Source organism: Callorhinchus milii, unplaced genomic scaffold, assembly GCF_018977255.1.
Source record: "Callorhinchus milii isolate IMCB2004 unplaced genomic scaffold, IMCB_Cmil_1.0 Scaffold3, whole genome shotgun sequence".
Lineage (NCBI taxonomy): Eukaryota > Metazoa > Chordata > Chondrichthyes > Chimaeriformes > Callorhinchidae > Callorhinchus > Callorhinchus milii.
In genome coordinates, this window is record NW_024704744.1 from 4,461,826 (window position 1) to 4,750,183 (window position 288,358).

General features: G+C 44.1%; 1 protein-coding gene and 1 non-coding gene across 2 annotated transcripts; both read right to left on the minus strand.

Moving 5' to 3' along the window:
* Nucleotides 1–6,532: 6,532 nt before the first annotated feature.
* Nucleotides 6,533–237,905, minus strand: LOC103185612 (adhesion G protein-coupled receptor B3-like). The gene is made up of 19 exons (XM_042332747.1): nucleotides 237,782–237,905; nucleotides 231,806–232,365; nucleotides 231,521–231,700; nucleotides 124,113–124,223; nucleotides 112,340–112,501; nucleotides 108,068–108,232; nucleotides 102,129–102,293; nucleotides 98,570–98,734; nucleotides 92,075–92,176; nucleotides 88,136–88,242; nucleotides 84,608–84,802; nucleotides 84,034–84,102; nucleotides 82,949–83,057; nucleotides 71,965–72,111; nucleotides 70,565–70,640; nucleotides 59,391–59,493; nucleotides 56,660–56,703; nucleotides 11,969–12,095; nucleotides 6,533–6,598 (listed from the first exon to the last, which is right to left on the minus strand). The coding sequence occupies exons 2-19, from the start codon at nucleotides 232,347–232,349 to the stop codon at nucleotides 6,533–6,535; spliced, it is 2,637 nt and encodes an 878-aa protein (XP_042188681.1). The 5' UTR covers nucleotides 232,350–232,365; nucleotides 237,782–237,905.
* trnaa-ugc lies at nucleotides 22,409–22,480 on the minus strand. Its single transcript has one exon. It is a non-coding gene; the product is annotated as a tRNA-Ala (tRNA).
* Nucleotides 237,906–288,358: the final 50,453 nt, after the last annotated feature.

Below are 288,358 nucleotides of genomic sequence, written 5' to 3' on the forward strand. Positions count from 1 at the left end.
TTGGCATGAATATGACTAAGCTATAGAACCACAGAAATGTACTGCCAAGCGGGATGCCATTCAGCCCATTGTGTCTTCACTAGAGATAAGTTTATTAAAAATTTGTCAATATTAATCAGCTTTAAGTTTACTTTATCAACTCGGACCTTACCCCAGGAGAAAAAAATTATCTCTTTTTCTAACCATAATTACATAAAAACACTCTCACATATAGTGTAGGATAAGAGGTAGGAGGAAGTGATTTCGACACTGGAATCTAATCATTTATTTTTGGTCGCCTGTGTGTCTGACACGTGGAAACCCATCACCGCGGTTTAAGAGTATCCAAACCAAACTGGGAGTTGCACAATGCATGAAAATTTCAGTTTGTTTGGAGTTGAATGAGCTCTCAATCTCTCTTTCTCTCTCTTCCCAGATGAGTACAGACTGCTCCCCTAAACTTAGAAAGTATTTAGGAGCAGGTTGGCAAGAGCCAAGGCTTGGAGACTCCAGTGTGTGTTAAGGGTTCTGCTGGTGTTTAATTAGCCAGAACTGTCTAACCTGCGATAATGAACACTGTCTGGCAAGCTTCCCGTTGCTTGGCTAGCGAGGATGGCCCTCTCTATTAAACCTTTGGTTTGCAGGGTTAAAAGAAGCTGAGCTCATTGGGACATATTCCTGTCCCACCTCCCTAGAAGTTAGTCTGCCCTTCCAAGTCCTACCGCTGAGCCAGACTGACTTGTCGGTCATCAGCAGTGGCCTGGATTACCCTGGACCCACCTGGCTCAGGACCCAAGCTATTGAAACCGCCCCAGAGGATCAACTTGATTCTGATAGTTCCATAATAAAAATCCTTGCATTTGATATAGTGCCTTATCACGTCTTTTGAGACATTTAAAGCGCTTCACAGAATATAATATTAATAATCCTTGCATTTGACATAACGCTTTTCACGTCTTCTCGACGTCTCAAAGTGCTGCACAGAATATACTGCAAAGTGAATTGACTGTATATTTGTGGGCGAACGCGGCAGCCAATTGCACACAGCAGTATCCCACAAACAATCATAGATTGAAAATGACCAATTTATTATTGTTTTGTTTTGGAGGGATTATTATTAGGCTCTGTGTGGAGTAAGGAAACTTGCCCAAGGTTTCGCCCTCTGCCTGGAATTGAACTCAGGTCTCTCGCTTGCAAAGCGAGTGCTCTAACCACTGAGCTACAGGATTTTTGTATAATAAATTGTAAAGTGAATTGACTGTATATTTTGTTGTTTGTTTACAACAGCAACAACGATTTGCATTTATATAGCAGCAACCAATTGCGCACAGCAATTGTCCCACAAACAGTCGTGGATTGAGTGACAACTTTCTTTTTAAGGGATTCTTACCCCCGGAAAAGCGATCCACCAATTGACTAACAAACGTGGAAACTTGCCTAAGATTTTGCCTTGCCCGGGAATCCAACACAGGTCTTCTTGATTGCGAGGCATGTGCTCCAATCAATATGCTACAGGACTCCTGATATTATAGGAAAAAACAGCTCATATCCATACTGAATCTATAAGTGGTGCTAAGAAGCTGAACAGCTCTGAAAGGTAGGAGTGGAGTGCAAATTATGGTTAATTCCAAACTATATTTTGCTGGTTCTGTTACAAATTGTTGAGAATATATAACGCCTGGCATGTGTCCTCCTACGCCCTCACCATCAATCTAAATCTGCCTCCCACCTGCATCTGAGGTGGTCCGAGTTGACTCACTGTACAGTTAGAAACACGCTACGGAAAGTTTGGCGACAGTTTGGGGGAGCCAGTTGTATTTCTCAAAGTCAGTTTCTATTCTTGCTTCTGTTAAACCAACAAACAACAAACTCCACCATCGGTGGCCGTGACTTCAGCCACTAACTCTGAAACTCCCTGAATCAGCGTTTAGTTTTGCCCCCTACCTCTCCACTTTCAAATCCTACCTAAAAATCTTCCTCTTCGATCGTACTTACGGTCACCTCCCCACTCCCTCTTACCCTGAACTCGGGGTCAGACTTCACCACTGTCAAGCACTTCGGGACGCTACCCCGCGTGAAGGACGCTATATAAACGCAAGTTTTTGTAAACAAACAAACAACAATGTGCATTTATGTAGGACAACGTCTCAGAATGCCTTACACTGATGGGGTTGGGTTCTGAGGAGAGATAGTGGAGGGTAACCATAAACAAGGTTGAAGAAGTAGGTTATTATTTTCATTTCATGGCTGTTTGCAGGACACTGCTCAGTGCAAAATGGGTTTGTCTACAAAACAGATTTACTATGCTTCACAGTATATCCAGTGAAGCGCTTTGAGACGTCCTACCAATGTGAAAGGCGCTGTACCAAGTGTAAAGAGTACTTATTAGGTTCAAAGGCCGGACCTGGAAATAAATGGAGGAGGGGGAGAGACGGAGGGGTAGAGGGAAAGAGTTACAGAGAATTAGGGGCAAGGAACGCCACTGATGGTGGCAAGGATAGGGTGGGTGTCACATGTCTCCATGTGAGCCACTTAATCTAATCCCACTCTCCACATCACATCCCCACCCCCACACTCTTTGATATTCGTCCTCCTTCCAAGCATCTATCTAATTCCCTCTCAAAATTATTTACAGACTATGCCTTGACAACAGTGGGGATCTGCAGTACTCCAGGAAATTGCTGATGACAGCATAGCTCATTGACAGCACCTGGAAGGGCTGATCAGTCACTGAAGGTAGGGATAATTCCTACTCAGCTCCTGTTAGCTCTGCAAGCCAAATCACTAATGGGTCTTAACTGGACAAGCAGGGGAAAGCTTGCCATACAGGGCTCTCAATAACAAGCTTCACAGTTTTAGCTGGTTAGTCTCCAGCAGTTACTCTAAAGTACACTCTGGTGTCCTCAACCCTTGGTTCTTGCAAACCTTCGCTTAAATACTCTCTGGAATTAGGTAAGCAGAGTGCGTCCCTCTGGGGAGAGAGAGAGAATGCAAATTCCATTCCAGACAGGGAAATTTCCACGTGTAGATGGCATACATAAATGAAACTTTCAGTCTGGTTTGGCTCTTAAGCATAGTGATGCTTAAGCAAAACACCTGGCTGACCTAAAAAAATTACTGTATACCACAGGGTCAGTTAGAATCACAGTGGCCATGACTGGGCCCCCTGCACAGCTTCTCACTGATGGTCCAATCGTGCCTTTTAAGGCTTTGGCTTGCAGGGTTAACAGGAGGCAGGTGGGATGAATCCTTGCTCCCAGTGACTAATCTGCCCCTCTAATTCCTGCTGATGAGCCAGGCTGGCTGGTCTGTCGCTAACAGTGTGAGGGAGTGCTGTGGACCACCAGCCTGGCTCAGACTGTGGAGACCACCAGAGAGGGTTGATTTGATTCCAATATCCCATTGCCTGGCACATTTTTTTGCAGAAAAGAGATCATGTTTACCTCCCTGCACACCTCACCCACCCACCATCCACCTTTTCCAAGGAGAATAGTCACTGGTTCATGATATACTGACATGTCTGCTCAGAGGGCTCTGGCCAGCTCCATGTTTCTTGCCCAGCCTGCCTCACCATTGGTGGTCGAGCCTTCAGCCTCTCTGCCCCCACCGTCTGGAACTCCATCCCACATCCCTTCACCCTACCCTCGCCTCCTTCAGGGTCCGTCTTAAAACCCTCCTCTTCAACCGCGCATTCAGTCATCCTCCTATCCCTACCCACCCTGCCCTTCCCCCCTTTCTGATCCCAAACCCCAGCTCGGGTCTAAATCCCTGACTGCTCAGTGCCTTGGGACATCCTCCCGACGCGAAAGGCGCTGTACAAATGTAATTTGTTGTTGTAGTTGGTTATTGGGCAAAGAAATACAAGATCCCACTGCACAGGGAAGTAAGTTTTGCTCACCTCTTCCACATAGACTGACTGCAGTGAGTTAGTCTCTGCAGTGCAACAGTAACAATCAAGGAATGGAAGGACAATGCCTGCTCTCCCATTTGGGGAATTCACTCCAGCGTACTATTTTAAGTGAAGCTGTGGCTGTTTTCAATCACCAGAGAGGAATATATTGCAAAGTAGCACCGACCACATGTGAAAATTACAAAGCAAACGTGGAAAGACGTTCGTCTCAGTGATACTAATAGCGCCCAAGAAATGGCACCCAATGGGCTGTGGACCAAATTAAATTATTGCATTGTCGGAGGAGTCGTCCTTCAGATGAGACATTAAACTGACTCATAGTCAAGAGAGCTAATGGCTGAGCCAGACTGGCATGCACTCCCTTGCCTGGTTCTGTGCTGTGCTGTGCTGTATCCCTCTATGTAACTCATTCTTCTTGCCAATTAATAGTAATATTTGAGTTTTATCGCACTTTATTACATCTCAAAGCGCTCCACAGGATATAATGTGAAGTGGTGAGATTGTATGTATTTTATGGGCGCAGCCAATTTGCACACAGCAGTGTCCCAAAATCAGCCATGGAGTTTTATCAAGAGAAACTCCCCTCTCTTTTCCAATGGTGCCATGGAATCTATAGCATCCAGTTGAACAGGCAGACAGGACCTCGGTTTAACATCTCATCCGAAGGGCAGGTTTAAATTAAATCACGCTCAACAGAGCTCAGAGCATTTTAAAATGCTCTGCCATCCCTTGCTTGTTTACAGGTTCAGATCCCATTAAGTGGATATTACTCAAAAGGATTGATACGCAAGCTGACATTTTCATTTCACTACCAGAAACATTGTGAAATAATAACGTTTGAGAAACACAAGGAAGACAAGCAAAACTTTGAATTTAATGTCCAGTTTACATTACCTAAGTCAGTATCCATCCATCCATTCATCATTCTATCCATTAAAACAAAGAAATTCACTTATGCTATATTGCACACAACACTGGGTTCTCTCTGTATTTCTGGACTTTATATTCTTGTTAACTGCTTTTTGTATGTCAGGCAAGGCAGTTTACTTTTTTTCGGAGGAATATCTATTCTATTCTGTCTCAGGCCTCTCAACTTGTCCCCTCTCTATGTCCTCAAGCAACCAATGACTCTTTCACCCACAAAGAGAGAGAACAAAATGCAGAACGTTATAAATAAATAATCCTTACATTTGATTTAGAGCCTTTCACATTGGAGGGACGTCTCAAAGTGCTCCACGGGATATTACTGTAAAGTGCAATCACTGTATTTTGTAGGTGAATGCGACAGCCGACTTGCACACAGCCATGTCCTACAAATAGCTATGAAGTGAATGACTGATTTTATTTGGGAAATACTTGCCAGGACACCAGAAGAAATCTCCATTATCTTTTTGAAGGATTTATTCTACCTGAAATACAAACAGATGTCTCATCCAAAGGGCAGCACATCCGAAAACTCAGCGCTCCCCCAGCATTGCACTGGAGTGTCAGCCGAGACTATACGACTTCAAAGTCCCAATGTGGGTGTTTGAATCCACATCCTTCTGAATCAGAGGCACAATGCTACCAACCGAGCCAGGCTGACACGCTTTGGTCAGTGAGGACACGAACGAAATGCATACGGAAGATCCTTCTCCAATGTTGGGCTTGGGTACATATGTATGAACAGTGAAATCCAAGACCAAGTTTGGATCTTGTCAGTGCTTCTTGTTTGTGACCTATGATCATATTTCACCCCAGACATCTCTACTGATTCTATTTTGGCACAGTGGTCTACATCAATCCAAATTCAGAGCACAGAAATTGTCCCATCAATTTCCAAGTACGCCTGAACTCCAAAACCCGAGATAGCCAGTATTGTCACAGCGCAATGAATGACAAGACGGACCATTTTCAACTCATGGTATTTCAACTCGATAAGTCACAAAATGCACAGATCTCTAAAAGGCCAGGTGTCCCATTGAGCTTGCTCTTTACACCCTACTGTACTCTGTCGATCTCAACAAACCTGTCCTTCAGATCAGATGTTAAACCAAGCTCCCACTTGCCTGACAGATGTCAAAGAGTAAACTGAAAGGATTGCTCTTTATAAACCAGACAGAATAGGCACAATGGGCCGAATGACCTTGTTCCGTATTGCAAACTTCTACAGTTCTATCTCTTGACACAATTTGAGAAGGGAAGGTAGTTCCTCCGGCTGTCCTGCTCAACAATGATCCAGATACATTTTGAGATGTTTTGAAGGCCCGAAGGACTATTAAACTGCAAGTTCTTTCTTTCCACACATCATGCAAACCCAGCACTATTTAAGAGCTTTTTCCTTCCAACTATCTCCTGGGGAAAGTACGACATAGATGATCAAGGAAAATTTCCAGACTAGTTTTACGCATGTAATTAACTGTCCAAAAACTAACCATGTGCCTTACCTCAACTGCCTACAGACAGAGTGTTTTTTTNGGTGTCAAAATTACATCAACAACAATTTGGATCTATATAGCACCTTTTCACATTGGGAAGATGCCTCAAAGTGATTCACACAGTTAAATATTAATCTTACATTATTTAATATCAATCTTAGTCCAAGAGGTTTATCCAAGCGAACAATATTTATCCAAGTGGTTTATCACATAATTCTAGCATCAATCAAACTACAGTTCTCTCTTTTGGAACTTTCAGCCTTAAGCCCATTTTCACAGTTTTCTGCAGTTCCTAAAGAGAAACAACTTAACTGAACTGAACAACTTTCCAAAATCTTGCAGTGATTTTAAGTCAATAGCCTTCAGACTAGACCAGAGAATTCTACTGCAGTCCTATGCTGGTGTCTTTAACTGCATTTCTAATTTCCAGGCCACAAGATTAAACTTCTAAAGCCTGCAGTCTTATATTAATAATAATATAATTGCATTTGATATAGCGCCGTATCGCAACTGGGTTCCTACTAACTGCTAGGTAAACAGAGGTGTGTGGAGTAAGGAAACTTGCCAAAGGTTTCACCCCGCCCAGGAATCGAACCCTGGTCCTCTCGCTTGCAAGGCAAGTGAGCTAACCACTATACTATGGGACTCCATGAGTTCTTAGCCTTAATGCCATGGCTATTGCAAAATTTAAGACTGCAGAATTTTCAAAAAGTTCTCAAATTCAGTCTCAAGTTAGAAGCCAGTTTTCTGCAATTCCCAAATAAACCCTGCGGAAAAACAGTTTCTGAGTTAACTGTAAATTAAGATTAGGTTCGATTTGTGGATTTCTGCTAGCACCATAAACCACAGCCCAAGTTTAGCTCTGTTGGTAGCCCTCCCGCCTCTGAGTCAAAAGATTTTGCGTTGTTGGGAGAGCACTGCATTGTCAGTGATGCTGCCCTTGAGATGAGCTACTGAGATCCTGTCTGTGTGTTCAGATGCGTGATAAAGATTATATGACACTATTCGAAAGGAGAAGTCAGTTTCTCCGGTGTCCTGGCCGACAATTCCCCCCCAAAATTGGTTACTCACTCCATGGCTACTTGGGACAATGCTGTCCACATTGCATGTTACAGTAAATTCCGTGAAGCGTTTTGAGATGTGATAAGGTTCTATATCAAATGCAAGGATTGATGTTATTAGTGCACTGCACCTGATGTGACTGTTACATCCTCTCTGCTGGGAACAAAATCTACAATACGGTTCCTAGCAATGTCAGTGGGGAGCTATCTTATATCATTGGGGAGCTATGTTTACATTGCCAGCTCTCATTGCTGGGGATTAATGGAAAACAAATTCTGTAGAGCTATGCAATACAATTCAATTACATTTATACAGAGTGTTTCACATTGAGAGGATGTCTCAAATCGCTGGATGGGCATCTGAGCTTGAGGGTGGGAGCTAAGCGGGGGAGTGGGGGGGGGGGGAAGATGACCAAAGCAAGGTCAAAGAGATGCATTTTGAGATGTAACTTGAACAACAACCACAACCTGCATTCATGTAGCACCTCCGAGCGCTTAACAGTGGTGGAGCTTGACACTGAGCTAAATAGAGGGGGCGGGAAACGTCTTCAGGTGTGATCTGAAAAAGGGGAAGGAGGAGGCAAGGCAAAGAGATGGAGGGAGAGAATTCCAAAGTTTTTGGGCGCAGTGGCTGCAAGCACAGCCGCCGATGGTGGAGCGGAGAGAAGGAGAAACAAGCAGTTGGCCGGAGCCAGTCGAGCGAAGCCGGCGGGAAGAAAAAAGCAGGTCGGAGAGGAGAGAGGTACTAGGGCATGGACCTGAGGAGGGATGGAGCAAGTTGGAAAGATACAAGAACCACCTGCATTTATGTTGGCGCCCTTCACATTGGATAGCATTTCAGAGCACTTCACAAAGACGGGGCGCTGGCGCTGAGCAGGGGGGAAGGTGGGGTTGGGGGGAGGAGGTGACTGCAGGCATCTGTAGCCATGGTGCCTACCTAAACCATAAGCGACTCTCCATTTAACACACAGAGTGCTGCCTGCTTCTGCCTGACTTTCAACCCAGAAAGGTGTCGGAATACTTATCGTCTTGGTGTCTTGAGAAGTCTCGAAGACGTCAAAGGCTTTATATCAAATGCAAGGACTATTCCTATTATTATTATCATCATCATCATCATCATCAATCATTGGAAAGAAAGAGCTATCCTCACTATGGCATCTGATCAAGTCAAAATGCCTGGAAGTGTTCCACAAGCAATTTCTGTGAAGTGCAGTACCCTTATTTTTTTGTACAACTTTTTGAGATGTTCTGCTATGGTGAAAGGTGCTTTATAAGTGCAAATTGTTGAGGGGAGGGAAGGGTACTGTAGATAAACTCTGCAGCCCAGTTGTACCAACTGGTTCCACAAATACAAATGAGATGAATTGGAGTCCTGTAGCTCAGTGGTTAGAGCACTCGCTTTGCAAGTGAGAGACCTGAGTTCAATTCCAGGCAGAGGGCGAAACCTTGGGCAAGTTTCCTTACTCCACACAGAGCCTAATAATAATCCCTCCAAAAAACCAAAAACAATAATTAAATTGGTCATTTTCAATCTATGACTGTTTGTGGGACATTGCTGTGCGCAATTGGCTGCCGCGTTCGCCCACAAATATACAGTTAATTCACTTTACAGCGTGTTCTGTGAAGCGCTTTGGGACGTCCTCCTGACGTGAAAAGCGCTATATCAAATGCAAGGATTATTATTATTATTATGAATGGCTAATCTGTCTCGAGGGTCGCAGAAACCGATTGAATAATGTCACAGGCTCTTTAACGTACACTTGAAGGGGACTCAGTTGACTGAATAATAATAATGATCCTTGCCTTTGATATAGAGCCCTATCATGTCATTGAGGCATCTCAAAGTGCTTCACAAATCTACAATAATGTGGATTGACTCTGTATTTTGTGGGCGAAACATGGCCAGCAATGTCCAACAAAACAGCCATGGAGTGAGTGACCAAGTTTATTTGGGAATTGTTGGCCAGGACAGCGGGAGAGAAAAATTCCCTTCTCTTTTCGAATACTGCCGTGGCATCGTTAACATCCATCTGAACAGACTGATGGGATCTCATCCCATGGACGGCACTTCCGAGAATGCAACACCCCCTCAACACTGCATTGGAGTGTCAGCTTAGACCAGATGACTCTAAGTCCCAGGGTGGGGCTTGACTCAGAGGCGAGAGCGCTATCACTGAGCCAGGCTGACACACTTGTTATTTAAAGAATGGCAGCTCTTACTATGGCCTCATGTCCTGACGTGGGGCTTGAAGTGAATGGTTAGACAGCGGGGCTGTTACAGCAAAGGAAAACTTTACAAAGTTACTTCCTCACTGGGTTCCAAGCCGTGGTACTGTAGTGCAACACACACAACGTTCCCAAGTGCTCTCAGTGGGATTTGCCAAAATTAATTTGCCAAAATTAGCGCCAACATTAACTCTAAAGGCAAAACCTTAGGCAAGTTTCCTTACTCCACACGACCCTGTTTACCTAGCAGATAAGTAGAAACCCGGTTGTTAGTCAATTGACACTTCACTTTCCTGGAGTAATAATCCCTCCCCCCAAAATTTGGTCACTCAATCCACGACTGTTGGTGGGACACTGTTGCACACAATCGGCTGCCATGTTTCGCCCACAAAATATACAGTCAATTCACTTTACAGTATAATCTGTGAAGCGCTTTGAGATGTCTCAATGACATGATAAGGCGCTGTATCAAATGCAAGGATTATTATCATAAAGAGCTTGGGTCGAGTTGCCAAACAGGATTCTATTTACCAAATGCAGTGTATAAAACTGGGCCAGAAATAGAGTCCAACTAATGCTACACCAAGTCAAGCACACAAATAATAACAATAATAGTCCTTGCATTTGATATAGAGTCTTTCGTGTCAGAAGGTTGTCTCATAGCGCTTCACAGGATACACTGTACAATGCAGTGGCTTTGTATTTTACAAGCAAACACAGCAGCCAATTTTGCGCACAGTGGTGTCTCACAACGAACCATTAAGTGAGTGACCAATTCTATCTGGGGGGGATTGTTGGCCAGGACACCAGGAGAGAGAAACTCTCTTCTATTTCTGAACAGCGCCTTGGGATCTTTAACGTCCACCTGAACAGGCAGATGGGGCCTTGGTTTCACACGTCATCTGAAGGACGACACTTCAGACAATGCAGCACATTCCCCTAGCATTGCTTTGGAACATCAACCTAGACTACGTGGGTTCAACGTCCCCGATGTGGGGGTTTGTACCCACAACCTTCAGACTGAGTGTCAAGCGTGACTCCGAACTGCGCCAGCCTAAACGCCCTCCCCATCGCCTCCCCCACACATTTCCCGAAAGGCTTCCAAACCAGCTTATTAAGCAAACTGCCTCAGGACACAATGCAATGAAATCCCTCTCATCAACCTTGCAGCACTGATGGGTTAAAGAAAGAAAAAAAAGGCTAATTGCAGTGAGTGTTTCGCCCTGGATCGGGTTGGAGTCCCACTCAACGCCTCTTTGATACCTTTTCCTTACCAGCCTGACCTCGCTTACCTACAGTGCAGGGGGTAAAAGGGCAGGTGGGAAGTGATATTCCAGTGAGCGGACTCGGCCTCTCCAGACAGACCGACAGACAGACTGACCCCCCACCCCCTCCCCCCACAAACCCGGTTAATTTTGTACCTTTTGCTTTTTGCACTGAATTTGTGTGTTTAAATGGATGATGAAACAAGTGCACAGGGTTGGGGGAGGGGAGCTCTGAAGATGCTATTTCTATTTATCGTTATATAGATAAAGTAAGCTGTTTATTGTGACGCATACATACACAGAGGGTGTGAGTCAAGAACAATACAGGATTTCTGAAGAAAACCTTTACGTGTCAACAATACAGGAAGCCACAGATATCTCAGTGATATTTGAGACGTCTCAACGACGTGATAAGGTGCTATATCAAATCCAAGGATTATTATTATTTATTATTATTTATCTCCATCCTCCAAACAAGCAATAGTGTATGTCAAACCCAGGTATGAATGCAATTTCTTTCATGACAACGTGCCAGAATTTTTACTTGATTTTGCTTAAACAAAAAGCACTCTTGCATATTGCAACCTCTTTGCTAAGGTGTGGAAGTCGAAAGCTCTCCTACCTCTCTCTCTCTCTCTCTCACACACACCCACATACTCTCTCTTAAATCCGAAAAGGATTGGAAAGCAAGAGGGGGAGGGGAGGTGAATAAAATCCCATTTTTCTTGACTATTTCTGCCTCTTGTCATACAGTCTAATCATTGATATTAGGTTAAACAAGTGCAATGCAAGGAATGGAGACAGACCTTGTTAACACGATTCTATACAGTGTGTTCCCTGCAGCCTTATACAAATAGATAATAATATAGAGAGAGAATATACCAGATCATATAAAATAGCTTGCAGTATTGCCTTTGCCCCAAGTGAGGGAGAGAATCAAATGATTTATTCAGGACCAGCCTGGCAGTGGACCTGTCTATTGGGGTAGGGGTTGGAGAGAGAGAATGATGGAGAGGGAAATACACACAGATACACACACGCGTTTATGTCAGAGTTCAACCCAGGATCACCCCAACAGCCCCCACTTACCCCCCCAACCTCTCTACTTACTATTTCTCTGGGTTCCTGAGCCAAGATGGCGAATGTAGATAGGCGATCACACAAACATCTTGTATGGGATGCATCGGTGAGCACAGTTTTACATCCCAGTGTGGTCCAGGCTCCAACAGAGTCGTTCCTGCCAAAGGAATACATTGGTTTGACAGCCAGTTAGACAGGGAGGAGAGAGAGAGAGAGAGAAAAGGAGAGATGGAGAGAGAGGTACAGATGGAGAGGGTGATGGAGGGGATGGCAAGAGAAGGGAGAGACATTGGGGGTGGGTGGGAGGATGGAGAGGGGATAGGGAGAGAGAGAGGGAGGGGGGGATAGAGGGGATGACAGGAGAAGGGTGAGGGAGAGGGGAATAGAGAGGGGGGAGAGAGGGGGAGAGAAGGAAGGATAGAGGGGGTGACAAGAGAAGGGAGAGGGAGATAGAGAGGGGGGAGAGGGAGGGAGGGAGGGGATAACAAGGGGGAATGTGGAAAGAGAAAGAAAGAGAGAGAAATAAAAAGAATGCAGTTTTAACAAATTGCTAAGTGGGGAATTCAGAGCAGATATGACAACCATCCACACACACACACACACACACACACACACAGAGACACACACACAGACACACACACACAGGCACACACAGAGACACAGACACACACACACACACACACACAGACACACACACACAGGCACACACAGAGACACAGACACACACACACACACAGACACACAGATCTACAGACCCACCACCTTAAATACAACTGAAGCCACATTTGCATGAACATATTAACAGTTCACATTAAGAGGAAACAATAATATTACCTGCAATCCTTTCATGATGTGTGCATTTAAAATAACCCACAGGCACTCCCAGAGCTTTCCTGTTGATGGATTGCACCCCTACCTCCCTCCCTCTCTCTCTCTCTCTCTGCACTGTTAATTTTAATGTGGGTAGGGGGTGGGGGGTGGGGGGGGGAGATAAACTGTATTGTTTTTTTCTCTCTCTCTCTTCTCCCTCCTCTCTCTTTCGCTCTCTCTGTCGCTTCTAGATCTCACGATCTATGTAATTCAGAGCCTGTAACCTTCCTGAGGGAGATCTCACCGAAAGGGGCAGGATCAGATGGTTGGTACAGGAGGGAGGGAGGGAGGGAGGGAGGGATGGAGAGAGAGATCTTTACTGCATGAGTACTTTAGAGGAGGAGGAGGAGAGAGAGGAGGGAGGGGAAGGGGAGGAGGGATTATTACAGGAATATACAAACGTACAAGTGCATCAGCCCCACACACATACACACACACACACACACAGGTTATAAAAGCATCCAGGAAAAGAGAGAGAGAGGGAGGGAGGGAGAGAGAGAGAGAGAGATGGAGAAGGGTGATGGATGGATGGATGGAGAGCAGCCAATGCTAGAGATGTGTGATACAACGATATATAAAGTCCTCTCTCTCTCTCTCTCTATAAATATATATAAATATATAGATATAGATGCATTAAAAGCCAAACTGTCATCCACCAGTTCCACCCTCTCCCCCTTTAACTCTCCTCTCTCTACTATTAGGTTATAAACAAGTGCAATGAAAGGTTTGGAGGCAAACTGTTATCACATTTCTATCTCCTCCCACACCCCTCTCTTTCTCCCCCTCTCTCTATATTTCTCCCTCCACTCTATTCTCTCTCCTCCCCTATCTCTCTCTAGGCTCCCTCTCACTTTCTCCCCTCTCTGTGTATCTCTCTCTCCCCTTTCTATCTCTATCTCAATCTCAATCACTCTCTCCCCCCCCCCCCCCTCTCTTACTATCTCCCTCTCTTTTACTCTTTGCCTCTCTCCCTCTATCTTTCACTCTCTCATTCTCTCTCTCTCTTTATCCCCCCTTCACCCCCCCTCTACCTCAATCACTCTCTCCCCCTTTCTATCCATCTCTCTCCCCCTCTCTCATCAGTTGTCTATTTCACATGGTTTAAAGGGTAAAGTGACCCACCACAAGAAACAATCCGCAGGGAGCAACCAAAATAAATCAAACTCTCTCTCTCTCACACACACAGAAAGAAAAAAAAACACTTGTACATTTTCCTTTCATTTCCTCAGAAAGCCTCCCACCCACCAACCTTCCACAACACAACACACACTTAACATTTCACTCAGACCCCCCACCCCCCACACATCCCATGTTTTACGTTTATAATTATAATAATCCTTGTGTTTGATATAGAGTCTTATCATGTCGTTGAGATGTCTCGAAGCTCCTCACAGAATATACTCTAAAGTGGAGTGACGGTACATTTTGTGGGTGAAAAACGACAGCTAATTGCGCACAGCATCGTCCCGCACGCAGTCGTGGATTGTGTGACCACATTTATTTTTGGAGGGTTTATTTCCTCAAAAATATTCAGGTGATGTATTGGTGATCAGGAAATCCAATAAAAAAAGGAGCAAAGCAAAGAATATTCCATTCCCCCCCCCCCCCTTCCACCACCGCCCCACTTCACCTCCGCTGGAGAAACTATCGATTTTATTGGAAACAATAAAGGTTTTCTTACATCCACTTAGAGGGGCGGAATGTAGTTAAAACTGTACTCTGGAGTCCCGTAGCAAAGTGGTTAGCGCACTCGACTCACAGGCGAGAGGACCCAGGTTCAGTTCCCAGGCAGGGTGAAACCTTAGGCAAGTTTCCTTACTCCACACACCTCTGTTTACCTCTGGCGTAAGTTGGAACCCAGTTGTTAGTCAATTGGCAGATCGTTTTCCGGAGGAGAGGGCAATAATCATATGGTCACTCAATCTTCGACTGCTTTTGGGACACTGCTGTGTGCAATTGGCTGCCGTGTTTCGCCCACAAAATATACTGTCAATTCACTTTATCGTATATTCTGTGAAGCGCTTTGAGACATCTCGATGACGTGATAAGGCGCTATATCAAATGCAAGGTTTATTAAAACGAGCCTTGTACCGAGGCTCAGTCACGATGGATCTCAGATCATACACTGAGCAACCTCGTTTGTTAGGTATATTTTATTCCCCTGCTCAGTTGCACACTGCAACTCTTCCAAAAACTCTTTACTATTTAAAGCGATGTCAAAGGTGCTCAGGATAAAACAATGCCAGCAGCATTTTACTCCAGTTACTGAACTTCCCTCCAAAAACTGGAGTGCATTTGATCCACTGCCCAATGCACAGTGTAGCCAGCCTCCTTCGGAGGTGATGTGTGTATTTTTAGACTGAAAACGCCTTTCATAGTGTTACCATTATAATAATCTTAGCACTTGATATAAAGGCTTATATCAGGTCTGCAATTAACTGTGAATTTTGTGGGTGAAACACAGCAGCCAATTCTGAAAACCATTGAGAACAAAACCAAACTGTTACAGATGAAAAGATGAGCACTGCTTCATATAATAATACTGTAATAATAATCCATGTATTTGCATGCATCTACAAACCCCTTCTCACCCTACACTTCACTGCCTGCCCACTCCACAACCCGCCACCTCCCCGTAGCTGGCTCTGGCCTCCTACTTGTCCCTCGTCCCCTCCTCTCCACCATCGGCAGTCATGCTTTCAGCCACTCTGCCCCCAAACTTTAGAACTCTCTCCCCCAATCCCTCTGCCTTGCCCCCTGCCTCCCCATCTTCAGATCACACTTGAAAACCTTCCTCTTCGACCATGCTAGCAGTCACGTCCTCTCTACTCCAGTCTCAGGGTTAGGCTCCACCACTGTTAAGGGCTCCGAGTCGCTGCCCCGGGTGAAGGACGCTATATAAATGCAAATTGGTGCAGTTGTTGATTCACCTAAGAACCCATTGTTTGTTATCTTTGAGATATCCTCCTGACACCTTTCACATCAGGAGAATATCTCAAGCTCTTCCTGGTACTTGTGTCCACCTGGTTCAGTTGGTAGCACTTCCGCCTCTGAGACAGAAGGTTGTGGGTTCAAGTCCCACTTATATACAGTTATTATACTTCACACTCTATCCTGTGAAGTGCTTTGAGACATCCTCCTCATGTGAAAGGTTCAATATCTAATGCAAGGATTATTATGACTATTTTGTAGGTGAACACGGCAGCCAATTTGCAGTTGCATGACTCAAACAGCCACGGAGCGAGTGACCAATTTTTATTTGGGGGATTGTTGGCCAGAACCCCGGGAGAAAGTCCTTTTTGCTTTTTGAATAGTGTCATGGGATCTTAAACATCCACCTGAACAGGCAGACGGGATCTCGTTTTTCACGTCTCATTCGAAGGATGGCATCGCCATCAATGCAACACCCCCCCAGCACTGCATGAGAGTGTCAGCTTAGTACTGACGTGGGGGCCTGAACCCACAACCTTCTGACTCAGAGGCGAGAAGTCTCCCAACTGAGCCAGAATGACAAATACAGGAAGGAGAAGCGACAGTCTCATGTGCTTTTACGCGTTACTCTCATTTTTAATGTGCTTTAAAAAGCAATGTGCCGGTAAAATTGATGACAGATATCCCGAACGCTCAAGGCAAGTGTAACAAAATGAGTGATGCACATGTTATTTCATGAGTGTGGTCCTACATTATAATCTGTGATGCACACAAGGTCCTCGTTATACACTGAAGACTGGTGTATTCATTTTTCAGGGAAACTCTCTATTCCTGTCAGTGGAGGTGATTACCACTGACTGAATCTTGTAAATCTTATTCCTTCCTGCCATGTGATTCACCACTGGATAGGCAGAGTCAGTGAGCAGAACGGCAGCAATTTTTACCACAGGATTGGTTTGAGTGAAGACCCCCTTCCCTTAGCCCACATTATCTCGTCTCTCCAGAACACCCTCCGCACCTTCCTCCCATCATGGGCTCAAGCCATTACTTAAATGAATCCTCAATCACCCTTCCTCGCATTCCTGCTTCAATCGTTAATTACAAATATTGATTAGTAATTAGTTAATTCGTAATAATAACAATCCCTCAAAAAAATTGGTCACTCAATTCACAACTGTTTGTGGGTCACTGCTGTGTGCAATTGGCTGCTGCGTTTCGCCCACAAATATACAGTCACTTCACTTTGCAATATATTCTGTCTCAACGACAGGATAAGGCACTACGTCAACAACAAGATTCCATTTATAGAGCGCCTTTCACGTCGGGAGGACACCCCAAGGCGCTGATGCAAGGATTATCATGTGGAGTCCTGTAGCTCAGTGGTTAGAGCACTCGCTTTGCAAGCGAGACACCTGAGTTCAATTCCAGGCAGAGGGCGAAACCTTGGGCAAGTTTCCTTACTCCACACAGAGCCTAATAATAATCCCTCCAAAACCCCAAACAATAATAAATTGGTCATTTTCAATCCACGACTGTTTGTGGGGCACTGCTCTACGTAATTGGCTGCCTCGTTTCGCCCACAAATATACGGTCAATTCACTTTACAGCATATTCTATGAAGCGCTTTGAGACGTCTAGAAGACGTGAAAAGCGCTACATCAATTGCAAGGATTATTATTATTATATTATTATTACTCTCTGGTTACTAAAATCCTAATCATTTGAGCATTTGGTACAGCATTTTTCATGTCGAGAGGACATCTCAAAGCGCTTCAAAGGATATACTATTGCGTAGCATAAGTGTTGTCCATCACCAAATGGTCCCATTGGCTCACAGTAATGATTAGACAAGCAAATATTAATAAGAAATATAATGATAATAATGATGCTTGCATTGATATAGTGCCGTTAACATCAACAGGAAGTTTCAAGGTGCTTCACAGGATTTATTGTAAAGTGTAGTGACTGTGCATTTTATAGGTGGACGCAGCAGTCAAATCCTGCACACTGCTGCTTCAGCTTCCATCGTTTGGATGAGACGTCAGACTGTAATTCTGTCTGCCTGTTCAGATGGACGTTAAAGGTCCCATGGCACTGTCTGAAAGAGAAGGGAGCTTCTCCCGCTGTCTTGGCCAATAATCCTCTAGATAAAATGTCATGGATGCTTGTGGGACATTGCTGTATCTTCTTTATATATATATATACTGATAAAACGACAATGTTTGCACTTCAAGAAGGATCTCGCTAACCGATTGATGCAGAGACATGATTTATACCTCATCGGAAAGATCTTGTACTGAGAGTGACATGGGCATATTTGTTTTTGGATATCTCCTATTGTTCATGGTTTATTTTCAGTTTTGCATTTTTTGCTGCAGTTACACCTATGGCCGATAAGTCAAAGTGGCTCTGTGGCATCGTGTGTCACAGAGCACCTACGTAGCCAAGCGGGATACAAAGTAAAGAACACAGACAAAGCTCAGCCATGGCAACAACAATAAAATTAAATTTTTAAAGCGCTGAGTCCTCCCACTGAGTCCTCCCAAAAGGAATCCTTCCACAGGACTACTCCCAGATGAGTAGAGATAAAGATGAAATGTCTGTCTGTGTGTTTGTGTGTGTGTTGATCTTCATTCATATTGGATGCTTTGTTTGTAAGCGTAGCTTCAACGGGTCCAGCTAGTCTTAAATAAATCAATTAAACTTGCTGGGAGAGCATTCAAGATCTTAATACACTTTCAACATTCAGAAGACATACATCAATTAACCCCCCCTTGAGTGTACATTGGTAAATCTAATTTGCGGCCTTTCTTAACGGGTTCTTTGATAAGAAATGGGTAATTATCGAGTCAACAAACATGCTGCATTGCTGAAATTCAATAGTCACACAAATCAGGCAAAGAGTACTTGGATCTGTGGGGCAGGAGCAGAATCCATAGTCACTTTCATCAAGAGGAAATTATAATAATAATAATCCTTGCATTTGATATGGTGCCTTATCACATTTTCAAGATGACTCAAAGCATTCGCTGAATATACTGTAAAGTGAATTAACTGTATATTTTGTGGGTGAAACGTGGCAGCAAATTGCATGCAGCAGTGTCCCAAAATCAGTTGCGGATTGAGTGACCAAATTATTATTATTTTTTGAAAAAAATTTAAGGGATTATTACCCTCAGAAAAGCGATCCGCCAATCGACTAAACAACCGGGTTCCTCCTTACTGCTAGGTAAACAGAGGTGTGTGGAGTAAAGAAACTTGCCTAATGTTTTGCCCTGGCTGTGAATTGAACCCAGGTCCTCTCTCTTGCGAGGCGAGTGCTCTAACAAATACAGTACAGGACTCCACGAGTCCTGGTGAAAACAACAATAACTTGCATTTATATAGCACCTTCATGCGACTCGGAGCACTAGCGATATAATTCGCACTTTGATTATTGTCTCATTTCAGAGCATATTATAATAATTCTTGCTTTTGATATTACGTCTTATCATATCAAAACGTCTCAAAGCGCTTCACAATAATTTCTGTGATGTGCCATGACTATTTATTTGTCGGCAGGGTTTGCTCTTGAAGATAATGAAAGTACGATAGTTATTAATATAAGATTTCAATTTTTACAGTGCATTTACATTTAGATAGCTCCTTTCACATCAGGAGAGCATCTCAAAGCACTTCAAATAGATAATAATGATAATAATAATAACAATAATCATAATTATCATCCATGCATTGGATTTGCACCTTTCATGTTGGGAGGATAATAATAATCCTAATAATCTTTGCATTTGATATAGAGCCTTATCACGTCTTCGAGATATCTTAAAGCGCTTCACAGAATATACTGTAAAGTGAATTGACTCTGTATTCTTGGGCAAAACGCGGCAGCGAGTAGCATACAATGTGTCAAAGTGCTTCACAGGCGTATTGCAAAGTGTAGTGATTGAGTATGTGTAGACGAATGCGGCAACGAATTTGCACACAGCTATTTCCTGTATTGTTGGAAGTGCTGTCTATTGGATGAAACGTTCAACTGAGCTCCTCTTTGCCTAGTTGTTAATGATCCCTTAGTACTGGTTGAAAGCAGACACTGTTGGGTCCAATAATCCTCCAGATAAAATTGATCATTCATTTTGTTTGTGGATGGTTTGTGAACATACAGGAAATACAACAACTTGCATTTATATAGTGCACTTTGCACAGAAAGGCACAGTTGTTGAAAGTGACAACATGAGTGACAATAGTGGCAGCCTGTTCTGAATTAATGGGATTTTATAAATGTTGGAGCTGACAAGGCGAGGCATTGGAAAAAATCGAGGAGAAAAGTGTTGAACATGTGGATAAGGGTTTCAGCTGAGTTGGGTGTGAGGATGTTCGAATACCGACATGGTGCTTGAATCTACAACACTTCTGAGACACCATCCGGTGCGAAGGGCCCTGTATAAATGAAAGTTGCTGTTGTTGTTCTATCTCAAAGATGGGAGACCGATCAACTGAGTCCGGCTGACATTGCCATGTATATTGAAAACAGCAATTAATAAAAAAATCTGCAGGTTATTGAGCTTGGAAATATAAGCATTATGCAAACTGTGTATTTCAAATAAATTGAGCTCTGCTCTGAAACATAGCTCTAGGAAACAATAAAAGGACTCTTTAAACTTGGTGCGAGAGGTTAATACTTCACATTGTGGCTCTAATTCTGCTGTGAAAATGAGTAACACAGTCTCCGCTGTTAAACAGAGTGTACATTATCTTTTTTGTATGATGAGTAACAGGTGAACAAGTGACTGAAGCTATAAATACCTCAAATGGCATTTAGAATATAAGTCCTGTAGCTCAGTGGTTAGAGCATTCGCCTCTCAAGCAGGAGGACCTGGGTTTGATTCCCGGGCAGGGTGAAATGTTGGGCAAGTTTCCTTGCTCCACACACCTCAGTTTACCCAGCAATAAGTAGGAACTCGGTTGTTCGTCAATTGGTGGATCGCTTTTCCAGGGGTAATAACCCCTTCAAAAAAAAATTAATTAATGATAATAATTTGGACACTCAATCCATGACTGTTTATGGGACACTGTTGTGCGCAATTAGCCGCTGCGTTTTGCCCACAAAATATACAATTAATTCACTTTACAGTATATTCTGTGAAGCACTTGAGATGTCGAGAAGACATAATGAGGTGCTATATCAAATGCAAATATTATTATAAAGGAGGCCACAAGATCATGTGTCTCTTTTATAACAGAGGGACCACTGACGCATTGCTACCAGCCAAGATTCACCAATCGGGAGTTTGTTCTCCTATCCTGTTGTCCTGGCCATTACCCCTCACACACATGGTCATTCACATTATTGCTGTTTATGGGATGTGTTTTATTTGATCAGCCGGTTGTCTGAAGTATGCAGAAACCAATTGCCATGCTTAGGAGCATCCACACCAGACTGAGAGTTCCCCATGCGTATGCCATCCACATATGGAAATGTTCCTGTGTCTGGAAGGGAATGTGAACTCTCTCTTCCTGGAGGGACGCACTCTACTTAACTAATCCTGGAGAGAATTGGGCACAGGTTGGGTTGGGGACCCCAGAGTGCTGAGTAACTGTTACAAGTTTAACCCGCTAAAAGGGCATAACTTGTAAATGAGAACATTCTTTTGAAAGCTTGGGGTTGTTGCTGTGTGCTAATTGGGCATCATGAATAGGGATGAGGCATCATGAATAGGGATGAGGATGACCAAGAAACTGCAAGAGGATTTAAGCAGTAGCACAATGGGCTGATCAGTGGCAAATTAAGTTTAATGAAGGGAAATGTGAGTTGATTCATCTTGGTAGAGAAAAAAACAAGAGGAGAGAGTATATATTGAATGGCAGTATCTTGCAAGAAGCAAAGGTTTTGTACATAAGTCACTGAAAGTGGCATTGCAAGTGGCAAAGGCTGTAAAGAAAGCTAACAGAATGCTGGGTTTTATACTCAGGGAGATAGAGTACCAAAGTAAAGCAATAATGCTAAGTTTTTGCAAATCATTGGGTAGGCTGCCACTGGAGTACTGCAACAAGTTTTGGGCACCTCACTTCAGGAAAGAACTTAAGACCTTAGGAGTGGGTGCAATTGGTTGCTTTGAGGATGTCAATTTGTTAAGTCACTACAATCCTGTGAAGCACTTTGAAACGTCCTCCTGATGTGAAAGGCACTATATTAATGCAAGCATCATTATTATCATTATATTTATTCTTATTAGTTTGTCTAATTGTTACTGGGTTCCAATCAAACCATTTGGTGATGGACTATACTCCTCAGGCCTTTGAGATGTTCTACCGACATGAAAGATGCTGTACCAAATGCTGAAATTATTAGGATTTTAATAACCAGAGCACAATAATAATCCTTGCATATTTAACATAGCTCCTTGTCACATCTTTGAAATGTCTCAAAGTGCTTCACAGAATATACGTAAAGTGAATTGACTGTATTTTGTGCGTGAAACACGTCAGCCAGTTACGCACAGTAGTGTCTCACCAACAGTCCTGGATTGAAGTGATCAATTTATTATTATAATTTTTGGGGAAGAAATTATTACCCCCAGAAAAGCAAATCCGCCAATCAACTAACAACCGGGATCCTACTTACTGCTGGGGAAACAGAGGCGTGTGGAGTAAGGAAACTTACCCAACATTTCGCCCTGCCGGGAATCGAACCCAGGTCACTCGCTTGCAAGGCGAGTGCTCTAACCACTGAGCTACAGGACTCTACATTGGTTCAGAACGGACTCGCCTGGATAGGTGCAAATATTTGTCAGTCCACTTCTGGCCTGCAGGCCATGAGTTGACCACACAGAGAGTTGGGATGACTACACAGAGAGTGGGCAATGAGAATGGCCATTGCTCCAGCGCAGTGCTGGGAGTAACCTGTGTTGAGGGACTTGCTGCCCTTCCGTCTCATCAAACCGAGGTCCTGGCTGCCTGTTCGGATGGACGTTAAAGATCCTGCGCCACTATTTGAAAAGAGAATTGAGTTTCTCCTGGTGTCCAAGCCAACAATCCCTCCAGATAAAATGGGTTATTTACTTCATGGCTGTTTGTGGGGGCATTGCTCTACGCAAATCGGCTGCCACTTTTGTCCACAAAATACACAGATGCTTTGCAGTAAATCCTGTGAAGCTTTCAGATGTTTCTATATTATAGGCACTGTATTAAATGAAAGGATGAAAGGATAAATGAAAGGTCTTTTGTACTGAGGGTTAAGGCAAGGGAAAGGGGAAGCTCAGATGAAATATGGGGCTAAAAGCCCTGGTCGGAAAGACCTGGGAGAAAACATCAGGATGAAGAAAGCAGAAGGCAAAGGATTTGGATGGAATTACTGAAATCTAATGTGCGGAGGTGAGAAAAAACTATTCTACACTGTGGACACAAGCGCAATAAATAATGGAATAAAAGAGGTGCTTGCAGGCTGCATACAGAGCAGGACTGAGGTGTCGGGTCACATAGATTCCTGGTGTATTTGCAATGCATTTTAGATCACAGAACTGAACACTACATCGATTTTCAGTGACGCATCACCGTTATAGAGAGGGCGGATAAGTCCACCCAGTGGAATTTTCAATCATTCTTTGGGCAGAAGTTCTACCCGGATCTAAGGTCCATGCCGTTCACTGATGTAAAATTTCAGAACAGACAAAAACCTATTGAATTCTTCAACCAATACTTCATTCTGAAATCTTTCTTTTCTGTAAGTTTTTTTTAGCAACCACCAAAAGACAAGCTTCAAAGTTAACACTAAATTCATCAGTAGAGTAAATATAATAACAAGAACAAGAACAACAATAACTTGCATTTATATAGTGCCCTTCATGCTGGATGGCATTTTTGAGTGCAAGGAATAATCCTTGAATTTGATATAGTGCCTTATCATTGCATTGAGACGTCTCAAAGCTCTTTACAGAATATGCAGATTGTTGATTTTTTAAAAAATGTTTTGTTTTTTAGTATGAGCCCGTGCAGAGCTGTGGACAACTTCTTCAATTCGCTGGCTTCTTGCGAAGAAACTATGAACAAATCAGATTCCAAATAAATAATAATAATAATAATTCTTTCATTCGATATTGCACCTCATCACATCATTAAGACATCTCAAAGCACTTTGCAGAATATATTGTAAAGTGTATTGACTGTGTCATGCAATTTTGTGGGCCAAATGCAGCAGCCAATTGCATACAGCAGTTTACCACAAACAGTCATGGATTGAGTGAACAAATTTATCTTTGAGGGATTATTACCCTTGGAAAGTGATCTGCCAATTTACTAACAATCGTGTTCCTACTTACCTCTCGGTAAACAGAAGCGTATTGAATAAGGAAACTTAGTCAACGATTCGCCCCGCCTGGGAATCAAACCCAGGTCCTCTCACTTGTGAGGCAAATTGAGATCTAATTTAGAAAAATTTCCACAATTCTGCACAATCTTAAATATTAAGGTGAAATTGCTCGGCTGCCTGAGACTAGGTGGAATGTCAGGCCACAGATATTTGGATTTCCAGTCTTAAAGCTTCTTACATTACTTTGAAATACTGCCTCGAAATCTTTATCCCAATGGATTTCTTAATTGTCTGTTATGATTAAACCATACGTTACAAGGCTGGGATTTATCACTGCTCCACAGACACACAGCCCAGTGTCTAATATTGGGTCTTTGCAATTTCACTCAGTTAAAATCCAGTCGGCACAGATTAAATGATCAATCTGAGTTTAGTAAAGGGAAACTTCAACTATTTACATGATAAATGTACTTGGTACCTCTCTACTTTCTCCCCATTCCACTATCTGCTGCTTCCCCTCAGCTGGCTCTGGCTTCCCGCCAACCAATGGTGGCTGTGCCTTCAGCCACTAAGCCCCGAAGATTTGGAACTCTCTCCCCCAATCCCTCTGCTTTTCCCCCTCCTTTAAATCACGACTGAATACTGTCCTCTTCAATCGTGCTTACAGTCGCGTCCTTCCTCCCCCCAGCACAGCCTCAGGCTCCGCCATTGTTAAACGGTCCGAGATGCTGCCCCACATGAAGAGTGCTGTATAAACACAAGTTATTGTTGTTGTATTTATTTCAAGGTGTCTGAGTGACACTAAACATGTACTGTGTTACCTTGTGTTTAAAAAGAAAGATTAGTCAGGTTTCAGCTTTCCTCTCTGGACATGAGATTGAGATATTTTAGGGTCTTCAAGATTGTGAAAGGATTTGAGAAGGTGGATGTTAATCAGCTGTTTACATTTATTTTGAGTCCCAAAGAAGGGGGCATAAATATAAGATAGCAATAATAATAATCCTTGGATTCGATACAGCACCTTATCGCATCTTCAAGATGTCTCAAAGCGCTTCATGGGACACACAGTAAATTGGTGGCAATGTCTGCATTTTGTGGGCGAACGCAGCAGCCAATGTGACGTCCCACAAACAGTCACAAAGTGAATGATCACTGTAAATCCTGTGAGGCAATTCGATGCAGGGATTCATTGTGACGTCCCAAAGCGCTGCACAGGATTTTACTGTGAAATGCCGTGAGCATGTGTTTTGTGGGCAAATACGGTAGCCAATTTCGTTACAGCAATGTCCCACAAACATCTCGACGATGTGATAAGGCGCTATATCAAATGAAAGGATTATTATTATAACATGGACTAATTGGGCCAAATAGCCTGTTTCCATGCTGTAACAGTTCATGTATTTCTATTCCAGGATTCCCAGAAGATAGGAAGTTGAGTCTTGTTGGGAACGTACAAGCAGAAGGCAAGTACGTTTCTATTTTTGCTGTGACTACTGCTGCTTAAGACATTGCCTTTGTGTCATTTGGGTAGGTATCATTAACAGGCACTTGTATTCAACACAGATCATTAATGCAGGTGGGTTGCTCTATGCAAAAATTGCCATCTCTATCAAGCTATAATAAACTGATGGGTGCCTTCGACCCCAGGTCTCACATTGTCCTTGCTCACAGGAGGAACTGAGTAAATATTAGAACGCACACATTAAAATAATAATCCTTGCATTTGATGCAGCACCTCATCACATCGTCGCAGTGTCCCAAAGTAGTTCACAAGATTTTGCTGTGAAGTGCGGTGACCGTGCGATTTGTGGGCGAAACGCAGCAGCCAATTTGCACGCAGCAAAGTCCCCAAAACAGCCATGGAATGAACGATCGATTTTACCTGGGGATTGTTTGCAGAAAAAACAACCTCTGAAGTGCTTTGAGATGTTTTGATGCCGTGATAAGATGTTACATCAAAGGCAAGGAGTATTATTGTAAATACCATTAACAAGGATAATTCTTCCGAGAGTGATCATTGGGCTCCAGAGCAGTGTGAGTTGTCAACTCAGTTGTCAGCGGGAAGGAATAAGACCAGTGTATTTCAGTGTCTCATCAAAAGGACCATTGCGGTGTATGTAGGGGATGAGGGAGAGTAAACCAGAGCTGATAGGGGAGGCAGAGAGAGAGAGAGAGAAAACGAGAACGGAACCCAACAGAATCAAACTGCGTAAGCTCTGACTGGCTATAAAGCAACAACAACTTGCATTTAAATAGCACGCTTCACATAAGATAATGTTTCGGAGTGCTTCACAGTAGCGGGGTTCCACTAAGCTGAGAGGAAGGCAAGAGGGCAGAGGTGAGCGTAGCTGCAGTCAAAGAAGTGGGTTTTAAGGTGGGATTTGAAGACAGATAAAGAGAGGGCGAGGCGGAGAGATTGAAGTAGGGAGTTCCAGAGGTTAGGGGTGTAGTGACTGAAGGCTTGGTCACTAACGGTAGAGCAGAGAGGGCGGTGGCAAGAGGGGAGGGAGGGGGAAACAAGACGCACGACAGTCGTGTGTTTGCGAGAATCAGAGAAATGGGGATGCGTGAAGGGATTTGTTTGCGAGAAGTCAATTACAAAATAGAACCAGAATCGAGTCAAACATCATTAGTTCACATACAGCCGTGAATGCATGGAACTCTCAGTCTGGTTTGGATGCTCTTGAGCACAGTGATGGGTTTCCACATATGTCAGACACCCAGCCGACCAAAATAAAACATAATCATCACATCAATTCCATACCGTGGTCAACCTTTTATCCCCTCTCTCTTAAGTGCACAAGCTATGTATTTTTTTTAAATTATTGACTCCAAATTGGGTATTCAAATCGATCAAACATGACTCAATAGGAAAGAAATGCGAACATAATCTGTTAGTCAACTGGGAAAGTTGACACCATTGAAAAAGAGAAGGGAGTTTCTCCCAGTGGCCCGGCCAATCATTCCTAAATAAAATTGTTCATTCACTTTGTGGCTGTTTGTGGGACATTGGCTGTGTGAAAATTGACTGATACATTTACTCACACACAAAAAAATGCACAGTCACTACGCTTATAATTAATAATAATAAATTGATCACTTCAATCCATTACTGTTTGTGGGACACTGCTGTGCGCAATTGCCTGTGCATTTCACCCAAAAAATATACAGTCAATCCACTTTACAGTATATTCTGTGAAGAACTTTGAGACGTCTCGAAGACGTGATAAAGTGCTATGTCAAATGCAAGGATTATTATAATAATAATTATTATAATAATAATCCTTCCATTTGACATATATATAAATATACACAATCACTGTAGTTATAATAATAGTAATAATAATCCTTCCATATGATATAGCTCCTTGTCACTTACGTTTTTTACAATTTACAGTATATCTTCTGCATATCAAATATTGCATATTAAAAAAGTATATCAAATTGGCTGCTGCATTTACTCACGCACAAAACAGTCACTAGACTTAAAATAATAATAATCCTTCAATTTAATATTTATATACAGTCATTATGCTTATAATAATAATCCTTCCATGTAATATATATATAGTCACTACACTTATAATAATAATCATTCCATTTTGTGTGTGGAGCCTTATCACTGTAATTTGTTTTACACTATGCAGCATATCTTGTGAAGCGCTGTGGGATGTCCTCCTGGAGTGAAAGGCGCTATACCAAATATAAGGATTAGTATTTTTAGATAGGATCCTAATGGCCGAGTACATTGTGGTGCTCCTCCTGCACTGCCTGATTGGCGAAGCAGTGTTAAGCGGCAAAAATGTCACACAAATTTTCCTCTGATCGTGGTAGTTTAACTGATGACTCAAGACAAAGTATGCCTGTCAGGTGGTATTAATTGTAGGCTGGCACTATTCGTAAAGCGAAGGGTGTTTCTCCCTGTGCCGTGTCTGCATTGACGTAAGTGCTGGCTTTCGGATGAAACATTAAACCAAGGTCCTATCTGCCTGTTTAAGGCATTAAATAATAATAATAATAATCCTTGCATTTGATATAGCGCTTTTCACGTCTTCTAGATGTCCCAAAGCGCTTCACAGAATATACTGTAAAGTGAATTGACTGTATATTTTACGGGCGAACGCGGCAGCCAATTGTGCACAGCAATGTCCCACAAACAGTCATGGATTGAAAATGACCAATTTATTATTGTTTTGTTTTGGAGGGATTATTATTAGGCTCTGTGTGGAGTAAGGAAACTTGCCCAAGGTTTCGCCCTGCCTGGAATTGAACTCATGTCTCTCACACTGAGCTACAGGACTCAACATCCCACTGCACTGTGTCCTGGCCAACAATCCCCCAAATAAAACAGGTCACTCACGTCAAATTTCAGACATTGCTGTGCACATTCACCTTTCAATACACAGGCCCAGCCCTGAACGTAAGAATTGCTGGGCAAAAGAAGACCAAGGTCCATCTGGTTCGCCTCCCCCATCCTAGTAGTCACTTGACATGTCAAATGATATCCTAGTGGTGGCTTGACACTATACAATGAAATACTCACAGTAAATCCTGTGAAGTTCTTTGTGACTTTGCGGTAAGGAACTAAGCTAAATCCAACGATTATCATTATTATTTTTATAATGCTTTATTTCATTAATGAAATGCCTCAAAGAGCTTCGCAGTCATTGCTGTCAGGTTTGCCTGCAAACACAGTTGCAACATAATTTGTAGTTTGTTACTGTCAAGTGCAGTGCAATTAGTTCTAAATTAAGACTGAATTAAACACTTTTCCACCTTTCTGCACCCTTAATTACAGCGCTCTTAAGTGTAGTGACTGTTTGTGCCAACAATATGCAGCTCACAGAATTATGCACAAGTCTCATCCAAAATTATTGCTGCCTTTTTTGTCACAATGCAATGATCCCTCAGAACTGCACTGCAGAGTCAGCCTAGATGTGAGTTCAAAGACCACAATGTACGGCTTGAACTCACAACCTTATAATAAGAATAATAATTCTTGCATTTGATAGAGGGCCTTAACACATCGTTGAGATGCCTCAAAGCCCTTCACAGAATATATTGTAACGTGAATCTTAGGCAAGTTTCCTTACCCCACATGCCTCTGATTACTAGATAGTAAGTATGATCCTGGTTGTTAGTCGATTGTCAGATCGCTTTCCAGGGGTAAGAATCCCTCTAAAGAAAAAACGTGGCCACTCAATTCACGACTGTTTGTAGGACATTGCTGTGCAAAATTGGCTGCTGCATTTCGCATGTGGATTAAGGAAACTTACCTAAAGTTGCGCCCTGCCCGGGAACTGAACCCAGGTCCTCTCGCTTGCAAGGTGAGTGCTCTAACCAATATGCCACAGAACTCCTGCTGACTCAGAGGCGAGAGTGCTACCAACTGAGCCAGCCTATGTGCCATATCATAGACATCACCCAATACACTATCTCTTGACGAAAGGTCCAGCACAGGTAATACATAAATCTTAAGGTAATTGAGTAGAAACACCAGAATACCTACGCCCTGACCTCTTCCCTTCCCTCACAGAAAAACATTGCCCCTCTATTCCCCCTCCCCGCAGTAGCTTTGAATAAAAAGAAGGCAGGATACAGTTTCGATGTTGTAATGTGCTTATTAGCAAAATGCATTGAATCGTGTGACCTTATGACAGAACAGACAGATAATACATTTTCCACCATGCTATGTACTGGGATCTTCAGCATGCATGACTGATCTGAAACAAGTGATCCTACAATGCACGTATTGTTTCAATTAGCAAACTGAGGAAAGGTCAGTGCTTGTACAGCTATTAGAATGGTGTGCAATATCCTGGACTAATTCCAATAAATGTCGTGTGGGGAGTGCAGAGAAGAAGCGAAGAGAGAAAGGGGAGAAAAGGCAATGAAATAGGACTGAATGGATTTCTCTTTCAAAGCATGGACATGACAGCCCAAATGGCCTCTATATAAATGCAAGTTGTGGTTGTTGTAATGTTCTAAGGGTTTATGGGCAGAAAAATCCCAAACCTATAGAAAAAGCCCAATTTATCAAACTCCCCCAAACCTATAGAAAAATAACAAAGTGACTATCCGTCTTGATGGGGGGGGGGGGGGGGGGGAGGTAAGCGGGCTCTCCTTAGAGCTGAACTGGCTCCAAAGTGACATGTTTGGCAATGGAATTGCGCTCTGAGATGCTACCCTGCGTGGAGGGCGCTATATAAGTGCAAGTTGTTGTTGGTGGAATACCAGAATCAAGCCAACTCTCTGTGGTGGTCTCTGGTTCCTGAGTCAGACAGGCCCCAGTATTCCAGGGCACTGCTGAAGACAGCACAGCCAGGCTAGGCTGACTCATCGGCAGGACTTGGAAGGGCAGATCAGTCACTGGGGGCAGGGAATCCTCCCACTCAGCTCCTGTTAACTCTGCAAGCCAAAGCCCTATAGGTAGGGTGGTCCTAGCTAGACAAGCAGCGGAAAACCTTGCCAGGCAGTAGTATCAATGGCAAGCTTTATAGTTTTAGCTGGTTAGACTTCATTTTCGACGGCAAGTTCGGCAGCTAATTTGCGCACAGCAATGTCCCATTAACAACCATGAAATGATTGACCAATTAACCTGTGGGATTTGTTGACCAGGACACTGGGGGAAAACTCCCTTCTCTTTTTAAGTAAGGCCGAAGGTATTTTAACATCCACCTAGAACTCGGTTTAATGCTAACATCTCATGTAAGAAGTGCGTCATTTTCTAAATGCAATCTCAGCCGAGACACTCATGAGCTCAAAGAATGCCACGGGGCTTGAACCCACAAACTTCTGACACAGAGGTGAAAGTGCTACCAGCTGAGGTCAGGCTGACACCAAAGCACCTGCCTGCTCCATTCGCTAAGCTTAGTGATTTTGCTCCTGGTCGCTTATAAAATATAGCGCCGTGTTTAAATGATAAATGACATTAAATGATATTGTTTTAAAATTGCTTTGTTTCTTTTATTTCAATGCAACAGAGCAGAATATCCTCTTCTCTGAGGACTGACCTATTGCTAACTTAAATATTTGATATTGCATTTTCTTACCTAGGTTGCTATGACAATCCTTTGCGGATGTGGATAGATTGTGGATGGAGGTGAGCCAGAGGGAGAGAGAGAGAGAGAAAGAGAGTGTGTGAGCTGTCGTGAGCTATTTTTGAGAAGATGAAATGCCCTTGAGATGTAACCTGGTGTTTCATTAGCTTTGGTGACAGCAGCCTCCCATTATCTGGAGACTTCAGTCGCTGATCAATAATCGCACCCAAATCCTGTCTCTCCTGCACTGCTAATAGACACCTCTTCATTTTGTACACATGTTCACTGTGTCTTGTCTGCAATCTCCATCACCCTCCCATTTGATCCGTATTAAAATCTATCTGACACTCATTCCTCCATCCATCTACTTAATTGGCCCACATCATCTCGACTGCTATTTATCTTTCTTTTAACTTATCTGTTCACCTCCCAAAGATGTCTGATATCATCAACAAATGAATCACAAAGTGCAGCCTGGCTCAGTTGGTAAAACTCTTTCGCCTGAGTTCAGAAGGTTGTGGGTTAAAGCCCCACATCGGGACTCAAAGTCTAGGCTGACATTCCAATGCAGTGCCAGGGGTTGTGTTTCATTGTTGGAGCTGCCTTATTATTATAGATGAGACTTTAAAACAAGGTCCCGTCTGCCTGTTCAGGTGGACGTTAAAGATCCTATGGCGTTACTCGAAAAGAAAAGGGAGTTTCTCCTTGTGTCCTGGCCAACAACCCCCCAAACACAATTGGTCAATCACTTCTCGGCTCTTTGTGGGATGAAGCTGTGCACAAAACTGCTTGCTGTATATTCGCCTACAAAATATATATTCACGATACTTTACAATAAATACTTTGGTGCATTTTGAGACATTCTCCTGACGTGAAAGGCGCTATATCAAATAGAAGCATTACTATTATTATTGACTCTGACTATAAATCTAGTTGCTGATTTCTATATCCTCTCTAAAGCCACAATGTCAGTTTAAGGTCCCTGGAGGTTTTTGCTGGAGCATCGCTGTAGTTATACCATCCAAACGTTTTTCAACCCCAATTTCCACTGATCGGTGGGTGAGCCAGTAACAAGAGGTTTCGAGGAGATTAACCACAAGCAATAGGAGATCTGCTTTGCAAATAGAGAGGTTGGTCAATGTGCAATCCCTCAACACATATGTCTGTTGAAGCTTAGTTCATAACAGCAATGAATGAATACATGACGATAATATTTAAAGGTCTTGGGGGAACAGCAGTGGAGGAGACAGCTCCAAAAGTGCAGCTTGTATCATAATAATAATCCTTGCAATTGATGTAGCCGCTTATCATGCCTTCGAGACATCTCAAAACGCTTCACAGGATATATTCTAAAATGTATTGACTGTATATTTTGTGGGCGAAACATGGCAGCCTATTGCGCATAGCGATGCTCCACAAACGGTCGGGATTGAGAGACCAAATTATTATTATTTATTTTTTGAAGGAATTAGCCCCAGAAAAGCAATCCACCAATCAACTAACAAGGTTCCTACTTACCTCTAGGTAAGCAGAGGTGTGTGGGGTAAGGAAACTCGCTTAAGGTTTTACCCCACCTGGGAATCGAACCCTGGTCCTCTTGTTTGTGAGACAAGTGCTCTAATCTATATGCAGGGGAAAAGGGTGGGGGGTGAAGGAGGGTGGAGGGATAGGGCAAAGTGGGAGATAACTAGAGGCATTATTAAACAGATCATTTTTTTTAGGTGGAACTTAAAGACATATGGAGAGAGGGCAAAGCGAAGGAATGAGGGAGGTTTGGGGCTGTTCCAGAGGTTAGGAGAGTAGTTGCTGAAGGCTTGGTCTCTGACAGAGGCACAGAGAGGGTGAGGGATATATAATGGGCCATAGTCAGTTGAACAAAGGGGGCGAGCAGAGGAGTGGGTGTAGGAGAAGTTCAAACATACAGGGAAGTGCGAGGGTATGAAGGGTTTCGATCGTAGCCAGGAAGCCGGTGGAGCCTGGTAAGGTCTGGGTTGGCAGGCATGGTGGGAGTTTGTCGTGGGCGGTGTTGTTTTGGAGTAGATGGAGCTAATGGATGGTGGAGCCTAGGGGAGGAGTGAGGTGAGGAATGCGATTGAAAAGTCCAGGTGGGAGGTAAAAAAAAACGCGTGAATGATGGTTTGGGCGGCATTTGATGTGTGATAATAATGAATAATAATAATCATAATAGGTAACAACCTACAGCTTTGTTGGACACAAAGATCTGAAAAATAATAATAATAATCCTTGCATTTGATATAGCGCTTTTCACGTCGGGAGGACGTCCCAAAGCGCTTCACAGAACACACTGTAAAGTGAATTGACTGTATATTTGTGGGCGAACGCGGCAGCCAATTGCGCACAGCAATGTCCCACAAACAGTCGTAGATTGAAAATGACCCAATTTTTTTTTTATTATTGTTTTTATTAATTATTATTAATGATAGAAAAACACAAAAACTGTTGACCATTCATGGCCTACATGGTTTAAAAGCTGATGTCCAACATATTTACGTACCAAGGAAATAAGGAGGAAAAGGTCTGACTGAAATTGAGAGCATCTGACAAATCAACAATTTTGGGTTTGGTTGAGTACTCATCCACAAAATATACACTCAATCCACTTCAAAATATATTCTGTGAAGCGCTTTGCGATGTCTTAACTACATGACAAAGCGCTATATCAAATGCAAGGATTATTAATATATCGGAACAAATCCCGATGATAAAAAAACATGAAAACCAGAGAAAGAAATTTTCCATCATTAAAGAAGCAACCAAGATCACACACGAATATGACATCCATCAAAAAGAAATGGAAAGTAGTTCATCTCGACCAACAAAAATGGTACATGGAATGAAATATTTCCTTAAGAAGTTAATGATGTCTTTTAGAAAAACGAATGTGAGAAGAAAATCATGTGAGGTCAATGAAAGAAAAGTGGCTATATATAATAATAATCCTTGCATTTGATATAGTGCCTTATCACGTCTTCAAGACATCTCAAAGCGCTTCACAAAACATACTGTAAAGTGAATTGACTGCCTTTTTTGGGGTGAAACGCGACCACCAATTCGTACAGCAGTGTCCCACAAACAGTCGTGGATTGAGTGACCAAATTACTATTTTCAACATTTTCTTAAAGATATTGTTACCCCCAGAAAAGCGATCTGCCAATCGACTAACAACCGGGTTCCAACTTACTGCTTAGGTAAACAGAGGCGTGTGGAGTAAGGAAAGTTGCTCAATGTTTCGCCCTACCGGGAATCGAACCCAGGTCCTCTAGCTGGCGAGGTGAATGCTCTAACCACTAAGCAACAGGACTCCACATATAAACAAAAGCTGGTTGACTAGCAGGGATCTGAAAGCTGAAACAGAAGCTCTCATAGCATCAGCACAAGACTAATCTATTACCACCTGATGTTGTGAAAATAAGATCGTAAAGAGAAACATTGATCCATAATGCCATATGTGTTATCAAACACCAGAAACAATAGACCACATATTGTCACCATGTCCAGCCCTATACCACAGTCAGAGTATTTGATTAGACATAATAATGTAGTAAAATGTAACTAAACCGGATGTGAGGAAGAAAGGAGAGCTGAGGATCAGACTGTAATGGAGGTATTCAGCCCATCAAGCCTGTTCCCCCTTTAAAAGGCTGTAGGAAGAAGCGAGCACCGAGAGAGAGAAGTTTCACAGTCTTGAGGTCCCGAGATGAAAATTTCACCCAGCTTTAGTCTGCAAGACCATTTTATATAAAAGTGTAACATTGTGAAGAATTGTGACAAATTCTTCACCTCACTCCTAATTTGGAAGCCAGTTTCTTAACAGGGAATTTGGGAAAACGGCTTCTAATTTAGGACTGAAGTAAAGAAGCTTCCACAGTTTTACACGATTTTAAAAGGTGAGGCCAAATGGTTTTAGTTAGAAGAGCAGAGACAAAGAACAAGGAGCAAGTTTGAAGTCACAGCTCTTGAAAATGATGTGTTGTAAACTCACAAGACTTGTTCGGATTAAGAACCTCTTTATGCCCATTTGATCTAATCCTTCTAGAATATCCGTCCAACAATCCTCCCATCACAGCATTAAGCTATATTATATCAAGTGTTTTTACACAATTCCAATGTCCTGGTCCCAACCACTCTAAGTGTTTACAAAACGCAAAATACTGCAGATGCTGGAAATCTGAAACAAAAAAAAGAAGTCACTGGGAACACTCAGCAGGTCAGGCAGCATCTATAGAGAAAGGAAAGTGAGTCAATGTTTCGGGTCCACGATCCTTCGTCAGAACAGTCAAATCACCCTAATTAAATCCTAATCACCCTCATTTAATCAAATCACCCTAAGTGCTTACCTTGATCCAATTGTTAATTACCCTCTGGGTAAAGAAATGCTTCCCAGTATCTATCCTGAAATTGCCCTTTGCAACTCTAAACCTATGTCCTCTTGTTCAACCCACGAGTGTTTGTGGGACACTGTTGTGCGCAATTGGCTGCTATGTTTTCCCCAAAAAATATACAGTCAATTCACTCTACAGTATATTATGTGAAACGCTTGAGACATCTCAAAGCCTAAGGTGCTATATCAAATGCAAGGATTATTATTATTATTATTATTATTATTACTACTGTCCTTATGCACCTGAAAGTATTGATCAAGTTTAATTGCATTTAAAATGCTATACATCTCTATGAGGTCCCCTCTGAGATATCGCTGAAGATTGAAGAGCCCTAGCTTAGTCCATAATCCAGCAGACATATTAGTGGGGTAAAGAGTAATGAAAATAATGATAAAATAAGAATAAGGTTCATTTATAGAAAGATTTATGCTAAATGCCATTATCCTCGGTGGATGAGTCCTGTAGCTCAGCGGTTAGAACACTCGCCTCGCAAGCAAAAGATCTGGGTTTGATTCCCAGCAGGGCAAAACATTGGGCAAGTTTCCTTACCCACACGCCTGATAATAATTCCTCAAGAAAAATAAAATAATAATTTGGTCATTCAATCCACGACTGTTCGTGGGACACTGCTGTGTGCTATTGGCTGCCGCGTTTCGCCCACAAAATACACAGTCAATTCACTTTACAGGTATATTCTGTGAAGCGCTTTGAGATTTCTGAAAGATGTGAAAAAGCGCTATATCAAATGCAAGGATTATTATTATACAGAAAACAAAGCAGCATATCTATTCCAATCAAACAATTAGACGATTAATTTGAATTTGGGGATAAAACTGGATTAGGAAGGCTAAAGGGTCTTAGCTATGATGAGAGGCCGGGTAGACTAGAGTTATGTTTCTTAGAACAGAGGGGTTTAACAGGTGATTGAAGTATTTAAGAATTGACAGGTCAGATAGGGGATGACTCGTCCCTCTGGTAGAGTGATCCATTGCAAGGGGACATTGTCTTAAAATCAGACCGAGACAGTCAATACTGAGGTCAAGAGGCATTTCTTCACACAGAGAATTGTGAAGATGTGGAAAGTTCTGACCCAGAAAGCTGTAAAGGTGGAATCACATGGAACGTTTAAAAGAGAGACAGACAGAGACTTGGCTGATAGAGGTTATTAAGAAGTATGGTGAAAGGGTGGAACTTTGGGATGAATAATAATACTAATAATCCTTGCTTTTGATATAGCTCCTTGTCAAGTCATTGAGATGTCTCAAAGTGCTTCACATAATATATTGTAAAGTGGATTGACTGTATTTTGTGGGCGAAAAGCAGCAGCCAATTGGTTTGAAGATTACCAGACAAGATTGAATAAACTGGTGGGCAAAGGCTCGATGGGCTGAATGGCCTCCTCATGTTCTGTTTTCCTGCATTCTTTTAATGTGACATTTTACCTCCTGGACAATGGAGAAAAAGAGACATGGCAAACGCTCCCTGCGGCTGAACTAAAATAACAATAACAATCCTCGCATTTGAAATAGCGCTTTGTCATATTGTTCAATGTGTGCCACTGAGTGGCAACAATATCATCAGAGAGATGAAGGTTTGCCCAAGGTCTGAGAGATTGCTTGAAGAAAGGGACCAGGAGAAAACAAGTGACTCCTGAAAGCAGAGGAAAATCACAGCTGACATTTCTTTACAACAAAGCTCTGCTGAGCAGATCACATCATTGGTTTCGAAAGGTTACGAACTGCTCCAGGGTGCCTCAAATTGCTGAAGAGGCCACGTGTGACAGGCAAAACTAATGTGAAGGACATCAGAAAGACTGGTAGTATTGTAGCAACACAACAACAAGAATAAATAATAATAATTTGATATAGCATCTCGTCACATTGTCGAAACATCTCAAACCCTTCAGAGGATTAATAATAATAATAATCCTTGTGTTTTATACAGCGCCTTATCATATCGTTGAGACTTCTCAAAGAGCTTCACAGGAATGGCGCACAGCAGTGTCCCACAAACAGGAGTAGATTGAGTGCCAAATTTTTTTCTCAGGGCTTGTTATGCCCGAAAAGCAATCTGCCAATCGTCTAAGAATCGGGTTCCTATTTTCTGCTAGGTAAACAGGCGCGTGGAGTAAGAAAAGTTGCCTAAGGTTTCGCCCTGCCCGAGATTCAAACCCGGGTCCTTTCACTTGCGAGTGAGCTCCCTAACCACTATGCTACAGGATTCCAATAGGCTAAAGCTCTTTGGGATTAGGTAAGCAGGAAGTGTCCCTCCATGAAAGAGAGTGCCCCTTCTATTCCAGTCATCGTGATATTTCCTTGTGTAGTTGACGTACAGATTTAGAACACTCAGTCTGGTTTCGATGCTCTAAATGGACTGAATCCAGCTGACCCCGAAAAAACATATCTCTCCTAACCTTTTGCCGATACGAGTGCTGGCCAATCCATGACCTGTGGGCCGTCACGAAGCAGCCAAACATTCACACTCGTCCAGGTAGGTCTGTGTTCAATAAATCAATGCATTTCCAGGTTTTTCTTGATTGAATCTTCTTGATTTATGGCATACATCAAGAAATATTCAATCAAGAAAATGTATTTTGTTGACCGACCGTAAAGGTTGGTCACTGCTGCCCTATATCATTGGCATTGTTGATGCCCGAAGCACCACTCAACAGCAAACCATCCTACGCACTACCTGTCACTTCCCTTGTAAGGGTTAGTGAAGCTGCAAGGGCCCATCTGATACCTTTAAGTCACAGGAAACATTGTTTAATAGTGGCTGACAGCCGAGTCCACTCAATGGCAACTCACTCCCTGACGTCCGCTTGCATCAGACTCTATTCATTTATAGCTTTGTCCAGGCTTGGGGGAAGCAGCCAGAGGTCGAAGTACCGCTCTTATTGTGTGGCAGTTTCTGTCCTCAGCTCCACCTGAATTGGAGCCCAGATACGAGATCCTTCCAACATTATGAAACTCACTCAATGCCGACAATTACGGAACGCTGCGAGTTTCGTAGAAACAAAACTCCTCATGTTCCAAATACTTACAATAACAGCACGTTACATTTGTATACATTTCACGTTGAGAGGATATTCCAAGATGCTGGACAGTCAGGGATTTGGACATGAGCTGGGGGTTTGGATCAGGAGGTTTGGAGGGCAGGGAGGTTAGGGGTAGGAGGGTGACCAAAGGTGAGGTCAAAGAGGAGGCACGGTCATACAAGGTTACAGAGGCCTTGAATTAGCTAGTCAGATGCCGGTAATAATAACAATCCCTGCCACTATTAAACAATGTTTCCCACAACAAATAATTCTCCACCTTTTCCAGCATCTCCAGCGTGATCCAACCACTAAACATATCTTTCCCTCCCCTCCCCCTCTCAGCATGCCGAAGGGACCGTTCCCTCCGTGGCTCCCTGGTTCATTCCTCCATCACCACCAACAGTTGCTCTCCTTCCCCAGACACCTTCCCACGCCAGCGCAGGACTTACAAAACCTGCCAATTCATCTCCTCCCATACCACTGTCCAGGGTCCCAAACACAATTTTCAAGTGAGACAACGATTTACTACCACCAATGAGTTTACTGCATTCGCTGCTCACGATGTGGTCTCCTTGTCCTGCCTCCCCCCTCTCTGTTAGTCCTTAAAAGCCTCCCCCTCTCAACATGCCCCAGTTCTGATGAATGATTGAGGACCCAAAATGTTGACTCAGTTTCCCTTTCTCCATGGATGCTGCCTGACCTGCTGAGCGCTCCAAACGACTTCTGTTTTGTTTCAGATTTCCAGCATCTGCAGTATTTTGTGTTTTGATAAAAATTCTTGCATTTGAAATAGCGCCTTATCACGTTTTCGAGACGTCTCAAAGCGCTTCACAGAATAATAATAATAATAATCCTTGCATTTGATATAGCACTTTTCACGTCTTCTAGACATCCCAAAGCGCTTCACAGAATATACTGTGAAGGGAATTGACTGTATATTTTGTGGGCATAACCCAGTAGCCAATTACGCTCAGCAGTGTCCTACCAACAGTCGCAGATTGAGTGACCAAATATTTTTTTGTGGGATTATTATCCCTGGAATAGAGATGTAACTAACCACCAAGTTCCTACTTACTGCGAGGTAAACAGAGACTTGTGGAGTGAGGAAACTTGACCAACATCTCGCCCTGTCAGGGAATCGAACCCATGTCCTCCAGCTTGTGAGGCGAGTGCTCTAACCACTACGCTACAGGACTCCATGTACACTATGTCCTTAGTAACCTAGCAACATGCCACAGATGCTCAGCTGGAGACCCGATTTTATTCATCATCACAACAGAGAGAATTGAGTTTCTGTTGTTTTAGCCGATAGAAATGGAACTAAGGAGGTTCCCACCCACACACCTCAGCCCAATTGCCCCCTCCCCCCCACGCCCGGTGATGACAGACAGACACTCTTGTGGTTTGTGTGTCCTGTATTTTAGCCCCACTGTGTTTAACACTGGCAATGTTTAACGCTGTGGACAGCCTGGTTGATTGCACGGAGATTAAGCAATACAGGACCCCAGACATAAAGGCACTGTAAACAATTTTGACGATGAACCGTTAAGTGTGCTCATGTCGTGCATCTTCATTAACTGCCGGCAGCAAAATCTTAGAATCATAGAATCCTACAGCACTAAAGGAGGCCATTCCTATGCCGGCTATTTGAAAGAGATGTTTGATTAAACCCACTCTCCCGCTCTTACGCCATAGACCTGCAAATCTTTCAAGTACCTTTTCAATTCCCTTTTGAAACACACTATCGAATCTGGTTCAACTGCCAGCCTAGCTCATTGGTGGGGCAGGACTTTTTCCTCACTCAGCTCCTGCTAACACTGCAAGCCAAAGCGTTAATGGGTAGGGTGTTCCTAGCTGGACAAGCAACTTTTTTTTGGAATAGTGCCATGAGATCTTTAATGTTCTTCTAAAAAGGCAAACGGGGTCTCAGTTTAACATCTCATCCAAAGGACTCTCAGTCTAATTTGGGTAGTCTTAAGGATAGCGATCTGGCTGACCCCGAAAAATCTGTCTGGATATTAGTCTAAATTATTCAAGCTAACTCACTGCTATTCAAGCAGCGAGTGGGAATCAACCACTTGACCTCATGAAAATGAACGCGATGATTAATGCCGGTGGCAGGAAAGGGCAAAAGCAAATGAGAAGGAAAGGGAAGACACTTAGTGCACGTAGCAGAGGTGAGTCGTGAAACAATGCAGCGTATCAAAAGCTTATAGCACTCAACCACCAGCAAGTCCCAACAACCTCAAAACCATCATCATTATTGTGTGTGAACATCAGCAGTACCCATAGTGGTAGGAAATGCAGCTTCGGGAAGAAAAGGAATCGATAATAATACAAATCCTTGCATTTGATATAGCACTTTATCACATCGTCAAGACGTCTCAAAGTACTTCACAAGATATACTGAGTACTTTGTGGGCAAAACCCGACAGCCAATTGTGCATAGCAGTGTCCCACAAACAGCCAAGTGGCCAATTTTATTTGGGGGATTGTTTGGCTAGGAAACTCCCTTCTCTTTTCGAATAGTGCCACGGGATCTTTAACGTCCACCTGAACAGGCAGACGGGATCTCGGTCTAACATCTCATCCGAAGGCCCATACGGTCACTTAAAATTGATGCTAAAACATCGTGAATGCTGCCTGGCAAGCTTTCCTGATGCTCATCTGGGTAGGACCATCCTATCTGTTAGGATTTTGCCATGCAGCATTACCAGAAGCTGAGAAGAATTCCTGCCATCAGTGACTGATTTGCCCTTCCAAGTGCTATTGATGAGCCTGCTCGTTGTGTTGGCTTGTCTGTTATCAGCAGTGCCCTGCAACACTGTGGCCCACCTGGACTACCGAGACCGCGCACAATGGGTCGCCTTGGTTCCATCAATCCATTGCCACCGTGGAGCCAGCTCAGCTCACAGACCTTCCCCCACATCCCCTAAAGCAGAACAAGGATCACTTAACTATATGTGTGATCCAATGCAAACCAGGGACCCAACCATTTTTACAGAAGACCAACTTAAGGACTGGAAAAAGCTACTCAGTTAGTGGGACTGAATTGCTAGTTAATGGGATTTGATTGTCAATTAGTGGGAGTCAATTGCTGGTTAGTGAACAACCAATTCATGTCTGGGAATTGTTGGGACCTTTATTGTCCCCTCGGACAGGCAGACGGGACCTCGGTTTAACGTCTCCTTCAAAGCACAGCTTTGTTAAGTGGACATTATTAACTGGAAAACATTGACTGAGTGTTAAAACATAGGTGGGGTGTGGGGCTGGCTATAACAGAGCTGAACCTGATATCACCCAGGACTCTCACACACGTATACATTACACACACAGACACACATAGGTTAATTTCACCCTGTGCTACCCAAGGAGCTGAGGTTAATTACAGCGTCCCCTAGCGTTGCTCAGAGCAGCTAACTCAGCAATGACTCATAATAATAATCCTTGCATTTGATATACACTTTAACAATCCTTGCATTTGATAATAATCCTTGCATTTGATATAGCGCTTTTCACGTCGGGAGGACGTCCCAAAGCGCTTCACAGAACACACTGTAAAGTGAATTGACTGTATATTTGTGCGCGAACGCGGCAGCCAATTGCGCACAGCAATGTCCCACAAACAGTCGTAGATTGAAAATGACCAATTTAATTATTGTTTTGGGTTTTTTGGAGGGATTATTATTAGGCGTGTGGAGTAAGGAAACTTGCCCAAGGTTTCGCCCTGCCTGGAACTGAACTCAGGTCTCTCACTTGCAAAGCGACTGCTCTAACTACTGAGCTACAGGACTCCACCTTATCATTTCATCTCAAAGTGCTTCACAGAATATACTGTAAAGTGCAGCTTTGGTGAGCGAAGCGTGACAGCCAATTGCGCACAGCAGTGTCGGATAAACTTTCGTGGATTGAGGGTCCGTATTATTAATTTTTTGAAGGATTATTACCCCCGGGAAAGCGATCCACCCATTGACTAAAAACTGGGTTCCTATTTACTGCTAGGTAAACAGAGACGAGTGGAGTAAGGAAACTTGCCCAAAGTTTTGCCCTGCCCAGGAATCAAACCCAGGTCCTCTCGCTTGTGTAGGGTGTGCTCTAACCACTAAGCTACAGGACTCCACTGTAGAATCAAACCCATGATGACCTACCTTGCCTGCATGGCTCAGATAACTTGCTGAATTATCGAGGGAGCTACCCACGTGTAGTATCCATCTGAAGACGGGCCTATGCAGCATTACTTACGTTAATTGGATCTGCTTTCAATAATTGCCTCAAATGGAGTTCTTAGTCCATTATCATAAGCATTTATTCCCCATTTCAAACCCATATTGGAAGAACGCAGAGTGCTTTGAACCTCATTAAAACTAACCTTCACGCCCGCACTGCAAAAATGCATTTGACAATATGTGGGCAGCAAAATGATTGAAATCCCCAAGACTTTCACCTTTCGCTTTTTTTTGCTCTGCTCACACACATGCAAAAAACTGTTCACTTCGTGTTTCGCCATGAAACAGAACAGTGAAGTAATCATATCTTAGCTATTGTGTGATAAATATAGCCCACGATATCACTTACTTAGTCAAGTGGGGCTCAGTTCATAACAAGTTCACAAATATGCATTGACTCAATAGAAGGCATGGTTATTTTCAACCGCTTATTTGAAATGTACATTCTGTACTGTTACACTCGCTAAGTCCATCTTATCTCACTCCCATCCCACTATCCCCCCACACACACTTTCTATTTCATTTTGTATTTTATCCCATCTATTTAAAGTGACATTCGAATGTTCTCAGATTTGCCAGCACAGAATCATTGAATTCTGTTGCTCTTAAATAATTCTAATAATAATACTTGTATTTGACATAGCCCATTTCACCTTGTGAGAATATCTCAAAGCACTTTACAGTCTATGCTGAAACTCCAATGCAGAGCTGAGAGAGTGCTCCATTGTCTAAGATGCCTTCCTTTGGATCAGACGTTAAACTGATTTCCTGTCTGCCTGCTCAGGTGTGACACATGTGGAAATCCATCACCATGCTTAAGAGTATCCAAACCAGGTTGATATTCCACATATGTCTGCCACTTATACTTGGAAATTTCCTCTGTGTCGCAAATGGAATGAGTCATCTCTCAATGGAGGGACAACCCTAGTTTACCTAATTCCGGAGAGTACTAGGTACTGGTTGGCAAGAGTCAAGCCTTTGGGACCCTAAGGTTGGTGTTGGGGTATTCTATTCCTGGAGTTTAACCAGCTAATATCTCACATCTTGCCATTGAGGTTGGGCATTAATAATACTAATCCTTGCATTTGATATAGCGCATTATCATGTTGTTGAGACATCACAAAGTGCTTCACAGAATATACTGTCAAGTGAATTGACTGTGTACTTTGTAGGCGAAATGAGGGAGCTAATTGCGCAGAGCAGTGTCCCACAAACGGTTGTTGATTTAGTGACCACATTTTTTTAAAGGGATTATTACCACTGGACAGCGATCAGCCAATTGTCTGACAGCCAGGTTCCTAGGTAAACTAGGTAAACAGAGGCTTGTGGAGTAAGGAAATTTGCCTAAGGTTTCACCTTGCCTGGGAATTGAACCTGGATCCTCTTGCTTGTGAGGCAAGCGCTCCAACTATTACGCGGGATTCCACAAATGCAGTGCATTTATATAGAGTGATGGGAAGAGGGAATGATTGGTGTGCAATAGCTTGCAGGAACTTTGATGCTTTCAGATGTGGTGTTTGCTCCATCTCCGTTAACGCGAAAGAGATAGGTTTCAGGTTGAGGCGAGTAGACTTTGCCCTAGTTTGGAATAGTGATAAGCAGGTGGCTCGATTGAATCACACTCTGTTGTTCTGACACAGTAGTCGCCAGTCTCTGCTGGGGTGTGTTGAGCTGCTGCCAAATCAGGCTTTACTGAGCTTCAGCTATTTTCTGAGCAGATTTCACCATCTGACTCGTAACTTATCAGCAATTGCTCTGAACACTCAACAATAACAGACAAACCTGTTATAATGCAACATGTTATAGCCTGGGTATTGTTTTCAGTGCGGTTACACTTTGGATTGCGGTATACTTAATAATAATCCTTATATCTGATACAACGCCTTATCATGTCATTGATGATAAATTATATCATATGATGTCAAAGATAACAAACACTGAGTACTTCAAATGCTGTGCTCTTATGTGAATCAACAACCACAACAAATTGCATTTATATAGCACCCTTCATCTGGGGTAGCATCTTGGAGCGCTTAACAGTGGTGGAGCCTGACACCGAGGTAGGGGAGGGAGGAGGTGACCGTCAGCATGGTCGAAGAGGAAGATCTTCAGTCGTGATCTTAACGAGGGGAAGGAGAGGGCTGGATGGAGAGAGTTCTAGAGTTTCATGACGTAGCGTCTGAAAGTGCAACTCGTAGATTATCAGCAATCGCTCTGGACAGTCAAACAAGAATAACTTACACCTTATACAAAGCCTTTCAGGGGAGCTGAATGTCATGGACATCTCAAAGTGCTTTGCACAGACAACAAGGAGTATTAAGCAACAACAGCAACTTGCATTTATATAGCGCCCTTCACGAAGGATAGTGTCTCGGAACACCATGCCCATTAGCACCTTGGCTTGCAGGGTTGACAGGAGTTCAGTTTGAACAGCCCTGGGTCCCAGTGACTGGTCTGCCCTTCCAAGTCCTCCTGAAGTGTCAGGTTGGCTGGTCACCAGCAGTGCCCTGGAGTACTGTGAACCCACCTGGCTCGGGAATCAGACCTCACTTACCTCTCCTCCCTGCCCCCAAGTAGGAGAGTCAAGGAGTGTGTGGAGGGTACAGCAAGGGAGGGAATCTCTCTGATTACCAGGTGCTGGACTGAGTCCAAGATCCTTGAGTAGGAGAGAGAACCTGGACTGACTCCAGGAACCCAGGGTGGGTGATGAATCTTGGAATAACTCCAGATCCATTGTGTGGGAGAGAGATTTTGGACGCATGCCAGGATCCCTATGAGGGAGATGAATTCTGGATCGACTCGTTTCCCAGTGTGGGTGATAGTCTTCTCGGGTGTCTTCAGTGTGGAGGATTAAACCACAGTTGCTGGCACAGTGATTGCCTTTGTGTGTTCTCAGATACCTTGCACTGATCTGCTTAGTATATCTATGGTTTCATGTTCTCCTTATTGATCCTTCACATTTCTTTGGAGCCTTCCACACCTCCTACCTCCTAACTCACCCTACAGTTCTGATATTTTTAGTATTTTTTTATAATATGGTATTTTTCACCCTCAAAATACACAGTCAATCCACTTTACAATATATTCTGTGAAGCGCTTTGGGACGTCTCAATGACGCGATAAGGCAAAATATCAATTTCAAGGATTATTATTATTATTTTCAAAACCAGTGGTACTCAAGTATATGTCTAGCAAGTAACCTTGCTCAGTTGGTAGCATTCTTGCCTCTGTATCAGGTTGTGTCAGAAACTTCATGGTTCTGTCCTTGAATGGTTCAGATCCTACCTCTCACACCATCTCCACTTCATCTCCACAAATAGTTTCTCCTCTAGCACCCGTACCATCTTGTGCGGCATTTCTCAGGACTCTGTCCTTGGATCCCTCCTCTTCAATATCTATATGCTTCCTCTTGGTGACATCATCCGCAGACATGGGGTCAACTTCCACATGTGTGCGGATGACACCCAACTCTACCTCTCTGACTCCACCCTTAACTCCAGGACCACTGCTGTCCAGACTGAATGTCTGTCAGACATCAAGTCCTGGATGAGAACTAACAGTTGAACGTCAACAAGACCGAGGCTCTCCTGATTGGCTCCTGTCAGCGTCTCCACAGCTCAGGCACCGAGTGCATCACCATCCAAGGATGCTCTCCACCTTACTAAGCCAGTCCGGAACCTTGGCATCTTGTTTGACCTTAACTATCCTTTCTACTCCATATCCGTGCCATGAAATGCTCTGCCTTCCCCCACCTCCGCATCATCACCCGTCTCCATCACTGTCTCACACTATAGGCCTCATATGGGCATTCATAACATCAAGGCTTGACTATGAAAACTCCCTGTTTGCAGCCTCCCCAACTCCTCCCTGCATATCTGCAGATCATCCAGAACTCTGCAGCCCATGTCTTCTCCCTACCAGGGTCCGTGACCCTATCACCCCTCATCCTCACCCGACTCCACTGGCTTCCCATCACACAGAGGATACAGTTCAAGATCCTGGTCCTCACCTTCAAAGACTTCCATGGACTTGATCCTCCCTACCTCTGCGACCTTCTAACCCTTTATTAATCTGCCCACTCCCTCCACTCAGCGGGCTCCGGTATGCTTCACATCCCTCGCCTCGCCCACCCCAGCATTGGTGGGCAGGCATTCTGCCATTCTGCCCCCACCCTCTGGAACTCCACCCTTGCCTCTCAATATGGAAACAAGGGGCCAAAAGGCTAGGGTGGGCAGGTGCAATGCCAATGTACAAACCACAGTGATAGTATGGATGCCACAGATCATAAAGTGTTAGCAGTTGTAATGTGTGGGTTTGTTTAATCAAATTCATTGGATTTATTTGTTCAGTGCACGTTAACATCTGGACCCACATCTTCTTGTAGTAATGCTATGCTACTACTGGGAAACACAATTCTCGATTACTTCTATAAAAATAATAAACATGGCTTGACAAATTACCCGGTGGATGAAATATCAACCTCCTGCAAAAGGCAGCTATTTTAGGAAGCTCAAATATATTAAGAAAAGTGACATCCATTCATACAGAAAGTGGCAGCGTTAGTCTGGCTGACCCATCACTGAAAACCATTTAGAGATTACCTCTCCAGAGTGATTTAAACTGTAATAACATTATAACAACAACAAGAAGAAATTGCATTTTATATAGTACCTTTCACATTGGGAGGACATCCCAAAGGGTTGGACAATGAGGGTTTTGCACCCGAGCTGCAGAGTGGGATGGAGGGCAAAGGGTGGGTGTGGGGGGAGATGGAGGAGCGAAGATGATCATAGGCACGGTCGAAAAGGAAGCGCTAGAGATGGGCTTTGATGGAGGCAAGGGAGAGGGGGCTGAGGTGGAGGGGGCTCTGGGATGGAGTTCCAGATGGTGGGGGCAGAAAGGCTAAAGGTCTGACCGCTGATAGTAGAGCAGGCAGAGCGGGGGACATGGAGCAAGCCAGTGCCTGCCGAGTGGAGGGAGTGGACAGATTGGTGAAGGGTTTTAAAGGTGAGGACAAGGATCTTTAACTCGGTCCTCTGGGGGATGGGGAGCCAGTGAAACCAGGCGAGGGTGGGCTTGATCAGCTCATGAAGCTCGGTGCGGGAGAGGGTTCGAGCTGCAGAGGTCTGAAAGCGCTTCACAGGATTTTTCTGTGAGTTCAGTGACTTGGGACGTCCTCCTGACATGAAAGGTGCTATACAAATCTAATCTTTTTGTTGTTGTTGTGGTGTGTTTTGTGGGCAAACGGGCAGCCACTTTGCTAACAGCAATGTCCCACAAGCATTGCAAAAACACTGCTGTGTCCTCATGGCTAAATGTGATCTCAGGTCATTCTGTTGTGATGTACACAGACGTTGCCACTCCAGTCACCCACTGTGTGCCAACATGCCAATATTTCAGCAGGCATTCACTGAACTGTGCCTTTGCAGTATTTGGCAAAAACTTCCTGGAAGGTAAACTGCCACGGCTTTGCTTTCTAATCTTAGAAACACAAGTGCACAAGGATATCATTCCCCCATTGAGCCATTTGTCCACACATACACAAGTCACCACTTTACAGTATATATCGCAACTCAATTTCAGGATCCACTTGTCTACAAATCTCTTCATGCCCTGGCATCCCCCTACCTTTCTGACCTGCTTATTGCCCACCTCACCACACGCTGCCTCTGCTCAGCTGTCTCTGGCCTCCTGCTTGTCCCTCAGCCCCACCACTCAACCATTAGTTGACGTGCTTTCAGCCACTATGTCCTGAAACTTTAGAACTCTCTCCCTCTGCCTTGCCCCCTTTCCTCATTTACAGATTACGCCTGAAGACCTTCCTCTTCAACCATGCTTAAGGTCACCTCCTCCCTCCCCGCAGTTTGCCATTAAACCCCCACCCTATTAAGCGCTCTAAGAAGCTGCCCTGCATGAAGGCCACTATTGGAAGTTATTGTTGTTGCTATTTACAGTAAAATCCTATGAAGCATTATGAGACATGTCACAACAGGATAAGGCGCTGTATCACATATAAGGATTATTATTAAGTGTAGCGGCACTGTGAACAATCCCGTGCTATAATGTGTTGCAGGTTTGACGATTTATGACACAATATAAGCTGATGCTACATTATGTAGGTGGTGCTTTAAAGGGTTGAAAAGCCAATCCATCACTGTGTGCCAAAGAAGACGTGTGTAGACACACGACTGGTCTATAAGAATCCATTTAACTTCACTTCCAGACATGAATGATTCAATAAGGTACGACCAGCTATTGTGAGACCTGCTGCAATCTACAGAGCTCAGAGTGAAACGGATTATTCACACATCTGAATGGAAGACACGTCACAAAATGTACTTCCATGACCGCATGTTCGGTCATCCCCCCACCCACCAAGCATCCAGCATTGCTAAGCGCTTTGAGACATGCTCCCGACGTGAATGAAGTTGTGTAAATGTAAATTGTATTGTACCTCAACTTGCAGTCAAGGCTGGCACTCCAATGCACTATTGGGGATGTTTATTCAAAAAGAGATGGGAGTTTCTCCTGGTGTCCTGACCAACAATCCTCCTGATAAAATTGGTCATTCACTCCATGACTGTTTTTGAGACATTGCTTGTGCCAAATCGGCTGTTGCTTTGGTCTACAAGATACACACTTTACAATAAAGTGCTTTGAGATATCCTCTTGATATGAAAGGCACTATATCAACTACAAGGGCTATGATTAATTAATCATTTGTATAATTGCAACTTGTTATTATATTATTGTTAATAATGACAGTGGTGAAATCAGATCAAAGCATCCTTTAAATTTATTAATTGTCCACAAGCAGTAAAGAAATTAGTTGGGAGCCCAACAATTGCCCTATTATCCATTTGTATTCATTGATTTCATTACATCCACTGTAAACCAGCGATTATTTATGAGTTTCTGCATTAATTTCACAAAGGCCAACTTAAAATGATTCATCGAGGAAGGACGGATAAAGACTATGTTCCAAAATCTGCAATAAAGTCTGGCTCACTAGATAAAGCTCTCAACTCTGAATCAGAAGATTGTGGATTCAAATCCCACATCAGAACATTTATCTCACAGTCGAGGCTGACACTCCAGTGTGCAGTGCTGGGGGTTTGTAAGAGATTCGCGGTGAGGTCATTTGGATGAAATGTTAAACAGATTTTGTCTACCGGTTCAGCTCTCACGGCAGAAATTAAAATGAGAAGGGAGTTTCTCCTGGTGTCCATGACAACATTCCCTCACATATCACTGCATTGCTATTTGTAGGTCAAGGATATGTGCAAATTGGCTGTCGCATTCACTTACAAAATACAGTGACTACACTTTACAACAAATTCAGTGAAGCACTTTGAGACATCCTCCCGATGTGCTAGTTCAAATGCAAAGATTATTATCATTATTATTAAAACAGAGTTCAGATGGGAAGCAGAATGTTGGACTTACAAGTAGTAAATTAAAATCTATTGGAGAGCTGCTTCATAAACTTTAGAAGCATCTAAAGCATCTAAATTGTTATCGTTATAACATTAATTTGCATTTGTAGATTGCCTTGAAGTACTTTATAAAGTGTAATTATAATATTAATACTTTTTACATTTCTTGTAGCTCCATTCATGTTAAGAGGATGTCTCAAAGGGCTTCACAGGATAGACTGTAAAGTGTAGCAACTGTGATTTGGGGGCATATGTGGCATCCAATTTGCACACAGCGACATCCCACAAGTAGCCATGAAATGAATGTAGAATTTTATTTGTTCGTCAGGACATTGGGAGAAACTTCCTGTTTTTTTTTGAATAGTTCAGTGCGATACACACCCGTACCCCCATCACACGAGTCTTTGTCAGGGTTCGAATTACCGAACTGATCGATTTTGAGATCCTCTCACTCATTTTCAATTCCCTTCATGTCCTTGCACCTCCCTACCTATTTGATAGTTTGTGGCACATCTATAAAGTGTCGTTAATAAGCTATCAAGGCCATTTTCCTTCTTAATGTTCAAGTCCTGTGCGATACATTATCTAAAAAACACTTTTTCAAAAATATTCTGTGTGACTGGGATTTTTGATTCTCTCTCTCTCTCTCTCTCTCTGTGGGCCTAAATCTTGCTTCTGTCCTTGTCCCATCCTCGCCGTCCGGATTGGAGGGCCGTCCGGCATGGAGGGCGCTATATAAATCCAAGCTGTTGTTGTTGTTGGTTTGCTTACCCTACCCATTTCCCCACTCGCTGCCTCCGCTCGGCTGGCTCTGGCCTCCTGTTTGTTCCCCATCCTGTCCACTCCACTATCGGTGGCCGTACGCCTCAAAACCCTGGAACTCTCTCCCTCAATCCCTCCGCCTTGCCCCCTCCCTGCCCAGTTTTAAATCCTGCCTAAACATGTTCCTTTCTCATCGTGCTAATGGTCACCTCTGCCCTTCCTCTCCCCCTGGCTCGTCATCAGACTCCGCCAACGTCAAGCTCTCCAGGATGCTACACTGTGTGAAGGCCGCTATATAACGAAAGGGGAGGACGTATAGGGGTTTAAAGGTAAAACGAGAATCTTAATTCTTAATTAATTAGTGGAGCCTGGCGAGGATGGGACAAGGACAGAAGCAAGATATAGGCCCGCAGAGAGAGGAAAGAGAGAGAGCGAATCAAAAATCCCAGTCACACACAATATTTTTGAGAAAGTGTTTTTTAGATAAAGTATCGTACAGGACTTAAACATTAAGAAGGGAAACGGCCTTGATAGCTTATTAACGACACTTTATAGATGTGCCACAAACTATCAGCCTATAACATGCACCCATAAAAGGTCTCTGTGGATTGCAAGCCCTCTGTAAATTGCCTTCACGACAAGCCAGCCTTGAACAAAGGCAAAACGGTTCAATGAAAAGCCTATGAATTTCACATTTTAAGTATAATCACCCTCCCTCCATATAATAGATTTAATAATAATAATCCTTGCATTTGACATGGCATCTCATCATGTGTTCGAGATGCCTCAAAGCGCTTCGCAGAATATACGGTAAAGTGAATTGACTGCATATTTTGTGGGAGAAACAAATTTAAAGGCTGTGCGTTTAAGACCCTACTGTTTTACAACAAATCAAAACAGACAGGGGAATTGCTTCCATCCTGCTGCCATGTCCGTAATGCTGGTTAAGATATTCCTCTTCACTTAGCACCATGATCCGAGACATTACAAAGGAACCTGAAGGGAAATCAGAGATACTGGCTTTCAAATTCAGATTGATTCCTTCCTCACCTGGAACTCTCTCCCTCAAAAGGCAGTGGATGTTGGATCCATTCACATCTTCAAGACTGAGGTGGATAGATATGTGTAAGCTCAGGGTATTAAGGGATATGGGGCAAGGCCGGGTAATTAGACTTGAGGTACACATCAGCCACAATCTTATAGAATGGCGGAACAGGCTCGAGGGGCCGAATGGCCTACTCCTGTTTCTATGTTTCTCATGTAACATAATGGGCTTTGGAATGATGGGTGATATGACAGTGCCTGTGAAGAGAGGCACTTTTTTAGTGTGGCAACTCAAGGTCAACAATAACAATAATACTCCTTGCATTTGATATAGAGCTTTTCAAGTCTTCCGGACGTCCAAAATTGCTTCAGAGAATATACTGTAAAGTGAATTGACTGTATATTTGTGGGCGAAATGTGGCAGCCAATTGTGCACAGCAGTGTCCCACCAACAATCGTGGATTGAGTGACCAAATTATTATTATTTTTTTCTTGAGGGTTTATTATCCCCAGAAAAGTGATCCACCAATCGATAACAATTGGGTTCGTACTTACTGCTTGGTAAACAGAGGTTTGTGGAGTAGGAAACTTGCCTGATATTTTGCCCTGCTGGGAATTGAACCCAGGTCTGTCTTGCAAGCCGAGTGCTCTAACCACTGAGCTACAGGACTCCAGTATGGGGGAAAGAGCAGTTGAGTGGGACTGAAAGGATTGCTCATCAAAGAGCAAAAATAGACATGATGGACCAACTGGGTTTCTTCTGTGCTGTGAATTTCTATGGTTCTATGGTCACAGCTCCTTGCTATTTCCCCCATTTGTTTTTAAAGGCAGAAGGAAGTTTCCACCAGTGTCAAAAGGATATGGACTCACACCCCTTTTCAGGACTTTGAACTTAGTCTAGGCTGACATTCTGGGGGTGTGCTGCAATGTCAAAGGTGCTGACCTTTGGATGAGATGTTAAACTGAAGCCCCGTCTGCCTGTTTAGATAGTTTAAAGATCCCATGGCACTATTCGTAAAGAGAAGGGAGTTTCTCTTGCGTCCTGGCCAACAGTCTCCAAATAAAATTGATCATTCACTTCATGCCTGTTTATAGGGCATTGCTGTGCGCAAATTAGCATGGAGTGAGTGACCAATTTTATTTGGGAGATTTAATAATTAGAGGGAGAAACGGGAGGGGATTTTAGGCACAGTCAAGAGGAAAGTCTTCAGTTGTGATCTGAAGTTGGGCAAGGAGATGGTAAGGCAGAGGGATTGTTGCAGGGAGTTCAGGGTGGCGTAATGGCTGAAGATAAAAATGGGACGCTATTGAGTCCTACTCATTCCCTGTAGAAAATGATCACTTTCACATGGGATCCATCGGCTGATCTCCAGTTCTTCATCTCGACTCTCCTGACTTGACCTCTCTCTGCTCCCTTGAGCTTTTATGCTTTCTTTGCCCTGAATCTAGTTTTCATTCAGCATTACTATCCTCTTCCGTTGCTTGTCCAACAAGGACCATCCTCCTTTTCAGGGCTTTTGTATAAGGCATTGGCAGGAGCTGAGTTGGAATAATCCCTCCTCCCTGAGGCTGGTGTGTCCCTTCCAAATTCTGCTGAGCCAGGCTGGCTGGTAAGACACTGCTGATGACAGACAGATAATCTGGCTCATCGGCAGGACTTGGAAGGTCAGACCAGTCCTTGGGGACAGGGATTCTTCCCGCTCAGCTCCTGCTAACCCTGCAAGCCAAAGCCCCAGCAAAACAAATAGCAGGAAGGAAGCATTCCAAACAGTGCTCTCAATAGGAAGCTGTGTGGTTTCAGCTGGTTAAACCCCAGCAATTACTCCAACGCACACCCTTGAGTCCCCAGGTCAGGTTCTCACCAACCTGCGCCTGATATTCTACGAAATTAAGGTAAGCAGAGTGTGCCCCTGCAGGGAGAGCGATTCCCTTGCAGACGCAGGGAAATCTCCTTGTGTGGCATTCTCACTCTCAGTCTGGTTTGGATACCCTTAAGCACAGTGTTGGGTTTCCTCATGTGTCAGACACCTGGCTGACCTCCGGCTTGACAGAAACCTGGATCCATATTTTTTAAACTTAACCAGAAACACTGATCAGTGTGAAAATATCACTAAAAATACCCATAAATTGATCTGAAGTATATTTATGTGCCTCAAGATAAGGGCAAAGTCAAACCATTGCAAAAAAATATGAACACATTTCTCTTTATTAATATTTTTGCTCAACTCCTGACATAGTACAGCTCTCGTTCAATAATTGTTGCCTGCAGCAGTGATGGATGCGTGTGTGGTATCAACAGTAACCTCTGGAGAAGCAGACAGTAGTCACAATGTGTCTTTGTTACAGAAACAAAAATCTTTTGGTAAAAACAGCCTAATTTTGTTACAGCCTCTTTTCACTCCATTTGCCACTCAATCTATGACTGTTTGTGGGATATTGCAGTGCGCAATTAGCTGCTGCATTTCGTCCACAAAATATGCAGTTAATTCACTTTATAGTTTATTCTGTGAAGCCCTTTGAGGCACCTTATGATATGATAAAGCGCTATCACCAAACTCTGTGACCCCATCTCCCCCATTCTCGCCCAATTCCATTAGCTCCCTATCCTTCAGAGGATCCAGTTCAAGATCCTGGTCCTCATCTACAAAGCCCTCCATGGCCTCACCCCACCCTACCTCTGAGACCCCCTAACCCCCTTCCAACCCGCCCGCTCTCTCCGCTCAGCCGGCTCTGGCCTGATCCACGTTCCCCGATCCACCTGCCCCACCATTGGTGGGAGAGCCTTCAGGCACTCTGCCCCTGGAATTCCATCCCCCAATCACTCCGCCTCGCCCCCTTCTTAGCCTCCGTCAAGTCCCACCTCAAAATCCTCCTCTTCGACCATGCCATCAGCGACCCCCCTTCCCCTCCTTTCTCCCCATCTGACCCCAGCTCGGGTCTGAAATGCTGTACACTATCCAGCGCCTTGGGACATCCTCCCGACGTGAAAGGCGCTATGGAAATGTATTCTTGTTGTTGTTGTTGTATATCAATTGCAAGGATCATTATTAGTATTATTAATATTTTCATAAATTGTGCCGTAATGTTACGATCAATTCGATCGCTCAATCTATCAGTGAATAGACCGATTTCAAGACACTCACATTACTTTTCATCACTTCATTCCCTGGCACGGCTCCACCTCCACAATCTGCTCACACCCCATTCTACTACCTGTCGCCTCAGCTGGCTCCAGCCTCCTGCACATCCCTTGTCCCCAACGCTCCACCATCAGCGGCCACACTTTCAGCCACAACCCCTCAAAACTGTGGAACTCTCTTGCTCAATCCCTCTGCCTTGGCCCCCTCCCCCCCACCTTCAGATCGCATCTGAAGAATTTCCTCTTTGACTGTGCCTGCGGTCACATCCTACCTCTTCCCAGCTCGGAGTGAAGTTCCGCCACTGTTAAGCGCTCTGAGACGCTACCTTGTGTGAAGGGCAAGGGTCGTAACCTTATGCCGCCAGTAATGTTGCTTCTATCAAGGTTCTTATCCACCCAATAAAGAAGAATTTCACACAGAGAGGGAATGATGTACGTGTGGGGGTGAGCTGTAAAATGAACTTAAATGGAGGTGGGTGAGGGTGAGTGGTGTGAAACGAGGGAGTTTGGGTGATACAATGGGTGCGAAGCATAGATCCTAAATCTGCGGCTCTCAAGTTTCCACCTCTTTAACACACACGTTATTGTGGGCCAGGGGAGAAGTTTAGGTTGCGATTTTGTATTATTGTTGGCAAGACTTCCTTCTTGTTGATCTCAGGAAATGTCTTGAAAATCTAGCATTTCTCCTCGCCCTTTGCTTCAAGGCCATTCTCTTGAAATCTCAGAGCATTCGAAATCAACACTTTAACAAGGTTCATTTGTTTTCCTTTCTGTTTTTCCAAATGAGAAAACCTCCCTAAATCGCTACACCTCCCACCCGCTCGCTGCACAATCGTAAACCTCAGACAACTTTAGACAGTCTTAAGAGTACGACTGTAGGGAATTTCAGGTTTTTGGAGCCTGACTGCAGTCAGACATTAACCAACAGATTGTCAATAGTCATATTGTTAATAGTTACAGTTGGTCTATAGTTTTAGTTGGTCTATAATTATAACTGCTCTGTAGAGATGGTCCACAGTTACACATGGTCAATAGTTACAGATGGCCAATAGTTATAGAGTCAATAGTTACAGATGGCCAATAGTTACACATGGTCAATAGCTACAGATGGCCAATAGTTACACATGGTCAATAGTTACACATGGTCAATAGTTAAGATGATCTATAGCCACATATCTCCCGTACTATGCATCATGATTGGTCTCAATTTAATGGTACAATCTGTATTTGGTGCATTGAATGGGGCCTTCATATACAGGTCATGAAGCCCCATTAATGCCATTTTATTATTTAATAGACATTTTGTGTGTGCAATTATTTTTTTCTAATTTGGGAAACACTTCGAAACAGAGTGCATTACGAGGGCGCTCACCATAAGAGGACTTCATTGGTAACCCGTTGCTAACATGTTGACAAACGATCAGAAGTCAAGACCTATTTACTAAAATAACTACTCCATCATATCCCCAACATTTATCTATTGATTTGAAAAACAATTTCAAGAAGTAATTGTAGTCAAGGGACTTACGTTTTGGTGTTGTCCCACAGAGCACAGTAAGGGTTGAAGGTTCCCTAGAAAAGGAAAGTTTTGTGGTGAATTCACTTCCCATTTTTTACACAGGATTACAATATTTGTATTCGAAAAAAACACAATAATTTGCACTCATAAAGAGCTAATCACCTAGGTCAGTCAGCTGTGACATTTCACCCATATCAGGTATCTCTGACCTTTTGCCTCGGGTCAGTTCACCTACAAATACACAGTCACTTCACTTTAAAGTATTCTATTCCAACAATCAATCACTGGAATTTCCATGTGTAGGTGGGATGTATGAAATTCTGTTTGGTTTGGATACTCTTAAGCAACGGTGATGGGTTTCCGCTTATATCTGTGGAGTCCTGTAGCTCAGTGGGTGGAGTCCTGTAGCTCAGTGGTTAGAGCACTCGCTTTGCAAGTGAGAGACCTGAGTTCAATTCCAGGCAGAGGGCGAAACCTTGGGCAAGTTTCCTTACTCCATACAGAGCCTAATAATAATCCCTCCAAAACCAAAAACAATAATAAATTGGTCATTTTCAATCCATGACTGTTTGTGGGACATTGCTGTGCGCAATTGGCTGCCGCGTTCCCCCACAAATATACAGTCAATTCACTTTACAGTGTGTTCTGTGAAGCGCTTTGGGATGTCCTCCCGACGTGAAAAGCGCTATATCAAATGCAAGGATTATTATTATTATATCAGACACCTGGTTAACCAAAAAAAAAATCCTGTGAAGCACTATGAGACGTCCTCCTGACATGAAAGGCGCTATACCACATGTAATGATTATTATTATTATTACCTTGTATCACTTCACAATAACTCACCTTTATATAGCTTCTTTCACCTAAGTAACACATTTTGATACGTCCCTCAACAACCCGCGTTCATAACAAAAATAATCCTTGCATTTTATACAGTACTTTATCACATCGTCAAGAAGCTCAAAGCACGTTACACGATTTTTACTGTAAAGTGTAGTGACTCTTTGCTGTTGGCAAAAAAAAAATGGCAAACATGACAGCCAGTAAAGTGCCACAAACAGGCATGAAGTGAATGATCAATTTTAACTGAGAGGTGTTGGCCAGGACACCTTGTTGGCCAGGGAGACCATGAAACAAGGAGCAAGCTAGAATTTGCAGTGTCAAATGTCACAGTTCAGTGGACAAAAGGACTTGAAAATTTATAATGTTTAGAAAATAATAATAATAATCCTTGCATTTGATATAGCGCCTTATCACGTCATTGAGACATCTCAAAGCGCTGTATAGAATATACTATAAAGTCAATTGACTGTGTATTTTGTGGGCAAAATGCACCAACAACAACGAGGATTTACATAGCGCCCTCCACGCCGGATGGCATCTCAGAGCGATTCACAGTACCTGATCCCGGGGCCGAGCCAGGGGGAGGGGGAGGGGGAGGAAGGTGACCAAAGACGCGGTCGAAAAGAAAGGTCTTCAGCAGAGACCTGGAAATGGGAAGGGAGGGAGCGAGATGAAGGGAGTGAGGAAGGCAGTTCCAGAGCCTCGGGGCATAGTGGCTGAAGGCACGGCTGCCGAGGGTGGAGCGGAGGACTCGGGGGACGAGGAGGAGGACAGACCCGGAGAAACGAAGGCAACGGGTACTGTTTTGAGGAGAGAGGAGGTCAGAGAGGTAGGGGGTGCAGGGACTTGAATACAAGGGTGAGGATCTTGAAATTGACCCTCTCTGGGATAGGCAGCCAGTGCAGTCTGGCAGCAGCCAATTGCGCACAGCAGTGTCCCACAAACAGTCATGGATCGAGTGACCAAATAATTATTATTATTTTTTTGGAGGTTATCACCCAGTTAAGATGTCCGCCAATTGGTAAGAACCGGGTTCCTACTAACTGCTAAGTAAACAGAGGGGTGTGGAGCAAAGAAGCTTGACTGACACAGGGTCAGTGAATGTCCCATAAACAGTCGTAGATTGAGTGACCAAATTATAATTAGTTTTTTTATATACAGTACATGTGTAAAATGTGTGTGTAAATTGTAGAGTCCTGTAGCTCAGTGGTTAGAGCACTCGCTTTGCAAGTGAGAGACCTGAGTTCAATTCCAGACAGGGTGAAACCTTGGGCAAGTTTCCTTACTCCACACAGAGCCTAATAATAATCCCTCCAAAACCAAAAACAATACTAAATTGGTCATTTTCAATCTACGACTGTTTGTGGGACATTGCTGTGCGCAATTGGCTGCCGCGTTCGCCCACAAATATACAGTCAATTCACTTTACAGTGTGTTCTGTGAAGCGCTTTGGGACGTCCTCCCGACGTGAAAAGCGCTATATCAAATGCAATTATTATTAGGATTATTATTAAGGTGAAACCTTAGGTAAGTTTCCTTACTCTGCACGCCTGATAATAATCCCTCAAGAAAAAAACCCAATAATAAATTGGTCACTTCAATCCATGACTGTTTGTGGGACACTGCTGTGCGTAATTGGCTGCCACTTTTCGTCCACAAAACACACAGTTAATTCACCTTACAGTCTATTCTGTGAACTGCTTTGCGACGTCTAGAAGACATGAAAAGCGCAATATCAAATGCAAGGTTTATTATTATTATTATAAATTACATGTGATGAAACATATGCAAACAAGTTCAATTCACAATGGTTGCATTTGCGTCTTTCAATTGAAGAACGTCACAAAATAAGATGGATGATACGTTTCAGTGAAATAAATGACTAAATACTTACGTTGCTCAAGTGCGCAAGCTCTATCTCCAGAACAGAGTCGGCAAGCTTTGGTTCCGGTCTCACTGTAATGGCGATTACTTTGGAGTTTACAACGGTATAATTTCTGAGAGGGACGGCGAGAGTTGAGGGATGTGGTGGGGAGAGGGTAGAGAGAAGAGAAAGGGAAACATTAGCTTGGAGATTCAGGGAACGATACGATCACGAATTTAGATGCAACACTGAAATTCAATAGGATTCAATAGGAGCTTTACATTGGAGCTTTGAGCATCCTGAGATGCTGCCTCGCACGAAGGGTGCTCTATAAATGCTTATTGTTGTTGTTGAGCTCACAGTGACAGCTTGAATCCAGGTGCAGTACTGGGGAGAGCTGTGATGTGGGAGGTGTCACCCACTTAGGTTGAGACATTAATAAGGCAGATCAGGTCCTAGCTGTTGATTGGAAAAGAGAAGGGTTTCTCCAATTGTCCTGTGCAACAGTCTTCCTGAAACACTGATCATTCACCTCATGGCTCTTTGTGGCATTTGCTATGGCAAACTGAGTGTAATATTTGCATGCAAATAACAATCGTCTAATCATCTCAAAGCGCTGGCACAGGGAATTGTTGTTAAGTGTAGAGAACATATTTGTGGGGGAATGCCAGGAGAAATTCTTCTCTTTGAATAGTGCCATGGAATTTTTAACATCTGCCTGAACAGGCAGACAATACCAAGTTTAACATCTCATCCGAAGGACGGCACCTCCGAAAATGCAATGCCCCCCCAACACTGCACTGGAGTGTCAGCTTAGACTTATGAGTTCCCAAGTCCCAATGTGGGGCTTGAAGCCACAACCTTCTAACTCAGAGACGAAAGTGTTACGAGACACGCTGTTCCTAAAAATCAGTGGCGAGCCTAATAACAGACCTCATAACCTCCGGAAAAGTGCGATGGATGAACCCACACCGTTCGCAAAGATTTTGCAAAGAATGTACAGCACGGAAACAGGCCACTAGACCCAACCATATGTATAAAAATAATTCCTCATTAGGTATTTGATCTTGTTAAGTCAAAGGAGACTGAAAATAAATGTCAATTTGTGAATCAAAATGATCGGATACAGCGCAAGACTATGTCGTAAATAGTCTTACATTTGATATAGGGTCTTTCATGTCAGGAGGAGATCTCAAGGTGCTTCACAGGATTTACTGTAAAATGCACTGAACTGTGCATGTGTAGGTGAACATACAGCAGTGTCTCAAAAACAGCTATGAAATGTATGACTGATTTTATCCGGGGGCATGTTGGCCGGGATACCGGGAGAAACTCCCTTCTCTTTCCGAACAGTGCCATGTGATCTTTACCATCCACCTCAATAGGCAGACAAGATATTGATTTAAAGCCTTTACTAAGCTACAACATCTCTGACAATGTAATGCTCCCTTAGCATTGCATAGCAGCATTACTGTACAACGTGAGGTCTAAGCTATCAAGCTACCGGCCCATCTCCAACCTCCCCTTTCTCTCCAAGGTCTTGGAAAGAGTTGTCGCCTCCCAACTGCGCTCTTTCCTCTCCACCCATTCTCTTTTTGAACCCCTTCAGTCAGGTTTCCGTGCTGCTCATAGCACAGAAACTGCCCTGGTCAAGGTCACCAATGATATCCTGACTATCTGTGACCAGGGCTCCCTCTGTCTCCTCGTCCTCCTCGACCTATCGGCAGCATTCGATACGGTCGACCACGCTATCCTACTCCACCGCTTGTCCTCCCACCTCAACCTTCAAGGCACTGTCCTTGAATGGTTTAGCTCTTACCTTTCCCACCGTCTTCACTTCGTCTCAACGAATGGCTTCTCCTCCACCCCCCGTACTGTCTCATGTGGTGTCCCTCAGGGCTCTGTCCTCGGTCCCCTCCTCTTCACCCTCTATATGCTCCCCCTCGGTGACATCATCCGCAAACATGGGGTTAACTTCCACATGTATGCGGATGACACCCAACTCTACCTTTCCTCCTCTACTCTCAACTCCACGACCACCGATGTCCTGACAGCCTGCCTGTCCGACATCGAGTCCTGGACGAGAGACAACTTTCTTCAGCTCAACGTGCGAAAAACCGAGGCCCTCCTGATTGGCTCACGTCAGCGCCTCCGCACCTCAGGCGCTGACACCATCAGCATCCAAGGCTGCACTCTCCACCTCTCAAAGCCAGTCAGGAACCTCGGCGTTTTGTTCGACCCTGAGCTGTCCTTTCTCCCTCACATCCGCACCACAACTGGCACCGCCTTCCATCACCTCCGGAATATCGCCAGACTACGGCACTACCTCACCCCTCACGCTGCTGAAACCCTGGTTCACGCCTTTGTCACCTCAAGGCTGGACTATGGGAACTCTCTCCTCGCCGGCCTTCCCGGCACCTCCCTCCACAAGCTGCAGGTCATTCAGAACTCTGCAGCTCGTGTACTGTCCCGCACCAGGCTTCGGACCACATCACTCCCACCCTCGCTCGCCTCCACTGGCTCCCCATCCCCCAGAGGATTGATTTCAAGATCCTCATCCTCACCTACAAGGCCATTCACGGCCTTGCTCCCTCCTACCTCTCCAACCTACTATCCCCCTACCTACCTGCCCGTACCCTCCGTTCCTCTGGCTCCGGTCTGCTCCACGTCCCCCGCCCCAACCGCCCTACTATCGGTGGTCGGGCCTTCAGCCTCTCAGCCCCAAGGCTCTGGAACTCCATCCCCCAGTGCCTTCGCCTTGCTTCCTCCCTTTCCTCCTTCAAGGCCGGTCTCAAAACCTTTCTCTTTGACCGTGCCTTCAGCTCCCCTCTCGACTCTCTTCCTCCTCCTCGCTCCCTCCCTTCCCTCCCCTCACCCTGACCATTTCCCCCCTCCTCTCTCCCTCCCTTCCCTCCCCTCACCCTGACCATTTCCCCCCTGCTCGGGTCATGACCCAACTGTGCAGCGCCTTGGGACGTCCTCCTGACGTGAAAGGCGCTCTATAAATGGAATCTTGTTGTTGTTGTTGTTGTAAGCCTTGATGTGCAGCTTGAATCCCCAACCTTCTGACAGAGAAGCAAGAGAATGCTACCAAATGAGCAAGACTGAACATTAGAATAATATTAGTCCTTGCATTTGGCATAACACCACATCATTGAAACATTGAAGAATTCATGGCTAGGGAAATAAAGTCAGAGCTTAAAAAGTGACTGCCTAGATACATTACCTGATCCTTCTAAGAACTTGTGTTTTTATAGCACTTGATCGCATTGGAATGTCTCAAAGCCCTTCACAGGATATACTCCAAAGCATTTGCTGTAAAGTGTAGTGACTGGATATTTTTATAGATTGAAAGTGACATCCAGTTTACACAGAGTAATGTCCAACAAACAGCTCTGAAGCAAATGCCCAATTTTATCTGGGAGGATTGCTAGCCAGGACACTGAGAGAAATTCCCTTCTATTGCCAAAGGGGTTGAATAAAACCAATTGCTTTAAACCATAAATTTGCTAATGGCACACCGCTAGAGAAATGAGATCTGGAAAGCTCAGAGTGCTTTATGCCTCTGGGCATTGATCACAGTAACAGCTGATGGATGGAATGAGTGAATGGAAACAGTTAATACAAACTGTGGACTTTAGCAATGGGGCAGTGGTCAGGACGGCCATAATTCTTGCATTACATGAGATGTTGACCCTCCTCAAGGACACGTTCACAATTATCTGCTTAAAGCAAAGAGGGAAGTTTCCCCGGTGTCCTGACCAACAATTCCCCCAAATAAAATTGGTCATTGAGGGTTTGTAGGACATGCTGTGCACAAAATGGATGCTACGTTCACCCACAAAGGTCACAGTCACTACATTTTACAGTATATCCCGTGAAGCGCTTTGAGACGTCTTAATGACATGAACGGCACTATGTCAAATGTAAAGATTATTATTATTGCTGTTGATCCTGCTAACTTCAGCGGCATGAGTGGTTTTCAAATCGAAGTTCTATTTAAAACTCGCAAGGAAACAATAAGACAAAACATCCTGGCTGTTAGAGGAACATTTCTGTGAGCAAATTGGCTGCTACAACCACTTCACTTAACAGTAAATCCAAAATAGCAAGTCTTGTCAACATGATAAAGAGCTATAAGAGTGGAGGCCTGTAACTTAGTGGTTAGAGCAATCGCCTCGCAACACTGGCAGGGCAAAATCTTAGGCAAGTATCCTTACTCCACATGCCTCTGTTTACCCAGCAGTAAGGAGGAAGCAGGTTGTTAGTCAATTGGCAGATCACTTTTTGGGGTAATAATCGCTTCAAAAAANTTAATAATAATTTGGTCACTCAATTCACGTTTGTGGGACACTATTGCGTGGAATTGGCTGTCACATTTGATCCATAAAATATACAGTTAATTCACTTTATAGTATAATCTGTGAGGCACTTTAATACATCTCAATGACATGATTAGGCGCTATATCAAGTTCAAGGATATCAAAAGGTTTTACCCCGCCGGGAATCGAACCCAGGTCCTCTCGCTTTGGAGATGAGTTCGCTGCAGGCCTAGACTGTGAGCTTAAAGTCCCAACATGTGCAGCTTGAACCCACAACCTTCTGACTCAGAGGCGAGAGTGCTCCCAGCTGCGCCAGGCGGACACCTTCATCTTCCCCTTCCTGACACTCCGAACAGCGGCTTTTAATGAGGATAATTCAGCTGTCAGACGTTCAGACGTGCGCTGTGAGCTCCGAGCTGTGACGTTTAGCCTCGGCTGTTTTCTCTTAGAAAAACGCATGTTACACATCTTGCTTCCACATCCGATCGAGACTGGGCGAGAGGTATTTATAGCCACAGGGCCATATGCAGCTCTGTTATTTTCCTCTCAATCATTCTGTTATTCAAGGCTATGGAAATCATTACGTGGTCAAAGGTAACAACCAGGGGCACATTGGCAGATACAACAATAGTAAAACCACCAGTCTGGTCCCACGTAAATTATCGGTTGTAAGCGAGAGGCTGCACAATCTTCAAATTGTAACCCACTGATCTGAAGGCGAAGGCCAGGTGGAATTTCAGACTTCTGATACTTTAATGGGAATTACAGCAAATATATCCTTTTGGGGGCATATGTCCCATTGACTGTGTATTTTGAGAAAATATGAATACTGGAATGCAGTCTCTGTAAGGGTGGTGGAAACAGATCCATTAACAACTTTCAAAAGGTAATTAGATAGGTACTTGAAAAGGAAATCATTGCATGGATATGGGGAAAGAGCAGGCAGTGGGACTGATTGGACAGCTCTTCCAAAGAGAATGCACAGGTATGATGGGCCGAATGGCTTCCTTTTTACGATAATATTCTGTGATTCTATGATTGGCTTAAAGGGTTAAATTATGAGGACAGGCTGCACAAACTTGGCTTTTATTCCCTTGAGTTTAGAAGGTTGATGAATGATCTGATCGAGATGTTTAAAATGATAGGGTAGCTACAGAGAAACTATTTCCTCTGGTGGGGGAATCCAGAACAAGGCGTCATAATCTTAAAATTCGAGCTCGGCCATTTCAATCAGGAAGCAATTTTTTACACAAAAGGTTGTGGAAATTTGGAACTCTCTGCCACCTGAAAATCTTCCTTTTTGACCGTGCTTTTGGTCACCTCTCCTGGACCTAGTGACTGCGAGTTTAGCTCCAACGAGACCGCACTTTCCTCCACCCCCCCCCACGCCAAGGAGAATAATCAGCCACAAAGTGAGTGCCCAATTTTATTTGAGCGATTGTTGGCCAGAACACTGAGAGGAACTCCCTTCTCTTTTCAAATAGTGCCATGGGACCTTCACCGTTCACCTGAATAGGCAGATGGGAACACGTTTTAATGTCTCATCTGAAGGACGGCAACTCCACTAATGCAGTACTCTCCCGGGACTGTACTAGAATGTCAGCATAGCCTATTTGAGTTCAATTCCCAACATGGGGCTTAAACCCAGAGCTTTCTGGCTTAGAGGCAAGAGTGCTGGCCAGTGTGGGCCAGTTTTTTCTAGCTGTGGAGCAGTGAAGAATAGGAAGCAAGCAGGAAAGTGTATAGAGTCTTGTAGAGTATTGGTTTGAGCACTCGCCTCACAAGTGAGAGGACCTGGGTTTAATTCCTGGGCAGGGTAAACCTCAGGCAAGTTTACTTGCTCCACATTCCTCTTTTTACCAAGCATTAAGTAGCAACTCAGTTGTTCAATCGATAGGCGGATTGCTTTCTGCAGGTAATAATGCCTTCATAAATAAAACAAATAATTTGGTCACTCAACCCACAACTTTTTGTGTGACACTACTGTGCATAATTGGCTGCTGTATTTCACCCACAAAATATACAGTCAATTCACTTTACAGTATATTCTGTGAACCGCTTTGAGACGTCTCAGTAACGTGATAAGGCGCTACATCAAATGCAAGGATTATTATTATTGTAGAAGCACAGAGAGGCTCGTGCAGTAACTACTGTTTGTTACACTCCTTGGCCTCGCTTAGCTGCTCGACTTAGAATGCTTTGTAAATTAGCCAGACACAAACGTGGGATTCATGAACCAGGCAGGCCTGGCTCCTGCAGTGGGAAACATGCTTGAGAGCATCACACAGAATGAGATTAATTTTCGAGGAAGGAGCACAGAGAAGATGAACAATAAACAGAGATTTGCAAGCCGCGGAAAAAAAAAGCACGTCTCATTAATTCGCCAGAATTATTTGAGATGTAATTAAACTCGCTGATAAGAGGGACATCCAGGGGGTATCATTTGCTTGCATTCTTGGAAGGCGTTTGAGAGTTGGAAACAAGGTCGGGGATCATGGAATTAATGGCGAATTATAAAGGCGGATTGAGAAATGATTTGACAACAGGAAGGAGCTCAGCCTGGAGGTCAGTCGCTGGCAGTAATTCTACAGTGATCTATTCTGAGGCCCATTTTATTGACACTATTTATAGACCATTCTGAAAGAGAATAATCCTTGTCACATTACAGTGTCTCCATTGGCTTTGGAGCTGTCCATTAACAGTGTCAAGCCTGCAGAGATGGTAAAGCGGTGTGCTCCTCCCTACCTATGTACTGCTAACTCCATACAGACCTGTCTTTTCCCTCCGCTCAGCGGGTTCCGGCCTGCTTCATATCCCTTCTCCTCGCCCTCTTCCTTGCCTCCTTCAAGGCCCATCTCAAGACCTTCTTCTTCAACCATTCCTTAGGTCACCCTCCTACCCCCACCCTCCCTGCCCTCTGCCACTCCTGATCTCAATCCATCCAGCTTGGGTGAAAATCCTTGATTGTACAATGCCTTGGGACTTCTTCCCGATGTGAAAGGTGATGTACAAATGTAATTTGTTGTTGTTGCATGTTACAAGATGAATTCTGAAGGGGGGGGGGGTTGAGGGGTGGAAGGGGAGGAGGGGGTAAGGAAGGCGAAGGGAGGGACTTGAAGAAGTCTTGTTCACAAAGAAGGTTATACTTTGCCTCAAGTGGCTAAGGAGGCTGAGACCATGAGAACATTTCAATAAGTAATCCATGCTTTTGGTTTAAAGCCTTTTACATTGCGAGAATGTCTCAAAGTGCTTTCCAGGACTCACTGTAAAGCATGGTGACTGTGTGTATTTTGAAGCCAGTTCAGCTCCAAGGAGACCCACTTATATTCATGCACCCCAAACCTCACTCTCCGCCCAGAAGGATATTCACCAGTAGGTCATTTGACATCTGGCAAGGGTGGATTTGAGCCCTCACTAGGTCGATGCCTGGTACCAGGAACTCTCTGCGAGCTTCCTTGTGAGCAACACAGCTGAATTACTTATTGAATAACTTAATTATAGGGAAAGAGAAACTACAAGTGTATAACAGCACTTTAAATCTACTCCACACTTGTTATTTATGCAATGTCTTTTGTCGTTGGGTTCATTCTCATCCTTTCTCATATTTTCTCAGCTTCACAATTGAGAGACTCTAGTGACAATATTCCTTGCATTCAATATAGCACCATTAAAATCAAAACATCAAGAAGTGCTTCACAGGAAATTGCTTTCAAGTGTAGTGACTGTGTATTCTGTAGGCAAATGTGGCAGCAAATTTGTACGCAACAAAGTCCCAGAAATAGCCACGAAGTGAGTGATCTATTCTATCCACAGATTGTCAACCAGGACCGTGGGAGAAACTGCTTTCTCCTTTTGAATCTTGTTATGGGTTTAACAGGGACAGACTCTGGCGCAGTGATAACACTCTCACCTCTGAATCAGAAGATTGAAAGTTCAATCCCCATGTCAGGACTTGAAATCTAAGTCTATAAGATGAAACTTCAGTGCAATGTTGGGGATGTGTTGCATTGTCGGTATACCGTCCTTAGAATGAGTTAAATCAAAGTCCCACCTGCCTGTTCGGATGGATGCTAAAGATCCCACAACACTATTTGGCTGTTTATGGGGCACTGCTGTGTGCAAACTGGCTATCGCGTTTCGCTCACAAAATACACAGTCAATCAACTTTACAGTATATCCTGTGAAGCGCTTTGAGATGTCTTAATGATGTGATAAGGCACTGTATCAAATGCAAGGATAATTAGATGAATGAAACTTGAGGTTTGAGGTTTCATCTGAAGGATGGCACCTCCGAAAATGCAGTGCTCTCCTCAGTATTCCACTGGAGCATCAGCCTAGATCTCAAAGTCCCTGACATGAGGTTGAACCCACAACTTTTTGACCACCCCCAATATGTGTGCGTTTGAGAGCAAGCACATTATGTGCCCTTCATTCACTTTAACCGAGTCTCAGCTGGAAGCACATGCCATATCCTGAGGATATCAGTGGAATAGTTTCCATTATATGTCCTGAACTCCTCTGAATCACACAAAGCAGGGTGAGAGATTCAAGCGGACAGAATCAACGGACTAATTGAAAGGGCGAATACTTTCAGGGGAAATGGTATGAAAAAGATGAGATGAGACTTTAAACCGATGAGACCTTCAAATGAGACGTCAAACCAAGGTCCCGTCTATCTCTTCAAGTGCACATTAAAGATCTCATGACCCTATTCAAAAAAGAGAAGGGAGCTTCTCCCAGCTTACAATTCTCCAGTAACACTGGTCATTCAATTCATGGCTATTTGTGGGACACTATCAGGCTCAAACTGACTGTCACATTTGGCTACAAAATTAACACAGTACATATTCTGTTTAGTGCTTTGGGATGTCCTCCTGGCATGAAAGATGCAATAATAAATGTAAAGAATGTTTTTCTAATTCACTGAAAAATGTCACCTGCCATTTCTGTAATGCAAATCAACAGCACCCAATCTAAGCAAATACAATGGGAACAGTGAACAGAAAGTTCACTGTTTGGAGTCCTGTAGCTCAGTGGTTAGAGCACTCGCTTTGCAAGCGAGAGACCTGAGTTCAATTCCAGGCAGAGGGCGAAACCTTGGGCAAGTTTCCTTACTCCACACAGAGCCTAATAATAATCCCTCCAAAACAAAACAATATTAAATTGGTCATTTCAATCTACGACTGTTTGTGGGACATTGCTGTGCGCAATTGGCTGCTGCGTTCGCCCACAAATATACAGTCAATTCACTTTACAGTGTGTTCTGTGAAGCGCTTTGGGACGTCCTCCCGACGTGAAAAGCGCTATATCAAATGCAAGGATTATTATTAGTATTATTAAAGTACTGCAGCACTCTGGCTGCTTGTATAGCTTCTCTGGGAAGACATCCCAAAGGGCTGGGCAGTCAAGGACTTGGACCCGAGCAGGGGATTGCGATCAGGAGGGTGGAGGGCAGGGAGGATAGGGGTAGGAGGGTGACCAAGGACTCAGTCGAAGAGGAGGCTCTTGAGATGGACCTTGAAGGTGCCAGGGGAAAGAGCAAAGAGAAGGAACTGTAGGATAGAGTTTCAAAGGGTGGAGGTAGAAAGATTGAAGGCTTGACTGCTGATGGTGGGGCTGGTCCGGCGGAGGACATGGAGCAGGTCAGAGCCGCAGAGCGGAGGGAGTGGACAGGTCTGCATTGAGGTAGCGGGTCATAGAGGTAGCAAGTAACAAGACTAAAGCACTTATTCAACATAAATCCTGCATTAACCCCATTGCCTTTTTTTTCTGATCAAATAATTGTCTATCTCCCTGTTGCTAACTATTATGGATTCCTCTTTAGCCATCTCTTTGGTTGGGTATTTTTATGTCCTAATAACCCTCTGTTTTTGTATATTTTGTGGAGTGAAACAAGGCTTCAAATTGCGCACTGCAGTGTCCCACAAATAGTCATGGATTGAGTGACAAATTTATTTTGAGGGATAATTAAACCAGAAAGCGATTCACCAATTGGCTAACAACCTGGTTCCTTCTTACTGCGAGGTAAACAGAGGTGTGTGGAGTATGAAAACTTGCCTCAGATTTCTCCCTGCCTGGGAGTTGAACCCGGGTTCTCTTGCTTGCAAGGCGGGAGCTTTAATCAATATGCTACAGGACTTACAAGAGCAATCCTTTCAACCACAGGTATGCCTTGTGGTGGAAGTTAAAGATAGACGACGAGGTGGGTGACCTTCCATTTATTATTAGAGGGAGAAAGATATTTGATCAGCTCGAGGCTGAGTACAGAAACCCATCCCAACAAGGTTCCTGTCAGACATCACATAAAGAAGCACAAGAAATGTTCTGCAAGGAAATGCCATGACTCAAGGAGCTACATCTAATTGAAAGAAAGTGTAGGGGAAACATATCTTCAGCAATAAGGTAACTGGAAATGCAAAAGAACAGAGTGTATCAGTGCTATGTGGAGGCAAACTTTGAGTTCACTATTCACGTTGCATTTACTTAGATTGAGGCGCTGTTGCTTTGCAGTACAAAAATGGCAGATGACATTTTTCGTTGAATTTTTAAACATCCTTACAATTAATTCAGCATCTTTCAAGTCAGGAGGACATCGAAAGCACTTCACTGGGTGCACTGCGCATATTTTGTAGTCAGTTTGCAGCGATGTTCCACAAACAGCCATCAAAGGCAGTTTTATCTGAGGGATTGTTGACCAGGACACCGGGAAAAACTCCTTTGTTTTTTAGAATAGAGCCATGGGGTGTTTAACGTCCACCTGAACAGGCAAAGAACGAGCTAGTTTAACATATCTTCTGAGCCAAGCTAACACACAGAACAGGTTCAAGTAAACACCAGCACAGCTGTGACAAACCAAGCAACACTTCAGTTGGGTTTTCTTACCTCGGGGAGGGCAAAATAAGACCCAGGTTTTTGTAGAATATCGTGCCAAGTACAAAAACAACAGAATCGTCCATTTCTGAAAAGCAAAGTGAGATAGTGCTTTAAAAAAGTTAGGAAATGTTTGGAAAGATTGGTGACATTTTAAGATATACTGTGTTGCAGATTTGGGGCCAGGAGAGGGGGAATTGCAAAGTGTGGTGTGCTAATTAGCACATGGTTGAGAATTGCGACGGAGCAGGTTAATAATCGTTCCCCTTCCTTCCTTCACTGAAAGGCGCTATACAAATGTAATCGTGCTGTTGTCTGATTTCAACAAAATGGTTTGGCCACAGCCACAACAAATTCCATTTGCAAAGCACTATTCTCATCGGGAGGACGTCCAATGGCGCTGAACCATCAAGATTTGCAACCGAGCTGGTGGTTGGGATCAGGAGATGTGAAGGACAGGCAAGGTAGGGGTAGGAGGGCGACCGAAGGTGCGGTCGAAGAGGAGGGTCTTGAAGGAGGCAAGGGAGGGGGCGAGGCGAAGGGACCGTGGGACGGAGTTCCGAAGGGAGGGGACAGAATGGTTGAAGGCCCGACCGCCGATGGTGGGGCGGGCTGGGCTGGGCAGGGGGGAACGATGTGGAGCAGGCCAGAAACCACTAAGTGGGGCCCCATTTCAGATACAGGCTTAAATCAGATTACTTTGGTCAGTTGGAGACCTAAAATGATCTTGAATGTATCTAAGTAACATCCGCTAACAACCAACAGGTGGCACACACCTTTTCCGGGTGCGTGGCTCATACCTCCGCGTGTCTATCTCGAACCACCATTTTGTTTGACGCTCAGGTGGAGGGAGAGGATGTCGTTGTTGTGAATTTTAGGCTCTGTACCGGGCAGATGAATTCCTGGAAAGCAACGTTTAACTTAACCTCCCCCACATATTAGTTAAAGAGCTCTGTGCAGAGCCTAAAATTTACAAAAAAAAGAAAGTGTTGACTCTTTCAAGAATACATTAGATAGATTCCTGTTAGTAAATAACAATATATAGTTTGGGAAATGACATACGACTGCCAGGATGGTAGACGATCGAACTGGATGGACTTTGGTCTTTTTTTGCTTACAAATTCTTAAGGTCTTACTTTCTTTAAAAAATAACATGCCTTCAATTCAGGGTCAAACAAAATGTCGAGCCCGAGGACATCCTGGAAAGGGGTGCGTCCACCTGCCAGTTGTTATCGAATGTTCCTCAAACAAGTTCAGGAATATTTTAAGGATTGCCACAAATTTTATCCCTCCACATTGCCGACTGCAGAAAATAATATGATTTAAGACTGTAAGAATTATTATTATACAGTGAAAGAGTGCAAAAGTGAGAGGGTGAGAGTGTGTGAGAGTATGAGAGAGAGAGAAGTCACCTGGTGAAGCAGGTGTGAATATGTTCCTTGGAATAATGATTTTGTCCTCAGAGTTCCTTGCCCAGTCCACCATTCCTTTCCTTCCTTTCATCGGGAAATTGATGTCGCTCAGCACAGATGCCGCAGGGAGCTTCTGAATGCACGCCACTAAGATAAGCACAAATAGATTTGATTTACAGCATAATTGCTGCCAGTATTATCTTTTCAGGCATATCATTAAACGGCGAACACTGTTTGCACAGCTCTCTTCCTTTTCCCCTTGTGTCCATGAATATTAATCCATTCGTAATGGGGCTAATTTCAACCTTGTAATTACTGTCAGCACTACCGATGAACTAGACATTGGGAGTGTGATTGCATTATGTGTGTGTGATTGTGCGATATACAGAACAAACTGTACAGCAGCCACACTACACTTGAAGGACACCTCGTGAAATTCCCTTCTCTTTTCGAATTAGTGCCATGGGATTGTTAATAATAATCCTTGCATTTGCCAGTGTCTTATCAAGTTGTTGAGACGTGATAAAGCGCTTCACAAGATATACCGTAAAGTGGATTGACTGTGTATTTTGTGAGCGAAACGCGGCAGCCAATTGCACACAGCAATGTCCCACAAATAATCGTGATTTCAGTCACCAAGTTATTATTATTATTTTTTTTTTGACCGTATGCCCTGTGAAGCCCTTTGAGATGTGCTCCTGACACGAAAGGAGCTGTACAAAATTCTGACAGGCTGCCAATCGACTAACAACTGAGTTCCAACTAACTGCTAGGGAAATAGAAGCGTGTGGAGTAAGGAAACTTGCCTAAGGTTTTGCCCTGCCTGGAAATTGAACCCAGGTCTTCTTGCTTGCGAGGCGACCATGCTAACCATTCCGCTATCTGACCCCTAATATCCATCTGAACCGGGAGACGGGACTTTGATTAATGTCTCATCTGCAGTATGGTATCTCTGACAATGCAACACTCCGCCTGCTTTGACTACGATTTCAAAGTCCTGACTTGGGGTTTGAACCTACAACTTTCAGAGGCCAAAGGGTTAGCGACTGAGTCAGGCTAACACCTAATTGAACACTGCTGCCTATTTTTTTAAAAAAAACTTTACTTTGTTTCCAATTCATTTCGTTTTGCAATGGGCTCGGAGACATTTATCGTTATGAAAGAGCAGCTCCATAAATGCTGGTTAATATTGTTGTTGTTATTAAAAATGAACACAACCTCAAAAAGCTCTTGGCAAAACAAAATTACATTGCACATTAATGCTTGTAAATGTAAGGATTGATGACCTATCGCACAGATCCTTTCGCTTAGCAGGTATTGGCCTGCTTTATGTCCACCCCCACACTTTATCCACCTCATTATTTGTGGGCAGAACGGAGCCATTCTGCCCCCGTTCTTTGGCACTCGCTCCCTCTCTCACCTGGCTCAGGGTCCATCTCAAGACCTACCTCTCTGTCCGTGCTTTCAGACATAATAAATAAAATTAATAATCCTTGCATTAGATATGCACTCGGAGACGCTGTCCGGCGTGAAGGCCCAAGCTGCTGTTGTTGTCATTGATACAGAACCTTATCATGTCACTGAGATGTCTCTGAGCGCTTCCCAGAACATATTGTAAAGTGAATTGACTGGAAATGTGGCAGCCAATTGCACACAGCAGTGTCCCACAAACAATGGTGCATTGATTTACCAAATTATGACTTATCTTCTCTTCCCACTCCGCTGGGCGCCCACCCCCAGCTCAGATGTCTATCCTTCAGTGTCAAGAGCTTTGAGACGTCCTCGCAACATGAAAGGCGCTGTACAAATGGTATTGTATTGTTTTTTTTGACAGTGAGATATCTAACAGGTTAGTGCGGCTAACTCTGACAATGCATCAGACACGTGGTTAGTGTTGTGTGAGTCTGGGAGCTGACAGTGATGCACATTTCTGTGCAATTACTCCGAAGTCAAAGCAGTTTGGAAACAGATTCTCCACTTGTGAATTCAATGAACGACACAATGAACTTGACATTGCTGTATCATCACCTGACCAGGACCCTTTCCTCCACCTCCACCACATTACCTACCTCCAACCGTACCTTACCCCAAACACAGCTGAAACCCTCGCCCATGCGTTCATCACCTTCAGCCTCGATTACTCAAATGCCCTCCTCGCTGGTCTCCCCAGTTTCATTATCCATAAAATCCAGGTAATCCAAACCTCCGCCACCCGCAAACACACCTGCACTAAATTCCATACCCTTATCACACCAGTTCTAGCCAGACTCCACTGGCTCCCTACCTCGCCAACCTGCTTACTATGCAATCCACTACTTGTTAGACTCCCTGGATTGAGGCAGGAAGTTCCAGAGATTAGGGGAATAGTGACTGAAGGCACATCTACCAACATTGGCTAAGCAAGCACTTGTCTCTCTCCGTCTAGAGAATTCCCATCGTTTCTTTCTCTACAGCTCTGAGGGCCAAAACACTAGCATGTTCTCGCACCTCGCTGGGCAAAGAGAAGTTTCCTGATCTCACATCTTGCTGACTTGGCTCCCACGTTCTGAAAAACAAGTGTGGGAGTGTTGCTGAAGTGGCACGTTCTAGCCCACACTGTTTATTACAGTTATGAGTGATTTTATTTGCCATGGTAACCCTTATATTTCTATAAGACAATGTTTTCCATGCACTGATTTTCAGACCTGTGCCTCTGTCAACAAAACAACTAACATTTATGTAGCACCCTTCACACCGCTAGTCAAGCACTTAATGGGATCTTTAAAGTCGACCCGAACAGACAGTAGAACCTGAGTTTAACATCTCATCTGAAGGATGACATTTCTGACAATGCAGAGTTCCCTCAGCACTGTGAGCCTGGACTTAATATGTCTTTTAGATCAATAAAATGATAAATAATAATAATATCATTGCATTTGGTCTAGCTTCCTTTCATGTCAGGAGGTGTTTCACAGGATTTACTGTAAAGTGCAGTAACTGTGTATTTTGTAAGTGAAATTACTAATTTGCGCCCAGCATTGTTCCACAAACAGCCATGAAGTGAATGACCAGTTTTATCTGGGGGATCGTTGGCCAGGACACCGGGAGGAACTCCTTACTCTTTTCAAGTTGTGCTGTGGGATCTTTAACATCTACCTTAACAGCCGGACAGGAACACGGTTTAAAGTCTCATCTGAAGGTCGGCGCCTCCGACAATGCATACACCCCCAGCATTGCACTGGAATACCAAGTCCCAATGTGGGGCTGTGAACCCAGAAAATTCTGACTCGGAGGCAAGAGAGCTACCAACTGACCCGGGCTGACACAAGAATTTTGTTTCAGGCAGAGAAAAAAAAAAGACATTTTAGTCATAGGTGCTCATTTCTCATCAGTTGTTCTTAACCCCAGCTTGATGCTGAATATTTGACAGAGAAGCCCACAGTCCACCTCTGAGCATGAGGCATATTACAATACTACTGAGTGGCAGCCAGAAATGGTGCTAAAAAAACATACGCCCTGTAATTTGGCTTGACAGGTAATATTGCGCATTGGGCTGCCTCCTTTATCTTCTTTATTGTGGGAAACAGGGCAAGTGAAGGACAAAAGTGCTGGGTATAGTCTGTGTGTGTAAACCATGCACTCATCCAGCAAGGACGGGTGGGGTATATTGAGTGGGAGCGTGGGAGAAGAAGATCTCTCGGATTATGGATTGGTCGAGATGGAAATCGGAGGCTATGGGTGAAGAAGCCAGGGAAGGTGTGGGGTGAGGAGAAGGCGGACGCAAAGTATACACTCAGCAACCAGACTCTGTAAAGCTCACACGGCAAATGAGCCGATGCCTTTTGCCTGAAGCAAAAATTTGATTTTGTTTTTGCCTGAAATAAATAAATCAGCCGGTGGTTCAGATAAGACTAAATTCAAATGGCCCGAAGGAAGACATCGATCTTACAATAGGCCCTGAGATTTCAACTACATGTAGCCTGTTGGCGAGTCTGAGTCAGAAAAAGCTTTTCCGGTGGTAATAATCCCCACTAAAAAATAATAATAATTTGGTCACTCAATCCACGACTGTGTGTGGGACACTGCTGTGTGCTATTGGCTGCCGCATTTCGCTCACAAAATGTACATTCAATTCATTTTACAGTATATTCTGTGAAACACTTTGCTATGTCCAGAAGACATGATAAGGCATTGTATCAAATGCAAGGATTATTATTATTATAACGTTAGGGACTTTCAGCTCAAAGTCTTGGCTGGCATTCCATTACAAATGCTAAGGGTGGGGGGACTGCCTTGTTGGAGTGCTGTTCTTTGGAAGAGACATTAAACCAAGGTGTCGTCTGTCTGTTAACGTGAATGTTAAAGATCCTACGCCACTGTTTGAAAAGAGGAGTTTTTCCCAGTGTCCTGACCAACAATCCTCCAGATAAACCTTAGGCCAATTTCCTTACTCAACACACCTCTGTTTACCCAGTAGCAAGTAGGAATCTGGTTGTTAATCGATTGGTGGATCAATTTCTGGGGTTAATAATCCCTCCCCCCCCCCAAATAAATGTGGTCACTCGTTCCAACTCGTGCAGTTGGCTGCCGCGTTTCACCCACAAAATGCAGTCAATCCACTTTACAGTATACACTGTGAAGCACTTTGAGATGTTTCAATGACTTGATAATGCGCTATATCAAAAGCAAGTATTATTCGTATTATTGTAAAATTGTCATTCACATTCATTGCTGTTTGTGCTGTGTGCAAACTTCCCTTCGAGATGTTTTGAAGATATATGGTGCAAATCTAATGCAAGAACTTAATATCTTAATAGTATCTTAATAATAATCCTTAGAATTTGATAAAGAGCCTTATCATGTTGTTGAGATGTCTGAGAATACACAGTAAACTGGCTTGACTATGTATTTTGTGGGTGAAATTTGGCAGCCAATTCCACACATGTATTGTGCACACTAAGTATTATGCTAAGCCATTAAAGCTTTATTTTTTGATCCACTGTGTCTCAACTTAAGATCGCTTATACATTGAGCAAGACTTTAGTTGAAGCAGTTGAATTTGCTGCTTCAGGGAACAGCACTGAGACTTCCGCAAACGGTAATAATTTATAAAACTAGCAGAAGCAAACAGCAGAAAATAGAAACTAAACAAAGAGAGCAAGGAGGACTCTTTTGCCTGAAACAATTATTTGCGTTGCTCCGCATAAAATATTCACACTGGTTCCCCTGGGAATAGTATCTGATTTGCGAAGCGTCAAGGTCTTAAGGTGCCTTGCTTCCTCCTCTCCCGCTGACAAAACTTATTAAAGTCACTTATCAAAATCTCTAAATGTCACAGGCAATCAGGTATAAAACTCCCGTGATAGAGGAAGATTGAAGGACACAATCAAAGTTATCAAAAATGATCCATTTAGTGCAGTGATAGATTATAATAATTATCCTTGCAATTGGGAATATCCAAATCCAGTGTCGCAGTGTCAACCTGACTCAGTTGACAGCTTGACACCTGCCTCTAGGTCAGGAGGTTGTGCGTTCCAGCCCCCACATTGGGAACTTCGAGCTCACACATTGTGAACTTTGAACCTATGCTTCCACGTTAGTGCAGCGCTACATTTTTGGAGGTGTCAGCCGGGCGCAGTGGTAGAAATCTCGCCTCCGAGTCAGAAGGTTGTAGGTTCAAGCCCCACATCAGGACTTGGAACTCATGTTGTCTAAGATGACACTCCAATACAGTGCTGGGGGGATGTTGCATTGTCAGAGGTGCCGTCCTTCAGATGAGATGTTAATTCGAGGTCCTGTCTGCTTAATCAGAGGGATATTATAGATCCCATTGCACTATACAAAAAGAGAAGGGAGTTTCTCCTGGTTTCCTGGCCAACAGTCCCCCAAATAAAATTGGTCACTCACTCCATGGCTGTTTGTGGGACATTGCTATGCGAAACTGGCTGCCGCAATTCACTCACAAAATACAGAGTCAACGCACTTTACACTAAATCCTGTGAATCATAGAAACAGGAGTAAGCCATTCAGCCCTTCGAGCCTGTTATGCCATTCTATAAGATCATGGCTGAGTTGTACCTCAAGTTCAATTACCCAGCCTTGCCCTGCATCCCTTGATACCCTGACATAACAAATATCTATCCAGCTCAGTCTTGAAGATATTGAATGGATCCAGCATCCACAGCCTTTTGGGGGAGAGATTTCCAGATTTCCACTACCCTTTAGGTGAAAACTGCCTCTGAATTTCACTTCTAATCATTAATTGCTGACGTCATGCTTATCTTTGTTGTATTCAATGGCCTCATTTATTTGGTCAGCCGGGTGTCTTCCACTTGCAGAAACCACTTGCTTCAGTGTATCCATACCAGACTGGGAGTTCCTCATATGTATGTCACCTACACGTGGAATATGTACTCTCTCCCTAGACGGACACACCATCTTATCTAATTCTAGAGAGTATCAGGCACCTGTTGGCGAGAGCGTGGAGCCCTAGAGTGGGCATTGGGGTAACTGCTAGAATTTAACCAGCTAAAACCACATAGCTCTGCCACTGTTAAGTACTCCGAGATTCTGTCCCACTGTGTGCAGTTCTGGTCCCCAAATTATAGGAGGGATGTAGAGGCACTGGAGAGGGAGCAAAGTAGATTCACAAGGATGATCCCAGAACTGAGAGGTTAAACCTATCAGGAAAGGCTGAACATACTTGGACTATTTTCTCTTGAAAAGAGGGTAAGGGGTGACCTGATGGAGATCTTTAAAATGATGAAAGGTTTTGATGCGGTAGACATAGGGAAGATGTTTCCACTAATGGGGGAGACCAAAACCAGGAGCCATCAATATAATAGTCACAAATAGATCAAATAGGGAAGTTAGAAGAAATTTCTTCACACAGAGAGTAGTGGGAATGTGGAACATGCTACCACAAGGAGTTGTTGAGGCAAATAGCATAGATGTATTTAAGGGAAAGCTCGATAGGTACATGAGGGAGAAAGGAATAGAAGAGTATGCTTGAAGGCTTAGTTGAGGAAGAGCTAGAGGAGGCTCATGTAGAGTATAAACACCGGCAAAGACCAGTTGTGCCGAATGGCCTGTTTCTGTGCTGTATATTCTAATGTAAAGGACGTTGCATAAATGCAAGTTGTTGTTGCTGTTGTTAATAGGAGCCACATAGGAAGAATCCCTGTTGCCAATGGGAGAATTAGGGTTAGGGTTCAGAGTTTGCCCTACCTGATGAGCCAGGCTGGCTGGTCTGTCACCAGCAGTGCCTTGGAATACTGTGACCTCAGGAACTGGACTATAACAACAACTTCCATTTATATAGCGTCCCTTATGCAGAGTAGCATTTCAGAACACTTGACAGTGGTGGAGCACAATGCTGAGCCGGGGGGAGGGGGAAGTGACTACCGAGACCCCCACAGAGTGAGACACAGGACAGACTCTATTCCGATGTTCTGTTGCCCAGCAACAGCCTCATACATGAACCGTTTCCAATTAATAACACGCGGAGTAAGGTGACCTTGCTTATAAATGAAGCTTCAGAGAGTGGAAAAAAAACGAGCGAGGAGATGACACCTAGCAGGATGTGACTATTTTTATTCAGCCACCTGGTGATTCTCTGTGTCAAACTGTTAGACTGGAGAATCCGAGACCTCGTCTGTGTTTATTTTAAATTTTAGGATTACTCTTCACGTTGCAATTAACTGATCCCTCAATGACCAGAAATGATCCCCTTCCCCTCCTGTGGAAGATATCTGATAGAGGGGTCAAATTTGCATTGGAGCTAAAGGGAGATAGATCTCTTTGGGACAGAGCTGGCTCCAAGATGACCCATCTCGCAATGGATTGTCAGAATCGAGTCAACCCTCTGTGACGGTCTCTCTCTATAGTCTAGTTGCTGAACCAGGTCAACAGTATTCAACTTGCATTTATATAATGCCCCTCATGCAAGATAGCATCTCGGAGCGAGCAACAGTGGTGGAGCCTGATGCTGACCTGGGGGAAGGGCGGAGGTGACCATAGGCTCTCGAAGAGGAAGGTCTTATGGTGTGATCTCAAAATGGGGAAGAGTGGGGCAAGACGAAGGGGCTGAGAGAGAGAGAGTTCTATACTTTTGGGGTGTAGTGGCTGAAAGCACTGCAGAGCAAAGCTGATGACAGCCAGACTGCCTCGTCAGCAGGACTTGGAAGGGCCGACTGGAAGCAGGTTTTCATTCCACTTATCTCCTGTTAACCTTGCAAGTCAAAGCACTAACATGTAGGGTAGTCCTAACTGGACAAGGCAGTGGAAGAACATAATTAATTTGGTGTGCTAATTATCACAAACAGAACATTATGTTATGAACCACTGCAAATCATGCCCCAGTGTAACACAAGTAAGCAGGGGCAGTGAATTGGAATAAGAAGATTAATTCCTAATGGAAATAAATAATTTCAGCTGGTGCGTCTGGAACACATTTGGAATAATCTTATTAAATGCATAATTATTGTCATATATTAATGGGAAGGAGTGGGTGGTATCAGCTCTGTGGCCTGTGGGTAGCCCAATGTTTATGTGGGTTAATCTTTATTTTCTTCCAAGGACATTATTTGCAAATTTCTCCCTCTCCTGTCAATGACTGCAGCCCAGTTCCTCTCTGTGGGATCTTGTTGTCTGCATAAATGGCTGATGCCTTTGCATACAAAGACACTCAATATAGAAAAGTCATGTGAAATGCTTTGAGATATTCCAAGGCATAAAGAAACTATATTAAATGTTAATCAGTTGGTTGAAAAAATGGATGGCCAGATTGTCAGTCAGTCAGACAGTCAGACAGAAAGTCAGACAGATAGTAAAACAGTCAGACAGACAGACATAGACCCAGGGACAGATTGATGGACAGTGACAGACAAATAGAGAGACCGACTGATGAGAGAGAGCAAAGCAGAGAGAGGTAGAGAGGCCCGGATAACAGAATGGATTAAACCAAAACCCTTTCACTTTCGTCTCCACAGTTCAAATCCAGCCCAGATCAATGTAATACCAACAATTTGCCTCCAGTTAATTGGATTCAGGAGCAGTTTACAGCACAAAACTGCACACAATTCAACCCAAGCTAATAACCTCACTCCACACAGTCCAAGTGGCTGAATCAAGTCAGAACTGTGAATAGGCTAACCAAGATCTGTGAACTGTGAATAGTCTGATGAAGATCATTCAGATAGAGCTGGAGACAGAGACACCTGCTGGTTATTTTACACCTACTTCAGAAGCCCCTGAGGCCCCCAAATTCCTCCGAACCTTCAGCCCGTGAGATCATTTTGTCAGAAAAGTGATAGACAGAGGAAGAACCGTGACATTTTCTTGAAGTCATTCTTAATTAAATTTTTTTTTTTTTTAAAAAGTGCAGAAAAATAGTTTCCATAATTGAACTGGATTTAATTTTTTTCCATTATCCTGCACCACAGAACCATAGAAATTTATGGCCCAGAGAAAGGTCATTCAGCCCAGTGTGTCCGGGCTGGCTCTTCAAAAGAACATTCTTTTAGACCCATTTACCTGCCTTGTGTCCCTTTAAAGTATTTCTTATCTACAGGATGTTCACAAAGTCCTAATACCTCCCTTTCAGTACTTCTAAATACAATCATCATCATTCTTCCACATGTTTCAGTTGTTGGTCAGTGCACTGAAGGAAAAACAATACATGGAGGTAACAGGACTTTGTGGACACCCTGAAGTTTCTGCTTGAAAGCAACTGTGGTTTGCACCTCAACCATAAGCCCCAGCAGTTCATTTTAATAATAATAATAATAATAATAATAATCCTTGCATTTGATATAGCGCTTTTCACGTCGGGAGGACGTCCCAAAGCGCTTCACAGAACACACTGTAAAGTGAATTGACTGTATATTTGTGGGCGAACGCGGCATCCTACTAACCCTTTGGGTAAAAACACCTCCTCCTATTCTTTTGTGTCATATTGTATTTAAAGAGGAAATTATCTTACAGGCTGGGGCTTTTGACGCTTATCCCAGGTAACAAATACATTTAAAAAAAATAATAATTTGGTCACTCAATCCACGATTGCTTGTGGGACACAGCTGTGTACAATTGGCTGCTGCGTTTTGCACACAAAATAGCCAATTCACTTTACAGTAGATCCTTTATTATTATAGTCCTAATCACCTTGGAGCTAACTCAATGCAAAATGAACACACTTACCTTTCCCCCCACCTCCCCCCACTACACCCCACCCAGATAAAGCCCTTACTGAAACCTATCATAATATTGTCATGTTTACAATTTCAGGTGTCAGCCTGGCTCAGTCAGTAGCACTCGTGCCTCTGAGGCAGTAGGTTCAAGGCACATTTGGGGTCCAATCTAAGCTCCATTGCAGTGCTGCAGGTGGTGTGCTGCATTTTTGGAAGTGCCGGCTTTTAGATGAGATGTTAAACTGAGGCCCCCCATCTGACAGTTCAGGTGGAAGTTAAAGGTCCTTTGATGCTACTTCGAAAGAGAAGGGAGTTTCTCCTGGTGCCCTGGCCAACAATCACCACAAACAAAAATTGGTCATTTGCATTTGTGGGACATTGTTGTGTACTGTCACCACATTTTACATTATCTTACAAAATGCTATGAGATGTCCTTCTGATGTGAATGGTGCTACGTCGAACGGAATTTTTTTTCCAAGTCACTGTAAGGCTGATCTGGATAAACTGAAGATGGGCAAATACTTCACTCTCAAGCTTTTCAGGTTCAAACCCCTTCATGGCCTTACCTCACTGAGACTTCCTACTGCCCCAGCCTCGCTTTCCATTCAGATAACACATAACCACTCCACCGTCAATGAACGAGCTTTCATCCATTCTGCTCCTGCTCTTCGGAACTCCATCCCAGTGTCCCTTTGACTCCCTCCCTCCCTTCTGCACCTTTAAGGCCTGGTCTATAGATGTGTCTTTTGAACTGTGCTTTCTGTTGCCTTTACTCCGCAGTCTCTCACCCCACCCCCACCCTGCCACACCACACCCACCTAGATTTCCTGTCATTAGGTACGAGTTGTGAAAGTCCATCATGCCCATGCCCACAACGTGGATGAAATCCTCAATCACTTCCATCAGCTCCACCGAACCAGGATAAATCTGTGTACAGAAAGGATTCATTGTCGGCTCACTTCAGTTTACCACAGCAGCAGCTCCTTGCATTGACACAGCGCTCTTCACGTAGGGTTTGCGCCTCGGAGCACTGCATAGTGGATCCCGAGCAAGGGAAGAGGGGGAGAGGGAGGTAACCATAGGTGCATTTCATGAGACAAGTTACTAACATCTCCGCTCGACAGGCATTGTCCGGCTCCATGTCCCCCACCCTCCCTGCTCCGCTGTTTGTCAGGACTTCAGCCTTTCTGCCCCCACCCTCTGGAAATTTCCATTTGTAGTGACATGCATGGAACTCTCAGTTTGGTTCGGATACTGTTAAGCACTGTGGTGGGTTTCTGCTGCAGTCAGACACTCAACTGACAAAAAACAATCTGTGGTCTTTACTGAAAGAGAGAGTCTGCATTTTCACTTCATTTTCTGCTTCCGTTACCCTAACGTGGGATGAGACTATACCTACCATTAAGGATGATATCATGAGTGGTTTGTCCCATAAACAGAGACTGGAAGAAATGGGACTTTTTCCATTGGAACAAAGAAGGTTGAGGTGTGACCTGATAGAAGTCTTTAGAATTATTAGGGGTTTTGATAGAATCAATAGGGAGGAATTATTTCCACTGGTCGTGGAGTCAGTGACTAGAGGGCATTAGTTGAAGATAGTAAACAAGCAAATGGGGAGGTTAAAAGAATTTTTGCACATGCACAGTAGTTAGGGACATGCAAATATCCTGCCGGGAACAGTGGTTGAGCCAGGATCTATATTAGCCTTTAAAAAGGTAGATAGATATCTAAAAATGGATCAATTACAAAGGTATGGGGAAAGGGCAGATAGGTGGCACTGAAAGTATTGCTCTTGAGGGTGTCAAAACACTTATGAGAGGCCAAATGGCCCTTGTCTGTGCTGTAAGTTTCTATGGTTCGAAACTATGCCCAACATCAAAACAGGCCCCAGCGAATGCTTTACCTGTTGTGCGTCATTCCACTTGCCTCTGTTTTCCTCCTCGAGAAGGTTGCTGATGATTTGGAAAAAGTTCTGTTGGCATAAACAAGGGCGACTCACATCAGCAATACTTGACACAAGTTAGATTTAATAATAATAATTCTTGCATTGCATATAGCTCTGTATCAAGTTGTCCCGATGTCGCAAAGTGTTTTACAGGATATACTGAAAAGTGACTTCGACTGTGTCATTTGTGGGCAAAATGCAGAAGCCAGTTTGCACACAGCAATATCCCACCAACACCAATGGAGTGAATGATCAATTCTATTTGAGGGTTTGTTGGTCAGGACACCAGGAGAAACTCCCTTCTCTTTTCAAATCGTGCCATAGGATCTTTAATATCCACCTGATCAGGCAGATGGGACCTCGGTTTAACATTTCATCTGAAGGATGGCACCTCCGAAATAGAACTGCCCCCCGCACTGCCCTTGAGTGTCAGCTTGGACTATGCGATTCCAAGTCCCGACATGAGGCTTGAACTCACAACCTTCTGACTCAGAGGCGAGAGCGCTACCACTGCGCCAGGCTGGTATGTTACCTGCACGTCATCAGATGACGGGACATAAATTGCCCTTTTGAAAGTATCGGTGACATTTCGAAGGATTTCAACTGAAGCCAAAAGATCTCCACCATAGAAATTCCTCCTCTGGGTCAAATCCAGGAGGGTTTTGGTGACTTGAGACATTCCTTCCCCTGCCAGCATCCTTTGTCCCTTTGCGAGGTGCTCTTTGACCTAAAAACAAAACAGACGCACAGAAATACTTTTGTTTAGAGATTGCAAAATGTTTATTTGATATTAGTGCGACCGGATCAAAGAGAATTTCGAATGCCATTGCAGTTATCTGGAGACCCGGAATCCCACCAGTTTATAGCCTGTGTTCAAATCCTTCCACTGTTTCATGATTTCCATTAACTCTACAGTCACCACCGCTCTCTGCACTATAGGGTACTTATGCGACAATAACCACAACAGTAATGGGTCAATCAATCATTTAGTTCAATCATCCACAATACAATGGTAACAATCTCAACCAAGTACAGTTATAACGAATTTAAGGTTGTGTAATGTAATAGCGATTAACTTAGAGATAATTGGTATTTAATCAGTTTATTTTCTCTGGCTGGAAGTTGCCATTATCTTTGGCCAATACATGTTTTTTTAAGGCATTTCTCTTCCCGAAATTTTTATAGCCCCAAAGTTTGGTCACATGACTATCAAAATTTACAATTTACCCAATTTGAGTTCACAGTTTGATTACCCAATGATATTCCACACAAGGGTGCACCCCTAGGTTATCATGTCTTGACCTTACAGAAATTTGGAGGCTCTTTCATGTTCTGATGTATTGAGAGAGAGGAGTTCATCTCGAGGTTTGGGGATCTGAGACTGTAAGTTGGGATACTGATGCAATTTAACCAGCTAAAACCTCATGGCTTGCCATTGAGATCACGATCTGGGAACCCTTCCTGCTACTTGTCCAGCTCGGACCACCATATCCATTAGGACTTTGGCTTGCGAGGTTAACAATGCAGACCCATCTGGCTCAGTAACTGAACTGCTGTACAGTCAAAGAGGATTGACTCGAGTGTGACATTCTGTGGCCAACCACATTACCTTATGTAATAATAATCCTTGCATTTGATACAGCTTCATTGAGGGGTCTCAAAAGTGCTTCACAGAATATATCGTAAAGTGGAGTGACTGCGTACTTTGTGAGCGAAACGTGGCAGCCAATTACACACAGCAATGTCCAACAAACAGTCGTGGATTGAGTGACCAAATTTATTTTTTAATTTTTGGAGGAATTATCACCACCAGAAAGCGATCTGGCAATCAACTAACAATCAGGTTATTACTTACTGCTAGGTAAACCAAGGAGTTTGGAGTAAGGAAACTTCCTACCTGGGAATCAAACCCAGGTCCTCTCATTTGCAAGGTGAACGAACCAACCTAATTGCTACAGGACACCACCGTGGAAACAGGAGATACTGCTTACATGCTCTAAGGAGAAGTATTCACTTGTTGCTTAATAGGAAAACTGAATGAAATATCCCGCAGGCTACTGCTATGTATAGTATGTGCTTTGCTCTATGCTGACATGAATTCAGAAAGATTGCACTCTGCACAGCTGTTGCCGAAAACCCACGAACATTCATGCAGATTAATTCACAGTTAATTAAAATCAACTAATAAATATTCCCTTTTATGCAAATAACTTGTCGGCTGCACTCGGCTTGGATCCGCATTAAACTATACAAACAAGCTAATTATTTTTAAAATATGCACGTTTCAGAGAGATGCCATTTAGGGCTCGGAGACCTTTTAAAGAAAAAAGAGACACTGTCAGATATCTTTATATCTTTATAGGCACCAACAAATATAAGAATTGTCACCTACTCATGAACTATATTGATATAATAGTATTGCAGCATTCCGAGGCTATCCTGGGTGAAGGGCGCTGTAGAAATTCCAATTGTTGTTTCTGATATAATTTAAGTTTCACTTTATCATGGATTCAATGCAATTATAAGACCAATAATCGTTGCATTTGATATAATGCCTTATCACATTGATGAAGAGTCTCAAAGCACTCTACAGAATATATTGTAAAGTAAATTGAATATGTATTTTGTGGGCGAAACATGACATCCAAATGCGCACAGTCGTGGATTGAGTGACCAATTTTATTTTGAGGAGTTATTTCTTCAGGAAAGTGATTTTCTCTGACAGGGAACGGATGGGGCCATAGGAACAAGGAGGGTCACAGAGCAGTAATTCAACAAATTGCCTTGGATGTTGATAACTTTGCACTATACAAAGTAGAAACATAGAAATCCACAGCCAGAAGTGGGCGATTCGGCCCATCAAGCTTACACTGGCTCAGAGCAAGGTGATCGGTTCAATCCTATTGCCCAGCCTTATCCCCAAACTCCTTCAAGACCCTCTCTTTCATAATCTATCTACTTCCCTGTTGAAAGGTACAATGGACTCTATCTTCACCACTTTACTAGGTAAGGCATCCCAACAGCCACATCCCAACTACTATCTATGTGAAAAAATTCCTCTTAACTTCTCCTTTGGGTGTTCTTTAATTATCTTAAAACTATATCCCCTACTTACTGACTCCCCTATCAATGGAAATAACTTCTCCTTATTCACACTAACAAAACCTCTCATAATTTTGTATATTTCAATCAGTCACCTTCTTATTAAAATATTAAATTATTAGCTATAAGTTATTACTGAGTTATCTGATTTTAAGTGGGGCCAGTAATAAAGTCATGCACTATTATCTAGATAGACACTTATCTCCTTTCATTGCCACTGGTCAATAACCTGACTGAAACTCCCTGACCAACACCATCATGTTGTGTTTATATAGTGTCTTTCACACAGGATAACATCTTAAAGTGTGATCGGATGCTCAGTGGGGGAGGGATGGTGGTGACAAGGGAGGTGACTATAAGTGCAGTCAAAGATAATAATATTAATACTTGCATTTAGTATAACGCCTTATCACATGGGAATGACATCTCAAAGCGCTTCACAGGAATAACTGAAATGGAGTGACTGTATATTTGCAGGCAAACTCGGCGGCACAATTGCGCACAGCAATTTCCGTGAACAATCATGAAATCATGAAATGAGTGCCCACTTTTATATGGGGGATTACTGGCCAGGACACCGGGAGAAAGAAACTCCCTTCACTTTTTGAATTGTGCCGTGGGATCTTTAGCATCCACCTGAACAGCGGTCTTGGTTTAAAGTCTCACCCGAAGGACGGCACCTCCGACAACCTAACGCTCCCCCAACACTGCACTTGAGCATCAGCCTAGGCTGTCCAAGTTCAAAGCTCTGATGTGGAGCTTGAACCCACAACCTTCTCACTCAGAGACGAGAGTGCTCCCGACTGAGCCAGACTGACACCTACCCAAGCATGCGTGTCCACCTACAAGAAGTGAACCTGTCGCAAGCATTCGCAGCGGCAGCCAAGCGCTGAGGTTCTGCTTGCTGCACTTGTGCCCTGGGTAAAGCAGGAGGTAAAGGAGCTGACTTTGCACCTACTGAATGCTGTAAGTATCTGTATTCGTTCGATATGCATCTGGCAAAGCTGGGCGGATCCCAGTGAGCGACGCCATTGTAGTCGAGTGAGCAGCGTCTGCTGGTGGTTCCTGTAAGTCGGAAAAGCAGAAAGACAATAAAATAATGACAATAGCGCTTTATCATTTGGTCGAGACGTCTCAAAGCGCTTCACTGGGTATCCTGTAGAGTGGAGGCCTTCCTCAACTGAGCCTTCAAGCATAACCTTCTATTCCTTTCTCCCTCATGTACCTATCGAGCTTTCCCTTAAATACATCTATGCTATTTGCCTCAACAACTCCTTGTGGTAGCATGTTCCACATTCCCACTACAACAACAAGATTCCATTTATAAAGCGCCTTTCACGTCAGGAGGACGTCCAAGGCACTGCACAGTTGGGTCATGACCCGAGCAGGGGGGGAATGGTCAGGGTGAGGGGAGGGAGGGAGCAAGGAGGGGGTAGAGAGTCGAGAGGGGAGCTGAAGGCACGGTCAAAGAGAAAGGTTTTGAGACTGGCCTTGAAGGAGGAGAGGGAGGAGGCAAGGCGAAGGCACTGGGGGATAGAGTTCCAGAGCCTCGGGGCTGAGAGGCTGAAGGCCCGACCACCGATGGTAGCGTGATTGGGGCGGGGGACGTGGAGCAGACCGGAGCCGGAGGAACGGAGGGTATGGGCAGGTAGGTAGGGGGATAGTAGGTTGGAGAGGTAGGAGGGAGCAAGGCCGTGAATGGCCTTGTAGGTGAGGATGAGGATCTTGAAATCAATCCTCTGGGGGATGGGGAGCCAGTGGAGGCGAGCGAGGGTGGGAGTGATGTGGTCGCGAAGCCTGGTGCGGGACAGTACACGAGCTGCAGAGTTCTGAATGACCTGCAGTGTGGAGGGAGGTGGCGGGAAGGCCGGCGAGGAGAGAGTTCCCATAGTCCAGCCTTGAGGTGACAAAGGCGTGGACCAGGGTTTCAGCAGCGTGAGGGGTGAGGTAATGCCGTAGTCTGGCGATGTTCCGGAGGTGATGGAAGGCGGTGCCAGTTGTGGTGCGGATGTGAGGGAGAAAGGACAGCTCAGGGTCGAACAAAACGCCGAGGTTCCTGACTGGCTTTGAGAGGTGGAGAGTGCAGCCTTGGATGCTGATGGTGTCGGCGCCTGAGGTGCGGAGGCGCTGACGTGAGCCAATCAGGAGGGCCTCGGTTTTTCGCACGTTGAGCTGAAGAAAGTTGTCTCTCGTCCAGGACTCGATGTCGGACAGGCAGCTGTCAGGACATCGGTGGTCGTGGAGTTGAGAGTAGAGGAGGAAAGGTAGAGTTGGGTGTCATCCGCATACATGTGGAAGTTAACTCCATGTCTGCGGATGATGTCACCAAGGGGGAGCATATAGAGGGTGAAGAGGAGGGGACCGAGGACAGAGCCCTGAGGGACACCACATGAGACAGTGCGGGGGGTGGAGGAGAAGCCATTTGTCGAGACAAAGTGAAGACGGTGAGAAAGGTACGACCTAAACCATCAAGGACAGTGCCTTGAAGGTTGAGGTGGGAGGACAAGCGGTGGAGTAGGATAGCGTGGTCGACCGTATCGAATGCTGCCGATAGGTCGAGGAGGACGAGGAGGCAGAGGGAGCCCTGGTCACAGATGGTCAGGATATCATTGGTGACCTTGACCAGGGCAGTTTCTGTGCTATGGGCAGCACGGAAACCTGACTGAAGGGGTTCGAAAAGTGAATGGGTGGAAAGGAAAGAGCGCAGTTGGGAGGCGACAACTCTTTCCAGGACCTTGGAGAGAAAGGGGAGGTTGGAGATGGGCCGGTAGCTTGATAGCTGCGACGCATCAAGGGAGGGTTTTTTCAGGGTGGGCGTGATGGTGGCAGTTTTTAAGGGAATGGGGACAGAGCCAGAGGAGAGGGACAGGTTGACAATGTCGGTGATATGTGGGGCAAGAAAGGGGAGCTGGGAGATAAGGAGTGGAGTGGGGATGGGGTCAAGGGAGCAGGTGGTTGGTTTCAGGGATAGGATGAGTTTGGTGACAGAGGGTGGGGAAACGGGTACAAAAGTGAGTAGGGGAGGATGGGTAGCAGTCGGAGTGTGGGAGTGAGGGGTGGGGGTTGGTGGATGTTGGAGGGGAAGTGACCGCGGAGCGAATTCCCTTGATCTTGGATTCAAGGAAATCCAGCATCTCCTCGCAGTGAAGGTTGGAGGAGATGACCTGCGCGGGGTGGCGGGGGGGACGGAGGAGTCGGGTTGTGGTGGAAAACAGTAGCCTGGGGTTGTTCTTCGCCTCCAGGATTATCCTGGAGCAGAAGGACGACTACTCCCTGTGTGAAGAAATTTCTTCTAACTTCCCTATTTGATCCACTTGTGACTATTTTATATTGATGGCCCCTGGTTTTGCTCTCCCCCAGCGGCACAACACCTTCCCTATGTCTACCCCAGCAAAACTTTTCATCATTTTAAAGACCTCCATCAGGTCACCCCTCACCCTCCTCTTTTCAACAGAAAAGAGTCCAAGTATGTTCAGCCTTTCCTGATAGGTTTAACCTCTCAGTTCTGGGATCATCCTTGTGAATCTCCTTTGCACCCTCTCCAGTGCCTCTCCATCCCTTCTATAATGTGGGGACCAGAAGTGCACACAGTATTCTAAGTGTGGTCTAACCAAGGTTCAATGGCAGCTTACCATCACTTCCCTACTTTTCATTTCTATCCCTCTAGAAATTAACCCCAATGCCTGGTTTGCTTTTTTNGATGGCCTTATTAACCTGCGATGCTACTTTTAGTGAATTGTGTACGTGTACCCCTAGGTCCCTTTGCTCCTCTACCCCATTTAGGTTTTTATTTTCTAGGATATATATGTGTGTAATAATAATGACAACAAAAACAGGGAGGACATTTCAAAGTGCTTCACGATCTGGTAAATTGAGAGTGAGAGCATTAACAAGCCAATAATAACGATACTTACATTTAATTTTATAGAGGGCCTTATTACATCTGTAAAAACGTCTCAAATGATTTGCCATAAAAGTGTATTTTGTAGGTGAATGTGGCAGCATGTTTGCATTCACTAAAGTCTTACAATCAGCCTTGAAATGAGTAACTAATTTCATCAGGGGATTGCTGGACAGGACATAGCACTATGAGATCTTTACCATTTAACTGAACAAGTGCAGAAGGGACCTTTGTTTTAACATCTCATTGGAAAGATGGCACCACTGACAATGCAGCGCTCATCCCAAGCACTGCAATTACAGTGTCATCCAAGTTCATAATAATAATAATCCTTGCATTTGGTATCGCGCATTTCACGTCTTCTGGACGTCCCAAAGCGCTTCACAGAAACTATACTGTAAAGTGAATTGACTGTATATTTGTGGGCGAACGCGGCAGCCAATTGCGCACAGCAATGTCCCACAAACAGTCATGGATTGAAAATGACCAATTTATTATTGTTTTTGGAGGGATTATTATTAGGCGTGTGGAGTAAGGAAACTTGCCCAAGGTTTCGCCCTCTGCCTGGAATTGAACTCGGGTCTCTCACTTGCAAAGCGAGTGCTCTAACCACTGAGCTACAGGACTTCACATTTATGAATATACTCTAAAGTGAATTGACTGTGGGCAAAACATGACTGCCAATTGCGCCCAGCAGTGTCCCACAACCAGTCTTGGATTGAAGTGACCAATTTATTATCTTTTTTTGAAGGAATTATTATCCCCAGAAAAGTGATCCACCAATTGACTAACAACTGGGCTGTGCTTACTGCTAGGTAAACAGAGGTGTGTGGAGTAAGGAAAGTTTCCCAACATTAGATTGCGAGTTCCAAGTTACCAACATGGGGCTTCAACCCACAACCTACTGAACCAGAAGGCGAGAGTACAACCAATTGAGCTAGGTTCATAAGCAGTGAAATTTCAGGTCTGTTAGTTAGAATGAGGAGGCTACCCTACCTGTAGCATTCGGCGGACACCGGTTGGAAGCAAAATCTCCAGCGGCAGTTCTCCTCCACACCATAGACAGAAGATAATCCTCTGGGCAGATCTCATAGGGTGCTGAAAAGAAAGACAAGCTGAATAAATTACCTTGATATCAGCAATAGTTTCCAGCAACTCATTTTTTTGGTCAGCTGGATGTCTGACACATTCAGGAGCTCATCACCGTGCTTAAGAGTATCCAAACCAAGCTGAGAATTCCATGCATCCCACCTACACGTGGGAATCCAAGAGGTAGACTGTTGGGATGGAATGCGCACTCTCTCCTTTGAGGGATGCATCCGGCTTACTTAACTGCGGAAAATATTAGGCGCAGGTTGGCAGGAGCCAAGGCTTCGCCCACAAAATATACAGTCAATTGACTTACAGTATATTCGGTGAAGCGCTTTGAGATGTCTCGAAGACGTGATAAGACGCTATACCAAATGTAAGGATGCACACAAAATACTGATGTCGCTGAGCGAGTGCAGGGCACATTAGAATTCAGTGCACAGCTTCATCGTATTGCAATAGCTGGCACTTAGCTAATTGTTTTCCGCTGGCCATTGTTGGCACTGACAGAGACATAAATACATGCTGTTTTATGACTTCTTTTCGAGAATTTCTTGAGAAAGCTAGGAGACCAAGATGAAACCAGCAGTCAGGACCACACCCTGTGGGGCCTTGTTAAACAATCAAATAATAATAAATACAGAATCCTTACATTTTGTAATTTACATTTCATATCGGGGGGACATCCCAAAGCATTTTACAGGATTTACTGTAAAGTGTAGTGCCAGTTGTTTTTGTGGGGTTGAACACGTTCAGGATTGGGATGCTGAAAAACAGAATATCTCTCTCGCCCGCACTCCATTAATCATCAATAATAATAAATTATAATAATAATCCTTGCATTTGATATAGTCCATTCCAAGTCTGGAGGACGACTCAAAGTGCTTCACGTCATTCATGGTAAAATGTTTTGGTTTTTTTTGTTGGCAGCCAATTTGCACTGGGCAATGTCCCACAAGCAGCCATAAAGTGGATGATCATTTTTCATCTGAGGGATGGTTGGCCAGGAACATCGGGAGAAACTACCTTCATTTTTCTAATAGTGCCTTGGGATCTTTAATGAACAAGACTCACAGGAGTTCGGGTTAACATCTCATCTGAAGGACAGCACCTCTGATAATGCCGTGTAGGATTGATGATGTTAATTTCAGCTCTATACTTGCGAAAAATCCCAAGACCCATTAACCATTTTTTATTGCTCTCTGCACCTGCCACCTAACTTTAATGACTTACGAAACCTGCGAAGTTCCAAAATTCCACCTAATCTTAGGCTGTCAGAATCTCTGCTTTAACATTTCAGGCTGTGCAGAATTGTGGAAAATTCTTCAATTCCGTTTTAATTAGGAAGCCGATTTTATCGCAGTTATCAAAAAAAACCAGCTTCCAAATTAAGACTGCATTAAACGAGGGAATTTCTCCCAGTGTCCTGGCCAACAAACCCCCAAATAAAAATTATAATAATAATACTTGCATTTGGTAATATATAAATATAATAATCCTTGCATTTGATATTGTACCTTATCATGTCTTCAAGTTACCTCAAAGCGCTTCACGGAATATATTGTGAGGTAAATTAACTATGTTTTGTGGGTGAAACTCGGCAGCCAATTGTGCATAACAGTGTCGCACAAACAGTCGTGGATTGAGTGACCAAATTATTATTTTATTTGAAGGAATTACTACCCCGGAAGAACGATCGTCAAATCAATAACAATCGGGTTCCTACTTACTGCGAGGTAAACAGAGGTGCGTAGAGTAAGGAAACTTGCCCAACGTTTCGCCCTCCTGGGAATCGAACCCAGGTCACTTACTTGCGAGGCGAGCACTCAACCCACTGAGCTACATGATTCCATTTTGGTATAGCGCCTTTCACATTGGGAGGACGTCATAAAGTGCTTCACAGGATTGCATTTACTACTTCAAGGAGCAGCACTGAGACTTGTGCAAGCGATCACAATTTATTGAACTGGCAGAGGCAAATGGCACAAAATAGCAACCATACATCCACAGAAGACCACTTTTCCTCATTAGTCTGCAGAAAACATTGATGCACACTTTTTCTGGGAAGCACGATTACCGTAAGTGAATGGGGTTAAGGTGGACTTAACCTTAACCCCGGGTCTGGAATTCACTGCCTGAAAGGGTGACGGCGACAGATTCAATAACAACTTTCAAGAGGTAATTAGACAGGTACTTGAAAAGGAAAAATTGAAGGATTATGAGGAAAGAGCGGGTGAGTTGGACTGATCGGGTAGCTTTTCCAAAGAGCTGGCACAGGCACATTGGGCTGAATGGCCTCCTTCTGTCGTACTCAATCGTACTCCACCAGATCGATTTCAAGATCCTCACAGTGACTTACAATTCAATTCCTAGATCCCTGGAACCTGACGATCTCTCTCCCGTATGCTCAGCTAGCTCCGGCCTCCTGCATGTCCCTCACCCACTCCACCATTGGTGGCAGTGCTTTCAGCCACTCTGCCCAGAGACTCTGAAACTCTCTGCCTCAATCCCTCTATCTTGCCTCCTCCTTGCATGTCTTATAATAATAATCCTTACATTTGATACAGCGCCTTATCACATATTTGAGACATCTCAAAGCGCTTCTCAGAATATACCGTAAAGTGAATTGAGTGTATAGTTTGTGGGCGAAACACGGCAACCAACTGTCCCACACACAGTCGTGGATTGAGTGACCAATTTTTTTTGAAGGAATTATTATCCCCGGAAAAGTGATCCGCCAATCGACTAATAATAATAATCCTTGCATTTGATATAGCGCTTTTCACGTCTTCTAGACTTCCCAAAGTGCTTCACAGAATATACTGTAAGTGAATTGACTGTAAATTTGTGGGCGAACGCGGCAGCCAATTGCGCACAGCAATGTCCCACAAATAGTCGTGGATTGAAAATGATCAATTTATTATTGTTTTGTTTTGGAGGGATTATTATTAGGCTCTGTGTGGAGTAAGGAAACTTGCCCAAGGTTTCGCCCTCTGCCTGGAATTGAACTCTTTTATGCCTCTAGCACGGATCCAAGTCAGGCATTCCACATCCTAACAACCTTCATCTGTAATAAAATGATAACTCTGACTGAGGCGCCATCTGCCTGTTCAGGTGGATATTAAAGATCCCAGGGCACTAATGGAAAGTTCCTCCCGGTTCTTGACCAACAATCCCCCAAATAAGATGGGTCACTCACTCCATTGGTGCGTGTGGTATGTTTTAAAAGTTTTTGTCTATTGACACTTTAAAGTGTATTATTATTATTACCCTGAGAGGCACTTTGCAATGTCCTCTCGACGTGAGGTGCCATTTCAAATGTAAAGATCCTTTGTTATTGCTCCTTGCATTTAATATGGCACCTACTGCATTGAAGAGTCTGTACCGTTTAGTGACTGTGTATTTGTGAGGCAGACAATTTGCACCCATCAACATCCAACAAACAGCGGGAGCCTGATGAATGTCCAATTCATCTATAGGCAAGAGGGCTGCCTTGTGAGTCGGGCTGACCTAGTTTCCATAATTCCAGATCGTCACAAATTTGGGGATAATGGCTTCAAGTCTGAGAGAGAAGTCCTACGAACTGACTAGCAATTAGCCTCGAGTGCATCTCGCTTCACATTACAAAGGTTTTTCCCTCTGTTGGCGGTGTTTTTCATGAGCACAATGCTATTCCCCCACGCAAACCGTGTGGTGTTTGGGCAGGTTTCCATGGCGATGCTCCACAATCAGCAACGCTGCATCAAAGGCCTCTCTTGCAAAAAAGAGCGAGGCTTGGAAGCCATTAGTCTCGCAAATTAAAACAAAAGGAGGAGGATGATGAGAGAGCGAGAGAGAAAGAGAGAGGAGTAAACAATTGTTGGATTTAAGCCCTACTAGTGTGGGCTGCATCACCATGGAGATGGGCAGGAGAGAAAGCGAGAGGCATTTTATCTACAGTTGACTTTCTTGTCAGTGATACTTTCCTTCTCAAAGCTACATATACCCAACGGAGAAGACACTGTGGACGACTATTTGTGGTCCTTCTTAGATGTATTCTGATGTTAATGCATCTAAAGTGTCAGCCTAGCTCAGTGGTAGCCCTCTCATCTCTCAGTCAGAAGATTATGGGTTCAAGCTCCACGTCGAGACTTGGAATCACATAGTCTAAGCTGACACTCCAACGCAGTGCTGGGATATATTGCAGTGTCGGAGATGCCGTCGTTTGGATGAAATGTTAGACCGAGGTCCTGTCTGCCTGTTCAGGTGAATGTTAAAGATCCCATGGCACTATTCGAAAAGAGGAGGGAGTTTCTCCTGGTGTCCTGGCCAACAATCCCCCAAATAAAGTTGGTTACTCACTCCATGGCTGTTTGTGGGACACTGCTGTGTGCAACTGGCTGCCACATTTTGTCCACAAAATATGCAGCAAATCCACTTCACAGTATATCCTGTGAAGTGCTTTGAGACCCTTCAACGACTTGATAAGGCGCTGTATCAAATGCAAGGATTATTATTATTATTAATTGGCAAGAGGAATGAGTAGAACTATATAGAGTGATACAGCACAGAATCAGACAAGTGATTGAAAGACAGAAGTGCTACCGACGGGGCCAGGCTGACACCTAAAAAAAACATAACGTTCTCTTTGTAATGGATGAAGACCTTTATCGGTTGGAAGGGCAGGAAATGAGATTGATTCGCAGAAAAAATTCGATTAAACTTCGTCTCACAAATGGAATGAATTTTCCCCAAAAGAAAGGTTGAAAAGTCAATAAAAGAACATGTTTATTTTTCAACTTCTCCCCTGAGGCTGGGAGGATTTGTTCAGCACAGCAGCGTACCAGCCAGCGGGGAAAGCTGAAGGCTCTCACTATTCAGTCTCTGCTAAGTTTGCAGAACAGCACAGAGATAGGCCACTCAGGTCCATTAATTCTGCACTGGTGCTTTCCTCCAAAATCAGCAACCTTCTCTCCTTCCTACCTACCTAACCGGCTGCACCTTTTGCTTAGCGGGTTCCGGCTTGCTTCATGTCCTCCCACCCTACTCGCCTTCAGCCTTTCTGCATCCGTTCTCTGGAACTCCATCCTAGAAGCCCTCCAACTTGCTCTCTCATTCACCTCGTTCAAGCTCCATTTGAAGACCTACCTCTTTACCCCACGCTTTTGTTCATCTTTCCCCTCTCCCACTCCCCTCAATTCCCACCCCCATCTCGATGCCAAGCCAGTGTGGTTTAGCACCTCTGTAAGTCCATCCAATGTGAAATGCACTGTATAAATGTAAATTAGTATTGTAGTCTAGTCCCACAACCGCAAATAGAGCTGGAGACCACAATTTTTTTTACAATAGTGTGGGTATTAGTAACGATGGGATCATAAAGGCTGAAGGGCCTCTTAACCCAAACTAATCTTGAAATCTTACGAAAAGATACTGAATGGTTTTGTGTCCTACAACAGATAATAACATAATAATAATAATCCTTGCATTTGATACCGCACTTTTCACGTCAGGAAGATGTCTCAAAGTGCTTCAGGATTTTACTGTAAAGTGAAGTAACTATTTTGCTCTGGATGTTATTACAATAATCCTAATAATTGATTATTGCATGATTATTGTAATTGGTTGCTGTATTTCACCTCACAAAATACACAATCAATCCACTTTACAATATATCCTGTGAAGCGCTTTAAACCGTCGCAACGATATGATTAGGCGCTATATCACATCGAGTCCTGTAGCTCAGTGGTTTAAAAAAATAATAAATTGGTCACTCAATCCAGCACTGTTTGTGGGACTCTGCTGTGCGCAATTGGCTGCCGCGTTTCGCCCACAAAATATACAGTCAATTCATTTTACAATATATTCTGTGAAGCGCTTTGAGTCATCTGGAAGACGTGATAAGATGCTGTATCGAATGCAATGATTATTAGTATTATTTTTAATTATCATCCTTGAATTTTCATTTTTTAGCGCAGTGATTAGCGCACTTGCCTCGCAAGTGATAGGACACGGGTTCGATTCCCGTGCAAGACGAAACCTTAGGCTTACTCCACACCCTTCTGTTTACCTGGTAGTAAGGACGTACCTAGTTGTTAGTCGATTGGCAGATACTCAATCCGTTATTATTTTGTGGGACACAGCTGCGCATAATTGGCCGGTGCATTTCTCACACAAAATATACTGTCAATTCACTTTACAGTGTGAGAGCTTTGAGACATGTTAACGACATGATAAAGTGCAACATCCAATGCAAGGATTATTATTATTATTATATTATATTAAACAAAACTCAAATTTGAATTTTCCTCTCTGGACAGGCAATGATTAAGAGAGGAACTGATAGAGTCTTTAAGTGTTTAAGACTGTGAAAGGATTTGAGAAGGTGGATGTTAATAGACTGTTTAACAGTTGTTTTTGACTTACCTGGGCATCTCCTTTCACTGCACTTGTGCACCTCTTCGCCTAAGCCTTCGCAGGCTTTGCCAGTCAGAGCTTGGCCCTGGCACACTCGCACTCTCCTCTGCCAGCCCCCGTCACACGACCTTGAGCACGTGCTCCAGTGGCCCCATGGGTTCCACTTGCCGTTCTCTTCAAACAACAACAAATTGCAATTTACAGGGTCTTTCACTTCAGGAGGACATTCCAAAGCACTGGACAGTCAAAGATTCGCACCCAAGCTGGGGGTTGGGGTCAGGAGGGATGGAGGGCAGGTGGGGTCAGGAGGGATGAGGGCAGGGAAAGGAGGGTGACCGAAGTCACAGTTGAAGAGAAGGGTCTTGAGATGGCTCTTGAAGGAGGCAAGGCAGGAGGTGAGGTGAAGGGACTGTGGGATGGAGTTCTAAAGGGTAGGGACAGTAAGTGAATCATCTAATAGAACGGCAGTCCAGGATCAAGGGGCTGAATGGCCTACTCCTGTTTCGATGTTCCTAGCTCTATATTGGTGCTAATTCATTAGCAGGTTGTTGGTGCCCAAATAGCACTTAGGGCTGAAACTTCAAACAACCCTCATTGGAGTCCAGCTCTTGATAGCGACATTGATTGATTCAGGCATAAGTCAAAATAAACGAACACACTCATTTACACCTAAGTGGAGTGCCTATATCCATAGAAAACAGGGACATGGTTTATCCCCCTATCACATAACCTTTGTTCAGAACCTGTTGAGGTAATGGGCTGTATCGTGCCCTACACATAATATAGTGTCTCAAAGTGCTGCACAGTGACAGAATTGGAGGCCAAGCAAGGAGGAAGGGGGCGGTGAAGAGGCAGGTTTTCAGAAAAGAGAGATAAAGAGGGTGTGAGGTGATGGACTGGGGCAGGTGATTCCAGAGGTTATGAGCATAAAGGCTAAAGCCTCATCTGTAGGAATCGGGAGAAATGCAACTCGCTTGTATGCACTGAATGAAAGGGTCGGATAGAGGAGAGGAGGACAACAACAAATTGCATTTATATAGGCCATTCACAAGGGAGCGACATAGATTCATAGAATTATACAGTACAGGTGGAGGCCGTTTTTACCCATTGTGTCTGTGCCGGCTCTTTGAAAAGAGCTATCCAAATCAATCCTACTCCTCGCTCTCTCCCCATAGCAAACTTGTCCTCCCCAAATAATTATCTACTTCGCTCTTAAAAGTTGTTAGTGAATCGGCTTCCACCAGCCTTTCAGGCAATGCATTCCAGATCCGAACAACTAGCGTGTGAAAAATTTTCCCCTCACCTCCCCTCTGTTTCTTTTAAAAGCTATTTTAAATCGGTGCCCTACCGACCCACCTGCCAGTGGAAACAGTTTCTCCTTGTTCACTCTATTGAATCCCCTCATAATTTTGAAAACTTCTATTAAGCCTCCTTTTAACTTTTTAATCTCTGCTCCAAGGAGAATAATTCCAGCTTCTCTACCTCTCCTGATAACTGAAGTCCCTCATTCCTGGTACCATCCTGGTAAATCTCCTTTGCACCCTCTTCAATGCTTGAGATCCTTCCTAAAATGTGGGGGCCAGAACTGAATAACAGTCTCCAGTGTTTTAGGATAATCATAACTTCCTGACTTTTGTATTTTATGCCCCTATTTATAAAGCCCAGTATCCCGTATGCTTTTTTAACAGCTTTATCTACCTGTCCTGCCACCTTCAAAGATTTACTGATATGAACCCCAGGTCTCTCTGTTCCTTCACCTCCTCTAAGATACTATCAGCTTATATTGCCTCTCCTCATTCTTTGCATTTGCATTTCTCCACACTAAACTTCATCTGCCACGTGTCTGCCCATGTTACCAGTCTGTCTATGTCCTCTTGCAGCCTACTACTATCCTCCTCACTGTTTACTACTTTTCGTAGCTTAGTATCATCTGCAAAATTGGAAATTGTACTCCCTATACCCAAGTCCAGGTCATTTATATAGATCAAACACAGCAGTGGTCCCAATACTGATCCCTGGGGGATACCACTGCACACTTCCCTCCAGTCAGAAAAACGACCGTTCACCACCACTCTCTGCTTTCTGTGTCCCAGCCAGTTCTGTATCCATGCTGCCACTATTCCTTTAATACTGTGGGCTTCTATTTTGCTAACAAGTCTCTTATGTGGCACTTTATCAAACGCCTTTTGAAAATCCATAGAAACTATATCACCTACCTTCATTCACACTCTCCAAAAAGCTCATCAAAAAGCTCTATCAGGTTTGTTAGACATGATTTGCCTTTAAGAAATCCATGTTGGCTGTCCTTCATTAACCCATATTTTTCTAAGTTATTTTGTCCCAGATTATAGCCTCTAGAAGTTTCCCCGCTACTGACGTTAGGCTGACTGGCCTGTCGTTCCCGGGTTTATCCTTCTGCCCTTTCTTGTACAGAGGAGTAACATTTGCAACCCTCCAGTCCTCTAGCACCAGCCAGGTGTCCAAGGAGGATTGAACGATTGTGGCCAGAGCCTCCGTTATTGCCACCCTAACTTCCCTCAGTAACCTAGGATGCATCCTGTCCAGACCGACTTATCTACCTTGAGAACCGACAACCTTTTTAGTACCTCCCTCTCTGTTTATTCTTATCTTATCCAATCTTCTGATGAAGGATTGTGGACCTGAAACGTTGACTCACTTTCCTTTCTCCATAGATGCTGCCTGACCTGCTGAGTGTTTCCAGCAACTTCTATTTTTGTTTTCAATCTTTCGTTCCAGTCCACCTTGGCTAAGTCCCTTTTTAATTCACTGAAATTAGTCCTCTTCCAGTTGAGTGTCTTCACCTTTGATTGCTCCTTGGTCCCTTTCCATAAGTACTCTAAACCTAATGATGTTGTGATCACTGTTTTCCACCCCAACATCTTGGAGCATCTCCGCTTTGACAAGGATGTCACAGAAGTGGGGAAGTGCAAGGGCATGAAGGGATTTGAACATGAGGGCAAGGACCTTGAAGTTATTCTGTTCGGAGACAGGGAGCCAGTGGAGCCTGTCGAGGGCTGGGGAAATGGATGTTTGGTGTGGGTGAGGGAGTTTTGTATTAGCTGTGGATGGTAGAACTAGGAAGGTCAGCAAGGAGTGTAATTACAAATACAAATGGACATTTATATAATGCCTTCCCATCATGAGGTGTTTAACAATCTTGGCTGGGCTCCCAAGCTGGAGGTTGGAGCTGAGTGGTGGGGTGGGGAGAGGGAAAGATGACCGAAAATGTGGTTAAAGAGGAAGGTCTGGAGTCGGACATTGAACGAGGTGAGGGAGAGTGGGAGTGAGTCAGAGAGCCTCTGGGGTGGAGTTCTGGAGAGTAGGGGCAGATAGGCTGAAAGTCCGTCCGCTGATGGTGGGACAGGGCACACGAAGCAGGCTGGTGCCCGCTAAGCGGGTCGGCACAGTTTAAGAAAGTCGCAGAGGTATAGCGTGAGGACGGAGGTATTTTAAAGGTGAGGACGAGGATCCATTGGGATAGAGACGTAGCACTGACATCATGCTGCCAGACCCTTGGGGTGGAGGGCTCCACAGGCTATGTACATACCTGTACACTCCAAATTGAAGCATTCCCTGCTCTCAGCCCAGTGCCCCCGGCACTCTGAACCCCCGTGGGCTGCCGCTGTGCACTGCCTGGTCCTCTGCTGGGTCCCATTAGAGCACGTCACTGAACACTCGGTCCACAGACTCCATTCCTTCCACTGGCCGTCAACTGTGAACACACAAGGAGAGGAAAAATATATAATAATAACCCTTGCATTTGATATAGTGCCTTTTCTTGTCTTCGAGACATCTCAAAGCACTTCACTGTAAAGTGAATTGACTGTATATTTTGTGGGCGAAACAAGGCAGCCAATTGCACACAGCAGAGTCCCACAAACATTCTTGGATTGAGTGACCACATTATTATTTTTGTAATCATTTTTTTAAGGTATTATTATCCCCAGAAAAGCGATCTGCCAATCAATTAATAAACAGGTTCCTACTTACTGCTAGGTAAACAGAAGCATGTGGAGTAAGGAAACTTGCTCAACATTTCGTCTTGTCCGGGAATCGAACCCAAGTCCTCTCGCTTGGGAGGCGATTGCTCTAACCACTAAGCCTGTAGGGGTTTATAGGATTTTAGCTCTTAACCCCATTCATTTTCATAAAAGAAACAGGAACAAGCATTCTTTGGTGTAAAAACATGAATGAGACAGGTGACAATAAGTTGTCCAACACGTGCCTCTCTGGGTATAAAAGAGGGAGTTTTAGTTAGTATCAGTGAAGTACAGATCCGAACGACTCCCAGCTGCCTGCTTCTCTCCCAGAGAAGGTAACTGATCACTACTTATTCTCTGAAATCTGGTTGCTACCATCATCGTGTCTTACGATAGTAGGTTGTTTGTATAATCATTGATTGTTGAATTATAATAATAGAAACAATTGTTTAACATCTACATTGTGTGCGCTCTACTACTTCATCAAAAAAAATGTGATCACTCAATCCACGACTGCTTGTGGGACACTGTTGTACGCAATTGGCTGCCATGTTTCGCCCACAAAATATACAGTCAATTTGCTTTACAGTATATTCTATGAAGCGCTTTGAGGTGTCTCGAAGAAGTGATAAGGCACTATTTCAAATGCAAGGATTATTATTGTGATCATTAAATAAAAATAGTCTCCTTATCTTTTTCATGCAAAGAGTAATGGAAATCTAGAGCACTCTTCACAAGTGGATGCTGGATCTATTCCAATTTTCAAGACTGAGTTGGGTAGATTTTTGTGAGGTCAGGGTATCAAGGAATATAGAGCAGAAGCGGGAAATTGGAGTTGAGGCATAGATCAGCCATGATCTAATAGAATGGCGGAACAGGCTTGAAAGGCTGAATGCCTGTTCCTATGTTCCTATGAATAGTGCCGTGGGATCTTTAACGTCCACCTGAACAGGCAGATAGGACCTTGGCTTAACGTCTTATCCAAAGGATAGTTTGCCTCTCCTATCGATCCCGGCAGGGCATTCCTTATCCTAACTACTCTAGCTGACTACTACACCACGGGACACAGTATGTTTTTTACTGAATAGCGCAGCTTGTAATTGCACTTTGTACTGTTCGCACAATCTGAAAGCAAATCGCAAAACAGCTGGGCCTTTGAGACGGCTGTGTAAGCACAATATGGCCTGCGGGATACCACTGAAATGTTTGAAAGAGTCAGACGCAATTTAATTTGTATGAGTTATTTTTAGCTGAGGAGACCCCATGATATCTGGGCTGTGAGCTTTCAGTGATCTGAACATGGAATAATTGAGTCTTTTTCTTTTACTTAATGGCTGGCCAGCCGCAAACTCCAACCTCCTCCCCAACCCTGTGTGATCGGAGCCTGGTTCATTTGGTAGCATTCGCACCTCGGAGTCAGAAGGTTGTGGGTTTAAGCCCCAACCTAGGACCTTGAACTCAAGGTCAATAATCCCTCAAAAAAAAATATGGTCACTCTATCTATGATTGTTTCTGGGACATTGCTGTGCACAATTGACTGCCGTGATTCACCCACAAAATATACAGTCAATTCACTTTATATTATATTCTGTGAAGCGCTTTGAGATGTCTCAACGACGTGAAAAGGCGCTGTATCAAATGCAAGGATTATTATTATTATCAATACTACTACTAATAATAATAAACCTTGCATTTGATATAGCGCCTTTCACGTCGGGAGGACGTCCCAAAGCGCTTCACAGAACACACTGTAAAGTGAATTGACTGTATATTTGTGGGCGAACGTGGCAGCCAATTGCGCACAGCAATATCCCACAAACAGTTGTAGATTGAAAATGATCAATTTATTATTGTTTTTGGTTTTGGAGGGATTATTATTAGGCTCTGTGTGGAGTAAGGAAACTTGCCCAAGGTTTCGCCCTCTGCCTGGAATTGAACTCAGGTCTCTCGCTTACAAAGTGAGTGCTCTAACCACTGAGCTACAGGACTCCACAGTCCAAATAAAATTTGTCATTCACTTCACACCTGTTCATAGGACATTTCTGCGCTCATGTTAGCTGTTGTGATTGGCAACAAAATACACACTACACTTTACAGTACATAGATTGCATAATTACAACTTGTTGGTGTAGATTTTCATAGACGGTATATTTTCATAGACAAGCCATTCGGCCCAACTGGTCCATTTCGGTGTTTATACTTCACATGAGTCTCCATCGACTCTTTATTCCGAAACACTGATTGTGCAGCGTCTTGGGATGTCCTCCCGATGTGAAAGACGAGATAGAAATTTAATTTTGTTGTTGTTGTTGCTATATTGATTCCCACATGCTTCTATTCCCCTCTCCCTCATGTGTGTGTGTGTATATATATGATATATATATATAGTTTCAGTAGCAAGGTGCTGAAATCTATCTATACTATCTGTTTCTACCATATACAATACATTCTGATTCCTGCTTTGAGCTATCCTCTTGATGTGAAAGGCGCTATATGAAATGTAACAATTATTATTATCTCCGCAGGTTGATGGGAAGGCAACCTTCCTGCATCTTTATTAAAGCTTTTGTGGTACTCGAGAGGGTCAGCTAACCTTACAAAGAGCACCAGCTGGCTCTCTTAAAGGTCACATCATCTCACAGAGTGCTCAGTGCCTCTGCCTTTGTTCTCTCAGTCAAAAAATATAAAAATACAATTCACATTTATAACTGTTTCCATTCAAAGTTGAAGTATTTCTGTTTCAAATAGCACTTCTAAGTCACTGGGGCAGAGGGGAGGAAATTACACCATGTGATGTTAACACCTGTGATAACAACAACAACAAAATTACATTTATAGAGCGCCTTTCACGTCGGGAGGACGTCCCAAGGCACTGATAATTATCACGTGGACCTACATCACATAGTCATTAGTTATTAATGTTGTGGAGTTCTGTAGCTCAGTGGTTAGAGCACTCGCTTGCAAGCGAGACACCTGAGTTCAATTCCAGGCAGAGCGAAACCTTGGGCAAGTTTCCTTACTCCACACAGAGCCTAATAATAATCCCTCCAAAACCAAAACCAATAATAAATTCGTCATTTTCAATCCACGACTGTTTGTGGGACATTGCTGCGCGCAATTGGCTGCCGCGTTCGCCCACAAATATACGGTCAATTCACTTTACAGTCTATTCTGTGAAGCGTTTTGAGACATCGAGAAGACGTAAAAAGCACTGTATCAATTCAAGGATTATTATTGTATATTATTATTATTACTGGCCTCAGGATAGATGTACACTCGTAAACTACTAGTGTCTCTGGAAGCCAAAGCCCTTCCTCTCTTCCTTGTGGTATAAATCCTACAACTATAGAAATCTGCAGAGGCAGGTGATGTTGTGTATATGAGGGGACCATCAGCAAGCGAGATCCCAGCTGCGTCAGCCTGGCTCACTGGTAGCAGTCCCACCTCTATGGCAAAAGGTTGTGGGTTCAATGACTTGGAATCATATAGACTAAGATGGCTCTCCAATGCAGTGCTGGGGATGTGTTGCATTGTTGGAGGTGTAGTCCATTGGATGAGATGTAAAACCGTCTCTCTGTCCAGGTGGGAGTTAAAGTTTCCAATTCCTACTCAAATACAAATGCAATTCACATTGATACAGCGCCTTTCGTGTTGGCAGGACGTCTCAAAATGCTTGATACTGCTGGCTGGGCCCTCAAACTTTGGAGAGGGTGGGCGGAGGTGAATGAAGACCGAAAGCATGTTGAAAGAGGTTCTTGAGTACCACCTGGTCCTTAAAGTTACCCTCTGGGGTATTCATCAACAAGAACAACTTGAATTTAGCCATTGCCTTTCACCTAGGTATCTCAGAACGCTTCATAAAGAACGGGGAGCAAGGGGAGGTAGGTTTTAACTTGGCACTGGGTGGGTGCACAGCATCCATTGGCTACAACGCCGTTTAAAGCTACTTATTCATTTTCAGTTTAAAATCATAGAATTATACAGCACAGAAGGAGACCGTTTGAGCCATCATGTCTGTACCGGCTCTTTGAAAAGATCTATCCAAATCAATCCCACTACCCCGCTCTCTCCCCATAGCCCTGCAAACTTGTCCTCTCCAAATAAGTATCTACTTCTCCCTTAAAAGCTGTTATTGAATTGGCTTCCACCTCCCATTCAGGCAATGCATTCCAATCCAAACCACTCGCTATGTGAAAGAATTGCTCCTCGCCTCCCCTCTGTTTCTTTTAACAACTAGTTTAAAATATAAAGGCGATGAAAGCCAGACATCATGTGGGGGGTGGCAAGTGCGGGGTGGGGGACAGAGTGGGATGCTGCCACATAGTGGCCACTTAGTGTAGCTGTTTGTTACTGCAGCTTTACTGAGGAACTTCGAATGTTAGTTTCACAACAAAAGAAACGCTAATTAATGCAATAATTATTGCCTTAACCCGGCTCAGTTGTTATCACTCTCGTCTCTGAATCAGAAGGATGTAGATTCAAGCCCGGACTTGCAATTCATATAGTCCTATGCTGACACTCCAGTGAGGTGCCGGGGGGAAGCACCGCATTGCTGGAGATTCTGTCCTTCAGACAAGGCGTTCAGCCAAGGTCTTGTCTGCCTTTTCAGTGGATGTTAAAGATCCAATGGCACTATTCGAAAAGAGAAGGGAGTTTCTCCTGCTGTCCTGGCCCAACAATCCCTCGATGGCTGTCTGTGGCACATTGTTGAGCGCAAACGTTCGCCTGCATAATATAGAGACACTACACTTTGAGGGGTATCCTCCAAAGCTCTTTGAGACATCTCGAACAATATGATCAAGTGATAATACAGGCTTTGAGCTCACATTCTAGACGGTCACTCCAGCACAGTTTGTGGAGGGTAGAGCATTGAAGGGGTGCTGTTTTGTGGGAGGTGCTGCATTGTTGGATGAGACATTTAAGCAGGGTCCCGTCTACCTGCTCAGCTTGATCTTAAAGATCCCATGGCGCTACTTAAAAGAGAGGAGGGAGTTTCTCCCAGCGTTCTGGCAAATAATCCCCTACCTAGATAAAATTAATCATTGAACTTCACGACTGTTTGCGGGAATGTTGCTGGTACAGAAAGAGCCTGCAAAACACACAGTCTTACTCGGTTGGCAGCGAGTAAGTGTCAAGCACTTTGAGAGAAACTGTTTCCTCAGGACACAGATTCAAGATAATTGGCAAAAGAACCAGAGAGGAGAGAAGGAGACTATTTTTTTTTACCCAGAGAGTTGTTATGATCTGGAATGCACTGCCTGAATGAGAGGTGGAAGCAGATTCAATGGTAGTTTTCAAAAGGGAATTAGATATGTACTTGAAAAGGCTATGTATGGGGTAAGAGTGGGGGAGTGGGACTAGTTGGAAGCTCTTTCAAAGAACCGGCACAGGTACGCCGGGCTGAATGGCCTCCTTATGTACTGTAATATTCTATAGCAACTTACATAGCATCTTTCACGTTAGGCCAGCATCTCAGAGCGCTTTACAGTTTAATAGCTTGACGTACCTGGACACAAGGCGATGTTGCAGATTTTTGTTTGTGTCTCGGCTCCGTCGCATGACCTGCCACCGTGCTGAGGAGAGACGCAGCTCCTCGTCCGCGTTCTTTGGCCTCTACCACAAGTAAAGGAACATAAGCTCCAAGGTGACCACTCTTCCCAGACGCCATGCACTACAACAGAATAAAAGCAGTCTATAAAAGCAGAGGTTAGACACAGACACAAAACACACGCAGCAACACCAGCCAGCCAGCCAGTCAGCCAGCCAGCCAGCCAGGCAAGGAGGAGAGAGGTAGAACATGTTATTGCCTTTACAGTATACACAACTCAATACAGCGCGCAGAGCACATTACTGGCTGTACAGCACACACACACAGCCCAGAGTCAGAGGTACAGTATGGTACTGGCTGTACAGCACAGATACAACCCAAGGAGAGGGGTATAGCCTTGAGACAGCCCATTGAGCCCTGATACAGAGGGTTAGAGGGTACCAGACTCGTACTATTTTGGTATATTGACGGCTATAATATTACTGGGGGCTCCATGCTAGTGCACTGATGACAGCACTGGTGAGATGAGAGGGAGAAGGGGGAAGAGCAAACCCACAGCAGCTCAACGGTGACAGCAAATACAGTACTGGGATAGTCTGGGGGTGAGAGTTCAGCACGTACAGAGCAGATACAGTACTGAGGCACTGTGGAGCTGAGAGTACAGTGGACACAGATCAGATACAGTACTGAGATAGTCTGGGAGGGGGTGAGCACAGCACACACATTGCAGATACACTACTGAGACAATCAGGGCCTCCGCTGTGGGTTGGGGGGTGAGGTGGGTGGGTTATATGCAGGGTCAATGCCTGTATTAGCCAGGAGATCTGCTCTTGATCTTTGTTTATTCATTAGGGGAAGGAAGGTACTACGGCAAAGTTAGATACTCACCCACTCAGTGACAGAGAGAAACACCAGGGGTCCTCTCCTCCCACCCCACCCCCTCACCCACTCAGTTACAACAATAACAACAGCAACAATAAATTACATTTGTATGGAACCTTTCACATCAAGAGGACATCTCGAGGGGCTGGACAGTCAGGGATTTGGACCAGAGCTAGGGGTCGGAATTAGGAGGGGTGGAGGGCATGGAGTGTAGGGGTAGGAGGGTGACCGATGATGCAGTGGAAGAGGAGGGTCTTGAGACGTACCTTGAAGGAGGCAAGGGAGGGGTTGAGGTGAAGGGAATGTGGGCTGGAGTTCCAAAGGGTGGGGGTAGAGAGGCTGAAGGTCTGACCGCCAATGGTGGGTGGGGGACAGGGGACGTGAAGCAGGATGGAGCCTGGTGAGCGCAGGAGGAGGTTGATATAGAGTTAGCAGGTCACAGAGATAGGAAAGAACAAGGCCATGGATGGCTTCGAAGGTGAGGACGAGGATTTTTGAACTTCATCCTCTGGGGAATGGGGAGCCATGGAGCTGGGCGAGGGTGGGTGTGATGGGGTCACAGAGCCTGGTGTGGCAGAGGACACGAGCTGCAGAGTTCTGGATGATCTGCAGCTTGTGGAGGGAAGAGTTGGGAGGCTGACAAGCAGGGAGTTAGCATAGTTGAGCCTAGATGTGATGAATGCGTGGATAAGGGTCTTGGCGGCCTGAGGGGAGTTACAGACGGAGATCAACCGTAACCAGGGAGTAGGCAGTATCTCTGCTCTCTCAGTGAGAACATTGGGAAATATCACTGAAAATCCCACCCACACTGGGCCCGTGAGACCGTTTGTCTTCAAATTGAAAGGAACTGTGATAAAATTAATTAATATAATAATTATCCTTAAAATAATAATCCTTGCATTTGATATAGCGCCTTATCACGCCGTTGAGACGATTCAAAGCGCTTCACAGAATACACTGTAAAGTTAAGTAACTGTGTATTTTGTCTGGCTGGACAGTGCAGAACTGAGGTAGGACACAACGGGATGGCCACAGGAAACATATAAAAGGCAAAGGGAACGGTGGGGTGGGGTGGAAACAAAGGTGGGGGAAGTGTGAGAGAGAGTGTGGAGTATGTGAGAGAGTGAGAGAAAGGGTGTGGATTGTGAGAGAGAGGGTGAGAGAGGGCATGAAGTGTGAGGAGGGCGTGAAGTGTGAGATAGAGTGTAAGAAAAGGAGTGTGGAGTGTTAGAGAACGCGTGGCGTGTGAGAAACAAAGAGCCAAAATAAACCACACTAAAATATATTATTTTCACTGATCCGATAAGCATTTCAACGGACCATTCTCCGATCGTCACTATCCTGACTGACCAGGGCCACTGAATTCCCCAAGGTCTGAGGCATTATCTTGCAATTTAAGGTCGATCAATATTTTGGAAAATTCCTGACTTCGGTCTCAATTCAGAAGCTGTGTTCTTTTCAAGGATTGTTGTAGAGAGCTTTCAAAATCAAGGCTGGATCAAAGAATTTTTCAAATTCCTGCACCTTAATAATATAATAATAATGATCCTTGCATTTGATGTAGCACCTAATCACGTTGTTCAGATGTCTCAAAGCGCTTCACAGAATATATTGTAAAGTGAATTGATTGTGTGTTTTTCGCCAACAAAATATACAGCACTACACTTTTAATTATTTTTTGTGAAGCACTTTGAGACTTCTCAGCAATATGATAAGGTTCTGTCAAATGAAAGGATTATCATTATTTTATTACAGATGAAATGCGGCAACGAATTGCGCACCACAGTGTCCCACAATGGATTGAATGAGTGGATTTTTTTTAGGGGATTATTACACCCGGAAAGCATTTGCCATTCAACTAACTGGGATCCTATTTACTGCTATTTAAACAGAGGCGTGTGAGGTAAGGAAACCTGCCTAAGATTTCACCTCACCTGGGAATCGAACCCAGGTCCTCGCTTGCGAGGTGAATGTGCTACCCACTATGCTCCAGGACTCTTTCAATTCGAAGACAAACTTCTTTAAGGCTCAGACATTGAGGTGCCTTAGGGGCCTCTGGATGTTGCCAGGTGTTGCAGTGGGCGTATTCCAATATTAAGCCACTCTTGCTTAAAATCTAAGATGCCGCAAATTGAAAATTTGTGGAATATTCTTAAATCCAGTCGGAACTTGTTCGGACGGCTTGTTGGTAAGAACTGCGGAAAAAAAACGTGTTTCAAACTTGTGTGAGTGAAATTGGTGCAGATTTTAAGAACAAAATGGCTTCACGGGCTAAAGGCTGGGCGGTATTCCTAGATTCCCTGGTTCCTTGAAGCTGGATTTGAGACCTTGACAAACGGGAGAGAGAACGCAAAGCCTGTCTGGTCAAAGTTCCCGACCTCAAATTTATATCGATAATAATAATCCTTACATTTTATACAGTGCCTTTCATGTCAGGAAGAATACTTAAAGCATCTCACAGGATTTTTACTATCGAGGGTAGTGACCGTATTTTGTAGGCCAAAGCAATGGCCAATTTGCCCAAAGCAATGGTCCATAAACAGCCATAGAGTGAGTGACCAGTTTTTATTTGGGGGATTGTTGGCCAGGACACTGAGAGAGAGAAACTCCCTTCTCTTTTTGAATAGTGCCCTGGGACACTTAACATCCAATTGAACAGGCAGACGGGGCTTCGGTTTAACATCTCATCCGAAGGACGGCACTTCCGACAATGCAGCAAACCCTGCAAACACTCCACTGGAGTGTCTGGCCTGTGAGTTCAAAGCCCTGAGGTGGGGCTTGAACACACAACTGTCTGACTCGGAGATGAGACTGACCCAGGCTGTCACACAAATTTTATACAATACAGAAGAACACAAAATTACATTTGTACAGCACCTTTCACGGCAAGAGGACATCCCAAGGCGCTGGACAGTCAGGGATTTGGACCCGAGTGGGCTTTGGGATCAGGAGGGGTGGAGGGCAGGGAGAGTAGGGCTTAGGAGGATGACCTAAGGCACGGTCGAAGAGGCAAGGGAGGGGGCGAGGCGGAAGGAATGTGGAATGGAGTTCCAAAGGCTGAAGGCCTGATCGCCGATGGTGGGACGGGCCGGCGGGGGGAGCGGAAAGGTTTGGATATGGGTTTATACAAGTTTACATGTATGTAGGAAATTTTAAACTTGCTTTAAACTTAAAAGTAAAAACAATCGTCACGTGATTAGAGTATAAAACACACAACCGGCGCCGAAAGATAGACGGAGGGAAAGCGAAACAGAGATGGAAGATTTGTGAATATCTTTTGGCCTCGATGTCTATGGCTTGTCACATCATTCAACATCCATACTGTTACTCATCTGTTTCTAACGCTACCTGGACAGAGGACAGTGTTATTGCAAACCCTTGATTCTCTTAAAGGCACGTGGCACAGTATTCCGTAAGATGATACACAAGCTCTTGTTCGCACCTGCGACCCTTGACCACATGTTACTGAACACGCACTCCACTGGGCCCATTCTTCTGTAACAGGGTCTCCTGTACAAACACAAGAAAGACAAAGAGAGAGAGAGAGAGAGAGAGAGAGAGAAAGAGAGAGAGAGAAAGGGAGATGACTGGTTATAACAATCCTTGCAGACCTCAAAGCGAAAGTCATGACAACAGCAGAAGAGCAAACGAGTTGTGTTTCAAAACAGACGAGCATTACAACGTCATGCACCGAGGTGAAAGATCCTTAAACAAAAAAAACCAACGAACGAACCAAAGTTTTTAAAAGAGAAAAACAAAGGATTATGACCAAAAAGTTTCATGACACTGAACGCATGGTTTTACAGATGTCGAAGCGATCTGATCGGTAACAATAATAATCTTAATATAATAATCCTCCCTTTGATACAGCACTTTATCGTGTCATCAAGAGGTCTCGAAGTGCTTCACAGGTTATGCTGTAAAGTGCAGAGAAGAGTCTGTGTCTTTTCTGGGCAAACTCAACAAATGTCCCCACATGAAGTGAGTGAGCAATTTTTTTGGGGGGATTGTTGGCCAGGACAGCCTTAATTGTTGGTCAAAGATGTGAGAAACTCCCTTATCATTTTAATAGTGCCATGGGATCTTTAATGTCCGCGTGGACAGGCAGAAGGGACCTTGATTCAACATCTCATCTGAAATCTGAAGGACGGCACCTCCGTTAAAGCAGCACTCCCCCCAGCACCTCAGTGGCATGTCAGCCTGGACTATATGCCTCCCAAGTCCCTATCCACAGGAGAGATTTAGTCTGAGCTCTGAATTTGCTGAATTTTTCAGCAGTTTGGAGAGTGTACAAAATTCTAGCAAATTCAAGTCCTTCTCTGGGTAGGAGGAGCGGGACTCGATGATGACAATTTTAAGCTGTTCCAGTTGTTCACTAACTCCAACTCATAAGTTTCTGAACTGCAGTTTTATTTTACTTTATTTTTTTCATCTAAATCCAGATATTTAAAGGCTCTCCCTCCTCCTCTAACTGACAAGGTTGTATTACGTTTAGATGTTTCCAGATTAACCCCACCAGAAAAAAAAACCCTGTAAGTTTTGTTTTCCAAAGTGTTTCTGCCTTAAAAACTCCTGCCTTAAAGTTCGGTTGCCTTCCAGGTACCTCCCTGCTGTGTGGCTCAGCCTGGGGAGAGGGGGGGTTGCGGTGGGTGTGTGGGTGTATGGTATAAGCTCTCGCATCCTCAAGCCTGTATGTTAGCAGCCACAAGACTCTGGCTTCTGCAGGTTGGTGCAGAGATCCATCAGAAAAGATAAACTGCAAAGTGCTCCATCCAGTGGTCAAGTGCAGTGAAACTTCTGCAGTTTGGCTTCGATTCACTCAGTTTAAAAAAATATCCTGGGGCTTTTTTGGGGGACCGTCCTGCATGGAATGGGCTTGTGATTCAGGTGGATGTTTCAGAGGAACTCAGATTCTTTGTCTCAGTTTATCCTGGTCTATATATACCCACCTCCACCCCTAAAGGCCAAATTATTGTCAAGTGGCTGTTCATCTCACTGTTGTTTGTGGGACCTCAACAATGCAGATTAGCCGGTGTAATTTGCCGCTCTAACAACTCTCATTTTCATTTCTTATCAATTACATTTGGTAAAGCACTTTGAGGCCTTTGTTTAACGTGAAAGACACTAAATAAACTTCGAGTTGTTTATTGTTGCTATTACTAAAGGGATGATGAACTGCAGCATTCGGGTAACCTCACAAGTGAGACTGTTTTTCAAGTGAACAGAGAAAAATAATAATAATAACAATAATCCTTGCATTTGACATAGCGCCTTAATCACGTCATCGAGACGTCTCAAAGCGCTTTACAGGATATATTGTAAAGTGGTTTTTGACTGTGCATTCTGTGGCCGAAATGTGGCCAATTTTTTCTAATGTTCGCCAAGACATAATACAGGAGTTTTGCTGTAAAGTGCAATGACTGTGTATTACGCCCACGAAATAAACAGTCAATCCACTTTACAGTATATTTTGTGAAGTGCTTTGAGACGACTCAATGATGTGACAAGGCATTATATGAAATGCAAGGATTATTATTATGTGAGTGAATGTGGCACCCAATTTGCGCACAGCAATATCCGAAAACAGTGATGAAGTGTGTGTGTGGGACAGAGGGGGGAGGAAGGGCGGGTTTGGGGTTTCAGCGAGGACATGTACAGGCTCTAAACAGTCTCTAGAGACATACAGTTGCCTGGCCAGTGTCAGGGTCTAGAAGTTCTTTATTTATGTACCATTTCAGAGCATCTAGAATTTCACAGATTCTTAAACATGGTCTTTAACTTTGAAGCCGTTTGTTTTGTACAAGGAACTACAGCCTTTCAAGGAACTACAGAAACTACTTTCCGTTTGAAAGTTCAAGAGCGAATTCAAACAATTTCCCAAATTCTCCATGCTCTGAAGCAGGGCGGTGCAACTGGCGGCCTGCGGGCCACATCTGGCCCAGGAGATGATTTCATCAGGTTCATGAACCATTTCCAACTTCATTGTCCAGCGAGGCAATACAGGCCCTGAGGCAATCAGAAAACGGTCACCAGGGGCTCAGGCTCTGCCCAGCAATGGGATTGGCCAATCAAGATAAAATATTGCTTCTGGGACTTGTGGACATTTGTCATATCCGGCCCTCAGCAACCGAAAGATTGTACCCTCTGCGCTAAAGTGTTAGGTCCCTTGAGTAAGTCTGACTCAGGTGGAGTTTTTCCCCATTTGTGAGTACTCTGTGCAGTTCTGGTCACCCTACTACAGCAAGGACACTGTGGGATTGGAGTGAGTGCGGTGCAGATTTATTACCAAGGATGAGGAGATACAGCATTCAAGAAAGATTAGACAAGTTGGAGCTTTTTTCTCTTGAATTGAGACGAGTGAGATAGGACCTGATAGAGGGGTTATGAAAGGATTGGATCTGGTGGATGTTGGTGGGTTCAAGACAAGAGGGTGTAAATATAAAACAGAAAGTGGTGGATCTAACAGGGAGATTAGGAGGAACTTCTTCACGCAGAGGGTGGTGAGAATGTGGAACTCACTGCGAAGTTGAAGGTTGAAGCTGTGGTTGAAGAAAAAAGCATCAACATGTTTAAGAGGAAACTTGATGCAAAAACATGAGGGAGAAGGCAATAAATATAAGACAGCCAGTGGTTTTGGAATGGGGAACAAGGAAGGGTGCTGGCATATGTGGAGTAGAAACACTAGCATGGACCAGATGGACTATTTGACCTGCTCTGTGCTGTAACATTCTGTATAATTCTACATATTGAGAAGCCAGAGCAGACCAGTGGGGATTACAATCTGGAGGCGCTTCTTAAAAGCTTCTTATCTAAATGAAGACTACAAATAATAAATTGAATGTTATGTCAAATGAACAGATTGCAATGTAAATGCAAGCTGTTGTTATTCATTGTAGCAGATGTGACAATGGGAGAGGGGTAGAGTGCATGAAGGGAGTGAGGGAAACAGGCGTCGTATAAAAATGATGTTGAATTTGTATAAAATCTTGGTTAGAACCATATTTGGAGTGGGTCTTCACAATATGAGAAGGATAGAGCGGTGATGCAAAGAGTACAGCGTAGGTTTACAAGGATGATACCCAAGGCTGATACCCTGATACTGCTATCAGGATAGACCAGATAAGGTAGGCCTTTTTTCGCTAGAGAAGACGTTTAAGAGTTGACCTAATAGACATGTTTAACATTATAAAAGGGTACTAGATCGAAAAGTAAGTTCAGGAGGAACTTCTTCATAAGCTTATCATAAATAGGCTGTTTCCACTGGTTAGGGAGTCTGTACCCAGGGGACACAAATATAAGATAGCGACTGGGGGGATCTAAAAGAGAATTTAAGAGAAACTACTTAAGGCAGAAGGTAGTGAGATTGTGGAACTTGGTGCCTGAATAAGTGGTTGAATCAGACAGTGTAGATACATTCAAGAGGAAGCAAGACCTTCACATGAGGGAGCAGAGAATAGAATGGTGTTGGAGGGAGTAAGGAGTGAATGAAGATTTGAGTGGAGTATAAACACTGGCACGGGCTGGTTAGGCCAAATGGCCTCTTTCTGTGCTAAACATACTTTGTAAATGGGTTTATATGGATGAGATGAATATAAAGTGTCTTGAGACTCTCTCCTAAGTAAAAGGTGCTACCTACGTACAGTGGAGCCTCATTGTAACCAGGTTTGGATCCATACTGTGCTATAGTGAGGCTCGATAGCTGGTTTCACTCCAAATGTATGTAGCCGTTCTGTGCTGTAAAAACACAAAAATGGCAGAAATTTGGGTCACCGGGCCACCGCAAGGCCACTTCTTGTTCACTGCTCAGGAAGAAGTGATGTCGACGGAGACCTGATGACCTGGAAGCCATCCATTTTAGTAGAGAAGCCAGCCGGCTGCACACTCGCACAGTGAATGGGACCCACAGTGCAACCAAATTCATGCTTATGGTGAATACACTTATAATGGGGTCGCACTGTACATGTTCTTGCTGAAATAGTGTAAGTAAATCCCAACATGCATCTCGCCAACTCTCGAGATCTCAGCTTCGATCAGCTAGACATTGGGTTTCGGGGGCTCCCCAGAGTGGAGATGGACTGTATCTCCCCCAGGAGCTTTTCTCTTCCCAGGGTAACGTGCTATTTACTTTGTGTCCTGCCGTCAAGCTCTTTTGTCAGCCCCGCTATCAGCCTGCCTTCCTCTGATGTAACAGTGACTGGAGACGGAGAGACTGAACCCTAAGCCTCAGAGATTTCTTTTCACATTTTCTCAGTAAAATGGTCAGAGTAAGATTGCTGCAGGTCAAGCCGATTCACTTAAAGATTTCCTTTTCGCTGCATAAACTCAAGGTCCGCTGAGGTGAATCCATGGCTGAGGTCAAACAAGGAACTTGCCTCGAAATAAAAAACGACTGATGGATTATCAGCAAAGAGTCAGCGTGGCTGTCTGGTTTCCTGGGACGTTGCTGTGTCCCATTCGCGCATAAAATCGCGACACTTCGCAGTAAAATTCTATGAAGCGCTTTGAGACGATTCGGTGGCTTGAAGAGACACTACAACAACAACAATAACTTGGATTCATATAGTGCCCTCTACACCGGACGGCGTCTCAGAGCGCTTTGCAGTAATGGATCCCGGGACCGAGCCAGGGGGAGGGGGGGAAAGGTGACCAAAGGCGCGGTCGAAAAGAAAGATCTTCAGCAGAGACCTGAAAATGGGAAGGGAGGGAGCGAGACGAAGGGAGTGAGGAAGGCAGTTCCAGAGCCTCGGGGCATAGTGACTGAAGGCACGGCCGCCGACGGTGGAGCGGAGAACTCGGGGGCCAAGGAGGAGGCCAGACCCGGAGGAATGAAGGCAACAGGTACTGTTTTGAGGAGAGAGGAGGTCAGAGAGGTAGGGGGGTGCAGAGGAGTGCAGGGACTTGAATACGAGGGTGAATATCTTGAAATCTATCCTCTCTGGGACAGGCAGCCAGTGCAGTCTGGTGAGGACTGGGGTGATCGGGGAGCGGAGTTTGGTACGGGTGAGAATGCGGGCAGCAGAGTTCTGAATGAGTTGGATTTTATGGATGGTAGTGGAGGGGAGACCGACGAGGAGGACGTTGGAGTAGTCCAGCTGGGAAGTGACAAAGGCATGGACCAGGGTTTCAGCGGCTTTTGGGGAGAGGTATTGGCGGAGACGGACGATGTGTCGGAGGTGGAAGAAAGCGGTGCTGGTGAGTGACCAGATGTGGGGGAGGAAGGATAATTGGGGGTCGAACCTGACATCGAGGTTGCGTACGCTACGTCAAATGCAAGGATTATTACCCTTCCCAAAGAAGCTGAGAAATATAGCTAATATGTGAGGGGTTACCAGCAGCAACTTTAATGTGCTTTGTGTAAATCGGAAATTGCAGAGCTGACATTTTGCTTTCAGGCCTATTCAGGCCGAGGAAATGCTCGCAAGAAAATGACTGGGAAAATGGTCCCAGTTTTCTTCCCCTTAATCAACAATAGCAACAACAACAAACTCCATTTATATATGGCCTTTCACGTCAGGAGGAGGTCCCAAAGAGCAAGACATTGAGAGGTTGGGATCAGACAGGGGTTGAGGGCAAGGGGTGTGGAGGAGCGAAGGCACAGTCAAAAAGGTCTTGAGACAGGCCTCGAAGGAAGCAAGGGAGGCGGTGATTCCAGGATGGAATTCCAGAGGGTGGGGGCAGAAAGGCTGAAGGTTCGATGGAGCAGGCAGGGTGGGGGACATGGAGCAGGCCAGAGCCTGCAGAGCAGAGGGAGAGGACAGGTTGGTGAAATTTTAATATGTCGCAGGAATAGAGAGAGAAGCAAAGTTGGGGGCGATTGGCTCATGAAGCTGAGTGTGGGGTGAACCTTTTAGCAATTTCAGTCGCAATATCTAATCAACGCTATCAGCGGTCAAATGTCCCAATTTGAACCCCAACGGAGGGGAAACCTCATGCTGTTTAGAGAGACCAGCGCGAGCTAACATATAGAATCAAAACCTAGTGATCTTGTCAGATGTAATATTGTAACAAGGAAGCATAATCCTAGTGTAGAGCTCATTTTCATGTGAAATCAGGACACAGAGATAATAGTAATTCTTGCATTTATAGTGGTTTTCACATCACATGGATGTTTCAAAGCCTTTCAGGGGATTCAATGTCATGTGTCGGGCGGGACCTTAAATTTTTGTAGGCAACAGAGAAGAGCATTGCTACCAACTAAGCCAGACTGACACCTTGATCTTCACACGTGAAAACACATTATCCCTGAAAGCTGTGGAAGCAGAATTGACTGGGATATTTAAATGAGCGATAGTTAGATGCTTGGGAAGTAATGGTATTAATGTGAAGACATTAGGAAGTTTTATTGGATGGGGGAGATCAAGAGGACTGAAGGACCTTCCCTATACAACTAATCTTTTGAAACAGTTCTGTCTATTAGGCGACTAACTCTGAGGTAAGTTAGAAAGCGTGTCACTTTCTCACCATTTCTGGAATATTACCCATTCTAGTTCAAGCAGAAAGAACCCGTTTTGAATGCTAAATGGACAATTAAAAGGACACACACTGAACGCTAACTGGAGTAAAGACAAGTCCACAAGTGACACATTGTTCTGAATCAACAGACATCCACTGATTCACATGGCCACTGCTTAACGACTGGTACAGAATCAGAGCACGCATGAAATAACGCATTGGATGGAGGAAAAAAAAACAAGCAAAGTTTAAGGAAAATGAACCTATCTGTCTATCGACTGATAAATCGATAGATATATGTACATGTTAAGATCCTGGTCTTGTCTCCCTGAATCACACTGCATTAGTTACTTACCACAATCCAGTTGGCTTCAATAAAGGAGACAGGACAGTCAGAACTGAATAATAATAATCCTTGCATTTGATATTGCGCCTTATCATGTCGTTGAGACATTTCAAAGCGCTTAACAGAATATGCACTTTACTGAATATGCACTGAATATGCACAATTGACTGTGTATTTTGTGGGAGAAACGTGGCAGCAAATTGCGCATAGCAGTGTCCCACAAACAGTCGTGGGTTTCCTGTGGCGGGATTTTTACCCCCAGAAAGCGATCTGTCCATCGACTAACAACCAGGTTCCTACTTACTGCTAGTTAAACCTGCCTAAGAGTAAGCAAACATTAGCTAAGGCTTCGCTCTGCTTGGGAATCAAATTCGGGTCCTCTCGCTTGTGGAGGTGAGCACGCTAACCACTACACTACAGGACTTCACAATTGTTCTAAAGGTTCCTGTATGTATCGCTACCTGACGGGTGTGTTTCCCACAGGGTTGAGGTGATTTGGCCAATCCCTTGCCTCTATTGCACTCCTCATTTCTCCGTTCCTTGTCCCCTCACCTTCCCCATTCACTCCACCTCTTCCTTTGCTTTATCTTCTATCTAACAGCAGATAAATAGGTCTGAGAGGTCTCTTACTCTTTAAGAGAGCCAGCACAGACACAGTAGCCCTTCTTTGGTGCTCTGAATTTCTATGGATCTATGGTTCTACTGCGTTCAAGTCCCTAAAAATGTTAGTTTCGAAAACTAATTAGCGAGAAAACTAATTGCTAATTAGTCTCAGTGATTCAGGGAGTTATCAACTCATTGCCTATAAATACGCAACATTTTATGAATCGCCTCATTTAAAAGTACCAAATAATAATAATAAAGTGTTGAGAAAGCACGAAACAATACAACACAATATAAAATTATATGTTTATAGCGCCTTTCAAGTCGGGAGGATATCCCAAGGTGCTGGACAGTCAGGGATTTGGACCCTAGCTGGGGTTTGGGATCATGGAGGGTGGAGGGTAGGGAGGTTTAGGAGGATAGCTGAAGGTGCAGTTGAAGTGGACAAATAACTTGAGGAAGCCTCGACTTGGAAGCCATTTTCTCTCCTCTCTCTTTGCCCTCCGAGCAGGAATGGGTTAAACAACGAGGTACGTTCGAAGGAAGCCTACGAGTAAAAGCTATACATTTTCATCGACCTGGCTTTACCACTCAACAAAAAGCACAAGCGAGGAAATCATGAGAATAGGGGACCTCTCCATCTGGAAGCCAGATTGGAGCATTTTTCATAAATAAAAACATGACAGAGATTTATCGTTTTACAAAAAATTTGGTCAGCCAGATGTCTGACACACGCAGAAACCCATCGGCATTCTTTCAGCCAGAAATAGAATGTGATCTCTCTCTCTCTCAGCTCAGAGGGATTCACACACTCCCTGTTCTTCTAATCCAAGAGAGTAATAGGTGCAGGTTGGCAAGAGTCAAGGCTTGGGGTGCAATGGTTGGGGGTTTGGGAGTGGGGGGAAGGGAAGTGAAGCGGTGGAGGGTGTTATTGTTGGGGTTTGATCAGCTAAAACTTGCCACGCCAAACCTAAAGTGCTTTTGTTTTTCAACCGTTGATGAATGAAAGCTAGAGTCAAGCAAATATCAGCGGTTTCAGCTGTTGTAAAGATCCCGTGCAAATGTCCTCGTGCATTATAGGCCAATAATAATAAAAATAATCCTTGCCTTTGATGTAGCGCCTTACAACAACAACAAGATTCCATTTATAAAGCGCCTTTCACGTCAGGAGGACGTCCCAAGGCGCTGCACAGTTGGGTCAGGACCCGAGCAGGGGGGAAATGGTCAGGGTGAGGGGAGGGAAGGGAGGGAGCGAGAGGGGGGAAATGGTCAGGGTGAGGGGAGGGAAGGGAGGGAGCGAGGAGGGGGAAGAGAGTCGAGAGGGGAGCTGAAGGCTCGGTCAAAGAGAAAGGTTTTGAGACCGGCCTTGAAGGAGGAAAGGGAGGAAGCGGCGAAGGCACTGGGGGATGGAGTTCCAGAGCCTGGGGGCTGAGAGGCTGAAGGCCCGACCACCGATGGTAGGGCGATTGGGGCGGGGGACGTGGAGCAGACCGGAGCCAGAGGAACGGAGGGTACGGGCAGGTAGGTAGGGGGATAGTAGGTTGGAGAGGTAGGAGGGAGCAAGGCCGTGAATGGCCTTGTAGGTGAGGATGAGGATCTTGAAATCAATCCTCTGGGGGATGGGGAGCCAGTGGAGGCGAGCGAGGGTGGGAGTGATGTGGTCCGAAGCCTGGTGCGGGACAGTACACGAGCTGCAGAGTTCTGAATGACCTGCAGCTTGTGGAGGGAGGGGCGGGAAGGCCGGCGAGGAGAGAGTTCCCATAGTCCAGCCTTGAGGTGACAAAGGCGTGGACCAGGGTTTCAGCAGCGTGAGGGGTGAGGTAGTGCCGTAGTCTGGCGATGTTCCGGAGGTGATGGAAGGCGGTGCCAGTTGTGGTGCGGATGTGAGGGAGAAAGGACAGCTCAGGGTCGAACAAAACGCCGAGGTTCCTGACTGGCTTTGAGAGGTGGAGAGTGCAGCCTTGGATGCTGATGGTGTCGGCGCCTGAGGTGCGGAGGCGCTGACGTGAGCCAATCAGGAGGGCCTCGGTTTTTCGCACGTTGAGCTGAAGAAAGTTGTCTCTCGTCCAGGACTCGATGTCAGACAGGCAGCTGTCAGGACATCGGTGGCGTGGAGTTGAGAGTAGAGGAGGAAAGGTAGAGTTGGGTGTCATCCGCATACATGTGGAAGTTAACCCCATGTCTGTGGATGATGTCACCAAGTGGGAGCATGTAGAGGGTGAAGAGGAGGGGACCGAGGACAGAGCCCTGAGGGACACCACATGAGATAGTGCGGGGGGTGGAGGAGAAGCCATTTGTAGAGACAAAAGTGAAGACGGTGAGAAAGGTACGACCTAAACCATTCAAGGACAGTGCCTTGAAGGTTGAGGTGGGAGGACAAGAGGTGGAGTAGGATAGCGTGGTCGACCGTATCGAATCCTTATAACATCATTGAAACGTTTCAAAGAGCTTCACTGAATATATTGTAAAGTGAATTGACTGTGTATTTTGTAGGCGAAACGTGGCAGCCAATTGCGCACAGCAGTGTCCCACAAGCAGTCGTGGATTGAGTCACCAATTTATTTTTATTATTATCTTTTTTTGAGGGATTATTATCAGGTGTGTGGAGTAAGGAAACTTGCCCAAGGTTTCGCCCTGCCGGGAATCGAACCCAGGGCTCTCTCTTAATTTTTTTTTAATGGATTGTTACTATTATTGTTGAATATTATTATTATTTCCAGAATCATTGATTGCTGAGGAAGCTCTGAAACACACACACATTCTGCCTTTGTATCAGTGAGGGCGCTGTGACAACACAGATGCCTCTGAGGGGGTCGAGTAATTGCTTTGCCAATCCACGGACTGCTTTAAAGATGAAGGTTTCGCTGGACTTCAAGGGGTTAAGTAATTCCAACAGAAGTGAGGTGTCCCCAAAACTTTTGTTTTGGTCAGTCAGGTGTCCCACACCCTGGGAAAAAAACAATCACTGTGCTTAAGATCTTCAAACCAGACTGAGAGTTCCACATATGTATGCCACCTATACACGGTAAATCTCCCTGTGTCTGGAAAGGAATGCACAATCTCACGCTGGAGGAATGCACCTGCTTACCTGATGCAGAGCGTTAAACGCGTGGGGAGTGGGGTGGAGGGAAGAAGATAGCTCCTGGAGTTTAGCCAGCTAAAACTGCATAGCTTGCCATTGATAGCACTATCTGGCAAGCTTCCCACTGCTTATCCAGCTCGGACCACCCTACCCGCTAGTGTTTCAGTTTTCAGAGTTAGTAGAAGGTGAGTGGGAAGGATGTCTGTCTCCATTGACCTCAGTATTTTCAATTGACTAGGCTTCCTGATCAGTCGGTTGATTTTTTGTGTTAATCTAGAAGGAAATCCCTGTAAAATAATCACATTATTCCTATATTTGGAAGTGGTGTTCTTTGTGTTGCACTTCTAGAACGGACATGAAAACAATCAAATGATTGTCAAACATTGTGCAAACAACCATTTTGAAGGCCACTTCAATGCAGCATGTGTGTGTGCGCTGGGAGGTGAGGGGTGAGTGGGGGTAAGACATCTGGGTTCAAGTAGTTAAAAAGAAATGGTTCAATGCAAGAGATGTATCAGCTGCACAAGTGGAACATAAGAGAGAGGGAGAGAAAAACAAACAACGATTTATGAAAACATGCAATGGGTTTGTTAACTTGAAAGAATGAAGACAGGAATATAAACTCGCGAATTAATTACCAGTATGTGCCATAATTTTACCAGCATCAGCTTGTTCCTGAGGGACCTTTTTCTCATGAACTGATCGAGGTCGCTGGCTTTTTACTGTATGCTCTGCCATCAATCCAAACTCTAAAGACAGAATAGAGGTTCATCAAATCTCCGCCATCGCACAGTCCCGCAATAACTTTCTCTCCTCCCTTCCTTTTGTCTATTTTCATGCATAACCCCCACCTCCCCACATCGCTGCTGAAATATTTAGAGCAACATTTGGAAACATTCCACCATTTGTTTTCTTCTCAAACAAACTCCCCCTCCCGCCCGCAACTATTAATAATAATCCTTACATTTGATATAACGCCTTATCACGTCGTTGAGACGTCTCAAAATGCTTCACGAATTGTATTGTAAAGTGGATTGACTGTGTATTTTGTGGGCGAAACGCACCAGCCAATTGCGCACAGCAATGTCCTGCAAACAGTCGTAGATTTAAGTGACTGTTTTGGAGGGATTATTACCCACGGGCAGCCATCCGCCAATCAACTAACAATCCTGTCAATTATAATAATAATATTAATTCCTAATAATCCCGGGTCTGTAGTTTGTTCCAAATCCATGTTGAGAACCTTTCGTGATTTTTCACACCAGGCAATCATTTATATGACCAGCGTGAAAGCGCATCGACTGCGAACACCTTTCCAAACCTTCACCACTGTTTACACATCAGAAACTGAACTGTTAAAGCCCAGAAAAGTGGTTTCAAAAAGATCTCAGTTAAGAAGCGATGTTACTTTGTTGCTCTAAATATTTCTTGCTGGCCACCGACCCGTAATGGGACAACCTTTTTTTTAACCAACACCTTGCGTTTATATAGCACCCTTCACGCGGGGTAGCATCTCGGGAGCGCTTAATCCAGCCGCAACATGCACACTGGATCCATCCTGAGGAAACTCGGTTGAGCCTGTCTGAGAGTCGGATGTGGGGTGTGTGGAGAGGGAAGGAAACATGAGGAATAGAGGGACCGTGGGTTCAAATATATTGTCCGCTACAGTTTTCGTTTTGTAACAAACGAAAGGAAAAAAAAAGGCCTGATCAACAAAATATATATCCAACGCACTTGAACCACAAGGTGGAAGGTAAAACTGCTAAGACCAATTTAACACTGAAAGAAAATACTCTGTTTAGCGACATTTCAAGCCTATCTGCGGCCTTTGGTGTGATAATAGTTTGTGGCATTCTGTGCATACACTGACGTAAATTGCTTGTTCATTGTTAAACAGTTCTAAATTCGCTTCTCCCCATCTGTTAACTTTCTAAACAGAAGCATAATGTACAATACCCCTGTGTAAGCGCACGGATACAATCAACAGCATCAAATTACATTTATATAGCGCCTTTCGCATTGGCAGGACGTCACAAGGCTCTGGAAGTCAAGGATTGCACCATGGCTGGGTGTTGGGATCAGAAAGGGTGGAGGGCAGGGAGGGTGAGCACACACACATACAGCAATACATTTCTGTAAAATTCCTTTCATTCACGGTTCATTGTCTAAATTGCGCCGACTGCAATTCAGACAAATGACTTGGGTGTCGAACGACTTGCAGAATGAACAGTTGCAAAGTGCACAGCATCCAACCCCAGAGAACATGGTTAAAACAGCTGGAGGAAAGGGGGAAGCGGAAATATTAGGAATACAGGAGCTGTGGGTTAAAAGTGTAGCATTCCTGGCTTCCCCCCCCCCCCCCCCTTGGATACAAGGCGGGGGCAACTGACTCTTAAACAAACTCCAGTAGTTCCACAGAGAACAGAAAGGTAAAGGATTAACATTAGCAATAAACCATTTACATCAGTACAGAGGATGCCTTGAAGTGCTTCACACAACTGATTGGGAGCCTGAGCTGGGAAAACGAAGAGCTGAGGAGGTGTTTGTGTGTGTGGAGGGTGGGGGGGAGTGGGTGGGGGGAATATTTGGGTGAAAACGTAGTGAAGAGGCGGGTGGGAGGGGGAGGAATAACAACTTTGGGATAGAGACGCAGTCAGCGGGGTTTGAACAGCTGTAGGCTTGCTCATTTGGAAACTCTCCACCATCATCCTCTTGGAGAAAATCGTCCACCGAACACAGGACTAATCCAACAGTGCAGTTTGCTTCAAATCCATCCCGACAACACTTTGTGATTGTTCACACTGGGAAACCAGTTGTTTTTATGACAGCGTGACAGATTGACTGCGAATGTCGTTCAAAACATTCAGCACTCGATCCAAGGATCACAGGACCAGAGAACGTCACAGCTCAGAAACGGACCCGTTTAGCTCACTAGGATCACTCTACCCATTAGGGCTTTGGCTTGTAGGATTAACAGGAGCTGGGTGGGAGGATTCCCTGCCCCCAGTGACTGGTCTACCCTTCCAAGTCCTGCCGATGAGCCAGGCTGGGTTGTGCTATCATCAGCTGTACCCTGGAATACTGCGGACCTGCCTGGCTCAGGAACCAGACTAGAGTCTCGTGGAGTCCTGTAGCTCAGTGGTCAGAGCACTTGCTTTGCATGTGAGAGACCTGAGTTCAATTCCAGGCAGGGCGAAACCTTGGGCAAGTTTCCTTACTCCACACGCCTAATAATAATCCCTCCAAAAAACCCAAAACAATAATTAAATTGGTCATTTTCAATCTACGACTGTTTGTGGGACATTGCTGTGCGCAATTGGCTGCCGCGTTCGCCCACAAATATACAGTCAATTCACTTTACAGTGTGTTCTGTGAAGCGCTTTGAGACGTCCTCCTGACATGAAAAGCGCTATATCAAATGCAAGGATTATTATTATTATTATTATTATTATTATTATTATTATTATAGAGACCACCACAGAGAGCTGGCTCGGTTCTTCCTTGCATTTGATATAACGCTTTATCACGTCGTTGAGCTGTCTCAAAGCGCTTCACAGATTATACTGTAAAGTAAATGAACTGTGTATTTTGTGGGCAATATCCAAACCATGCAGCAGTGTCCCACAAATAGTTATGTAATGAGCGATCAAATAATTATTACCCCTGGGAAACGATCCGCCAATCAACTAACAACCAGGTTCCTACATACTGCTGGTAAACCGAGACACGAGGGGTCAGGAAATTTGCCTTAAGTTTTGCTCCGCCCAGGATTCAAATCCGGGTCATTGAGACGTGTTAAAGCAGGGTGAACTCGATTTCCACATTCCACTGCCCAGCATGTCACCTTGGAGCCAGCTCAGACAAGGTCACCCTGGTTACCTCCCCCATCCAGAAATAGAGGATACAACTTGTCTTTTAAATAGTCTGTCTTAAACGCTTGCACGAACATTCATTGCTTCCATTGATGCCTCCATATCCTGTAGATCCCTCGTCTTGTCCATCTCCATCTCTCACTGACAGATGTATTCACAAAGTGATTAATAATCCCATCCATTCTATTTCCCGTTTAATGCTCTTCAGTACATAACTGTTCACACATTAATCATGATTAATGGTTTTCACACCTAAATAGATTACCTTCCTTCCTTCATCGCTCAAATCCATCTGCTGCTGCTTTGCTCGGTGGCTGGATAACATCAGCCTCCATTAAACACCCATATTTTCTTGTTCAAATCCTTCCTTCAATCTTTAACTCAGTGACTGGATGATAATAATAATAAGCCTTGAATTTGGTAGGCCACCTTATCATGTCGTCAAGACGTCTCAAAGCACTTCACACTGTAAAGTGTAGTAACTGGGTGTATCTTGTGGGCAAAAGACAGCAGCGAATTTACGCACAGCAATGGAACCACAAAAAGCCTTGTAATAAATTACCAGTTTTATTTGGGGGATTGTTGGTCAGGACATCGGGAGAGAGAAGCTCCCTCGTCTTTTTGAAAAGTGCTGTAGGATTGTTATCGTCCAACTGAATAGGCAAACAGGACCTCGATTTGACATCTCATCTGAAGGGCAGCACCTCTGACAATGCAGTACAACCCCAGCACAGCATTGGAGTGTCAGCATAGATTATATGAGCTACAAGTCCCGACATGGAGCTTGAAACCACAACCTTTTGACTCAGAGGCGAGAATGCTACCATCTGAGCCAGGCTGACACATCAGTCTCCATTATACATCTGTGGATTACTTTTCTTACGTCCTTGTGCAAATCTGCTTAATCCTTAGCTCAGTGCCACTGCCATATGATTTCCTTTACCACGCGCTTTGCTTTCATCTGCCAATTCCACTGATGCTTATTATAATCGCCTGCTCCAGGTCATCAAAGAAAACTGAGCAGTGAAGAACCAAAAGATATGCAGATCATGGGGGTACATCAGTCCTCGCTCCTCTACAAGATCTATCCATTTATCACTCTCCCCTTGTGTTCTCCTGTCTTATACATTTCTAATCCAATTAGTTGTTCTCCCACTTATTCCGTAACACCTCAACTTCTTCAAACTCCTTCAACGATGTGGCTTTTCAAAAACTTTCTTTAAATTATTTAATAAGGTAATATCTACTGGAGATCCCTCGGGCGCTAATTTAGTAGCCACCTTCTCGGAGAAGCTCCGTAAACTGCTGTTAGATTGCCTTTTATTCCTGATTCACAGATGCTGATTCATTGTTGCTGGGCGAGAATGTTAACCCCACACCATGCTTTCAGATCAGCTGAGTCAGCAGACCAAGAGGACACAGGTTCGGGGCAGCAGAGGACAATATCAGGACGGGGATTTTCTTTACACAGAGAGTGTGGAGTCTCGTAGAGTAGTGGTTAGCGCACTCGCCTCTCAAGCAAAATGACCTCAGGTTCGATTCTTGGGTGGGGCGAAACCTTAAACCTCTTTCTCAATCCTACCGCCTTGCCCCCTCTTCCGTTTCCAGGTCATACCGGGCTTATGGTCACCTCCTACTCCCCCCGACTTGGCATCAGGCTCCGCCACTGTCAAGCGCTCTGGTATGCTATCCTGCGTGAGGGGCGCTATGTGAAGTTGTTGCTGTTGTTGTTGCTTTGGGAAATCTTGCAGACATGAAAGACACTATACAAATGCAAGGATATTATTATATATTATTACTAAGAAAGAGACAATGCCCAATAGAAGTTCTTCGTGATTTTTTNGGTCACCCGGGTGTCTTTTATGTGTCTTAACCCCTCACCATGCTTAAAGAGTATCCAATCTAGACTTAGAGATTCACGTATGTACTCCACCTACACATGGAAATTTCCCTGTATCTGGAATGGATTGTGTAGTCTCTCCTCGAAGGGGTGCACCCTGCTTACCTAACTCCAGAGTGTGTTCAGCACAGATTAGCAGGAGCCAAAGCTTGGTGACTCCGGAGTTCGTGTTGAACTTTAACCAGCTAAAGTCACACAGCTTGTCAATGTCTGTCGAACTGGCCCGCAGGGTTCAGAGGAACCGAGTGGGAAGGATCCCTGCTCCCTGAGGGTGCTATGGAGGGAGCAGGAGCAAGAACTAACCCTTTAGTTAGTTGAATTCCAACTAACTAAAACTATCGCTCACAAGGCAAGGGTCAGTTTCTTCTCCCCAGGCTGCACTGGCTGAGACAACCAGCCTCAGCACAGACCAGGATTCCAACCAGTAAGCCACTTCCTGCTCCATAAGCTGCAGCTTTTTCCACTACACTAGGGTGGTCCAACCTTTTGGCTGCTGAGGGTCCGATGTCAGATAAGAGAAATGTCCGTGGGCCTCATAAGCAATATTTTATCTTAATGGCCACTCAGGTTGCTGGATGGAGCCTGAGGCGATGGTGACCATCTCCTGATTGCCCAGTCTCATTGCCGGGTGGAGCCTGAGCCCCCGGTAACCATCTTCTGATGCTTCAGTCCCGATGACATGCAGAGCCCGATCCTCAGTGACTGTCACCTGATTGGCTCACGGCCTGCGTGTCGCCTGCATTTGCTCGGGGGGAATGAAGTCGGGAATGGTTCATGATAAAACTCTGCATTGCACCATCAAGGCTGCTGGTTCCGTTTGTTGCATCCAAGAGCCTCAAGCTTGAGTGCACGGCATCAAGTCCGAATGTTCTCACCTGTCTCCGATTCGTAAAGTAAATTTTTTATCTTTTATTTTAAATGACGTTCCTTCTGTCTGACCTCCTGTGATGCCTCGTTTATTTTCTTCTCTAGCGGTGAAAACTGATAATAGTAATAATAATAATCCTTGCATTTGATATAGCGCTTTTCACGTCGGGAGGACGTCCCAAAGCACTTCACAGAACACACTGTAAAGTGAATTGACTGTATATTTGTGGGCGAACGCGGCAGCCAATTGCGCACAGCAATGTCCCAGAAACAGTCGTAGATTGAAAATGACCAATTTATTATTGTTTTTGGTTTTGGAGGGATTATTATTAGGTGTGTGGAGTAAGGAAACTTGCCCAAGGTTTCGCCCTCTGCCTGGAATTGAACTCAGGTCTCTCACTTGCAAAGCGAGTGCTCTAACCACTGAGCTGCAGGACTCCACGATGTGAAAAAGGAATTTCTCTTTTTGAGCCGCTTTCCTGTCACGGGTACACCATACCGTGATTTGGTGCACAACCTTGTTCTCTAATACTCCACTTACTGTGAATATAATTGAGAAATTCCTTTCATTTCCCTGGATACCCTTTCCCAGTATTCTGGTGTTTGCTTCCCTAATGTTATTTAGTTTATCCCCCGAGCAGCTCTTAACAATCAATATTTCATTCCTATGTGATTTCTTACATCTTTCTAAACAATCCTCAGGGCCAGAAGATGGGGCTAGGGAATCCTTCCATTCAGCTCCTGTTAACCCTGTAAGCCAAAGCCCTATTGGGTTGGATAGGTCCTAGATTGATGAGCAGTGGGACAGCTCTCAATGGCAATCCTATGCGGTTTTAGCTAGTTAGACTCCAGCAGACACCCCAATGCACACTCGGAGGTCCCCAAGCCTTGGTTTCTGCCAGCCTGCACCTAATACCTTCCGGAATTAGGTAAGCAGGATGTGTCCCTCCAGGGTGAGAGTGTGCATTCTATTCCAACAACCTATCTCTAGGATTCCCAAGTGTAGGTTGGATGCATGGAATTCTCAGTTTGGTTTGGCTAGTCTCGAGCTCAGTGATGGGTTTCCACATGTGTCAGACACCCGGCTGAGTCCCCCAAGAAGTGGGAGAGGCAAGAACAGTCCCTTTGGACCTTCAATGCTGCCTTCAATGTGATATGCCTGGCAATGGAATATAATTTGATCCTCGGTGGTCTCGGAAATCTGATGCCTGAACAGGCAGGTCTGCAGTGTTCCCCTACCACTCCCTCCCCCCTACCCCCTCCCTCCACGGTAGTTATTTACTCTCATCTTATTGCCCTGCTCTATCCCCATTGTGCCTTTGGTGGAATCAATTCATGCCATAGTACCTGCCCACCTCTCTGTCTTCCTACACTCCACTCCGTCCCGTGCCCCTTCTCATCCCCTGGCTCCAGCCTTCTACATTCATCCCTTGTGCCATCCACTCCACCATCTGCAGCTGTGCTTTCAGCCACCATGCCCCGAAATTCTGGAACTCTGCCTCAAACCCTCCATCTTTCTCCCTCCTTGCACATCTTCAGATTGAATCTGAAGACATTTCTCTTTGACTGTGCCTTGTGCCACCTCTTCCCTCTCCCCAGTTTGGCATCAGTCTCCATCACTGTTAGTTGCTGTTGTTAAGTGTTCTGAGATGATACACTATGAAGATATACCAATGTTAGTTGCTGTTGCTGGTGGTGTTCTTTCTTGATGGATCAATAATCCAGCCCGTGTCCTCTCCTGCACCAAACTCCGTGACCCCATCTCCCCCACTCTCGTCCAACTCCACTGGCTCCCTATCCTTCAGAGGATCCAGTTCAAGATCCTGGTCCTCACATACAAAGCCTTCCATGGCCTCGCCGCACCCTACATCTGCGACCTCCTAACCCCTACCAACCCGCCCGCTCCCTCCACTCAGCCGGCTCCTGCTGCTCTTTGTCACCCGCCCCACCATTGGTGGGAGAGCCTTCAGTCACTCTGCCCCCAACCTCTGGAATTCCATCCCCCAGTCACTCCGCCTCGCCCCCTCCTTAGCCTCCTTCAAGTCCTGCCTCAAGACCCTCCTCTTCGACCATGCCATTGGCCACCCCCCTACCCCTCACCTCCCTTAACCCCCCAACCCCAGCTCAGGTCTGAAATGCTGTGCTCTGTCCAGCGCCTTGGGACGTCCTCCCAACGTGAAAGGCGCTAAACAAATATAATCTTGTTGTTGTTGTTGATTGGAACACTCTGATCCAATAATCATAATCATTGCATTTGTTATTGCACCTTTCATATCAGGAGGATGTTCTGTAAAGTGTTAGTAACTGTGCATTTTGTAGCTCATGTGGGAATGGCAATGTCCCACAATGATTACTTTTACCTTGCGAATGGTTAGTAAGAAGAGGCGAAATTCCCTTCTCTTTTCGAATAGCTTGGGATCTTTAACGTCCACTAAAACAGGCTCTGCTTGTCTCCATTTACATAAATAATTTGGATTCTGGTGTAAGGGTTCATAATTTCTAAGTTTGCAAATCACATGAAAATCAGGAGAATAGCTAACAAGGAAGAGAATTGTAAGCAACTTCGGGGGATATAGGCAGATTAGTTGATTGGGCAGAAAAATGGCAAATTAAATTTAATGCAGATAAATGTGAGTTTATCCATTTAGGAAGGAAGAATAATGAGAACAAGTATGTGCTGCGTGGTAAAATATTAAAAGGAGTGGAAGATCCAAGTGACTTGGATAATGTACCTAAATCCCTAAAGGTGGGAAAACATGTGGAAAAAGCTGTCAAAAAATGCTCATAGATTCTTAGGTTTTATAAATAGCAGAATGGAATGTAAAAAGCAAAGAGGTAAAATTAAACTTATATAAATAGTTAGTTAGACCACAGTTAGAATATCCTTCCACTCAGATCCTGTTAACCCTGTAAGATAAAGGCCTAAATGGTTGAGTGGACTTAGGTGGACACGCAGTGGGAAACAACAACAACAACAACAACAACAAGATTCCATTTATAGAGCGCCTTTCACGTCAGGAGGACGTCCCAAGGCGCTGCACAGTTGGGTCATGACCCGGGCATTGGGGGGAAATGGTCAGGGTGAGGGGGGGGGGGGGGGAGCGAGGAGGGGGGAAATGGTCAGGGGGGGGGGGGGGGGGGGAGGGAGAGAGGAGGGGGGAAATGGTCAGGGTGAGGGGAGGGAAGGGAGGGAGCGAGGAGGAGGAAGAGAGTCGAGAGGGGAGCTGAAGGCATGGTCAAAGAGAAAGCTTGCCAGACAGTGCTCTCATGGCAATCTACATGGTTTTAGCTGGTTAGACTGCAGCCGTTACCCCAACACATACTCCGGAGTCTCCAAGCCTTGGGTCTTGCCAGCCTGTGCCTAATACTTTCCAGAATTAGATATGTAGCCTTTGTCCCTCCAATGAAAGAGAGTACATTCCATTCCAATAAATATCTCTGGAATTTCCATGTGTAGTTAGAATTTTTGGTTTGGTTTGAATACCCGTAAGCGTGGGATTGGGTTTCTGCATGTGTCAGACACCGGCCGACCCAAAACAATTGATGTCATGGCTGCCTGTGGGGCATTATTGTGAGACAATTAGCTGCCTCGTTCACCTACAAAACATAGTCACTACATGTCACATAGATTCTGTACATAGCTTTCCTGGCAACCTGTTCCAACCGTTAATTATCTTCTGCGTAAAGAAAAACTTCCTGATATATGTCCTGAAGTTGCCTTTCACAAAGCTAAACCTGTGGCCTCTGGTTCCACTATCTTGATACATTCTGAAGCATTGATCTGAGTTTATTTTTTCATTCCTATTAAAAATTTTGCACATCTCTAAAAGGTTCCCTCTTAGTCATCTTCTCTTAAGACTGAAGAGCCCTAGCTTGGCTTGTCTATTTGTTGCCCTTAGCTCATTCCTCTAACACTGGAGATCATTCTTGTTGCTCTCCTCCACACTGCACATAGAGCCTGAGTAGAGACCTGATATTGCAGAGACCAGAACTATTTGTGGGATTCAAGGTCTGACCAGAGCACTGTACAGCCTGAGAATGGCATCTGGAGATCTAAGCTCAACTGATTTAGCAATAACAGAAACAGGGAGGGGAAAGCATAGCATCTCATAAGGTCCTCCTGATTGGCTTCCATCAATGCCGCCACACCTCAGGCGCTGATAGCAGCACCATCCATGGATGCACACTCCACCTTACTAAGCCAGTTTGGAACCTTGACGTCTTGTTTCATCCTCAGCTATCCTTTCTATCCCACATCCATGCCATGACCTGCTCTGCCTTCCCCCAACTTTGCAACATCGCCGCTGTCTCACATCGCAGACCACCAAAACCCTCATACACGCATTCATAACATCGAGGCTTGACTATGCAAACTCCTTGCTTGTCGGCCTCCTCAACTCCTCCCTCCATAGGCTATAGATCATCCAGAACTCTGCAGCCCGTGTACTCTCCCTCACCAGGCTCCGTGATCCTATCACCCCCATCCTCACCCGACTCTACTAGCTTCCCATCACACAGAGGATACAGTTCAAGATCCTTGTCCTCACCTTCAAAGCCCTCCATCACCTTGCTCCCCCCTACCTCTGCGACCTCCTAACCCCTTTCCATTCTGCCCGCTCCCTCCACTCAGCGGGCTCTGCTCTGCTTCACGTCCCCATCCTCGCCCGCCCCACCAGTGATGGGCGGGCCTTCTGGCACTCTTGCCTCCACCCTCTGGAACTCCATCCCACAGTCCCTCTGCCTCGCCCCCATCCTTGCCTCCTTCAAGACCCATCTCAAGACCTTCCTCTTTGACCATGCGTTCGATCTCCCTGCTTCCCCCTGTCCTCCACGCTCCCCAATCTGCATCATGGATGGTGCTGTTGTCAGCGCCTGAGGTGTGCAGGTGCTTACCTCCCCTCTGTTTCTTTTAATAACTATTTTAAATCAGTGTCCTCGGGTTACCAACCCATCCACCAGCTTGGGTCTGAAGCACTGACTGTCCAGCATCTTGGAACATACTCTCGATATGAACGGCGCTATACCAATGTAACTTTGTTGTTGTTTTACCTGATAGAGTTGCTTGTTTATGAGAGGATTCACTAAGGTGGATGTTAATGATATTAATCGTTGCATTTGCTATAGCGCCTTATAACATCTTCAAGACATTCCAAAGCACTTCACAGAATATACAATACAATACAAAATTATATTTGTAAAGCGCCTTTCACGTCGAGAGGACATCCCAAGGTGCTGAACAGTCAGGGGTTAGGACCCGAGCGGGGTGGAGTGGTTGGGATTTGGGAAGATGGAGGGCAGAGAAGGTATGAGTGTAGCCAAAGGCACAGTCGAAGAGGAGGGTCTTGAGGGTGCCTTGAAGGAGGCAAGGGAGGGAGCGAGGCAAAGAGAATGTGGGATGGAGTTCCAGAGAGTGCAAGCAGAGAGGCTGAAGGCCCGACTGCCGATGATGGCGTGCTGTGGGCCGAGTGGAGGACATGAAGCAGGGCGGAGGACATGGAGCAGGCCGGAGGCTACTAAGCAAAGAGAGCGGACAGTTGGTAAGGGATTAGCAGGTTCAAGATCCTCGTCCTCACCTTCAAAGTCCTCCATGGCCTTGCTCCCCCCTCAAGGAGGTTGCAAAGCCATTGAGGGCCTTGAGGGTGAGGATGAGAATTTTGAACTCGATCCTCTGAGGGATGGGAAGCCAGTGCAGCCGGGCGAGGGTGGGTGTGATGGGGTCATGGAGATGGTCATAGAATTATTCAGTACAGAAGGAGGCCATTCAGCCCACTGTGTCTATGCCCGCTCTTTCAAAAGAGATATCCAAATCAATCCAACTCCCTGTTATCGAATTGGGTTCCTCCACCCTTTCAAGCAATGCAGCGGAGTCCTGTAGCTCAGTGGTTAGAGCACTCGCTTTGCAAGTGAGAGACCGGAGTTCAATTCTAGGCAGAGCGAAACCTTGGGCAAGTTTCCTTACTCCACACACCTAATAATAATCCCTCCAAAACCAAAAACAATAATAAATTGGTCATTTTCAATCTACGACTGTTTGTGGGACATTGCTGTGCGCAATTGGCTGCCGCGTTCGCCCCCAAATATACAGTCAATTCACTTCACAGTGTGTTCTGTGAAGCGCTTTGGGATGTCCTCCCGACGTGAAAAGCGCTATATCAAATGCAAGGATTATTATTATTATTATTCCAGATCCGAACAACTCGCTGTGTGACAAAATGGTCCTTATTTCCCATTCGTTTCTTTTAACAACTACTTTAAATCGGTGTCTTCGGGTTACTGACCCACCCACCAGTGGAGAAACGTTTCTTCTTGTTCACCCTATGAAATCCCTTTATAATTTTGAAAATTTCTATCAAATCTCCTCTTAACCTTCTCTGCTCCAAGGAAAATAATCCTAGCTTCTCTAGCCTCTCCTCATAACAAAAGTCCCTTACTCCTGGTACCATCCTGGTAAATCTCCTTTGCACCTTCACCAATGCATTGACGTCCTTCCTAAAGTGTGGTGCTCAGAACTGAACACAATACTCCAGCAGTGTTTTATAAAGGTTTATCATAACTTCCTGACTTTTGTATTCTATTCTTCTATTTATGAAGCCTATTATTACTTATTGCTCTTTTAACAGCTTTATCTACCTGTCCTACCACCTTCACCTTCAAATATTTACTTATATGAACCCCAGGTTTCTCTGTTCCTTCATCCCTTTAAGATTCTTAACTATCTCGCTTATATTGTCTCTCCTCATTCTTCCTTCCAAAATGCATCACTTTGCATTTATCCACAATAAACATTATCTGCCACGTGTCTGCCCATTTTATCTGTCTGTCTATGTCCTCTTGCAGCCTACTTCTATTCTCCTCACTGTTTTCCTCGTTTTCCTATCTTAGTATCATCTGAAAACCTGGAAATTGTACTCCCTATATCCAAGTCCAGGTCATTTATATAGATCAAAAACAGAAATGGTCCCTATACTGACCCCTGGGGAATACCACTGCACACTTCCCTCCAGTCAGAACAACAACCATTCACCACCACTCTCTGCTTTATGTCTCCCAGTCAGTTCTGTATCCATGGTGCGGGATAGGACACAAGCTGCAGATTTCTGGATGATCTGCAGCTGGTGAAGGGAAGATTTGGGAAGGCAGATGAGCAGGGCATTGGCACAGTCGAGCCATATACTGTTAAGTTAAGACCCCATGACACTATTCATAAAGAGAAGGGAGTTTCTCTCTCCTGGTGTCCTGGCCAACAATCCCCCAAATAAAATTAGTCACTCATTTCATGGCTGTTTGTGGGACACTGTTGTTCACAAATTGTCTTCTGTGTTCACCTACAAAATACACAGTCATTACACCCCACAATAAATCCTGCGAGGTGCTTTGAGGGAGTAATTAGATTGTCCTGTCAGCGTGAAAAATTTAAGGATTATTAATATTATCACAATACAAATTTACTGTACTTTGATATAGCATCTCTCACATCGGGAGGGCATCTTAAGGTGCTTGACAGTCGTGGCTTGGCACCTGAAATGGTGTTAGGTGCCGAGGGGGGTTGGGAGGAAGGAGAAAGATGACCGAAAGCAATAGGAAGTTGAAGGACCCATACAAAAGACATGCAGTGAAACTCTCACAGTAAAAACAATTCAAACTACAACATTTGTATAGCGCTTTTCATGTCGGAGGACGTCCCAAGTTGCTGGACAGTCAGTGTTTCGGACCCAAGCTGGGGATCGGGATTGGGGAGGGTGGAGAGCAGGGGGGGAAGGCAGGGTGATCGAAAGCATGGTCAAAGAGGAGGGTCTTGAGATGGGTCTTGAAGGAGGCAATGGAGGGGGCGAGGCAGAGGGACTGCAGGATGGAGTTCCAGAGGGTAGGGCAAAGTGGCAGAAGGCCCGCCCGCCAATAGTGGGGTGGGCGAGGCAGGGGACGTGAAGGCCAGAACCCGCTGAGCGGAGGGAGCGGGCAGGATGCTAGAGGGTTATCCTGATTCACTTCTTCCTAGTCCTACCTCTCTCTCTCTCTCTGTTGAAGAATCTCATCCCTGCAGCTACATAACTGTGGCCTCGCCAGACAGTAAACAAGCAAATTGCTGACGAGGCTGTGGGGCCACTCGAGCGGCATGTGAGATCGTTGCAATGAAAATCTGCTCAAGTTTCCGTGTCTTTGACCCATTTGCAGTGGCAGCCGAAATGAGGCGGAAAGCGAAAGGGGAATGAATTAATTTGGATAGAGTCAATGCAAACGCTTCTCCCCTCAGGATAGCTGCAGGCAGGCTCGCCCCATAATCAATGCAATTTGCTTCATCGTGACTCATCTGATCGCCCTGCAATTGTTGACATCATTATCTGCAGTTCGAAAAGGATTAAAAATAACGCCTGTTTCACTGGAGACAGCCATCTCCGCCAATCTTTCTCCTTCGCTGCTTAAACACGGCAGCTAAGACAGCTGTCTGCAGTGCGGGCTGTGCCCTTTATCTCTCTCTCTTTCTCTCTCCTTTCTCTCTCTCTTTGATCTGCCCGACAATCCTCCACATCAATCAGACATTCACCCCGCTGCTGTGTGCAGGACCTTTACATGGAAATGGGCCAGTTGTCGCAACCAGTCCGTTTCTATCAGTCCTGTAACTTAATGGTTAGAGTGCTCGCCTCACAAGCAAGGGGACCTGAGTTAGATTCCGAGCAGGGCAGAACGTTGGGAAAATTTCCTTTCCACACGACTCTGTTTACCTAGCAGCAAGTAGGAACCCGGTTGTAAGTCATTTGGCGGATTGCTTTCCGGAGTTAACAAATCATTGAAAAAGATGGTAACAATAATTTGTTCACTCAATCCACGATTGTTTGTGGGACACTGCTGTGCGCATTTGGCTGCCGCGTTTCGCCCACAAAATATAGTCAATTCACCTTACAGTATATTCTGTAAAGGGCTTTGAGACGTCTCGAAGAATGTGATAGGGCGCTGTATCAAATGCACGTATTATTATTATTGTTGTTATTTGACGAGATGGAATTTGCAATGCCTTTTGCACTAATCTAAGCATGTCCGTTCATGTCATCATCCACACTTAGTGAGCATTTGCTCAATCCAGGTGCACGTTGGATTTTCATTAAAAATCTAATTGAGAAATCTGTTGATCTGAGAAAAAAATACTTGGGGCAGCTGTTGTTTTTTTTTAGAGTCCAGGAGAACCATCTTCCCTGTACATAATCTCCAATAGTGTCGGTTGATATCCTATGCATCGTGTATGTGCTCACATTTTTATATAATAATAATCCTTGAATGTGCTATAGCACCTCATCACGTCATTGAGATGTCTCAAAGTGCTTCATTGTAAGGTGGTGTGAGTGTGTATGTTTTTATTTGGGCAAAGACAATAGAGGGGTTGCAGAGCAGATTTATTAGGATGATACCGGCGATGAGTGGTTTGATCTATGAGCAGAGACTGGATCAAAGAAGGGGTAACCTGATAGTGGACTTTAAAATGATGAGGGATTTTGATAGAGTGGAGTAGTGGGAAGCATTCAGTTTTGCTCCTTCGGAATAAAGGGGTGTAGATTTTCCTTCACAGAGTAAATGGGTCGATATGAGTCCAAGTACAGAGGGGTTGCACATGGTCTGTGGCAGGAATGGTCATGCTTTCTTACCTCCCTGAATTACTACTGGGACTCTGCAGTCTGTTATAATTATACTGCAGTACAACCTCTTCCTTCCTTTCCTACCTTCCTTCAGAGCTCATGGTCTGACTTTATACGCACTCCTTTTTTGTTTCTGACTCATCCTCTGCTATTTGATCAAATCAAACTTGTTACAATCCTCGCATTTGGTACAGCGCCCACAACCTCAAAACCACTCAGGTAATTGTTGCTGAGTGTTTGCAGGCAAAAGCAGAGGCCAATTTGTGCACTGCCACTTCCTCCAAACAGCCCTGAACAGAACGGAATAATAACATAATGATCTTTTGCATTTGATGCAGTGCCTAATCATATCATTGAATCATCTCAAAGCGCTTCACAGGATTTACAGGAAGGTTTAGTGACTGGTTTTTTTTTAGGCAAATACGGCAATCAATTTTGCGGACAGTAATGTCCCGCAAATAGCCACAAAGTGAATAATAATATTAATCCTTATATTTGATATGGTGCCTTATCACATCTTCGAGACGTTTCAAAGCGCATCACAGAATATACTGTAAAGTGTATATTTTGTGCCTTCTCCAGTCAACCAGTTCTGACTCCAACCCACAACTTTAAATTCACAGTGAGGGTTAACACTCAAATTCATTGCTGATGGTGTGATGTACTGTTCGAGGTGCTGTCCTTTAAATCGAGGTCCCGTCTGCCTGTTAAGGCTCGATGTTAAAGTGTAGCTAAACCATTGTCCTGTTCTGCGCCAATCCAGGTGACAAAATATAGTCAATTAACTTAACTGTCATGGATTGAGTGACCAAATATTCTTTTTTTTTTTGAAGAGATTATTGCCCCCAGAAAAGCGATCTGTCAATCGGCTAACAACTTTGGTTCCTACTTACTCTTATGTAAACAGAGGCGTGATAAACATATTATCGAACCCAGGTCCTCTTGCTTGCAAGGCGAGTGATCTAATCTACACGCTAAAGGACTCCACATGATCACAAGATCAGAAGGTGGGTTCGGATGAAGAAGGTCCTTTGGCCCATCTGATTTTATTCTTCCAGAACACCCACCCTACTGTCATTCCATCATAGCATCTCGCTGTTTTTTAAATGAGTCCTAGCACTCTTGCTTTAACCAGATCCTGGCAATCTGTTCTAAGTCTTTAATTACCCTCTCAGTAAAGAAATACTTCCTGGTATCTGTCCTGAAACAATAATATAATAATAATAATTCTTGCATTTGATACAGCGTCTTATCACATCTTTGACACGTCTCAAAATGCTTCACAGGATATAACAATATTAATAATAATACTAATCCTTGCATTTGATGTAGTGCTTTTCAAGTCTTCTAGATGTCTCAAAGTGATTCACAGAATATACTATAAAGTGAATTGACGATATATTTTGTGTGTGAAATGCAGCAGCCAATTGTGCACAGCAATATCCCACAAACGGTTGTGGATTGAGTGACCAAATTATTATTATTTTTTAGAAGGGATTTTACCCCTGGAAAGCAATCCACCAATTGACTAACAATTAGGTTCCTACTTACTGCTAACTAAACAAAGGCGTGTGGTGTAAGGAATCTTGCCTAATGTTTTGCCCAGCCAATTTGTGTACAGCAGTGTATTACAAACAGACATGAAGTGAGTGACCAATTTTATATCAGGGATTGTTGTCCAGGACACCGGAAGAAATTCCCTTCTCCTTTCGAATAGTGCCATGGAATCTTTAACATCTCCCCTGTGTCTGGAATGGAATACGTGCTCCCTCCCCTCGGAGGGATGCTTTGCTTCACTGCTATGATAATTATCACGAATATTAATGTTCGCTGCTCCGGTCCACAGTTCAGCATCCCCTTCACGTCTCCAGGTATCAGGAGATCATGATGTCCACCCAGACGTGTGGGCTGGAATATCCGATCAGCACAGGTCTAGTGCCTCTGATGAAGTCGACCGCGAATGAGAAATTATAATGTCCCATCACTTAAGGCGTTGGAGTAACAGTCGAAGAGATAAGTTATTAGGTGGGATCTAGAGAGAGATAGAGAGGGGCTGAGACCAAGAGGGAGAGGGAGGGAGTTCCAGAGAATTGAGGTATACTTGCTGATGGTGGAGGGGTGAGGGGAACACAACAGGTCTGAGTTTGCAGATGAGCAGTGGACTGAGGTAGAAGGAGATAAGGAGAACAGAGAGGTAGGGAGGTGTGCTAGTGTGTGAAGGGATTTGTAGGTTTAAGCGCTCTGAGACACTACCTTGCGTGGAGGGCGCTATATAAGTGCAAGTTGTTGTAGGTGAGTGAGAGTGAGTTAATCCATTGAGAGACCAAAAGACATTTCAGCCTAGCAAGGACTGCGCTAATGGACTTGCAGACTTTAGCTCAGGTGAGGATATGGGCGATGGAGTTTTGAATGTGCCAGAGCTTGTGGATGGGAGGCTGGTGAGGAGTGAGTTATAATAAATGATAATAATAATAATCCTTGCATTTGATATAGCGCTTTACATGTCTTTGAGATGTTTCAAAGCGCTTCACAGAATATACTGTAAAGTGAATTGACCATATATTTGTGGGTGAAACAAGAGTGCCAATTGCGCACAGCAGTGTCCCACAAACAGTCGTGGATTGAGTTACCAAATTATTTTTATTATTATCTTTTTTGAGGGATTAATATCAGGTGTGTGGAGTAAGGAAACTTGCCCAAGTTTTCTTCCTGCCGGTAATCGAACCCAGATCTCTCGCTTGCGAGGCGAGTGCTGTAACCATTGAGCTACAGAACTCCACACAGGAGTTACAGAAGTTGTGTAGAAAAATGTTAGAGAAGAGCAGAACTGTGGAAAAGGCCTAAGATGAGAAGGGTTGCCTCTGCCATTACTGCTCGCCCAGGCCGCTGAGATTCTTATCTACAATTTTGTCATGTTCAGGCTACTCATAGGTCATTCTTCCTTTAGGTGAGATGTCAAATCGTGGTCCCATCTGCCTGTTCAGGTGGACATTAAATATCCCATGGCGCTATTTGAAAAGGGAAGGGAGTTTTTCCTGGTGTCCTGGCCAACTATCCCCAAATAAAATTGATCACTCACTGCATGGCTGGTTGTATAAAAATACACAGTCAATCCATTTTACAATATATTCTGTGTAGCACTTTGAGACGTCACAATGACATGATAAGGCGCTATATCAAATGGAAGGATTATGATCGTTGATAAATTAGTGAATATCCATTTGGGAGGGGAGGTAAACAGAATCTCCTTGGAGCTGAACTGGCTCCAAGGTGATATGTTAGGCAACAGATTGATGGAATTCAGCCTCTATACCCAAAGCAAGGATTATTATTATTATAACACTATTTACCAAAGCACAGCAATATAGACCTCTCACTCAGCACGGGGTATCTGCCAAAAGGGTGGTAAATCCAACAGAATAAACACTGCGTAACAAAGGAGGCATATTCCCAATGAGGTGCTTTATGCGTCTGCACACTGGCAGCTAACCAGGTTAAGTTTACAGCAAAAAAATATTGGAAGACAAATGAGTATCTGAGACCATTATCCAATTAGGCGGGTTATGTGATAAAGTGTTCCACAATTAAGTGGGAGGCACAGCAGTGCTTTTGGTATCGAGTTTGCTTACAAAAGCTCTAGCTCTTTGTGAAAGATTAATGCATCAAAGCACCATTTTCACCCGTAATGAACAGTGTTGTATTATGCTAAGCTGCAGTGAGCGTCAGGAGATAAGACGGTTGATAAGAAGTAATTACTGGAGTATGATGACATCTCAAACATCATGAGTTGCGATTCGAAATAATAAATGCAATGAAATGATTGCAACCAGCGCATTTCAGGATATGGCTCATGCTCCAGAGATCTCATCTGTACGAAAAGTTAAATTAGTTTGGTGTATGTATGTATTTATGTATGTGTGTGTGTGTGTGTGGTGTGTGTATGTAGTGACTGCATAATGAGAAAACAATGGAATATACTTTATCCCTTGGGATCATGAGATTGGCTGGACTAAAAAAGGCATTTTTGTTCCATTTAATCTCGACGTTCCAAAATACTCATCTCCCGTCTTCCCATTAAGGCATTGAACTGTTTTCTTAAACCTGTGGCTGCCACGAGGTTCACAAGATTGTTTTGGAGAAGGTCTTCCACCCATCTAATCTCATCTAATCTCAATTGATGTGCGTAATTGGCTGATGCTTTCACCCACAAAATATACAGTAAATTTATTTTACAGTGTATTCTGTGAAGCGCTTTGAGACGTCTTGAAGACGTGATAAGGCGCTATATCAAATGGAAATATTATTATTATTATCCCTCCAGAATACCCGCTCCACCTTCCTCCCACCACACCATCAATGTTTTTTAGATGATTCACAGTGTCCTGGCCTCAGTCACCCTTCCTGGTTACCCTATTGTTAATTACTCTCTGGGTAAAGAAACATTTCCTGGTGACTGCCCTGGTGACATTTCCTGGTGATTTGGGATGTCCTCCCAATGTGAAAGGCATTATACAAATGTAATAAGTTGTTGCTGTTGAAATTATCCGTTGCAACTCTAAACCCCTTGTTCTACTGTCTTGGTGCATCTAAAGTCTTTTCTGGATTTGCTTTTACCAATCTAATCTTAAAATACAATACAAATGTTTGTGTATAGCGTTATAAAGCATCTTTCATGTCATGAGAATGCCCAAGGCATTGGACATTTTTAAGGGAGAGTCTTATGTATCTCCACTCAGAGGCATTTCTTTTCAAGAAGGAAGAGCCCAACTTTGTTTAATCTTTGATCAAGGCTCATTCCTCTAGCACTGGAGATCCTCCTCCTTTCTCTCCACTGCACTGCTTGGGGCTTGGGCAGCCTATTTCACTTGACCGAGCAATCCATTCCAGCTGTTGTTACTTTAAGATGCACCAAGACAGAGAGAGGAGAGGACACAGGTTGTGAGAGAGGAAGAGAGCTGCAGAGAGCACAGGGGCAAAAGTGATAGAAAGCTTGCCTTTTGATGGTGGGATTAAAAAGACAGAGAGTGGGGGTGCGCAGGGTGTAACAAAGCAGAGGCTTGAGTCGACAGAGCAGACGGGTGAGTGTTGATGGGGAGGGGGCAGGTGAAGGTAATTGCATAGGTAGGATGGAGCACAGGATTCGAGACATCTGTAAGTTTGAAGCAAGTCTCTTTCAATTGATCACAGAATATAAATACTAGGCAAAAAAAAACTGCATTGTGCCAAGTATTCACGATCCTCCCAGTAAGAGTTCCCCTAACTTCCCAGTTCCCACATTTCTGGGAGCATCAGCGCAGACAGGATGGCCCATTTCTGAGATCAGATTTTGCCCACAAAATATACAGTCAATTCACTTTGGAGTATATTCTGTGAAGGGCTTTGAGACATCTCGAAGATGTGATAAGGTGCTCTATCAAATGCAAATATTATTATTATTATCCCTCCGGAATACCCGCTCCACCTTCCTCCCACCACAGCATCAATGCAAGGATTATTATTATTATTATGTAACACTTGATGTCTCTGGCTCTACTTTCTTGACTTGCGTTGAGCTATGAATGGGGAATCAATGCAACTGTGGAATCCCGCAATGTAGTGTTAGCGTGCTCATCTCGTAAGTGAGAACCTAGGTTCGATTCCCAGGAAGTGCGAAAGCTGAGGTAAGTTTTCTTACTCCACACACCTCTGTTTACCTAGCAGTAAAGTAGGAACGTGGTTCTTAGTTGATTGGCAGATTGCTTTCCAGGAAAAATAATAAGACTCTTTGTCAAATGCAAGGATTATTATTTTTATCACGTCGTCGAGACATCTCAAAATGCTTCACAGGACATTACTGTGAAGTGTAGTCACCCTGAATAAAGAAAAGATGCTAGTTGATCATTAGACGCTTGACAAGCATAGCTTTGAGCCCTCGCCAGGTGGACAGCTGTTTCCTTTAACCTCACCCTCTGGTGTTTGCGATGGTTTTCCTATCACTTACAATGGCTGGTGCGTAAGCAGTAACATCCATAAGACGAATTTGAGGCCGATTTTCATGCTGAACCATTGCTGAGACATTCACACAGGATATCCTGTGGTGAGCCATGATGAAGTGCCAACCACTTGCACCATTGACTCCTCTCACAGTGAGGGGTTGATCTCAGCTGTGCTGTTATGAGAGGAGGCCTTGGACCTAAGAGGCGTGGGGAACTGTGAACTGTTTGGATGCAGATGTGTTCTCCCAGTGTGCACTAAATTCAGAGACAAGAGCCGTAGCTTCAAAATAAGGGCGACAAACAAAGGCGAATAGAAAGCGCAGCAACAACCTTTGTCCCACAAAAAGCCATGAAATAAAGGATGAAGGAGGGTGATAGAGGAGAGATAGGGGATGGTAGCGCCTACATGTTTTTAACAACACTTTCCTTGTGTTGTTGTGATGGAATAATGACAGCTTCGTAGTACAACAACAACAATAAGAACAACTTGCATTTATATAGCATGCAGAAATGAGCCGCAGAACGCTGCACAGTGACAAGGTTGGACAGCGAGCAGTAATTTTAAAGGTCCATCCACACAAAAGCTTTTACTAAGGAAAATGTCAGTAGTTTCCAAGTCAGATATCTGCAGGGCAATGACAGTGGTCTGGACATCAGCAATTGACAGTGTTTTGGAAAAAAGGTTAATGTTTATGAAGCACCAGGGCAATTTAGAAGGTCTGTGAGATTACTTCACAACATTAGAGCCAAATCAAAAGGTTGATCATTTTCAAGCCTTATAATAATAACAATAATAATCCTTGCATTTGATAGAGTGCCTTATCACGTCGTTGAAGTGTCTCAAAACACTTCACAGAAGGTATACTGTAAACTGAATTGACTGTACATTTATGGGAGGAACGCAGCAGTCAATTGCGCACAGCAGTGTCCCACGAACAGACATGGATTGAGTGGCCACATAATTATTATTTGGTCACTCAATTATTTGAAAGATGCTGTATCAATAACAATTTGTTTATGATTTACTGCACTGCAAAGTGACCGTGTGTTTTGCAGTTATGTGGTAGAAAGGGAACAAGAAAACAATCTAAATTTTAAGCTGAAAATTTGGACCCACAGGCTGAGACGAGACAGATTTTCAGACTTTCACCTCATACATGAAATGCTTTGAGATGTCCTTCCCACATGATAAATCAAATATCAAATTCAAGGAATATTATTATTATTATTATATTATCCGACAAATAGCCCTGAAGTGGACAAATTATATTCAATATCTGTTGAAGAGTGAATTGAACAGTTTCCAGCCTCTTATTGACCTGGCCCAGAGCATCCTTGATTAATGAAGGCAGCTGTGATATGGCTTTGCCTTGCCCAACTGATCTGTAAAACCATTTATCTCCGTGCTCTCAGGATCACCCAGCACCTGTCCCTTTCCCTCCAGTCTTTGTTGGGGAAAGACTGTTTTTCCCATCTGCCAGCTGATCGCAAATCAGATCCTCTTCCTAATGTTCCATCCTATTATTTTTGGGGGGGTCAGTCGGGTGTCTGACACATGTGTAAACCAATAGATTGCTGGAATGGAATACTACCTGCATGAGGATATATAAACGCAAGTTGTTATTGTTGTCGTTGCACAATCTCTCTCGGGAAATATAATATATATTTACATATATACTGTGGCAGCCATTCACCCCACTCAGCAAACACCAGCCTAATCCTTGTCATCTGTCCTACCCATCGCACCATCAGAGGACAAGCTTTCCAGCTCATTTGCTTCAATGCTGTGTACAAATTGGCTGCCGCGATTGCCAAGAAACTTCACAAATCCTGTGAAGCTCTTTGACACGTTGTCGCGATGTGAAAGGCATTATTTTAAATTACAAAAATTATTATGATGATGATGGTGATGATGATGTTATTACAGTCTAAATCACTCTGTAGAGGTAATTTCTAAGTGTTTTTCAGTGATGGGTCAACAAGACCAATAACACTGATGCTTTAAATAGTTGACAAAGATGTCAGTTTTCTTAATATATCTGAGCTTCTGAAAATAACAACTTTTTGCAGGAGATTGATATTTTGTTCATCAAATATTTTGTCAAGCCAATTATTATTATTATTATGATGATAACAGGCAGTATTTGTTGTCTAGGCTGGTGAGTGATATGGAAAAAACTTGCATTTGATAGAACCTCATCAACAACAGGTTTGGACGGTCCTTTGGTCCATTTGATTTCATTCTCCCAGAATAACTAACCCATTAATTCCCATTACATAATGTCTTCCCATTTCATTACCAAGCCATTATTAAATGTGCCTGGCATTTCATGCCTCAACCACCCCTTTGTTCTGATTGTTATTCACCCTCTTGGTAAGGAAATACTTCGTGGTTTCTGTCCTGAAATTTCCCTTCACAACTGTGAGCTCTAGTTCTGTTCCCATGGTGTATTGGAACATACTGTTCTGAGTTTACTTCTCAATTTAATTGAAAACCTTATGTACCTCTAAAAAAAAGTTCCTTCTGAGATGTGCCTTTTCAAGGCTGGAGAACCCCAGCTTGCCTAATCAACTCACAAAACGTAAGCCATTTCTCACTCAGGGGGAGAAAATACAATTCAAGACCAGCTAAGCAGCAGCAATAAATAATAATAAACCTTGAATTGATATGATAACAATCCTTGCCTTTGATATTGTGTCTTATCACATCGTTGAGATGTTTCAAAGCACTTCACAGGATACACTGTATTTTGTAGGTGAAACCCAGCAGCCAATTACGCACAGCAATATCCCACAAACAGCCATGAAATGAATTACCAATTTTATTTTGGGGATTTGTTGACCAGGACAGCTGGAAAAACTCTACTTGAAATAGTACCATGGGACTAGTACCTTAGTACTACCATAATACCAATGACGTCCACCAGAACAGGCAGACAGCACCTCTGAAGGACGGCACCTACAACAATGCAACACCCACCCCCAGCACTGCATTGAAGCGTCAGTTTAGACTATGTGAATCCAAGTCCCGACACAGTGCTTGAACCCACAACCTTCTAACTCAGAGGTGAGAATGTTATTGACTGAGACAGGTTGACATTTGGTTGAAGTTGGTGCTTTTTGCTTCCCTGAGAGCCTAATGCTAGTCCCAGTCTACTCAATGGTTAGAGCACTTGCCTCACAAGCAGGGGAGCTGGGTTCAATTCCCGACAGGGCAAAATGTTGGGCAAGTTTCCTTACTCGTCTCTGTTTACCTAGAAGTAAGTAGGAACCCCGTTGTTAGACATTGGCGGATCGCTTTTCCGGGGGTATTAACTCCTTCAAAAAAATTAATAATAATAAATTGGTCACTTCAATCCACGACTGTTTGTGGGACACTGCTGTGTGCAATTGGCTGCTGTGTTTGTCCGCAAATTATACAGTCAATTCACTTTACAGTATATCCTGTGAAGTGCTTTGAGAGGTCTCGAAAATGGGATAAAGCGCTATATCAAAAGCAAGGATTATTATTATTATTAATTACAAGATACATGCAAATGTCTCACACTTCCAAGTACAGCTATGACTAAGGGATGGGCTTTATAATAATAACCTGGCATTTGATGTAGCGCCTTATCACGTCTTTGCGATGTCTCAAACCGCTTCACAGAATATACTGTAAAGTGAATTGACTGTATATTCTATGGGCGAAACTCCCGCAATATACTTTGGAAGTGCAGTACTGTCCCCTAATGGGGCTCCTACTCATGGCAAGTCTTCCCTCCAGCTGTGCTAACTAATCCAAAGTCCCTTACACATCACCATCTTCTACTTCACAGTTGAGAACAGTGACTTAAAAGCTACACCACTCAAAAAGGCCATCTGGCCCAATCAGTCCATATGGTGTCTATAATCCAAATGAGCCTTTATCCTCCTTAATCCTTCCTCGCTCGCCTCGTCCCACATATGAATGCATTGAATTTCATCTCAAATGCATTCCTCTTTTATGCTTCAATCACAGCTTTTGGCAGTGAACTCAAGAATCTCACCACCCTCTGTGTAAAAAAATTCCACCTAAACTCCCTATTAGATCTATATCCATCTGATATTTATACCCCTTTGTTATGGACTCAACAAGAGGAAGCTAGAATTTGACATGAGGGAAAGAGGAATAGCAGAGAATAGCAAGGAATCATGTGGAGTAGTCAGTAAATATTCCACGGAAGGAGTGATAACCTCTGCCCTGTATTCACTGAGCTGAGTGATATACTGTGCGCTCAGATGCAATCAGCAGTTGTGTGCATGTTGTACAAATTACTGTTCAGAACAAAAACACGGACTGCACAATATGTGACATTTTTACACTGGTAACCCACACGCCACCTCACCCAACTGTCATTCTTTACTTGGACAGGCTTTCATGGTAAACATCTTAAAAGTGCTTTGATAAGATGCGGTAGGAGAATGAAATAAGTGGCGAAGAGATAGCGGCAAAGGGAGAGGAAGGCACAGTGAAAGAGCTATGTATTTTAGACAGGGTTTGAAAGCTTGACACATGCAGAAACCCATCACCGTTGCTTAAGAGTATCCAAACCAAACTGAGAATTCCATGCATCCTACATACATATGGAAATACCAGAGATAGGTTGTTGGAATGGAAAGTGCACTCTCTCCCTGGAGGGACGCATCCTGCTTACCTAATTCCGGAAATTATTGGACACAGGTTAGCAAGGCTTGGGGACCCCAGAGTGTACATTGGGCTACTCCTGTGGGCAAACTTTCAATGGATCAAGAAAAGAACTAAAATTATACACTGGCTTTGACTGGAACACTTTAACATCAATAGTGCAATCAATGCAAGTACTGTATAAATATCCACAAGAAACAAGTGTAAATTGTTTGAGTTGACTCATTGCTCAACAAGTGAAAACTGTGTTAAAGCAGCTATAAACAAGTCAAATAGGATGCTGGGCTACACTGGAAAATCAGTTGAGTTTCAATCTCCAGATGTCATACTCAAGCCTCATAGCGTTGGAAAGAAGAGTTGAAAAGAAATTCCACTTGAATATAGATTTACTGTGCAGCTTGGCTCAGTTAGTATCGCTCTCACCTCCAAGTCAGAAGGTTATATAATCCTTAATAATAATCCTTGCATTAGATAGAGCGCCTTATCACGTCTTTGAGACCTCTTAAAGCGCTTCACAAATTATACTGTAAAGTGGATTGACTGTTTATTTTATGGGCAAAACGCAGTGAATGGTTATGGGTTCAAGCCCCACATCAAGACCTCGGCTCAAGGTCATTGCCATTGTTTTTGGCGTTTGTCTGTAAATACAGTCACTCCACTACACTTCTTACACCTGATAAAATTGGTCATCCACTTTGTGGCTGTGTGTGGGACACTGCCATGCAAAAATTGGCTGCTGTGTTTGTCTACAAAATACAGTCACTACCCTTCACTGTGTAGTGCTTTGAGATGTCTTCCTGATTTGAAAGGAATTATATCTAAGGCAAGGATTACATTGCTCTACAAGACTGCTCTACATGACATGGATTTAGTTTAAGGTGATAATTCCTACCCCTAAGGGATCCTGTGATGTAGTGAACTGAGACATCAATCAGAGAATAGTATGCCCTCAGCCACCTTTCCTGGTGAACTGTTCCAGTTGTTAATTTCTCTCTAGGTAAAAAAAAAATCCTCTTAAACCTATGTTTTCCTGTTCTACTGTCTTGGTGCATCCTTAACTTAAATTAGTATTAAGTCGTTGTTGCACCAAAGGTTATACTCGTTTATTAGTCGATTGGTAGATCGTTTTCTGGGGGTAATAATCCCTTCAAAAAAATAAATAAATGATAATAATTTGGTCACTCTTTCCATAACTGTTTGTGGGACACTGCTGTATGCTGCCGTGTTTCGTCCACAAAATATACAGGCAATTCACTTTACAGTATATTCTGTGAAGTGCTTTGAAACATCTCAATGATGTGATAAGTTGCTATATCAAATTCAAGGATTATTATTATAATAACTCGCTTTAGAGGGGGTGCAGTGTAGATTCACTAGGTTGATTCCTGGGATAAGGGGGTTGACCTATGAGGATAGGTTGAGTAAACTAGGCTTATATTCTCTAGAATGTAGAAGAATTAGAATTATTGAAACCTATAAGATCCTTAAGGGTCTTGACAGGACAGATGCCGTGAGACTGTTTTCTCTGGCTGGAGAATCTAAAACTAGGGGTCATAGTCTCAAGATTAAGGGTTAGCCTTTTCGAACTGAATTGAGTTGAGTTTAGGCCCGTGGAAGAAGATCTCCCCACCATCCTTCTCCGCTGCCCTGGAGTTCTCTGAACTCCTCCCCCTCTGGCCTACCTCTTGCAACAAGCCACTCGCTGCACTCACTCTTCTTCACAGCACCCTCTCCACCACACTCGATATCCTTGCCCCCCTCACCTCCCGAACTGCCTCCTGTTCCCGATCCTCACCCTGGTTCACCAACCACCTCTGCCTGCTGAAGGCCCAGGTGCAGTCTGCCAAACGCACTTGACTCAAATCCGGCCTAAGGGTCCACCGCCACATCTGGTTGGACATCATCAAGACCTACCGCTCTGCTCTTGCCTCAGCCAAATCATCCTTTTCTTCCAGGTTAATCCTGGAGGTGAAAGACAATCCCAGGCTCCTGTTCTCCACCACCAACCAGCTCCTCCGCCCTCCCCGACACGCCACGCAGATACTTTCCTCTGACCCTTACTACACGAAAATGCTGGACTTCCTCGAGTCCAAAATCGAGGGAATCCGCTCAGCTGCCACTGACCTCCCAACTTCCAACCCCTCCCTATCTCCACCCCACACAATTACCCATCGGATAATTACCCATTCCTCCATTCACATCTTTGAACCTGTCACCCCTTCCTCTGTTTTCACCACTGTAATCTTCATGAAATCCACCATCTGCTCCCTGGACTCCATCCCCACCCCTCTCCTTAAATCCCAGCTCCACCTCCTTGCCCCACTATTCGCCGGCATCATTAACCTCTCCCTGTCATCTGGCACTATTCCTCCCCCTTCAAGACAGCCACTATCACCCCCACCTTGAAAAAACCTTCACTTGATCCATCACAGTGATCTAGCTACCGGCCCATCTCAAATCTTCCCTTCCTATCCAAGGTCCTTGAGGGAGCTGTTGCCTCCTAGCTTCACTTTTTCCTCAGCTGTTCAGTGCTTTGGGACGTCCTTCCGACATGAAAGGCGCGCTATAAGTGTAATTTTGTTGTTGTTGATGAGGAAACATTTTTTCACTCAGAGCATAGTGAATTTGTGGAATTCTCTACCCCAGAGGCTGTGAATGCTCAGTCTTTGAACATATTCAAGACTGAGGTTGATAGATTTCTAAAGGATAGAGGGATTAAGGGATATGGGGATACGGTGCGTAAATGGAATTAGAATAGAAGATCAGCCATAATTTTGCAACTTACGTCTTATGGTCTTATTATTATTATTATTCTCATTATTGTCATTGCAAGAATTGTCAAAAGAAATGCTTCAGTCTCATGCTACTTGCAGGATTTGATTTGAAGGAACATCTTCCCTATGTCGAGCTTTGAAGAAACTGAGTGCTGACAGTAACTACACAAGTGAGACACCATTTCAAATGCCTTTGCGGGTATTGGATGCAGGACAAGTTTTATGTTCAAATTGGGTTGAGTGATCTTTTTTGCTGCTGCCGCAGGCAAAAAGGTTATTGGGTTTCATTAATGGAGAAAACTGGGAGATTGCGAGTCCCTCAGTCAAACACAAACACCTGCACCTCAGCAGCTAGGGTTATAAATTCAGTGCGGTGTGACGTGGCTCAGGGTTTTGTAAAGTTATTACAAGGTGCAGGAGGTGATGGACATATTTCTGGTTGTACATCATCGTGAAATACAGGTAGAGGGGAGGCAATTACAGTGGCCTTCTTCAGTGTGAAATTTGCTTTGAAAGTTGTGCGTGGAAACATTTTAATGTGGTTTGATAATTCCCACTCCCTCTCCTCTACTCAGCTAACACAAGCCTACGAGTAACCCCGCACCGATGCCTCCATCAGTGACCAAGCTTTCACTCGCTGCGCCCTCAACCTCTGTCTCTCCCTGCCTCTATCCTTTTATCTCCACTCCATCCGCCTTTAAATCCCACTTTCTAAACCTACTTTGTTGACTGCACCTACAATAACATAATAATCCTTGCATTTGATGTAGCGCCTTACCACATCGTTGAGACATCTCAAAGCGCTTCTGTATATTTTGTGGGTGAAACACGGCAGGGAATTGTGCACAGCAGTATCCCAACAGTCGTGAATTGAGTGACCAAATTTTTTTTGTAAGGGATTATTACCCGGGAAAGTGATCCGCCAATCGACTATCAACCGAGTTCCTACTTACTACTAGGTAAACAGAGGTGTGTAGAGTGAGGAAGCTTGTCTGAGATTTCACCCTGCCCGGGAATCGAACCCAGGTCACTCTCTTGAGAGGTGAGCTCGCTAACTACAATGCGACTTGACTCCACGGTCACCTGTGGGTCTATGGTCACCTTCCTGCTTCCTTGGCATCCAACTCCTCCACTGTGCAGTGCTCCAAGATATCATCATCAACAACAACAATAACTTGTGTTTATATAGTGCTCTTCATGTGGGGTAGCTTCCTGAGGCACTTATTCTACCTGAAAGGCGCTATTGTTGCAATAATAAGGCAAGGATAAGAAGAGATAAAAGCTTATGCAGTGTATAAAACCTGGCAGGGCTTAATCAGCCTGTTTCTGAGCTGTAGCGTTCTATATAATGTATTTCTACGTAATTCTATATAATTCCTTATCACGGTGTTGAGACGTCTCAAAGTGCTTTGCAGGATTTTTAGCGTAACGTGTAATGACTGTGTATTTTTATAGACAAACAAGGCAGCCAAATTGCGCGCAGGCAAGTCCCACAAACAGTCATAACACGAATGTTCAATTTTATTGGTAAAGGGGATTGTTGCCAAGGACAACTGGAGAAACTCCCTTCTCTTTTCAAATAATGCCATGGACAGGCAGACAGGACCTCGATTTAACTACATTTTACAGTAATTCCCGTAAAGTGCTTTGAGCCGGTTGCACTATGTGATAAGACACTACATCAAATGCTGGGATTATTACATATTATATTATCTAATGATCTGAAAGTAATCTCGTTTTTACAACCGAGTGAACTTTGTTTTACAGATCAAAGCAACTATGCCTGTGTTTTTATTTTTTGTATCATTCCTTTTATTGTGATTTTCTTCATATATCCTCACCCCTGAGAGCCTACCTAGAATAGTCAATGCCAATCCATGTAGTTCAACCCTATTTACACCAACAACAACTTGCATTTATATAGTCCCCTTCAAGCTGGGCAGGGTCCCTGAGACTTTGACAGAAGTTCACTATCATCAAATGTGACTTATCTCCTGCCCTTTCTTTTTCTTTGGCTGATGCTTTTAATTCCCCAAAATTGCTTTTGCAATTACTCTCGGTTTTGTAGGATTCATTTCAACACACACACACACACGTACATACGCACACCCACCCACTCACCACCACACAGACCCATAGAGAGAGACTCCATTGAATGCATTCGGATAGCAATTTCGCCCTGCTGGTTCTTGCATTCTTCAATTCATCATGAAAACACTATCTTACTTTTGTTGTTGTGACAGGAAAAGAAAGGAGAAAAAAATATTTTTCTACAGAGTGACCAAAACGTCTTATTTTTCTAAAAAAAAATCATCATTTATTTAAGACGTATTAGGCATTGTAATGGTATTACGACTTTTTGGTCACCCTGTGTATATAAAAATCGTGCTCGTTCAGTCTAAACTCTCTCCCCCTCTTGTTTCTGGGTCAGGCAGAGTGACAGACTCAATAATAATGAACCTCTGTCCCTGTACAATGTACGGCTTCGGAAATGGGGTCAGACAGTACGCAGTCAGGAATATACAGCCCTGGCTGCCTCAAACCACATGCACATAGCCAAAGCTATTCAATCACTAACAATTATAAATCATTGCATTGTGCATTTGGTGTTAAAACTGCGGATGGTAATTAAACACGCTTTGTGTTTCTGGTCCCTCCTGTTGTGGTAGTTATATATGATTTACCTTGGGCTTTTTGAATGTATTAACTGTATTAATATTAATATATGGCATGATTTGAAAAGAAAACAGAGTTTCTCAGGTGTCCTGACTAACAATCAACAACAAAATTCCATTCATAGAGCGCCTTTCATGTCGGGAGGACGTCCCAAAGTGCTGAACAGTCAGGTGTCGGGGCCCGAGTATGAGGGAGGGGTGGTGTAGGGGTGAAGGAAGGCAGAGAGGTGGGAGGGAGACCAAAGGCACGATCGAAGAGAAGGGTCTTGAGACCGGCCTTGAAGGAGGCAAGGGAGGAAGCGAGGTGAAGGGACCATGGGAAGGAGTTCCAGAGTGTGGGGGCAAAGAGGCTGAAAGCCCGACCACCGATGGTAGGGCGGGTCGGGCTGGAGACATGGAGCAGGTCGGAGCCCGATGAACGGAGGGAGCCGGCCGGTTGGTAGGGAGTCAGCAGGTCAGAGAGGTAGGAGGGGGCAAGGCCATGGATGCCTTGAAAGTGAGGATGAGGATCTTGAGCTCGATGCTCTGGTGGATGGGGAGCCAGTGGAGTTGGGCGCGGGTGGGAGTGATGAGGTCGCGGAGCCTGGTGTATAAGAGTACAAGAGGTGCAGAGTTTTGGATGATCTGCAGCTCGTGAAGGGAAGAGTTGGGAAGGCCGATGAGGAGGGAGTTTCCGTAATCAAGCCTGGATGTGATGAATGCGTGGGTGAGGGTTCGGCAGTGAGTCCCATAACATAGTGGTTAGCACGATCGCCTTGCAAGTGAGGACCGAGGTTCAATTCCCGGGCAGGGCGAAACCTTAGGCAAGCTTTCTTGCTCCACCCACCTGTTTACCTAGCAATAAATAGGAACCTGCTTGTTAGTCGATAGTTGGATCGCTTTCCTGGGGTAATAATCCCTCCCAAAAGAAAAAAAAGTTCGCTCAATCCAGAACTGTTCATGGAATACTGCTGTGCGCAATTGGCTGCCACGTTCCGCCAATAAAATGCACAATCAATTCATACACAATATATTCTGTGAAGCGCTTTGAGACATCTCGAAGACGTTACAAGGAGCTATATCAAATGCAAGCATTATTGAATAAAAATTCTGTACTTGTGGGCGTGTCAAATTAATCCTACAGAATTGAAAGATTGGACCAAGCATTTTGGGGACATTGAAAGTGTTAGGCAAAGGTAAATTTTTTTTATTTTCCCTGGTTGCTTGTGAGGAATTAAATTTTTCAGATTGGCTGCCGCATTTGCCTAAAAAAGTACATGTGCAATCAGTACACTTTGCAGTAAATCGTGTGAAGCTCTCTGATACGTTAAAAGGCACTGTATGAATTCTGAGGATTATAATAGTTATAAGCTTTCCATTTGGCGTAGTGCCTATAAACGTCAAAATGTCTCGAAAGCTCCTCTGAGGAATTGCTGTAAAGCGTGGTGACTGTGTAATCCATGTGGCTGTTTCCTCTCCCCCCCCAAAACCCCCACACACACTCCTTCCACCACAGCTCGTACCAGTGCCCCAACCCTACACTGCTTTATAAATGGAATCTTGTTGTTGTTGTTGTTTGCCCCCAATTCTCCTTCCTCCCTTTCAAAAATCATCACCCATACTAAACCCACCACCTGCTGCCTCAACCCCATCCCTACCAAGCTGTTGGTCACTTAACTCCCTACTCCTCTGTCTCCTGCTGGCAGACACGATCAATGAGTCCCTCTCCTCAGGCTCCGTCCCACTCCTCCTCAAAACTGTTGTCATGCAAACTGCCTGTAGCTGAACGTTGACAAGATGGAAGCCATACTATTTGGCTCCCATCAACTTCTTCTCTCCTGTGGCTCTGACCTCCTCAACCTTTCCCGGCCTATCCCTAAAACTCAGCAGAAATGTGCGTAACCTAGGCATCAGGTTTGCTCCCTAACTGTCCTTCTTACCCCACATACAGTCCCTGACCAGAATCGCTTTCCTTCTCCTCCATCACATTACTCACACCCAACACAGCCAAAACAGTCATCAACACTTTTGTCACCTCCCATCTCGACTACTCCAATGCCCTCTTCACCAGTCTCCCCAGCTCCACAATCCACAAAATCCTACTAATTGAAAACTCCACAGCCCATAAACTCACCCGCTCTGTACACCCGAACTCCTATCACATCAGCCCTTAGCGGGATCCACTGGCTCCCTATCACACAATGGATCGACTTCAAGTTTCTCACAGTTGCCTTCAAATCTCTTCATGTCTGGTACCTCCCTATCTCTCCGACCTGCTTACTTGCCACTCCACCTCTACCTCCACACGGCTGGCTCCAGCCTCCTGTTTGTCCCTCGTTCCCTCCGCTCCACCATCGTCAGCCATGCTTTCAGCCACTACACCCCAAAACGTTTGAACTCTCTCCTTGGAATCCCTCCACCTTTCCCAATCCTTCCTCATTTTCAGATCACACCTGAAGATCTTCATCTTCGACCTTGCTTACAGTCACCTCCTCCCTCCCTCCCTCCCTCCCCCTGGCACGGCATTAGGCTCCACAACTGTTAAGCACTCCGAGACCCTGCCCTGAGTGAACAATGCTATATAAATCAGGAGGACGTCCCAAGGCGCTGCACAGTTGGGTCATGACCCGAGCAGGGGGGAAATGGTCAGGGTGAGGGGAGGGAAGGGAGGGAGCGAGGAGGAGGAAGAGAGTCGAGAGGGGAGCTGAAGGCACGGTCAAAGAGAAAGGTTTTGAGACCGGCCTTGAAGGAGGAAAGGGAGGAAGCAAGGCGAAGGCACTGGGGGATGGAGTTCCAGAGCCTGGGGGCTGAGAGGCTGAAGGCCCGACCACCGATAGTAGGGCGGTTGGGGCGGGGGACGTGGAGCAGACCGGAGCCAGAGGAACGGAGGGTACGGGCAGGTAGGTAGGGGGATAGTAGGTTGGAGAGGTAGGAGGGAGCAAGGCCGTGAATGGCCTTGTAGGTGAGGATGAGGATCTTGAAATCAATCCTCTGGGGGATGGGGAGCCAGTGGAGGCGAGCGAGGGTGGGAGTGATGTGATCGCGAAGCCTGGTGCGGGACAGTACACGAGCTGCAGAGTTCTGAATGACCTGCAGCTTGTGGAGGGAGGTGCCGGGAAGGCCGACGAGGAGAGAGTTCCCATAGTCCAGCCTTGAGGTGACAAAGGAGTGAACCAGGGTTTCAGCGGCGTGAGGGGTGAGGTAGTGCCGTACAGATCGGGAAATCAATCGTTTTGGAGATGGGGAACCAGTGGAGCCTGGCGAGGATTGGGGTGATTGGGTTGCAGGGTTTGGTATGGGTGAAGAGGCAGGGAATGGGGTTTTGTATTGAGTTGGACTTTGTGGATGGTGGAAATGGATAGATCAGTGAAAAACAGACCCTCCCAATGTGAGGAAGTTACATTTGCAGATGACACGCAGGGTAACGTTTCAGAGTGACTAACAGAGCCTAATTCTGAGCGGGGGGCGGGTGGTGGGGTGGTGGTTTGGTGGGGGGAGGGTACCGTAAGCATGGCAATGAAGAAGGTTTTCAGCTGGGACTTGTAAAGGGGGAGAGAGGGGGAAAGGCGATGGGATTGAGGAAGAGTGTTCCAGAGTTTAGGGGTGCAGTGGCTGAATGTGCGACCTCCGATGGTGGAGCGGAGGATGCAAGGGGCAAGCAGGAGACCGGTGCCAGTGGAGAGGAGGTGCTGGGTGGTGGTTTGGGGAGTGAGGAGGTTGAAGAGGTAGGGAGGTTCCGGAGAGTGAAGGGATGCAAACAGCGTATGGACATGAGCTGGCAGGCGGCAGAAGTTTAATACAAATAAATTTAAGATAGGATAGAACTTGCCAAGAGAGGGAAATTGAGAGGGAGTTAGTTGACTCATCGCTATCCGTGTTAGAATGGTGTCAGGAGCAATAAACAAGGCAAACAGGATGCTGAGCTATATTGCTAAATCAGTTGAGTTCAGATCCCGAGATATTATATTCAGAGTTGTGTTGTGCTCTGGTCAGGTTGTACCTGGAGAACTACATACATTTCTGATCATTGTGGATCCTGTAGCTCAGTGGTTAGAGCACTCGCCTCGCAAGCGAGAGACCTGGGTTTGATTCCCGGCAGGGCAAAACTTTGGGCAAGTTTCCTTATTCTTCACGCCTCTGTTTACCAGTAAGTAAGTAGGAACCCTGTTGTTAGATGATTGGTGGATCGCTTTTCCAGGGGTAATAAATCCTTAAAAAAATTTTCAAGAGCTTTTCAATATTTCAAATGGGAATGAGAAAGTAAACCTAGAAATCAACTTAGAACAATGTTTCAAGATGCAACGGGACAGCAGATCAGGAGGACATAGGTTTAGATCACAAAGGGAAATTTCAGGACAGATACCAGTAAGTATTTCTTTATCCAAAGGATAACTAATGACTGGATCTATTTACCTGGAAGAATGGTTGAGGCCAGGTCACTGATATTCATTTAAAAAGCGTGATGCTGTTATGGGCGAGGTGTGTGGGTGGGCAGGGGTGGTGGGGGGCGTTTCAGAGTGCTTTAAACATAAGATAGCCAGTAGTAGATCTAATAGGGGAGGGGTTAAGGGGAACTTCTTCATGCAGACAATGATGAGAATATGGAACTCACTTACTGGAAGCTGTGGTTCAAACAGAAAGCATCAACGTTTGAGGGGAAAAGGAATTAAAGGTATAGGCGGGGGGAATAGGAGGGGGATCACTTGTGATCTTGTAACACAATGTTTTGTCCCAGAGGTGAGAGTATAACCAAGTGAACCGGGTTGGCACCTGAATTTGAAGAATTTCGCACATTTCACAATCATTCTTAAGAATGATCTTACAGGCAAAGACAAGGTGGAAGAGATATGAAAGTATGTTGAAATCAGCTTCTGAAAACCCACCAACAAATAAGGCTGCTTTAAAGTTACTCTTGTATTTTCTCTGAAGGATATTAATTTGTACAACAAAAAAAGAACTGTCTCCTTCAGGACTGAATGAATAATGTAGGAAGCAGCTTCACACGATACATATCAACTTTATTGATGAAACCAGCGGTTGTTGAAGTTGTTTATATCCAGGTTGTTAAAGGCTTTTTGATGTTCGTCCCTTGCAAAAAGTACAGACTTGATTTGCTTTTCAGTACAATAGGATGCAATTTACATTTATATATAGTGCCTTTTGCTTTGGGAGGACATGTCAAAGCATCTAACAATGCTAGCTGGGTACCTGAGCTGGAGTCTGGGATTGGGGAAAGATAACTCAGGGTAGGCAAAGAGGTACCAATTGAGACGTGCCTCGAAAGAGGGGGAAGAAGGAGTGAACTGCAACTCAGGCTAAAAAGAGAACTTCCATTTTTATATTCTAACAAGTAATCATCGGCACCACAAACTAATGGTATTCAATAGTAATTCTTGCACGGCATTATATAAAATGTAAGGATTATTATTATGCTATCATTTGATATTACACATCTCAAGAATCCTACAAATTCGTGATAGGGCCTTGGGATGTCCTCCTCACGTGAAAGGTACTATAAAATGTAATTTTGTATTGTATCTGTTGTTGGAGGATGTCTCAAAGCGCTTCACAGGATCTACAACAACAACAATAACATTACATTTGTATAGCACCTTTCATGTAGGGAGGACGTCCCAAGGCGCTGGATAGTGTACAGCATTTCAGACCCAAGCTGGCGTCAGAGGGAGAAGAAGGGAAGAGAGGGGAAGAGGGTGGCCGATGGCATGGTCGAAGAGGAGGGTCTTGAGGAGGGACTTGAAGGAGGCTAAGGAGGGGGTGAGGCGGAGTGATTGGGGGATGGAATTCCAGAGGTTGGGGGCAGAGTGGCTGAAGGCTCTCCCACCAATGGTGGGGCGGGTGGATCGGGGGACGTGGAGCAGGCCAGAGCCGGCTGAGCGGAGGGAACGGGCAGGTTGGTAGGGGGTTAGGAGGTCACAGAGGTAGGGTACGTCGAGGCCATTGAGGGCTTTGTAGGTGAAACTGCAAAGTGGAGTGATTGTGTATTTTGTAGGCAAACGAAGCAGCCCATTTGCACACAGCAATGTCCCACAAATAGCCATGAAGCAAATGATCAATGCTATCTTCTCTTGTTGCATAGTGTCATGGGATCTTTAACATCCACCTGGACAGGAAGACAGGACTTCGGATTAACATCTCAACTGAAGGACGTCACCTGCAACATTACAGCACCCCCCACAACACTGTACTATATGAATTCAAAATTGAACCCACAAACTTTTCACTTAGAAGTGAGTATTCTACCAACTAGCGCGTATGCTACCAAAAGCAGCCTATAAATAAGCTGTTTTTTAAGCATAAATACTCTTAGATACTCTTGAGCATAGTGATAGGTTTCTGCATGTATCTGACACCCGGCTCAACCCCCCAAAAATAATAATAATAATCGTTCTATTCGACAAAGCTCCTTATCACGGTGGTGAGATGCCTCAAAGTGTTTCACAGGATCTTGCGGTGAAGTATAGTGACTAGTATCTTGTTGGTGAGCATGGTAACCAATTTAGCATGGTGGAAAGTCTTGCCCAGTGTAAGATTTGCAGTCTGCTGGTGGATCAAAGCCCTGTGCACAATAGAAAGCCTTCAAAAAAAATCTATAAATCTATGTTAAATAGAGCAGTTCTTCACCCAATTTATTCTTTTGTAAGAAGGAGTTTAAGGAACTGAAGCCTGTGGGCTCCCGTTTGCAATATGTGGTTCATTTGAATATAAAAGATAAGATTGACTGTTCTCATTTCATATGCAAATTAATTTTTGTGTCTCGAGTAATGTATTCTCTAGATGCATCCAGGATAAATGTCTTTTCTTCCCTTCCTTGTCCCGACCAACCCCTCCTCTCCCCAAGTCTGAAATAAAATATTAATTGCGTTTCAGACCATTTACAAATACAATATAGAAGAAATCGTCTCTTCCCTCAGGAATAATGGGACTCAGATTGTCTTCATCATTTCCATTAGCGCCGTAACCGTCGTGATGGCATCTGTGTGTGGATCAACGAGACCGAATCCATTTGATATTTATCTTGGAGGCTGAGACAGGGTAAAAAATCTGCATCTTTTGTGTGAGTCTCCACAGCAAATCAACGATTGTTTGTGGAACACTGCTTCCACGTTTCACCCACAAAATATACACATTACAGTATATTCTGTGAAGCATTTTGAGATTTTTTCAACGAGAAGGCGCTGTATGAAATGCGAGGATTATTATATTACTATTGGCAGTAACCCTGCGAGTGGCCGCTTGGTTTAATCCATGGCACTCTTGCCTCTCAGTCCCAAGGTTGTGACTTTGAGCTCCTATAGTCTAGGCTAACACTCCAATGCATTATTTGAAAAGAGAATGTAGCTCTCCTATGGCTGTTGAATGAAGACGATCTGTGTTTAGTTATTTCTAAGCAAAAAGCAGATTTTTACTATACTACTATGCCAGAGGTGCCGTTTTTCAGATGAGTTCTGTTGGATGTTAAAGATCCCGTAGCACTATTCTAAAAGAGAAGGGAGTTTGTACCATGGCTGTTGAACAAAAACAGTCTTGAGTTTCGTTATTTCTAATTGAAAAGCAGATTTTTACTGTATTTGCAAATAATAAGAAATTCAATTAAAGCCTTAAACACTTTGGGATGTAGTCCCAAGGTATTATGGCTAATGCAAAAATATTGTCATTATAAGCTTCTCCCAGTGACTTGACCAAGAATCCCCCAAATAAAAATGATCGTTCACGTATACATATAATGCCTTATCACACCAGAAGGATACCTCAAAGCGCTTCACTGTAAAGTATGTTGACTGGGTATTTTGTGGGTGGGCGAACACGGCAGCCAATTTGCACAGAGCGATGACCTACAAACAGCTGTGCGGTAAGTGATCAATTTGATTTGGGGATTGTTGGCCAGAACACAGGGAGAGAAACCTCCTTCTTTATTTGGACGGTGACTGGGAGCTTCAACGCCCATCTGAACAGGCAAACACAACCTCGGTTTAACGTCTCATCCGAAGATAGTACCTTCAACAATGCAATGCTCCCCCAGTACTGCATTGGATTGTTAGCAGAGACTCTATGAGTTAGTTCCTCGAGGAGGAAAGCAATCCAGTGTTTATGTCTTACGTTTATGTGGAGTCCTGTAGCTCAGTGGTTAGAGCACTCACTTTGCAAATGAGAGACCTGAGTTCAATTCCAGGCAGAGTGAAACCTTGGGTAGGAGTGATGTTTACTACAAATTAAACACTAAAGAATATATATTTTTCAGTTCACGATGCATTAAATATTTTGTGCATGTAGCTTCGTAATCAATTTGCCCACACGATACGCAGTCAATCCACCTTATAATATATGCGGTGAAGCTCTTTGAGACATCTCGCAAACATGTTAAGGCAGTATATTAAATGCAAGAATTATTATTATTATAATTTGACTAAAAAACAAGGCAGTTCTATCCTCTTGTCTTTTCAATCATACATTACAGCACCACCTAGTGGTGATCAATCGGTGGGGTACCCCTAATCTTGGCTGATACTCCTGTGCGGTTCTGGGGAGTGCTGCATTGCCAGAGTTGCCGTCCTTCATGTGCGATGTTAAACCGAGGTCCCATCTGACTGTTCAGGTGGACGTTAAAGATCACACAGCACTATTGGAAAAGAGATGTTTCCCGGCTAACAATCCCACAGATATAATTAGTCATTCACTTCATGGCTGTTTGTGCGATATTGCTGTGCTTAAATTGGCTGCTGTATTCACCTACAAACACACAGTATTTTCAGTAATCCTCATCCTCACCTACAAGGCCATTCACGGCCTCGCTCCTTCCTACCTCTCCGACCTACTATCCCCCTACCTGCCTGCCCGTACCCTCCGTTCCTCTGGCTCCGGTCTGCTCCACATCCCCCGCCCCAACTGCCCTACCATCGGTGGCCGGACCTTCAGCCTCTCAACCCCGAGGCTCTGGAACTCTATCCCCCAGTGCCTTCGCCGCCTCCTTCCTTTCCTCCTTCAAGGCCAATCTCAAGACCTTTCTCTTTGACCGTGCCTTCACCTCCCCTCTTGACTCTCTACCCCCTCCTCGCTCCCTCCCTTCCCTCCCCTCACCCTGACCATTTCCCCCCTGCTCGGGTCCTGACCCAACTGTCCAGCGCCTTGGGACGTCCTCCCGACGTGAAAGGCGTTCTATAAATGGAATCTTGTTGTTGTTGTAATATCCTCAGTAAAATGAAAGGATTATCATAAATGCTCACCATGAAAACAGCATCATAAAGGGCTTTATGTTCTTCAGATGAGACATTAAACTAAATCTGCCTATTCAGGTGGATGTTAAAGATCCCGTGGCACTGTTTGAAAAGAGAAAGAAGTTTCTCTCTCCCAATGTCCTGGCCAACAATCCCCCAAATAAAAATGGTCACTCACTCCATGGCTGTTTGTGGGTCATCACTGTATGCAACTCGCCACATTTCGCCCATAAAATACTCAGTCAATCCACTTTACAGTATATTCTGTGAAGCACTTTGAGACGTCTCAAAGACGTGGTAAGGTGCTATATCAAATGCAAGGATTATTATTATTAATAAAGCATCTCAGGACGTAAAGTGCAAGTAACTCTGCGTACATTGATGACAATTTAGCTATGGCCAGACCCTCTCCAATCTAAATCTGTTTTCCTAGCAGTAAATAGGAACCCAGTTGTTAGCCAATTGGCGGATCGCTTTCCGAGGGGTAATAATCCTTCCAAAAAAAATGTAGCCACTCAATCCACAACTGTTTGTGGGACACTATTGTCTGCATTTTGCCCATAAAATACACAGTCAATTCATTTTAGAGTGTATCCTGTGAAGAGCCTTGAGATTCTCAACAATGTGATAAGGCGCTATATCAAATGCAAGGATTAATATTGTATTATTATTGAATTCACCTCCTATCCAGTTTCATTTTCAATAACTGTTCAGACCTCTCTTTCTTCAGGGCGTGCGTTCACCTTACAAGATACCTGTGTTAAGAGGGCACCGCTTTAGGTGATGAATCCTAGACAGCAATTGCCTTATCCTAATCCATTGCAATGCAGAAGAAAAATCCTTTAACTCTACTGAATGATCTGTAAGCAAAGTGACTGCACAAAACAGCGAAGCAAAGCTCTACATCATAAAATCCAATAGTGCACCGTGGTTTTAATTCAGATTCAATTCCCGAGTCCATTAGAATTTTAATGAGGGCTTAAATGTCTTAAGAAAATCTTCCTATTAATATTAAAAACCTCTATTACTCTCCGCATGACCCACGCTGCAGATTCTTGAAGTCAGAGTACAGTAACTGATTACTGCTGTAATTGACTTCCTCCGAAACTATGATTAAAAATTATTGAATAAGGCACATTAACCCAAAAATATTACTTGCATAATATTGGATATTGCTGGCAAAGCTGAACCTCAAATGGTCACTTGCTGAATTGAAACTCAACCCTGACTGCCAATGTTCTCCCTGTAATTGAAACCATCCCCACCCCCAACACTCCCCGACCTATTGATTGCTCTCTGCCTGCCCTTTCATAATGCGCCAGCCATGAAACAAGTGACCTTCCTGGTGTGTCAGTCTGGCTCAGTCAGTAGCATCTCTCGCCTCTGAATCAGATCCTTGTGGGTTCAAGCCCCACGTCGGGACTTGGAAGTCATATCGTCTAAGCTGACACTCCAATTCAGTGTTGTGGGAGTGCTGCATTGTTGAAAACGCCATCCTTTGGATGAGATGTTACACCAAGGCATCTGTTGTGTGCAAATTGGCTCTGACATTTTGCCTAAAACAGTGCAGTCACTACAGTTGATTGTCATTACTGTGAAGTGCTTTGAGATATTGAGATAAGGCACGATAAAGTTAGAATTTATTTCTCTCCCTCTCTCTCCTTTCCCCCTCTCTTCTCTTTCTTTCCTCTTCTCCCCTTTCCTTCCTCCTCTCTCTCTCTTTCTTTCTCTCTCAAACACCTCCTCTCTTACCTTCGCTCTCAACTCCTCTCCCTCTCTCGCCTCTTCTCCATCTCTTTCCTCTCTCTCTCACCTCCGTTCTCTGGCTCTCTGTTGCGTCCTCCTCCTCTCTCTCATCTCTGTCTCACCTCCCCTCTCTATCTCTCTGTTGCCTTCTCATTTCTCTCTCTAGACTCCTCTCTCCCTTCTCTCTTGCCTCCTCTCTTTAATTATAATTTCTTTCTTTTAGTGCTTGTTTCCCTGTAAACAATTTGACTTAAAATCTAACATGAAGACAATTATTGGATTCTTCTAAAGATTTCTTCACCTTTTTGCAAATCCCAGTCATGATCCTTTCACTAAAATTGGATTCCTGAGCTTGTGTTTGAGCACACGGAGACTCAGACACAAAACTCGGAGGGCAAGTTAAAATATTGTTGCTAATTTGGCAAACATCACTACATTGCATAAATTAGGCCGTTAATGGTGAGTCTGTAACCAGGGGACACAAGTATAAGATTGGCTGCTGCGTTTCGCCCACAAATACACCATCAATCCACTTCACAGTATATCCAGTGAAGCGTTTTGAGACGTCGCAACAATATGATAAGGCGCTATATCAAATGCAAGGATTATTATAAGTTAACAATGAGAGGATCGAAAACAGAATTTATGAGGACCTACTTCACACAGAGGTTAGTGAGATTTTGGAACTTGTTGCCTGAACTGATGGTTGAATCAGATAATGTAGATGATTTCAAGAAGAAGCTAGACGTGAGGCAGAAGAGAATAGGAGGGAATGGGAGGGAGGAAGGAATGGGTGGAGATTTAAATGGGAGTATAAACACCTACATGGACAGGTTGGTCCGAGTGGCCTGTTTCTGTGCTGAACATGTGAATCTATGTACAGACTTATGTAGCTTTCAGTACTAAACATCTTTGGTGGTTGTATCATGGTAATTCACACCCAGTGTCCTGGCCAACACTCGCCTCGCAAGCGAGAGTCCTGGCTTCGATTCCCGGCAAGGCAAAACGTTGGGCAAGTTTCCTTACTCCACACGCCTCTGTTTACCTAGCAATAAGTTAGTTGTCAGTTGATTGACGGATCGCGTTTCCAGGAGTAATAAGAATTCCTTCAAAAAAAAATCGGTCATTCAATCCACGATTGTTTGTGGGACACTGTTGTGTGCAATTGGCTGCTGCGTTATATTCAGTATTTATTTACAGTATATTCTGTGAAGCGCTTTCAGATGTCTCGAAGCTGTGATAAGGCGCTACATCAAATGCAAGGATTATTATTATTATCATTCACTTCATAGCTTGGTGCTTGGAGGACGACACTGTGTGCAAAGAGGCTGTCAGGTTCACTTGCAAAATACACAGTAACTGTACATTGCAATAAAATCCTGTGAAGGGCTCTGAGACATCCCAACGACATGATAATAATAATAATATTAGCGCTTCACAGAATATACTGTAAAGTGAATTGACTGTACATTATGTGAACGAAATTAGACACTGAATCAAAATTTTAAGGAATATTCTTCCTGTATTCATTTTCTGAATGACTGATTGCTGTATTCACGTGTGTCTTAATATGCCAGCAATTTTCTGTTCGTGTTCTGATATGTCTCCCCACGTCCTACTTTGGCCTCTTTTAGCTGTGGCGGAGAATCAGATTTAATCTGTTGAGAAATTAATGTTTTTAATGAGAAAAATGCATCATCCTTTTCCGCGCTGGCCCTGAACAATTAATAGATGTGTGTGTATCAGAGTGAGAGAGATCCAAGCTTGAAAGGCCAGCTCTATTAGCATGAACTTTACTGGTTTAAACATACAGTAATAATCCCTGCAATTGATAAAGTTCCTTTCATGTCATGAGGGCTTCTCAAAGAATTTCACAGGATTTTACTGCGAAATGTAGTGACTGTGTACTTTGTAGTGGAGCGCAGCAGCTAATCTGCACACAGAATGTTCCACAAACAGCCATGATGTGAATGATCGATTTTATCTGGGGGATTGTCAGCCAGGACAAGCTCCTTTCTCTTTTTGAACAGTACTTGGGATCTTTAACCCGAACAGGCAGGTGGGACCTTTGGTTTAATAACAATCATAATAATAATAATAATACTTGCATTTGATATAGCTTCTAGACGTCTCAAAGCGCTTCACAGATTATACTGTAAAGTGAATTGTATATTTGTGGGTGAAATGCGGCAGCCAAATGCGCACAGCAGCGTCCCACAAACAGTCGTGGATTGAAATGACCAATTTATTATTTTTTTTTGAGGGATTATTATTAGGCGTGTGGAGTAAGGAAACTTGCGCAAGGTTTCACCCATAATAATCCTTGCATTTGATATAGCGCTTTATCACGTCTTCAAGACGACCCTTCAAGACAAGGGTCCGAAACACTGACTGTCCAGTGCTTTGGGATGTCCTCTCGACGTGAAAAGTGCTATACAAATGTAATTTTTTGTTACTGTTGTTGTCTCAAAGCACAACCGAGTTCCTACTTATTGCTCCGTTAACAGAGATGTGTGGAGTAAGGAAACTTGCCCAACATTTCACCCTGCCAGGAATCAAACCCAGGTCCTCTCGCTTGTGAAGCGAGTGTCCTATCCACGAAGTTACAGGACTCCACGTTTAACATCTCATCTGAAGCAGAACAGCTCTGACAATGCTACATGCCCCCAGTACTCACTGGAGTGTCAGCTTATACTATGAAAGTCTATGAGAGTCCAAGTCCTGACATGGGGCCAACCAGAGTGTTTGCTCCGCTCTGCCAGGAGATAACTTGTTCATTCCTCTGTGTTGCCAAATCAAGTATTTTTTTAACAGAAGCCCCCAAATTAATTAAAATCCAGTTTTCTGTACGTTTCTTTTGAGAAATCTATCGAAGAGAAAACTTGATGGAAACGTGAGGGAGATGGGAATGAGGGGGTATGGTTGACGAGAACAGAAAGGGTGGGAGCTTGTGTGGAGTATAAGCACTGGCAAGGACGAGTTAATAATAATAATAGCACCTGATATTGTACCTTAACATGTTGTCGAGACATTTCAAAGCGCTTCACAGGAAATACTCTTAAAGTGGATTGTGTGTTTTATGGGAGAAATGTGGCAGCCAAATGTGCACAGCAAGGTCCCACAAACCGCCATTGAGGGAATCCCCAAACAATTTTATTTAGGGATTATTGGCCAGGACACCAGAAGAAACTTCCTTCTCTTTTCAAATAGTCCCATGGGATCTTTAACATCCACCTGAACAGGCAGACGGGGTCTCGGTTTAATGTCTCATCCGAAGGCCGGCACCTCTGACAATTGCAACAAGCCCCAGCACTGCATTTTGGGGCGTCAGCTTAGTCTATGTGATTCCAAGTCCTGACTTGGGATATAGTTTCCGTGCAATACTCTATGTAAACTCTATATAACCTAAAAATTGAATTCAAAAAATTGTCTAACTTCTGCACATTCTGAAACACTACGTCATTAAGTGCAAACCTCGAACCAGACGGAATATCTACCCGCAAGACAGAGGCAGAGAGAGAGAGAGAGAAAGAGAGCAAAACAGAAAGAGACTCATTATCCACACTGCTGTCATATCTGCAGCATGGCTCGTCCCATTTGATGCAGACACTATAATAATAATAATCCTTGCATTTGTTATGGCACCTTCTCACGTCTTCGAGACGTCTCAAAGTGCTTTGCAGCATATACTGTGAAGTAAATTGACTGTGTATTTTGTGGGCAAAACGCAGCAGTCAATTGCCTACAGTAGAGTAGCGTCCCAGACACATGGCTCTCTACTGCACAGTGTTTGCAGTCTACTTCCCTTCATCTGCATTCTATATATCCTCCTTCACAACAACAGGACCGAGCCGGCAATGTGGCTCTAGCCAGTTTGCACTAGACTAATATGCGCTGTGATCTTTTCAACTCCGGCAGCTAAAAATCAGCAGGATCATGTCAGTGCTTCAGTTGCAGACTGTGCACCAAGCAAATATCATTTCAACAGGAGACATTCAATGTGACCCGAATTATACCTTTCTTTTACACGGTGTGTGAGCCTCTCTAGCTTTCTCTCTCTCTCCCGCTCTAACCTGCACATCGGTATTAAACATGCGACGCACTGCAGTCAAAGAAAAATCAATTCAGTGCACGGCTCATGACTCGTGGGCGGGTTGCACAGTGCCCGTTGATCATCAGCTCTGATTAGGATGCCAGACTGACTACGGGCAAATTGGGCACTGGGATGCCACAAAGTGTTGGATCTCACTGAGGAGGAGCAGTTGTGACTGAGGGCACCGTGTAATAATAATAATAATAACCTTTGCATTTGCATATACTGCCTTATCATATCGTTGATGCGTTTCAAAGCACTTCATAGAATAAATTGTAAAGTGGATTGACTGTGTATTTTGGTGAAACACGGCAGCCAATTGCGCACAGCAGTGTCCCACAAAGAATGGCGGATTGAGCAACCAAATTATCATTTTTTTTATTTTGAAGAGTTTATTACCCCTGATAAAGCGATCTGCCAATCGACTAAAAACTGGGTTCCTATTTACTGCGAGGTAAACAGAGGGGATTCCCTGCATGATGTACTGAGGATTTTTTTCCATAACGTATCAGGAATTCTTTGGACAAAATATTGTTTATGTTATGTTCTCTTTTCCTGGTGACTACGCAGCACTTTTTACAAACAGATCATCAAGTCTCCCTTATACATAGTAGAATGCTGTTTAACTGCACACTGACTACCCTTGTGTCATGTCCCTTAATCCTCATCAGGGGTTCAATGAGGAAGACAAGTGGGACTGTGATGTCAGCAAATCTGTTCAATTGCAATAGTCGGATATTACCAGATACGGGATATTTCTGACGTCCTTCCTGAAATGAGGTGATCAAAACTTGATGTCGACTCAAACTGCGCTCTACATAATAAATTATCTCCTATTCTGTCTCCTGCACATCACATTTAAATGTTAGAAAAGGTCTATTTTTTAATTTGCCTTTCGCCATGATATACAGCTTCACCTACAAATCCAATCACAATCTTGTCTCACACTACCTCCTCAACTTCCTTTAATCCTAGTGACCCGCTCAACAGACACTTAGCAAATGGCCTGCTTTATGCCACTCACCCTAGCAAATGTCACGCCATTATTTAAGAAGAGAGGGAGAAACCAGATAACTACAGACCTGTCATCTTAACTTCAATTGCGGGGAAGTTACTGGAATTTCACATCAGGGACAGAGTGACTGAGCTCTTGGACAAACATGAGCTAATTAAAGTGAGTCAGCATGGATTTGTGAAGGGTAGGTCATGTCTGACAAATCTAATTGAATTTCTTAAGGAGGTCACTAACAACAACAATAGCAAAATTACATTTGGTTAGCGTTTTTCACATCGGGAGGACGTCCTAAGGTGCTAGACAGTCAGTGATTTGGACCCAAGCTGCGGGTCGGGATTGGGTAGGGTCGGGGGCAGGAGAGGAAGAAGCGATGTCAGCAAATCTGTTCAATATGTATGGTGAAAGAGCTGCCCAAATCAATCCCATTCCCCCGCGCTCTCCCTGGAGCCCTGCAAACTTGACCTTCCCAAAAAATTAGCTAAACTTGGTCTCTATTCCCTTGAGTTTAGAAGTTTGGAGGGTGATCTGATTGAGATTTTTAAAACAATAAAGAGATGTGATAGGATAGATAGAGAAACTATTTCCTCTGCTGGGGAATCCAAAACAAGGGGCATCATCTAAAATTAAATTTAGGCCACTTTGGGGTGAAATCAGGAGGCAGTTTTGCATCCAAAGGGTAGTGGAAACAAGATGTTGCTTCTCAGCTTCGCTCCTTCCTCTTCTTCTACACCCTTCTCGAACCCCTCCAATCAGGTTTCTGTCCCACCCACAACATAGAAACAGCCCTGTTCAAAGTGACAAATGACATTCTATCCATCTGCGAACAGGGCTCCCTCTGCCTCCTCGTCCTCCTTGACCTATCTCCTGCTTTCGACACCGTCAACTACTCTATCCTCATCCACCACTTCTCCTCTCACCTCAACCTTCACGGCTCTGTCCTTGACTGTTCATACCGCCTCCACTTCATCTCCTCAAACGGCTTCTCCTCTCATCCCTGTACCATCTCGTGTGGCGTTTCTCAGGGCTCTGTCCTTGGTCCCATCCTTTTCAAAACCTATATGCTCCCTCTTGGTGACATCATCCGCAGACATGGGGTCAACTTTCACATGTATGTGGATGAAACCCAACTGTACCTCTCTGCCTCCACTCTTGACTCCAGGTCTACTGCTGTCCTGACAGACATCAAGTCCTGGATGAGAGAGAACTTTCTACAGTTGAACGTCAACAAGACTGAGGCTCTCCTGATTGGCTCCCGTCAACGCCTCCATACCTCAGGCACTGACAGCATCACCATCCATGGTTGCACACTCCACTTTACTAAGCCAGTCCAGAATCTTTGGGTCTTGTTTGACCCTCAACTATTCTTTCTACCCCACATTTGCGCCATGACCCGTTCTGTCTTCCCCCACCTCCAAAACGTCGCCCGGCTCTGCCACTGTCGCACACTACAGGCTGTCGAAACCCTCATAAATGCTTTCATTACATCGAGGCTTGACTATGCAAACTCAATGCTTGTCAGCCTCCCCAACTCCTCCCTCCACAGGCTGCAGATCATCCAGAAACTCTGCATCCCGTGTCCTCTCCCGCACCAGGCTCCGCCACCCTATCACCCCCATCCTCGCCCAACTCCACTGGCTTCCCATCACACAGAGGATACAATTCAAGATTTTGATCCTCAATATCAAAGCCCTCCATGGTCTTTCTCCCCCCTATCTCTCCGACCTCCTTCCACTGTGGGCTCCGGCCTGCTTCATGTCCCCCAACTCGTTCACCCCACTATTGGCGGGCGGACCTTCTACCACTCTTCCCCCACCCTCTGGAACTCCATGCTGCAGTCCCTCTGCCTTACCCCCTCCCTTGCCACCTTCAAGACCCATCTCAAAACCCTCCTCTTCAACCTTGCTTTCAATCCCCCTGCTTCCCCACTGCCCTCCACCCCCCCAGCTCGGGTCTGTAACTCTGTCTGTCTAGCGCATTGGGATGTCCTCCCGACGTAAAACGTGTTTTACAAATGTAAGTTTGTTGTTGTTGTTGAAATTCTGGATCTCTCCCCCCAAAAGGCTGTGGATGCTGGACCCATTCAAATTTTCAAACTTGAGATAAATAGATACTCGTTAGGTCAGGATATCAAGGGATACCCGGCAAAGCCGGGTAATTGGAGTTGAGGTACATGATCAGTCATGATCTTATAGAATGGTGGAACAGGCTTGAAGGGCTGAATGGCCTACTCTTCTGGTTGAGAAGCTTTCAGTCCATCTGATCCCACTCTCAGGAACTTCATCCTGGAGTCCCTCCGACTCGCCCCCGCCCTCACCTTGTTCAAGGTCCATCTCAAGGTGTATCTGTTTGACCGCACTTTCGGTCATCTTTCCCTTCTTCACCCAATTCAACTCCCACTTCCAACTCGGATGCCCAGTTGCAGTGTTAGGCTCTTTGAGATGTGAAAGGCGCTGTATACATCCATGTAAATTGTATTTTGTACATTACTTGAAAATCATTATTCACTCCTGTATGGCAGACTTATTAAATTCCCTCTTGCCTGAACTATTTTAGGTGACAATTTACTCCACTTATATAACTGCTGAGAGGAAAGATACTTCACTTAATTTCCTTGTTTGACCTTTTGTCTGGTTGTCACTACCACTTCTCTTATTCCAGAATTCATTAATGTTCACTTTTATCATATCAGTTCTGTAATACTTACCATTTTAGGACAAGAATACAAACTCGTTTAAAATCAGCATTTGTAACCTTATAATTCACAAGATTTGTAAATTTGAATGAAAATGGTCCTTTGGTCCATTTGATCTCATCCCTCCAGAACACGAACCCTACTCTACCCCGATCACAGCATCAAGCTGCTTTATAAATGAGTCCCAGTGTCCTGACTGACTTCAACAACAACAACAACAAATTAGACTTGGATAGGGTCATTTACATCAGAAAGATGTCCGAGGGTACTGGATAGTCAGAGCTTTTGGATTCCAGGGGTTTCAACCAGCCTTCTTCTCAACCAGTTCTGACGAAAGGTCATCAACCTGAAACGTTAACTCACTTTCCTCCCTCCATAGATGCTGCCTGACCTACTGCGTGTTGCCAGCGACTTCTGTTTTTATTCCTCTCAACCTGTTCCATTTGTTAAATACCATATATAATGTGGGTGAACACAGCAGCCATGAAGTGAAAGGCTAATTTTATTTTTGGGGGATTGTTAGCCAGGACACCAGGAGAGAGAAACTCCCTTTTCTTTTTGAGTCGTGCCTCGGGATCTTTAACGTTCGATGAACAGGAAAACGAGATCCCAGTTTAACAGCTCATCGGAGCGACAGATTCCTTTCTATGATACCTTTCTGCCAAGTGTAGTGTAACTTTATATTTGTAGGCAAACAGGGCAGCCAATTAGATACTGCTGTGTAGTGACGGTGGCATCTGTAGACAAATGCATGTATTAAAGTGCCACAAATACCCAGAATGGTACAGCAAAAACTGTCTGTGGAGGTGCTTCATTAATGAATTCTATACCAATGTAATATTGTGCTATCTATAACCATCTTCTCCGCACCTTCTATTTTTAAAATATCATGTTCATATTATAATAACGTATAGCGCTTTATCCTGGCCAAACGACTCAGGGCACTTCGCACAGCAAATTCTTAACTTGCTACTTCCTCCTGTCTCAACAAACCTCCCACGAAGGACGTTATGAAAAACACTGCAGAAGCGCAAATATAAAACTGTATGAAAGCATCAGGCTGGCTCAGTGTGTAGGACTCTTGACTCCGAGTCTCTGAGATGGAAAGTTGTGGGGTCAAGTCCCACATCGGGAACTTGAGATCGTAGTCTAGGCTGGCACACATCACTGGGGGATTTTTGCGACGTCAAAGTTTCCATCCTTCCTGACGTGAAATTCAAGAGTTATTATTGTTATATGCTTTGATTAAAAATACAGTTGAAAACCACCAACGGATTCAGTCTCTATAATTACAAGAGTCTCGAAATTAAACCGGAACTGTTAATTTTCTGTGAGAAAATATTCAATCCTGTAGCGTAATATTGTCCGAGATGGGGCCCGCACTAAGCAAGACAGTCGGGTCAAACTTGTCCACAGAGTTTGTGACAATCCACCTGAACAGGTAGATGAGACCATGGCATAAAGTCTCATCCAAAGTATGGCACCTCCAACAATTCAACACTTTCCCCTCCTCCCCAGCACTGCACTGGAGCATCAGCATAGACTGTGTCAGCTCAAGTCTTGGTTTAAAGCCATCACTGTCTGATACAATGGCAAGTTTGCCACCAACCAAGCCAGGCTTTACGAGTATCTTTCAGGACAAGTTCCGTTACTATTCCCACACAGTGAAATCAAATGAAGCAGTCCACATGTACTGTTAGACCAGAAACACGATGCTATTTCCTTCCAGTTCACAGCAGTTCCCTTGCCTACAAGGTGATAATGAACATTTCTGCCAGTGCAGCACCTCCATTTCCTTTAATATCTTTCAATCCACGTCACTGTTTCCAGGTGGAATATCCACTTTTGAGTTTCTGCAGCTTCCGAACAGACAATCTCTCCCATCACTCCAACTCCAGCAACAAAATCTTCTTCTTTTGTTCATTCTTCACAAGGTCACAAGATCGGTTCGGATGAAGAGGTCCTTCGGCCTATCCGTTCTCATCCGTCCAGAATTCCAGAACACTCACCCTGCTGTTGCTCCATTACACCAACAAGCTTTATAAATGAGCCCGTGTCCTGGTCTGAACCACCCTTCCTCTCAAACTGTTGCATTCATTAATTACCCTCTGTGTAAAGAAATACTTCCTGGTTGTCTGTCTTGAAATTGCCCTTTACAACGCTAAACTGGTGTCGTCTTGTTCTCGTGCAGTCTCGGTTCATCCTAAACTATTGATCTGGGTTTTTGTTTTCAATCCCCTCTGAGTTGTCTTCTTTCAAGACTCAAGAGCCTGCGCTTGTGTTTTTTTGACAACCGGGTTTCTGACACATGCAGAAATCCATCACCGTGCTTAAGAGTATCCAAGCCAAACTGAGAATTCCATGCATCCCACCCACACAGGGAAATTCCAGAGATATATTGTTGGAATGGAATGCACATCTATCGAATCGTTGCTCACAGCTCATTCCTCATACACGAGGACCATCCTTGTCGCTCGTGTCGCCCACAAATTATACAGACAAATCACTTGACAGTTTATTGTGTGAAGCGCTTTGAGACATCTCGAAGACGTGATAAGGGGGCGATATCAAATGCAAGGATTATTGTTGTATATTGTTATAAAATACAAGTATCCAAACAGACTGAGAGCTCCACATATACATGCCATCTAGACATGGGATTGTTCCTGTGTCTGGATTGGAATGCGCACTCTTTCTCTGGGGGGAGCCAAATTCTCAACATGGTTTGGATACTCTTAAAGAAAGTGATGGGTTTCACAGCTCTCAGATAGCCAGCTGACTAAAACATAGGAACATAGAAAATGCTAGACGTAAAAAGACCAAGGTCCATCCAGTTCGCCTTCCACCATCTTAGCAGTCACATGTATATACATATATATATATCATCTCCTGAACTACTCATATACTGTATTCCAAAATATTATTTCCTGAAAGAAATCTATATCATTTGCATTTGAAAGAATCAACACTTTCTGCTTCCACCATCTCCCGAGGGAGCCTGCTCCATAGATTTACCGGATAAACAAAACATTAGTGCTCCATCAACTCTCCATTAGAGTCACATCAGCTCTGTCACTGAAAGTTGGCAGATTGTACCACAGACTTGCCAGTCTAAAACATAACCTGAGTCCTGCACTAACCAATTCCGTGCACTGGAAAATAACCTGTTCCTTGCTCATTGCTATATAATACGATACAAACATATTTAGATTTCACATCAGTGACTATACTAAGGCTATATATAACCCACCCTTGCTATATTACCTATCCATCATTATATAACAATGATCCTAATCCTTGCATTTGGTACAATGCCTTTCATTCGGGAAGACATCGTAAAGCACTTCACAGGATTTACTGTGAAATGGAGCGATTGTGTATTTGTAGGAGAACGCAGCAGTACAATTATGTACAGCAATAAACCACAAACAGCAATGAAGCAAGTGATCAATTTTATTTTGCTGTTGAGATGATTCGAAGCCATGATAAAGCGCTATATAAAAATGCAAAGATCATTATTAACACGATCAATTTTATTTTGAGAATTGTTGGCCAGGACACCAGGAGAAACTCTCTTGTCTTTGTGAGAAGTGCCATGGGATCTTTAACGTCCACCTGAACAGGCAGATGGACCTCAGTTTAACATCCGGTCCAAAGGACGGCACGTTGGACAATGAAACACCCCCCCAGCACTGTGTTGGTGTGTCAGCATAAACTATACGTCCTGATGCAGAGCTTGAGCCCAAAACCTTCTGACTCGGAGATGAGAGTACTACCAACTGAGCCACGCTCACACACGTGGTACAATGATATTTTATTATACCTCTCCTTGCTATATAATCTATCCTTTGATAGCGTGTTACAGAACCCTGCAAACATTCACTACCTTCAAGTGCTGGCACAATATCATTGTTCATTCTGTCTCAGGCTCTTATGATTCATATGACAACATTAAACTTAATTTCCAGTGCTTTTTATTGCTTCATTTCCTTTCCATATCAATAAAGGTGCTCCTGAATATTAGACACACATCTAATGCCATCACTAATGTCTTCAGTACAGGTTTTGCCTCCGACACTCCTATAATTAAAACATCTCTCTTCCTGTCTCCCCTGCCCTTCTTTCCATTCAATTGCTTTTGGCCTTTAGCTTCACGTTCATGCACCAGGAATTCCTCATGATTTCAGCGTAATTCCTTCCCAATATTAATGGACAATTTAAATACTTTTGGTATCAGTGCAATGCTCGAGGGGGTTCTGCTTGACTTCAGTGTGTTTCATGGCAAATAATCCCATCATTGGCCTGGCTTGGCTCACAGCACTTTCGAATGGGTCATTGCTCCTTCATCATCAGTGGGACAAATTCCCCAACCCAGCTCAGTTAGTAGCACTCTTGCCTCTAAACTAGAAAGTTGTGAGTTCAAGCCCCTGTGTCAGGACTTGGAACACATATCGTCTATATGATGACACTCCAATGCAGAGCTGGGGGATGTGCTGCATTGACGGAGCTGCAGTCGTTCAGATGAAGAATTAAACTGAAGCCTCATCTGCCTGTTAAGTGCTCCGGCCCGCAACCGGTTGTGAAGGGCGCTATATTGTAAGTTGTTTTTGTTGGATGTCAAAGATCCCGTGGCACAATTTGAAACGAAAGGGCGTTTCTTCCGGTGTCCTGGCCAACAATTCCCTAAATAAAAAAATAACTGGTCACCCACTTCATGGCTGTCTGTGGGACATTGCTGTGCACAAATTGGCTGCTGCGTTACCCACATAATATAGTCATCGCATTTTATTTACGAAGGTTTGAGACTTGGTTGCAGCGTGATAAGGCGCTACATCAAATGTAAGGATTATAATCCAACATCACTGCACGGAGCACCATTGCCACAAGATCTGCAACGGTTCAAAGAGAAAGTTTTTTGATGTTATTCAAATGTGAAGTGCCTTTGCATTTGAATAACATCAAATACATCTCAAAGTGCTTTCCAAAAGGTTTCTATAAAGTGCAATGACTGTGTATTTGTAAGCAAACGCAGCAGTCAATTTGCAACAAACAGTGTCCCAAGAACAGCCACAAAGTGAATGACCATTTATTTTGGGGGGATTGTTTGCCAGAATACTGAAATTCTTATCAAACGGTGCCTTGGGATCTTTTACATCCATCTGAACAGTCATGTCCCAATGTCCATTTCTGGGCTGTAAAATCCTGTGATTTTGCTCGTTGCCCCTACCCTCCTGTAGTAATCCCATATGTGGAACAAAAAGACAAGCTCACCAAATCAGCAAACTTAAACTTTTACACGGAACCTAACTTTATAGACTATCTGTGTAAATGGTTTATCAATTAAAACAGTCGGTGATTTGTATATCAAACATTGATATTCACTGTGGTACTTTCTTGTGTGTACAAAGATTACACAAAGATTACGCTTTGTGCGTGTTCTGAATGCAAGAATTATTACTGTTATTGCAAGAATTATTATTCGACTTCAAGATCCTCACCCTTGTATTCAAATTCCTCCACTTCTCTGCACCTCCCCTATCTCTCTGACCTCCTCTCTCCTCAAAACAGTGCCCATTGCCTTCGTTCCTCCGGGTCTGGCCTCCTCCTTGGCCCCCGAGTCCTCCTCTCCACCCTCGGCGGCCATGCCTTCAGCCACTATGCCCAGAGGTTCTGGAACTCCCTTCCTCACTCCCTTCGGGTCTCTGCTGAAGACCTTTCTTTTCGACCGCGCCTTTGGTCACCTTCCTCCCCTTCCCCCTGGCTCGGCCCCGGGATCCGTTACTGTGAAGCGCTCTGAGACGCCGTCCGGCATGGAGGGCGCTTTGTAAATCCAAGTTGTTGTCATTATTGTTATGCTTTGCACTGAAAGTGAAAATTTTATACAAACAAATAATCCTTAATTTAACTTGCCTCAACCCATCACACCATCCTGTTATCTTTTATCAAGCTTTCTTTTATTGTGCCAGGTGTCAGCCTGGCTCAGTTCATCACTCTTAGTTTCTGAGCAATCCTACTTGGAGGGAAGGTAAGCGGGGTCTTCATGGAGCTGAACTGGCTCCAAGGTGACATGCTTGTCAAAGGAATATCGGAATCAAGCCAGGCCTCTGTGGCCGTCTTGTTAGTCTGGTTTCTGAGCCAGACAGCTCCGCAATATTCCAGGGCACTGCTGATGACAGACAGCCCGGCCTGGCTCATTGGCAGGACTTGGAAGGACTTTGATTACGTGATAAGAGACTATATCAAATGAAAAGATTACTTATCTTAATTACTAAACTTTGTCCTGCATTTGTGGTAGTTCACAAATTGGTTCTTCCCACTATTATTGATTGTTTCTGAAGCACTTATAGTGTTTTTGTCACCATGGTGTCTTATTGCTTACTGTTCAAGCCAGGACCGTCAAACACTTTGGGACGTCCTCACGACGTGAAAATCATAAATGTAAATTTGTATTGCATTGTAAGGCAAACAGGATGCTGGGCTGTATTGCCAATCCAGTTGAGTTTTGTTTCCCAGACATCATACTCAGGCTGTACAGTGCTCACCTTGAATACTACATACAGTTCTGGTCATCGTGAAATAAGGGAACTGCCGCAGGCTGCAGAGACAGTGTAGAGGAGAACAATGAGGATGATCCCCAGTGTTAGAGGAATGAACTACGAGCAATGATTAGACAACCTAAGGCTCTTCAGTCCTGAATATAGGCTCATCTGACATTTCTCAACCAGCAGTCCAAGGACCTTGTGTTGGTCAACTTCATGGCCAGTCCATACTAGAGTTCTCTTTAGGGATGAAGTGACACAACTTACTGCGGGGGTGGTGGGAAGTGGAAAGATGACCAAAAGTGTGGTCAAAGAGATACGTTTTGAGATAGGCCTTGAATGAGATGAGGGAGAGAGCAAGTCAGAGGGACTCTGGGATGGAGCTCCTTAGAGTCTGAAACAGAATGGCCACAAGCCATCCTGGCATTGATGGGGCTGATAAAGCGGGGGATGTAAACCAGGCTAGTGTTTGCTGAGCGAAGGGAAAACTGAGCTAGATAGGTGCAGTGATCCGTTGCTCCTAAACCTACCAAAACAACAAGTTGCTTTGATATAGCGACCCTCATGCAGGGTAGCGTTCCAGAGCGCTTGAGCGTGGCGGAGCACCACAGCAAACCGGGGGGAGGGGGGAGGTAACTGTAGACACGGTCAAAGAGGAAGGTCTTCAAGCGGGGCCTGAAGATGGGGAGGTACGGTGGAAGGATTGAGGGAGACAGCTTCAGAGTTTCGGGGCATAGTGGATGAAAGTGCGGCAACCGATGGTGGATTGGAGGGGGCGAGGAGCCTGGAGAGTGGAGGCGACAGCAGTGGGTTAGGGAGTAAGCAGGTCAGAGAGGTAGGGAGGTGCCATTGCACAAAGGGATTAAACATACTCTTCTTTACAGTGCGATATCTTTCGGAAACACAGCATAGCTGATTGAAAAGGGAATTTATTTGATGGCCCTAACTTAACAGAGGTTAACTGTTTTCTATTGTGAAAGCTGAATCGTTGAGTGCAACTTCTAATGAAAGGCATCGTGTTAGCACAATGCTGGCAGCATGACGCGAATGCAAATTGCCAAATAATGCGATATTTTTGATCTCATTAAAAAAGGTTTTATGAAAAGTGAGGGAATAACTGTTATTTAAAGACATTTACAGGCGTCGTTGGCTTTTCAATTTGCACATGGGATTTTTATAAAAAAAGAAAGCGAGAGACGGGACTGAGCTGGGTTTAATGACAAGTAAAGTGTTGTGCTTCCGCTAATAGACTCCAAAGACAAGCTAATAATAATAATAATTCTTGAATTTGATAGAGCACTTTTCACGTCTTCTAGAAATCTCAAAGCGCTTCACAGAATATGTTGTAAAGTGAATTGAGCGTATATTTGTGGGCGAAACGCGGCAGCCAATAGCGCACAGCAGTGTCCCACAAACAGTCGTGGATTGAAAATGACCAATTTATTAATGTTTTGTTTTGGAGGGATTATTATTAGGCTCTGTGTGGAGTAAGGAAACTTGCCTAAGGTTTCGCCCTGCCTGGAATTGAACCCAGGTGTCTCGCTTCAAGACGAGTGCTCTAACCACTGAGCTACAGGACTCCACGGACAACCTACAGGACAACCTATGAGAGAACATGAGAGTTCTTGCTACCAATAAAACTAATCATCCCCTTGCATTTGATATAGCATCTTATCATAGAATCATAAAATTATACAGCACAGAACGAGGCCATTCAGCCCATCGTGTCCATGCCGGCTCTTTGAAAAAGCTACCAACCAGACCCACTCTCTCCCCATAGATAGCATTTATAATTGATTATTATTTGATATAATAATGCCCCTTTCATTTGACATAATAATAACAATAATAATAATAATAATAATTCTTGCATTTGATAGAGCTCCTTATCACTTTGTTGAGATGTCTCAAAGCGCTTCACAGAATATACTGTAATGTGAATTGACTGTATATTTTGCGGGTGAAATGCAGCAGCCAGTTGCACACAGCAGTGTCCCACAAACAGTTGTGGATTAATATTTTTTTTTCTGAAGGGATTATTAGTCACATAAAGCGATCCACCAATTGACTAACAATTGGGTTCTTATTTACTGCTAAATAAACAGAGGTATGTGCAGTAAGGAAACTTGCCTCAGGTTCTCTCGCTTGTGCTCTAACCAATATACTACAGGATTCCTTTTGAAACGTTGAGATGTCTCAAGGCACTTCACAAGATTTCAGCGTGAAGATTCATTATTTCAATTTGTACACAGCAACATCCCATAACCAGCCATGAAGAGAGTGACCAATATTTTTTGAGAAACTCCCTTCTCTTTTTGAGCAATACTGTGGGCTCTTTATCGTCCACTTGAACAGGCAGAAGGACCTCAGTTTTAAGTCTCATCATTACTTTTCAGTATCTACCAACTCCTCTGCTCTAGTTTTTATGGAGCTTTGTTCGCATTCCAACAGGGTATAAACACACTGGGTTAATAATAATGGTGGTGGAAAAATACATACCATATCAACTTAGGCTTCTTAGACAGTACTGATTATCTCTTCTCGGAATTAATAAGCAATCTATGGTTTGGAATCCCATAGCAGATTTCTCAATTTGCTTTAATGCATCTCAGTTCCTCAGCCACTCTCTTAAAGTTATCTTTCTCAGCTCGTGCAGTATATATTTTCAAGGTAATGACTTGTTTTGCAATTCGCAGGAGCTCAACTAGAGTTGAGGGATTTACACTCTTCTCAAACAGTCAGATTTGTGCAACTTTTCACATTGCTCCCTCCCTGATCCCTCATCTTTAACTTGTGCTTGGATAAATGCTCACGTCAAATCAATTTGTTAGCTCTCTCGTAGCTCCACTCCACAAAGATCCATTTCTTTATAACAATATTAAGAATCATAATCCTTGCATTTTTTCCACATAATAGTTAATCCACTTTATAGTATATTCTGTGAAGTGCTTTGAAATGTCTCAACGACATGATAATGCGCTATAATAAATGGAAGGATTATTATTATTATTCAATATTGCACCTTTTTACATCGGGAGGACATCTCAAAGCGCTTCACAGGATTTACGATAAAGTGTAGTGACTGTGCATTTTGTAGCCAAATGCCACAGCCAATTTGCACGCAGCAATGTCCCACAAGCAGCCATGAAATGAAAGATCAATTTTATTTGGAGCAATGTTGTGGCCAGGACTCGGGGAAAAATTCCCTTCACTTTGTAAATAGTGGCATGGGATCTTTAGTGTCCACCTGAACAGGCAACAGGACCTCAGTTTAACATCTGATCCGAAGGATTGCACCTTTCAACACCACTAATAATCCTTGCATTTGATACAGCACCTTATCACGACTTCGAGACATTTCCAAGGGGGTTCACAGAACATACTGTGGGGCTTGTTGGATCCTATGAAGTGCTTTGAGATGTTTTGATGAAGAGGTAAGACTCTATAAAACATGCAAGTCATTTTCATTATTAACGATAATGGCTGTTTGTGGGACATTGCTGTGTGCAAATTGGCTGCCATATTTGCCTATAAAAACACACGACAACAAATTATATTTGTAAAGCACCTTTCATGTCGGGAGGACGTCCCAAGACACAGTTACTACACTTTACAGTATATGCTGTGAAGCACTTAGTGATGGCCTCCCGACAAGAAAGGTGTTATACTAAGTTTAATGATTATTATTAATCATAATATTCCAAGGTTACAAACCTCCCAAACTTCACCCCATATGAACAGTACATCTGGCTAGTTTGTACCTTCATCTCCAAATACGTACAGAAATAAACAAAAAAATACAACCTTGATTTCCATTACTAGATGGTATGCACTGAAGGTAATCCAATCATATACATGTTTTACTATGCCAACCAGAGTAGTTCTATAGCCCCAGGCCACTGTGTTTCCATGAGCTGTGGACTGTTCGAGTCACTGAGGCTCATGTAAATGAGCTTAATTATTATGAGTTGAGCAATATTGGGTACAGAGGTGCACTCCCATCTTAGAGGTCAACCACTATGATTATTTTTATTGTTATTAATAGCAGCAATAACAACAAGTCTTGCATTGGTTATAGCATCTTTGACATCTGGAGGATGTATCAAAGTGCTTCACAGGATTCACTGTAAAGGACAATGGTGTCTTTTAAAGGCAAATACAGCAGTCAATTCGCTTTTAGCAATTCCCATGAACAATCATGAAGTGAATGATCAATTTTATCCGAGAAAGTATCAGTCAGGACACGCTCCTGCCTCTGAATAGTGTCACGGGATCTTTGACATCCATCTGAACTGGTGACAATAATAATCTTTGTGTTTGATATAGCACTTTATCAAGTCGTCGAGACGTCTCAATGCGCTTCACAGAATATACTGTAAAGTGGATTGACTGTATATTTTGTGGGCGAAACACGGCAGCCAATTGCACACAGCAGTGTGCCATAAACAGTCGTGGATTGAATGACTAAACTTTTTGGGTGGTGGGATTATTATCCATTAAAAACGATCCACCAATTGACAAACAACCAGGTTCCTACTTACTGCTAGTAAACAGAGGCGTATGGAGTAAGGAAACTTACTGAAGGTTTCACCCCATCTAGTAATTAAACCTGGTCCTCTCACTTGCAAGGCGAATTTCATAACAAGCCTTTTTCCAACTCCTCTGCCCACACAATTCCCTCCTGACTCGGATCTATCATTCCGTCTCTGTGAACTACTTGGATACACTAGACATTCACATGAGGGTGAGGGTAATAGAAGGGTGTGGGAGGGAGTAAGGAATGAGTGAAGACTTGTGTGGAATATAAAGTGATCAGGCCAAGTGCCCTGTTTCCATGCTGTACATTCTCTATAACCATCTCTTCTTAAAAAGTGGCTATACTCATGAAAGTGGCTGTTTCCGTTAATTAAGAAATCCTCCAGACAAATTTGGTCATTCACTCCTTATTGTGGAATATTGCTATTGCTAACTGGCTGGTGCAGTCGCCATCAACACTTTGAAGTGCAAAACTCTGAAGTACTTTTAAGCATCCGTCTTTCAGATGAGACGTTAAACCAAGTTCCCGCCTATCTGTTCAGGTGGCTATTAATTAGAAAAAAAAGGAGGGAGTTTCTTCTGGTCTGGCCAACAATCCCCCAGGTAAAATTGATCGTTCACTTCAAGCCTGTTTGTGGGACATTGCTGTGCACAAATTAGCACTCTATTTGCCTACAAAATACTTTGTCACTACACTTTACAGTAAATCCTGTGAAGTGATTGCTTTGAGATGTCCTCTGGATGTAAAGGTGTCATATCAAATGCAAGGATTATTATTTATTATTATTGGAAGCCATGCTGTAGTAATCAATAATACAACAAGCTGCTTTTTAAATGAGTCCAGTGTCTTGGCCTGAGCTACTTTTCCTGGCAACCTGTCCCATTCGTTCATTATCCTTTGAATCAATACAAACTTCCTGGTATCTCTCCTGAAATTGCTCTTTGCAACTCTAAACAAGTGTCCTCTTGTTCTACTGTCTCGGTGTATCCTGAAGTATTGATCTGGGTTTTAATTTACAATCTCATTTAAAATTTGATACACTTCCCTCCTGGGTCGTCTTCTCTCAACAGAGAAGAAGTTAGCTTAATAATAATAATCCTTGCATTTGATATAGCGCCTTATCACATCATTGAGGCATTTCAAAGCGCTTCACGGGATATACTGTAAAGTGAATTGACTGTGTGTTTTGTGAGCGAAATGCAGCAGCCAATTGTCCACAGCAGTGTTCCCCCACAAACAGTCGTTAGGTTACTTAGGTTTTAAAAAAAACATTTACTATGATTTGATCTGAAAGTGCAGCCATCCCACCAGCAAACTAAAACGGAACTTGAGTACTGCAACACTGGGTGTTAAAGAACCTGTGGCATTATCTGAAAACTGGAGAGTTTCTCCTGGCGTCCTGGCCAAAATCCTCCTGATAAATTTCATCATTCACTTCACAGATGTTTGAGGGTCATTGCTGTGAGCAAATTGGCTGCCATGTTCGCCTACCAATCACTGCACCTTGCGGTAAAAGACCTATGAAGCTCTTTGAGATTATCCTCTTGATTATTATTTATTACTATTATTATTGTTATTAATATTAAAGTGTCTCCTGGGCTGCTGCACGTTTAATTAACTTTTTCTGCACAAACTAATAGAGATCTGTTTTCAAATTTACGAACATGGGTAAGTACATGGGGACCTTGAAGCACAAAACCACCAAAGCAGTCAGTCCCTTAGAAAAATAAAATCAATTCTACAGCACTCTGTCTCTCATACGCCTTAATCTAAGCCTTCACCAAATAACAATAATTCCCTCATGAATTTGCTGACACAATCCGCCTCCAATAAGCCGACCATTTCACATAGTCCCCGCTCTTGGGCAAAGCATTTAAACGTCTCACAAACAGCTATGAAGTGAACAAACAACCTTTCACTTGGGAGGATTGTCAGCCAGGACACTGGGAGAAACTCTCTTCTCTTTGAAATGCCCTCCACGCATTCAAGTTGCCAGCTACATCGAATGCAAGGATTATTATCATTATTATTATTATGTTATTACAGTTTAAATCACTCTGTAGACATAGTTTTAAGTGTTTTTTAATGGTGGGTCAGCCAGACCACCAAAACTGCCACTTTATATGAATGCATGTTACTTTTCTTAATATATTTGAGCTTCCTAAAATAGCTGCTTTTTGCAGGAGGTTGATAATTTATTCACCAGCTATTTTGTCAAGCCATTTTTGAATAGTTTTATTAAAAGTCCCAGTTGCTCCAATGACTGTAGGAACTATGTTATTAACCCGGTTGTTAGTCGATTGTAAACCCTATTTACCTAGCAGTAAGTAGGATCCCACTTGTTGGTCGATTGGTGGATCACTCTCCGGGGGTAATAATCCCTTCCAAAAGTAAAATAATTATTTGGTCACTCAATCCAGGACTGGGACACTCTGCTGTACGCAATGGTTGCCGAATTTCGCCCACAAATGTACAGTCAATTCACTTTACAGTATACTGTGTGAAGCGCTTTGAGGCGTATTGAAGACGCAACAAGGCGGGATATCAAATGCAAAAATTATTATTACGTATGTTTTATTTTGCCCAAAACGTCTGCAATCAATTTGTAGATCGATATATTTCCTAATCTTGTCTGGTTCCTTATTTTTCACATTGTAATCACTTGGGGATAGTAACATCAATAATACCACCATGTACAATCTATTTGGTTCTTTATGATAACATTTGGTCTGTTACAGCTGATTGTCTGGTCTGTCTGTACTTGTGAATCCCTGGTAATTGTGATATTTCTCGATATCACTTTTGCTGGTTGATGTTGAAAGCAATTTGTCTTTACATCAATATCAAAATGTTTACAAATTGGCCAACGAATATATTGACTATTATTTGCATTATTATTAATAATAATAATAATTATTAATAATAATAATTTTCACCCACAAAATGCACAGTCAATCCACTTGACAATATATTCTGTGAAGCACTTTGAGACGTCTTATCGCTTACATAATGATGGCACAGTGACTGCATCCTGTACGCTGCCATCTGCCCGTTGCTAAGTTATTGATACCAAAGTGTCTCAAAGCCAGACCAGGCACTGACTCCCCTGCTCTGTTAAGCTAATGGATGTCATCAATGTTTCACTGCCTGCACCCTTGGGCATAAGCATAAATGAAACGCAATGAGCTGCGTAAAAAACTTTCTCCTCATCTCCTCTCTGGTCCTTTTGCCAATTATCTTAAATCTGTGTGCTCTGGTTACCCCCCCACCCGCCAGTGGAAACAGTTTCTCCTGATTTACTCTATTGAAAACCTCTCATAATTTTGAACACCTCTACTAAATCTCCCCTTCAACCTCCTCTGCTCTAAGGAGAATAATCCCAGTTTCTCTAGTCTCTACACATAACTGAAGTCCCTCATCCCTGGTTTCAATCTGGTAAATCTCCTTTGCACCCTCTCAAAGGAGCCTGACACCCTTCCTAAAGTGTGGTGCCCATATGTGGATCTTTTGATGATTTTTTTTCTCCAGCAAGGTTTGAACTCCCTGATCGAAGTCCTTCATACCTCCCCCTGCCCCACGGCTAGGTGACTTGCTCCACCACTGTCAAGCGCTCTGGGATGATACCCTGCGTGAGGGGTGCTGTGTAAATGCAAGTTGTTGTTCTTGTTGATGCATAACTAAGGAGAAATTATTTCTACTGGTCGGTGAGTCAGCTACTAAAAAGTAGTTAGCAAGGGAGCAAAGGGAAACATTAGGAGGATTTTCTCTTAGACAGAGGATTGTTAGGGTGTGGACTGTCCTGCTGAGTATGATGGTCGAGGCACGATTGTGATGGGTTTTCAAGAGGGAATAGAAGAAATAGGGGAAAGAGAAAAGAGAAAAGCCATAAAATGAGGCTGAGATCTTTCAATATCCGACCTTTCCTCAGAGACTCTGTGTGGTGTGTGGAGATCTCTCACACGTGCGGTGCGGGATATTCTAAGCATGTTCTTGCAAACGCACTAGAACAGTGATACAGCTGTAATCTAACGAGTAGATTCACTGAATAAATAGCCCAATTGGTTGAGCACTAGACGATGCTGGATTCAAATCCTTGTGCGTTGACTCATCTCAAGTAAACCATCACCAATAATCATCACCGATAACCAACACAAGGAACCACCACCAACAAGCTACAACAAGGAACTACATAGCACCTTTCACATAGTTAAACTTCTCAAAATTGCTTCACAGAGAAAGAGTTGGAATGGGAGCCTGATCAGCGTGGGAGAGGGGTAGTTTGGAGCTGATGGAAGGCACAGCGAAAAAGATAGGTAAAAGAGGCAGATAAAAGAGCAGCATGTCCCTGGGTCTTATCAGCTGTAAAGACACACATTGGCAAAGCTGCGGAGCTCTGTGCTAATCCAAAGCAGACTTGGAGCAGTCCACATGTTCTCAAGACTAAGCCCCAGTGGGTTCGGTAATGCCAGCTGTAGACATATTAAGGCTTTTTTTGGTTTCCTTTTCTGCAGCTGTTAAACCTGCGATACGTGAAAAGTGTCTCTTAATGTAGATTCACAAGTAAAAGCGAGACAGGTCAGTTGGGTATTCTAGTAATTAAATCTGACATGTAACAGCCTAATAAAGCTATCACCCACCTGGACCTATATTAATTATACAGCATAAGGTGTGTAGTTGAGATCCGGGCAATTCTGACTTTGAGCAGAACTCAGAACAATGGGACTCAGTAAACCACAATGTAATTAAGTATAAACACAGCAGCTTTTTCTAGTTGTACATTGAAGATACATTAAAAATAGTGCTGGTTTAACACCGAAATGCTCTCTGCTCTACAGCTGAATGTCAAAATTCCTGAATGTAGGAATAGAATACCACTTAGAAGGGAGAAAATAGCTTCCCTTTCTTTTTACTCCTGTTGCTATAAAATGTTAGGAGAAAGTTTGCGGCGTTTCTGAATTAACACCAGCACAAACTATTGCCCACCAGGTGGCAGTGTAAACCTCCAGGTTAAATGTTTCTTTTTCTGATCCAGCTATCTGCAAAGCATTTGTTCTCTGTAAGTTTTTCTAAATTTGTTCTTAATATTAACATTTGCTAATTAAGAAGTCCATGCCATGGTGGGTAGCAGCGAGGAGAGTTTAGCCGAGAGAAGGATTTATCCTGGGGACAAAAGTCTATAGGAGCAAGCTTTTGGCTGTGGATGCAAGTATACTTTATGTTTGTGAATGAGTCTTAGTCTTCACTCTGTCTCCATGTTTGATTCCGTGCCTCACGTTATCTCTGTCCGCCTCCATATTCCAACCCATATGCCTCACTGTGGACTTGTCTTCACTGTGTCTCGCTCCATCTGATCCATCATCCGATTTGTGTATCTCCCTTGTCAGTAATTTTCTGAGAATCTATCACCCTCCTGAGCCCATATAATTAGCTCCCACATTCACTTGTTCTTTTCCATCTCTCTCTCATTCCTCCTACACTCAGTCACTCATAGCTCGTTGTATCTCCCTTGTGTAACAGTCAATCGTTGAACGGGGAAAAAATGGGATGTCTCATCCAAAGAACCTCAGACAATGCCTTGTTTACGTCAGCCGGATGTCTGACACAAGCAGAAACCCATCTCCGTGCTTCAGAGTATCCAAACCAAACTAAGAATTCCATGCATCTCACCTACACATGGAAATTCCAGAGATAGGTTGTTGGAATGGATTGCGCACTCTCTCCCTGGAGGGACTCATCCTGCTAACCTAATTCCGGAAAGTATTAGGTGAAGATTGGCTAGAGTCAAGGTTTGGGGACCCCAATGTGTGTGTTCGGGTACTGGTGGAGTCTAACCAGCTTAAAGCTTGCCATTGATATCGCTGTCTGGCCAGCTTTCCCGCTGCTTGTTCAGCTCAGACCACCCAACCTGTTAAGACTTTGCAGCTACATTGAATGCCAACCAAACATCTGGAGTCACTTCCTAGCTGCTCAACCTTCTCCAGTCCACACCCTTCATCCACCAGCCTCAGCTCTATTGCCCACAGGGAGAGTGCTGGCAAGGCCAAATGGTTTTGCAACAGAGTTCCAGAGGGCAAAGGGCATTGGGAGTGAAAGCCCAAGCCCAGATAGCAGAGTGAAGATCAAGCAATGGGGCAGAGTCTGAAGAATGGAGGGAACGGGCTAGAGAAGGTTATCTAAAAAAGAGTTAACTCTGTATCAAAGCCAGATCAAAGGCATGAATAAAAATCAAATGTTAGGAAGGGCATTCGTCTGGATTACAAATCTTTGGTTTATAACCAGTAGATGTCAGCCTGGCTCATTTGTAGCACCGAGTCAGAAGCTTGTGGGTTCAAGCCCCATGTCAGAAGGTTTGAACCCACAAGGTTAAAAGGCTAAAAATTCCGCTGCAGTGCTGAGGGTGTGCTGCATTATCAGAAGTGCCGTCCTTCTGGATATTGCTGTTTGCAAATTGTCTGTCACAAAAGCCTTGCAACAACAACTTGCATTTATATTGTGCTCCTCACACAGGGTAGTGCCCCAGAGCGCTTAAATGTTGCACTCTACAATAATTCCTGCATGGCATTTTGAGACAACTCAATGACACGATATCAAATGCAAGGATTATTATTTATTATACACACCCTGGAGATGCTACCTAATAGTCGATTAGCTTTGTTGATGACACCCTCAGAGATACTGGAACCCAATGACACCTGAGTCCCTTCCCTTCTCTATCTCTGCTACCAAAATACCTCTTCATCTTGTACATATGTTTGCTGTTACAATCTGGGTTTTCCTACTTTACATTACATCTACATAAAAATCCATCTGCTCTCCATGGGCCACCTGCAAAGTCGTCAGATAATCAGTGTGATTTATAAATTGTTTGTGCATTTGATCAAAATTGCTGTCAACCGCAGTGACTGTATTTGTAGACAAACACAGCAATGTCCCACAATTATGAGACAAATGATTAATACTGCCAATAATAATCCTTGCATTTGATATAGTGCCTTATCACACTGTTCAAATGTCTCAAAGTGCTTCACATAACATGCTATAAAGTGAATTGACTGTGTGGACGAAACACACAGCAGCTTCTCACAAACAGTCGTGGATTGAACGACTAAATTATTATTATTATTTTATTTTTTGAAGGGTTTAGTACCCCTCGAGAAAAGCAATCCACCATTCAACTAGCAAACGGGTTCCTACTTACTGCTGGGTAAACATAGGAGTGTGGAGTAAGGAAACTTGTCTAAGGTTTTGCCCCACCCAGGGATCCAACCCGTGTCCTCTCACATGTGAGGCGAGTGCTCTAACCACTATGCTACAGGACTCCACACTATTCATTTTATCCAGGGGACTGTTGATCAGAACACACTTCCTGATCTTTTTAAAAGAGACTATTTAACATTCACCTTAACGGGCAGATGAGACCTGGAATTCATTATCTTATCCAAATGACAGCACCTCCGACATTGCATGTTGCAAGCTTAGACAATATGGCCCACAGCCCCAACTTAGGGCAAGAACCCACAAACTATAGAGGCAAGAATGCTACCATCTAAGCCAACAACAACAATATACATTTATATATTTATTCAGCGCCTTTCATGTTAGGAGGACGTCCCAAAGCACTGGACAGCCAGGGATGTGCACCCAAGCTGGGGATTGGGATCAGGGAGGGTGGAGGGCAGGGAGGGTGGGAGTAGGAAGATGGCTGAAAGCACTGTCGAAGAGGAAGGTCTTGAGATGGACCTTAAGAGAGGCAAGGGAGGGAGTGAGGGGAAGGGACTGTGCGCTGGAGTTCCAAAGGGTGGGGCAGATAGGCTGAAGGCCTGACCGACGATGGTGAGATGGGCAGGGCAGGGGATGTGAAGCAGGTCAGAGTCTGCTGAGCAGAGCCAAACTGTTTTGTACATTATAAATGATTTTTCTGTTTCCTTCTGTTAATCAGAGCCAAGGAGGATTTTCATTTCAGGTGACTTACTGTAGAGATTACTGTGAAAACAGCGAATGCATTTCCTCCAAGGATCAATAGTGTTCTTATGATGGCTTTTAGTCAAGGAATTCTTTTTGTAAAGAACTGATAGTGAATTGCAGAAATGACTCATGGCAACAGGTCAAAACAGGAGCTACAGAAAAGGCTCCAATAGAATTTATTCTTTCAAACAGTATGTCTCATTTGTTTTCACTCACCCTAATGAGCCTAAGGAGAATTCAATTTGCACAGAATTTGTTATTAAAAGCATAAAATGAGTAACAAGCCCAGAGTGTCTAGCTTCATTGGTGTGTTTGAAGTGGGCAGAAGGATGCACTTGCACCAGTCTTCATGATATAATGGGTAATAATAATAATAATCCTTGCATTTAATATAGCGCCTTATCACGTTGTTGAGACGTCTCAAAGCGGTTCACGGAATATACTGTAAAGTGAATTGACTATATTTTTGTATCTTGTGGGTAGAACGTGGCAGCCAATTGCACACAGCAGTGTCCCACAGACAGTCATGGATTGAGTGACCAAATTATTTAGCGATTTATTCAATTTTTTGGAGGGATTATCACCTCAGGATAGTGATCCGCCAATCGACTAACAACTGGGTTCCAACTTACTGCTAGGTAAACAGAGACATGTGGAATAAGGAAACTTGCCAAAGGTTTCGCTCTGCCCAGGAATTGAACCCAGGTCCTCTCGCTTGCGAGGTGAATGCTCAAGCTATAGAGCTACAAGGGCAGCAGGAAAGAAAGGCTGGAGGAGAAGGAATTCAAACTATGTAATGGAATGCGTAGTCTTTCTCTGGAGGATGCAGTCTAGCTAATTCCAGAGAGAATTAGGCTCAGGTTGGCAAGATTCAAGGCTTGAGGACCCCAGAATGTGCGTTGGGGAAGCTGCTGGAGTCAAACCAGCTAAAACTGCAAAGCTTGCCATTGATAGCACTGTCTGGCAAGCTTTCCTGCTACTTGTCCTCTCTCTCATACTCTCAGTAATCAGTAACCCTCCCCCTCCCAAGCTTTGGCTCCCAATCAGTTGTGTGAAGCACTTTGAAACGCCCAATGTGAAAGTGCTACATGAATGTAAATTGTTTAAAATCCATCTGTTGGTAAAATTGGCCTATTTTTCATACCGATTAGAGAGATGGGACTTCAGTTTCTGACACTATATTTGCAACTTTCTCTGAATATCTTTGTTGGGTTAGCCCAGTGCCTGAGACATGCGGAAACCCATCACCATACTTAAGAGTATCCAAACCAAGCTGAGAATTCCACGCATCCCACCCACATGTAGAAATCCCAGAGATAGATTGTTGGAATGGAATGCACACTGTCTCTCCCTGGAGAGACGCATCCTGCTTACCTAATTCCGGAAAGTATTAGGCGCAGATTGGCCAGAGCCAAGGTTTGGGGCCCCCAGAGTGTGCACTGTCTGGTAAGGCTTTCCCTTTGCTTGCCCAGGGAGGACTCTCCTACCTGTTAGGGCTTTGGCTTGCAGGGTTAACGAGAGCAGAGTGCAAAGAGTCCCTGCCCCCAGTGACTGGTCTGCCCTTCCAAGTCATTCCAATAAGGCAGGCCGGGCTGTGCTGTCATCAGCAGTGGCCTGGAATACTATGGACCCACTTGGCTCAGGAACCATATTACCAAGGCAACCGCAGAGGGTCAGCTCGGTTCTGATATTCCATTCTCCCAATGTAAATGGTGTAATGTCAGATGCAAGGATTATGTGCTTTTTCGTGTTGTCGAGACATCTCAAAGCTCTTCGCAGGAATTACTGTAAAGTGTAGTGACTGTGTGTTTTGCAGGTGAATGTGGCACTAATTTGCGCACAGCAATGTCCCAGCAAAAGTCACGATGTTCGATACAGACAAATGCAAGTATTGGAAGTAAGAATAGGAAACACAAGTACTCCATGAATGGGACACAATTTGCCTATGGGGAAGCTGAAAGAGTTCTAGGGGTATTAGCTGACCATGTCAAAACTGAGACAGCAGTAAACAAGACACACATGAAGCTGTGCTATATTTCAGGCTTTTTTTGTTGTTGATTCATTTCATTGTTCGGCATTTATTTTCGGAGGAGAGGTGGAGAGCGAGAGTAACGCATGCGCAGTTGGCACACAGGGCAGCACTGAATGAGTGTGAGCAAGAGAGAGAGAGAGAACCTCACCTCAGCGTTGAGCAGCCATTTCCAGTGTTTTTCTGGAGTTTATTGGATAAACACCGATTTCAGTGTTGTTCAATTGTCAGCGGACACTGGACTTCTCCATGTCCCCCGCCCTGCCTGCTCCACCATCGGTGATCGGGCCTTCAGTTTCTCTGTTCCCATCCTCTGGAACTCCATTCCACAGTTCTTTTGCCTTGCTCCCTCCCTTGCCTCCTTTCAAGCTCGTCTCAAGACCTTCCTCTTCGACTGCGCCTTCGGTCACCCTCCACCTCTACCCTCCCTACCCTCCACGCCTCCTGATCCTAACTACCAGCTCAGGTTCACATCCTTGACTGTCCCGCACCTTGGGATGTCCTCCTGAAAGTGAAAGGCGCTATACAAATGTAATGTGTTGTTGTTTTGTAGCAGGGTATTTATAGGTTAAAACCGAGAATCAGAAGCCATAGATATTTGGCAAATCACTTCAGTTCACATTCCCAGACATCATACTCAAGTGCATCTGTCATTCTTCAAAATATTAAGCACAACATTATAAAATTATGACAACATAAACAGGGAGCAATTATTTCCTCAGTTTGGTGAGTCAGTAATTCGATGGCAAAGATTGAAGGTAATTACCAACAGAGCAAAGGGTGAGGGTAGGATTTATTTTATATACACAACAACAACTTGCATTTATATAGTGCTCTTCATGCCAGTAGCATCCTGGAGCTCTAAACAGTGGCGGAGTCTGACCTTGAGGCAGGGAAAGAGGGAGGAGGGAAGTGGCCTTAAGCACAATCACAAAGCGTTGTTAGGATGTGGAAGGTCCCATGTGGGACTATGGTTCAGACAGAACCTCCAGGTAGGGGTAGCTGGACAAAGCAGCGGGAAAACTTGCCAGATAGCGATTTCAATGGCAAGCTCCAGCAATTACGCCAACGCACACTCTGGGGTCCCCAAGCCTTGGCTCTTGCCAACCTATGCCAAATAATCTCCGGGATTAGGCAAGCAAAATAAATCAATCCAGGAAGAGATTGCACGTTCCATTCTAATACACAGGAGTTTCCATGTGCATGGAACCCTCAATCTGATTTTTGACACTATTATGCAAGGTGCTGGGTTTCCGCATGTCAGATACCTGGCTCACCAAAAATAGTAGCTTTCAAGAGGGAATAATAATAAAAAAAATTGCATTTGATACAGCGTCTTATCATGTCTTCCAGGTGTCTCAAAGCGCTTCACAGAATATACTGTAAAGTGAATTGACTATATATTTTGTTGGTGAAACACGGCAGCCAATTGCTCACGGCACTGTCCCACAAACAGTCGTGGATTGAAGTGGCCAATTAATTATTATTATTTTTTTGAAGGAATTATTACTCCTGGAAAAGTGATCTGCCTATCGACTAACAACCAGGTTCCTACTTACTGATAGATAAACAGAGACGTGTGGAGTAAAGAAACTTGTCCAACATTTTGCCCTGCCGGGAATCAAACCCAGGTCTCTCGCTTGTGAGGCGACTGCTCTAACCACTGAACGACAGGACTCCAGAAGAAGAGAAATATCTGGAGAAGAATATAAATTGGTGTGGAGCAAAAAAATTAATAAAGATAATATGAATAAATAATAATCCTTGAAGTTGATACAGCACCTTTCACAAAGGAAGGATGGATGTCTGAAAGTGCTTCACAGAATTTATTGTGTGTTGCGCACAGCAATGTACCACAAACAGCCATGAATTGGCCAGGGCACCACCCCACCCCACCCCCGCCCACACCCTCCACACCGGAGGGTGTGGGCGGGGGTGGGGTGGGGTGGTGGACTCCCTGTTTAACGTCCATGTGAACAGGCAGACAGAGACCTCAGCTTGCATCTCACTGAAGCACGGCACCTCTGACAATTCCCCCAGCATAGCATTTGAGTATCAACTAAGTCTCGCCATTGAGCTTGAACCCACAACCTTCTGCCTCAGAGACGAGAGTGCTACCAACTGAGCCAGGCCAACATCTGATGACTTAATAATAATAATAATAATAATCCTTGCATTTGATATAGCGCTTTTCACGTCGGGAGGACGTCCCAAAGCGCTTCACAGAACACACTGTAAAGTGAATTGACTGTATATTTGTGGGCGAACTTGTGGACTTCATATTGTAATAAACAGAGCCACAGTAAACTCTGCCTGACTGGTCATCTGATCAGCATCCTGAACTGGACATCATCTCAATGTATGTGGAGCCTTTTGTTAATGACCGCTGCTTACTGCTGCTGCCCACGGAGAAGCTCTAGGTATAGAGGAGCAGATTCAATTGGCAGCTCCCCATGAGGGAGGGAAGATGATTAGAGCTCTGAATGGGTCTCACCAGGAGAGCAGTGGTTTAACTATTCTGCCAGAAGATTTTGATGTGGGGAATATTTTACCTTCAACTCAAAATCGGTCCAGTGAGTTTCTGCTGTTTCATCTAGAGAATAACAATCAGTTACTGTGACATTTGCAGCCTCTGCCTCAGTCTCTCCTCTTCTCTCTCTCTCTCTCTCTCTCGCTCTCACCCACACACATACAGAAAAACACACAAGTGGACAAGGCAAATCCTTAGGCAAGGTTCCTTACTCCATACCCCTCTATTTACTTAACAGTAAGTAGGAACCCATTAGTTAAGTCAATTGGCTTTTCCGGGGGTAATAATCGCTCAAAAAAAATTTGGTCGCTCAGTTTACAATTGTATTTGGTACAGTATGAGAGGCAGGCAATATGACAGAGGTGGAGGGAAGTGGTCCTGGTCAGGCACCGGATGTGGGTAAGAGTATCGACCCTGAATTTAATGACCAATTTTATTTGGGGGATTGTTGGTCAGAACACCGGGAGAAACTCCCTACTCTTTGCGAATAGTACCACTGGTCATTTGACGTCCACCTGAAAAGGCAGACCGGAATTTGGTTAAATTTTATGTACCTCCCACACTGCAGCACACCCCCTGCAGTGCACTAGAGTGTCAGCCTAGACTGTAATTTCAATGCCCCAAACTGGGGCTTGAACCCATAAACTTCTGCCTCAGAAGTTAGCAACTGAGAGAGAATAATAATAATAATAATCCTTACATTTGATATAGTGCCTTATCATGTCATTGAGACATCTCAAAGCGCTTCACAGAATATACTGTAAAGTGTAGTGACTGTATACTGTATGGGCAAAACGGGGCAGCCAATTGCACAGAGCACAGTCTGTGTGTATTACTACATAGGATCATTTTAATGTTTGTGCAATGTCCTGTAATGATTTCTCCTGTCCTCTATCTTTCTATCAAGCATTGAATACATGCAACTGTGCTTTTCTTTTGTGTGTGTGGGGAGGGAGGGAGTTAAAAAGGTTGAGTACGCAGTTATTTTTCAATTCACGGGGCTTAAGTCATTGTCACTGTACCTGGGACTTTACAATAGAGTTACCATTCCTGGGCAACAGGAAATTAGCATTCAATTAATAGTAAAAAAAATTGAGGGACTTTTAAATGAATAGAATCCACTGAGAATTTATGTTGCAGCGATGTCGTAATTCAGTAGCTCTTCCATTATTGTCACAACCAATTTACCAACAACAATATAAAGATTCAAACTGGTTATCAACCCCACAGGATGGAGCATCTCTTTCTCTCTCTCTCTTTCTCACTCTCTCTCTCTCTCTCCTACTCCGTCCCTCACCTCTTCCCTTTGGAGAAGCTCATAAGATATATTGTGCTGTCACCGACCAATTTCTATTTATTCCGTGGGAGTGAACATAATTTTCGCTGCCCACACAACTTACAATCCACTCGAGTGTAAATTAAAAAAAAATAATCCGCTCAAGTGAAATATCATTCCACTGTCAGAGAATGGCAGGCAGCGTTCCAAAGTGAAACAACACGTGCCCTGGCCAATAATCCCCCTTAATAAAATTGCTCACTGTGTATTTTGTGGGTGAAACAGAGCAGCCAGTTGCGCACAGCGGTGTCCCACAAACAGCCGCAGATTGAGTGACCAATTTTGTTTAGGGGATTGTTTGGCCAGGACACCGGGAGAGAGAAACTCTTTTCAAATAGCGGCATGGGATCTTTAACATCCACCTGAACAGACAGACGGGACCTCTGTTTAACGTCTCATCTGAAGGACGGCACCTCCAACAATACAAAACCCCCCCAGCACTGCATTGGAGCATCAGCTTAGACTGTGGGAGTCCAGGTCCTGACATGGGGCTTGAACCCACGACCTTCTGGCTCAGAGGCGAGAGGGTTACCACAGAATCTGCAGTCTCACAAAGTAAAAACGCGTTCAGAACCACAGACCAAACACAATCAGATGTCAGGCTGCCTCAGTCACCAGCTCAGTCGGATTAGGCAGGAAGCTGCAGAGGTTAGGGACATAGGGTTGTGGCTTCATACCCCATATCAGGGCTTGAGCTTACGCGGGCAAGGAAGGTGGGAGTGCCATATTGTCAGTGGCACTGTCCTTCAGATGAGATGCTTAAGACCCTTGGAACATTCTTAAATTCAATCTCACTTTGGAAGCTGGTTTTCTGTAGGACACGAGGAAAACCGTCTTCCAAACCAAGACTGATTGTAAGAACTTTCCAAACGGCCTTTCGCGTCAGAAGTGTGAAAGCGCTTCACAGGATTCACTGCAAAGTGTAATGACTGCATTTGTGGGCATATGCGGCAGCCAATTTTCACACAAGTGTCACACACTGTAAATATGTAACAACTTGCTTCTATAATAATAATCCTTGCATTTGATATAGCGCCTTATCACGTCTTCGAGACGTCTCAAGGTGCTTCACAGGATATGCTGCAAAGTGTAGCGACTATGTATTTTGTGGCTGAAAGGCAGCAGCCAACTGCACACAGCAGTGTCCCACAAACAGTCGTGGTTTGAGTGAACAAATTCTCTTTTTTTTTTGGAGGGATTATTAACCCCGGAAAGCGTTCTACCAATCGAGCATGCGGGTTCCTAGTTACTGCTAGGTAAACAGGGGTGTGCGGAGTAAGGAAACTTACCTAGGGTCTCACCCAGGCCGGGATTCAAACCCAGATCCTCTCACTTGCGAGGCAAGTGTACTAACCACTATGCTGCACGACTCCACAATATAATAATAATAATCCTTGCAACTGATATAGAGTCTTATCACATCTTTGAGACATCTCAAAGCAGTTCACTGAATATATTGTAATGTGGATGGAACGAGGCAGCCAATTGCATACAGTTGATTACCCTGTCTAAAGGGGCTATATAAGGGTGCTTATATAGTACCCTTTAGGTGGGGTAGCATCTCGGAGCGCTTAAACAATGTAGCTTGATACCAAGCAGGGGAGACCGTAAGCACGGTCAGAGAGGAAAGTCTTCAGGTGCAATCTGAAGATGGAGAAAGAGGGGGTAAAGCAGAGGGAGTGATGCATCAATGGTGTAGTGGAGGGATGTCAGGCTCGCTCCTTACATTCAGTAAAGTGCATTACACATCAGGGGGACTCAGAACGCTTCACAGGACATACTGTGAAGTGAAGTAACTGACCCACAAACAGCCACAATTAAGACAATGGTCTCAAGTGCAAGACGAGAGCAGAGTTAGGTGCAGACATTATTCTGCTCGAATAATCCATTATACAACAGTCAGACACAGGTTTATACATTATAGAAGAGTTACATTACATAACATCATATTATTGTACAACAGTTCGTTCGCTTTGTAGTTCACATGCTCTTTGAGGAAAAGAAAGCTTGTAACTGGAGATGAATTTGCAGTATAAAACTCCACTCTGATAAAGGAGGTAGAAAAACAATATTCTCAGGCAAACTGCACAGAGCTTTATGTCCAAGCTCAACTCATAGGGTTCATGGCTGGTTGTGAGATGTACACAAATAATCTGCCGCTTTTGCCCATAAAATAAACAGTCACTGCACTTTACAGTACATCCGGTGAAGCGCTTTGAGACATCCTTCCAATGTGAAAGGCGCTGTATTAACAAAATAACAATATTACATTTATATAACGCCTGTATTAAATGCAAGAATTATTATTGCTGTACCCCCATGATCCTCCGCCCCTCTTACTCCCTGGAGTCCTGTCGCATATTGGTTGCAGCGCTTGCCTCACAAGCGAGAGAACCTGGGTTTGATTCCCAGTCGGGCGAAACCTTAGGCAATTTTCCTTACTCAACACGCCTCTTTTTACCTAGCAGTAAGTAGGAACTCGGTTGCTAGTCAATTGTCGGATTCGTTCCCAGAGATAATAATCCCTCTAAAAAAAATAAGAATTATTTGGTCACGCAATCTACAACTGTTTGTCGGGACACTGCTGTGTGCAATTGGCTACTTCATCTTGCCCACAAAATATACAGCCGCTCCACTTTACAGTAAATAGTATATTACAGTGCACTCTGAGGGCACAATTGGCTACTGCGTTTCACCCGTAAATACACAGTCATTACACTTTCCAGTATATTCTGTGAAGTGCTTTGAGACATCTGGAAGACATGATACGACACTGTGTCAAATGCAAGGATTATTATTGTTATTATTATTGTTATCATTATTACTGTTATTATTATTGAATAGAGCACTGGTGCCTTTCTACTAACCTGCTCCTCCCGCACTCCTCTGCCCGCTCCCTTCGATCAGCTAACACAGGGCTGCTGTGCGTCCCCTGACTCCACTGCACCATCAGTGGCCGAGCTTTAATCATAATAACCCTAACCTCTACAGCTCCCTGCCTAATCTCTCTGCCTCACCCCCTCTTTATCCATCTTATGGTCGCACTTATGGTCACCTCCCCTTCACCTTTCTCTCTTGGTCAGTGTCTGACTCCCAACATTGTGTAACGCTCTGAGACGCCATGCTCTTTGTAAATATAAGTTGTTGTTGTTGTTGCGATTGCAGAATCATATGACATGGAAACAGACCATTCGGCCCAATTGGCCAGAGTTTATGCACCACACGAGCCTCAGCCCCTCTTACTCCCTTTGACTCTATCCCTTCTCCTCCTTCGGGTATGTAAATTCTCACGCACACACGTCTCACTGGGGAAATGGTGTACAGTGTCCACAAAGACCTATTAACCCCATGTTTTTCTCTGCAGTGCACTGACCAACAACTGAAACATGTCGCAGAATGTTGACAATTGTGTTTAGAAGGAATTCATTGTATTCAGTACAAGTGTTTAACTCTATCTGGACGTCAGAGGATGTGTGTGAGTGAATGCCATCATTTTCATGGCAGATAATGATCCGTCGCCTTGTTTGATGCCACATCTCGTAACATGGAGTCCTGTAGCTCAGTGGTTAGAGCACTCGCTTTGCAAGTGAGAGACCTGAGTTCAACTCCAGGCAGAGTGAAATCTTGGGCAAGTTTCCTTACTCCACACACCTAATAATAATCCCTCCAAAAAAACAAAACAATAGTAAATTGGTCATTTTCAATCCATGACTGTTTGTGGGACATTACTGTGCGCAATTGACTGCTGCGTTTGCCCACAAATATACAATCAATTCACTTTGCAGTATAATCTGTGAAGCGCTTTGGGACGTCTAGAAGATGTGAACAGCGCTATATCAAATGCAAGGATTATTATTATTATTATGATGGAGTGAGGAGGAGAAATGTACCTCTGACAGCGTATTTCCGCTCCTCCGTAATCTCATTTCACTGTTTGAGATTCTCACGTATTCTCACACATAATAAACTCCATACGCCCATCACACCAGTCCACACCAGGCTACACACCGGCTCCGTATCACAGAATGGATTGATTTCAAGATCCTCCTACTTGTTTACAAATCCCTTTACACCTCGGCATGTCCCTACCTTTCCAACCTGATTTCTCCCCACTCCACTACGCTACTTCCTCTCGGCTGGCTCTGGCCTCCTGCTTGCATCCCGTCTCCTCTGTACCACTATCTACGGCTGTGCTTTCAGCTACTATGCCATGAAACTTTGGAACTATCTCCACCAATCCCTCAGCCTTGACCCCTGCTTCCGCTCTTTTAGATTACAACTGAAGGCCTTTCTGTGCTTATGGTCACCTCCTCCCTCCCCCTGGCTCGGCGTCAGTCTCCACCACTGCTAAGTGTTCCAAATGCTGCCCTGAAAAGGGACCTTATATAAATACACATTGTTGATGACGTTGTTGTTGTTGTAACATGGGGTGAAGAGGACTTTGTGAACACCCTGTACATTGCTGCTGTGAAGTACTCACTGCCTGACCAGCAAACAAATATGAACCATTCCAAAAATACTATCAGATTGAACCCTCCAACCTGCACTTTCCAACCTCCATCCATCTGTCTATAAACAGGTTGGAAAGTGATGGGCTGCAATTTGTTTGAAGTATTCCAACTTAGACCTAAGTGGAGTTCTGTAGCTCAGTAGTTGGAACACTCGCCTCGCAAGCGAGAGGACCCGGGTTTGATTCCTGGGCGGGTTAAAGCCTTAAGCAAGTTTCCTTACTCCACACGCATCTGTTTACCCAGCAGTGAGTAGGAACCCGGGCGTTGGTTGATTGACAGATCACTTTCCAGGGGTAATAATCCATCAAAAAAATGGTCACTCAGTCCATGACTGTTTGTGGGACATTGTTGTGCACAATTGGCTGCCGCATATCGCCCCAAAAATATACGGTCAAAACCACTTTACAGTATATTCCGTGAAGCTGTTTGAGACTTCGCAACAATGTGATAAGGCACTATATCAAATGCAAGTATTATTGTTGTTATTGTTATTATTATTGTTATTATTGTAAAGCAATATCTGGTGCTGCCCCTGTACAGTTTGTTATGAAGCTGCCTTGCTTACAGTTGTGCGGTTAAAATTGATCCCTGCACATTTGAGCTGCAAAATCAGATTACAAAGTAATTTTCTCTCATGCCGCTTTACGCTGTACACAAACTGGCAGAAACTGGATGCAGATGAAGGAGAGAGAACCTTGAGTACAGATTCCATCCATTTGCCACCCCCCCCATCCCTCTTCCCGCCACTAGCCCCCGCTTATATAATCCATTGGTTTTACACTGGAGGCTTAACTCCTTCCCACAGATGGATTTGCGTAATCATGGCTAAGTGTGTGACGGAGAGAAAGGCTCTCCCAACCCATGAACGATGCACAGCTAAGCAACGTGCATCAAGGTTCATCGCTTTTACGAGGCGTTAATGGCTTCCTGGCAGATGAATAGTCTCACCAAAAGCTGCCTGTTGCCACTGGAGACAAATAATACCCAGAAATTTGCTGAACTCCGGAAAGGTATCGCCAAATTCCGTGACACGGCTTTCAATATTTTAATACCTTAACATCCTAAATGACAGTGCGGAGCTAGAATGTAGACACACAGGAATTTACAGCCCAGAAGAAGACCATTGGGTCGATCGTGTCTGTGCTGGTTCTGTTAAGAGGAATCCTTTTAGTACTATTTATCTGCCTTCCCTCCCATCACACACACACACCCATGGAATCCTAGAGTGTATTGGTTAGAGCACTCACCTTGCAAGCGACAGGACCCGGGTTCAATTCCCGGGCGGGGCAAAACATTACAACAACAACAAAATTACATTTGTAAAGCGCATTTCACATAGGGAATACATCCCAAGGCGCTGGACAGACAGAGTTTCAGACCCAAACTGGTGGTCGGAGTTGGGGAGGGTGGTGGGCAGGAGGAGAATCAGGAAGATCAAAAGCACAGTCGAAGAGGAGGGTCTTGAGATTGGTCTTGAAGGTGGCAAGGGAGGGGGAGAGGCGGAGGGACTGCAGGATGGAGTTACAGAGGGTGGGGGCAGAGTAGTAGAAGGCTCGGCTGCCAATAGTGGGGTGAGTGAGGCGGGGGGGGCGTGAAGCAGGCCGGAGCCCGCTGAGCGGAGGGAGTGGGCAGGATAGTAGGGGTTAGGAGGTCGCAGAGGTGGGGAGACTAATACCATGGAGGGCTTTGAAGGTGAGGACCAGGATCTGTATCCTCTGTGTAATGTGAAGCCAATGGAGTCAGGCGAGGATGGGGGTGATAGGGTCACGGAGCCTGGTGCGGGAGAGGACATAGGCTACAGAGTTTTGGATAATCTGCAGTCTATGGAGGGAGGAGTTGGGGAGGCCGACAAGCAGAGAGTTTGCACAGTCAAGCCTCGATGTAATGAAAGCATATATATGGGTTTCGGTGGCCTTCAGTGTGAGACATTAGGCAAGTTTCCTTACTACATGTGCCTCTGTTTACCTAGCAGTGAGTAGAAACCTGATTGTTAGTCGATTGTGGTAATAATCTCTTAAAAAATGCGTTGGTCACTCAATCCATAACTGTTTGTGAGATACTGCTGTATACAATTGCCTACTGCCTTTTCAACAACAACAAGATTGCATTTATAGAGCGCCTTTCACGTTGGGAGGACGTCCCAACAAAATGCAGTCAATTCACTTTACAATACATTCTGTGAAGCGCTTTGAGAAATCTCAATAATCTTAAGGCATTGTGTCAAATGCAAGGATTATTGTTAATTTTATTATTATTTTAATCTGTGATAAAGCTTTGAGTGCAGTGCTGAAAGGAATGCTACATTGTCGGAATCGTGCTGTCTTTCGAACAAGACATTAAACTGGGGGGAGCCCAGTTCAGGAAAACATTAAAGATCCAATGACACCATTTGAAAAGAGAGGAAGGCAATTTCTTCCCATCTACCGGCCAACATTGCTCCAGTTTAACAGGCCCTACACCTTGTAATTGTTTGTGGTACCTCGCTGTTTGCACAGTGGCTGCCAAGCTTACCTACAAAAACAGTCAAGGCTCTTGACAGTAATTGGTTGTGAAGTGCTTTCTAACTAGGCGTGTGGGCTGGTGCTATAAAAACAAGGTTGTTTTCTTCACCACTGCACTGCTCCACTCTTAACCCAACTACAAAAGAGGTTTGAGTGAAAATGGCCATTCGGTCCATTTGATTTGATCCTTCCTTGTAACAATAATAATTCTTGCATTTGATACAGCGCCTTATCACTTTGTTGAGAAGTCTCAAAGCGCTTCACAGAATATACTGTAAAGTGAATTGACTGTATATATTGTGGGCGAAATACAGCAGCCAATTGCGCACAGCAGTGTCGAACAAACAGTCGTGGATTGAGTGACCAAATTATCACTTTTATTTTTTTGAAGGGATTATTACTCTGGGAAAGCAACCCGACAATCAACTAATAACCAGATTCCTACTTACTATGAAGGTAAATAGAGCCATGTGGAGTAAGGATACATGCCTAAAGCTTCACCCTGCCCCGGTACTCTTGCTTGCGAGGTTAATGCTCTAATTAATATCGTAGTGACTGTGTATTTGAACGTAGCAGACAACTTTTGCACAGGAGTGTCTCACAAACAGTCGCAAGTTGAACTGCCAATATATCTCAAGGACGGGTCAGGAGAGGTGTGGAGAAACTCCCCTCTCTTTCAAATAAAGTTGTGGGATCTTTAACATCCAACTGAACAGGTAGGCAGGATCTCAATGTAATGGCATTTCCAAACGGGTGCATCTCCAAGAAAGTAACGTTCCCCCCAACACCGCATTAGAATGTCAGCCTAGACATGAGCTCAAAGTTCCTGATGTTGGGCTTGAATCTGTGACCTTCTGACTCAGAGGCAAGAGTGCTACCAACAGAGCCAGGTTAGCATCCAAATAGATAGAACCATAGAAATTTAGAGCACAGAAATCCATTCGGACCATAATGTCTTTGTTGGCTTTTTTAAAGAGCAATCCTTTCAGTCCCATTTACCTGCCCTGTCCCCTATATCCCAGTTGTTTACTCCTTTCCACATAGTTATCTAGTTCCCTTTATTAAAGATAATATGGATTCTGCCTTGACCATTGCTCCCGGCAAGTCATTCCATATCCTAACCATACTCAACAGCCAATTGAACCAAGTTTGCCCAGAGAGCCAGTGGGGGCAGATTGTACAGACAGTGTCTGGAAAGAATTAAATAAGTTTACATTGATATGGAGACATGGTTTGGGTGCGGGAGGTGAGATTAGGATAGACGGTGCTAGATGTTGAAAATAAACACAGTTTGTTTTCAAATTGCTACGTTACTTCCTATTTGTCCTATGATCAAACATATATCAGACAAGGAAATACACAGTGGCTCAAAATTGCGGATTTAGAAACCGCCAGTAAATTGTGAATTTGTTTATTGTAACTTGTTTTTCCCCTTCATAAACCTGTAAAATACCTCAAGCGAACAGAACAATGTTTAATGGGAAATAATTCTCTTTTGCAGGGATTCTTCCAACTCAGTTGCTGTTAACTCTGTAAACCAAAGCCCGAATGGGTCGGATGGCCTAGCTGGATAATAAAAATAATATTCCTTGCATTTGATATAGCGCTTTATCCCATCGTTGACACGTCTCAAAGCGCTTCACAGATTATTGTAAAGTGAATTGACTGTACATTTCATGGGCGAAATGTGGCAGCCAATTGCACACAGCAGTGTCCCACAAACAGTCATGGATTGAGCGACCAATTTTTTTTAAAGGGATTATTACCCATGGAAAACAATCCAACAAATTACTAACCATCGGGTTCCTACTTACTGTTAGGTAAACAAAGGAGCGTGGAGTAAAGAAACTTGCCTAAGGTGTCACCCCGGCTTAGAATCGAACCCGGGTCCTCTCACTTGCGAGGCAAACACGATAACCACTAAGCTACAGGACTCCTGTACCCACTCTGGCATTATCCAAACCATTTGGGATTTTCAGCCAGGGTTGACAGGAGCGAAAATCTGCCTCCGCAGTCATATTGCATCACAGTTTCAATTAAGCAAATCCCTGATTCACCTCTTGGCATCTTTTCTCTGCACAAAGCACGCCAACTTTATCAGGTTTGCACAAATTTGCTAAACAGGGCCATCAATAAAGCTAAATAGGCACAAATAATGCAATCTGCAAGTTACAGAGAACTGCAAAGTTAGTAAACTTTCTGCATCGTAGAGATTTACAGCACGGATAAAGCTATTCAATCCCATTTGCCCTCCTCATGCCTGAGCCCTCCCTATCTCACCAACTTGCTCACATTCCACTCTAATACTCGCCCCTTCACATGGCTGGTTCTCGCCTTCTGCACCACCCCCAACCCCTCCACTCCACCATAGGCGTCTGTGGCTTCAGCCACAACCCTCCAAACTCTGCCTCAATCGGTCCAACTTGGCTGCTACGTTTTGCCCACAAAATACAGAATCAATCACTTTACAGTATATCCTGTGAAGCACTTTGAGATGTCTCAATGTCATGATAAAGGGCTGTATCAAAGTTAAGGATTATTATTATTCCCCTCAATTTACCCCTCTATTTCCTGAATCCCTGTCCGAATCTCGGCATTTGTAGCTGGAGCTAATACAGTATCATTTTTCCCTGCTCAGCCTACAAAACCAGGACTGATTTTTATGCACCGTCTGTTCAGAGGTAGTGACAGACACATCAGGCTGCGAGACACCTTAAGTGTGAGAACGAAGAGTGAGATGTTTTATCAACGTCATCTCCAGCCCAAGCTGTCAGACAGTCTCTCTGTTCCTCAGTGCGTCAGTCAGTGAAGTAGATTATCACCAGCACTGGGTGCTTCCAATATTCTATTAACTGCTTTTGCCGTACAGCAATACATCCGTAGACGATACAGCTCAGGAACAGGCCATTCAGGCCATCCAATCCAGTTGGTGTTTATACACTACATGAGTGGAACAGGCTCCCTAGGGTTTGAGGCAGGAAGTGTTGATTCCTTCAACCACATATTAGATAACATCATAGGATACAGTACATAGGTAGTTCAGGACATATGTGCATTCGACCACCAGGAAGGTGGAAGACGAATTAGGGGGACCTTGGTCTTTTATACGTCTAGCATTTCTTATGTTCTTATGAGAGCCCTAGCTGGAGTCCCAAGTCCCATATCCTATTTTTTTCCCCAAATCCCTCAACTTTATTCTCTCAAACCGTGTGTCCAGTCTGTTTTTTTAATGTCACATGGATGCCACCCCAAAAACTAACTGCAGCGGAGAATTCCATACATGCATTTCATATATAGTGCCTTATGCTGTTGTTACAAAAGGTTCACAAAGACTGTACAGCACGGAAACAGATCACTCGACCCAACCAGTCCACGCTAATGTTTATAGTCCACACAAGTCTGCACCCATTCCTTACTTCTCCTGTACTCTTCAATTCTCCTCTTCCTCAATGCTGTTGCGATGTCTCAAAGACTTTCACAGTATTTTACTGTGTATTTTGCCTTTGGTCTCCCTCCCACCTCTCTGCCTTCCATCACCCCTACACCACCCCTCCCCCCCAATTATCCTTCCTCTCCCACATCCGGTCCATTACCAGCACCGCCTATTTTCCACATCCGTCGCATTGCCCGTCTCTGCCAATACCTCTCCCTAAAAGCCGCTGAATCTCTGGTCCAGGCCTTTGTCACCTCTCGACTGGACTACTCCAACGCCCTCCTCACTGGTCTCCCCTCCACTACCATCCATAAAATCCAACTCATTCAGAACTCTGCCGCCCACATTCTCACCCTCACCAAACACTGCTCCCCGATCACCCCAGTCCTTGCCAGTCTGCACTGGCTGCCTATCCCAGAGAGGATCGATTTCAAGATCCTCACCCTTGTATTAAAGTCCCTGCACTCCTCTGCACCCCCCCCAACCTCTCTGACCTCCTCTCTCCTCAAAACAGTACCCGTTGCCTTTGTTCCTCCAGAAGTTCCCTCCTCCTCGTCCCCCAAGTCCTCCGCTTCAGCCTCGGCGGCCGTGCATTCAGCCATATGCCCCGAGGCTCTGGAACTCCCTTCCTCACTTGCTTCGCCTCGCCCCCGCTCTTCCCATTTTCAGGTGTCTACTGAAGACTTTTCTTTTCGACCGCGCCTTTAGTCACCTTCCCCCACCTCCCCCTGGCTCGGCCCTGGAATTTTTAAAACAGCCCTAATTTTGAAGTTGGCTTTCTGTGAGTTCTGATTTAACCACCGTGGAAGAAAAAACATTTCAACAACTTGGCAATCTGAACTCTCAGGAATACCTCTTTGTATCCATAACAAAATTGCCCATCATAACCCTACACCTGGGCCCTCTTGTCTTGCAGCCTTGGTGGATCTAAAAGGGTTGTTCTGAGTTGACTCGTGCCAGACAGCGATATCAATAGTAAGTTATGCGGATTTAGCTGGTTAGCAGTTACCCCAACGCACACTCTGGGGTCTCCAAGCCTTTGCTCTTGCCAACCCGCGCCTAATACTTTGCTGAATTAGGCAAACAGGATGCATCCCTCCAGAGAGAGAGAGTGCGCATTCCATTCCAATAATCTGTCTCTGGAATTTCTATGTGTAGGTGGGAGAGAAAGATGGAATTCTCAGTTTGGTTTGGATACCGTTAAGCACGATGAATGGTTTCTGCGTGTGTTAGACAGCCAGCTGACAAAAAAAACCTGCCTCAAAGCGCATTTGAAATCGTTATCTACCTCTCTATATTGCCCTTTGAGACATCTCTTCATCTCTTTTCAAGGCTGAAGACAAGACCTAGCTTATCCGATTGTTCCTTGTATCTTATCCCTTGGACACGGGGATCATATTCATTGCTTCTTCTCTGAAATGCCTTTACTACCAAGGAAGCTCTTTAACACTGCAGTGAGGAGAACTGTGTATAGTTGCTCCAGTCACAAGATGCTGAATGGGATGGAGAATGCAAAACCCAGATATACTTTCCGATTTGCCAAGGCAACAAGAGGTCACAGGCTGATAGTTTTGAAGGGTAGAAACCAGGAAGTGCTTCTTTACACAGAGGATGATCATCAGCTACCACAGAGCATAGTTTAGGTCCATCTCAAGACTTACCTCTTTGACCGCGCTTTCGGTCATTTTCCTCCTCCTCTCCCGCCTCGGCCCCCACCCCCAGCTCAGGTGCCAAATCAGGATTGTTAAGCTCTTTGGGATGTCCTCCCAATGTGAATGGTGCTATATTAATATCACTGTTAAATGTGCCCTGAATTAGTCAGACTTGATGTAATGCACCACGGAGAATTGACTCAGCTCTGCGTCCACTTCAATTGGCATATTACTATATTAATAATATAATATATAATAATCCTTGAATTTGATATAGCATCTTCTCACTTCGTCGAGATGTCTAAAAGGGCATCATAAAATATACTGTAAAGTGAACTGACTGTATATTTTGTGGGCAAAACGTTGCAGCCAATCGCGCACAGTAGCGTCCCACAAACAGTCATGGATTGAGTGATCAAATTCTTGTTGTTTTGAAGGGATTATTACCCCCGTAAAGCGATCTGCCAATCGTCTAACAACCAAGTTCCTACTTACTGCTAGGTAAACAGAGGCATGTGGAGAAAGGAAACTTGCCTAAGATTTCACCTCACCCGGGAATCAAACCTGGGTTCTCTCGCTTGCAAGACGAGGGTGCTAACCAATACACTACAGGACAAAGACCCATAAAGCCAGATCAAGTTCAGAGAGACCAACTCACCTTTCACTTCCCATCCTCCCCACCCCTCTCCAAAAAGGATAGCTCTAGCTAAATGCACATCCAGTGTCAAGAACCCTTCCCAAGAGGTTGAACATAAAGTGGTTTGAATGCATCTCCATTATCTCCCAGGTCAGAGCCAGGAACATACACCATAACGCATGCATTGAACAATGATTCCCGCAGCGTAGTAGCTTCAGCAGTAGATGATGAGAAAGGCAACAGCAGTGCTACAACATGGAGCAAATTCTGAGAGTTAAGTCAGGTCAAATGGATTTAAGCAGGGTAGCGCGAGTGACAGAAATTCAATAACACAGGAAAACAAGCTGCCTCAGTCTCTGACTAAATTACACCAGAGCCCTTCGTGTCAGCTAAGGACAAAGTAATAACAAACATGTGGTGCAATACCATTTTAATCATTATTGGTTTGTTTTATTGCGCTCTGGTGAATTTTGCGCTGATCAACATGACGGATTGATGCTGGGAAAAGAATTCCAATGTGGCACCCAACAAGCATGTCTCAACCCAACGTCAGAAGACAAACTTCCACTTAAACCAGTGGAATACTTCCAAGTCCCAGAGCAGTCACTCACCCAGTCCTCTCTGAGCAAGACACTTCAAGTTGTTAAAATGATTGCTTTGTAGTGGATAGTATTAGGCTGTGAACTACTGTGGAAAACCAGTTGGAAATGATCTCAAACCCAGTTGGAGTTAATCTCAAAACCAGATGAAGATCATCCGAAAATTAGTTGGAGACCATTTTAGAGTGATAATATTCCTTGCCTTTGATATAGTGCCTTATCACGTCATTGAGACATCTCAAAGAGCTTCATAGAATATACTGTAAAGTGAATTTCACTGTATATTTTGTGGGCAAACACCAGCAGCCAATTGTGCAAAACAGTGTCTCACAAACAGTCATGAATTGACTGACCAAATTATTACTCTTTTTTAAGGGATTATTACCCCCGGAAAGTGATCCGCCAATCAACTAACAACTGGTTTCCTACTTACTGCTAGATAAACAGAGGCAGGTAGGCTAAAGAAACTTGACTAAGTTTTGCCCTGCCCGGGAATCGAACCTGGGTCCTCTCGCTTGTGAGGCGAGTGTTCTAACCAATACACTACAGGACTCCTGAAACAAAAATAGAAGTTGCTTGGAACACTATTATGATATTATATCAGTATTTTGTGTTTTGTTTACACTACAGGAATCCACTAGAGTAAGTATTCTGGAAGGACAAAATTACCGAGCCAAAGAACTTCTTCACCTCAACTCCTCTGTGATGTCGGGGATTTAGGTTATCAGTTCAAGCTGAATTCAAGCCCAAGTCCCAAAGGAAGGATAGGGTTCCAGCTCACTGTGCTGATCATTAGCAGACGCGGCAGCCAATTAGTGCACAGTAATGTCTTCACAAACAGCGCTGAAGTAATTGACCAATTTTATTTGAACCGAACTATCAAGACTACCACAAAGGATTGACCACGAATGTGACATTCAATTGCCAAGCATGTCATCTTGGAATCAGCTCCAAGGAGATTCTGTTTACATCCCTTCACTGTCTGTCTGTCCAAGTGGTTGATAACTCCCATGACACCATTTGAAAAGAGAAGGGAGTTTCCCTTGATGTCCCAGCCAACTACTCCGTCAGATAAAATTAATCATAAAAACAGAATGTTAATTGTCTGTGCATGTTTTAATGATAAGCATCTTTGTGGCTTTACCTATCCCTCCTCATACTTCCAAAGCACTGCAGATTACTGCTTTGGAAGTAATTTGGTCACTCATTTGGTCAAATAATTTGGGCACTCAATCCATGACTATTTGTGGGACACTGGTGTGTGCAATTGGCTGTCACGTTTCGCTCACAAAATATACAATCAATTCCCTTTACAATAAATCCTGTGAAGCGCTTTGAGATGTCTCAATGTCATGATAAGGCGTTATATCAAATGTAAGGATTATTATTATTACTGGCTTATTGTTATTCTCCTTTGCCCACCTCCTCCACTTAGCTAACAGAGGTTCTGCTACATGTCACCTCACCTCACCAGCCCTTCTTACCATGGCTAGCTGAGCTGTTAGTCACTATACCCCTAACCTCTGGAACTCCCTGTTTCTATGCCTCTGCCTCACCTCCTCTTTGTCTTTGAAACCCACTTTAAAAGCAATTTCTTAGACAACGCGCATGATCACCTCTCCCTTCCTTTGCTTGGCATCCAATCCCGCCACTGTAAAGCGCTCCAAGACACTATCTACCTGAAGGGCACTATAGAGGAATATAGGAATTGCTAGACAAAAAAAGACAGAGGACCATCTATTTTGCCTGATAGTCGCTTGCTACAATAATGAAGATGTTGATAGCAATTAATTCTGTATGGATTAGTCTACAAAACAGCGGAAAACTTTAGGAACCTTAGATCCACGGTTGCCTGGTTCTTCCAAGTATGTCTCGTGTCTCAAATTGCTCATATAATGAATCCCATTATTTTCCATATATATTCAAGTTATTGCTGTTGTTGTTACTGTTTCAGGCTCAGCTGACTCCAGCCTTCTTCACATACTTGTTCCCTATGCTCCACGATCACCGGCCATGCTTTCAACCAAACTCTTGAACTCTTTGCCTCAATCCCTCTGCTTGCCTCCTTCTTGCCCATCTTCAGATCACACCTGACAACCTTCATCTTCAATGGTGCCTATGATCATCTTCCCTCTCTCCCCGGCTCAGCGTCAGGTTCTGCCACCGTTAAGCGCTCTGAGACGCTACCCATGTGGAGGGCTCTATATAAAAGCAAGTTATTATTGTTGTTGCTGCATTAAACTCTAGCAATGAGGAAAGGCTTTGAAGACAGGAGGAGGAGCGAGGGAGGAAGATGGGAAGGAGGGAGAGGCGGACGGGGAGGAGGAAGGAGGGAGAGGGGGAGGAGGAGGAGGAGGGAGAGAGGGGGAGGAGGGAGAGGGGGAAAAACTGGCATGAAAAACAATAGACTTCAATTTAGAGTTCCAAAAATATAAGACTCTAACGATTGACAAAAATAACTCAGGGTGAGCTGAGGGAGAGATGCTTCAGCACAGCTCGATGTACGGATCACTGCTTCTGTAATGAAGGCCATCCTAGCAGCTGCTCTCCAGAGAGAATCATGAGAACACAGCTATCAATTCAATCCCTTAAACAACTGGAAATGAACTCTGTTATTCAGCCAGAAAGGGAGAGAGAGACTCATTGAGCCAGGCAACGCGATAAGGAACAGAAAAGGCTTGGAATGGTTCCAGAAGAGTTTTTTATTTTATGAATTCTTTTTCGAACGCTGAATTTTTTTTCGCACCATTAGGAAGAAGCCATTGCAATCTAACAATCCCCTTCTCGCCATGACAGCCTTGAGGTAGCGTGGCTCAGCACAGCGAGGATTTGCATACAAATATTAAAAAAAGGTCTCAAATGAGTCGTCTGTGTATGTTATTATTCTGCAGCTCAGGAAACTAAATTTTACAAGCTGGAGATCATTGCATCTTCATCACCATTTGGCTCACTGTTATTCTCGCGTTCTGTTAAATATTTGTTTGACGTGTATCTATCGCAACCCTCTTCCAGGTAAACACAGCACAGTTCGAAATCTCCACTCTGCTCAATTTCACCCCTTCACGCTCTGCTTTTACTCCCTCTTTGCCACAACAACTTGCACGTAAGTAACACCCTTCTAAAGAGTAGCCTCTCCGTCTGTATCTCTTTGATCGTGAGTCACAGTGCCAGTCTGGCTCATTGGCAGGACTTCAAATTGCTGATCACAGGGGCTGGGAATCCTCCCAATGGGCTCCTGCTAACCCTGCAAGCCAAAGCCCTAATGGGTAGGGTGGTCCTTGATGGACAAGCAACAAAAAAAACCTGCCAGCCAATGCTTACAATGGCAAGCTATGCGCTTTTATCTGGTTAAACTCCAGCAGTTGCCCCAGTACAATCTGAGATCTCCAAGCCTTGGTACTTTTCAACCTGTGCCTAATGCTTGCCAGCAGTAGGTAAAGTCGGGTGCATCCTTCCAGGGAGAGAGTGTGCATTCCATTCGAGACATGGAAATATCCATGTTTAGGTGGGATTCAAGGAATTGGAGGACTGATTTGTACACTCTTAAGCACGGTGATGGGTTTCCGCATGTGTCAGACACCCGACTAACCTCCCCAAAACATGCCTCTTCCCAGGCCTATCTTAGTTGTTTAATAACTCTGTTACATTGTTTCATGGTTTTTTAATATCTAATCGCACACGTTACAATGCTAACAAGGATTATTATTATTATTATTATTAAGTTACTGGGGGAATGGGAAAAATAAGTTTTTTTCAACACACAGCTGGAAAATCTTGACCTTCCTAGTTTCCTTCTGGAATAACCTCAGCCAGAATGATGGGGCTGTTTCTGCTCATCAGTAAATGTATTGAACTTGGTGGCATCGACTTATAATAGGATTTTCCGACATCAAATTCAGTCCATTTACTGACAAGTAGAAAATAACCTCTTAAGATTTCTTCATGCTTTCATTGAATTGCTTTTGTATCAGGCGTAAGAAAGACCTGGATGTCAAGACTTGTCACAGTATTAGAGGGATTTTAAGCACGTTTCATAAACATGAAACGTCTCAAAGTGCTTCTCAGTAATTACCACCAGTTGTAGTGACTGGATTTTTTTTAGCTTACACCAACTATATTTAGCATAAAGGTGCTAAATACCCTGCATGAAGGATGCTATATAAATGCAAACTGTCGTTATATAAATGTAAATTGTATTGTATTGAAACTCACAATGGACTCTGCCTCTGCTATCTTACTTAACAGGGCAATCCACATCCCATTGCTCCTCTTTTTGGAATGGGATGTCACGGGATCTTTAATGTCCATTCAGGACAAGTAATTGATAATAATAATAATAATCCTTGCATTTGATATAGTGCTTTTCACGTCGGAAGGACGTCCCAAAGCGCTTCACAGAACACACTGTAAAGTGAATTGACTGTATATTTGTGGGCGAACGCTGTAGCCAATTGCACACAGCAATGTCTCACAAACAGTCGTAGATTGAAAATGACCAATTTTATTATTGTTTTTGGTTTTGGAGGGATTATTATTAGGCGTGTGGAGTAAGGAAACTTGCCCAAGGTTTCAACCTGCCTAGAATTGAACCCGGGTCTCTCGCTTGCAAAGCGAGTGCTCTAACCACTGAGCTACAGGACTCCTAATAATAATAATAATCCTTATATTTGATAATAATCCTTGCATTTGATATAGTGCCTTATCATGTCATTGAGGCATCTCAAAGTGCTTCACAGGAAATATTGTAAAGTGGATTAACTGGGTATCTTGTGGGTGAAAAGTGGCAGCCAGTTGCATTCAGCAGTGTCCCACAAGCAGTTGTGGAATGAGTGAGCATTTTTATTTGGGGAATTATTTCCAGGTAGTGACATAGGATCTTTACGTCCATCTGAACAGACAAACGGAACCTCTCATCCAAAGGACGGCACTTCAGACAATGCAACACCTCCTAGCAATGCATTGGAGGGTCAGCTTGGACAATATGATTCCAAGTCCCGATGTGGAGCCTCACCTGAACATTTCATCCAAAAGGTGGTACCTCTGATAATGCAGCATCTCCTCACGGCATTAGGTTGGACAGTTTTTTTGGTCAGCCCAGTGTTTCACAGATGTGGAAACCCATCACCGTGCTTAAGAGTATTCAAACCAGACAGAATTTCATGTGCGCCAACTACATATAGAAATTCTCATGTTTGGGATGGAATGCACACTCTCTCCCTTGAGGAACGCATCCTGCTTACCTAATACCAGTGAATTATTAGGTGCAGGTTGGTAAGAGGCAAGGCTTGGGGACCTTAGAGTGTGCGTTGAGGTACTGCTGAAATCTAAACAGCTAAAACTAGCCTGCCCCTCCAAGTCCTACTGATGAGCCAAGGTAGCTGGTCTGACATCAGCAGTGTGCTGGAGTACTGCAGACCTGCGAAGCTCCCCCTACTTCAGGAATTTGAAATAACGCAGTCCAGGTTTAGGCTGACACTCCAATGCAGCACTGCTAAACTGTCAGCCTAGACCATGAGTATCAAGAATGGGGCTAAAACACACAAACATCTGACCTAGAGGCAAGAATGCTCATGGTCTAGGCTGACAGTTTAGCAGTGCTGCATTGGAGTGTCAGCCTAAACCTGGACTGCGTTATTTCAAATTCCTGAAGTGGGGGGAGCTTGGCAGGTCTGCAGTATTCCAGCACACTGCTGATGTCAGACCAGCCACCTTGGCTCATCAGTAGGACTTGAGTCAGGAAAAGTAGCAGTGACATTGATCCAAAGTTAAGTTTCCATACCTCAATTCTACAGACATAGATGTGCCCAAATGTCAACAACAACAACAAAATTACATTCGTAAAGCACCTTTCATGTCGGGAGGACGTCCCAATCACATAACTTCTAAACGACAAAGTACAAATATTATCTAAATTCAATTAAACTGGTAAGTTCAGTTCATTAAATGCAATTAACTTTCTTTGTTCGCTTTCCATCAGAATCAACGGGTATGTAATAGATTTAACTCGAGTCACCAGGGTAGAAAATCATTCAATTTATTCCAATTTAAATAACTGTGTCCATAGAACAATGGGAGGTGGGAGGAAATTTTGCTGATTATCCCACTGTAAATCCGTAGTGAAATTGCTTCTTTGATAGCCTCAGAATAACTTTCGTGCAATATATAAACTGAGTGCCTCAGATTTACTCCATCCACTGGGTATAATATCTGAACAGGTAGGGTGGTCCTAGCAGCAGGAAAGCTTGCCAGACAGAGATATCAATGGCAAGCTATGAGGTTTTAGCTGGTTAGACTCCAGCGGTTATCCCAACGCACCTCTGGGATACCTAAGCCTTGGCTCTTAGCAACCTGCACCTAATACTTTCCAGAGTTAGGTAAGCAGGATGTGTCCCTCCAGGGGGAGAGAGTGCGCATTCCATTCCAACAGTCTATCTCTGGGATTTCCATGGGTAGGTGGGAGGCATGGAATTCTCAGTTTGGTTTGGATACTCTGAAGCATGGCGATGGGTCAAGACACCCAGATAACAAAAAAGAACAAGTCCTTTTCCAACCCCAATGTGAGGTGTCCTTCAGTTGAAAAGTCCAATTGAGGTCCTGTCTGTCTGTTCAGGTGGACGTAAAAGATCCCGTAGACCTGGTCACAAAGAGAAGAGAGTTTCTCCCAATGAACCTACCAATAATCTCCCAAATAAAGCTGGGCAGTCACTCCATGCCTGTTTGTGGGGCTTTGCAATGCACAAATTGACTCCTGTGTTTGTCAATAAAATAAAGTCACTGAACTTTACAGTAAATCCAGTGATCTCCTTGATGTGAATCTTGCTACATCAAATGCAAGGAGAATAATCATAATTATTTATATTTTCATAATTATGATTTGGGCAAGGCAGAAACGTAAGCAAGTTTCCTTACTCCACAGTAAGTAGGAATCCATTTGGAGGTTGACTAGCGGATCGCTTTCCAGGGGTAATAATCCCTAAAAAAAAACACAATTTGGTTACTCAATCCTTGCCTGTTTGTGGGATATAACTATGCCCTATTGGTTGCTGTGTTTCGCTCGTAAAATATACAGTCAAACCATTTTACTTTATATTCTGTGAAGCATTTTGAGACGTCTCATCGACTTGATAAGGCGCTAGATCAAATGCAAGGATTATTATTATTTATTACAATTATGACTAGAAATCAAGTGCAAGAACTTGCTTTTTCATCCTGAAAACAAATTTCTTTTCTTCGCTCAAAACCTGTTGCAGATCTTGTATCCATGACTTGTCTAAAATTTTATTTTAATATTCTCTATGCGAGATCAGTCTCACCATCCACCCACCAACCATGCTTCTTGTCTCTCTGTTACTCTGGGAGTGAGATTCATGACACTTTGCAAGATTAAAATGCGATAAATCTCACACCAAACCTGTTGGGGAATGTGGTAGATTTACACCCTCAATCTCCATCTTTCTCAAGTCTTTGTCTTCACCAAAATTTAACCAAAGCCTGGATTTGAACTCAAGCCATCAGATTTCAAAATGGATGACAGAATGGATTTGGTCACCAGCCTTTTCAAATAATAATAATATTAATGCTTGAATTTCATATAGCACCTTATCATGTGTCAAAGACATCTCAAAGATGTCTCAAAGCGAGTTACAGTATATATTTACAATACATTGTGAATTGAATTAACCGTGTATTTTGTGGGCAAAATGCAGCAGCCAATGATGCACAGCAATACGCTACAAATGTATAATACATGTCATGGATTGAATGACCGTTTATAATTACTTTTTTGGGGGGTGGTGTGTTACCCCTAGAAAGCGATCCGCCAATCGACTAACAATCGGGTTCCTAGTTACCTCACATTTGTCTGTATTACGTTTCATTTGCCAGAGTGCTACCACCTGAGTCAGCCTGACATTTAAATAGCAAATTGTAATAACCACTCACTAGAGATTAATCAAAATGTGTTGAATTCTAGATCACGGACTAGATGAAAACAAATGAAAATTAAGATCTCTTTAAGGAGATGAGTTTTGATTGAAGATCTTGCCTCATCAATAGGACCTCATTCTGAAGTCAAATGCCCATAAGTAATTGACAATCGTTATTCTCAGGAAAGGCTCCTATGAAGAAGGCCCTTCAACCCATTTGATCTTATGGAGTCTTGCAGTGTATCGGTTAGAGCACTCGCCTCTCAAGTGAAAGGACCTGGTTTCGATTCCCAGGCAAGGCGAAACCTTAGGCAAATTTCCTTACTCCACACACCTCTGTTTACTTAGCAGTCAGTGGTAACCCGGTTGTTAGTCGATTTACGGATCCCTTTCTGGAGTAATAATCCCTTCAAAGAAAATAAAATAATAGCGATTTGGTCATTCAATCCACGACTGTATGTGGGGCACCTCTGTGTGTAATGGCTGCCGTGTTTCGTGCACAAAATATACAATCAATCCACTTAACAGTATATAGCACCATCAAATGCAAGGATTATTATTACTATTATTATTAATATTACCATTTCAGAAAATCAATCTTATTGTCCTCTGAATACAGCATTGAGCTGATTCTTAACCGAGTCCCAGTGTTCTACCCTCAATCACCCTCTCTGAGCATTCTCAAATTCTATCCATTTAATGCTTTAATTTTTTTCTGTTCACAAGAGGTGATAGCTGTTTCATTGAGGTTACGCTGGTTATAAGGAGCTACTAACAGACAGAGTGAGAGGTTGAACTAACAATGTCTAATAATCTCATTAATTCCATTATACCTCTGCACACTGATTTGGTTCCTACACATTGCTGGTAGCCATTACGTTACTGATTCATCAACCCCGATTACATCAGCTATTCACCATTACAGTAAAAGTAATTTACAATATTTCAATGGCATACGTTTTCTGTAAAGTGTATTTGTAGGTAAATGCAGCAGCCAATTTCCACACAACAATGTCCCACAAACAGCCGTGAAGCCAATGATAATAATTATATAATAAGAATAATCCCTGCATTTGATATGGCGCTTTTCCGTCTTCTAGATGTCCCAAAGCGCTTCACAGAATATACTGTAAAGTGAATTGACTGTATATTTGTGGGCGAACGCGTCAGCCAATTGCGCACAGCAATGTCCCACAAACAGTCGTAGATTGAAAATGAGCAATTTATTATGATTTTGTTTTTTTGGAGGGATTATTATTTTGATTATCATGATGAATTTTACTTGGAGGATTGTTGGCCAAGACACAAGAAGAAACCCTTTTCTCTTTTCGAATAGGAACAAGTGATCTTTTTGATCAATGTAGTGCTGCCCCCAACAATGCAATGCAAAAATACAATTTACATTTATACAGCGCCTTTCACGTCAGGAGGACACCTCAAAGCGATTGACATTACAGGTTGGTCACCAGAACTGTAGGAGGGAGCCGGAGGAGGCAAAGAGGGACATCTTGAGTTATATCAATGTACTGGAATGTTAGCTTAGATGAGGTAGTCTCCCCCAACCTTCTAACGCAAAGGAACGAGACCTACCAGATGAGCCAGGCTATTATCTAATTTTTTTACATGGATCAGAAGCCTCTGCAATTCTTCAAGTCATAAAAAGAAGGCAGGCTCAGTGGGTAACACCCTTGCCTCTGAGTCAGAAGGTTGTGGGTTCATGCCTCAGTTCAGAACAAGGAACGTATCATATCCTCTAAACTGACAATCCAATGCTGTGTTGGGGATCTTCTGCATTGTCCTTCAAGTGAGAGAATCCATGACACCATTTGAAAAGAAAAGGGAATTTCTGCTGGTGTCTTAGCCAACAATCTCCCAAATAAAATTGGTCATTCACTCCATTAGTGTTTGTGGGACATTGCTGTGTGGAAACTGGCTGCCACGTTCACCCCCAAAACACACAGTCATTGTATTTTACAGTAAATCCTGTGAAGCGCTTTGGGACATCCACCTGATGTGAAATGTGTCATTCCAAATGGAAGGATGATGATTTTTTATTATTATTATTAGCTTGGGACGTCCTCTCGAGAGGCACTATACAAATGTAATTTGCTATTGCTATTGTTATTATTAAGAAACCCACAAAAAAGTGCCAGGCTCTCTCTAGGTGGCCAGTTTTTAAGATGGAAAGATTAGTTGCTAAAACAAAGTGACCTTGCCTGAAATCAATAGTGTTCACATTTATACAAGCACTAAATGATAAATGGGTATGACAGTGGAACCATTTTACAGTGAAATCATGTTTACTGCATAAAGCATCCATTATATCAGGGCTGCATATTAATGGATTAAGATTTAGTGGCATCAAGGAACATAGTAAACTGAAATCGTCTCTTCAAATGGTGATACATGTTGAATCAAAGAATTTCGAACGCAGAGACAGGTTTATGTCTTCTGACTAAATTTGGGACTTACTGCCGCAATAATATTAATGACTTGCATTTATATGTAGCCATTTATACAAATGTCCCCAAAGCGGTTCACAAACCATGATCGATTAGAAATGAAAGTAGGTTTCACTACGTGGGCAAACGAGGCAGCCAATGTGTGCCAGCAACGTCTCGCAAATAACAATGAGATGAGGAACTATTGCAATTTGGTTACTGACCTGCTTCGTGCCCCCTGCCCTACTACCCGTCCCACCGTCAGTGATGAGGTTTTCATTCTCTCTGCCCCCACCCTCTCTGGAACTCCATCCCGCATTCCCTCCCCCTCTTCCCTTCCCTTACCTCTTTCAAGGTCAGTCTCAAGACCTTCCTCTTTGATAGCACCTTTTGGTCATCTTTCCCCTCCCCATCCCCCACGACACCCTACACCCACGCCTCCTGAATCCAATCCCCAGTTTAGGTGCAAACCCTTGTTTGCCTTGTGACACGATCCCAACGTGAAATCGCTAAATAACTGCTGGAGTCTAACCAGCTAAAACCGTATAGATTGCCATTGATATCACTGACTGGCAAGCTTTCCTGCTGCTTGTCCAGCTAGGACCACCCTACCCATTAAGGAGTTGGCTTGCAGGGTTAACGGGTGCTGAGTGGGAGGATTCTCTGCCCTCAGTGACTGGTCTTTCATGCCTACTGTTGAGCCAGGCTGAACTGTGCGCTCATCAGCAGTGCCCTTAAGTACAGCGAACCTGCCTGGTCTCAGGAACCAGACTACCGAGACCACCACAGAGGGCTGGCTCGATTCCGACTTCCATGTATGTGTCAGACACCCAGCTGACCAAAAAAAAAAGCTGTGTTGTCTGTGCAAAGCTTTAGGTTCCTGCTCTCTCCTCCTCCTCCCTGTTGTTAGCACTGCATGTACAACAATGCTGCCATTCACAGTACTCCACGTTCTGTCACTCTTCCTGATCCAAGTCACAGAAGATTGCTGTTCAGATTTGCACTAACAGCATGGAACAGGAGTTAATAGGTGTGCAACTCAATTTAGGAACTCGCCAAGTTAATTGGGGACACGTTAGCTGCAGTTTTTATTGTGCTGTGGTTCATTATAGGAAAATGCCAGTGTATTTCAATCTTAAGAGTGCCCTCTTGTTATATATAGCACTTGCAATCGGTTCCTACAGAGATGAAAAGCTGCTTACAGCTAGTTCTGCACAAAATTACATTCCAGTGCTGAAAACAGCTCAATTTACAGCGCTTTTTTTTACATTAATCTTCTGCTGGTATACTTTGAATATACCAGCTTCAATATTGAATTCAAACTGAATATATCCCCCTCGAATATTAGTTACAATGGTGGAAAGAAGTGTTTAGTTAACTGGTGAGCAATTTCAGACCAGGGATGTGTTTCGATTTCAAGATCCTCACGCTCAGCTTCAAATCCTTCCATGCCCTGGCACCTCGCTAACTCACGAAACTGCTGACTCCCCAACCCACTACCCGCTGCCTCCGTTTGACCTGCATTGGCCTCCTGTTTGTCCCTCGTGCCCTCCGTTCCACCATTGGTCGCCCCACTTTCAGCCACTATGCCCCGAAACTCTGGAACACTCTTCCTCTATCCCTCCTCCTTGTCCCCTCCTTCCCCATCTTCAGGTCGCTCCTTAAGACCTTCCTCTTTGACCGCGCCTATGGTCACCTCTCCCCCCTCCCCTGACTCGGCATCATGCTCCGCCACTGTTAAGCGCTCTGGCACGCTACTCTGCTTGGGGGGGGGGGTGGGTGGGGGGGTGGGGGGGGGGAGCGCGGAGGGCAATATACAAATACAAGTTGCTGTTGTTTCACACACACATGAATTTTACACAGGAGCTTTGTGTGTAAAATTCAGGTACCAAAAGCTTAAGAAATTACCCCCTTCCCTCTCTCCCTCACACCCACACACACAAACATACACAGCACTATTTTTTCTTGCATTGTACGTGTGTGTGTGTGAGTGTGGTGTGTGTGTGTGAGTGTGTGGAAAGGTTATTTGACAGCTGTGTTGTCACAGTTTAACTGGATATGGAGAGGCGATCCAAAGAATAATTGGGAAAAACAGCCCCCTAAACCCACCCCCTCAGGCAGTGACCCACACAGCTGCCTTTTTTTACACACTGAAATGAACCAGACTGTTATGGGATTGATCTGTAGAGGGCGCAAACGCCACACAAATCCACAAGCATCTGCCCGACAGGGAAGGGAGAAAATTATTTATGTCTCATCAAACCTCTGCATCCCTCCTTGTGCCTGGCATCACACAGACCTGCAGACTTGCCTCACCACCAGCTGCATCAACCATGCCACTCACGCAACTCATTTCTAGTGAGAGTTGCACAAGTCAGTGCTCCTTTTGCAGCAGATTTCTCTCTCTCTACTCACTCACTCACTCACTGGGTAAATCACAACCCATTGCTAATGGTTCAAGGATTTACTCAAAACTACGGTCTGTGGTTCAGCACCAGTAAAAAAAAATTATGATTAGAATAATCCTTGTGCTGTATAATAATAGTGATAATAATCCTGGTATTTGATCATGATTTGATAATAATAACTCTTGTGTTTGATAGTAATAATAATAATCCTTGCGCCTGATACAGCGCCTTAACACGTCAACGAGACATCTCAAAGCACTTCACAGGATATACTGTAAAGTGGAGTGACTGTGCATTTTAATATAGCGCCTTATCAGGTTGTCAACGTCTCAATACGCCTGCATCCTCACCCGTACCAGACTTCGCAACCCCTCACCCCATCCCTTGCCAGTCTCCGCGGGCTCCTAACGCAGATATCAATTTCAAGATCCTCCCACTCACTTATAGATCACTTCATGCAATGGCACCTCCCTACTTTTCTGACCTGCTCAAACCCCACTCCACTGCCACACCCCTTCTCTCAGCTGCCTCCGACCTTCCAAATAGACCTTCCTTGTCCCCTCATCTCCACCATCGGAGACCGTGCTTTCAGGCAGTATGCCCCGAGACTCTGGAAATTTCTGTCTCAATCCCTCTGCCTTGCCCCCTCTTTGCCCATCTTCAGATCACACCTGACGAACTTCCTCTTTGACCCTCCCCTCCCCCCAGCTCAGCGTCAGGCTCTGATAAGTGCTCCAAGACCTTGCCGTGCATGAAGGGTGCTATATAAATGTAAGCTGTTGTCTTTGTTATTCAAAACACTTCACAGGATTTACTGTAAAGTGTAGTGACTGAATATTTTGCATATGTGGCGAATGTGGCAGCCAATTTGCACATGGTCAATTGTCCAACAAACAGCCAATTGTACCTGGGGGATTGTTGGCTACAACACTGGGAAATAATCCCTTCTTTGTTCAGATATTTTCAACATCAACCTGTGTGTATGTGAGAGGAGAGAATATATGTGTGAGGAGCCACGTTTGGGCAGAGGTGGGAGGGAGTTTCATGAGCTAAAATTTCTGCCTTTGCAGTTGTCACACCAAGAGGGAAAAATTAATCGCGATTCCACAACAGCCCTCAAACCGTGCAATTTAGGTGAATCATTAAGTGTATTACAGCATTGCAGCGGGCGGTGGTATGAATTATGATAGACTGAAAGATTGTAGGGCACATGGCGTAACAGGAGTCGTTTATTTTATTGATGCTTTTGCGTTTATCACTAAATGTGGTTCAACAGGGAGAGAGAGAGAGAGAGAGAGAGAGAGAGACTGATGGAGGGGAGAGTAGAGGTGGAAGAACACGCACAATTTAACCTTGTGGATTTTGGAAGTGGAACTTCATCTACTCGGCCAAAAAACATTTTTGGTCAGCCATAATAATCCTTGCATTTGGTAGCGTGCCTTATTGCGTTTTCGAGATGTCTCAAAGCGCTTTGTGGAAACCCATCACCGTGCCTGAGAGTATCCAAAACAGTTTGAGATTTCCATGCATCCCATATACACACAGAAATTCCAGAGATGGTTTGTTGGAATGGAATGCGCACTCTCTCTTCCTGGAGGGACACATCCTGCTTACCTGATTCCAGAGAGTATTAGGCATAGGTTGACAAGAGCCAAGGCTTGGGGGCCCCAGAGTGTGTGTGTTGTGGTAACTGCTGGAGTCTAACCAGCTACTACTGCAGTCTAACCTACTTAGCAAAAGAAAAGAGAAGCTGCATTCTTGTGTGGTTTTTTTTAATTAAAAAAGCACGCCAGAATGCTTGACTTATTTTAGGAAATCTGGATTTGAATCAATTCGGGGCGGATTGCAGATCAGTGGCGCTGGGCAGGTTGCCAGTCTGCTCGGCTTGGTGGGGGCATTTCTTACTGATTCGCAAATGAAGCTCAGTAAATTGCACTTGTGTTGTTATGCCCACTGCAAATAGGCTATTAACAGGAATAATAATAACGATCCTTACCACGTGTTCGAGACGTCTCGAAGAGCTTCACAGAATATACTGTAAAGTATATTAACTGTATACTTTGCAGGTGAAATGCGGCAGCCAATTCCACACAGCCTTGGCACGTGTCATTAAGGATCTCCATAAAGGCATGTGCCAAGACTGCGGAAGGTGTACCTTCTAGACAAGTGAGTTTGGTTTGGATGCTCTTAACCGTGTTGATGCGTGCCCACGTGTGTCAGACACCTGGCTGACCAAAAAATAACCTTGGAAGAGATTACCCTCTTGCTGTTCCTTGCTGCCAATGTGGCCATATTCGGCGGCTTCATGCCTAATTGAGGCATGATTTTGTTGTGCTGTCTTGTGAAAAAAAGGCTTTGGGCGGGTGCCCAAATGTTTAATATAATCACGCATAACGATCCGTCCCCCTCCCACCACTCCACCTTTCCCTCTCTCTCCCTCTTCCCTCAATCTCCCTCCCCTCCTTTATCTCCCTCCTTCTCGCCCTCCCAACGTGAAGACGCTACACAACTGTAAATTTATATTTTATCCTCCCTCTCTCATTCCATCTCTCTCTCTCTCTCTCTCTCTCCCTCCCCTCCACATCCCTTTCTCCTCTTCTTCCCTCCCTCCCTCCTCCCCTCCTCTCTCTCTCTCTCTTTGGGGCTACAAACTCTGTATCAATTTCTGGCATACATGCACATTGCACACATCACAACACCGGCCTATCTGCAATTTCCACGCTCATGTATAATAATTGTGTTAAAGCTACTTTTCTGTGGATGAAGAGGATTATTAGACTCTTCATTTCCTCTCCCTCCTCCCATCCCTCCCACCCTCCCCTTTTTTAGAGGGAGGGAGAGTAAAGAGAGCAAAGAAGAGCTTTTCCGTTCCTCTGTGAGGAAACCTGTGTATCCATTCTCCTCGTGAGATAAAGGAGGGGAGAGAGAGGGGGAGAGAGAAGAGGAGTGGGAGAGACGGAGGGAGAGGACGGGAGGGGAGAGAGGGTGGGAGAGGAGGATAGGAGGGGAGAGCAGGGAGCGGGGAGAAGTATGGAGTCAACGTCTTGCTTCAGAACAGAACATGTAAGTGAAGTTAACTGTTAAAACAATGTATAAAAATGTGCATTCCTTCCAAATCTTACTACTGAGCATCTGTACCTGTTAGAAAGGGACAACTGTTTCAGACAAGAAGCAAAGCTAACCTGTCTGTGCAACCACTAGCTACCTCCAATGGTGCGCTCTCCTCTAATCCAATTTCCCTGCTCTCTCCCCATAACCTTTAATAGCTTTAATCTTCGGGATTTATCTAATTTGCTTTTAATTGCTTTAATGGACGGGGCTTCAACCTAGCCTGCTGGGAACCGCTCAGTAGAGAAAGAGTCTATTTTTTTTTGACAGGTTGATGAATGTCACTGAATGTTCAGCCTGGAAAAGCGCTTTGTCTTATGATTAAAGATTGAGCAAAACCGTAGCAAATTCTTCAGACATTCAGCCTTAATCGGGAAGCCTTTTTTTTTACAAAGTTCCCAAAAAAGACAGCCTCCAAATTACATAGAGTTACAGAGAGTGATACAATAGAGAAATAGGTCATTCCACCCAACTAGTTCCTGCAGGTTCATAATAATAATCTTTGAATTTGATACAGCTCCTTATCACGTCGTTGAGATGTCTCAAAGGATATACTGTATGATGCTTTGACTCTGTATTTTGTAGATGAAATATATTAGCCAGTTTGCGCACAGCATTGTCACACAAACAGCCATGGAGTGAGTGACCAATTTTATTTGGGGGATAGTTGGCCAGGACACCGGCAGAGAGAAACTCCCTTCTCTTTTCGAAGAGTGCCATTGGATCTTTAACATCCATCTGAACAGGCAAACGGGACCTCATTTGAACATCTCATCTAAAGGACAGCACCTCCACCAATGCAACTGCCCCCCAAGTCTCAACTTGGGGCTTAAATCCACAACCTTCTGACTCGGAGGTGAGAGTGCTACCACTGTGCCAGGCTCCCTATTAGATCTGCTACTGGCTATCTTATAAGTATTCCCCCTTTCATTTTAGACTAAGCAACTAATGGAAACAGCCTATCCGTCTTATTAAACCCTTTGATAATCGTAAAGACCTCAAATGAAGACTTAAGGATTCAAGGATTTTTCAATAATTTTTAATTGCTTATAAAATAAAATGTTCTTACAAATGAGCACCGGGAGAAAATGGGGCCTGGAGACCTCAGTAAGTTTGGAATTTGTCACGAGAGCTATAGCTGGGGGTCAGAGTGAACAGAGTTCTGAGGGAAGCATTCCGTTGTCTGAAACCAGGAAAGTGCATAACGGTAAAGAAGAGAGGCTTTCCAATAAAATCTCAGCTTCTTTCTCCCAGTCAGGAACAAGCTTCCATTCCTCTCTTAAGTCCCTCTTCCAAGCCCCTATGTTCCCCTTCTCCCCAATGTCTTCTACCTCTTGTTCCCGAGTCAATGAACTCGCCCACAAACCCACTGCCAGTGCAGCAGTGGGGAAAAAAGAGGGGTGAGGAAGATAAGGGTGTTTGTAATGAATAAATACTGTGCTAGAGAAACACTGAGCTCAGTCAGTATTAAACCCTTTTCCTCCCCAGTTTCTGTTTGATAAGGCTGTCTTGACTCTTCTAGGTAAAGCACCTGGTAGAAAATGCTTGCAACAAGTCTTTCACATCCCTGAGTTTTCCCAGATTTTTTTCCACCCATATACAATACCAGATTCGTCCAGTCAATCCCCCCCACCCGCCAAACCATCCTGCATAAAACCACTCTTCCATATTTACCTTAGAACAAGATGCCTGAGGCGTATTCCAACGTGTTAACAACATTCACCACAGATATTCTTTCTTATGAGATAAACAGTCAACAGTTACAGGGATTATATTGCACACAATAATTTAAGAGGGATTACTCCTTTCTATGTCCAACCACAGTTGTGTGGATATTAATCGAAACAATTATAAGTAACCATCTTCCTTGTAATTTATATACTATTTTATGAGTATCCAGTCAATCTGACTACAATTGTTCAGATATTAAGTGGAACCATTAGAGGTGACTAGTGTGTGTATGATTATGTGTATGTGAGTATGAATTCAGTAATTATGATCACAATTGTTAAGTGAAATGATTAAAACTGGCCATTTCTGTGTATTTATTTATATATGTATACTGCATATGAGTATGTCTGTCTGTTCTCAGTCCTCATCACAATTGTTTAGATCTGATGTGGAACCACTATAAGTTGCTGTGCTGTGTGTATTTACTATTTTAGCAGATGTATTCAATAATTCTAATCACAATTGTTTGGCTACTAAACAAAATGACTAGAAATGGCTTTGGAGCTCCTAAATGACTATAAATGAGTATTTATGTATGATTGTTGGTGTATGTGTGTGTGTATAAACTCGGTCACTCGGATCACAATTGTTAGATATTAAGTGAAGAATTAGAAATGTGGTGTTTGTGTATATGTGTACTCAGTCACTGATATCATAATTGTTCAGATATTAAGTGAAACAATCAGCAAAGGCTAATTGTTGTTTTGTTTATGTGTATGTATACGTGTACTTAGTCAGTCAGATCACGATTATTAGATACTCAGTGAAACAAATAGAAATTCAGTGAAACAAATAGTGTGTGTGTCTCTGTGCGCACTCAGTCATTCGGACCACAATTATCCAGATATGAAATGAAACCATCAGAAACAATTACTTATCTCCTCTGTTGTGACTGGAGTTGAGGAGGACAGTGGCAAAGGTGGGCTGGGAAGCCAAGAGATGAAGCTGGAGATCAAACTCAGAAACCATCACCCACACTCTCTCCCCCCCCCCGTCCCCCCAAACCCCAACCAAACAACCCATCCACCCACCCCATCCCCACACCCCCTACCTTGCTTGGGTGTGCGCCTGCTCTCGGTGAGGTTACACGTGTGTCCAGCATGGAGCTGGGCAGATAGACAACCCTCGGTATCCGGGTTGAGAGGTAGAATCATGTCCAACCCGTCCACCCCTGGCAACACATTCTGCTGGCAATTGCATTTGGTGTACATGATCCCACAGGAGTCTGGCTGTGGATCTGAGTGTGGATCTGGATCTGGGTCAGGCTGGGTAATTGGACCTCCAACTGGTCTCCTAGCTTCCTCACTTGCACCCTGGTTGGTGTTGTCGTTAGTGCTGGAGGCCTTAAGGCAAGTCTCCAACCAGCCACACAATACCTGGCACCCAAATTGGCTGGGGCTGACGTTGTTGAGGACTAGGAGCTCCAAAGCTTGGCGGGCACCAATCCCGTCCCTCAGAGAGGGGCGGTCAGGGCGAGGCAAGTGACGCAACTGGACAAAGTTCTTGTGGAAGTGGAGGAACACCAGCCCACTTCTCGCCTCGCAAAGCCGGACCACAGAGTCACCTTTGCTCAACAACGCTCTGATCTTCTCGCCCGAGTAGTGGTCGAATTGATAAGCCCACAGGTAGAAGTCCGGGCAGCCTTGCTCCTTCTTGGAGAACTTCAAGTAAATGGTGTACTTGGTGGGGTCGGGGTTTTCCAAGGTCCAGGTGCAGTTGACAGAGTTCCTCGGGAACAGCTGGCTCAGGGAGTAAGAGCCATAGATGACTCCCTTCACCAGAGTCGAACAGCCACTGTCCTCTGAGGCACTGTCTGTGCCAACCGTGACCAGCAGATATGTGGCAAACGTGTAAAGCATCAGCTTAGCAAAAGCCCTCATCCTATGGCATTTGGGCCTGTAAAGGGAAGAAATCAACAACGAAGAGAGGAGAGAGAGAGACAGAGACAGAGAGAGAGAGGGACACAGAGGAAGAGAGAGAGTGAGTGACACACACACACACACAGAAAGACAGAAATAGACAGAGAAAGAGACCGGAATAGACAGAGACACACACACACAGAGTGGGAAAGGTGGGAAACACAAAAAATGAAGGGAATCCAAATGCAAGTAACAACTTGAGTACTCTTTTTTGAGGGAATCAAATGATTTACCTGTGGAACATTTTATTTTTTAAAATCTAAAATAAGAAAAAAATGTTTTTAATTGAATTACTTGCGTTTTTTGCAGAAAAAGTATGTTTTAAAAATGATTTTACGAAATAAAATATCATTTCTTTGACTTCGATAAAATTCAAAACTAATAATAGTATTTTTTATTGATTGAAATAAAAATAAGTAAAATAATTGCGATCAAAATATGTTCTGGCAATTTGAATAAAAATATATCTGTTTAGACGAATGAAACAAAATGTTACTTTGAAATGAATTTTAAAAACATTATTTTGATTTAAACAGACAGATCTTTTTAAATATTTTTTTAATTTAAATGATCATATTTATTTTTATACAAATACATTTCAAAAATACTTGTTTCTTTAATTGAATGGTTTCCTTGCTCCTGGGAACCTGAGTGAGAATTTGACACTTGACATGTTTTGAGCTGCTGTTTTGATGTGGGACAGACAAAGCCACCACGTGGATATTCATTCATTTCATTCATTCATTCATTCATTCATCCATTCATTCTCTGAGAAAGCTTTCTCCCCCTCTCTTCCTCCCCCTATCCTCCACTTCCCTCTTTTCCTTTTCTCCTCCCTTCCCACCTCCTGTCCTCTCTCCCATTTCCCTCGCTCCTCTCCCCTTCTTTCCTTGCCCCCACCACACCCCCCCCCCCCCCACCTCACTCTCCTCCCCCCATCTCTCCCCCACCTTTCTCCCTCCTTTCCCCCTGACACAGTCTTCCTCTGAGACACTAACATGGCAGGGGGTTAACGAACAGTGCAGAAGATGTGCTGAAGATGGATGAAAAGAAGTGTTTGTGGGTTGCTTTAGAATAATAAATGCATTGAATGATAAATACATCGACCACAGCAAAAAGGAACAATTTATAAGACGCCTAACTTAACCCACTCCACATTGCAACCAAATAAATAGCCCACATCATCTATTTCAGTCAGTCAGTCAGTGCTGAGCAGTTAGATACTTTGCAGAGCATGTCGTGAAACGTATCTTTTTGGTCCCTATGGCATTTAAACAGGTTGTCCGGATCTGTTTCAGCAAAGGAATGGATATATTTGAAGCTTAAAGCCCAAATGTTGTAAAAATTAGTCTCTTGCAAGTCCACAGGCTGTGGATCAGCCAAAAAAGTCTCTCATTCTCCCTCGAACACACTCGCCCTCCTCTGTCCATTGATGGATGAGCTCAGGCTAGCAAAGCTCTGTGTGTGTGTGTGTGTCTGTCACCGTGTGTGTGTCACTGTGTGTGTGTCACTGTGTGTGTGTGTCACTGTGTGTGTGTGTGTCTGGTACTATGTGTGTGTGTGTCACTGTGTGTGTGTCTGGTTCTGTGTGTCACTGTGTGTGTGTCTGGTACTGTGTGTGTGTCTGGTACTGTGTGTGTGTCACTATATGTGTGTCTGGTACTGTGTGTGTGTCTGGTACTGTGTGTGTGTGACTGGAACTGTGTGTGTCACTGAGTGTGTCATTGTGTGTGTCACTGTATGTGCATATCTGTCACTGTGTTTGTTACCATGTCTGCGTGTTACCATGTATGTCACTGTGTATGTGTGTGTCACTGTGTGTGTCACTATATATTTGTGTGTTGTTACCATGTGTGTGGACAGTGTGTGTGTCGCTGTGTATGTGTGTCACTGTGTATGTGTCACTACGTGTGTGTGACACTGCATGTGTGTGTCACTGTGTGTGTGTTACTGTGTCTATGTGTGTGTGCCAGTGTGTGTATGTCTGTGTCAGTGTGTGTCAGTAAGTGTGTGTGTGTGTGTGTGTGTATCAGTGTGTGTCAGGGTCTGTGTGAGTGTGTGTGTGTGTCTGTGTCACAGTGTATCAGTGTGTGTATGTCACTGTGTGTGTCAGTATATGTGTGTATACATGTGTGTGTTTCAGGGTGTGTTTATGTGTGTGTGTCACTGTGTGTGTGTGTGTATGTGTGTGTCAGTGTGTGTGTCAGTATGTTTATGTGTGTGTGTGTGTTTATGCGTGTGAGTTTGTGTGTGTCAGTGTGTGTTTGTGTGTGTGTGAGAGTGTGTGCGTGTCAGTGTGTGTATATGTGTGTGAGTGTGTCAGTCTGTGTGTGTGTGTGGGAGCATGTGAACAGCCGGGTTGCGAAAGGAGTCGATCAGAGACTGAAACAAACAGCTCCCGGCAGCTAAATTAAAGCTGAATATGAGGGGGAATAAGGGAAATTTATTTTTGTGCGTGTTTTTCTGAAAATTCGACAGTCAAACTTCTAAGAGTTAAAATAATCCCCGATAAAAACCCAGGTATTATTATAGGACACCCACACTTTGCTGGTGGTGCTTTATCCTGAAATTAACAGCTGGGATGTATTGTATCTCTCGTCCTTAATCAGCTGTGGTGGGATTCATAGAGACTCAACGATACGAACGCGACAGCCTTAAGTTACACTGCAGGAAATCTCAGTAACTCAACACAGAGCGCCTTTCAATGCGTTAGTTTAATGCGAAGGATCGGGAAGATCTGGGACCTGTTAAGATAGCAGGGTTTCTTTTTATTTAAATAAAAGCGTCCCTAGGATGCGCCTTTTGCACCGTTTTTATTGGGATTCTTATTATTCGTAATATTATTATGTATCTCCCACAAAATATACAATCAATTCACTATATATATATCTCATATCTATATATCTCATATCTATATATATATATTCTGTGAAGGAAGCCCCTTGAGCTGTTTCAAAGATGTGACAAGGCGCTGTAACGGATAAAATTATCATGATTAATAATAATAATAATGATTATTATTTTAACCCACAATCAATTGCATTGCATCTGGATGGGGAAAAGGACCACAGGTCGAGAAGGCTGTTTGCTCTGCTTTTGGGAATGCAGATGGTTTAAGGGGAAGGCAACACTGCAGAAGAGGAGAGGATTGTTTTTTTGTAAGTTGCAAAAGAACCCTTTGGCCAATAATGTACATGAGACAGACAGAGAGAGAGAGAGAGAGAGAGATGAATATTGTTGAGCCTGACCTCAAGCTGCATGGTGGCTCTATCTCTCTCTGGCTCTCCTTCCCTCTATCTTTCTGTGTATGTGTGTAGGCGGTGAGTCCCTGGGACTACACTCAACCCAGGCAATATGTCAAACCAGTTTTGCATTTACAATCTCACTCTCCTGCAGCTGGACCTCAGCAACGACCTGCACACCACCCACAGCCTCTCCTCCAACCCTTACCTCTGTCTCTCCCCCCAAACCCCTTCTCTCTGCCCTCACAACTCCTACCCTTGTCTCTCTCCACACACCCCTATCCCTCCCTGTCTCTCTCTCTCTCTCTCTCTCCCCTAATCCTTACCCTTGTCTCTCCCTACAATCCCTATTCCTTTCTTTCCCCACAATTCCCCAACCCCCTACCCTTGTCTCTCCCCCCCCCCCCCACTCTCCCTACCCTTGTCTCTCCCCCCCCCCACACCCCCTACCCTTGTCTCTCTCCCCCCACACCCCCTACTCTTGTCTCTCCCCCCACACCCCCTACCCTTGTCTCTCCCCCCACACCCCTACCCTTGTCTCTCCCCCCACACCCCCTACCCTTGTCTCTCCCCACACACCCCCTACCCTTGTCTCTCCCCCCACACCCCCTACCCTTGTCTCTCCCCCCACAAGCCTTACCCTTGTCTCTACCCCCAATATGTTACCCTATCTCTCCCCACAACCCATATTCCTGTCTCTCCCCTAACTCCAGCCTCTGCCTCTCCCCAAACCTTACCAGTGCCTCTCTCGTCCTCTCTTTCTGTACAACCTTAAGAACTGGACTTCCATTAATCTATATATATATATACATATATATATAGATAGATATACACATACAAATATTTCACGATTGATAGCAAGGAATTAAGAAAACTGTAGCCAGCACAGGATCCAAGCCACAGCCAAAAAAAATACAGACCCTCAATATACCAGTTATTGCTCAAGTCTTCCCACTCCATCCATCCAGTGTTCAGTGTGTACAAACTCTCCAGTGTTTAAAGCAGTCGTGATGGGGGGAGTGTGTGTGTGTGTGTGTGTGTGTGTTATTGTGTGTGTGTGTGTGTTTGGGGGGTGGGGGGTGGATGGGGAGAGAGGGGGTCATTTCAATGGAGGGTGCTTTATGCTGAACTTATTTTTCTTATGAAGTTTTTATGATATCTGTGTAAAACAAATGCACTGGTGAGTCTTTCACACCGACTTGGTGTGATACTTGGTGAGAAAGGAACATAAGACGGCGCCATCACACCATCTTTGGACAAGTTGAGAGCTTTTTTTTTGTGTAGGTGTGTGTGTCTGGGGTTTGGGGATGGGGGGGGGAGAGGAGGGAAGGGAAGAGGGGGGGGTTTGGTTGGCAAGTGATCTTTCAATGACTTGACTCAACTTCTTCTCCTCTTTTCCCCCTCCTTTCCTCCTTTCCTCCCCTCCTTTACACACACACACACACACTTTGCAAAGGGGAACACCCCCCCCCCCCCCACACTTTGCAAAGGGGAACACCCCCCCCCCCCCCCCACACACACACTTTGCAAAGGGGAACACCCCCCCCCCCCCCCACACACACACACACATACACTTTGCAAAGGGGACCCCCCCCCCACACACACACACTTTGCAAAGGGGACCCCCCCACACACACACACACTTTGCAAAGGGGACCCCCCCCACACACACACTTTGCAAAGGGGAACCCCCCCCCCCCACCCACAAACACACACACACAAGTTTATGCTATTAATATTTACCCCAAATCCAAACAGAGCAGTTTGGTTCCAAATGAAATTGATCATGACTTCGTTGCAAGTACTTTTAAGACCAGAGGGTCTCTCCCCCTTCTCTCTCTCCCTCTCTCTCTTTCCTCCCCCCCACCCCATTCCTTTCCTCTGTTCACCCCCTCCCTCCCTCCTTCCCTCTCCTCCTTCAACCCCCCCCCCCCCACCCCACCTCCCTCCACCCTCCTATCTCTCTCTTCCACCCAAGCTTTGATTTTTCATCCCACTTACAGATAAATTCTTTCAAGATCAGAAAAAGATGTGTGTGTGTGTGTGTGTTCAACACCTACACACACACACCAACACATACACACACATACAAGACACAGACACACCACATATGTATACATACATGTACAAAAAAAAAGCTTGGGAGCTTACCTTACAATCCGAAAGCAATAGCTTAATCTGTTAAATGGCTCTTAATATATCCTCCCAGTTCTCGATGCAGAGTACATCCACTCCTCAAATGCAACACATCCCATTTTTCACCTGTTTTTTTTTTTGGGGGGGGTGTGGGGGTTGCAAAAAGGAAAGCCACAACCACCCCTCTCTCCCTCTCTCCCTCTCTCTCTCTCCCTCTGTCTCTCCACACAAACCACTGGATTTTCTCAGTGGGGGAGAGATGAGAGAAGAGGAGGAGGAGGAGGAGGAGGAGGGAAGGAAGGAAAGGAAAAGGGGCTGAAGCAAAGGAAGAGAGAGGGGAGAGAGAAAAAGGAGGCAAAGGAGGAGGAAGAGAGAAGAGACAGAGATAGAGACAGACAGACAGAGAGAGAGAGAGAGAGAGAGAGAATAAGCTGCTAAACTCCAGGATGCATCTTATTTCCCTCTTGTCCCCCTCTCCAAAAATAAAAGGGACCTCTCGTTAGAGTTGCAATGGTAGACGTGGGAAGCCAAGAAGATTTGAGCTGTCACCCCCCTCCCCCCCCCCCACCCCCACCCACCCCCCCACCCCCAAAAAAAAACCTTCAGATCTGTGTGGAGAAGCACCAGGAATGATAACAGCACAGATCGTAAAAAATCTGCCCAAGATCAGTGTGTTTTCTTCCCTTCTCCAAAAAAAAAAACACACGCACATAAATCAGAATTAAAGGTCGATGGAGTTCCTGAGACTGTGGAGAGAAGATCACTGTCGGACAACCAGGAATCTCCCGAAATGACTTGTGGATAGAGAGAGAGAGAGAGAGAGAGAGAGAAAGAGAGGATGGAGACAGAGAGAGAGAGAGAGAGGGAGAGAAAGAGGGAGAGGATGGATGGAGAGAGAGAGAGAGAGAGGAGAGAAGGGGAAATGTTCATTGGCTGCTGCTGAGATGCTTCACTGCTTCAGAGTGGCTGATAGAGGGGACAGCGATGGGCTTTCAGGGCTGTAGTTTACGCGTCACTCTCAACACTCACTCACTCACTCATTCACACACTCACTCACTCTCACTCATTCACTCTCACTCACTCACACACACACACATTCTCACTCACTCACTCATTCACACACTCACTCACTCTCACTCTCTCACTCTCTCACTCACTCACTCACACTCACTCTCACTCACTCACTCACTCTCACTCACTCACTCTCACTCACTCACTCACTCACTCACACTCTCACTCACTCACTTACACACACACATTCTCACTCACTCATTCACTCACTCACACACTCACTCACTCACACACATACTCACACTCACTCATTCACTCACTCACTCACTCACTCACACACATACTCACACTCACTCATTCACTCACTCTCACACTCTCATTCACTCACTCACTCACATTCACTCACACATTCAACCACTCACACTCACTCACTCACAAACTTACACACTAACACTCACACTCACTCATACACTCTCACACTCATTCACTCACTCACACACTCACTCACTCAATACTCTCACACTCTCACACATTCACTCACTCAATACTCTCTCACTCACTCACACACTCACTCACACACACTCTCACTCACTCACACACACTCTCACTCATACATACTCACACTCACACATTCACACACTCACACACACTCACTCACTCACACACTCACACATTCACAGACTCACTCACACACTCACTCACACACACACTCACACATTCACACACTCACACACGCTCTCACTCACACATTCTCACACTCATACATTCACATACACTCACTCACTCACTCACTCACTCACTCACACTCTCACTCATTCAAACATACTCACACTCACACATTCACACACACTCACACTCATTCACTCACACACACACTCTCACTCACTCAATACTCTCACTCACTCACACACTGACTCACACACATTCTCACTCACACACACGCTCGCACTCACACATACTCACACTCACACATTCACATACTCACACACACATTCACTCACACATACTCACTCACTCACTCACTCACACATTCACACGCTCACTCACACACACTCATACACACACTCATTCACACACACTCACTCACACACTCACACTCACACACTCACACTCACAAGCTCACACATACATTCGCATACTCACACTCACACACACTCTCACTCACTCACATACTCACACACTCACACACACACACTCTCACTCACACACACACTCACACACTCTCACTCACACACTCACTCACATATTCACAAGCTCTCACACACTCTCACTCACTCACACATTCACACACACCCTCACGCACTCACACTCATTCACACACATTGTCACTCAGTCACTCACACACTCACTCTCTCACACACTCACACACATTCTCACTCACTCACACTCTCAGTCACTTACACACTCACACACACTCACACATTCACACACACTCCTACTCACTCACACACTCTCACTCATTCACACACTCACACTCTCACTCACACACACACTCTCACTCACTCACTCACTCACACATACACTCGCATACTCACACACACATGCACACTCTCACTGTGGTGTGTGGGTGTGTGTGTGTGTCTGTGTGTGTGTGTGTCTGTGTGTGTGTGTCTGTGTGTGTGTGTCTTGTGTGTGTGTCTGTGTGTGTCTTTGTGTGTGTGTCTGTGTGTGTGTCTGTGTGTGTGTGTCTGTGTGTGTGTCTGTGTGTGTGTGTGTGTGTCTGGGTCTCTGTGTGTGTCTGTGTCTGTGTGTGTGTGTCTGTGTGTGTGTCTGTGTGTGTATCTGTGTGTGTGTTTGAAATGTCCTATTTCTATTTAAATTCCGAGGCTGTGTGTGTGTGTGTGTTTATGTGTGTTTAAAACATCCTGACTATTTCTGTTTTAGCTCTCAGGCTGTGTGTGTGTGTGTGTCTATGTTTGTGTGTATGTGTTTAACATGTCCTGACTGTTTCACCTTCTATTGCTCTGTGTGTGTGTGTGTGTGTGTGTGTGGGAAGGAATAAGGGAATTAGTTATAGAGAACTGTTTAAATAAGAATAATGTAGTGTAAAACTCCTGTGACTTTCCAAAACAGCTGACGCTTTAAGAGTGGCAAGATTCTGTGGCAGAGAATATACCTCTGTGTGTGTGTGTGTTTGGGGTTGGTTGTGGGAGAGGAATGAGTGTCTGTGGTGTGTTTGTGTGTGTGTGAATATTAGCAACATGATATTTCTTCCCATCCATTTGATTATCGGTACATCTTAACAGGACCTTAGCGGCATCGGTGGATAAGATGCAATACAACAGGGAGTCTCATCTTATTAATGCGTTCATTGCAACTCAAAGCACCGCGGGGTATAAGAGTCTGATGCTTTTTTATTCTGGATTTGATTTGAACATTTTTCAGGGATGAAATAGCCAAATGACACCTTTCTCGGCATTAATAAGCCCCCCCCACCACCCCTCAGCAACCCTCACCCTCCACACACACACACACTGGACATTCTGGGTGAGGCTTAACCAGTGTCTGTCCATTTCCACTCCATCTGTGGCTCTGGGAAATGGCTTATTACAGGAACGTAAGGATTGCGAGATGAAAAAAGAAGACTAAGCTGCTTTGTGAGGTCGGTTCCATGGCATATGCGTAGCGCGCTCGCATCGGAAACGAGAGGACCCAAAGTTAGATTTCCGGGCGGAGCAAAACCTTAGGCAAGTTTCCTTACTCCACACGCCTCTGTTTTCTTAGCAGTTAGTAGGAATCCGGTTGTTAGTCGATTGGCGGATGGATTTCCGGGGGTAATAACCCTTCAAAAAATAATAATTCATGATTGTTTGTGGAAAACTGCTGTGCAAAATTGATTGAAGTGTTTTGCCCACAAAATACACAGTCAATTCATTTTACAATTTATTCTGCGAAGCTCTTTCAGACATTTCAATGACGTGCTATATAGCAATAAGGTGCTATATCAAATGCAAGGATTATTATTATTATCTAGTTCCGCCTTCAATCATCCCTTTAGTCACATGCTACAATAATGGAGATGTTGATAGTAATTAATTCTGTATGCATTAGTCTACAACAGAGTGGAAAGCTTTGGGAACCTGAGATCCAAAGTTATCTATATTGCTATTATTATATTGAGAGAGAAATTAAAAATAAATCAATTCTTTGAAATCGATCATAAAAAGAGATGAGCCGACTTAAGCCATGAAAAGGTTGGTTTCAGTAGTTTCACACAGATTTTAAAAGAGCACATGATTTGACTGTGGTAATGATTTGGCACAAAGTAACCATATGTGTAGGTTGGTAGTGTGGGTGAATGTCTTTTGCAGCTCAAACAAAATTGCCCTGTTTTTTTAATCACATAAAATTAACCATCCTGGCATTTGACGTGGCATCTTTCACATCAGGAGTGCCTAATTTGCACAATGCAGAATTCCACACACAGCCACCGAGTAAATCTGAAGCGAGCGAGTGACCGATTTCCGTTGGTAGATTGTCGGCCAGGACACTGGGGAGAAACTCCTTTCCTTCTTTATCGAGCAGTGCCATGGGATCTTTAACGTCTGTCTGTACAGGCAGATGGGGCCTTGGTTTAACGTCTTGTCCGAAGGACGGCACCTCCGAAAACGCAAGCCCCTTGTACTTAAAAAAGCAAAGTCCACAATGCCATTCCCTTCATTAACATTACATCAGTGACAGAGCAACTGCTCTACTCCCTCTTTCTTGGTGAGCTGAGGTGAGATGCACTTAGTCAGAGATACCACTGGATGGCTTGTCTTTTAATGCTCAGCACAGTATTAACGTTGCAGCCAGCAATTGCACAGCTCTGGAAAACACATACACACACACCACACGCAACATAACATAACGTCCTGGGAATGTTCTAAACAGGGGGTGAGAGATGGGGGAGAGGAGTTTGTCTCCCAAATGCATGGCAACTTAAACAGTCAAACAGCACACCACATCGGTTAAACAGGGATCTGGGGGTTAGTGGGCTGGTTAGTTGTGCATCTGCTTTCACCAAATCAGCTGTGAAATGGACATGGGAAGCCTGCAGGTTGTGATCTGCCAGCTGTCTAATCTAATCCATGGACACGATTGCAAGCAAAAACACTCCCTTTTCCGGGGCGAGGGGTCGTTCCTGCAAACGATGCTAATATGAAGGGTGTTTTATTTTGCAATGATTGCCCTCCTTCCCCCCGCCCTCCCACCCACCAAACACTCACACACACACAACACACACACACACACACAAGCCAATGATCTCAGCTGCCAAGCCTCATACCAGATCCACTCAAAGTAGCTTAAAACAGCCTTCAGACCAGCAGGTCCAGCAGCCAAAGCCAAACCCTGGGGCCAGAGGAATTCAGATCACTGTTAAATCCTCAATCAGTCTGTCCCCTCCATTTCCCCAACCCCTCATTCTCACTCCTCCCCCCATTTGAACCACGCAAACTTGGTTACACGCACCACTTGCTGCTTCTGTTTGTTCCTGCCTTTCCTGAAATGCACCTTCCTTCCTTTTCAGTGCTGAAAGTTATGAAAAATCAATGAGGATTCAAGTTTTATTTTTCTAAATTGAATGTATATAATATAAAATAATCCTTGCATTTGATATTGCGCCGTATTGTGTCATCAAGATGTCTCAAAGCACTTCACATAATATACTGTAACGTGAATTGACTGTATATCTTGTGTGCGAAATGTATACCTAGGTATCCAAACACAAGGTTATGTATATATATATACCCCACGCCTCCTGAAGCATTTTGTCTACAAAATACACAGTCACTCCGCTTTGCAGTATATCCTGTGAAGCGCTTTGAGACGTCTCAATTACTATTAAAAATGTATATGTATCATTGTTGCAATATGAATGTGACTTAGAAATTATTAATATCAAATGCAAGGATTATTATTATTTCTAACCCCAGCTCAAGTGTAAACCATGGACTGTCCAGCGCCTTGGGGTACCCTTCAGACATGAAAAGCACTATAACAAATGCAGTTTAAATGTAGTTTAATAATATTCCTTGCATTTGATATGGCACCTTATCACATTGTTGAGACGGCTCAAAGCGCTTCACAGACTATACTGTAAAGTGAATTGATGGTATATTTTGTGGGCAAAACGTGGCAGCCAATTGCGCACAGCAGTGTCACACAATTAGTCGCAGATTGTTTGACCATTTTTTTTCTTCCTGGTTACAACACACACATTTGAAAACATTTTCACATTGAGTGAGATGCTCTCTGTGAGGATAGATTTCCATCTGATTCATTCGACATTTCTTTATATATTTGTATTTATTTATAGACGTATATAAATTGTTGCTATTCGTTCAGTGTTTGGGTAAGATACTGTTAGTTTGTCATTACAGTAGATTTACATCACTTGCAAATTCAATTTGCCTTTTCATATATTGTGTGTATATAGAGATATATAAAAATGTATATGTATCATTGCTGCAATATGAATGTGACTTAGAATGTGACAAGCATTTAAAAAAATTCACATTGGCTAAGCTGCTGTCAGATTGTAGCTACACAAGGTTTAAGTCTCCTATATTTGAGCTCGGTTCCGTTCTGTGTGCCTCGGGCCATCCCCTTCGTCTCTCGTTCTCCTATTCTGTCCCCGTTTTGGAACATCGCAGCACACGTGTTCAACAGCTTTTCATTAACAAGAACATGTCCCCATGCTCCAATATTTCCCTGCAACCTTTCCTCTCCTGCTACAGCCGCTTAACCATGAATGTCCAATTTTATTGGGGGGATTGTTGGCCAAGATACTGGAAGAAGCTCCCTACCCTTATTGAATAGTTGCATGAGATCTGCAGCGTACACCGGAACAGGCAGAAAGAACCTTGGTTTTACATCACATCTGAAGAATGGCCTCTCTGACAATGCAGCACACCCCCAGTATTGCATTGGAGTGTCAGCCTTGACTGTGAGCTCAAGTTAACCTTAATTCAATATCCTGATTTCCTGTGGAATGCTCCCACAGTGATGTACACACACTGATGTATTAACATGTAACGTTGCCGAACAGAATACACTTTGTGTTTTCATTGATTCGCTGCACCTTGAGCTTTTACTTCTTTAAGTTGAGATCTGAGCAATACCGAAATTCAAATAGTTTCTCTTACCAATAAAAGTTGGAAGTCAAAGGGGAGAGATTCAGGGGTTTATCTTTTCTACAACAACAAATTGCATTGATAAAGTGCCACTCACACAGTGTAACGGTCAAAGCGCTTTCTAAAGGACCTTTCTCCAACTTCCACCCCCCACCACCCCCACTTATTCCCGCTCTCAATAAGTGTTTTTCCAGCAAGTCTTTTGTGTTTGTAGACAAATGCATCAGCCAAGTTGTTCACAGTAATTTGCCGCAACCAGCCATGAAGTAAAATGGTCAATTTTATCTTGAGGATTGTTGGCCAGGGGACTGAGGTAAACTCCCTTCTCTTTTTGAAAAATACCATGAATCTTTACCATCCATCTGAACAGGCAGAAGGGACCTCGGTTTAACATCTCGTCTGAAGGACGGCATCTCCAGCAATGTAGCACTCACCCCCCCCACCCAACGCTCCACTAGTACCAGCCTAGACTGTGAGATCAAAGGTTTGACGTGAGCTTGAACCCACAAACCTTCTAACTCAGAGGCAAGATGTAATTAACACACAGTGGTGATCCTGCAATGTTTTACATTGGATGTCAATTATATTATTAAGGCATCCTGTATGCCTTTGCAACCCACACATGCTGCATGCAGGTTGTTAACCCAACTCGCAAAATAGGCAGCACTTACAATCTCAGGCATAAGTGCACCAATGGGACTACTTATCCTCCGCTTCCAATTGCCCACAAGATCTTGTGATACCAGTCAAGGCCAAAGGTTGTTTATGTCGTACTCTATGGCCTATCTCTATTAGATTGTATGTACTGATCTATATTGGTCATTCCCTGACTTTATAGCAACAATTTACATTTGATTTCATGCCTGTTTGTGGGACATTGCTGTGTGCAAATTACTGCTGCGCTCATCCACGAAACCCACAGTCACTGCACTATACACTATATCCCATAAAGTGCTTTGAGATGGCTCTTGACTTGAAAGGTGCAATGCCAAATGTAAAGATTATTATTAATTTTGTTATTATTAACTCAAACAACAATTATCTTTTATGGAGAAGGCTGAGGGAGGGACTTTGAGAATATTTTAAGATTATGAGGATTTGGCAAATTTGGATTTAGATCAGCTTTTCTGCCAGATTTAATGTTGGAGAACAACAACAACATGGACTTGCCTGTATATAGTGCCCTTCAGGTAGGGCAATGTCACAGAGCACTTAAACAGTGGCAAAGCCCAATAATGCGAGGGAGGAGGTGACCATAAGTACAGTTGAAGAGGAAGGTCTTCAGTCATGATCTAAAAAAGGGAAGGAGGTGGTAAAATGGAGGGATTGAGGGAGAGCGTTCCAAAGCTTCAGAGCGTAGTGGCTGAAGGCGAAGCCACCAATGGTGGAGTGAAGCAAATGAAGGACAAGCAGGAGGCCTGAGCCAACCGAGGGCATGAGGAGAGCGGAGATCAGAAAGGTAAGGAGATGCCAGGATGTGAGGGGATTTGTGGATGAGTAAGAAGATCTTGAAATGGAAAGAAATAAGTAGTATCGGCAGCAGCAGGACAGCTCACAAGGGTGGTGAACGATTCATCCTGTGTAAAAGTGCGCATTGATTTTCGTAATCCATCTACTTTTAGATGTCAGCCATACTTAGATGATGAACTCTTGCCTCAGTGTCAACTGGTTGTGAGTTCCAACCCCATGTCAAGAATTTGAGCTGATGGTATAGGCTGACACTCCAGTGCAGTGCTGGGGAGGTACTTTCTCCAACAATATATGAGACGTTCAACTGTTTGCTCACGTGGATGTTAAAGCTCCCACGGTTCTATTCATAAAGATAAGGACTTTCTCTCTCAGTGTTCTGGCCAATGATCTTCCAAATAAATTTGATCATTCACTTCATGGCTATTTCATGGCACTTCCACTTGCTGCCTCTGGTTCTCTCTCTCCCCCCTCACCCACCCTGGCCTCACCCCTGACAAATCCATCCCCCCAGCTCAGATGAAACCCCTCAATGGTCCAGCACTTTGGGACATCCTCACGACTTAAAATGGTACTATAAAAGTGCAGTTTATCATTTTTTGTGGAGACATTGTCGTGCACAAATCGACTGCCATGTTTGCCTACAAAATACACAGTTACTGTACTTTACAGAAAATTTTGTGAGATGTTTTCATGCAATAGTGCAACATACTTATCCAGCTATTGAAAGTAAAGACAATAAAAAGTGGTGGAGAGAGCTTTTTCTTGAGTAAGAATACACAAGGTAGTGTAACAGGAAATTGCAAAGGTCCATTTTGTGTTAACTAAAATCATTCAGCATGATTAGATTTGGAGATAGATATGCATTGAAACATTCTGGGAGGAAATTGGGCGGGAAGTGAGAAAAATAATCTTGCCTGAAATAGTTACCCAGTTAATATATGTACGACATTACAGCTTGAAATGCATTTTCGAAATTTCATTAAATTATTGTTTGCACATAATGGTTCTACCTGATTATAATCTGAAAGTAAAAGGTCAATGTCTTAACAGATTTCTTAATTAAGAAATGCATTTCTGGTGACAGTTTCGATGGTGCAGTGTCATACAGCTTCCTCTTATTGACAATGAGCTTGCTGGTTAGAAACAGTCTGTGCTGAGTTCAGCCTGGGCTAAATGGCGAGGGTAAATTGAGCCTATTTGTTTTTGCAGGGATAGGAATGGTAACCCCAGCGAGGTTTACTGCTCCTTATCCTTGTACACCGCCCTCTACTAGGCATGCACGGCTGTGGAAACCAGTGAAGAGGGAAAGAGATTAGACTGATCCGTGAGCACATCACACAAGTCACTCAGGCTCAGGGAGGGGCAGAAGGAGGGGATGAATCCAGGTCCGATAATAGATTGATATTGAGCTGCGTTGTGTGAGTTGGCGTCTTGGATGCTTGGGTTTCTCGATTAGGAAATACGTTAAGAAACACCGCAAAATGGACCCTGTTGTTTCTACTCACTGATATGAATCCAAATATTTGAGGAGCTGAAGATGCTCAAGTGTTACTAGCATCAGGTAGAATTTCAGGATGAGTGGATGTCCTTCTATGTAAGATATACTTACACCTACCTATCTATCTCTTACCTATACTTATATCTACCCTATCTCCATGGCCTCCTTCAACACTGATTTGCTTCATATCCTCCACCCTATCCACCCCACAAATAAGCCTACCCTGCCTTTTGCCAGCAGTGGCAAATGCTTAAAGACATCCTCCCGATGTGAAAGGTGTAGTATAAATGTAAATTGCAAATTATACTTCTCCCACTATCCAATTGTTAGAGGTTGAACATGATAGATAATTATTGTTTTTTTCACAGACTTCCCCTCCTCTCCCTCATGTGTCCTGCTTTCTATTGATCATAATCTGCACTGATGGTGAACATAACTAATCACTGAAGTTCCCATGTAGGGACTTTGAACTCACAGTCTGGGCTGACACTCCGGTAAAATATTGGGGGAGCACTGCGTTGTGGAGGTGCTGTAGTTCGAATGAGACGTTAAACTGAGGTCCTGTCTGCCTGTTTAGGTGGATATTGAAGATGCCCTGACACTATTTGAAAAGAGAAGGGGTTTCTCCTGGACAAGAAAACATCCAGATAATATCAATCATTCACTTCATGACTGTTTGTGGGACACACACTACTGGGTGCAAAATTAGCTGCTGCATTCGCTTCTGAAATACACAACAACAACAAAGTTACACTTATAGAGCGCCTTTCACGTCGGGAAGACGTCCCAAAGTGCTGAACAGTCAGATGTCAGGGCCCGAGCACGGGGGAAGGGTGCTGTAGGGGTGAGGGAAGGCAGAGGTGGGAGGGAGACCACAGTCACTGCACCTAACAGAAAAATCCTGTCAAGCACTTTGAGAACGTCTTCCCTCCGTGAAAGGTGCTATATCAAATGCAAGGTTTATTATAATTATTATTCATGGCTGTTTGTGGGAGATTGAAATGTACAAATTGGCTGCACCCGTTTGCTACAAAAAAAACAGTCACTATACGTTAGAGTTAATCCTGTGCGCTCCATCAAATGCAAGGATTATTGTCATTGGTTCTTTACAGTGCCAGACACAGTTATTGGCACGTCTTCTCCGTAGCAGATCTTATTAAATAATGAATGTAAACAATTAGTAGTGAAATGTCTTGTGCTCAGGAGAAAGTCTCCTTTATTTTCTCAATTGCAAATTGCTGTATACTTACATGTTTATCCTGTGCAAGAGTTTTTGAGACATAATGTATACATTTATGCATTTTGGCCACAAAATACACACTCAATCCACTTTGCAATATATTCTGTAAAACGCTTTGAGACTTTTCAACAATGTGATAAGACGCTATATAATAATAATAGTCCTTGCACTTGGTACAGCACCTTTCGCAGCCTCACAGGATCAAAGTCCTATTTACCTATTCAGGTGGATGTTAAAGATCTCATGGCAGTATTTGAAAAGAGAAGGATGTTTCTCTTTCCTGTTTTCCTGGCCAACAATCCTCCAAATAAAAGCAGTCATCCACTTCATGGCTGTTTGTGGGATGTTGTTGTATGCAAATTGGCTGCTGTGTTTGCCTACAAATACATACTATTTCGTACTAAAATTCTGTGAAGTGCTTTGAGATGTTTCGACGACATGGTAAGGCGCTATACCAAATGCAAGGATTATTTATTATATTTTATCATGTAACCCTTGATACCCTCACTGCCCAAGAACATTATGTAACTATTCCATTTTAAAAATACCATCAAACTCTAACTCTTCGTCTTTCTAAGGCAGTGATTACTCTTTGTGAAGGAATGTGTTCGAACCATCCAACCTCTAATTATTTTTAAGATAAGGTTCCTTAGTTTTGGAAAGACTAAATTGTCAGGTTCCCTTGGAGAAGACTGAAGGAAGACTTGTGTGGGAAATGGGAAGAGTCACAGCTTGAGAGCGGGCGTGAAAGAGTTTTGCTTTGCATTTGACTATATCAAATGTAATAATAATAATCCTTGTGTTTGATATAGTGCCTTATGACGTCTTCAAGGCGTCTCAAAGTGCTTCACAATATATACCGTAAAGTGAATTAACTGTATATTATAATAAATAATCCTTAAATTTAAAGCGTCTTATCATGTCTCCGAGATGCCTCAAAGCGCTTCACAGAATATACTGTAATGTGCAGTGACTATGTATTTTGTGGGTGAAAGGATTATTTGGACCAGGTTTATATTAGGAGTACAATATATGCAATGCTGACAGGGGCAATGTTCACAAGATTACAGGAGAGGTGTGGATGAAGAAAGCTCTTCCTCTTATTTGATTACATCCTTCTGAATATCCATCCTCCCGCCTCACCTTGAAGAGTGCAGAGACACACCAGCAAATTATTACGTAATTATATTTAGCTTGCTTACACAATTAACCTCCCACATTTGATCTTGCAAATTCTAATGGTCCACAGATCTGGTCTGATTTGAATTGCACAACAACATAACACTTATTTATTTATTATTTATAAGTGTTTGGGAAGAGTTGAGGAGGACAAGTTTGCAGGGCTATGGGGAGAGCATGGGGGAGTTTGAATTGGATAGCTCTTTTCAAAGACCCCGCACAGGCACGATGGGTCGAATGGCCTCCTTCTGTGCAGTATAATTCTATAATTCTATAACGATTAATAGGATTTGGCTTAACATATACAGTGAAAGATATATAGTCAAACATTTAGTTTAACAGTATAGGGAAAGACAATAACAACATTATAGGGAGAGATTATGGATTTAAGATGTTGGGGCATGGGTAAAAGGCAGGCAAATATGAATAAATAATAATCATCTTATCACGTCATCAAGGCATCTCAAAGTGCTTCACAAGATAATAATAATAATCCTTGCATTTGATATAGCAGCTTATCACGTCTGTAAGACATCTCAAAGTACTTCACAGAATGTACTGTAACGTGAATTGACTGTATATTTTGTGGGCAAAATGCGGCAGCCAATTGCACACAGCAGTGTCCCACAAACAGTTGTAGATTGAGTGACCCAATTGTTTTAAAAAACAATTTCTTTTTTGAATGGATTATTACCCCCTGGAATCGACTAAGAACCAGGTTCCTACATCCTGCTAAGTAAGCAGTGGCACGTGGAGTCGGAAAACTTGCCTAATGTTTTGCCCTGCCCAGGAATCAAAGTCATCAGGTCCTCTCGATTGCGAAGCGAGTGCTCTACCCACGAAGCTACAGGACCCCACAAATATACTGTAAAGTGGTTTTGACTATGTGTTTTGTGGGCAAATCTTAGCAACCAGCTTGTGCACAGCAATTTCCCACACACAGCCAAGAAGTGAGTGACCGTTTTTATTTGGGCGATGGTTGGCAAGGACACTGGCAGAGACTTCCTTCTCTTTTCGAATAGCGCCACAGGATCTTTAGCATTCACCCAAACAGGTAGATTGGACCTCAATTCAACATCTCATCCAAAGGACAGCACCTCCAACAATGCAGCACGACCCCAGCAATTGGAGCGTTAGCTTAGACTGTGTGATTCCAGGTCCTGATACGGGGCTTGAAACCACAACCTTCTGACTCAGAGGCAAGAATGCTAGCACTGAGCCAGGCTGACACAAAATGCTTTGCTCTTTCAAAAAACTCAATGAAGACACAAAGGGCTAAATAGCCTTCTTTATGGTGTGAATTTCTATGGCACAGTGACTTTGAACTCCCTTTATTATATAATATAGAACAATTATTATTAGACAAGCGAACAACTGTTTAAAGGTGAAAACAATTGTACTTTCAGCGCTGCTCTGTCAAGCCAGTCATCAGGAACTAATTTGTTTGGTGTCTGTGATAGCACTTGAAACCAATATGTATCCTTCATTAGATCCTGCAGAATGGATCTTACACTATTCAGCTGTTAGAAGAATAAGATAAGTGTAATTGCATTTAATAACAGCCTCCGAATGCTACTGGTTTATTTTGCAAATGTAAACTGCTGAAATTGGGTTGTGACATCATCTGCAGACATGGGGTAAACTTCCATAATACGCGGATGACATCCAACTCAACCTTTCTGCCTCCACCCACGACTGCAGGACCACTGCTGTCCTGATTGAATGTGTGTCAGACATCAATCCTGGATGAGAGCTAACTTTCTTCAGCCCCATCCTTGCCCAATTCCACTGGCTTCCCATTAAACAGTGGATACAGTTCAAAATCCTGGACCTCACCTTCAAAACCCTCCATGGCCTTGCTCCCCCCTACCCCCTACCACCCTGTTCGCTCCCTCCATGCTCAGTAGGCTCCGGTCTGCTTCATGTCCCCCGCCTTGCTCGCCCCACTATTGATGGGTGGGCCTTCTGCCACTCTGCACCCACCCTCTCGAACTCCAGCCTGCAGTTCCTTCGTCTCGCCCCTTCCCTCGCCACCTTCAAGACCCACCTCAAGACCCTCCTCTTTGACCGTGCTTTTGATCTCCCTGTTTCCTCCCCTGCACTCCCCACTCCCCCACCCTGACCCTCAGCTCAGGTCTGTAACTCTGTCTGTCCAGCATTTTGGGAGGTCCTACCGACGTGAAACACGCTTTTCAAATGTAATTTTGTTGTTGTTGTTGTAAATACAGATCATATTAATGAAATTACCCTCTGGTTATATTGTTCAATTAGCTTCTCGTGAAAACAACTACTGAACTAGGTGTTATAAAGAAAGCTTTAAAGAAACATTATGTTTTGCTGGGAAGGAAGGGAATGAGCAGCCAACTGAGTCAATTGCTGTGTTTTCGATTCCCTAAGAAAATGTAGCCGGTGAAAAAATGCTATTGGTGTCACAGAACAACGGACTCTCTATGTACACTGTAACTCTCATCTTTCTTGAGTAATAATGGTCAACGCATCATTTGCTTCACCTGCAAAACACGCTGTCGCTATACATTTTACAGCAAATCCGGGTAGCCATAATGGGTAGAGTGGTCCTAGCTGGGCAAGCAGTGGGAAAGCTTGCCAGACAGCGATATCAATGGCAGGCTATCCTGTTTTGTTTGGTTCGACTTCAGCAGTACCTCAATTCACACTATGGGGACCCCCAAGCCTTGGCTCTGGCCATCCTGTGCCGAATAGTTTGCAGAATCAGCTAAGCCGGAGGCATCAGGGAGAGAGGGTGCATTCCAGTCCAACAATCAATCCCTGGAATTTCCATGTGTGTAACAGGTAGAATGCATGGAATTCCCAGTTTGGTTTGGACACTCTTAAGCATGGCAACGGGTTTCCGCATGTGTCAGGCACCCGGCTGAACGAAAAACATACAGTATATCCTATCAAGTGCTTTCAGACATCCTTCCGACATTAAAGGCATTGTATCACATGCAAGGAATATAATTATTATATGACACAGTAGCAGCCCATTCGGCTGAACAAGTCCGTACTGGAATGTAAGGACATAAATGTAAGGATTATTACATTTGGGTCTTCAATTCCTTGTCTTTAGTCAAATCGAGACACCATCTGAAATTAGTATTAGATCCATGCAGTGTTTGTTTAACGAGTCTCTTTGCCGATACCTGACCTCTACTTTATCTATGTGTATCTGTGCGAGGTAGTGTTAATGAGATCAGGATTTCTGAAAGGTCATTTTAATATTTCAGCCTCACAGTTCCTGGCATTAGCACCAAAGAGGCTGACAGGCAGGTTTTCTGTTTGAGCTAACCCATTACCATCTACAGAGAAGGAAATAACCAAGCCCATCATTTTCCTAAGGATTAGCTTAGCTGAATGATTGAGGAAGCTTTGTAATAATCAAGATATGAGAATAAAGAGCATAATGCATCCTATTTTCATAAACTTTTACACAGCACAATATAGTAAGGAATGATTCCGTACTGAAGGATTTAATCTACGACAAAGGCTTAATGTAATATTAAACAGCTATGAAAAGCCAGCCAGATACAAGCAAATGGGCTGTGATTTCATTAACAGTTTTGTAATACGCGTCGGATTCATCCAACCGTGAATCTACATGAATCTAATGTATACTTAAGGCAACAAAACGCAGACAGTGACTGCTAAACTGGACTGTAGCTACACTGGAATACAATGTGCTGCGAAACACCTTTAAATAAATGATAATTCTTGTGTTTTTTATAGGGCCCTTTAAAGCAGGAGGACATCTTAAAGAGCTTCACACGATTTACTGTTTTATGTGAAGGGTGCGTGTTTGCAAACGGACGCAGCAGTCCATTTGCACACAGCAATGTCTCACACACAGCCTACCATTAGCTTCAAACCGTAATACACTATGATATTATAATAAATCATGTACAGTAAATGTGGAGTCCTGAAGCGTAGTGGTTAGAACAAGAAGAGGACCCGGGTTTGATTCAGTGCAAAACCTTAGGCAAGTTTCATTATGCCACACGCTTCTGTTTACCTAACAGTAATCCAGTTGTTAGTTGATTGGCAGATTGCTTTCTGGGGGTAATAATCCTTACAAAAAAAAACATTTGGTCACTCAATCCACAACTGTTTGTGGGACACTGCTGTGCACAATTGGCTGCATCGGTTTCGCCCACAAAATATACAACCAATCCACTTTACGGTATTTTCTGTGAAGCACTTTGAGACGTCTCAACGACGTGATAAGGCGCAATATCAAATGCAAGGATTATTGTTATTATTACGTTGCCCCTTCTAATAGGAAGCGTTGCTAGGCCATAATATCCATTGTAACTAATAGCAAATGTTCATCTATAATATTTAACATACGTCATATGTGCATAAGTTATGAAGAAAGGGATACTAGCAGTGAGAAAGGCAAACGTACCACTGTTTAGAGAGTAATAAAGCTCCAATTAATTCACTGTGGGATACAAAATGATAGCTCCTTTTCTTGGGTAAAAGCTTTGTCATCCTGGAAATGTAAAGACAACCAATATTTCTTCTTGTGTATGGACCTACAGCAACACTAGACATCTGTAATGCTGTAATGAGGTCAAATGGATGTCTAATTGACTGGTGGCTGCTGTTGTGAATCACTAATACAGAGACAGCAAGATGCCTCTCCAAAGTAAACGTTCCAACCTTGGCTGAAGACACTGTCACTCCATTCCCAATGAAGATTTTGCTTACAAAATACACAGTCAATCCACTTTGCAATATATTCTGTGAAGCATTTTGAGTCACCTCAATGACATAATAATAAGGGGCTATATCAAATTCTGAAAGTAAAATTAAACAGTTATGAAAAGCCAGCACGATACAAGCAAACAGATTGTGATTTCATTAACAATCTTGTAATACGCGTGGGATTCATCCAACCGTGAATCTACATGAATCTAATATATATTTAAGGATTATTAAGATTAAGAACTAGAATATGTACAGAACGAGAATATAGATATTCTTAAAGCTGTTAGCTTGTTCTCAGTTAGTAGTTCTTTTGCGTCTGGGACAGAAGAATGTGGGTTCAATTCCCATGTTGGGACTGTAGGATTGCGAATCAATGCAGTGCTGGAGGTTGTTTCATTTTTGGAGGTACCTACCTTCAAATGAAATGTTGAACTAGGGTCCTGTCTGCCTGTTCAGGAGGATGTCACATTTTTTGGTTTTTTTGCCATGTTGGCGTTCGTTGCAAAAGGGTTAGAGTACAAGAGTAGGGAAATCTTGCTGCAGTTGTATAAGGCCTTGGTGAGACCACACCTAGAATATTCTGTAGAGATTTGGTCTTCTTATTTAAGAAAGGACATTCTCACTTTAGAGGAGGTGCAGGATAGATTCACTAGGTTGGTTCCTGGGATGAGGGGGTTGACCTATGAGGATAGGTTGAGTAAACTAGGCCTATATTCTCTAGAATATAGAAGAATTAGAGGTGATCTTATGGAAACTATAAGACTCTTAAGGTCTTGACAGGGTAGATGCTGTGAAACTGTTTTCCCTGGTTGGAGAATCTAAAACTAGGGGTCACAGTCTCAAGATTAAGGGTCAGCCTTTTTGAACTGAGTTGAACTCAGAGGATAGTGAATTTGTGGAATTCTCTACCCCAGAGGCTGTGGATGCTCAGTGCTTGAACTTATTCAAGACTGAGATTGATAGATTTCTAAAGGATAGAGGGATTAAGTGATATGGTGATAGAGTGGGTAAATGGAATTAGGTTAGAAGATCAGCCATGATTTTATTAAATGGTGGGGAAGGCTCGAGGAGCCGAATGGCCTACTCCTGCTCGTGCGTCTTATGCTCATATGATCTTATGGGATGGAGTTCAGAGTGTGGGAGCAGAGTGGCAGAAGGCCTGCCCACCAGTGTTGGGGCAGGCGAGCCATGGGACATGAAGCAGGCCGGAGCCCAATGAACGGAGGGAGTGGGCAGGTGGTAGAGGTTTAGGAGATCACTGAGGTAGGGGCGAGCGGAGCCTTGGAGGGCTTTAAAGATGAGAACCATGATCTTGAACTGCATCTTCTGTGTGATGGGAAGCTAGTGGAGTTGAGCGAGGATGGGGGTGATAGGGTCATGGAGCTCGGTGGGGGAGAAGACACAGGCTGCAGAGTTCTGGGTGATCTGCAGCCTATAGAGAGAGGACTTGGGGAGGCCGACAAGCAGGGAGTTTCATAGTTGAGCCTGGTTGTTATGAATGCACGTGCGAGGGTCTCGGCAGCCTGTGGTGTGAGACAGTGCCGGAGTCGGGCGATGTGGTGGAGGTGGGGGAAGGCAGAGTGGGTCATGGCACAGATGTGGGATAGAAAGGATAGTTGAGAGTCAAACAAGACCCCAAGTTTCTGGACTGGGTTAGTGAGGTGGAGTGTGCAACCATGGATGGTGATACTGTCAGCGCCTGAGGTGAGGAGGAGCTGACGGGAGACAATCAGGAGAGCCTCGGTCTTGTTGACGTTTAACTGTAGAAAGTTATCTCTCTTCCAGGACTTCATGTCTGACAGACATTCTGTCAGGACAGCAGTTGTGCTGGAGTTGAGGGTGGAGGCAGAAAGATAGAGTACAAATAGACAAGGGAGTTCCTCTCATTCTCTTGGCGTCCTGGCCAACAATCCTCCAGAATAAAAAAATTATCATTCACTGATGGCTGTTTGTGGGACTTTGCTTTGTACAAATTAGCTGCCGTGCAAAATGCACAGTCACTTCACTTATTAGTAAAATCCTGTGAAGAGCTTTGAGACGTTTTGGCAACATGAGAAGCTGCTACATCAAATGCAAGCATTGCAATTGAAATTCTTAATAATAATAATCCTTTTATTTCATGTGAAACATTTGAATAGACATTATGTGTTTCTGGATTCGAATCTAACCGGACCAGTTCCGAAACCAAAAAAGCATTATAAACCTTTAGTCCGGTTAGCCAGGGTTTAAGTATATATGAAGGATACAGGCTTAAAGGGGTGTGGGGATAGGGCAGGGAAGTGGGATTGAATGAATACCTCGCTCTGAGAGTCAGCGCAGACCTAATAGACGGAATGGCTTCCTTCTGTTCTGTAAACATCTATGGTTCTATGATACAAACCTGATAGCAGAGCAGCTTGCCTGGTTCGTTGGAAGGATCTGTTGAGGCAGACCAGTCACTGGGGACAGGGATTCTTCCAACTTGGCTAGCTTAACCCAGAAAACCCTAATAAGTAGGGTATTATGATCTGCACAAGCAGCAAGAAAGTTTGCCAGATAGAGCTCACAATCCAAGTGGTGAAATTGTAGCTGGTTAATCTCCAACAGAATGTAGTTGAGAACTGCTGAGATCATATCTGTCTGTAGCACACTCATATTTTTTTCCAAAGTATTGTTGGATTTGCCCCCACCCCTCTTCAAACTATTAGCTGATAATCAGTAATAAGCAAGTCCACAACATTCCAATTAATGATGGCATGATTTCCAAAGTTGAATGGTTTCATTATAACAGCTTTGCATACAAGAGAAACACTTGGACAGGCCTTTTATTGATGCACCGCCACAGTAATCTGCAGGACACACGTGATATAAATACAATACACTTGCACTGAATCACAGAGTACGCAACACAGAAAGAAGCTGGATGGCCCATTGTGTCTATTTCAGTGCCAGTTCTCTACCTCCCCCACATATTTCCCCGACTGGATCGATATTTCGCTTGGCGGACTCTGATCTGCTCCATATCCCTGCCCTGCCCACCCCAGCTTTGGTGTTCAGACCTTCAGCCTTTCTAACCCTATCCTTCGGAACTCAATCCCACAATCCCTTCACCTCACCCCCTCCCTTGCCTCCTTCAAGGCCCGTCTCAACTGTGCCTTCAGTCATCCTTTTACACCTACCCTCCCTGCCCTCAATCCCCCCTGATGCCAATCCCCAGCTCGGGTTGACTATCCAGCACCTTGGGAAGCCCTCCCGACGTGAAATGTGCTCTACAAATTTAAATTCTTGTTGTCGTGAAATCGACAGAGTACCCCAATGCTGCTGTGTCTGAAGTGCCATCCTTGTGTGGCCATTCAGGTGGACATTAAAGTTTCCACTACTCCATAGAACTACCCAAAGATCAAGCATTATTTGAAAAGAGAAGTTTCTCTCTCCTCGTGTCCTGACCAACAATCCCGCAGATAAAACCGACCACACTTCATGGCTGTTTGTGGGACATTGCTGTGTACAAATTGGCTGTAGATGTTTACACAATACACAGTCACTAGACTTCACAGTAAATCTTGTAAAGCGCTTTGAGACATCCTCCTGATATGAAAGGCATTGCAGCAAATGCAAGGATTATTTATTCATTAATTATTTATTTAAAGGTGATTCTCCGCACATTGTTCCTAATAGAGCTGCAGCTCAGTTTAATGATTGCGGTCTGCGATTGACTGTTTTGAATATACATTGGCTGCCGTATCCGCCTACAAATACACAGTCACTACACATAGGAACAGGAGTAGGCCATTCAGCCCCTCAAGCCTGTTCCACCATTCAAACATAATGGCTGATCTGTACCTCAACTCTAATTACTCACCTTTGCCCCATATCCCTTGATACCCTGATCTAACAAATGTCTATCCACCCCAGTCTTGAAAATTTGAATTCATCCATCATCCACAGCCTTTTGGGGAGAGAGTTCCAGATTTCCACTCCCCATTGGTTGAAAACACTTTACAGTAAAATTTGGTAAAGTGCTTTGAGACATTTCAACAATGTGATGAGGCGCTACATCACATGTAATGATTATTATTAACATTTCAACCAACTTAAGGTCATCTTTCCCTTCCCCACCCCTCTCAGCTGCCATCCTTAGCTCAGGTGCCCAGCCAGTACTGTCAAATGCCTTGAGACATCCTCCCGACGTGAAAGGTAGTGTGTAAATGTCAATTTGTATTGCATTTTAAAGCACCATCCCCTATCGGTTTATGTGTTTTTTAAATATGACCCAAGGAAATACAATACAATACAAAATTACATTTGTATATCGCCTTTCACATCGAGAGGATGTCCCAAGGTGCTGGATATCCATCTGTCAGACTGGATTATACATAAAGCTCATTTACCTATAAAGCATTGATAGAGGTTTTAACGGCAACAACAGCAGTTTACATTTATGTAGCGCCTCTCACTTTGGGAGAACATTGCAAAGCATTTCATGTAGCCCACTGGAGGTCTGTGCTGGTGGTGTTGGGATGGCTGAGGAGATGGGGGAGGAAGGAAAATGATCCATGTATGTTAAACTGAGGTCCCATCTGCCTGTTCAAGTAGATGTTAAGGATCCCATGGCGCTATTCAAAAAGAGACGGGAGTTTCTTTCTCCCGGTGTCTTGGCCAACAATCCCCTGAATAAAAAGGGTCACTCACTCCGTGGCTGTTTGTGGTTTGCTGTTCGCATTTCGCCAACCAAATTCACTTAACAGTATATCCTGTGAAGCGCTTTGAGACATCTTGATGACATGAAAGGCACTACATCAAATAATGATAATAAAAATCTTTGCATTTCACAGAATATACTGTAAAGTGAATTGGCTGTATATTTTGTGGGAGCCAATTGCGCACAGCAGTGTCCCACAAACAGTCATGGATTTAACAACCAAAATATTATTATTTTGAAGGATTGCAAGGACTATTATTATTACTATTGAGTATGGTTGGAAAGACAACAAGGCGGGGAGGGTCTCTGGGATGGAGTTCCTGAGAGTGGGTGGGGGTGGGGTAGAGTGGTTAACAACTCATTTATGTACTGGATTTTGATTCTATGTGACAATCAGAGCCAAGGAAAATCAAGAGAGGGAATTTGATTTTCCGACCTACCTTTATGGGAAACTCAAGGGAGTTTAAGGATTTTCAGTGATTGGCACACTTATTGATTGTTCAAATCGTTGTAACGATGTGTCGAAAGAATGTTCTAATCCCACAGGTCGACCCAGTTTGTGTTACAATGGCTGTTGAATCAATGAGTGGCAAATGAGCTAGAATGTAGCTTGGGTCTCATTCTGGGACATATAATAGAGCAGGTGGGCTCGCACGGCTTAATATATGTGCTCCGTGCTTAACGTTTGGAGAGGAAAATTATTGAAGCTTTACTTGTCTATCAAAGTGCTGTCTATAAGATGCATTAAGATTGCTCAAAGCGAATGTATATAATATAATGTAATTAGATTGTGTATTTTGTGGGCGAAACGTGGCAGCCAATTGCGCACAGCAGAATGCATTCTATACAGCGCCTTTCACGTCAGGAAGGTGTCCCAAGATGCCTGGGCCCCTGAGCTGGGTGTGGGAGCTGAGGAAGGGGTGGGTAGGGGAAAGATGACCGAAAGCGAGGTTAGGTCCTGAAATGGACCCTGAACGAGATCAGGGAAGGAGCGAGGCAGAGATACTTCAGGATGTCGTTTTTGAGATTGGGAGCAGATAAGATAAAAGCCATGCTGCTCTGCCAGGTTTAGCCACAATAACCTTAAGAGTAACAAAGAAACTTTTAGAATATATTACTAATAATAATCTTTGCATTTGATATAGCGCGTTATCACGTCTCCTAGATGTCTTGAGGCGCTTCACAGAATATACTGTGAAGCAAATTGAATGTATATTTTGTGGGCGAAAGGTGGCAGCCAATTGCACACAGCAGTGTCCCACAAACAGTCGTGGATTGAGTGTCCAAATTACTATTATTATATTTTTTGAAGGGTTTATTAATATTAATACAAATAGCAGAGGCTTTGGCTACAATTTTTCAATCTTCGTTGGACACAGGAGTGGTGTCGGAGGACTGGAGAGTGGCCAATGTGATTCCCCTTTACATAAAGGGACAGAAGGACAAACCTGGGAACTACAGGCCAGTCAGCCTGTAGTGGAGAAACTCCTGGAGACTATAATCCGGGACAGAATGAATCTTCACTTAGAAGAATATGGGTTAATTAGGGACAGCCAACATGGATTTGTTAAAGGCAAATCTTGTCCAACAAATCTATTAGAATTTTTCGATAAGGTAACGGAGAGGGTGGATAAAGGCAATACAGTTGATGTAGTTTATATGGACTTTCAAAAGGCATTTGACAAAGTGCCACATGAAAGACTTGTAAGAAAGATAGAAGCCCATGGTATAAAAGGGACAGTGGCAGTACGGATCCAGAACTCTCTGGGAGACAGAAAGCAGAGAGTTGTGGTGAACGGCTGCCTTTCTGACTGGAGGGAAGTGTACAGTGGCGTCCCCCAGGGATCGGTATTAGGATCTCTGCTCTTCTTAATATATATAAATGATCTGGACTTGGGTATAGCAAGTACCATTTCCAAGTTTGCGGACGACACAAAGTTAGGTAGGGTGGTAAACAGTGAGAAGGATAGCAGCCAACTGCAGGAAGACATAGACAGAATGGTAAAATGGGCAGACACATGGCAGATGAGTTTCAATGTGAGAAATGCGAGGTAATGCATTTTGGTAGAAAGAATGAGGGGAGGCAATATAGGCCGGTAATACAATCTTAAGAGGGGTAAAAGAACAGAGAGACCTGGTGGTGCAGGTAAATGAATCCTTGAAGGTGGAAGGACAGGTAAAGCTGTAAAAAGGGCATATGGGATACCAGGCTTTATAAATAGGGGCATAGAGTACAAGAGTCAGGAGGTTATGATTAACCTATTTAAAACACTGGTTAATATTAGAATACTGCGCCCAGTTCTGGGCACCAAACTATAGGAAGGATGTTAAGGCTTTGGAAAGGGCGCAGAGGAGATTTACGAGGATGTTACCAGGAATGAGGGACGTTGATTATGAGGAAAGGCGAGAGAGGCCGGGATTATTCTCATTGGAGCAGAGAAGGTTACGAGGAGACCTAATAGAGGTCTTCAAAATTATGAGGGGATTTGATAGGTTAGAAAGGGAAAAACTATTTCCACTGGTGGGTGTGTCGGTGACTCGAGGCCACAGATTCAAAATAGTCTCTAAAAGAAGCAGAGGGGAGGTGTGAAGACATTTTTTCACACAGCGAGTTGTTCGAATCTGGAACGCATTGCCTGAAAGGGCGGTCGAGGCCGATTCGATAACTACTTTTAAAAAACGCGGTGGACGGGTATTTGAGGAAGACTTGTTCGCGGGGTTATAGGGAGAGGGCTGGGAAGTGGGACTGACATTCATTGCTCTATTCAAAGAGCCGGCACAAACTCGATGGGCCGAATGTCCTCTTTTTGTGCTGTACGATTCTATGATTCTATGATTCTATGATAAACCCTGGAGAAGCAATCTGCCAATCGACTAACAACTGGGTTCCTACTTACTGTTAGGTAAACAGGCTTGTGGAGTAAGCAAACTTGCCCAAAGTTTCGCCCTGCCCAGGAATCAAATCCAAGTCCTCTCGCTTCTGAGGTGAGCGCTCTAACCACTGAGCTACAGGACACCAAAGGACTTTTTGAAGGTGTCCTTTTGGGTGCTGATGGGGCATGTGAGCCTGACCCAGCAATCATTGCTCACGGCAGACCTGACTGTAGAATAATAAGTTTGAGCTCTATTTATGCAAATGATGTTTCCTGTTAATCAAAAAGATCACAGGGGGTCCCCAGTCATTATTTTCCGGATGCACAAAAAAAAACAAATCATTCCTCCTAACAAATCACCCGTCAGTTTTCATTGGAGCGATATAATTTATACATTCCTGTAATTAAAAACTTTGCAATGTTGGTAAAGGTTGCGGATGACTGCAGAGAGAGCCTGAAGCGTTATTCATCCTCAGGTGGCATCTCTGCCAACCGTTGTCAGCTATTACTCTTCACGACCATCTTTTTGTTGTTGGTCCCGTGGCCTGTCACCACAGATTTGTGTGTTCTCCTTCGGTCAGCACCCATTCTCACTCTTAGCTGCTCTTCCACTGTTCCTTCGATCGCTCCCCTCCACTTGGCTAACTCACGCTTGCTGTACATTCCCTGACCTCTCTACCCCATACCCCCACCCGCTCCCCCCACACACACTCTCTGAAACAAACAAAAATTAACAGCAAAGTCTTGCATCTGTATAGACATGGTCACTCAATCAGTGACTTTGTTGGACCCTGCTATGTGCTATCGGCTTCCGCGATTCACCTACAAAATACACAGACAATCCATTTTGCAATATATTCTGTGAAGCGCTTTGAGAGTTGTCAACGAGGTGATAAGGTGCTGTATCAAATACAAGGATTATTGTTATTACTATAGATTTGTGTCAGTACCCATCCTCACTCTTTTCTCTTTCCTTGCTCCTTTGCTTACCCCACCAGTAACAATGACAACCACAACAACAAATTACATTTGTATAGAGCCTTTAACGTCAGGAGGACGTCCCAAGACGCTGGACTTAGGCTGCTGTGCATTCTCTAACCACTCTACCCCCTCCTCTGCCCTCCCCTCCTCTGCTCCAGAACAACAACAGCTGCATTTACATGTATATATAAGTACATCTATATATAAAAGCTCAATTCATGACCGTTTGTGGGACAATACTGTGGCAATTGGCTGCCACATTTCATCCACAAAATACACAATCAATCCACTCTATAATATATTTTGTGAAGCACTTTGAGGCGTCTCAACGACGTCAAACGGCGCTATATTAAATGCATGGATTATTATAAGGATTATTATACAAGGCCCAATTTATAAATATAAAAATCTTTATAAAAGAATGTACAGGTGGTGTTTATACTCTACACAAGTCTGTCATCAGCAGTGCCCTGGAGTACTGCGGACCCGCCTGGCTCAGGAACCAGACACCGCAGAGGGCTGTCTCGATTCTGACATTCTGTTGCCAAACATATCACTTTGGAGCCAATTCAGCTCCAATGAGACCCTACTTGCCTACTCCCCACGGAGGATAGTCACTTATGAATGAGGTAAGGATGGAGATGACTGAGATGTCTAAGTAATGGAGATGAAGAGTCATTTGCCACAAAGATTTTATGTTCAGAGCACAGCACTTCCACCAGTTCCTGCAACAATAAATTCAGATACTTTAAGCACTTGCACTTACAAACTCATTCAATGGAAATTAGACCCAATATTCGTTTAATTAGCTTAATTTGATCTACTAATATTAGTTGTACTGAAAGAACAGTACATCTTTGGAGATCATATTACGGTCAATTCATAATCTCTATAAAGTCGTCATTATGTAAAAATAGAAAAGGAAATTACAGCAGGGAGCTGGTTATCCACACTAATGCTGAACAAATGCAGATAAGGGAACTGAGCAGATGAGTGGTCATCAAGCAAAATGCCAGCATCTCACCTTGGACCCAGTTCACTGGGATTCCACCCTGGAGTCCCAACCACTCGCTCCCTCCCTTATCTCATTCAAGGTCAGTCTCGAGGCCTACCTGTTTGTCCATGCTTTCGGTTATCTTCCTCCACCACACCGACCCTCAGCTCCCTCCCCCAGCTTGGGTGCCAAGCCGTTGTTTGCTAAGTGCTTTGGGATGTCTTCCCAACATGAAATAAATTGAAATGTAATTTTTTATTGTACTGTAGCTCAGCCACAAAGAGACATGCTTACCAATTCTTTCAAAGAGGATCATATATCAGAGAAAGGCAGGTCTCCAACCAGCCATTAGTTTCATTGGATTGAAATGAATGGAGGACTCTGAGTGGGAAGGCTGGTTGAGGCCAGGACGCTGGGACTCATTTAAGGACAATTTGATGATGTGATGGGATTCAGTAGGATGGGTATTCTAGAAGGATGAGATCAGCCATTAAATTCCCATTGCACTATTCAAAAACAACAACTACTTGTGTTTATATAATGCGCCTCATGAGTCTCGGAGCGCTTACAGGTTTTACCGTAAAGTGTAGTGACTGTGTATTTTGTAAGTGGATGCGGCAGCCCAATTATGAACAGCAATGTATCACAAACAGCCATGAAAAGAAATGAATGATAAGTTTCGTTTGGGGGATCGTTGGCCAGGATTGTTGGGAGAAACTCCCTTCTGTTTTTGAGTAGTGCCATGGGATCTTTAACATCCACCTGAAAGGGCAGACGGGAAGAGAAAAAAGAAGCGAGTCACTACACCTTACAGCAGCAACTACAAATTTACATATATATAGTGCACTTCACATCAGCAGGACATCTAGTAAATCCTTTGAGACATTCACCGACGTGATAAAGCAAAGAATTATAACGTACAATGATTATTATTATTATAAATAATAATCAATCCATAGCAGCTTGCCATTTCAAGTACCCATCCAGGCAGCAGGATGAAGTTTGAGTTCATGTCATGAATGTCATTTTTTCCCTTTGGAATGGCTTTTAAAGGTTAACATCTTTCATGGTCGCTCCTATTGAGATGGGCAGTCGTTTACCTCAATTAAAGGCTGCTGACTGAACAGTTGGTTGAAATTCCTGCAGTAAATTTGGAGGCTTGCTTTATAACTTGCCCTTGGTCTCGCTGCAAGGTTGAATTGATTGTGGTAGCCGCTCACCCTGGTTATGTCTATGGGAAAATGATTTAGAAAGTTTAATAATAATAATAATCCTTGCATTCGATATAGCACCTTATCACATCTTCTAGACGTCTCAAAACATTTCACCCAATATACTGTAAAGTGAATTGACCGTATATTTGTGGGCGAAACGCAGCAGCCAATTGCGCGCAGCAGTGTCCCACAAACAGTTGTGGACTGAGTGACCGATCTCCCTCTCACAAAAATGCCTTCCCAGACTTCTGGGTTCAAATCCTCCAGAAATCTCGGATATTTTATAGTTCTTTTTCCCAATAAAAAATATAAAGAAACATATCGGGATAGAAATTCCTCCCAGAATATATCTACTATCATAATTCCTTGCATTTGTTACAGCGCCTTTCACGTCGGGAGGATGACTCAGAGCTCTTAACAGTAATTTAATAATAATAATCCTTGCATTTAATATCGCACCTTATCACTTCATTGAGATGTCTTCAAGCACTTCACAGAATATACTATAAAGTGAATAGACTGTATATTCTGTAGGCGAAACCCGACAGACAATTGAGCACAGCAGTGTACCACAAATAGTTGTGGATTGAATGACCCAAATATTTCTTTCTTTCTTTATTTTGGAGGGATTATTATAATCCTTGGACTCAGTGGCGAGAGTGCTACAAACTGAGCCGGGCCGACACCTATTCTATCACGCTTTCATTTTAGCATTTCAAAACTTTTGAAATATCATAAATATTGGCCTAATTATGAGGTCGGTTTTCTGCAAAAAGTTTTTTTTCCCCAAGACTGAAGAAAAGAGTATTGTTCTGGTTTTGCTTTCTCAACCGCACTAAAGCATTTTACATGCCTCTGTCAGGATCCCCTCTGAAATGCCTCTTTCCAAGGCTGAAGAGCCCCAGTTAATCCTGTTATTGCTCACAGCAAAATCAGTGTTTGGGACTCAAAACTGACCGAGACGCACACAGCCATCTGTCTGTGGTGGGAAAAGGGAGAAGGGAAAATGAAACAAATATGTATTATTAAATCCGGACAGACATCAGACTTGTGTGTGTGATTATGATGTGGCCTATAATGCTGAAAATACTGCAACACAATATATTACATTCAACAGCCAACTGGGGAGAAAGTCTGTTTAATAATACCCAATCATTCTTAATTTGCCCTCAAATAAACAGTCATGCTACTTCACAGTAAAATTCTTCCTTTAGGACATCCTGTACCCAGCCCACCCCTGCGACTTGAAAGACGCTATGACAAATGCAAGGATTATTATTAATAATAATGTATGACTTGGGTCTGGATTGATTCTATTCATGTAGCATTTGTGGTTGAGAAAGCAAATCCAAAGGGTAGAGGAAATCTGGAACTTTCTCTGAATGGCCTAATCCTGTTCCTATGTACATAATACATTCAGATGCACCAAGGGGCAGGATATAGGTTTGGGTTGCATAAAATAAATTGAGGACAGACACCAGGAAGCATTTCCTTTCAGAGGTCAATTAAAAACTGGAACAGGGGTTACCAGGAAGAGGCCAGGAGGTTGGATTCATATCAGACACATCTCAATGCTCTAATTGGTGGACGGTCAGGTGGGTATTCAAGAAACGATGACATCAATTGGGCCGAAAGCTCTTTATCCAAACCTCTTTAGTGACCTCTAGGGTGATTAGTGTGTTACTGTGGTCTTGCCAAGATTTCCTATCCATTCAGTGTCCAACCTAATGGCCTGACAAGACCTATGGATGAGAAATTGACCTAATTGGTATGGGTGAGAATAAGTCGGAGTGAAGGTTTGATTATTACTCGGAGTTATTGCCTTACTACCTTGTACAATAAGTCTGGCATCCTATTGGGTCTTGCAATAAGTAGCATGACATAGTGAATGTTTTGTTTCCTCTGAAATAGATGATGGGGAAGTGCAATTTGCAACCAGGGATGTCCCACAAATAGCCATAACTTGAATGACTAATTATTATTTGGGGGATTTGCTGGCCAGGACACTGGGAGAAACTCCCTTCTATTTTCAAATAGCATCTTGGGATCTTTAAATCCAACTGAATGTGCATTCGGGAAAGGTTTAACATCTCATCTGTAGGTCCGCATCTCTGACAATGCAACACAAACCCATTTGTGTGTTAATTTGGGACTTGAACGCACAACCCTTGGACACAGAGGCAAGAGTGCTACCAACTGAGCCAGGCTGACACCTTCTGTTTATTTTTGGTCAGCCGGGTGTCTGACACATGCAGAAACCCATCACTGTGCTTAAGAGTATCCAAACCAAACTGAGAATTTAATGCAATCCACCTACACATGGAAATTCCAGAGATAGATAACTGGGATGGAATGTGCAGTCTCTGGAGGGATGCATCCCGCTTACCCAGTTCTGGAAAGTATTAGGCGCAGGTTGGCAGGAACCAAGGTTTGGGGACCCCAAAGTGTGCGTTGGGGTACAGCTGGAGCCTAACTAGATTGTGTTGTGCATAAGTGGAGGAAGCTGGTGCTGTTTCTATTATAAACACAACAGGAAATGGGATTTGGATACAGCAGTGAGTGTGAGTGGCTCAGAAAGCAGCAACATGTAGAGTAAAGTCTTGAAGAATTTTACAAAGAGGCTTAAGCACGCTGGGAAATGGAGGGGAGGCATTGCGGTGGGTGGAGTTGACTGAAGGCAAGGTCCAAGAGTTAATGTTTTGATATCTGAGAAGGAGTGTATGATTTTGTGAGAGAGTTTCAACGAGTAGAGGCATAGTGACTGAATGCTCAGACAACAATTTTAGGGAGGAGGTAGTGGGGATGTAGTGTGAGTACAAGCTTGGGCTGGCTTGGGGGCAATTGCAGATGTAAGGTGGGTTAAGGGCAAGCGGGCATTCGCAAGTAGAATTTTGGAGTCCTGTAACATTTTGGTTAGAGCACTCGCTTTGCAAGCAAGAGGACCTGGGGTCGATTCCCAGGCAGGGTGCAACCTGAGGCCAGTTTCCTTACTTCACATGCATCCATTTACCTAGTTGTGATTAGGAATCTGGTTGTTATTCGATTGGTGAATCATTTCCGGAGGTAATAATCCCTTAAAAAATAATTGGTCACTCAGTCCACAACTGTTTATGGGATACTGCTGTGAGCAATTGACTGCCGCAATTCGGCCATAAAATATTCCGTCACTTCACTTTACAGTATGTTCTGTGAAACATTTTGAGATATCTCAATAAGGTGATAAGGTGCTATATGAAATGCAAGGATTATTATTATAAGTAAGAACGAGGATCTCAAAGTTGATTCGCTGGTGAGCAACAACAACAACAACAACAAGATTCCATTTATAAAGCGCCTTTCACGTCAGGAGAACGTCCCAAGGCGCTGCACAGTTGGGTCAGGACCCGAGCAGGAGGGAAATGGTCAGGGTGAGGGGAGGGAAGGAAGGGAGCGAGGAGGGGGGCAATGGTCAGGGTGAGGGGAGGGAAGGGAGGGAGCGAAGAGGGGGAAGAGAGTTGAGAGGGGAGCTGAAGGCTCGGTCAAAGAGAAAGGTTTTGAGACCGGCCTTGAAGGAGGAGAGGGAGGAAGCGGCGAAGGCACTGGGGGATGGAGTTCCAGAGCCTGGGGGCTGAGAGGCTGAAGGCCCGACCACCGATGGTAGGGCGATTGGGGCGACAATAAGTGTTTTACGGGCTAGGAAAATGCTATAACGGGGAGGGAAATTTAATTCCTTCCTCTGAGTTATTTACTTTCTACTGTGTCAAAGGTCACTGAAGCTCAATGGTGGTAACTTTTTTTTAATCTAACCTCAATCCAATCTGAACCACTAATGGTAAAAAATTGTGCCTTGCGATAGATGTCTTATTAAAATGATAATGTGCTGAAGTTGAAAAGTCTGAATATATATCTTAAATTTTCTTGGCAATTTTATGAGTCTCCCTTGTTGAATGGTGAACTTTCGCTGAACATATGGTGGCTTGAACATTTAACTTTTAACATTAATATCTCAGCCTGTGATATCACCCATTTGATAGAGGTGGGGAGAGGGTGGGTGGCTGTGTATCGGTTGGGGGAAGGGAGGAGAGAATTGCACAGCCAGCCTGGCTCATCGGCAGGACTTGGAAGGACAGACTAGTCACTGGAGGCAGGGAATCAGTGACTATTAGTTCTTGCCAACCTGTGCTTATCTGCGCCTTGGGAGATCCTCCCAACGTGAAAGGCGCTATACAGTTGTAATTTAGTTGTCTTTGTTGTTGATTATTTCCTAGAATTAAGTAAGCCGGATGGGTCCCTCCAGAAACAGAGTGCGCATTCCATTCCAATAAACTATCTCTGGGTTTTCCATATGTAGGTGGGAGGCATGAAATTCTCAGCTTGGTTTGGATACTCTTAAGCCCGGTGATGGGTTTCCGCATGTCAGTCACCCGGCTGAGCAAAATAAAACTGTTCAGATTTGCAGGAGGCTTTGAGGTATTGATCTGGAAAAAAGCGGGTTTTAATCAGAGGGATGAATTAAGTACCAGGATTTAAATAGTGCATCCACCTGTAACAGGCAATTACTTTGAACCAGTTGGTGTCGCATTATCAGAGTTATTGCAGGGGAGATAGAATCTATCGATCTCTCACTGGATTATAAGAGCGTTACAGCAAAGTAGAAAGGGACAGAGGAACAGAATAAGCACATGTATTATTTATTAAGTATCAAAGGTGAAAGTGGTTGCCCGGCAGAAAGGATCGAGGAGGTCGGCTATTTTTCTGCATCGCACTGCTTGCTAGCGATATTGGGAATGTTGCAGGTTAATGGGTTGAAGAAAGGATGACTGGAACTGACTTTGTGCCGTCCTTTGGATGAGATGTTGAACAGGTTCCGTCTGCCTATTCAGGTGGATGTTAAAGATCCCAGGCATTATTTGAAAAGAGATGGAGTTTCTCCCTGTGTTCTGGTCAACAATCCCCAATATAAAATTAGTCACTCACTCCATGGCTGATTGTGGGATATTGCTGTACACAAACTGGCTATCATTTTTACTCAGAAAACACAGTCTCTGCATTTTAGCCCCAATGAAACTTGCAAGTGAGAGGATCCGGGTTCGATTCCTGACTAGGGTGAAACCTTAGGCAAGTTTTCTTACTCCACACGCCTCTGTTTACTTAAGAATAGATAGGAACCCGGTTGATAGTCGATAGCCGTAACGCTTTCCGAGGGTAATAATTCATCCAAAAAGATAAAAAATTTGGTCACTCAATCCTCGGCTGTTTGTGGGACACTGCCATGCGCAATTGGCTGTTGTATTTCACCGACAAATACACAGTCATCCATTTTACAATATATTCTGTGAAGCACTTTGAGACGTCTCAAGTAATAAGACGCTATGTCATTATTATTATTATAACAATATCCATCTTGAAATGGAACTATTTGGTGATAGGGAGCCAGTGGAGTTAAGGGCAAACCAGAGGATAGGCATGAGAAGCTTTGCTCTTTCAGCAGATGATGCAATGAGATGATATTTCAATGTACTTTGCCGTTCTGAATTAAAATGGCCCAATGTGTGCGTTCCCTTTCTAATTTGAAGCTCAAAGCCATTTCTGCGAGGCAGTTTTTTTTTAAATAATTGTTCCGGGAGTCATTGAGATCTTTTTATTGTTGCAGGTAATTAATAGCGCTGCTTTGGATTCGACTTCAAGGACAATGATATTAAAAGCAAAATGATGAATAAGCGTTCAGTGTACCGATCCAGCGGTGAAAGATCAAGTGCCTTTGAAGAACTCGCTCAGCGGTCTTTACACCATTCCTCTCCTCTTCCCCGCTCACCCCCCACCCACTCATCCCTCCTCCCCCACCATTAACGTTTACTTAAGCGTTTCATTTCACAGGCAAAGGCAAACCAAGTTCTGTAGTTTGTTTCCTGAACAAGGCAGGTCTGCAGTACTCCAGGGCGCTATTGATAACAACCTGGTTCATCGGCAAGACATGGAGGGGTGGTCTTGTCATTGAGTACAGGGATTCTATCCACTCAGCTCCTGTTAACCCTGCAAGCCAAACCTTAATGGGTAGGGTGGTCCTTCCCAAGCAGTGTTAATGTCTCTCCAGAGAAAGAGTGCACATTCCATTCCAGACACAGGGAAATTTCCATGCGTAGCTACAATACACATGTGGAACTCTCAGTTTGGTTTGGATACTCTTCAGCATGGATAGGTTTCTGCATGGTTCAGCTACTCAGCTGACCAACAAACAACCCCCTGAACAATCCAACGACCACAACAATTTGCACTTATATAGCGCCCCTCACACAGGGTAGCATCCCGGAGCACTAGAGGACTTTCAGATACAGCATTACAGAAGGACAAGAAGATACAAATGATACCAGGATGTTTTTCTTTTTCCAAAGTTTATCAGGAAGGGAGGTCAAAACGAAGACACTGAGACTTATTTACGAAACAGCTCAATGCTGCCCTGGAAGGAGGGAGGTGTGGGTTGTCTGTGATTACATGGACCTCATGATGCTGTGGTGGGGGAAGAGGGTGGGTGGGGGGAATCTACTCACATTCACAAGATATCTCACAAGGAAAAAGAACTCAAGTTCGGCCAGTGTTTCCCTCCGAGTTCTCTCCTTGTAAAGAGTTCTCTTGTAAAGGGCATTTTATTTGGGTTGTGCATAGCTCCAGGAAGATGATTAATTACCTTGCTAAGCCAAGGGAATGTGAAGCTGTGAGCCTGATGTGTCTGATTGACAGAGGCAGGCAGAAACCCCCATAGGATAGACTGAAACATCTGGAACAGATACCTTTGCCTTCCCCACTGGAGGAGTCAGTCACACTGCAACCTGCCTGAGAAGCAATCAGGGAGATAATTGCCCCGTCTCAGCAGACTTTTTTTTCCTTGTGATACACCAGCTAGGACCACCCCATCTGTTTGGGCTTTGGCTTATAGGAACATAGGAACAGGAGTAGTCCATTCATCCCCTTGACCTTGTTCTGCCATTCTTTTAGAACATGGCTGATCTATAACTCAACTCTAAATACCTGCTTTTGTACCATATCCTTTGATACCTTTGCCTAACAAAAATCTATCCAACTCAGTGTTTAAAATGTGAATGGATCCAGAATCCCAGCCTTTTGGAGGAGAGAGTTCCAAATTTCCACTATCCTTTGTGTGAAAAAGTGCTTCCTGATTTGTCTCCTAACTAGCTCTAATGTTAAGATTATGTCCCCTTGTTCTGGATTCCCCCACCAGGGGAAATAGTTTCTTTGAACGTACTCTATCAAATCCCTTTATCATTTTAAACAACTGAATGAGATCACCCCTTAATCTTCCAAATATAAGGGATAAAATACAAGGATGATTATTTATCTCACCATTATCTTTTTCTCTGACTCCACTTGCCCTCCATTACATAGGAGATCCCAGGATGAAAACATGCGGGCTGCACTTTTGCATTTGGAGTTTTAATAATAATAATCCTTGCTTTGATATAGTGCTTTTCACGTCTTCTAGACATCTCAAAGTGCTTCACAGAATATGCTGTAAAGTGAATTGACTGTTTATTTGTGGGTGAAATGTGGCAGCCAACTGCGTACAGCAGTGAGTTCCATAATCTTGCAGTTGTCCTTGAAGGCAGTGGCTATAATGCCATTAACTCCCAGAAGAATGTAATGCAGGGCAGTGTGCTCAGTTAACAGATCTTGTCCTGTGTTTTTTTTCCCTCTTCCACGCCTTCTCCTCAAGGCTGTATTGACTGTCTTCCTTCCTCCCTAAGAACTGCGATGACTGCTTTGCCTTCATCAAGGCTACCATCACTCCTCCCACTCACTGACAGCTCTGTCTCTAAGAATATCATTTACAATAACCTTGTATTTGATATTTGATACAATTTGATTGTGCTCATCACATTGTCAAGCTTTTTTATAGTCCGCTGGGTGTCTGACACATCCGGAAACCAATCACCATGTTTAAGAATTTCCAAACCAAACTGAAAATACTCTGTCATCTTGTCAAACATCCCAATGTGCTTCACAGTGTATACTATCAATTGTAGTGATGGTGTATTTTGTGGGCGAATGCGGCAGCCAATTTACAAATCACAATATTGCACAAACAGCCATGAAGTGAATGACCAATTTCATCGAATTTCATCTAATTTCATTGTTGGCCATAACACTGCGAGAATCTCCCTTTTCTATCAAATAGTGCTATGGGATCTTTAGCATCCACCTGAACAGGAAGACAAGACCTTAGTTTAACATCTCATCCAAAGGACGGCACCTCCGACAATGCAGCACACCCTGCATCCATTGAAGTGTCACGTTGGACTGTATGAGTTCCAAATCCAGACTTGGGGCTTGAACCCACAATCTTTCGCAGGATGACAACCACCAGGGGGAGCCAGGAAGAAGTAAACACCAATTGAATGCTCAGGTGGAGAGCAGGCATCAGGCCCAAAACAGGGACCTTATCCAGAGCAGGCACCTGACCCTGACCAGGCAATGAACTAGAACAGGCTGAGGTCTCAGACTTGGACGGTTTATCAGTGGTGGAGCCTGACATCAAGCTGGCGACAGGGAGGAGGTGACAACAACAACAACAAAGTTACATGTATAGAGCGCCTTTCACGTCGGGAGAACATCCCAAAGCGCTGACCAGTCAGGTGTCATGGCCCGAGCATGGGGGAGGGGTGGTGTAGGGGTGAGGGAAGGCAGAGAGGTGGGAGGGAGACCAAAGACACAGTCGAAGAAAAGGGTCTTCAGACTGCCTTGAAGGAGGCAAGGGAGGAAGCGAGGCGAAGGGGCCGTGAGATGGAGTTCCAGAGCGTGGATGCAGAGAGGCTGAAAGCCCGGCAACCGATGGTAGGGCGGGTCGGGCGGGAGACATGGAGCAGACCGGAGCCCGATGAAAGGAGGGAGCAGGCAGTTTTGTAGGGAGTCAGCAGGTCAGAGAGGGAGCACGGGGCAAGGCCATGGATGGCCTTAAAGGTGAGGATCAGGATTTTGAACTTGATCCTCTGCGGAATGGGGAGCCAGCGGAAACGGCGAGGGTGGGAGTGATGGGGTCACGGAGCCTGGTGCGTGAGAGTACACAGCTGCAGAGTTTTGGATGATCTGCAGCTTGTGAAGGGAAGAGTTGGGAAGGCCAATGAGCGGGGAGTTCCCGTAATCGAGCTTTGAATGTGATGAGTGGGTGAGTGAGGGTTTCGGCAGCCTGAGGGGTGAGGCAGTGGCGGAGTCTGGCAATGTCGCGGAGGTGGTTGCAGGCAGTGCTGGTCATGGTGCAGATGTGGGGGAGAAAGGACAGTTCAGGGTCAAACAAGACACCCAGGTTCCTGACTGGCTTAGTGAGGTTGAGTGCGTAGCCAAGTAGGCTGATGCTGCCCGCGCCTGAGGTGCGGAGGCGCTGGCCTGAGCCAATCAGGAGGGCCTCGGTCTTGCTGACATTGAGTTGAAGAAAGTTGGCCCTCATCTAGGACTTGATGTCGGACAGGCAATCGGTCAGGACGCCAGTAGTGGAGTTCAGGGTGGAGGTAGAGAGATAGAATTGGGTGTCATCCGCATACATGTGGAAATTTACCACATGTCTGCGGATGACATCACCAAGGGGGAGCATGTAGAGGGTGAAGAGGAGGGATCGAGGACAAAGCCTTAAGGAACACCGCACAAGACGGTGCGGGGGCTAGAGGAGAAGCCGTTTGCCGCGACAAAGTGGAGGCGGTGTGAAAGGTGTGACCATAAGCACGGTTGAAGAGGAAGGTCTTCAATCATGATGTAAAAGAAGGGAAGTAGTGGTTTGGGGGAAGAGAGTTCCAAAGCTTCGAGTCATAGTGGCTGAAAGCATGGCTGACGATGGTGGAGCGTAGGGAACGAGGGACAGACAGGAGGCCAGAGCCAGCCAAGCGGAGAGTGGAATGAGGAAACAGCAGGTCAGAAAGGTAGGGAGAAGCCAGGTCCAGGTGGAACTTCAGGCCAAGAGTGGTGAAAGATTATTTTTGAATGCAAAAACATTCTCCGGGGACTTTCCAATCCCGTCAAGGGTTCTCAGTCAGAATGTGTTTAGACGTATGTAATTCCAAAAGCTCTCCCTGTTGACTCCAGAAGGTACATTTTTATAGCGTGTTATCACTTTGAAATATCTGAATTGCTTCACGAGTAATTACTGTCAAGTGTAATTACTGTTTTTGTAGGCAAACACAGAATTCATTTGTGCCAGCAAGATCCCACAAACAACCATGAGGTGAATGATCAATTAATCAGCGGCATTGCAGGTCAGGACACCGGGAGTAACTCCCTCCTTGTTTCCAATTGACTTGCGGGATATTTAACACCAAGGGGAGGCAGGGGAAAGAACCTCATGCGGTTTTCTCACACAAAACTGCAGCAATTTTCCCAGTGTTTTGTAGCAATGTGTCAGCCTTGCTCAGTTGGTAGCTCTCTCGCCCCTGAGCCAGAAAGCTATGGGTTCCAGCAACACATCAGGACTTGGAACTCATAGTCTAAGCTGACACACCAATGCTTGAGGGAATGCTGGATTGTCAGAGGTGCCGTACTTTGCATATAATGTTAAACTGAGGTCCAGTCTGCCTGCTCAAGACACCATGAGAAGCTCCCTTGGATATTGAATAGTGCCAACTGATCTTTAATAATAACAATAACAACAGCAACAACTTGCACTTATATAGTGCCTTCCACGCTATATAAGTGGGAAGTGCTATATAAGTGAAGTTATTGTTGTTGTTTCTCCAAAAGATGGCACCTCCAACCCCAGTGTTGGACTGTGTTGGAGTGTCAGCCTATATTGTCAATTCAAAGTCCCGATGTATGGCTTGAGTGCATAATCTTCTGCCTCAAAGGTGAGACTGTTACCAACTGAGCCAGACTGACACCTGACTGTTTGAGGGACATTGCTGTGTGCAAATTGGCTGCGTCATTCACCTACAAGAAAGCAGTCACTGCACTTTACAGTAAAAATCCTGTGAAGTCCTCTGAAACATCCTGCTGCGTGATAAGATGCTACGTTAAACGCAATAATAATAATAATAATCCTTGCATTTGTATTTAGCTCCTTATCACATTTTTGAAATGTTTCACAGTGTTTCACAACAACAACAACAAGATTCCATTTATAGAATATACTGTGAAGTGAATTGACTTCATATTTTGTGGGAGAAATGCAGCAGCCAATTGCACACAGCAGTGTCCCACAAACAGTCGTGGATTGAGTGACTAAATTATTATTATTAGTTTTCTCAAGGGATTATTACCCTCGAAATATCCTCTGGAAAAGTGATCCGTCAATCGACTATAGAATTAATATTATTATCATTATCTCTGCAATTAAGACAAAATATAACTGAGGAAAGAGCAGAATACGTCAAATCAAAGCAGCTGGACCATGGTCTTTATTCGTCTAGTGTTTCTTTTATTCTTATGCTCTTAAAAGAGAAAACTACCATAACAGCCTCCACTGAGATAAATAAATGGAGAGGCTTCACTCCAGAGACTGAGTGTAATACACTTGCAATTTTGCCGCTTGTCACTTCTGGCACTTTACGCAGGCCCTTGTAAAGTTGTGTCCTGTCACTCTGTTGCCGATGATGTGTGTTGTGTTTACGAAGTGTTGTTTTTAACATTCGCTTCCTGAATCTTGCCAATTTTCCGAGGAGCCGGGCACAATTCATCATCCCTTTCTCAGGGCAGCTAGGTACGAGAATTCCCTCACTCCCAGATCGAACACAAAGTGTTGCATTGAAGGGCTGCAAGTTGGAAGAGGGGATGGGGAGGGAGGGTGTGTGTGGGAGGGAGGGAGGGGCTGAGTGTGTGTGTAGGAGGGAGTGAGGGGTTGGGGGGCGTGTGTGAGTGGGAGTGAGACAGAGTGTGTGTGTGTGGACATTGATAAAATCTTGCCTTGCTTTCAATATTAAATTAACATGGAAACCAAAGCCTACGAATATATATATATGCTGTATATAATAAATCTTTTATGCAGCAAAATCTTGTCTCAAAGACGTGGTCAAAGAGTTTTCTTTGTGTCAGTCGGGTGTTTGACACATGTGGATAACCGTCACCATGCTTAACAGTATCCAAATCAAACTGAGAATTCCTTGCATCCCACCTACACTTGGAAACCCCAGCGATAGATTGTTGGTATGGAAAGCACACTCTCTCCCTGGAGTGACACATCCTGCTTACCTAATTCCAGAGACAGGTGCAGGTTGGCAAGACTCAAGGCATGGGGACCCCAGAGTGTGCGTTGAGATAACTGCTGGAGTCTAACCAGCTAAAACCACAAAACTTGTCATTAAAACCACTGTCTGTTCAAGCTTTCCTGATACTTGTCCAGCTGGGACCACCCTACCCATTAGGGCATTGGCTTGTAGCAATGGGTTGTGGGCTGGTGAAGTGAGCAATTTGATATGGGGAATTGTTGGCTAAGACATTGTGAGAAATTCCCTTCTATTTTTGAAACCGTGGCATAGGATCAGTGAAATCCACCTGAACAGGCAGAGAGGACCTTCGTTTAACATCTCATCTGAAGACGGCATCTCCGACAATCAGCACTCCCCCAACACTGCACTCGAGTGTCAGCCTAAACTGTGAGTTCAAAGTTCCAACGTGGCTTGAACCCACCATCTCCTGATTCAGAGGCAAGAGCCAGGCTTCAACGGGAAGGCTTTGTAGTCAAATATCTCACACAGAATCAACCGCTGTGAAGCTGTCACCATTGATTCTCTTCCATTGTGAGAGCATCATAAAATCTACATAACCGCAAACTTTATCATACCAGCAAAGAAAAGTGAGACATTTGTTCAATTAACATTAATGGCCAGTTAAACCTGGAAGATATGTACCATAGAAATGGTAGATTCACTACATTATATTGCATATAACTTTTTGATGGAGCCTGACTTTCACTCATCTCAGTGAAGGGTGTTTGGCATTTTAAAGACATCCCCTAATGTATTCAGTTCCATTCCATTTTTTAAAAAAATGTCATAACTCAGAGGTATGATAACAATCATGACATTTGATATAGCGCCTTATCACGTCATCGAAACGTCTCAAAGCACTTCACAGAATATATTATATAGTGAATCGAGCGCATATTTTTGTGGGCTAAACACGGCAGCCAAATGTGCACAGCAGTGTCCCACTAACAGTTGTGGACTGAGTTGCCACATTTGTTTTTTAAAGGCATTATTACCCAAGAAAGCAGTCTGCCAATTGATTAATAATCGAGTTTCTGCTTACTGCCAGGTAAACAGAGGCGTGTGAAGCAAGGAAACTTGCCTAAAGTTTTGTCCGCCCCAGGATTCAAACCCAGGTCCTCTCACTTGCGAGGTGAGTGCTCTAACCACGAAGCTGTGGGGCTCCAGATGAAGGGTTGATGCTCAGAATGCAGCAACAATAATGACACAGAGCCAGGAACATCACCGATAATTGCCGTCCACGGTAGTGATTGTGTGTTTGAAGGTGAACTTGGTAGCCAATTTGCACAGAGCAATGACAGACAAACAGCCACAAAATGAATGTTTGTGTTATTATCTGGGAGATTGTTAGCCAGGACACCAGGACAATCGAGCAGGGATCATAAGATCTTTAAGGTCCATTTGAATAGGCAGAAATGTTTGCATCTCAACGGAAAGAGAGCACTTTGAAACAATGCAGCATTCCCCTCCAACACTGCACTACAGCATCAGTTTAGACAGTTGAGTTCTGACAAAAGGTCATTGACCTGAAATGTTAACTCAGAGGAAAGGGTGCCAACAGCTAAACCAGGCTGGCATACCTTGACCCATAGTCTCCGGCTTGTGGAGAGACAAAGCTGATCAGTGAAGCAATGCATTCTTAAACATGTGCTCAACTGTGAAGAGGATTGATTGACCAAGAGATATACAGTGTGGGCACACAAACCTCCATTTATAAACCTGCTGGCAGAACAAATTCCTTCCTATTGATCGCTAAGGGCTCCCTGTGAATAATCATTTGCTAAAGCGTCGCACAGTTTAGAAACGGTCAGACGTTTCTCAGGATGAAACAAAAGAACCCTGAAGTGTTTAAAGGAATTTCTCACTCGTAAGTGAAGATTGCAATTGTGATGTGCAGTTCAGTGCCAGGGCAAGTGCTATAATGCACTGGTATTGTAGCCTGTGGAGTCCTGTAGCGTATTGGTTAGAGTATTGGAGTCCTGTAGCGTAGTGGTTAGAGCACTAGCCTCACAAGCGAGGAACCCGGGTTCAATTCCCATACAGGGCGAAACTTTAGGCAAGTTTCCTTACTCCACATGGCTCTGTTTAACTAGCAGTAAGTAGGAGTCCTGCTGCTAGTCGATTGTCGGATTGCTTTCTGGAGGTAATAATCCCTTCAAAAATAAATCAATAAATAATAATTTGGTCACTCAATTCACAACTGTTTGTGGGACACAGCAGCATGCAATTGGTTGCCATGTTTTCCCACAAAATATAGTCAATTCATTTTATAGTATATTCTGTGAAACGCTTTGAGACATCTCATATAAAATGCAAGGATTATTATTGTTGGTCCTCACCCTCACATATAAATCCCTTCACACTCTTACCCAGTCTCTGATCTGCTTGTACCCCACTCCTCCCGTCCCTTTACACTCAGCTGACACAGGCCGGCTGCACCTCCATACCACCATCGGCAGCCAAGCCTTCAGTCACTAAACTCCTATCTTTTGGAACTTCCTTCCTCTATTCCTCCTCCTCATCCCATTTCTTATCTATCTTTTCCACAAAATACACAGCCAAACCACTTTACAATATGCTGCAAAGCGCTTTGAGACGTCTTGACGATGTAACATGCCAGTAGGAACCCGGTTGTTAGTCGATTGGCGGATCACTTTTCCGAGGCGAATAATTCCTTTAAAAAAAAGGGTCACTTCAATCCATGACTGTTTGTGGGACGCTGCTGTACGCAATCGGCTGCTGCGTTTCACCCACAAAGCATACAGTCAATTCACTTCACAGAATATTCTGTGAAGCGCTTTGAGACACCTCGAAGACTTGGTAAGGTTTTGTATCAAAATGCAAGGATTATTATATTACATTATAACAAATTGCAATTATTATTATTAGTGAGGGAAAGAGCGAGAAAGAAAGACGTGGGAAGCACTCCAAGACATTGTGCTACATGAAAGGCACGGTATAAGTTCAAATTGTTGTTGCATTGGTATCAGGAGCTTCTTAAACCCAAGCTTTCACCGCAAACCCTCACTCAGGGGTCCCCGAGTCTCTGCTCTTGCCACCCTGTGCCAAATACTTTCTGAGTTGAGGTGAGCAGGATGTGTCCCTCTGGGGAGAGAAGCTCATACAAACCACCCTTCACGGGAAAGAAAAATATCCCTCACTCACTGCCACTCTTTTCTTCTGTGCTTTCCTGTCTGTAAGAATGGGAGTTTGGCAGTTTGCCCACAAAACACACAGGCACTGCACTTTACAGTAGATTCTGTGAAGAGTTTTGAGACATCTGTCTAACGTGAAAGGCACTATATCAAATACGAGGATTATTATTGATACTACTAATAAGAATCTTATTAATATAATAGGGGGAGAGAAGGAAAGAGGGAGTGGGAGGAGAGAGAGAAGGAACGAGGGAGTGGGAGGAGAGAGAGAGAAGGAAAGAGGGAGTGGGAGGAGAGAGAGAGAAGGAAAGAGGGAGTGGGAGGAGAGAGAGAAAAGGAAAGAGGGAGTGGGAGGAGAGAGAGAAATAGGGAGTGGGAGGAGTGAGAGAAAGAGCGAGAAAGAAAGACGTGGAAAGAGAGAAAGGGAGGGAGAGAGTTGGTAGAAGTAGTAGGAGAGAAAAGTGTGGTAGCTGTGCCTCCTTTCGTGGCCTCCCACCTGTCAGAATGACAACCAGAGCAGAGAAGCTGCCAGTGATATGCCTAACACATACACCTCAAACTGCTTCACATCTATGATACCAGGAATGGGGAAGCTTAGCTATGAGGACAGGCTGGAGAAGTTAGGACTTTTCCCATTAGAGCAGAGAAGGTTATGCGGGGACCTGATAGAGGACGTCAAGATCATGAAAGGTTTCGACAGGCGAGATAAGGAAAAGCTGTTTCCGCTGGTAGGTGTGTCTGTGACCCGTGGTCACAGTCTTAAGATATCTACCAAAAGAAGCAGACGGGAGGTTAGAAGAAATGTTTTCACTCAGCGAGTTGTTTGAATTTGGAAAGATCTGCCTGAAAGGGTAGTGAAGTCCGATTCAATACCAGCTTTTAAGAGAGAACTGGATAGGTATCTGGGGAAGACGGGTTTGCAGGATTATGGGGAGAAAGCTGGTGATTGGGGTTAGTGAAAGTGACGCTCTGTCAAAGAGCTGGCACAGACTCGATGGGCCGAATGGCCTCCTTCTGTGCCGTAACATTCTATGAATCTATGAATCTAGCAATTCCTAAATGGAGTTCTCTTGCATATTATGGACAGCATTCGCAAGCGAGATGAACTGGGTTTGATTCCCAGGCAGAGCGAAATATTAGGCAAGTTTCCTTACTCCACACTCCTCTGTTAACCGAGCAATAAATAGGAGCCCGGTTGTTAGTTAGATTGCTTTTCTGGGGGTAATAATCCCTTAAAAATAATAATAATTTGGTCAGTCAATCCACGACTGTTTGTGGGATACTACTATATGCAATTGGCTAAGTTTCACCCACAAAATATACAGTCAATTAATTTTACAGTATATTCTGTGAAACGCTTTCAGACATCTCGAAGACGTGATAAGGTGCTATACAATCTGCCTGTCATACATCAAGTCCTTGATGAGAGCCAACTTTCTACAACTGAACATCAGCAAGACCGAGGCTCTGCTGATTGGCTCGCGCCAGCGCCTCCGCACCTCAGGCACTGACAGCATCAGCCTCCACGGATGCACACTCCACTTCACCAAGCCAGTCAGGAACCTGGGTATCTTGTTCAACCCTCAACTGTCCTTTCTGCCCTATATCAATGCCATGTCCCGCTCTGCCTTCCACCACCTCTGCACCATTGACCAACTCTGCCACTGCTTCACCCCTCAGGCCTCTGAAACCCTCATACATGCCTTCATTACATCGAGGCTTGACTATGCCAACTCCCCGCTTGTCGGCCTTTCCAACTTTTCCCTCCACAAGCTGCAGATCATCCGGATCTCTGCAGCTTGTGTCCTCTCCTGCACCAGGCTCCGTGACCCCATCACACCCACCCTCGCCCTGCTCCACTGGCTCATCATCCCCCAGAGGATACAGTTCAAAATCCTTGACCTTACCTTCAAAGCCCTCTACGGCCTTGCTCCTCCCTCTCTGACCTGCTAACCCCTTATTAACCTGTCCGCTCCCTTCGCTCAGCAGGCTCTACCCTGCCTGACCTGCCCTTATATCTGCGGTCAGGCGTTCAGCCTCTCTGCCCCCACCCTCTGGAACTCTATCCCACATTCCCTTCAGTTTGCTCCCTCCCTTGGCTCCTTCAGGGCACACCTCAAGACACTCCTCTTCCACTGTGATTTTGGTCACCTTCCTACCCTCTCTGCCCTCCACCCTCCCTGATCCCAAGCACCCACCCTGCTTGGATCCTAATCTCTAATCACTGACTGTTCAGTGTCTTGGGATATCCTCCTGATGTGAAAGGCACTTTACAAATGTAATTTTGTATTGCATTGTATATCAAATACAAGGATTATTATTATTATGTTCCTATGTATCTGCAAAAATAGGGAAGATAGGACTTGAAACAGAGGTGAGAGAGCACTTTGCTTTCAAGTGGGTATCAGTAGAGAGCACGGTTATCGAAATTGGAAGAGGAGCTTTAATCTTCTGGAATTCCATCCCTCCCTCCCTTAACCCCTTCAGCTCACACCCCCTCTCGATTAGTCATTAAATCCCGCCTTAAAACCTACCCCCTCTCCTGTTTCTTCCCCCTTGGCTCTGAATCCATTCCAATAAATTCCTCGGCAGTTTCGTGAAACAGAGCGAGCAAACTTTATAGAAAAGGCCAAGGAGGATTTTATTTGCAAGGCAATCCTCCTCAGGAAGGAGATAGTAGAGTTCCCTTGGAGCTGAGCTGGCTCTAGGGTGACATTTCTAGTGACAGAATGTTGGAATCAAATCAGTCCTGTGCGATAGCCTCTGTCGTCTAGTTCTGAGTCAGGCGAGTCCGCAGTATTCCAGGGCACTGCTGATGACAGGACAGCCAGCCTGGGTTATTGGCAGGATTTGGAAGGACAGACCAGTCACTAGGGGCAGTGATTCTTCACACTGTTAACTCTACAAACCAAAGCCATAATGGGTTGGATGGTCCTAGCTGTACAGGCAGTGACAAGCTTGCCAGACAGTCCTCTCAATAGCAAGCTAATCAGTTTTAGTTGGTTAGACTCCAACAGTACCTGAACAAACATAAGACGATGCAGCAAGCCTTGGCTCTTGCCATCCTGGGCCTGATACTGTCTGGAATTAGGTAAGCAGGGTACATCTCTCTGGGGATTCCAGACGCAGGAAAACTTCTCCACATGTCGTTATTCGATTAAAAAAATATATTGGCGGACACAGATGCATTTAGGGTAATTCTCAACCTCTGGCAAAGAAACTGTTCATTGATGAGCGCATCCCGCAGCCCGTCCGAAAGGAAAAGCAAATATAATAAGTTTATATCAAGGACTAAATGGGCCGAGCGTACCTTAACCTAATTCGGGGATATGCAGGAGACCTAGTTAGAAGTGCTCTGTGTAAGATAATGCCAGAACAAATGAATTCATAACCATCTCAATGCATTTACGTCAGTGCAGGCTCTGAGAGGCAAAGCAGCGGCTGAATAATGAGGCTTTGCTCCCTTGCACAAGCTCGACTACTGTGGAGAGGACATTTGCACTCAAGGCCGTAAGAAACAATTTGTTACGAAAATGATAGCCCGGGTTGAAATCAACTTAACAAGAAGCATTAGGAATAGATATTTTTATTTCTTTCTACACGGCAAACCCCACCCTCCCCCCACTCCCCCCTCCCGAGCACTGCCAAATGAATGCAACAAATCAATTGTGTTTCTCCACTATGCCTGGAACTCGCATTGGCTTTACATTAAGTATTATTCAAGTGTATTTTTGGTTGGAGAAAATCTCTCATGAATTTTTTTTATTATTTGCCACACAGAACTCCACAGCCCATGTCCTCTGCCATATCAGGCTCTGTGAGCGTGTCATGCTACCACATCTCCTCCCATACCCCATCGCCCCCATCCTCGCTCGGCTTCACTTGCTCCCATCCCCAGCCTTTTCCCAAAGTGGACAAATTGTTATGTTGGCAGAATATTGTGGAGTCTTGTAGCTCAGTGGTTGGAGCACTCGTATCGCAAGCAAGAGACATGGGTTCTATTCCCAGGAGGGCGAAATTTTGGGCAGGTTTCCTTACTCCACATGTCTCTGTTTACCTAGCAGTAAGCAGGTACCTGGTTGTTAGTTGATTGGCGGATCACTTTTGCGGGGATAATAATCCTTAAAAAAAATACAATAATGATTTGGTCACTCAATCAATGACTGTTTGTGGGACACTGCTGTGCACAATTGCCTGCCGTGCTTCGCCCACAAATATATAGTCAATTCATTTTACAGTATATTCTGTGAAGCGCTTTGAAACATCTCAAAGATATAAAAAAGGCATATGAGATACCAGGCTTTATAAATAGGGGCATAGAGTACAAGAGTCAGGAGGTTATGATTGACCTATATAAAACACTGGTTAGGCCTCAGTTAGAATACTGCGCCCAGTTCTGGGCACCGCACTATAGAAAGGATGTTAAGGCATTGGAAAGGGTGCAGAGGAGATTTACGAGGATGGTACCAGGAATGAGGGACCTTGATTATGAGGAAAGGCGAGAGAGGCCGGGATTATTCTCAATGAAGCAGAGAAGGTTACGAGGAGACCTAATAAAGGTCTTCAAAATTATGAGCGGATTTGATAGGTTAGAAAGGGAAAAACTGTTTCCAGTGGTGGGTGTCGGTGACACGAGGTCACAGATTCAAAATAGTCTCTAAAAGAAGCAGAGGGGAGGTGAGAAGAAATGTTTTCACACAATGAGTTGTTCGAAGCTGGAATGCATTGCCTGAAAGGGTGGTGGAGGACGATTCAATAACTACTTTTAAAAACGCGGTGGATGGGTATTTGAGGAGGACGGGTTTGCAGGGTTATGGGGAAAGGGCTGGGGAGTGGGATTGACATTGCATTGCTCTTTTCATAGAGCCGGCACAGACTCGATGGGCCGAATGGCCTCTTTTTGTATTGTACGATTCTATGATTCTATGTGAAAAGCGCTATATCAAATGCAAGGATTATTATTATTATCTCTCTTTGATTCGCATGCTATTGCTCACTTTCAAATGTTTCCATGGCCTTGTCCCAATCCACCTCTACCACTTTGAGCAACCCTAAAAATAATAATTATCCTTTTATTTGATATAGACATTTCATGTGGGAGGATGCCTTAAAGCGTTTCACAGGATACACATAATAACTCTGTGTGTTATAAGCAAATGCAGCAGCCAATTTGCACACAATAATAAGTTCTACAAACAGCCGTGACCAATTTTATCTGGGGAATTGTTGACCAGGTCAGTGGGAAAAATCCTTTTCAGATAGTGCCATGGGATCTTTAACGTCCACCTGGACAGGCAGACAGGGCCTCGGTTTAACATCTCATCTGAAGGATGGCATCTCCGACAATCATAGAATTGCTCAGCGCAGAAGGAGGCCATTCAGCCCTTCGTGTCTCTACTGGCTCTTTGAAAAGAGCTATCCAAATCAATCCCACTCCTCCACTCTCTTCCCATAGCCCTGCAAACTTGTCCTCCCCAAATAATTATCTATTTCTCTCTTAAAAGTTGTCATTGAATCGACTTCCACCACCCTTTCAGGCAATGTATTCCAGATCACAACTCGCTGTGTGAAAACATTTTTCCTCACCTCCCCTCTGTTTCTTTTAACAACTATTTTAAATCGGTGTCCTCGGGTTACCGACCCACCCGCCAGTGGAAATAGTTTCTCCTTGTTCGCCCGATTAATCCCCTCATAATTTCTTCTACTAAGTCTCTTAACCTTCTCTGCTCCAAGGAGAATAATCCCAGCTTCTCTACCTCTCCTGATAACTGATGTCCCTCATTCCTGATACCATCCTGGTAAATCTCCTTTGCATCCTCTCCAATGCCTTGACATCCTTCCTGGAGTGTGGTGCCCAGAACTGAACACAGTCTCTCACTGAGACCTAACCAGTGTTTTATAAAGGTTCACCATAACTTCCTGACTTTTGTATTCAATGCCCCTATTTATAAAGCCGAGTATCAGATTTATCTACCTGTCTTTCCAACTTCAAAGATTTATTTATACGAACCCCCAGTTCTTTCTGTTCCTTCATCCCTTTTAAGATTCTACCCTTTAAGATTCAGAAACGGGCCAGCGAGCCGCAGGGCCTCGAAAACCCAGGTAAACCCCAGCGGTACTCAGGATGGTAAGGCAGGCAGCGGCAGTGAGTCACAGGGCTGGTCTCTCCCGGGGATCGGGACCAGCTTTAGCCAGAGGCAGGGGCTGGTAACTGCCGGCTGGGCTGGAGGTCTCATGGACCTTGAGGTGGGGTGTGTGTCGCAGGGATCGAGCAGTGGCCATTACCGGTCGGGGGAGCCGCCATTTTAGACCTCCAGATTTTCCCGGGTGACATCACTTCCGTCCGCCAGGTTTGAATCCCTGGTAGCAGCTACGCATAGTATATTACAGGATAGTATAGCCTGTACCAGTGTCTCCCTCCCTCCCTCCCTCTGTCTGTCTGCCTTGTCCTTCCCCTGCAGGCTGCTCGTTGCTAACCACAATGAGTGCCCTCCCACCTCTGTGCCAACTCTAGCCCCCCCCCCCCAGCCTCCTGCAGGCTGACAATGTCCTACTAAACCCGCAGCCTCTTGTCCCAGTGTGCGCATCTTGGCGCACCCGAGCCGGCCCTCCCTCAAAATGCCCCCCTCCCTGCAACTCTCCTGCTCTGTCCTGCTCTCTCTCCGCCCTCCCGGCCTCCTATCTCTGCTTGACCTCCCCCCCCGCCCACCCACTGCCTCCTTCTGCTCCAGCCTGGCAATCCTCCGCCGGGCTCATCATGGCACTTGGCTCTGGCTGTCCAGCAGCAGCCACATCGACTGCCCCATTCCCCACTACCGCCGCAAGCCACACCCGACACTGACCCCAGGGGCTAACCTCCACTCCGTCATTTGCATCCCCACCCTCCCTCTCAACCATTCCACTACCCCCTCCCATCCCACACATTCCCCCTGCCAACTGTCCACTCTGTATTGGACTTCAAAATGTCCGCTCCATCTCCAACAAGACCCACCATCAATGAACTCATCCTCAATGAGAACATTGACATCATGGCCCTCACTGAAACCTGGATCACCCCAGGTGACACCTTCCCCCGCACTGAGGCCACACCACCCGGCTACACCTACCAACATTCCCCAAACCGTTGTGTCGGTGGTGTGGCCCTCATATCCAGGGTGCCACTTGCCCTATCCCCCTACTCCACTGGCTCGTCCCCTTCTTTCAAACACTTTACCCTCTGCTATCCCTCCCACCACTCCCTGAAAATTCTCTTACCTTACTGCCCCCAATATCCTCTCCC

What these genes read in the sequence shown, in the direction of transcription:
- LOC103185612 (XM_042332747.1), bottom strand. Translation starts at nt 232,349, where the DNA reads ATGAGGGCTTTTGCTAAGCTGATGCTTTACACGTTTGCCACATATCTG. An exon ending in GACTTGCCTTAAGGCCTCCA is followed by an intron (nt 231,701 to 231,805) that starts GCACTAACGACA and finishes ACTCAGATCCAC; the next exon opens with AGCCAGACTCCTGTGGGATC. An exon ending in CTGTGGGACAACACCAAAAC is followed by an intron (nt 12,096 to 56,659) that starts GTAAGTCCCTTG and finishes TTCCTTTGGCAG; the next exon opens with GAACGACTCTGTTGGAGCCT.